General features: G+C 43.9%; 1 protein-coding gene across 50 annotated transcripts; it reads left to right on the top strand.

The window, feature by feature from the left end:
* The first annotated feature begins 57,687 nt into the window (after positions 1-57,687).
* On the top strand, positions 57,688-287,824 carry LOC119161759 (uncharacterized). 50 transcript variants are annotated; one of them, XM_075880803.1, is made up of 102 exons: positions 57,688-57,784; positions 116,306-116,547; positions 123,324-123,389; positions 123,483-123,545; positions 126,013-126,069; positions 126,159-126,206; positions 127,124-127,183; positions 127,271-127,318; positions 129,436-129,504; positions 129,613-129,648; positions 136,687-136,752; positions 136,842-136,901; positions 136,991-137,038; positions 137,939-138,004; positions 139,417-139,482; positions 139,566-139,625; positions 141,382-141,447; positions 141,540-141,599; positions 150,263-150,331; positions 154,423-154,488; positions 154,578-154,637; positions 154,725-154,772; positions 155,694-155,759; positions 155,842-155,901; positions 155,988-156,035; positions 157,377-157,445; positions 157,548-157,583; positions 158,828-158,899; positions 158,980-159,030; positions 159,118-159,165; positions 161,514-161,582; positions 161,683-161,718; positions 164,042-164,107; positions 164,193-164,240; positions 164,324-164,371; positions 166,682-166,747; positions 173,105-173,170; positions 173,258-173,305; positions 173,390-173,437; positions 178,009-178,071; positions 178,163-178,237; positions 179,017-179,085; positions 179,186-179,221; positions 182,718-182,783; positions 182,873-182,929; positions 183,029-183,076; positions 185,579-185,644; positions 186,702-186,767; positions 186,857-186,916; positions 186,998-187,045; positions 191,806-191,871; positions 191,955-192,020; positions 192,114-192,161; positions 193,547-193,615; positions 193,716-193,751; positions 195,040-195,105; positions 195,215-195,250; positions 201,017-201,085; positions 201,168-201,203; positions 202,641-202,706; positions 202,794-202,853; positions 202,928-202,990; positions 214,227-214,292; positions 216,699-216,764; positions 216,841-216,900; positions 216,986-217,033; positions 223,587-223,652; positions 223,739-223,789; positions 223,873-223,920; positions 225,252-225,320; positions 225,420-225,455; positions 226,890-226,955; positions 227,041-227,100; positions 229,479-229,541; positions 229,631-229,690; positions 229,781-229,828; positions 230,673-230,741; positions 235,180-235,236; positions 235,320-235,367; positions 235,659-235,706; positions 236,205-236,252; positions 237,009-237,077; positions 237,157-237,213; positions 238,442-238,510; positions 238,602-238,676; positions 239,457-239,525; positions 239,626-239,661; positions 246,192-246,266; positions 247,887-247,928; positions 251,210-251,440; positions 255,139-255,297; positions 258,746-258,796; positions 261,133-261,183; positions 264,110-264,358; positions 267,644-267,754; positions 269,020-269,280; positions 273,186-273,269; positions 273,745-275,229; positions 276,820-276,945; positions 282,831-283,034; positions 284,845-285,099; positions 286,295-287,824. In XM_075880803.1, the coding sequence occupies exons 1-102, from the start codon at positions 57,722-57,724 to the stop codon at positions 286,497-286,499; spliced, it is 8,808 nt and encodes a 2,935-aa protein (XP_075736918.1). In that variant the 5' UTR covers positions 57,688-57,721; the 3' UTR covers positions 286,500-287,824. The 50 variants fall into 50 exon arrangements, with proteins under 50 accessions (XP_075736918.1, XP_075736917.1, XP_075736919.1 ...); XM_075880802.1 differs by having other exon boundaries at positions 195,191-195,250; positions 202,943-202,990; XM_075880804.1 differs by having other exon boundaries at positions 195,191-195,250; positions 273,775-275,229.
* The last annotated feature ends 534 nt before the right edge of the window (positions 287,825-288,358 follow it).

Below are 288,358 nucleotides of genomic sequence, written 5' to 3'. Positions count from 1 at the left end.
TTAGTTATAATGGGAAAGGAAAAGTGCGGGCCATGGTCTTGTTGTTGAAGAGTGGCGATGAAAAAGTTTATTAGCGACTCATCAAACATGTCAGCCTCCAAGCTTATACGGCGAGTTTTTATGGGCAAATGTCGGGATGAAAGGGACGAAAGGCTTCCTGCAAGGCTTAATTGCTATGCTTTTAAACTCGTAAACTCGTTAACAGACTGCTTTCTTCCAGGAAACTGCGTCACCCCTCCCCGTTTTTCTCTGTGTATCGGTACTTCCACCACGACATTTCCGTCGATCAGCGTGCGTAGGTCGGGGTCGACTATGAGGGTGACCTGCCCAATGTATATTTTTTACAAGACTTCAAGATTTTTCTGTCTTCTAATGGAGATTGACGTGTCACGTGTGAAGTCGATGTCACTCACTAAATTAGCATTTGTGTCCCAAGTCCGCACACAGAGTCGCCTTCTCGGAATCGCTTGCAACAAACGCATGCACCGGACTTCAGCTCATTGCTGCTCCTAATATAACTTTATCAGCCATGCGTCATTTTGTTCATTATTCATGAAGTAACACTGTAAATGTGGAATCACACTCTGTTTTTTTTTCATGCGCGATTCACCAATTGTGGCGCCCAGCACCACCGAAAACATTGGTCACGCTTTCCAAGCTGTTCTTTCTAGTTGTCATTGCAGATGATCTGCATTCATTGTTGTGAAACGAGGCTGATTGAAAGGGTAAACTCGGAGAAAAAACGCGCTCTGGAAGCTGGCTACCCGTCTTTAGGGCAAGTTTTTGTAAATAAGTGGTCTCCCGTGATCATAATGTCCTATAGCATATCGACTGATGCGCCTGTGTCTACAGTGGTGGATCTCGTGCAGAGTAGCAGTTACGAGATACAGGAAGTAGAGCTGCAATGGCAAATTACCTTATTATGAATGCATTTATATCAAAAATGCTGTGCAGTGAGCTTCAACGAGCGAAAAAGTGCCAGAAACGAAAAGATTATACATTTACCATCGACAGCAAATGAAATGTGAAGAGCGGCATGTCTTAGAAATCGTACAGTGCACTCCATCCAGTCATCACCTTTGATAGACACGCCTAATTTTTACTTAGTAGGAAATGGGCATGTCCGTGATGATGGCTGGACGGATGCCTGGACGGATAGATGGATGCCCTAGATCATTGGCAATTGATGCTTGCTGCTATTCGCTTTTCAATTGACGCCGATAATCCTAACGCTTCTTCCCGTTTGTCGCAATGATCACAAACGCACTTCGACCGTAAGTTGTTGAGAGCTATTAATTTTGATATCTTCCTCATTTGTTTTGTTTTAATTTCTTGCTTCTAACGATGTACGTGTTGGCCATGACAGCATTCAGGTGTATATAGTGTATTTCCAGTAATGTCGACGTCGTCTAAACGAGCGAGCCTCGCAGTGATTCTGCGGCAGATTTCACCCATGTTCTGCCGCTGTCCCGCAAAAGAAACTACGCGGCTTCAATGGTTTTGATCTCATTGTGCATTTCTTCCTGCTGGTACCCTTCTATCTGCTCTTCGGATGCGTGCCGTATTCCAGGGGCGGATTGAGTGGCTTTGCATGGCTCTGCTCTCCCTGCTCTGCCGCGATTCTCTTCACAGCATGGCGCCTCGGCTCGAGTTCTCAAAAACTAAAACGCCATTAATGAAAATGAGAGCTATAAACGCACATATACATAAACAGCATTCGACAACGGGACGCCGTCAACAAAAGCGACGCTTTGTTTTCCGTCGGTTGGAACCAGGCTTCGTACACAGAACGCTGCTGCCACCGCAAGAGCATGGGAGAGGGGGGGAGTCCTCGCATATTCACTGAAATCTAATCCTGCTTTCATGTTGAGATATTCGCTGCAAGGTTCAAAGTCTGCTATCACATTCATCCTGGCAATGCTGAAAGCCACGGCATCACTCCACTACGGTCAAGAAGCGGCTGATTGCATTCTTGGTGGCGTGTGATGGCACTAATTGGCTAAGAGCATTCTGATAGGCAACGACATTCCTTCAGCACTGAGTCTGGGGCAAGAGAAACTGAGAAATGGATATTCGGTCTGCACTTTATCTCCACTAATAACATATCTTTTCACACCTAACAAAAACTGGACGCATTCTTCAATGCCCCTGCTCGTTGCACCTCAACTTCATATTTCTATTTAGCGCACCTTCAAGGTCCCCAACTGAATGTGCATATCGGACACCCAAGCAGTAGAGTTACACAAGAAAAAATACATACGCTCATGTTTCAGCAACTAACTCAGGGAGAAAGCGGATCACGAACATCGGCCTCACTGTCGGCTCCGATGAGGCGTTAAGCGCACAGCGGCACTTCATTTTCTGCTATTAGAGCTGAAGATATTGCGTTCGGTGTCTCATGTGAACGGGTTACGGTGGATACATGAGACGGTATCAGTGACATATCTGGTTGATAAAGACCCCGAGTAAGGCACACAGCATACACACACACAAAAGGTTAAAATGTTTCAATTGCCTAACAATGCAGTTTGAAATATTTTCTTCTATTTCACACATGGACATTTCCGAAGCCTATTGGGCCCCGGGATTGCAACAACATAAACATACCTCAAAAAAGAATAAAATTTGGACAATTCAGAAATATTGAACTTTCATTCGCATTTATCCATCAACACATGTTGAATGCAGAGGTTCCCTCCAGAAAACAAATGATCTATACAAGTTATGCCTGCGTAGCTTATAACCACACCTATTAGGGAAAAAAAGGAAGTAGAAGTGTGATGAAAACAGTCACGTGCGGGCCATGGTTCACTGAATACAGTTTCATTAGCGAAAGACGATTATGAAGAAAAACGGTACAGCTACTTAACCAAGAGTGGCAACAAGAAAGCTCTATTCAGATTTCTCCGTAATCTTAAAGCTATTACAGCACACGTAAATATTGACTCAGTTATTTTTTTCTCCAACTGATTTGGAAGATACATTAACGAAAATTGCAATAGAATTGGAGAAGAGATTTACATCACAAATCAAAATAAAGTGTGCAAAACCGTCATTCGGAAATGATTTTATTGAAGTAAGTAGGGATGAACTTGCGCACGTCGTTCGTCTTCTGCCAAACACAGGTCCTGGGCCAGATGGCGTCACTTCAGAAATGTTAAAAATATTATTCGACATCTCTCCTGAAGACCTCCTTAACGTTGTCAACTATTCCCTTGAAAATAGTTGGATACCTCCTGACTGGAGACTTGCAAAAATAATACCGCTTCTTAAAAAACAGGGACTAGGAATGCAGATAGATAACATTAGGCCAATTTCTTTAACATCACACGTAGTTAAGTTAATAAAAAGAATACTTTACATTAGAGTTACGAAGTTCATAACAGATAATACAATACTCAGTGCGTGCCAGATTGGATTCAGACCAGGTTACTCTATATGGTGGGCGCATGTTGATTTAGAGGCTCGTATAAAGCTCGCTCGGCACAGACGACAGTATGCGGCCCTAGTAACCCTTGATTTAGCCAAGGCATATGACAGTGTTGAACATGCTATTCTTATCAATGTCCTAAAAGAGCTTACGTTCCCGCGGTACATAACAAATTGGATATACGAATTTTTAAAAGACAGAAAATTTTATTGCTTCCAACGAGGTGTTTCCACGCCGAAGTATAGCCAAACGAGAGGTGTTTTTCAAATCTCTGTTCTATCGCCTGTGCTATTTAACATTTTGTTAAGTTCAATACCACAGAGTGATAAGGTACACGTATATGTATATGCAGATGATATCGCGTACTTTGCATCTGACAACAATATTTATTCACTACATTCGACTTTACAGTGTTATTTGGCAACATTGGAAACCTGGTTTCAGAAAATTCATATGAACCTGAACGTAACTAAAAGTGCTATAATAGTTTTTCCATTGGACGCATCAGTTACTATTTCTCTTCAGTACCATCAAGAAATAATACCCCAGGTTAATTGTATTAAATATCTGGGTGTACTGTAAGATCAAAAACTTAGCTGGCGTGACCACATTGAATATAATAAAATTAAGGCTACACGCGCTGTTGGAGTGATAAGTAGGCTTGGCCGCCTCCGTTCCGGTCTTCGCAGAGATACGATGATCATGATTTATCGCATGTACGTTCGTCCGATTCTTGAATTCGGATGTGTACTATTCTCTGGTGGACGAGCATACAAAATAAACCCCCTCATTCTCTTAGAGCGGGAAGCCCTACGTAGTTGTTTAGGAGTGCCAAAATTCACCGCTAACAATGTTTTGTATCAAGAAGCTCGGATACCCAGCCTTGCTTGCAGATTTCGTATTTTAACAGTAAACACCTATTTAAAATTCTCTGAATCCACTTTAAGAAGGCGACAATTTGTATTCTTTGCCGAGCCTGGTGTCTTTTTCAATGAGCATTGGTCCCGTGTATATAAACCCCAAGTGCTATTTGTTCAAACACTTCTAGATGCTTTAAATGTTAATATATTCGAGATCACACCATCTGTCAAACCAATCGGCCAAGTGCAAATAGAATTTGACGATATCTTCCCCATGAACGCTAAACACTTGCCCTCTAAATATTTGATTGGTTTATTAGAAGAACACCTGTCTCAATTAGGTACTAATACAGTAATTGCAACGGATGCATCTATGAGTGGCGAGAAGGCAGGTGTGGGTATTTTTTCTCTCTCATTATTCTGGTCATTTTCATTACGCCTCCCAGATTATACACGAATATTTGAAGCGGAGTTAACGGCCGTTATACTAGCTATTCGTAAACTTCCTGCGACTCATTCGACAGCTGTGATAGTGACTGACTCGTATTCTGTGTGTTCATTCTTATCATCGTCGTCGACATCAGCAGTACTAGAGACTTTTAAATCATTAATCCCAGCAAACATCTGTCTAGTGCGAATGATATGGGTGCCAGGCCATCGTAGTATATTTATAAACGAGATGGCTGACAAACTTGCGCGAACATCTCTTGATCTTCCGATTGTGCCAATCATGCCTCCTACAGCTTATGTAACAGCAGCGAGGTTTAGAAAACTATACCTTCTTGAAGACTCATCAAAAACCATAATACCGAATCCAGATTTCTCGCACCTGCACTTCACATGGAATAATAAATGGTGTCCCACGCGTAAATTGGAAGTCTTGGTAACAAAATTACGTTGCCGTGTACCACCTCTTAATTTCTACTTAAACAGGTCTGGTCTGGTGTCATCCCATCTGTGCTCAAGCTGTAACGAACCTGAACATATCGACCATTTCCTTTTCACATGTCACCGATTCAAAAATCGAAGAGAGAACTGCTTCGAAATTTTATTCAGAAAATTAGGAATATCACTTGATACTCCCAATATTTTGTCTTTTGGGGCCATTTCATAGGGACACAGCGACAAGAACATCTGCGGGGCTCTCTGCGAATTCATATATAACACAAGAAGATTACCTTGCTGAGTCAGCGATCAGCTCTCGAATTTTACTAGTCACACTACCACTTATTATTTAGCTGATACACTGCAATGATTCAACTTTCTGGAGAATTTCATACTACGATTCCACCAAAGATATTCAACAAATTCTATTATTTCTCCCCCCTTTTTTTCCTTTTTTTCTGACATTGCGCCAAATTAATTTCACAGTCAAAACACAGTAATCATATTCCCCTAATCTAGAAAATCTATAGGTATTTACTTGCATTAACCACCGGCTTCTTGGCCAATCCCCCTTAGTGGGTGAGAGCTACAAAAGAAAGGAACAAGCAAGCAAGCAAGCAAGCAAGGTCCGAAGGCAGCGATTTCAACACCCTGGGTCCAGAGTGCGGCCGATGGTGAAAATGTGTGACCGGAGAGCGACAGCTTCTTTCGTAATGCACGTGTGCCATGTTACATCTAAAATATATAGTACATATTTTTTACAGCCATTCTTCACGATAAAAATTTGCACTGGCATGCGCGCTAATTTTTTAACAGGGTACGCCGGAGGAAATTTTTGAATGCATCATAGGCATTCAGAAGAAAACTAGGCATAGTATGCAGATTTGATGATTGCAATAAATAATGTAAAACAATACTCTTCATTGCGAAATCACAACAACCATTTACATGCCTACTTCGTCGTTGTCTTTTGTGTGGTTGCATGTATTGTACCAGCTTTGCCTATTTCGTGCAAACTTGACAAGTGACTGGCAAGGTCCCTTTCTTCTTTCACAAATTTTTAATTTTATGGCCTTCTGGTGGGTCGTACGATGCGTGAACATGCGAGATGGCTTTCGTTCACTGTAGTGGGCAATCAATCAATCAATCAAGAGGCCGCTCATTTGCTTGCCTAGAACATCCAGGTGGCTTTTTAAATGCGAAGCAGCTTATGGCTGGCGCATTGTCACTCCCTGCTTCCCGCTGCGTTCAACCCCACCCCCTTCCAGGGCACACGCGTCTCCCCCCCCCCTACCTCACAAGTCGGCGGCATAAAAAGCATGGTTACGCTCTGTGACACGGTGTGCGGACGGTGGTTGTCGAGCCATTTGAATTTGTCCACCATGTTCTTGTCCACGTCGTCCTTCTTGTGATGGAACCGGTGGTCACCGGCAGCGTTAGTCAGGTGGAGATTCGGAATATCAGTGCACCTGCCTAAGGCGACGTAGACGAGTTTCTGTGGGTGCCGTTCACCATCTCCGGGCTGTTTCGCATCCACACATGGTTCTCTTTAGTGGAAAATGGTGTAACTCTTTCACGTAACTACTAATTTTAATAATAATAATAATGACAACAACGAGAACGATGATAATAATCACTCTAATTACCATCACTAGGGGAGCGGAAATATATTTCTATGGGCGCCGTCCTATCTAGTTACACCACTGGACTGAACGTTGTCAGAGGTTGTGAAACTAGGTTTTCCCTCCATATGCCTGTGTACACAATGCGTAAAGTAACTGTTTATTTTTCCCTGTCTGAGTTTTTCATCAGATCACAAGGTTTTTAAAAGCAGACTTTCCTAAGTTTGTCATCCGCGCTGATCGATTCTGTTCCCTGCAGGTTCAGGAGGGGTCTAAGCTCCTATTCTGAAGCTGCCGGATCTGACGCTGAGGTTGTGATATACATGGGTGAAATTACCTACAATCTAAGAAAAGAAAGCAATACAGAAACTAAAAAGAAAGAAAGAAAGAAAGAAAGAAAGAGAGAAAGAAAGAAAGAAAGAAAGAAAGAAAGAAAGAAAGAAAGAAAGAAAGAAAGAAAGAAAGAAAGAAAGAAAGAAAGAAAGAAAGACAAGCAAGGCTTCGTCCATCATGCGGACGCCGAAATTCGCATGCACCGGGCCCCCTTCACCCCAGTACTTACCTGCTCCGTACGTACCTGCTTAACTTGTCGGTACTTCCTGCTCCATAGGTACGTGCCGGCAAGATACAGCCGTTATATACCTTCCTCTTGAGGGTCAGTGGTAGATTACCTTTCATAATTTTAGGATGCTTGCCGTACGTGATGCTCTCCATCCTAATTCTTCTAATTAGTTCCCTCTCATGGTTCGGTTCCGTGGTTACTACCAGTTTTATTAGACATGGTATATTGCAACTTCCAGCGTCTCTCCACCTATCGCAAAGCGCTGTTTCGGCCGAGACTGTTGCACATCACTGAAGCATTGCGCATATTATTTTGAGACCCACCCTTTTGCTTTCCGTGTCCAGTCCAGTAATTATGAGCGGTACTTTGTACTCTGAGTTGCTCATCAAGGCAATGTCATGAGCGAATCACAGGTTACTAAGATACTCGCAAATAACTCTTATGTCTAATACCGGTGTCACACGGGCATTTTTATTCGCGATAAGGGCGATCCGAATTGGTTTCTTTGATCATGTTCAACTTTATGACCGCTGTTACACGGTCCAAGCTAATCCTGTTCGAGCTTGGGTCGGATGAAATGCATCAGCTGCCACTTGCGTGCCGTAAAACATGTCATTGACAAAACTCAGCGTGCGATATCTTCATAAAGCCATTTTCGGCAATATGTTATTTGTGCAAAAGCCGTACGAACGTGAAAAACTTTGCGTGCTACTGCAAAAGCGATTTCATAAATCCATCTTTCGGTAGAACTTTTTTGCACTTACCTGTATTTCTGAGCGAGAATCCTAATCTTCACTTTTATTTTTGATGGCACCTGCTTGTAGCCGTCAAGTCGCAGCGAAACGGCAATCTGGTTGTACACGCCAGAGTTTCACTTCTGGCGCCTCGAGTCGCTCCTGCCAGTGGTGAATTACTGTAAAGATCTCTTTATTCGACCCCGAAGTGCGCGTACGTTGCGACGTAGTGGAAAGGCTCGCGACACGCATAATAAGTTTGCTTCGAGGTGCTTCAACTGCTCAGATGGTTTGAGAGTTGAACTAAGCGCGGAAGGCAACGGTCTTCTTGTAATTTTCGTCCACTTCTCCCTTAACTAGATGCGGTCGATACGAATCCTAAAATATGCAAGAATTGGCTTTTTGCTGAGAATTTGCTTTTTATAAAGATCTAGCTGTTTTAAAGTGTTTTCATTGAACTGTGTTCAATTTCTTGTTTATAGGGCTTTCAACAAGCTCGGCCAGGGACAGCCGATGATAGTCTTGTATCGCGATAGTCTTGATCGCGCTCACGCCCGATCATGATTAAAAGTGACAGTATAGCAGCACGTAATCCAAATCGTCGTTAATCCGGGTCGACACTGATCGCGACACGGGCACTTCGCGACACGGGCGAAGTGCCCGTGTGACACTGGTATAACTCTTCCCAATCTAGGACCCTAAAAATCTCCTGTATATATACATGCGTTGAATAGCATTGGGGAGATCGTGTCTTCCTTTCTTACAGCCTTCTTATTGGAATTCTCTTGCTTTCTTTATAGAGAACTATGGTGGCTGTGGATCTGCTGTAGATTTCTACCAGTATTTAAATGTAGGGTTTGTCGATTCCCTATTTTCGTAGCCGATGATTCCCTATTATCACTGCCGATGTTTTAACTGAGTCAAATGCCTTCTGGTAATCTATGAAGGCACTGTATAGGTATTGGTTCTATCCAGTGAAGTTTTTTTATCACCTGATTGATAGTATCAATATGGTCTATTGTGTAGTAGCCTGTATGATACCCTCCTTGGTCCTTTGGTTAATTGAACTGTAATGTCGCCGTAATATTTTAGCTACTATTTTTGTTAATAGTTTGTACTGAACTAACAGTAAGCTGATCGGCCTGAAATTTTTCAAATCCTTGAGGTCTCCTTTCTTATCGATTAAGATGATGTTGGTGTTTTTTGAAGATTCTGGTACCCTTCCCATCAAGAAATACTTCCTATAGGAGGTGGCCAGTTTTTCTAGCACAATTTTTCTTTCATACTTCAGGGGGTCTGTTGTTACCTTATATCCCCACCAATAGCTTTGCCTCTTTGCATTCCTTTTAGTCTTTTAATTACTTGACCACTCGTTATTGGTAGGATTTTGAATTCCTCTGGGCTCTTATTGTTTTTTCACGATATCATCCGGGTTGTTTTGGCTTCTGTACAGCTCTCTGTAAAACTCCTCCACCCCCTCGACTATCCTATTCTTATTGGTTATGACATTGCCTTCCTTGTTCCTTAATGCATACATCCGATTTTCGCGGATCGTGGGTTATAACTGGAGACTTCAACGCACATCACTTAACCTGGGGTAGTTCGACGATCAACACTAAAGGAAGAAACCTCGTGTCATTCGCTTCCAAGCATGACCTATGTTTCTTAAATGATGGCACTCCTACATACCTGCGGGGCCTTACCTACAGCAGTTACCTCGATTTGACTCTGGTATCCAGAAACTTCCGGTCGCAAGTGCACTGGTTTTCAGACTTCGAAACGCATGGGAGTGACCACATTCCAACCTATATGCGAATAAGGGGTCTTACTAACTCCTTTCCTAAGACCACAATACGAAGAATTGATTGGTCCAAGTTTCAGCGACTCATGAAAAATACATGCCGTGAAGACCCTGACCAGAACTTGGAGGATGTCATCAAAGAGGCAATGAGGGAAGCTTCCTGTCTCCTCCCGTTCACCGGCAAGCGTTCAGATTTCGACGTTGAACTGGAAAAACTGTGCGCGCTTCGCCGAAGGGCGGAAAGAAGATACAGGTGGACGAAAGCAATATGCGACTTGAGGCTGGCACGACGCATACAGAAAAAAGTCCAACGACGTTTAGACAAACTTGACCATGAACGCTGGAAATCATTTTGCGAATCATTGGATCCCCGAAAGCCGTTGTCACGCATCTGAAGCACTATTCGTGGCCTGCGCTCGACTCCCCAACAAAGACATCCTTTCATGGCTTTAGCCCTACATTCAGGCCACACCCAACTTGAAGTGGCAAATGAGTTTTGTACGCGAATCGCTGGTGTGTCCGCCTTGTCTGCTGGCACCATTAGGAGTGTTATCCCTGAACCCCGCATCTACGAAATGGACAATCTTTTCACTATAGAAGAACTTGACGCATCTTTGGCGGCTTCCCGACGATCATCTTCACCAGGACCCGATGACATCACCTACGCCACTCTAGACAACCTTCAACAGGAGGCAAGGGGACAGTTGTTAAGCTATTACAACCACTCATGGCTGGCGGGCAATGTTCCCCAGGATTGGAAGATAAGTCGACTTGTGCCACTACTCAAAGCAGGAAAGTCACCATTTGATTTGACATCATTTCGCCCTGTTGCCCTCGCAAGTTGCGTAGGAAAACTCATGGAAAGGATGATACTTACACGCCTAGAATGGTACCTTGAGCGCTACAACGTATACCCAAACTGCATGACGGGTTTTCGGCGAGGTAGGTCATCTCTTGACAACGTGATTGATCTCACAACATTTATCCAGCAACAGAAGAGCCTCAAGCGCATACCACTGGCACTCTTCCTCGACGTCAAAGGGGCTTATGATAACGTAACACATGAAGCCATCCTAGACTCGTTGGAAGCTGTTGGAATCGGTGGTCGGATGTTCCAATGGATCCAAGATTATTTGACGAGAAGGTCCTTTTTGTACAAACCTCAGATGGACCTACCACCAATTACTATACCTCCCGTGGCGTCCCTCAGGGCGCCGTATTAAGTCCCACTTTATTTAACCTCGTGATGGTAGGACTTCGTGAAATTTTGCCAAGTACCATCCTCATATCCACATATGCTGACGATATTTGTCTATGGACTTCGGCTGTAACTCGTCTACAAGTAAGTGCAAGAGTCCAGCAGGCTGCCACCTTGACATGCTCATATCTCCGCAAGCAAGGTCTTTCCGTCTCAACGGAGAAATGTGCATTGGTTGCGTTTACCCGCAGAACCATGACACAATACCCCGTTACCATCAATGGACAAAATATTCCATACCAGAAGAACCATCGCTTCCTGGGTGTGATTATTGACAGGGACCTTTCGTGGAGTGCCCACTGCAATTACCTGAAGAGAAGGCTAACTTCCATTGTCCATATAATGCGGTTCCTCTGCGGAAAATCTTGGGGCGCATCGATAGGGTCAATGATGCAGCTATACAGAGCACTGTTTCTGGGATTTTTGCACTACAGCTTGCCGTTACTGGCAAGTACGTGCAAGACGAACATCCGCACTCTCGAAAGTCTGCAAGGACAAGCACTACGCGTGTGCTTAGGATTGCTGCGATGCACCTCAACCTACGGGGCAATTATGATCGCAAGAGAGCATCCAATTCGAACATACATCACCACTAACAATTTGAGAGCCCACATAAGACACCTCTGCCGAGTTCCTGGTCACCATTTTGCAGTGTTGCCACTTCAAAGACCACACGCGATCTTTTCAAAGATTATTTCTGCCCATAGAGAATGCCTCCCTTTTGGCTTCACTCCCGCAACAAGACTAGCGTCACCCCCGTGGTGCCTACAACAACCACAGGTGTTCCTCACTATTCCGGGAATAACGAACAAGAGCCATCATTCAACAGTGGTCCTACGACAGGTGACATTGTCGCTACTCAACGAAAAATACGGCCAGAGGACCCACATTTACACCGATGGATCGGTCTCGGCTGACAGCTCCACAGGTGCTGTTGTCATCCCGGCGTACCAGGTCACTATAAAGCTCAAACTGTCGCATAGGACAACATCCACAGCAGCGGAGCTTGCCGCCTTACATGCTGCTATACTTTATATCGCGGAAGCCCGACCTCAAAAATGGGCTGTGTTCTGTGACTCCAAGGCATCCCTTCAGAGCTTGCAATCAGCTTTACGACAGACGGAGCATCAACAACTAGTGAATGAAATAAGAGAAGTGATTCACGAAGTTTTATCGAAAGGACATGACTTCGTGTTCCAGTGGTTACCGGGACATTGTGGTATTGTCGGTAATGACCTTGCTGATAATGCTGCCCGATCCGCCCACGCGGACGCCCAGACAACCCCAATTCCATTGTCGAGAACCGACGCTGCAAGGGGCCTTCACTCGTTCGCTAACACCATGTCGGAAACTTGGCTGAGTGACCCCAGTGTCAGGAACCGCCGCCTACACAAATTGGACCCATTGAGAAAGCTTCAAGTTCCATCGGACCTCTCCCGCCAGGATGCAACTTTACTGTGCCGCCTGTGGTTAGGAGTAGCTTTTACAAAGGCGTACTCTTTTCGCATAGGAATGGCGGATAGCTCCCGATGTGAATCGTGCGACACTGACGAGACAATAGAACATCTATTGTGTTCATGTGAACGTTTTGCGAGCGAACGCAATTTGCTACGCGAAACGTTGGAGACACTAGACAGTAGACCTTTTTCCGAAGAGAAGATACTTGGCTCGTGGCTCTACGCGTCGCTGGCCAGCAAAGCGACGTGGGCACTGCTAAGTTTTCTAAAGACGACCGGGCTACGCGACCGCTTGTAAGCGTGCGATGGACAAGGTCACACCTACATACACGTTGCCCTTCACTTCTCTCTCTCTTCTCTTTTAATCCCCTCACCCCTTCCCCCAGTGCAGGTAGCAAACCGGACGTGCGTCTGGTTGACCTCCCTGCCTTTCATTTCTTCCCTTCCTCCTCCTCCTCCTCCTCCTCCGATTTTCGCCAATGCACAAGTTTGCCTTCGCACTTATTAAGCTTCTGCCGCTTTTTGAAGCCTGCAAGATTCTAACCATATTATACCTTCTGATGTCGGCTACCTTACGCCTATTGATCAACTTCGCAAGCCCCCTAGCTTTATTGTCTCGGTTGCATTTGAGCCTTTCATAGTTTCTCGTCGTTTAATGAGATCTTTCATCTCCTGAAATAGTCTGCCAGTGTCATGTCCAGTGGATGTACCTCATATTCCAGCTGACACTCTTTGACGATGCTAGTAAGATTATCGTTCAATGTGTCGACGTTAACATCGGTTACCTCCTCTATAGCCACGAATTTATTCTGAAGCGAAACAACTAATTCCTGTACTTTCCCTCTCAATGCTAGTTCATTAATTGGCTTACTGCGTATCAGTTTATGCCTTCGTTTTTTTTTAAATCTAGGTGAACTCGAGCAAACCGTGGTCACTGCACCAGATCTTGCCAACTACTTCTACATGTAGTAAAATGTCTGGGTGTTTACACAGAATGAAGTCTCTTTCATTTTTAGTTTCACCGTGTTCACTTACGTAAAAGGCATTCAAGATCCGTAAATTATTAAGTTTCGCGAACTCTACTAATAACTTCCCTCTGGAATTCCTATATCCGGTGCCACTTTCACCCACTGCATGGTTTCCGGAATGTTTCTTGCCTACTTTGGCATTAAAGTCGTTCATCAGTATAGCGCACTGTGTCTTTACTTTCATTGCTGACTCTACGTCTTCGTACAAGTGTTCAACCAAATGATCATCATGGATTGATGTAGGCGCGTAGGCTTGTACCACCTTCATCGTGTACCTTTTGTTGAACTTAATTAAGATATTTGCCACCCTCTCATAGATTATATAGTATCTCCTTATGTTGCCAGCGATATCCTTCTGAGTAAAAAACGCCGCCTCTAGTTCTCTACTGTCCCATAATCCACGATAGCATAAAATATGTTCGTTCTCCAGCACTCTATAAGCCTCACGTGTCCTCCTAACTCCGCTGAGCCCTATCACCACAGAGTTTCTTAAATATACACTAGAGAGAACTTTGCCACTAGTGTCTGTGAGAGCTGCAACACACGGTGCTTCAGCGAGCATTGGAATGATGCGTAGTACACATATTTATCTAATTTTCATACATCTGGCCAGGTTCAGCCTACCTGTGTGTTCGTGTGGTTTGGAGTTGTTTTCTCACGAAATAAAAATCAGCAAATGGTCAGCGGTTCCGCTTCACCACCTTATTCTTTTCAGGTCACCATTTCAAATCAAGTGACGAAGCTCAAAATGGTTCAACCTTTCCTGCGAAACAAAACCAGAACGCAGCAATAAATGAAGCTGCAAGTACGATTCGCCATCGTCATGTACGAAGACTAGGCACATCCGTGTACTACCCATCATTCCAATGGTCGCTGATCGATCGCAGCGTCATAGTCTACCCTAGTTAATTTTAGGAAACTTTATGTCTATTATATCCCATTTAACACCCTCTAATTCCTCAAATAGCACAGCTATACTAGCCTCACTAGATCGCGTTCTAGCATTAAACGTAGCCATGTTCATATTCCAATAGTAGCCTGTCCGTACCCGACGAATCTTAGCACCCTGCGCTGCCTCGCAGGTCGGACCACCGCCTTGAACAGTTAGTTGCTTCGCTTCCGCTGAGAACTGAGGTCCAAGGGTTAATTGCAGCGTTCATATGGGAGGTAGTGGCCAAGCACTGCACCAAGGTGGCAAATCCAGGTCTGCTGAGGCACTGCGCATTACCGGCAGATGGCCGCCAGTGAAGCCGCATCCCAGACTTTTTTTTTACTTTTTAACGCTTTATTCATCACGAAGTTTAAGTAAATATACGATTGGCAGTGGTCCGGCATCGGCATTCGAACCAAATTTTGTCAATTGCATGCTGGGCTGCTGCGCTCTTTAACTAAAAAGTTCCGCTCCACTTTTTTAGCACTGTAGAATGCCACCTGACCACCTATCAGTTCTCAACGTCACATTACCCGTAGTTCGCCTGGCCTTTTCTTAACTGTTTGAAACTTCACCACGGCGCGGCTTCGAACTTCTGACCTGGCGAGCTTAGGCAAGCTTGGTGCTCTGGATGACCCTTTCTCGTGCGTTTGTTTAATTGCTCAGCATCTTTCCGTCTCGCACAATTTTGACATTGTTGACTTCAAATTGTCCGCACTGTCGAAGTTGTGCTATTCGATAGGTAACACTCTTATTTTGACGTTGCCTGTCAACTCGCGAGCCCCACTCTCCTGCTTTGCGTACTAATCGGATACTTCTAGGTGATATTTACGTAGAATGTATACGTCGTGGGTGGTTTCAGTGCATGAAAAGGAAACTCAAAATGTTCCTCACTGCTTAGAATAGACTGGCGCTGCCTTTAGGGCTGTATTGTATTTTGTTGGCGTTTTGTAGTAGTAATTAAAGCTCTAGCTGGTAAACAGATATTGTAGTAGGCAGTGGTCCTCAGTCGGGAGTTAGATATACGTTCTAGTAATTTCATCTATGGCTTGTCTAATAAAGTATAATAGCGGGTGAAAAGGTAAAGACAAAAATATTTCTAGTTCTAGAAAGCAGGGGAAGGCAAAAAACTTTGTATTAAAGTTGTGACCTGTCTGCATGACTCACCGCATAGCGTGATCTTGAATTGATAGACCCCGACGACTCTCAGCACAACACACATACACAACGATAAGTCCACGCAACAGGGCGGAATAAGTACCTTCTAGTTGTACCTGTAGCAGTCACCCTAAGAGTGTTTACAACGGATTCTAGAAAGGCTTATCCTACAGCTTTCGCTCTGACTACTCTGCGTGTGTTGCGCATGCCTGACATTTATTTAAAAAGCGAATAGGCCTTATATACAATTCAATTTGATTTGTGATTATTATCGTGCTTCCCTAGTGCTATGGCGCTCTCATTTGTTATGCACACAGCCACTCTGTTAGAAAGGCGCGCCGGCAGTCCTTTTCAGAAAACAGGTTTCGCGGCAAGTTGCTGTCGCACGTTTCGTCTTTCCAGCGACCATCCTTTCCTCTCGTTTTGTGCCCTTGAGAGTGTAAACCGAATACGGTTCGTGAATGGTGCAAATACATAAAAACGCGAAGCTCAGCCGAAGTCTTCTCAATCGATAGCTCTGCTTACGCTCGCCGTATCCTAACAACTTTTACGCTGATTTTAGCGCGTATATATGGGCTCTCAAATTCCATTTTGAGAACACACTTATCCCCCAAATAACTAATTGTGTAACAATTGTTTAGTGATATATACTTTTCTTTTTAAGTGATGTTAATCTACGATATAAATCAAAACAAATCACTTGCGATGAAAGAACACGCCTAGCGTTTATTAATATTGTAAGCGGACAAAAACATTCCCACGCTCTTTAAAACTAAAGCAAACGTATTATTTTCTTAATTTAAGTTTACCATTCAGCTCTCAGCAACTTTGTGATGAATACGCCCACAATCATTACTTATTCCGAAGAAGTATCCCTCGAAAGAGTAATTCCACGTGATACATCCGACATTTGATAGTTGGGAAAAACAGTAATCAATAACTTCTTTTTTTGAACAGGCCCAAATAAAGCGTCCTTTTTTTCAATTAGTCTTATTTTTTTGCATTCATTTCTTACTAATGACCACAATTTCACTAGAACTAGCACAGCCTTGATTGCCTGCTTCACTATCTGCGAATGTTTGCAACCCTTGTTTGTTTTCGACAATGAGACGAATATTTCGAGAAAAAAAAAAGCTACGAACATGGCTGAAAGCGTGACAAGAATGCTCGATCCGTCTGCTTCCGCCTTGAGCCGCATTGGCTTCTGGTGAACGGCAGCCTGGCAAGTTTGCTGCAGGAGCCACGGAAAACGACCGAGCAACATAGCAGAGTATGTGGGGCAAGACTACGGAGTGAAGAAATTGGCTGTGACTTGACTCGGTCGTGCCTGGGTGTGCGTTGCGGGAGGTACGGTTAATCTCTCTGTTAGCTTGGTTCTCTGTATGGTTACGCTTCTCGAGGCGTGTGGCTCGTTCTCCCCCATCTCCTCAGCTCGCTGCCTCCTTCTGGTTTCGTTACGACGACGAAGCCTGGCTTCTTTCAGTGTCTCCGACTCACTTTCCGCATCTTCCGACGATTCCTGTCGAGCCAACTCTTCTAAATATAAGATGCAACGCTGGCTCTTCCTCTATTGCTGACACCGGCTTCTCGTCTGACGCTATGCTAGATGGTGCGGCGAGTTGCACCTACAGCTTGGGCGGTTGCTAGGCAACCGCTCAGCTCGCGGTGTGAAAACCGGTCACTTTAAAACGGAGCGAATACACAATAAACGTATATGTATATGTGCACAATGTCCCCTACTAGGCCTTATATGGGCCTCAAAATATAATAAGACAATGCGTGCGGTTGTGCTCTAACCAGAGTATGATAGCGTGAGAGGTCATTCATGCTCTCATACATTCCCATTTATTGCAGTATATTTTTATTTATTTTACGCATAACAGCTATAAAGAGTTTGCCCGTGAGGTAAAACTTCTGCCGCAGGTCGCGGGTTCGAATCCCGGCTGCGGCGGCTGCATTTCCGATGGAGGTGGAAATGTTGTAGGCCCGTGTGCTCAGATTTGGGTGCACGTTAAAGAACCCCAGGTGGTCGAAATTTCCGGAGCCCTCCACTACGGCGTCTCTCATAATCATATAGTGGTTTTGGGACGGTAAAACCCACATATCAATCGAGGTAAAACTCCTGAATAGGCCTTACCACAGTGTGGCAGCAGAAACAACGTATTTAGAAATCATAAATCGAATTTAAAACATAATGACTAAGAGGGCACCGAATCATTATTACAGAAAGCGTATAATCACCAATTACAGTAATAAGATAATGACAGTATTAAAAATAATGTAATGGTTAAGTCACAGTAAGATTATTAGCACAAATACAATAATAAAAAAACATCATCATTGAATTAGGTAATTATAATGGCAACAATTATATTTGTTACATTATGTTAGAGGCGCCGAACATCGTGATTGTTATTTTGTCACACACGGCAAGGACATCGGAGTTTAGTAGAAATAGTGAGCTGTAGTACTTGCCAGCTGGGTTCTCTCATAGCGGGATAATTGAAGTGCAGTCACCGAGCAGTTGTCTTTGCAACCCACAAATAAGCCTGAGACTGCCGCCCAGCCGCGGTGGTCTAGTCGCTAAGGTACTCGGCTTTTGGCCCGCAGGTCGCGGGATCGAATCCTGGCTACGGCGGCTGCATTTCCAATAAAGAGGGAAATGTTGTAGGCCCGTGTGCTTAGATTTGGGTGTACGTTAAAGAACACCAGGTGGTCAAAATTTCCGGAGCCCTCCACCGCCTTACGATTCTTGGCCGGTTTCGTGACTTGACATATTTTGTTCAAAACAATGTCCCCTACTAGTATTTGCATGGAAGGTAAGCTTACTAGAGGACATAATTCTACTGAATATTATCATATTGCGGCTGTCATAGACGAGGGGTAACCCCGACCCCGACTAACAGGAAAGACAGACTAAGCTTTGTATACACCTTGGAAAGCTCTTTTAAAGTATTGATTGACCATGTGTGAGAAGGTCATAGTTGAATGCTGCACTTGAGGGTTAAAATTATTACAGGAGTCCTGAAATGACAATTCCTGACCCGTAGAACTCATTGTCCCACCTGTGTCAACTCCATCGCAGCTTAAGCAATGCTTCTGCGTGATCTGACAGTTTACTCTACACTTTTTAAGATGCAAAAAGAAAAAAAACATTGAAAAAGAATGCCGAAAACACCTTTTCTTCAAATGAAAAAAATCTGCCGATCATATACACTCTAAGAAAAAATTTACTGCGATGACATTTTTCTCAGCTCATCGACCTAAAATTGCCCTGTCCAAAAATATTTACTCTGTTAGACCTTTACAGGAGTGAGTAAGGCATATGTGAAAATCATGCTCCTTTTTCTAAAAAAAAATAGTGTATAAATGGCATAGCTTTATTAGGCTATCCACAGAGTTTCCAGTCACGTAGTTACAAGATATACATAACAATTTTAAGAAGCACTTTTGATAGCGATGTGTTTGCGTGATCGCATGTGTGTATATACACGCCCGCTTCTGTTTAGAACGTTCGTGTGAAGCTCCAGTGTACCGAGCAGTTGTAATGGTTGGTTAATGCTTTGTGTGAACATCCAAGAATACTTGGCCCACTGAACCACGCTGGACAGAGGCAACTTCAACTGAAGCCAGCGTCCGACCACGAGCACGTCGTGCTCGCTCTCCCGCGTCCATTCACCCATCAAGCCTGTACGCACATGCGTGCAAGCCTTCGCTACTCCCTTTCATGCGTAAACTTCGCACAGTGGTTCAAAAGTGGCAGGCGCCCTCTCAAGCCACACCAGGACATGCCCCTGTAACCCCACAGGTGCCCGCCTTTCTCACGCTATGATGCAACACAAATTTATCTGCTCTACAAGAGTAAACCGTCCAACGCCCATGCTTGGATGTGCCGGATTGCGAGGAACTACGAAGGAAACTCCGTGGTAGCAAAAGTAAGCTGTGGCTGCTCATCAGTAGCTGCTCCCCAGACTGTCACCGGAGACAACTTCGAAGCGGGAAGAAACAGATCTCGTTAAGTCGTCGGCACCAATACTGCTGGCGGCCTATGTGGGCGCGTCGGCCGGGGGCCACCGCAATCGTACGCGGCCACATGTGCTTCTTTTCTGCGTGCGTGATTTTCGCGCTGACTTTTATAATGTCGCCGTATAGCTAGCACACGTATCAGCTCCTAGAACTAAGACTGGCGTCCCTGCGGTCTCAGCGATGTGACGTTACGGCAAGGACTCGCCTTCTTCGCCAACGCTTGTCTCCTTTTTCCGCACCCGCCGCGTGCCCGCTCTTTAGCGTTACGTTAGGGATTACTCCTCAATTGCGTGACGCAAATCTCACAATATTCAAAGTGAAAGGTTTTATAGCTAGTGAAATTTATTGAGACTGTAAAAAATTTTTATGGTTTAGCTTAGGATAGGCATGCTCCTGTCGGAACCGCAGATTTACTGTGAAAAGTTTTTTTTTTCCTTTCGTACACCAAAAAATTGGTGTTATAAGTAAACATGTTCAAAGGGGTGGCGGGTGCTAACATGATGTCAACTAGGTATAGACTCCGGGATGGAAAGAAATGCGTGCCGAAGTATCGCAAATGAAATCAGAGTGTTTCCTTTCCTCTAAATGCATTGCGTTTTACCGTGAAAGTTGCGCCTGCATTGGCGAATAATCTAAATGATTTGACAGAATTACAATTTCTCCAACAAGACACTTTACATAAATCTGTCTGTCATAAGCACAAACTTCACACATTCGGAAAATAAACGAAATTGTACTGCCACACACAATAAGTTCGTAAACCTTGGGATATGTCTGTTTACTCGGGTTAGATGCACGCGTTTCATCTCAACAGTGACCAGAGATTGTTTAGTCATATATCCTGATTTGTTTGATATGCCGGAGTGATCTACCACTACGTAAACGACAGTATAGAGCACCGCTGATAGCCACGATTCCAACACCAATGCCAGGAAGTCGAAATATACATTTTCGATGTGATATAGCCCAAGTAATACTTAAGTAACCTTCACCTAGATGAGGCGACGACTGGTCTCGCACGTCATGCCCACGTACAGGCAATCAGCTGCAAGGAAAATTATTTAAGAGGTGGCTATCTAAACTGGTAGTTACGAGTGCGACAGCACCGTTGCTACGATTGTGCACGAAGGCAGAAGCTGACAGCAATGAAAATTCCTGCACTTTGTCAACACTTTTTGTGAAAATGGCCAGAAAACGCTGCTGGTCGCTTTTAGAGGCTGAGAACACGCGAGCGGAATATTATAGCGTAGCACGCACCCTGAAATTCACAATCAATTGTCAAAGTCAGCTAAAAAGTGCTTTTCTTCTCTCGACAACGATGAATGAAGCTCAAAAAATTCTCGGAGAAGGTCATCAGTCGTTGCCTTATTTCAACATGGCGCACTTGGTAGTTACAAGGATCGGTGCCAGAGGCCGCAACTTGTCAACGCGTGTGCGCGTGATCACACTGAGAAGGTGGCGTATTCGAAAAAAAAAATCTCAAGGTCAAGAGGCTCGCGTGACGTATTTTCTTTCCCATGCAATCCCTTCCTGCTTAGCTTCCGGCGCCTTCGTCGGGACGAGAGAAAAAACAATGCGATTGCAGCGTGTGACAAATCTTTGCAACTCTGCTTGTACTGGACGGATTCTCAAAATGTTTTAAGGATTGAACTCGTGAGGCAATAGGCTCTTTTCGTAAATGTAATTCATGATTACTTAAAAAGTTGTTTCAGGGCTCCTTTAGCATCTATGATGTTAGTGAAATGAAGCTACAAAATTATTGTGAGAGAAACATCAATTTGTACAACGTGTTGAGTGAGCACTACTGAAAAAAACACAAAAGCATTGGTGGTATTCTAGGGCGAGCGTGTGAAAGATATTTTGCGGCACTCGATGATGGAAGCGAGCGTGGGTCTTGGGCCACGAGCGAAAGCAATGTGCGTATATACATGGATTCCTCCAGTACAAATAGCACTAGAAGAGAATACACCCTCACACCTTCAATGGAAATCACCCATGAACTTATTATTGTAAATATTGTGCCTTGCGCTTCAAAACTACATGATTATGCACCAATTAGTTGGTCATTGTATTTCAAAAGAAGTGTTTTCTTGTTTTTTTTTTTCACCCGTCGGAGTACGGCGGCCGTAGCCAGGAATGATAATAAATCATCGGGGTCAGCAGCGCGATACAGATCTTCTCACCCCTTTCACATTGCCTACGATCAAGCGCGCGATTGCGCAGGAGCCAAAGGAAACAATTATTGTTTTGGATTTGATTGATTTCTTGGGTTAACGTCCCAAAACCACCATATGATTATGAGAGACGTCGTAGAGGAAGGCTCCGGAAATTTTGACCACCTGGGTATCTTCAACGTTCACTGAAATCTGAGCACACGGGCCTACAACACTTCTGCCTCCATCGGAAATAATATTTATTGTTTACCGCTAACATTACCAATAATTATTCTGTCATTCGTGTGCAGCTTGAGATGAGCAGAAAGCGGATGAAAACAGCGGAACAGCGCACGAAGCGAGCGCATCGTTATGAACGTGCACTGAGGCGGGAATTGAAGAGTCCGTGCAATGACGTCACCCAGGCATCCCACCAGGAAGCGCGACTCACTTTTCGGGGCTAATAGCTCGAACGCGAGCATTTCGAGCACTAGGCAGACTGAACGAACGTGAGGTCGCCGATATACTGTGCCAACAGAAACTGTGATCACGAGCCGTTTCGTTCACGAGCCGTCTTGTTCGCTGTAAATACACCACTCTGTGCCCACACACAGAAGTGATACTAACGCGAATTTCGTCCATACGAAAGAGTGCCAGTTATTCATTAAATTCGCTAACTGAAAATGCCTGGAATGTTAAGTGGCTCTACATTATTAACTCGGCGTACTTCAGGCCTGCGTACTAAAATTTTACAAGTACACTTTAAATTTTCACCGCTTAATTAGGCAGAGCACAACTGCCCCACTGGCACTGCATGACAATTCAAGAAAGAGCGCTGCTGACTTGTGTGTCGCCTTTAGCGCTGGGCTGAAATACTAAAAAAAGTATTCCAGAATGCAGATGCAGATCCTTTTATTGTTTACAAACACAGCCTTTTGATGATATCCGGTTTCGTTCACCGATGTGCCAAAATACCATTGGTGGGCAATAGGAGCTTTAGGAAGTAGCCTGCTGATGTTCTACACTTTTTTCTTATTTGGCAAAATATTGCCACGTTCCATTTCACAAGTTTTTGTTATCGTTCCGAAACACCACACGATTCTCGGCGCAAACCGCGCCCGCAGGTTTCGAGAAGGTTCCGGACTGTAGTAGATCATTTCGATAAGATCACGCCCACTGTGCGAACGGTACAGATTGTTCTGGAACCTACGCCACCGCCAGCGATAACGCTAGAACATTCGACGGCAAGGGTATAAATGCCGACGCGCTTCGCCGCTTGTCAGTTGTTGATCGAAGGCCTACGCTGCGTTCGCCGCTATCAGTCCGAGACTGCTGTATGTGCAAGACTGCTGCTGTAATTAGACTTTCCCTTTACCGGGCACAGGTTCGCCCAAATAAACAGTTAAATCCCAACACGAAGTTTTCTGTCTTTGGCCACGTCACGACCCCGTGACAACTAGTGGAGGTGCTGCTTCGTTCATGTACCGGACGCCCCCGTCAAGCCGTGAACCCAGCCCCCGTCGCGGAGAAGACACCGACGCCAACCAAGAGCAGCGAACGAGCCGCCGACAGCAAGGTCTCCCACCGGAGTACGGCCTTCTACAAGACAAGGCGCGGAAGACCAAGACCATGACCTCGACTGCAGCGACAATGACAACCGGAGCGTCCCAGCCCGCGATTGTCATTCATCAACCCAGGGAACCACCAACGTTCCATGGCTCATCGTTTGAAGACCCGGAAACCTGGCTAGAAACATACGACCGTGTGGCCGTCCTCAGCCACTGGGACAACGAAGAAAAGCTCCGTCGTGTGTACTTCTACCTGGAAGACACCGCAAGGACCTGGCTAGAGAATCGGGAGTCCACGCTCCGAACGTGGGATGTCTTCTGCGGCGCCTTTCTGCAAACGTTCGCAAGCGTCGCTCGCAAAGAGAGGGCCGTTGCTCTACTCGAGACCCGGGTTCAGCAACCAAATGAAAAGGTTGGAATTTTCGCAGAGGAGATGACCCGCCTATTCCGTCACGCTGACCCAAACATGCCTGAGGAAAAGAAAGTTCGTTTCCTCATGCGAGGGGTCAAACAGGAGCTCTTCGCGGGACTAATGAGGAATTTGTATCCGAGGCGATTACCATCGAAAAAACGCTGGACATGCGCACCAGACAGTATAATCGTCGCCTGACTCCAGAATGCGCTGCTGCTCAAGCCAGTGACTCCGACGACCTGCGTGAAACGATCCGAGCGATCGTGCGGGAAGAGCTGCGCAAACTGTGGCCTTCGGCGCAGCCTCAAGTGGATTCGATCGCCGACATTGTGCGAGAAGAAGTCCGGCAATCGCTTCGAATTCCCGAAACACCACCGCCCGAGCCAGAAACTATGAGCTACGCCGCTGCAGTGCGCCACAACACTCCTCCCCGTCCACACCAAAACGCCGCCCCGTCACACTTCCGTCGCCAGACGCCACCGCCGCCACCACCCCAACCGACGTCCTACCGTTCCCCAGCGGGCCAGCGCAGTGCACCGAGGAAAACGGACGTTTGGCGTGCACCTGACAACCGCCCGCTCTGCTACCACTGCGGTGAGGCCGGCCACACATACCGCCGTTGCCAGTACCGACCGATGGGACTGCGTGGCTTCGCCGTCAATGCACCGCGTCCGCAGCCAGGAGATCGGCCACGTGACATCGCCAACTACCTGACAGGAACTCAATGGACACCCCGAAGTCCTTCCCGTTCGCCGTCGCCCAGCCGCCGCATGTCACCGCACCCCCGGCAGTACTCCGGCCCAACGCGGGGCCGGTCTCCTAGCCCGTATCCGGGAAACTAAGGGCAGCAACCGGTCGAGGTGCGGTTGCTGTGCGACGAACTACCGAAGATCCGTCGACGCCGACGCGACGGAGCTTTTTGAACACAACACCAACCAGGCAAAGCCCTGAAGGCAAAAGCTCACTTACCGAAGGTGGCCGGACGACGCAACATGGAAGCAGCGGAACAAGCCGACGCAGCCGTGACCCGACGCCACGCCCTAACTGTAATGCGAGACGGCGAACTAGCAACCTCGACGTTCTTATCGACGGCCACAGTGTGACTGCTCTCGTCGATACTGGAGCCGACTATTCTGTCATCAGTGGGTCGTTCACCGCGAAGTTAAAGAAAGTTAGGACAGCTTGGAAAGGCCCTGAAATCCGCACAGCCGGAGGTCATATCGTAACGCCTGCAGGAATCTGCACAGCGAGTCACCATTAACGGCCGTATTTATCCTACAGACTTCGTAGTCCTACAGCGTTGCTCGAGAGATATCATCCTTGGCATGGACTTCTTATGCCTCCATGGTGCTGTCATCAACCTCAAAACAAGGTCGATAACGTTATCCACAGAAGAAGCACTAGCGCCGCGCACGCCATCGGGACATCATGCCTTGAATGTGCTGGAAGAACAAGTCACCAATCCGCCTCGCTCAAGCGTCATTATTTCAGTCAGTGCTCCTAAATCACCTGACTTGGAAGGCGTCGTTGAAGGTAGTCAGCATCTGTTGGTCACCCGAAATATTTGCGTCGCAAGAGGAATTGCAGAGCTGCGGGGAGGCAAAGCAACGGTTATGCTCACGAATTTCAGCAATGAGTACAAACATGTGAACAAAGGAACAACGGTCGCATACATCGAAGAAATTGTCGAAGCCACCAGTGCTTTCGCCCTCGCCGATTCTGCGGAACCTACTCAGAGGAACCAAGCTCCTCCCATAGCTTTCGACGTCAATCCCAGACTTCCGAACGATAAGCAAGAACAGCTCAAGGCCCTGCTGCTGCAATACGAAGATTGCTTTTCGTCGTCATCGAAAATTCGGCAGAACCCAATCACGAAACATCGAATCATAACCGAAGAAAATGCCAGACCACTCCGTCAGAGTCCGTACAGGGTTTCGACGCGAGAACGTGAGGCAATGAAGAGACAAGTTGATGAAATGCTGCGAGATGACATTATCGAGCCGTCCAAGAGTCCGTGGGCATCCCCCGTGGTGTTAGTGAAGAAAAAGGATGGGACCCTACGTTTCTGCGTCGACTATCGCAGCCTGAACAAAATCACAAGAAAGGACGTGTATCATCTCCCACGAATAGACGACGCACTTGATCGGCTCCATAACGCCAAGTACTTCTCGTCAATGGACCTCAAGACTGGCTATTGGCAAATCGAAGTCGACGAAAGAGACTGAGAGAAGACGCCGTTTATAACACCGGATGGCCTCTTCGAGTTTAAGGTGATGCCCTTCAGCCTTTGCTCAGCGCCTGCAACTTTTCAGCGCGTTATGGATACAGTACTGGCAGGATTGAAGTGGCAGACTTGCCTTGTGTACTTGGACGACGTCGTCCTGTTTTCCTCGAGTTTCGACGAGCATCTTCGGCGCCTTGAAGCTGTACTTCAAGCCATCAAGACGTCCGGACTCACACTGAAGCCAGAAAAGTGCAGATTTGCGTATGATGAGCTCTTGTTTCTGGGGCACGTTATCAGCAAGTCTGGAGTTCGTCCCGATCCACGGAAAACAGCCGCCATCGCCGACTTCCCGCCGCCCACTGACAAGAAGGCCGTGCGCTGATTTCTGGGCCTGTGCGCCTATTATAGGCGGTTCGTGAAAAACTTCGCCCGCATCGCCGATCCTCTCACTAACCTTACCAAGGCCGACTCGGAGTTCAAGTGGGAAACGCCACAGGAACACGCTTTCCAGGAGCTTAAACATCACCTCCAGACGCCTCCGTTACTTGCCCATTTCGACGAATTCGCAGAGACAGAAATACATACTGACGCAAGCAGCGTAGGTCTTGGCGCCGTTCCTGTGCAGAGGGCTGACGGACTTGAAAGGGTTATTAGTTACGCCAGCCGATCGCTATCCAAAGCAGAAGCAAATTTTTCCACAACAGAAAAGGAGTGCCTCGCCATCATCTGGGCTACATCGAAATTTCGCCCCTACCTCTACGACAGGCCCTTCAAAGTTGTGAGCGACCACCACGCCTTGTGTTGGCTAGCCACCTTGAAGGACCCTTCAGGTCGCCTCGCACGATGGAGCCTGAGACTTCAAGAATATGACATTACTGTCATTTACAAGTCCGGCAAAAAACACTCCGACGCTGACTGTCTCTCTCGTGCGCCTGTCGACCAACCGCTACCCGACGACTCAGATGACGACTACTTCTTGGGAACGATAACTACCGACGACTTCGCTGAACGACAGCGGGCCGACCCGGAACTTAAAGCCCTAATAGAATACCTCGAAGGCAGGACCGCCGAAGTCCCGAAGGTATTCAAGCGCGCACTTGCGTCGTTCTTTCTACGAAACGGTCTTCTACAAAAGAAAACCTTTTCACCGCTTCGAGCTAAGTACCTCCTTGTGGTGCCTTCAGCTCTGCGACCAGAACTCCTGCAGGCCCTGCACGACGATCCGACGGCAGGGCACCTCGGTGTTTCCCGCACGCTCGCGAGGATACAAGAAAGGTACTACTGGCCACGTCTCACCACCGACGTCACTCGTTATGTGAGGACATGCCGGGACTGTCAGCGACGCAAGACACCGCCGACAAGGCCAGCGGGATTTCTGCAGCCAATTGATCCACCTTGCCGACCTTTCGAGCAGATTGGTATGGACCTACTGGGGCCGTTCCCGACGTCGGTTTTCGGAAACAAGTGGATCGTGGTAGCTACCGACTACCTCACCCGCTACGCCGAGACAAAAGCCCTGCCAAAAGGCAGTGCATCCGAGGTAGCTAAGTTCTTCGTCGAAAATATCGTCCTACGTCACGGCGCCCCGGAGGTCCTTATCACCGACAGAGGAACGGCATTCACTGCCGACTTAACTCAAGCAATCTTGGCATACAGCCAAACAAACCTCCGCCGGACGACAGCGTACCACCCACAGACCAACGGCCTCACCGAGCGGCTTAACAAGACGATCGCCGACATGCTGTCAATGTACGTCGATGTCGAACACAAGACGTGGGACGCCATTCTTCCGTATGTGACCTTCGCATACAACACGGCGGTGCAGGAGACGACGCAGATATCTCCATACAAATTGGTCTACGGAAGGAGCCCGGCAACGACGCTCGATGCCATGTTACCCAACGTCACCGATGAAGAAAACGTCGACGTGAGCGAGTACCTTCAACGCGCCGAAGAAGCCCGAACACTTGCGCGTCTCCGTATCAAGAATCAACAGACGACCGACAGCCACCGTTACAACCTTCGACGACGCTTCGTGGAATACCAGCCCGGTGAACGTGTTTGGGTGTGGACGCCGATACGCCGACGTGGACTAAGTGAAAAGCTTCTGCGACGGTACTTCGGACCGTACAAGGTGGTTCGACGTCTCGGCCCACTTGATTACGAGGTTGTCCCCGACGGCATCACGAACTCTCACCGACGCCGATCGCGACCTGAAGTCGTCCATGTCGCGCGCCTCAAGCCGTTTCATGCAAGTTAACAAACTGAAACAGTGTTTTTTGTATTATTGTTATATTGTAATTTATTCATTGTACTTCCTTGCATTATTATTGTACCTTCATCTTTAGTTAAAGCATCGGGACGATGCCTTTTTTCAGGGGGGGGGCAATGCCACGTTCCATTTCACAAGTTTTTATTATCGTTCCGAAACACCACACGATTCTCGGCGCAAACCGCGCCTGCAGGTTTCGAGAAGTTTCCGGACTGTAGTAGATCATTTCGATAAGATCACGCCCACTGTGCGAACGGTACAGATTGTTCTGGAACCTACGCCACCGCCAGCGATAACGCTAGAACATTCGACGGCAAGGGTATAAATGCCGACGCGCTTCGCCGCTTGTCAGTTGTTGATCGAAGGCCGACGCTGCGTTCGCCGCTATCAGTCCGAGACGGCTGTATGTGCAAGACTGCTGCTGTAATTAGACTTTCCCTTTACCGGGCACAGGTTCGCCGAAATAAACAGTTAAATCCCAACACGAAGTTTTCTGTCTTTGGCCACGTCACGACCCCGTGACAATATATTCAAATAAGTGTGCTTTTGGCTACATAAAATAAAATAAAATCTCTTGAACTTTACGCACACACGTTTTATCGGAAAAACTAGAAAATACACTTCTTACACTTAAAACAAACTTGAAAAGATGCTTACAGTTTTGACGTTAGGAGATGGGAAATTAGGTGACCGGAAGGTTTGTAGGGTACGACGCTTAAGACCTTGAAACCGTATATAGACAACATACACATACTGCACACCTAAATTTCTGGTATTGAGATAAATTTGTTTTTGACATAACTAGATATTTCGAAATTTTTTTGCAAAAAGATAAAAAATCTACGCCGAAATATACACACACAAATATTGTTGCACGAGAACAGGAACTGAAATAATTTAGTGAGGTGATCTGATGTTCTGAAATTACATCTAATAGGTGCAGCGTAATGTTCTGAACATTGTGTCAGCGGAATAAAATATGCGAGTCAAGCATATCGCTCGAATTCTTAACCCACCCAAGCAAACTGGAAAAAATGAACTTTTATTTTACACACACACAACCTGTTGAAGTGAGAAGGTTTTTATTTTTTTTATTTCATAATACCCCTAAAGTCCCCCGAAGGGGTATTACATAAGGGAACGGACACATGAAACAAAACTTTGTACGCTTACACAATGTAAAAACAAGATTGTACAAAATAATGAAAGCAAGCTAAATACAAAAAACAACAACAAAAAACCAGATACTTTGGAAAAAAGGAAAATAAGTAGACATAGAATATTGAATACTGTAAACATAAATTAAGGGCACTAACAAATACAGTATACTAGAAAAAAAAACTAAAACGAAGGTATGATCTTAAGATACAAGAGTTTGCAACTAATACATAAATAACACAAATCAAGCGTGTACAATGGTCGTCAAAAACATTAACACGTGATAACAAGAAAATTAAACATTGATGTACATATGAAGAAGCTTAATGAAAGTACGCGCGGTGGATATCTGGTCGCAAATGTTGAGTAAAAGTTCACCAAATGTGAAATCTGCTTGAGTGACAATGTGGGGTGGCAAGTTATTCCATGCAACTATCGTTGGGGGAATGAAGGAATTAGCATAATGAGCTGAGCGACAAGTTATACTTTTATCTTGAAGATATGGTCTGTGCGTGGAAAGATGACTGTTGGTGCTTCGAAGATGCCGTGAAGGTATGGGTGATGATAGAGTTTGTGGAGAAGAGAAAGGCTAGCAGTTCTGCGGCGATGAGATAAGTCGTCAAGCTGAGTACGAGGTGTTAGTGCTGTAATGCTAGTATAGGGTGAATAATAGGAAAATATAAAATGGGCTGCACGGTTTTGTGAAGATTCGATTTCTTGGGTTATGTATATTTGTGAGGGATCTCACACAGCTGATGCGTTTTCGATTTTAGGACGTATTAATTTGATGTATGCTAGTCTACGGAGATTATCTGGAGCATGCTTGAGGTTGCGTTTGAGTAGAACTAATGAGTAGCTAGCTGATGCCAACGTCAGGCGGATGTGATGATGCCACGTAAGGTCAGACTGTAAGTGAACACCTAGGCACTTATACGAAGTTGTCAGTTGAATTATGGTATTATTGATTACATAGGATGCCGGAATGCGGGGCATGCATCTTGTAAATGCTAATAACTACGCTTTAGCTGTATTAAGAGTCATCAACCATGTTGAACACCATGTAATAATTGCGTTAAGATCAGCTTGAAGAATATCTTTGTCATCGTCACATGAAATTATTCGATAAATTACACAGTCATCCGCGAAAAGTCTGATGTGAGAGGACACTCAGTTAGGTAGGTCAGTATGTTTCTACTTTCGCCGCTTGGGCCCCGATTCGCAGACGTAGTACACCCACTGACGAGCTTGTTGCGAAAAAACAGTCCATTCGAATGGACACCTGATTGTGATGCCGCATTTTCTGAACTGAAACTTCTACTGACATCTGAGCCTATTCTCCGTCATTTCGATCCTTCTGCTCCTACAGAAGTGCACAATGACGCAAGTGGAATTGGCATCGGAGGTGTGCTTGTTCAGCGCCATGATAATGCAGAGCATGTTGTTGCTTATTCGAGTCGATCTCTAAGCAAGGCTGAAATGAATTATACGTTGACAGAGCAAGAATGTTTAGTGGCTGTATTCGCCATTCAGAAGTTTCGATGTTACCTCTACGGTCGTTCATTCACGAATGTGACAGACCATCATTCATTATGTTGGCTTGTTACCCTCCGAGACCCTTCTAGCCGCCTTGCTCGATGGGTTTTACTCCTTCAAGAATTTGACTTCAGCATTTCTTACAGAAGTGGATGACGTCATTCGGACACTGATTGCCTTTCTCGCCTGCCTATGACCACGCCGGAGGACAGTACAGATACCTTTGACATCTGTTTTGCTGCGGTCTCTCACACGTTTCCTGACGCCAATATCTTCAAACGAGAACAATTGAATGATTTATCTTTAGACCCTTTGTTCGTTGTGGCTCGAAATCTCAGAGGCAGTGGTCGCTTTCGCATTCGTTATGGACTGTTGTGCAAAACGAATTACTCAGCAACTGGCGCACGTTATTTACTGGTTTTACCTCAAAGTCTTTGATGCGACGTTCTCCGTGCTATGCACGATGATCCAACGTCCGGACACCTTGGGTTCATTCGCACCCTGCATCGAGTGCAGCAGCGTTTTTACTGGCCTTAAATGCGAGATTTTACGAAACAATACGTCTCGAGCTGCGAGAACTGCCAGCGTCACAAACGACCTACCAGTGCACCGCACGGCCTTCTTCACCCCGTATAACCGCCTACTACGCCTTTCGAGCAAGTGGGCATCGACTTATTGGACCCGTTTCCACGATCTTCGAACAACAACCGCTGGATAATAGTGTGCGTCGACCATCTTACCAGATACGCCGAAACCGCGGCGATACCATCTTCTACAGCTGATGGCGTCGCTGCCTTTTTGTTGCGCTCCGTTGTTCTTCGCCATGGTCCACCTCAAGTAATCATCAGCGACCGTGGTCGCCAATTCATCGCGGACGCCATGGAAGAATTGCTTCGTCTCTGCACTTCCCAGTTCAGACATTCGACACCATACCATCCCCAGCCGAACGGTCTTGTAGAACGCACCAATCGAACTCTTACTAACATGCTCGCTATGTACGTCGCATCCAATCACAAAAACTGGGATGACATCTTAACATTTATTACTTACGCATACAATACAGCGAAGCACGAGACCACGGACTTCACGCCCTTCTACCTGCTCTACGCTCGATCACCACGCAGCTCCCTTGATCCAATCCTCCCATTTAAGCTCCATACTGATGAGTCCGTGGCTGAAACATTGTGCCGGGCTGAAGAAGCCCGCCAAATTGCTCGCTTGCGCACACTGGCATCCCAAGATCGCTCCAAGCAACGGTACGATCAACGCCATGATGCCATTTTATTTTGCAATGGTGAATTCGTGTGGTTGTGGACCTCCCAACGAAAACCTGGTTTATGTCAGAAGTTTTTACCACACTACACAGGCCCCTACGTTATTGTAGATCGCTTGACTGACTTGACGTACGTTGTGGTACGTTTGACGACACCTTCTCGTCAGTCAAATCGAACGCAGTTGGTGCACGTCGCTCGCCTCAAGAAGTTTCATCCCTCCAGTGACTTAAACTCGTCCAGCGGGCTTCGTCTGTGAACCGGGGATTGCTACGGTATGAGCCGGGCTGTAGTATGTGCCGGGTAGGTAGAAGAGGAAGACGACGTCGTCTGGTGCGGCCTGAGGACTGCATCTTTACGGCGACTGCCAAACTTCATCTTCCCCCTGTAAATATATCCACTTATCCTTTTTATTCAACCGTAACAATATAGATTAGGAGAATAAAGGGCCAAGAACGCTGCCCTGTGGGATACCGAAGGTTACGTTGGTAGATGAGGAGGTTCTGTTCTTAACAGATGTGTATTGTGATCTAGATGAGAGGAAATTTTTAATCCATCCAATAAATGTTGGGTGTATATTCAGGTTCACTAGTTTTACTAATAGTCTATGGTGAGGAACACGATTGAAAGCTTTCGAGAAATCGAGGAAGATGGCATCAACTTGAAATCCTAGGACTAGATATAAATGAATGTGATGTAAAAAGCCGGCTAACTGCGTTTTGCATGAATAACCCCGACGAAAGCCATGTTGGTATTCAAAAATAATGTTGTGGTCTTCTAAGTAGTTAATGATTTCAGTGTATAATACGTGTTCAAGTAATTTGCAAATTGTACTTGTTAGAGAAATGTGGCGGTAGTTCAATGGGTGAGTACGTTCCCGGACTTGAATTTGGGTATGACTTTTGCTACTTTCCAGTCGCTCGGAATAGTGTTAGCAGATAGAGACTGCGAGAAGAGTGCACACAGTATAGGTGATAAGCTAAGAGACAAGCTTTTTAAAATTTTGTGAATAATGTTATTGTGATCAGATGCCGAAGAAGTTTTAAGTTTATTTAGTAAACAAGAAATTCCTGCCTCACTAGTGATTACTTCAGGCATAGATACGTTGATGAGATTGACAAGGGAGGGTGATGATGTGGAGTCTTCCTGTGTAAATACGGATGAAAAAGCGTTATTCAATAGATCCGCACACTCGCAGAGGTGAACCATATCGCCGTGCTCATTAACAAGTGTTATGTCAGGGTAGCTCTTCGGGTTTATTACACGCCATAAACGCTGAGGATTGTTAGTGAGCATGGAATACAAGTCATGAGCAAAGAAATGTCGTTTCGCTGATTTTAAGGGTGATTGGTATTGCTTATCGCAGACCTTGTAACGGTGCCAGGAATCGGAGAGGCGGCCCTTATCCGCTGAACGATATAAACGCTTTTTCTTATCGTTAAGGCGTCGAAGCTTTATGGTAAACCAGGGTGTTGTCGGAGTGCAGGCTATTTTTGTTAGTGGGACGATTCAATTGATAACGTCAGTGAGAGTGGTTTTAAACATTAACCAGTTATGTTCAATGATTGATATGTGGGGTTTAACGTCCCAAAACCACCATATGATTATGAGAGACGCCGTAGTGGAGGACTCCGGAAATTTTGACCACCTTGGGTTCTTTAACGTGCACCCAAATCTGAGCACACGGGCCTACAACATTTCCGCCTCCATCGGAAATGCAGCCGCCGCAGCCGGGATTCGAACCCGCGACCTGCGGGTCAGCAGCCGAGTACCTTAGCCACTAGACCACCACGGCGGGGCAGTTATGTTCAATGGTTTCAAATTGGTAATTATTAAAGAAATCTAAAGAGAAAACATAAAGCTCAGCGTTTATGCTGTTGAAATCGGCTCTACTATAAGATCGGGTATATTTATCAGAGCACTGGCGTCTTGGAAGGGAAAGTGTAAGACTACCTGTAATGATGTCATGATCAGAAAGCCCATCTTGATGAGTTAAGTCAGAGCACACTTCCGGATCATTGGTTAATAAAAGATCTAAAATATTGGCTGATGTAGCCGAAGATCGCGTGGGACGTGTGACAAGTTCTGTTAAAGAAAAATCGAGACATGACTGCAAAAAACCATGAGCCTCCGATAGGTACGTTTTTGTGGGAAGGTTAGCTCAATCGATATCAGGGAAATTAAAATCCCCAAAAGTTAGAAGTACAGAATTAGGAAAACGGGTAGTAATATTTTCAAGAAGCCGTTGGAATTCCTGAGAAAACGTCTTGTCCATGTCAGGTGGTCGATAAATGGCACCAATGATTATGATACCTTCTTTATGTTTGATTGAAACCCAAACACACTTCAAAAAAGTGTCGAGGAAAACATGTGCTGCGAAAAGATCTTTTTGCACTGCTACCAAAACGCCACCACTTATTCGATTTACCCTGTCGCACCTAAAGAAGTTAAACGAAGTCCAACTATCCAGAATGTAGTTATCGGGTGCAGTATCGGTGAGCCACATTTCAGTTAGTATCACTAAGGATGCTGAACATGAGTCAATCGCAGATGATAGTGGTACTGTTTTCGAGAGAACACTTCTCATGTTAGTGTACAGGAATGGAATAAGGCCTTCAGCGTGATTCCTCCCCGATAAACGTCAAGTGGACGGATAGTTGGTGCGATTACTTGACATTGGTCAATCTGTAGCTTGTTTTGACACTCGCGTCGCGCATTTAAGATCGTTGTCCCATATACAAACGTCATCATTTACAAACAACTTGTTGAACACGAGTCGCACACGATCACCGTCCGTTCGGATTGTTTTTGAAAATTGTAGAAGGTTGCGCCGCTTGTTTCGCGCAGTTTCAGAGTAGTCATGTGATATGCTGAACGGTTTATTTTTTTAGTTTGTAACTATAGCCAATTATTGCCTCAACTTCTTTGTCATTCAAAAACTTTGCAATAATTGGTCGCTTTTTATCGTCAGTAAAGCGGCCTATCCTGTGCGCCCTTGCTACTGAGAATATTTTCAAACCAAGATTGTTTTCACAAAATTCCTGAACCAGGCGCTCAGACGTTTCCCATCTCTCATTCTGCTCAGAGTCAGAAAGCCCGTAAAACAGTAAGTTGCACCTGCGGGAGCTGTTCTCCAAATCATCAACCTTATCTTCTATTTTAGAAATCCTCGCTTCATGTGCTGTCAGAGACTGCGCATTAGCAACCCCCGACAAAGATCCTGAAGTTATCTTACGCTCGAACTAATCAAATTGATTCCGCAGTTTAGAAAGCCGCTCTTCGCAGATAAGTGGAAAGTTTTCAGAAGCATCAGACTGAATTTTGACTTCAAGTTCCGGGACACGCCGAGTTAATTGTTCGAGTTCACTTTTTAGGCCGATATGAAATTGTAGCACCTTGTTAACAGATTCTAGAATACCTATACTGCTCGAATTTAGTATTGAATGCAAAGTCAAGCTTTTCTTCTTGAGATTTATTCATGGGGCTAGGGTTTGCCTCGACATCACGCCCAAGCAGCAATTGGCGCCACAGATGCGTAACACAATCACAAAAACGCTTCACTTAGTTGGGTGGCCACGTGACCGCTAATAAAAACACATCGTTGTCGCGAAAAAAATATGCCTCATTTAAACTAACCTGCGGAAGCATAAAAAGTGAGCGTGGCATCCCCACAGTTGCGGTGTCGTGGCCCGAAGTGCTGTCGAAGTGGGCGTCATTAAGTACTGTGCTTTCTGTAGATAAGGTTCCATGTTGCCAGCCGGGTAACGCAGTCGTATCCAGAATAGGCGATTGACATGGTGGCGGACTCGAAGATAGGCCGTGTATCGAGCGTAATCCTTTCAGCGCGGCATCTTCATTGGGCCCGGTATTTTCCGATAAATAATCCAGGCACTGCGGTACGACGGCCGACTGTAAACCAAAAGTCGCCAACAACACCACCTGCGGAAGCATGAAAAGTGAGCGTGGCATCCCCGCAGTTGCGGTGTCGTGTTCATTGCAAGTAAATGACACTAGTTTCTCCCATAAGTTGTCTTCTATACAGCGTCGGTTCAAACTCAACAAAGACTCACGTAAAACAAAACGGTTTCTCCAGCATTGTAGAAGACCAGAAGTTACTGTCATAACTAATAAATATCTAGATATCACCCAAGAAAAATAATGGGAGTTGCACCGGCATTGAGAACAAAATCCCTTCAATAGTACTACATTCTCAATTCAACCGTCAGCGTTGTCGGACACTTTACAGCATGGTAAATTTTGTGATTACGTGAAATCTTCCACGGGCCTCCCTGTGTCACCGAATGGCGGAGCGCCTTTGCTTGGTTTAGCAAAGGAAACTCTTGTTTCTCTCTCCGGAAGACATCAGCTTGATTGCGACAGAAAAAATGCAGCGAGATACTTGTTTTATGCATAGTAACGCGATACATTCCATACATAGTAAAGGTATTTCACTACTGAGATACAAACCAATATTTTATATGTATCTCCATACAGAAATACAGATCCACAAAAGTATCTTCAAGATATAACCGTCAGCACCTTTAAAGGGGCCCTGAAACGCTTTTTGAGCGTAGTCAGAAAATGCTGCCGATCGGTAGTAAAGGTTTGATTTATTTGTGGGGTTTAACGTCCCAAAACCACCATATGATTATGAGAGACGCCGTAGTTGAGGGCTCCGGAAATTTTGACCACCTGGGGTTCTTTAACGTGCACCCAAATCTGAGTGATCGGTAGTAAAGGCTCCCGACAACACGCGAGCCAAACATTATAGCGCAGCATGCAGCGTTGAATTCACAATAAATTATCAAAGTCCGCTAACATTCCTTTCCCTTCTCTCGACAAATCACACAATAAGCCCAAAAATCACTCGTAGTAAGCCCATCTAGCAGCCATTGGCTCATTTAAACATGGCGCTTTTGGTCGTTACAGAGATCGCCGCGAGAGGCCGTCACTTGTCCACGCGTGTCCACAGAAGCCATCAAAGAGAGGGTAAGAGGTGACAAGAGGGTTGCAGTAGGGGCGTTCCCAGGACTCAAGCTGGAAGCAGTCATGAGGCAAGCGAGCGCAAAGCTCAAAACGACAGCTGATAGACGAAACCTCGTGATAATTTCAGGCGGTTTAAACGATGTCTTAAATGAAGATACAGCAGGACTAGCAGCCACACTGGCGAAAGGCGTCGATGACATGCGCGCCACTTCTCCTAAGGTACAGGTAGTGATATGCACGATACCGGAGGTACCGGTGCGTGATAGCAACCTGCAAAGAGCGGTTGTCAACGCAAATCAAGAGATATGGCGGATGAGTCAAGAGAAAGGGTTTGAGGTGGTGGAAATAAACACAGAGGTGCATAGGTGGGGTGGTTCTCAACGAGACAGAATTCACTTCGATGGGCGGCTAGGTCATTAGGTGGGTTGGCGACTTGCAGGACGCGCAGTTGCTTTTTTGGGGGGCAAGCGAGCCCTTCGGGGTGCAGGATAGCTAGCAATGAGGAAAACAACCAGGGAGACTCTTCGACAGGTGTTATGGACAGATACGATTCCAAGGTGGCACCAATCTCTAAGATAGGTAGAGTCCATGGCATAAATAGACGTAGCCACGAGCGCCGAGCCAATTCAGACATAGGGTATATTAACATGCAGGGTGGTAGGAACAGGCTGAAGTGGGAAGAGATAGAAGAACAGCTAAGGGAAGAGAGACCGATGGTATACGGTTTTGTAGAAACACATCTCAGGGACATGGAACAACCTCCGAACAATCCGGACTACGCGTGGGAATATTGTAATAGAACAGAAGGCAGCAGAAAGGGGGGTGGTATTGGGGCATTCATTCATAAAAGTACAGACTGGCAAAGGGTCAAGCAGGAGTGCAAGGAACATTTATGGCTAAAAGAAAAAGTGGCAGGTCAAATTACACTCCTTGGTTTCCTGTACTTGTGGACGGGAGCAAAGGCCAGAGAGGAAAACCAGGCAATGGTAGAGTGTATATCAAAGGACATTCAGGAGTTAGGAAGAGAGTGCGAGATGATTATACTAGGAGACATGAATGCGCACATAGAAGATATAGATGGGTATACCAACCCGACAGTCAAAATGATCATGGATATGTGTGAAAGGCTTGATTTGATCATTTGCAACAGTACCGAGAAGTGTGAAGGGCAAATAACATGGGAGGTAGGAAGGCTTCAGTCGACAATAGATTATGCACTGATGTCACATAGGATGTATGATAAGCTCAGGGGAATGCACATAGATGAAGGTGGCTCCAGAAGTCTGGGTAGCGATCACAAACGTATCAAGCTAAGTTTTGGAAGAGCAGTGAAAGTGGGAAGGAGACAAGATGAGCAACTACAGGAAAATTTTTATGCCGAAAGGCAAATTGAAATAGCCACTAAACAAATTGAGAAAGTAATCACGGAGGATAATAAGACAGTGTGGACACACACGAATCTTATTAGACTCTTTGAGCTAGAGCTTGCTAAGACACGTGACAAGTCACCCCGGAAAAGAAGACACAAACCCAAAAGTTGGTGGGATGAGGAAGTCAAGAGAGCCATAGCAAAACGTCAGGAAGCCTCTAGGGAACACAGACATGCTAAGCAGCGGGGTGAACCGACAGATGATGTTGAAAGAAAATGGGCAACCTTTCTAAGCTGTAGAAGGGATGCATCCCTCCTGATCAATGAAAAGATTAGAAGGAAGGGAGCTCAGTGGCTGGCAGAAGTACATAAAAAAGATAGAAAGGCAGCTGCGAGATTTTGGAACCATCTAAACTCCCTAAGAAATGAGACGAGCCTAGAGCAGAGTTTTATAACTACAGCCCAAGGTGCTAGGCTAGAAGGGGACGAAGCTATTGAACATATAAGAACAAGGGTGACAGAAAAATTTCAACAAAAAAGTACTTTATGTACCACAATAGACAAGGACGAATCAAGTGGTGCAATGGCTCCATTTTCACAACAAGAGTGGGAAAGGGCTGAGAAAAGGGTTCCTAGTAGTACATCAACAGGCCCAGATGGCATTCCAATTAGGCTGATAAAGACATTAGGTCTGAAGTCTAAGCAGGCATTGAGAGAGGCAGTGAGCACAATAATAATCGATGGTGAAGTTGATGTTGTTGGAAATAAACTTGACTTGACTTGACTTGAAGTTCCCGATGGATGGAAACTTAGCAGGATGAGCATGATCTATAAAGGAAAGGGGGACAAAGCTGACATAAACAACTACCGTCCTACAACAGTGACATCAGTGGTCTACAGGCTGGCGATGCAGATTATAAAGGAAAGACTGCAGGCGTGGATAGAGGATTAGGGAGTGCTGGGGGAACTGCAGAATGGGTTTCGGAAACACAGGAAGTTGGAAGACAATCTGTTCTCACTGACGCAGTGCATCGAAGTAGCAGAAAAGAAACACAGGCCCCTGTGGCTAGCATTTTTGGATATCAAGGGAGCGTACGATAGCGTGGTTCAAGAGGAATTGTGGGAAATACTGGACACACTAGGCGTGGAACATGTAGTCACTAACCTTTTAAAGGGTATCTATAAAGGTAACAAGGTAGTTATAAAGTGGGAAAAACAGGTGTTCAAGCCTGCAGAGGTAAAACGGGGGCTTAGGCAGGGGTGCCCCGTGTCGCCCTTATTATTCATGATGTACCTACAAGGATTAGAGGCAAAATTAGAGGGAAGTGGACTGGGCTTCAACCTCTCTTTAGTCAAACAAGGAAAACTTATTGACCAGGCACTACCAGCATTAATGTACGCAGATGATATAGTGCTAATGGCCAACAACAAGGAACATTTGCAGAGATTGATGGACATCTGCGGTAATGAGGGAGATAGGTTAGATTTTAGATTCAGTAAGGAAAAATCAGCAGCCATGACTTTCAATGACAACGAATGTAGTGAGCTTAGAATACAGGATGTCACTCTTGAGAAAACAGATAAATACAAATGTCTGGGCGTATGGATAAGCAATCGGACCGAGTATCTGAGGGAACACGAAACATACGTGACGACTAAAGGTAACAGGAATGCAGCAGTCATGAAAAATAGGGCACTGTGGAATTACAATAGGTATGATGTTGTGAGAGGAATATGGAAAGGGGTCATGGTTCCTGGGCTGACGTTCGGCAATGCGGTCTTGTGCATGAAATCAGAAGTTCAAGCAAGATTAGAAATTAAGCAACGTGGAATAGGTAGGCTTGCTTTAGGAGCTCACGGGAATACACCAAATCAGGGAGTACAAGGTGATATGGGATGGACATCATTTGAGGGCAGGGAAGCTAGCAGCAAGATAAAATTTGAGAAGCGATTGAGAGAAATGGGGGAAGAGCGTTGGGCTAGGAAGGTTTTCAGCTACTTGTACATGAAGAATGTCGATACAAAATGGAGGAAGCGAACCAGGAAGTTGACTGGTAAATACTTAGAAAACAGCAGGTGGCCAAACCAAAAAGAACTATCGGTTAAGAAGAAAGTGAAGGAAACGGAGACTGACATGTGGAGAATGGGCATGATTAAGAAGTCCGCACTAGAAATCTATCGAACATTTAAGCAGGAAATTGCAAAGGAAAGGATCTATGATAATACTCGGGGTAGTTCTCTACTGTTTGAGGCTAGGACGGGAGTACTGCGAACCAAGACATATCGGGCCAAATACGAAGGGGTAGACACAGTATGCAGTGCGTGTGGAGAAGAAGAAGAAACTGCCGAACACTTGATAATGTTCTGTAAAGGGCTTCACCCTATAGTTCAGGATGATGGCGCAGAGTTTTTCAAAGCACTGGGGTTTAGGGACCGGGAGGGCAAAATAGACTTTAAGCAAGTAGACTTAACTAAAAGGAGGTTATCTGATTGGTGGCTAAAGTCAAGGCACGAGTGAAAATTACACTCTTCACTGCAAAGTACGAATCCTCAAACTCACTTTTTAAGTAAACAAAATATAGTTTTGAGTTCATTAAGTATTACGGCTTGGTGGCGCTAGCCACCGCCCGATCTAAAGGGTACAGCCATATCCATCCATCCATGCGCGTGTAATCACACTGAGAAAGATGCCTATTCGAATAGAAAAAAGAAAAAAAAAGTGCTCAAGGTCACAAGCCGTGCGTGACGTTTTTTTGTTGGCACCTCCCATCCCTCCCTGCTTAGCTCCAGTGCTTTCGTCGGGACTAGTCAAGAAGAGAATGCGATTGCAGCGTGTAACAAATCTTTGTAACTCCGTTCGTACTGGACGGATTCTTAGAAATTTCGTGGCATTGAATATGTGAGGCTATCCTCTTTTTCAGTGAATTAATTTCATGATTACTTAAAAAAGCCTTTCAGGGCGCCTTTAACTCGAACGCTCCAACGCATGGCTTCGCTTGGATTGAGGTCAGCGCCGCCAACCGTTGAAAATAATAAGCTTGCTGCAGTTAGGGGTAGATCGAGCACGCGTGGGTTTCACTAGTAAATTAGTGTTTCCAGTCTGCCTCACTGGCGGATAGAAAGCGCTCACTTCGCATCTCGTTTTCGCCACGTTTCGTTCATGGCTACGTTATCACGTGTGCTCATGGCGTTCCTTGTCGCGTACTTATGTCGAAAATGAACCATTCTGTGCGACAGCTTACGCACCATTTGCGTTTCAATTCACAGCTGTTTCTAAAAAAATCACATGAAATCACATGAGGACACCATAACAGAAATCAGCCTGAAGACATGCTATTGCAGAACAGGTTAAAGGACCATAGATCGCCGAAATCTTTCAGAACCCCTACTACGGCACCCACAGCCTGTGTTGCTTTGGAAAACTAAATACCATAAAATTATACCACCCTTGCCTAAATACTCAGTATCCTATTTGACAATATGACATTTAACGCTTTTAACTATGCTCTAAATTTGCTTTCTTGCGTTGTATTCCCGCGTATTCTGTGCTCAGAGCACTCACCTATAAAATCTTTAGGCCTGTGTACCTAAATTTAGGTGCAAGGTGAAGGGACTGTCTACCGTCCTTCACCGATATTCTGTTTTGTGTCGGAATAAAAAAACGTACCATGTGAAGTGCCTAACCTTGCAGCGGTTTCTCTGGAGAGTGCGTAGATATTTTCAGAACATAATTTTTCTCCCCGCGTTATGTCTCCTTTCATTGGTGGGATGAATGCGGGCAACACTGGTGCGTGCTGGTGAAAATTGAAAACTGAAACTGCTTGCGGTTTTTGCAGGCATCATCATGTGTGGTTAGCGATAAAATAATTACCTCAGTGGCCATTTTAAGCACGCACACAATTTTTGTTTTTCTCATGAGCAGCGGCGGACGCCGTGGTCACGTTTCTCCGCCGTTTCCAGGCAGGCATGCAGGCAAGCGAACACACTACCGGCTGCGCCACCGGGTGCCTATTTAAACGCGTTAGAAAAAGAAACACAAATTGGTGTCGTGCGCCATACAAGGCTGCTTCAAGTGTACAAAAAACAAATTGAAGTTAAGCGTGTTTGTTTTTAAGCAAAACAATTCTACCTGCGATGCTTTCTTGTCCTACCATCAGATTGTCAAGATTGACCACATTCACTGTTGGGTGACGCTAGTGGTCACTTTTTATAGACTTTCAACATAAAGTTAAAATTATGATTCCTTTTTTTTCTTTCATGAAGGCATGCTTGTTGTCGCCATTGTGATGAACGATCTTTTCATTGGTGCCACAATCATAAAAGTTTTTCCGAGGGGTAGACAGTCCCTTTAAGAAACCCCAGGTGGTTGAAATTTCCCGAGCCCTGAACTATGGCGCCCCACATAATGAAATCGTTTTTCGGGAAGGCTAAACTTCAAACATTACTACACGCACAAATTTTGCCCTCCAAGACCACATCTTCCGTGCAGCGTGAACCGAGCAAAACAACACACTCTCGATTGCGAGACGAGTTCAATTCACGCTGTTTGAAAATAATGAACCAGAACTTGAACAACGACACGGCGTTTCAGATTTATTTATTGTACAACTTTCACAAACGCCATGAACGTGCGTTTGCTCTGTTCTGGTTTTCAAACTCGAAAGCTACGTAAGATGTCACACGCAATGTTTCATTGTCGATATAAGTATATGACAACCAACGCCACGGGCGCGTGCGATTACGTTGCCGCAAGGAAAACGTGGCGAAAACGGGATGCGAAGTGAGTGCGTTCGACCAGCGATTCAGGCGAACTACTAACAGAAATTTACTAGTGAAACCGACGCACGCACCATCTTTCGTTACCTGCAGGAAACATATTATTTTGCACGCTTGGCGGCGTTGACCTCAGTCCAAGCAAACCAAGGCCACGCGTCGGAGCGTTCGAGTTAAAGGTGTTGACGGCTGTACTATCGCGACACTCTTGTATCAGGACACTGCTTAATAGTGTCCGCCATGGACTGCCGCGCAAACAGTAAGTCTAGGTGTCGCAAGGTTTCGCAAAGGTTATTTGTAGGTCTTTGTGCATGTGTGATTGACATTATATGTTTCTACGCTAATTTAGTTAGACATCGGCTAGCTCATGCATTTTCCCAGGAATAAAAATTAGGGACGGGGAGAAAGGCTTTAAAAAAAAGGCGTGAACCGGGAGGCAAGTTGAGTTGACTTCAAGAATACATTTCTTTCTCATTCCGCAGTGTGATGAAGTGTTCTTTCAGCGACTCTTGTGTGTTTTGTACACCATTCTTTGTGAAGTATCACAAAGTGACAGATTGACTTCATATTAAGCAAGTCACCTGCGTGCTCTTTTCTGTTTACGTAGGTTCTAGCCGTAGTGTTGAAGTTTTACAACTTGGGAAGTTATTTCGTCCAGCCCTCTGCTGCATATGTTGCATTTATTTTTTCTAGAAGCCAAATGCAGAAACCTTAACTTGGATCATATTTCATAAGACCGTGAAGTGCGCGTAAGTATATTTGGCTTTTCAAACAAATGTAGCCGTTATTGAAATGGGGCGATCATAACGTGAACACAAAAAGTAGTTTAAAATTGAAAATGAGCCAAATACTGTACCTCTTTGAATCAAACTGAGCCAAGTTCACAAAACCAGTGATGCATCGAGTATCATTACCAAAACAACGAACATGGCCGCATCTAATTTTTCATTTGTGTTCTAGTGACCCCGCTATTGCGTTTTTATTCCGCAAATTGTTTTTCTTGGGCAAGTTGGTACTTACCAAAAAAGACGGCGTTGTAAAGAAACTTTGAAGTATGAAGAGAAACAGGCCAACTTTTTTCTCTCTCCTAGTGCTTCTTTTGGGGTTTTGCGCTGTGAGGTTCAAGTCCAAGACTGTATATTCCTTGAAGAGGATGAAGTTATCTAAGATGGCTAGGCATAATCCGCCACAGTGAGTGAGCACCACAGGTGAACTATAACAAGATCAAGAATAAAACCAAGAAAAAGTAGAAGAGCTGGAGCCTCTTTTTGACTGCCCAAAGTTGTGCGTATTTTGTCAGGAAATACCGATTTTTTTTAAATCTATAGTCATTGCCATTACATCCCTGCAACAAAACACGGTACCGAAGAAACCACAAGGATGACACTAACCTCATCGCAAAATGCTGCTATATCGTTCATTCGCTGCGATTTATATTTCTTTTGCGAGCTAATCAAAGCCTAAGTGAAACGTTCTGTTAATAGGAGCCAAATTCAAATTTTAATCCTGAATACCAATCATACTTGGCTATTCGCCTTTGCAGTCGGCTTCAATATAGAAATACCACCCCATAAACTTTCGACCACCTCAATGATCACATGCTCTCGAACCCAAATGTAGAAAGTCTGTCTTATCTGTTGTGTCTGGTTAATAAAAGGCTGTGTTTCCGTTTTGGGGGGAAAGAAAGGCGCTTAAAATTTGTGGCTAACTTATGATGCTGTGTATAGCTTAGAAGAATATTTCTTTGAAATTTGTGCTCAGTCCCAGGGAGAAAAATGTCGAAAATGGGCAGGCTGCTCACAAAAAAAGTGAGGTACGGCGGTGAACGATACCGGAAGTCGTCCAGCATCTTTGTTTGACAACAACGAACAGGTATATCTATATTTTAGCCGCAAGAATGATTCGATGTGTTCAGGTTGTATGAGCACACTGGCAAAAAAAATTGTTGGAGCAAAAAAACTGCATTTCTTTTCAGTTTCACTTATAGTGAACTTTAGCATCTCAGAAGAAATAACGCCACCTTTGAGCCAGTCATACATTTCTAAACACGCTTTTCAAGCTTTTGGAGTTAAGCTCGAGAACATTGCTTTGCACGTCGTGGACGTGCCTCAGGAAATGGTCCCAGGAAACACTTACTTTTTTTTAAGACCACTTGAATAGGGTTCAAGTTGTTTCTTCAGCGCTACATAAGTACACGATTACGTGTTTTTGCGCGCACAGGCTTATTTGATGAGGCCCGCGCAGATACACTAGTACTGCGACGAGGAAAGTGTCAGGGCTAATGCTGGCATTTTTCGCACTAGTGTCGGATAACGGCTGTGCTCAGCAATGGTAAAATCTCGTTCCACGGAGGAACTCAGAGTATGTATATGAGCAGCCAACGGTGTACAGAATCATGCGAAACAACAAAAAGCTTAACTATTGCAAGCTCGTTGCCGCCGCGTGACAACACGTCGCGGGTTTGTCCTCGGTGTCACCACGCGACAAGACCGGCTTTGCGCACGCTGCCCACGCTTGCGCGCTGGCCGCGACGCTTTGAAGCCCGGGCGCTCGTCGTATACTTCCTTCCGTGTTGGAGTCTCTCTTCTTAAAAGAGCAGTGGTCTGCTTGCGATGGCAGACCGACGTGAGTAAAAGGACACATTGTCCGAATAAGGGCTTCTTTCACGTGCATATTCTCTTCTTACGGCGCTATTATACAGAACCTTCCATCCCGCGTAAAAACCAAAGACAATGCAATATTAATTAGGGTGTGCGTTAAAAAACAAGAAGGGGTAAATGAGGGATTGCTGCCCTCGCTAATGGTGCGATACCTGAAAGTCTGTGATCGTTTCATGGATAAAAAATACGCTCCCACATGTATACCAGAAAAAGCTTCCTCGATTGGTGTAAACAAGTAGGCATCCAATCGAAAAGCTCTCTTCAGTAGGCGAGAGAAAAATTTTCTCGGTGTCACCGGAGTACGGAAACGCCTATCAAATAATGCCCTTTACTTCCATCCTGGCTAATATTCGCTTGCGGTACACGGCAAGAACATGTGATGCATTTCAGTCAGAGAGGTCAAACCTACTGTTAAAACGTACTATATTTACGCTATAGCGGATAAATCGGGAACATGCGTAGCGTGAACATGGAAGCGCGAGCACGGGAGCGCAGTGCTACGATTGACGCATACACGCGAAATCACAAAGGACTGCATATGTGCAGTTCAATTTCAGCGTGGTTGTTTTACTATCACATATACCTCTCGTCATCAGTGGGTGCCTTTGGCACAATTGTATGCTTGGCATAATTGAAATTAACGCCCGTCTGCCATTTTCTTCCCTTTTTTTTTCCATGTTCCTAGTACAGCGCCAGTAACGAGATGTTCAGCAAGCCTTTGGCGAAAGTGCACTCGGATGTTGCAGAGGGCGCCTATGGTGATACTTTCACCGATTATGCACTGCACACGTGTATTGTTCTTGCATGCTTAAATGTCGTTGATAGGACCACGTGGCACACGCTACCATATTTATTTTGGTGCATCAATCGGGAAGATAGGGGCATGGCCTTCCAACCCCTTTAAAAAAATCGTACCAGCACTCAATAAATGTTTTATTGAGAAAAGTGTATAGAACCTACTGACGGTATATTTAAAGTCGTTAGACAATCCTATATACCAGCTATCAACAATCCGTCGACTATTGGCCACAGATCGCCAATACAGATTTCCCAAATAACGTTGAACAGACGCTGAATCAGTGTGCTAAAGACAGTATAAAAAAAGCTTCCCAGTGCTGTATCGACCATCTTCAAACCACTTACCTAACAATATCTCGGCTATTGGCCACTGATAACCAATAGAAATTTCCCCAATAACGCTCAGTAGAAACTGAATCAACGTGCTAAAGAGAGTATATAAAAGGCTTCGCGGCACTGTATTGACCATCTTCATACTATTTACGCAACATTGTACAGACTATTGGTTCCTGATAACCAAAAGAAATGCCCTTAGTAATGTTCAAGAGATGCTCAAAAAATTGTTAATCAAAAGTTGTTCCACTTTTTTGTAAGCACACTATGTACCTCTTTAGAATATTTTGTCGACTATTGGTCACGGAAGTGTTATTGACATATTTTGCCCAATGCGAATTATTTCAACAGAACGGTCGAACGTAAGCTCACGCATTTCTTCATTGCATGGTCAAGTCAAATTGGTGTGCAGTAAAGGATGTACACGTAATCTTGCAGCTTGAGAATGACCTCAAGCAGGCAACATTGCTTAAAAGCTTCTGTAAAGTGCATTAAAACTTTTAAAGATGATAGTCTTTCTTGGAGACCTTCGACGCGAAAATTTTGGTTTGTCTGTCTGTCTGCCTTTCGTCTGTCTGTACAGTTCTCTGTTTGTCCGCGGTAACGATACCCCAAACGGCACCAAACTATACTTCAAACGGCCAACCCCATTCACAGCACCCGCCAATATCGCTCTAGTTTCAGCTTTCGTAATTGCGCGATTGTCAATTGAAAAAGAATTATTGCGCATATCTGAGGTATCATAAAAACACGTGGATGTTTTATATGTGTTTTTTTTATCCTAGAGAAGGCACACACAAGTATTTCTAAGTACTGTTGCGTTTATCACGCTGCGCTGACAGTAGAACGCGATGTTAAAAAAGGCAAGCGTTCCCAACGCTTTGCTAAAAGGACACGGTGGTGGCACCTGCCCGTCGCTTTGCGTTCTACACCTTATCGCCTCCGAGACAGGTGCACATCTTCCTCCGCGGACGCGCACGCCTTTCTTCGTTTTCAAAGATAACTGCCAGATGGCACTCGTGTCTAACATGCTTCGATGCGCTCGTTCACCTTCGCTTCATGGATCGGGACTCTCAAACGCAGCACTTCCAGAATACAATTTAGCGATTTTCTCACGCAGAACATCAAATGAACGATTTGTTCACTGCAAGGCTATCGTATTTTGACGACATTCGCAATGAAACATGCAGATACGGGGCCATTTTTAAAAATGTAGTTCTTAAACGCACCACACGCTTTACATGGGGTTAGTTACAGCAAGGCGCTGTTTGAAGTTCACTGAAAACTTCGATTTATAAGCAGGTAAAAACATGTTCACACAAAATATATTTACAAATAGCGTGCCAGCCCATTTGAGTACACGTCAACTACATCGTCGCCTGCAGTTAGTGACTGCAGTTCTGACTGATGTTAGCAGAGGTCTTGCCGAATATGAGAGAATAGATTTTTAAAGTAAAACTTTATTTTTTAGCACTATGTGTGGTTGAATGCATAACTATGAGTGTCTTGATACAGCGCAGATCTTCCAAAAAGGCATTTTATGCGTAAACTGCCTACAGCTTGGTAAAACAACAATTAACTCGTAAGGAAATGGTCACTTGCAGAAAAACAATTATTCATATTAAGCACACACTTACAAGGGGAAGTCAAAGAGTAAATTTACTCCTGCTGTCTTTCGCACAAGGCTTTGTTAACTGCAGTGCTAGTCTTTAGCACTGAATTACTGTTGCATGCAAAACGTCTATGGAACGTGTCACTCTTAATTCTGCTTTAGTCGTTAAGAGCAAAAGAGTTGAGATCTTAATTGCCGGAACACAATCTACTCAGTCCAGACTTGGCTCCAAGTGATTTCCATGGGTTTGAAGCATTCACAGAAGATTTTCCATTGATGCAGAAGTGATTGATGATGTTCACACTTGGCTACAAGTGAAATCAAAAAATTTTTTATCCTAATGCAATAAAAAAAACTTGTGAAACGTTGTGCACAGAGAAGAAAAGTTGATGCATGTGTAAGTCTTTTATCATGAGTATAATAGTACCTTTTCTCAAAACTTTCTTCACCGTTTGACTTCCCCTGATACATGCATGGTACCTGCAGTTGGGGTGGCTCGGGCACTACAATTTAAATCAATCATTTTCGGCAGCACTTGGCAGGCCGACCGTTTGGGTGAAGTTTTTGTTCTGCACCGCAGTCACGTAGCTATGCAATTGCACTCTATAACTGTATTCCGTGCCTCGCGGGTTCTCTGCGCTGGGAGCCATGTATGCCACACGTTGCATTACCGATGAACTTCCGCAGAGGAGCACGCGCGCATCCAATGTTTGATTAGGTGATCGTGACTAGCCTTGCGCGTTTTAAGCAGCTGGGGGCGTGCCGCACAAACAAGTTGCACCAAGGTGTATAATAATTATAATAATATTAATTAGTAGTTTACCTCCTGAAACCACGCTATTAAAATCAGAGATGTTATAATAGAGGGCTTCGAATTTTTTGACCATCCAGTGTGCTTTGCACAAAAAACGCACAGAAAACATTGCACATAAAATGGCCCTCCATTAAACATTTCGTGTCCATTGAAATGTGACTGCCGAAGTTGGTATCGAACCAGTGGTATAGAAGCTGCGGCGGCTGTATTTCCGATGGAGGCGGAAATGTTGTAGGCCCGTGTGCTCAGATTTAGGTGCAGGTTAAAGAACCCTAGGTGGTCGAAATTTCCGGAGCATCTCTCATAATCATATGGTGGTTTTGGGACGTTAAACCCCACATAGTAATCAATCGACCAGTGGTATAGAAACCGGGTCAGCCGTCGCTTACCATAACCACTGCTCCACCGCGGCGGACTGACGCACCAAGGTTTAAACAATTCATACGGTTGCTTAGAAAGTCATATTTATAATGTAATTGCTCTGAAGTTGATTAGATTTCATCGATATAGCAAATTTCGGTGCGCGTCTAATTTTTCGCGCCACAACTCTGATACGAACAGCAGACATACTGGCTCACGCGAAATCAGTGACATTGAGTGGACAAACGTATTCTGCAGAAGACTAATATTATTATAATAAACAGCTTTACTCAGCCACGTTCGGGCTGAAGCACATGAATAATGTTATACACACAGTTGACGAAGATATACAAAGAATGATGATGTGTAAAGGAAATGAAAAGTCATTAGCTTACTGCGCTTACCATTCCTGGAGTTTAGCGTCCCTAAAGCCCGAAATGATTGAGAAAGACGCAGTAGCGGAGGCCTCCGGAAATATTGATCCCCTAAGGCTCTTTAATATGTACCTAAATTCGTCTTCTTCATCTAAGCATGTGGGCCTCGAACATTTTCGCCTTTATCGAAAATGCAGCCGCCGCAACCGTGATTCGATCCCGCGACCTTCGGGTTAGCAGTCGAGTGCCATAACCACTACACCACCGCGGCAGGGCACACGCAGAACAAGGTTTCGCAGTCTTAAAGGCAAAAGCAGCTGAAATAACAATACATCCGAAGCAAGACACCTCCACAAGTCCAATGCTAGAAGCATCTTGTGGGAGAGTTCTTCAGCAGTTCATTAACGGCTATTGGGAACCTTTTAGTGTCGTTTCCTTTTTTCTACAAGAACAAACATATCAAAAAGTGTCAACAGTGCTTAAAACGATTAGAAAAGACAACAGAGGAAAAGAGCGCAAAATTCCAACTATAGTTTTTGTTTTGATAAGAAGGGCATATACAGGAAAAGGGGGAGGGTGAGACCCAAAAAATGAAAGAAAAGGAACTATGTACAGGTGCTGACATTATTACTTCTTTTCTTATTATTTTGCATACATCGAGCATGCCACCACATGCCATCACGTGTGCCCTAAAACCAAGCCAGGTAATCAAGTTCATTTAAAAGCACAATAGAAGGTATGCTAACGCAATTACCACCTAGATTATGCATCAAATAAGCTTAGATAACTTCACGAATTAGCTGAGCCCTATGTCTTGCCATCAGTTTGCTCCTATTGGAGCAGGGTGTACACCCACAGTCACGACAATGAATGCTGATGTGACCCTCGAAATTAATAACGACGTTATTATGCGGTCACTTTTTATGCAGTCGTTTTTTTACGAGCAAACGCTGTCTGCATCGGCCTTATGAGGCGAGAGAGGCAGACGGGAGCAACAGTTTTGAGGGTGTGTTCCTGGGCCTGCATGAGACGCACACATGCGGCTGGAGAGGCGAACATGTGCAGTGGGGGTGTGAACAGCGCCGCCACCGACGCCAAAGAGTAACATCGTGCGACTGAGAAATGCTCTCATTTAAAAATCCGCATAGACTGCTGCCCTCTGTCTCCTTTGTATGATACTTATTCCGAAAATACGTAGGATCTGCTGACCATTCATTCATACTCCGACCTCAGGGCATTTAAATACGTGCCGATCATCCTAATAATGTAGGAGTGGCAAGATATTGCCGTAGGTTTTTTGGTCAGTCGCTTATCCTCTTTACAAGGGAAGGGCAGAGATATTCAAATAATTTGTTTTGAAGTACTAAAATTCTAAGATAACTTTGTCTCTGACGTAACAAAATACTGCAGAGATACTTTAGCAAAGAGACGTAACAGATATCTCGGCAAAGAGAATATCCAACGTTGGTTCGACAAGCTCGAATTCCATTGTTGGATTACTTTCTGCGAGTCCCTCGACCCTCGTAAGCCTTTATCGCAGTTATGAAGGACGGTACGAGGTTTGTGGTTATTTCCCATTGAGAGGTCACCATTCAAGGACTTAGCCCTTTACCAAAATCGACGAGATGTTTACGTTGCTGAAATATTCTGCGCCGAACTATTAGGGCACACTACGGCACTTCACAGCTCACCACTTTCGAGCAGTTGTCTGTCACCACGTGATTTCTCTATTAACCTCCCGTTCACCATCCAGGAGCTTAAGGAACCACTCGCTTCGTGCAAACGTACATCACCACCAGGACCTGACGGAATCTTTTACAGAGCCTTGTGTCATCTGGGTGAGTGCGCGAGAATAGCTCTGCTTCAGCTGTATAATTGTTGGCTAGACGGCACTGTCCCCTTAAGTTGGAAAACTAGTCGTCTGGTACCGCTGCAAAAACCTGGCAAGTCACTATTGGAACTCTCCTCCTATCATCCGATCACATTGGCTAGTTGCGTGGGTAGTGATGGAGAGAATGATTCTCGGTTGCCTGGAGTGGAACTTCGAGTATAATCAGATCTACTCAAATGCTATGGCTGGTTTTCGGCGTGGTCGATCATCGATTTATAGTGTCGACGACCTAATCACATATGTTGAGCATGAAAAAGACCATAAGCGTCTTTGCACCTCTCTGTTCCTCGACGTCAGAGGAGCCTATCAGAACGTTACTCATGAAGTCATCCTTGCCACACTAGAAGAGATTGGAGTGGGTGGCATAATGTTCAAGTAGATACGCAGCTATCTCCAAATGCAATCTTTTTTGTGAGTACGGAGGCTGGGAACACTTCAGCACATTTCAGTTGTCGTGGTGCCCCTCAGGGTGGTTTACTGAGCCCCGTGCTATTCAATCTAACACTGATCGCTTTTCATATGCACCTACCAAGCAATATTTGTTTATCAACATACGCAGATGACATCTGCATCTGTACATCTGTGGTTACTCGCCTGCAGTTACGAGCGAGGATCCAGAGAGCTGCTACTGCAAATGGTTTATACCTCCGCAATCGAGGCCTGGAAATTTCCTCCGGAAAGTGCGCTCTTCTGGCTTTTACGCGCGAACTCATTACGAATTACAGTGTGTCAATTAATGGTCAAAATATACCATACTGTCGATCTCACAAAATTTTAGGTGTCATAATTGACAGAGACATATCATGGAGCGCTCATGTGTCGTATATATCTGGAAAGGCAATTGACAGGCTTATGCTACCTCTTCAAGTTTCAAGCTGGAAACACTTGGGGAATGCAGCCCAAGGCTACACTCTATCCACAATAATCGTCATCTATATTGCGTTCCATCCTTGCGCTATCGCCCCTCGCCCGGTACATTCCGGTCACGATCGACATGCCCATTATCAGGGTTACATTGCTTTCTCGATAGGAAAGTGGCCAGCGCCGAGTTTTCAAGAAAGGAAGCGCACGCAAGCCTGATGATGATTATTATTGTGGGACAAAAAGACACCCTTTTTACTCGATATTTTTAGAGTGTATGTTAAGACTGTACAGGGTGCTGTTCTTTGGCTTTGTACGATACAGTCTGCCCACATTATTGAACGCAACCAAAACATGTCGACGTATGATACAAAGCGTTCAGGCACAGGCACTCCGAATCTTTCTATGCCTGCCTCGGGGTGCATAAACCATAGAGACTCTAATTTTCGCCAAAGAATACCTCATGCAGACCCATATTCATATTGAAGCTCTGATAACACACATAAGGCATGTGACCTGGACTTCCCGCCACCACTAGCCTCTCTACCGGTGGATAGGCCTCATAGTTTCTTTTGTAGAACAGTAACTGCACATGGTAACTCTATACCAACTGTTTTTACGCCCATGGCGATACCTCCCGTTCCTCCATGGTGCTTTAAACAGCCAGTTATCAACCTGACAATACCAGGCGTCCACAAAAAAACAAGATTTGTCAATATCAGCCCTTAAGCAGCTCGCCTTACTTCTACTGTACGAGAAGTACCTAGTCTGCACCCACGTTAACACCAACGGCTCCGTCCTGCCAAACAGCTCAACAGCGGCGGTTGTTATTAAAACGCACGCCACAACCATCACACTCAGGACAGCCCATGCAGCCACATCAACGGCAGCAGAGCTTGCAACACCTCGAGCTGCGCTGCGTTTCATTAACGACCAAAGCACGCAACGGTGGACGATCTTCTGCGAATACAAGGCGCCACTGCAGTCACTTCTATCAAACCTATGCCGTGGTTCGCACGAACGGTTGGTTTTTGAGACGGCAGAAATTCTAGCGGCACCATGTAATATAGAAAGACCACCACATTATATTTGAGTGGTTTCCAAGTCACTGTGGAATTATCGGTAAAGAACAGGCTGATCAAGCTGCTCCTTCGGCCCATACAGAAGACCACGTCCTGTCAATACTTCTCTCTAGGAAGGACGCTGCTAGGAAGCTCCGCATGCTTGCTCGCCAATGCACCATGTCACTTTATAATGAGCCTCTTTTTATGCATGGAAGATTACGCTCCCTTGATCCTATGTTAAGCTTACGGCTTCCAACAAAACTTCCACGAGGTGACGCTACTTTTCTGTGCAGACCATGGTTGGGCGTCTCGTTTACCCTTGCCTACGTGTTCCGCATAGGGATGGCCGACACCGCCACCTGTGCGCACGGCGGAGATGAAGAGACATTTCGACACGTCCTGCGTGACTGCCCGGAGTATAACATACCAAGACAATATCTTTCTAATACACTAAACAAGTTAGATGACCAGCCGTTGTCGGAAGAAAGTATGCTGCGCTTTCGTCTGGATTCATCCGCACAGAAGAAAGCCGTGCAAGCGCTACTGGGTTTTTTGCGAACTACTGGCCTCTCGGAACGCTTCTGAGTAGATTGATTTTGCGTGCGCGTGTGTGTCTGTGTTTTACTCTTATTTATTTTACCCCTCTCTCTCTCCCTTTCAACCCCCTATTTCCCAGCCCCTGAGTAGGGTGGCATACCGGATATAGCACCTGGTTAACCTTCCTGCCTTCCTTTTTTCACGTTTCTCTCTCTCTCTCGACAAAGAAATACAAGAATACTTTTTTTAATTTTCATGCCCCACGAAGACATGTATTTAGTGTGACACAATGAGGTGTAGAATGCTCCAGTGCAGTGAAAGTTAGCGGTTAAGCATATCGTTCGAATTTGGCCCTGAAGGAGTCAATAATGAACCAAATGTTTGGCATATTATTATTGTTATTATTATTATCAGTAGTAGTAGTAGTAGTAGTAGTAGTTGTAGTAGTAGTAGTAGTAGTAGTAGTAGTAGTAGTAGTAGTAGTAGTAGTAGTAGTAGTCGGACGCAGTCCGGCACTGACTACCATTGGTAAACTTCCTGACTTTGAGTCTGACTTGTCAATTGTGAATCTCTTGCACACTCATCTGCTTATGAAGACAAGACAAGACAAGACAAGATCCTTGATGATGTGGCGCATACCCACGCTGGGGGATTGGCCAAGAACTGGATAGTTTTCATGAACTTCTTCTTTATTAAGAAATTAAAATTAATCCATTTACGAGAAATAAAAGAAAGATGCAACAAGAAGAATTTGATGGTTGAATTGTAAATAATCTGTAGTGTATTGCAATAAAGCGTAGTATTTGATTTAGTATACATTTGGAAATTTCAAAACCTACTGAACAATGATTTCAACATTTAAACCTCCTTGAACTTTCGACGAACTCCTGCAATGCATCAACCATCTTCCCGTCGCTGTGGCCTATACACAAAGCTCCGAAAGAAAGCACATTTTCAGCATTTAAATCTATTGCGAGAAGGTGCCAAATGGTACCTAAAGTGTTTTTGCGTATGGCAGAGAACCTATTACCATAAATGGGATATTGTTCAGTTGACTCATTTACTCCACAAACAGGACAATGAGGGGAGGCTGCCAGACCAGCTCTGTGTAAATATAAATTCAGCTGTGGAATTTGACAGCGCAGTCTAGTGAATGCGACTTCTGTTCCTCACGTTTGACATATTTTACTATTCCAATGGTATAACAAGTGCTTGAATTCTGGTGTGGCTGTTAGTGAAGGTGTAGAAAATTCCTCTAACAGTAGTTTCCTTCTTATCTAGCTTAAGAAGACCCGTTGTGTTTCCAAGAATGGGCATGAAACATCTTTTTTGTCCAAAACGACTAGTGGGGTCCCTCAAGGATCGGTATTATTGGGCGCATTTCAATTTTTATATATGTTAATCACGTAATATTCCTCCTCAGCTTCGATACTCTTCTATGACAGTTCTGAGCCATAATAGCAAATATTCAAACATCTAACGCCATTGTTTCGCTATAAATGACCGCGGATATCGTTCAAACACTGTTACCTATCGTCGTTGTCATGATGTCAATGCGGACAAAATCACGTTCAACACCTATTTATTTTCAGTGTGCTCGTGGTAGCATAGCCTACCCTAAACTGGTGACATCTATTGATTTTCTGAATACCGCGTAACATAACCAGAGTGCACAGGCCCATGTATTTGCATGCCTCTCTCAGCATTCAATCATCTAATGGATACAGTCTTCATAATGCTTATATTGTTGACCATTTTTATTTCATAGCTCAGAGTCATTGCAATGCTTTAGCTTATAGTGTCGTGCGTCGCCCATATACTTTTCATCTTGCGTTAAAAAAAACTCGTGCATTGTTCTATACGATTGTATTTATTGGCCTTGTGTCTTTCTCGTGTTGTGCTGCAACGTTTTTTACCTAACGTGATAAAGTTTTCTGTTCACATTTTTTTCTATCATATTTATTGTTTTTGCTTTAGACATTTTATATTGCTTATAACAATTTTACTTTTTCCTGGGCACATAAAAAAGCATGAATGCGTTATTTGTTTATTTTTACTATATTGTTCTTGTTAGTAGGTTCTCGTGTTTCATGAGAAAACAATAATGACTGGCGACCCATGTTCAACTTCCCTAATATAAATTGCAATGCGTATCTCACGAAGCTAGGAACTTATTCCCGTTAATGTGTGAGAGCATATCATTAAGTGGCCGCAAGATGATCCCTGTCTCCTGTAATACTATTGAAGCTGAACGCTCTGGCGACTCTTTGTCGCCGCCTCACGTAAGATCCATACTTCATCAGTTGCAGCTGCTCAGCAAACGAATGAAAGAAACAGCCTCGAATTGCGCGTACCGGCCGAGATTCCTTGATGTCACTCGTTTGTGGTGTTCCCGTCAGCCTTCCGGGTGCCAAAGAAACTCGGAGTCCCAGCACCACGTTGGCACCCTGACGAGGTGCTGGCGTTCGCTTACCATACCAGGAGAAGGCACGCGCAAATTGCGCGTGTGCGAGGATGCCCTTTTCTGTGGACGTGTGAAAGCGGCCCGTCTGTTGGCCGGCCGGTGAACCCATGTAGAACGGCTTGTCCACGGGCTGGGCACACGGTTAATTGCCGGAGATCGGGCCCCCGTTGAAGCGGTCGCAGGAGCTTGGCAAGGACGGGAAGTACAATGGATGTTCTTCCGAGAGGGCCAGCGTCCTCTCCAGCGACAAAAGCCGTGATTAGCGTGCCGCCGTGGAGGAGAAAGCGCCCTCCCCCCGCGCTCACTTTCGTCCCATATTGTCTGACCTAGATCGGCGTCTTGTGGGCGCATCCTCGCTCAGGTGAGGGCTGTCACCTTTGCCCCCCACCCCCCACCCCCGGCGGAGGTATTAAAGCGACAGTTGGCTCTAGAGAGCGTCGCACATTTCGACAGCGCGGAGCCCGGGATACGCGCTCCTGTGCATGTGCGCGGCTTCACTGTGGTGCCGATGCGCGTCTGAGCCGTCACGTCCAGCCACGATGAAGGTGAGCCCCGGCACGACGGGCGACGCGGCCTCGCGCTCGCCGCCCGTGGTCCCAACATCATTGCTCCTTGAGCCTCGTATCATCGCCGGTTCAATTGAGAGGAGTGGCTTCTGCGAAGCCAGTTCTCTGCCGCTTAGGATCACAGCAAGCAAGGGTGACGTGAAGGCACTTTTTTTTCTGTAAGCCATTTTTTGTGTATTTAGTCAAACCATGCGCAAATGAATGACACTTGCGTGCTCTACGTGTGCCTACTGTGAAACAATATCAATTGGATTCGGTACGCACAAGCCACTTGGATGATGTCTATCCGTAGAAAAAAAATTATGCCCAGAAGATACAAGCTTCACTGTGAAACAAGTCTGACTGAATGAACTGCGTTGGGAAATGGTTGTGCGTCATATCCTTGATGCTTTATACTGTGTTAACAAACCGTTTTAGCGCGCTTCAATGTTCCACAGCATAATTGACTGATATGTGGGGTTTAACGTCCCGAAACCACCATATGACTATGAGAGACGTCATAGTGGAGGGCTCCCGAAGTTTGGATCACCTGTGGTTCTTGAATGGGCACCTAAATCTGAGCACTCGGACCTACAGCATCTGGGCGTCCAGTGAAAATTCAGCGGCCGCAGCTGGAAGGCGATTCCACAACCGGCGGGTCAGCAACCGAGTACCTTAGCCAGTATGCCACCACGGCGGGGCTTCCAGTACGCCACCACGGCGGGGCTTGAAGGCTATTTAGAATCAAGAAAAATCATGCAGATGCACGACAGACAGCCGGATATTCTAACCCCTATTGGTGCCATTACGAAGCTTGGGCGATTTGATTGGCTCATTTTCTACTGCCGCGGTCCTCTAGTAGTTATGGGGGTCGACTGCTGACCCGACGATCACGGGGTCGAAGCCCCGCCGCAGCGGCCGCGTTTGCATCGAGGCGAAACGAGAGATGCGCGCGTGCTTAGCATTACGTGCGCGTTTAGGCACCTCGAGTAGTCTGATTTCCGGAGCCCTTCACTACGGTGTCCTTCATATTCATATCCTGACTATGGGAAATAGAACACTGTCAATTATTATAATTGCCTAGTTTTGCAATTTTGGCGACCACGTTTATGTTGTTTGCACCTATGCGCATCAACTGGGCAAGATCTTTCAGTTTTTGGTTTTATTTCTTCTTTACGTATCATGTGCACCTATCACATAATCATAAGTCAAACACAAGAAGCACGCAGCGTACGATGAAGCCGGGAACGTTGCTCAATGTGTGTTTCATAATAAACGTTGGAGCCATTTTTGTTTGCAGGTCTACGCATATCATACAATATTGGTTCCGATGGTTATTATTGCCGCATACTTTCCAATAAAGTAATTACGGCAACGCCTATTTGGAAATAACGAAACTATAGAGCATCGCATTACTTTGACTGCTCCCTTAGGTGTGGCTGATTTGCTTCGATTGAACTTACACCTACAAAAAAACAGCATGTTTTCGTCTTGAAGTGTTTCCCTTATTGGAAAACGGTTGCTCCTCAGATAAACTGCGTAAATAAAAAATTGCTGTGTCATATGGGGTAGAAAATTCGTTCATACAAAAAATTCTGCAAAGTTCATTGCGTTCCTCGTGCCACTACTTCATCTAAGCTCATCACAACGAGAGTTTTTTTTTATTGTGCAACAGTATATCAGAGAGATTAAATTGTAAGGCACACTTTTTATAGATATTTGAATGATTTTGGCTCACTGTGGTTCACTGTGCAATATGCGGCAACCTTTTCAGCGATGCAAGTTCGTTGAGCACTGACTCAAGTCACGCATTGCTGCACAAGCATTGATTGTGGATTCTTCAGAATTTCTCAAGTGTGGTGCCGCAGAAAAATGACACACTGAAGCCTATCTTTTTCGGAGTTGCACAGGTCTGTCTTTTTTTACGCGATGCCTTTCTTCGGCAATTTTCAAGAAAACAAAAAATTTCCCATGATCCCATGACGAGTACGCATTGACGGTCGGCGTAGTTTTCGCAATTTTGATTGATATGTGTGGTTTCACATTTCAAAACCTCCTAATAATTATGAGAGACGCCGTAGTGGACAGCTCCACAAATTTCAACCACTTGGGGTTTTTTAACATGCACCCAGATCTGAGCACATGGGAGTGCAGCATGTTCGCTTCCATCGAAAAGTTTTCGCAACTTTATCTTCCTGCTTCCCGATGCCGCAAATGTAGCGCACGCACGGAGATGTTGCCCAGCACGGCTTTAAATAAGGGCTACCGTAGCCCGAATGTCTCTAAGAAACTTCGAAATGATTAGTGCTGCGTTGAACTTAAGAACACTGGTGCTAGCCATTCGGCTGATTCAGTGACATTCAATAGCTATAACGTGAAGAACGCGGTAGGCAAAATAAGCATAAAGCACTGAATCGTCGATGCCCCCGTCCTAGAGCAATATTTATGTGAGGTCAAATGCGTCTGACAGCCGTCCCTGCACATGCCTGAATGACCATCGTTCATGTTTAGCGAGTGTTTGCAAATGGCCGGTAGTTCCAAATGATAGCCCTTCTTTTCTTGCGTGGGAGAGACAAGCTTACATACGAAATGCTTAACAAGCGTTTACTTTGACAAAGCAGCAAAACGTGTAATGAGGCCAGTCCAAAAAAAAAAAAACGTCGCTGCTGACATGCGCGAGATTCCAGGAAGGAAAGCTGGCGTCTTCTTCCCGGTCACGCCATGGCTGCGAAGCCACAAAAGGTTGCAACAATGCGGCCAGCAGGGGTCACGCGCCGCACGCTTTCACTCGGAGCCGAGAGGTGTCATCCTTTGAACAATCTCGGCTGTCTCTACACATTGAGGGCGTCTTTTTTGACAACCAGTGTTTTGCTATCTTGCATCGCAGTAGGTCGACGCCACAAAATCACCGACTTTCCTTTTCCGAAAGTGGATGCCCAAGCGATTTGTATGTCAATTTATTGTTCAAGCTCGCGTTGTTGTAGACTTCTGGTGCATCTAGTTTAAATAAACATCAGTTTAGTTGATTTCTCCCCGTCACTGTCTTGGATGCGAAACCACTAGGGCCTGGAAACAATACCTACATGGTTGTATTGTACGTTTCATGCATCGGTATATTTCTCAATCCGCAATGGCATGGCAGTTTCTTTAGTAGTGCTTAGCACTTGCTGAAAAGTTCTGGGACTTACATTAAGAAACGTGATTTGAATCTACATGATTTGGTTAATATTTTGAACAAGCATATCATTTGATGGAGTGGCACATTGACCCGTTTAGATCACTCATAGAAAAATCCGCCTCCATTGGTTTCATCACGTTGAGAGGAAATGCTATTTATGGTTCAGACGTGCGCATTGTGTATATGGTAGAGCCAGAATGGTTTTAGTGTCACTCACCATTACTTACATTAACTAGCACGTATGAACATGCCGGTTCTATACAGGAATGTTTGGAACACAGTTGTACACTACATAGTTAAATACGAACAGAATATAGTGTGTTGTAGAAGCGTGCAATCCTACTTGGTCGTACCTGGCAATTTCGAGCTAGTCATTAGCGCTGTTCTTTTCTTCGTTTATACCCCCTTGGTGTTTGAACAATGAAGCTGCTTAGCCAATCATTCTTGGTTCATCCCGTACCAAAAAGCTATCATCATCACAGACGAATACGTCCTAGAGAAATCGAGTAATTCCCAGTACTGACCAGAGGTACACTAAAAATTAAGATGTCAGCAGCTAGGTCAACAAATGGATATGTGCGATAGAAATATGCGCCAACTGTCATAAAATATTATCATTGTAAAGAAGTGTGTGCCATAGAAATTTTGTAAATTCCACTGCACAAAACTTCAGAGAAAAAGAAAGGAGGCAACAGTAAGCCCAACGAATGGCTGTGAAGCGACGGTGGCCAGCCGAACACCCTTAGCACGTATACAATGAGACAATACACAGACAAGGAAACGGTGGCAGCGAGAAAACCCCGTGCCCGTGTGACTGCCTGTCATTTAATCCGAACATTGGTGAACTGTGAGTCAACGTAAAAGCAACATAACATCATCTGGCTGAAGCCTGGCCACAACCAGGAAGCGAACTATAGAAAAAGTCTTCAGCACCTACAGCTAAGCCCCAAAAGCAACCGAAAAGCAATCAGATTAGCCTTTAGAGTTATCCAGATTCACTGTTACAAGGCCTGTGCGGCTTGGTTTGAGCTTTTTTTTTTTTTGCACAGTTTACCACAACAAAACAATCGCGTGAAAATTTAGAAGCTTCCAGACGTAAAGCGAGCATAGCGAAAAATAATGAGGTATGCAACATTTTTAAAAATTCAATTCTTTCGACGATTTTAGTCACAGGCTGTGATGAACTGCTCAATAGTTTTCATCAATTTTTGTGTGCCAGTCTGATGTTGATGGCATTTAAATGTATGTTGACTTTAGTATACTCCTTTTTTTTTATCTCACTGCCTTCTGATTATCAGAACTTTGGGTGCTTTGGGTACAACAGTTACTGGACGTTCTACGTCCAGTGCTTGCAAGCTTTCAGTAGGCATCATGACCCGACGACCTACGGTGGAACGTGAAACGCCTGAAGTCTTGCGTCCACTACTATAGAACGCAGCAGCGTAGTTTTTCTGTTTTTTCACCTGTTTTTTTATGATCTGCTCTCTCTATCTCTCTTCATCCCTCAATCCCCTTCCCCCCGGTGTAGGATAGCAAACCGGACGCTTGACTGTTTGTTTTTCCTGCCTTTCTTTCTTCTACTTCCTCCTCCTTGGATGCTTGAGCCAGTGTTTTGACAAGGGGCCTTGTCATTTTTAAAACTAAAAAAAGAACTAATGAAAAACGACAAGACTACTCGTCGAAACGTCGGCTCCGGTCATCTTCGTTCACTTTTTTTTTTTTTTTGCCCTGGTGTTGCAGCTGTCTTTTCGTGAAAGATTATTTTTACACTAAACGTATAGTGAAACAAATGAAGAAACCCTTCCAAGTACATCAGTAAAGAAAAAAAAACACCTTGCTCCTGATGGCATTTTTGGAGCCTCGAAATAAGCCTCTGTAAAAGCACGTTATTTCTCCCGTGTTTTACAGTCTTTGCGGCACAACACGTGACGCTAGCAGTATTGTCGCATGACGTCATGAGAGAATATGCTCTCGATTGGTCCATGCACAAGGAATATGAGTTGCGCATTGTCGCTTAACTTGATTTTCCCCGCATTCCCGCACACGTACAGCCTTTTCTCGAAGAGCTGTCTGGTGTGGTCGACTGATTTCACTTCATTTTCTGCGTTTTCAAATGTGCAAGCCGAGATCACGTTGCTTAGCCAAAAAGCACGAAATTTTATGACCTAAACGCTTGGTGCTTACTTTAGCCACGTGTTTCATGAAGTGATAAGCCACAAGAAAGAATCAAGGCTTCTAAATTGGTAGGGAAGGCGAGGAAGAAACCACTGAGCATGTTAAGTTAGTGCGCTCTGAAGACCTCCAGAAGAACACGCTCGAAGCCCCGCCGCGGTGGTCTAGTGGCTAAGGTACTCGGCTGCTGACGCGCAGGTCGCGGGTTCAAATCCCGGCTGCGGCGGCTGCATTTCCGATGGAGGTGGAAATGTTGTAGGCCCGTGTGCTCAGATTTGGGTGCACGTTAAAGAACCCCAGGTGGTCGAAATTTCTGGAGCCCTCCACTACGGCGTCTCTCATAACCATATGGTGGTTTTGGGACGTTAAACTCCACAAATCAATCAATCAATCAATCAATCAAGAACACGCTCGAAAACACTCGATGCTGTGGGAGCTTATCTTAATGGTGATTTCTGCCGTCGGCTTTAGGGGGCGCGAAAGCGTTGCATGGCGAATGTTACGTCGCTTTCGCGGTGGAAGCGAGTGGGGAAGGAAAACACACTTCATCGGTGGAGAAAGTTGGAAATACGTCGTTCTTCCGAAAAGCGTAGCTGCGGCGAGCTCCCACACGCCCTTGTGCTCCGTTGTCAGGCTTGGTGCGCGTAGAGCGCGCTCCGTAATCCTGCACTGGTCGGTAGTCGATTTTTGACGGTGGAGTTAACAAGAGAGCACTTCGTAGGCTAGCGCACGTTCGTAACTGAACACACCCCCTCTCTTTTATTCAACTCGAAGTGGCTTTAGGGGTAATCTAAACGGCACCCTGAATGTACATATGATCTCGGTAAGCACCAGCATAAGTTATGCTTACGGTGAAGTACGTTACCAAAGCATTACCACCATTTAAGTAGAGTTGCTGAACTTTGTTTTCCGGCCTAGTTTCTCAGTGGTTCCTGTACATCTATAGCAGAGTCATGCTGCATAAAACGAAATTAACAGTATGCAAATATCGTAAAAATTCTTCAGGCAATGGCAGCCCAAATCTCGCAGACGACGCCAGGGACATGTCTTGCGTAGGGCAAGTGCATTTTAGTGCAGCCACACTTTTTGTTTCAGGTGCTGTGCACAACAGTACTTTCTATCTACTTGACTGACGTTCTTTGCTTGGCTTTCCCAAGCAAAGAACACGTATCCACCTTTCACTATGTGACGATGTCACTTGGTGATGTGATCACGACTTCACATATCGCTTAACTTTGTGGCGGCTGCCGCATGATGCTGACACGCGACGTTGTCGTTGGCCTGGAGCCACTGCAGAAGCATGGGAGGTGCGTACAGAAAGCGTGAAGTGGCTCTGAACACTGGGATCGTGTGAGCTCACGCATGTTGCAGATAGATTGCTGAAAAAATGCGGTTCTCGCCTTGTTGTCCTTCTTGTCTTTATAAAAGGCACAAGGGCTCGCTTGAAATTTTCGCGGCACAATTTGCTATGACCAGATTTCAAATAACGTTATTTAGTACATTCAGACCTACCGCAATGCAAATCCTACATAGCGGGTTTGGCGGTTTTCACTGACAAAACAAGTAAACAAGAACGTGAATTACGTCGGAATTAAATCGGGTTTGCGCGGCTTCCACTGGGAAAGCAAAGTAAGCAAAAATGTCAATTAAGCCGGAATAGTCACAATTCGCCCTATAACAATAAGCATGGCCGCACCGAAAACCACCCAATACCCTGTGCAAACTTGGCAACTTGAGTCGTCTACGAAATTATATAGTCCTAAGGCAAGACCTGCGTCAGCCATATCGACTGTGTCTGAAGAACCATTCCAACTGCAACGAGCTTTAGTGCGAGCCAGGACGGGACAAGATAATCTGAGTTGGAAAAAGTACAGACGTTATCGAACGTCTGCTATATATGATACGCCTTTCTAACAAGGAGGAGTGACACCATGCGAATCAGTGACACGTCCATCACTACACTTTCTGTTGCCAATTGTTTTTGCACGTTGGGTTTGGAGAGATGCTCCGTGGACACGTTGTGGTGGAATTGCGCCACGGTATCTTATATGGGTTGTAGTAGGCATCTGAAAGAAATTGCAGTTTCCTTGCTTCTATATGTTCTAATTATTTGTGGGAAAGTAATATTGTTGTCTATAAAACAGCATGATCTGACTAGCCCAAAAAAGCAAGGCTTCAGCGGTGCGTGAGCTCTGAGCTCATGAAATCGTCCAAGTTTGCTGTTTTGCGGGTGCACATATTTGCGTGCGTCCAAAACATACCACAAGCTTGACATTTGGGTATTATAGGTTTCACTAAAAAGTCTTTCTGTGTTTGGCTCACGTAACGAACATTGACTGTGTATTCAAATAAAAAAATGTTATTCTTTGTAGTGTTGAATACGCTCAAAACGTTAACGCTTCCCGTTTTGATCAAAAGTCTAACTTTCTCTGTAATGCACTTAAGAAGAATATATAGGTTTTAACGTCCCAAAAGCACCATATAATTATGATAGACGCCCTAGTGGAGGGCTTCAGAAATTTCGACCACCTGGGGTTCTTTACCGTGCACCCAAATCTGAGCACACGGGCCTACAACATTTTCACCTCCATCTAAAATGCAGCTGCATCAACCAAGATTCAATCCCGTGACCTGCGGGTCAGCAGCCGAGTACCATAGCCACTAGACCACCACGGCGGGGATGTAATGCACTTCAGACACCAGGTATCATTTTTGTGCAAAATTGTCACGATCATGCTTCTGCAGTGCAATACGTAAGTTATAAATATTTTTAATAAATCTACATTGCATTCGGAAGATATATACACCTATTACTAAGTAGTATACCTTGTTGTTAGTGATATGTTTGTACAAATAAAATCATGACTATTGACTCAGTAGCACCGGAACCTCAATACATACACAGACTTCTTAAATTTCCCAATTTACATGAGTAGACGGAAGTAGACTTTCGATCTGTATTCGCCTTCTGAAAATATATGATTAAGATGCAATTGTTAAAAAAAGTATATGATTAGTATTCGATCGTAATACAATCAACACAGCCCTACGTATAAGCAAGTGTGACTACCCACGTGACCTCGCGTATTTATTTCGAAAACTTCTAATACTTTACCTAAAATTGTCTAAATCACAACCGAAATTATCTTGTGCCTTAAAACTATCATTTTCTAAGTTCTGAGATAGAAGCAGAGCTTAGACTCAACGCACACAAAACGCATTTTGTACAAATAAATTGTACAAATAAACTGACGTATTGTTTACACGCTTGAAAGGAATACATTTAGGGGGACTCTTGAGCTTCGCCTTCAAAAGTGCAACGTGAGAGCGTAATCGCGCACCAGTCATATCCCCTTCTCAATCGCTAGCCTTCTGGGCGCGCACCTCAACTGTGCTGCAAGAAAAGTAATCTCTGCGCACGTGTAAAGTGACCGTTTTAAGCAACCCTTCAGCAATGTGTACTGCCAGCACAGTTGGGAAGTACCCACTATGACGTAATTTTTCCGTTTGCCAGTTGACAGGACACCAAATACGCAGCCGAAAGGAAACACGAGCACCAGCTTTCTTGATGCTGTTGTGGCTGACGAACATTGGTTATGGCTGAATGCTTTGCCAAGGGTTGCCATTTAAAACTCCAATCATAGTTCAATTCATAAGTTTTGAAGTATAGGTCAAATGGCACGCTTCTCCCACACAATATTAAACGCTTTAAAGAGTCGCCTAGCACTACATCACATTCATGTATTTTTTAAAACAATTTAAAGCAATGGCGGCACTGCGGCAGGACACCTACCCGATTTCCAGGCATAAGGCCTGAATTCGATTCCTACTCGCATCGAACGCTTCTATATTTTTATTTGTTTGCATATTTCATGATTTTTCGCTAACGAACAACGCTAACTTATCGCTCATGATCAATAACACCGACGCCGACTCTAGAACTTCTGCGAAACGAGATGATCTGTTCTGCTCTGATCTGTAACTGTCTAGCTGTGGAGAGGTTGATACACACTTCATTGGCTCTTAACACTATCACGCTAAAAAATCTCATTCGCAGAGGTGAAACGTTACTACATTAAACGAAAGTTTATGGCTCCAGTTGAGCAAATGGAAACAAGTATCTCTGCAGAGGCTTGCGCCACATTAAAACACAAGAAGGCAAGTTTAAGGCCACTGTTGTATCTAGACCAAGCGTAAAGGCGCCCGTTCAAGTTCTTTGAAGGTGGCATGCATATTAAGGTACGCTTAAGCGTAATGGTAATTTTTTGAAGAGAGATATAAAATAACTAAGACACAGCAAAACCAAAAACGTGGCTTGACCGCTTTTCACGCTAACCGCTACTCTCATCCACGTACTCATGGTATTTGCACAGAAGCTATATTACTCGCTCGGAATCTTTTGCATGTTAGTACGTCGAATCATTCAACAGGGGGAGTTTGAGACTGTTCTTCACAACCAAACCACTCGAGCAAGAAATTTCGAATTCTGCAACGTCATCGTAGCGTAAGTCTCTGTAATTATGCGCGTCTATTCTCTCAAATTATTACCCAATTTCTAAAATGAAGATTGACTAAGGAAAAGTTTGACCATACTCTCTATCCTTCAGGGGCGCTTTAGAGCATTGCGAACAATGCGAATCACTCAAAAATGTCTGGGACATCAGGCAAGAAACTTCAGCAGAGGTTGCACCACGCCATACAGTGAAATGGCCGCGCTGCCATTGTCGAAGTGGGCCAGCGTGTTGTTTCATTGTTTATGCTGACAAAAGATGCCAGCAGGCTCCCATGGCGTCTCTGCAGACGCCGGTGGCTCACCATCGATACGACCATAGGTTACAATGGACATTGGAGCATCAATCACTTCTCGCTATTCAACTTTTCAATGGTGCTTATGCATGCTCTTTTTGCCGCTGGCCTCAATGGCCGGCTCCTCACTTCGCCGTAACAAAGGAAGCAGAGCAGCCATGTCCACGGCACCCTAATCTTTCACTTTTTATGTCCTCAGTTTGCTCATTGTAAGCATTAGCTACTTTTATTTTTTTTCTCGGCGACTACCTTTCTTGCTATTGTCTACGAAGGAGCGACTGGTTTTTCAGAGAGAAAAGGATGCTGTGCAGCAAACACGCTCAAACGGAACATGGACTGTCAGGCAACTATGACATTACCTCCTCGTTTCCCAATGACCTCTTGAGCCCTGGGTAGCGTCAGCTAAACGAAATGGGGGAACAGCAAAACCTTTCACAATGGTAACGTATCATAGCAAAGCGTTGAGCGGCAAATCGTGACTGCTGCGCACGCTTCAAATAAATGTTCATTCCCGAGATGTAAAAGCGGCGTCTGAGTGCCTCTAACGCGTCTAAGGCTCTTTTTATCGCAGGAATAAAATCAATAAATGATACACCATGGCGCTCAATCAAAGGCTGAATGCCGGATGAAGTGTTGGATAATCAATGTTTCATGCTCTCGCACGGCGTCGCTCTGCGGAACGGAGAATCGGCTAGTTTTTACGCAAGGAAACCACGTCCCACCCAAAGTGCACCGAGGGTTCGAGGCAAAACCCAAGATAATTTTGTTGCGTTGCTACATGACATGTGTGGTTTGAACAGGGCACTGATGGATTAACATGCCGGGCGTTTGAGGCATGCTCTGAAAAATATCGAGAGTGATCATCAGGCTAAGCTACACGCAGCACTGCTTGACCCAGTTCGGGAGACGCGACCGCCTTACCGCGAATTCGTGCCTGGGCGTTCGTGACGCACGCTTTCCGTGTTCGTGCCTCTTCGCTGACCCCTCCGTCCAGAGGGGAGGTGGTCAGCCAATCAACATGATATCTCCAAAACGCTTCGGCTGAATAGGCGGCCTTGCCCCCATTCCCCGCCGAACGAAGATGGCCGGTTGAGGGCTTCGAATCTCCCGACAGCAGAGATTGCGCTCAATGTCCCTCTCACTGCGTCAACGTTTGGTACTTTCTTCTAATTCGGCGGGTCACAAGCCAACGCATCAATCTTTCTTAAAGCACGCTGCAGTATACCAAAGATAATGACCACGTGTCGCGATATCTCTTGACTTGTTTGGATCCAAACGACCCCGGGGCGCGACCTTTCGCCACAGTAATACGACTGTCCCTCTTCCTGTTATTTACGTTCGAAGCATCGGATGTGGCTGCTCAGAGGTCGGTAGTTGTTTTGCTTTATGTTGCGTGGCCCCAAGAATGCATCACACACTCGTATTGCTTTAGGCCTCAGATAGCGCTCAGTTTAGACAAAAGAAATTTGAGCATATACTTACGATGAAAAAAGAGATTGCCTCAAATTTTGGCAACTCCTCCCGAGGGGTCGTTCCCGATACCGAATCTGATTCTCTTAAAACTAACTTGACTTTCACTACCTGAATACATGCGTTAGGCTTCACTTTCAGGATGTGACAGGCAGCTGAAGTCACTGTAAAGAATCAAACATCAAGCCACCGCAACCATACAGTCCTAAAATTGGAAAGAAAGAAACCAAAAACACGTTCAGGCAATTGCATAGCTCCAGTAAGCCCATCGAACATCACTGGGAGTCCAAAAACAGGCCGCCCTCGTGGCCAAATTGCTGTCCTGTCAAGACTACTCTTCCTGGGTCACGAAGCTTCCCGGCACGTTTCTTTTTTACGCTGGTGACCCTTGGCATTTTTTTCCCGTTCTGCTTTCTACGCCACAGATCGCTGAAGCCGTGTATTTATGTATGTCTTTATTTCACTTGTTTGCTTGATGTTTTCACTGGTGCAGGGGCCACTTACACCTTTTATACCCCTTGCTCTTTCGCCACTTGCCTGCATTTGCTGCCGCTTCCCGCTCCGACTTCCAGTCCTTGATTTCGGATGCGAATATCATTTACTCGGCAAAAGCGAAGGGTGGCCGGACGATCCAGCTTCGTGTGTGACATCACCCCCACGCACGAGCGTGCGCGCGTGACATCATACTCGCCCACAGCCTGCATCAAGTCATCGCAGCACAAATTTGCACATATAGGTGTAAATGCGCATAAATAAAGTGTCAACTTTTATAATGTTCCGGCAGCGGGATTTCAACTGTTGCATCTGCTACTGAATCCTGATGCTCTATAGCCTGCTTTTAGGACGTGTGCCAACAATTGCTCTCAGGAACATGGTGGTTTTTAGCAACGGTGATGAAGTGTCATCGACTCTCGTTTAGCCTATTTCTGTTGTTCGTTTCCGGTACACTATTTTTTTTTTTTTTCAAATTCGGAACGTTTCTTAGTCGCATGATGCCGCACTTTGGCGTCGGCGGCCCCGACGTCAACACCGCCACTGCGCATGCTCGCGTCTCTAGTCTCGTGCCTAATGCTCGCGTCTCGTGCCGGCCCAGGAAAACACCCGCATTGTGTCACTCCCCTCCCCCTCTCTCACTTCGCTAAGCTGACGCAGGCAGCGTCTGCCAGTAAAAGAAAAAAAAATGGCAGCATATCCACGGAGTGAATGATGGGGAGTGGGGCGAAGCATTCGTCCGTCCATTCGTTCTTGCTTCCGTCCGTTCCTGCGTACGTCTGTGTAACCGTACATGCGTCCATCCACCCGTCCGTGCGTGTGTCTGTTCGTGCGTCCGTCTCTGCGTTCATCCATGCATCCGCGCCTGCGTCCGTTCATGCGTCCATCCATGCATCTGTCTGTGTGTCCGTTCGTCCATCTATTCAGCACTCCAAGTACCACCATCTCGCATCTTTTCATCATATATTCTCCATATAGAAGCACCGCCATCCATCGGACATTTCAAGGACTAAACGGGAGGTGGCACATGCACACTTTCTTACGGCTTGCGCTTCGGGTTTACTTCCCACCTTTAACCACCTCGAGTTCATGGTATATACTAGTTCACTGTATTCATGGCTATGCGGCCCAACGCTCGCTAAACCTTTCTAAAACCAAGGAGGTTACACCCAGCGAGTATAACGTAGCAACCCTTTCTTGTCAGATCATGCTCAATGTACATGCCAATAGCTGCTAATGGGGATCGCAGCGTGCGCGTTACCTAAAGGCCGAATGCTCCTGTTTCTCATTCCCCCTTAGCAGCCATCAACATGTGCATTGAGCACTATGTTTTATTGTTCAACAACGCACAGAAGAAATCTCTCACCGGAACCACCTTGGAGGTCAAAATCGTAAGGACCATTATTTCGGGTATGTGCCACTGGTGGTTACGTACTACGAGGGACGCACAAGCCATGCCATAAGGAGCTTCGCTCCTAAAAAAGACTGCTCGTGCCGCACAACCATTCAGTGGCCGGCCCATATATGCAGGCACTACATCGCGCGTTAGGAATTCAGTCAAGGGCGTCTTTACTAGGCTTTCGCTTGACGGTAAACCTAACGCTTCTCCTACATTCAATAAATAAAAATAACAAAGACGAAATAACAATTAAGCATTCCCAAACCTTACCCGATTACGCAACATTCCCGCGATACCCCCCCCCCCCCCACTCTGCGACGAATTTGCTCGAGTGAGAAATGCGTGCGGCAATTTTTTATCGTTACTCTTGGCACTTTCACGAAGATATCCTTTCGTCTGTTGGCTTTTTATTTTCGCTAGATCGTCACCTGTTGTTGCAGAATTAAGCGCACATGTACTGCATAAGCCACAGCCCCGATGAAATTCTAGCGAAGAACTAACAATGTCATCAAACAGCGGCATATGTCTTCTTTTCTTTTCGTGGCCTTTACTTCAAAAGCTACCGCTTTTTCAAAAGCTACCGATGTGCACTTCCTCAAGTACCCTAACTCAAAAAAATTTCAGCCAAACGACGAATGCTGCACCAGTGTGATATCTGAAGATCTATAATCTTAAAACTAATTACAACATAGCGCTTAAGAATTAGCAATATACAGTGTCGAAGAAACAAATTTCTCTCCAAGCACAAGTTATGTTCGCGCCTCACAAATGGAGGACTCACCTCAGCTTTGACCTCAAGCTTGAGAATGAGGTTTACTCCGCATGAACTACTCACCTTATTTTTAATGTATATCACGGGGAAAACCAGACGAAGAGAGATAAGAGAGACACTATGGAAAGTCAAATGATTTGGAACCACTGCATCAGCTGATAAACTTACGAGATGTTATGTGGTTATTTTATCGCCGCCTTGCTATTCCTCCTGTAGGCTTTGTTTTCCTCTTTATCTATATGCCTGTTTCTCTCTGTCTCTGTTGCTTTCACTCGCTCTCTATCTTCTTCTCATGCTCTCGCCCATATCAACGCAATCATACGGTCCCCATTTTTTTTTCTATTAGCATGCCTGTACAGCCGAGTGATTATGACACTTGGATTACCATCGTGCGTACCGTAGCTGAAATCCCGCCTTACCAAGGAATGTATTTATCTCAATTTCTTTTATTCTTTCCTGCGCATTTCCGGATTGCGTTGCTCACACAGTGACGTCTTCACTCGGTGAGGTTTCTCTGCGTACGCCGAATGGCCTGAACTTCCAGCTTGAATATCGCACTGTTAGAAATTGAAACTTAAACACAACACCACGCAGCAAATAAGGAAAACAAACGAGGAAAACGCTTGTAGTACTCGTTGTAACACAAGCGCTAGTCCGACGACTACTATAGGCTGTCCTCGTTGTTCCCTTGTCCGCTGCGTTGATGGCGTTGCTTGTGAGCGGAAAATCACGATGTATGCAAAAAGTAAGAAAGGAGGGTTGAGTAGGTGTTCTATTTAGACATGCTTCGCGGCAGTGGTTCACTGCACCACAGTGACACGACAGTGTTTTGAATATATATACTTTGAGAACAAAAAACTACTCAGGCGTCATACAGATGTATATTGCGTGGCAGAATCGCACCCGGCACACACCATGTGACGTGCGCAACGTGTGGGTAGTTTAGATGCCCACTATTTACCAAGCGCTCAACTATAAGGAATCATAATGAGCAGCAGCGATAGTATCGACGAAGTGTGGAGCAGCGTAGGCGTGCACGTAATTCCTTGCGAACGCTTGTGGTTACAGCGACGTTTCGCGAAACGATGAACGATGCTGCAATGCGTTTACTTCGCAGCTCTACTTGCATCTGGAATCCTGAAAATGTTTAAAATGTCCAATGTTACAAGCAGATATGTTCCTCTCCTCGCCACACTGCTCAGGTGTCCAAGAGGAAATGAGTCACGGATGGATGAATGGATGGATAGATAGAGAGATAGATGGATATGTACCCGGCTATGCCCTTTGGATCGGGCGGCGGCTTACTCCATCTAACCATAAAGTTAAATAGTATCACTATGTGTTCAATAATTACGTTCATTCATTGTGATGGCTTCAGTGGTTAGTGTTGCACCGACAAAGATGCTTTTGACCATCGTCAATAAAGCGGCATTTTATCGCGAGAATTTGCCGAGTCTTCCAAGCCTAAGAAGGAATTATTACTACCTGCTCTGATAATACTTCTCAGATAGTAAAACTAAAATGACAAGTTGCAGCCTGCTGTCATTAGCATCACCACTGACCGACGTACATTCAACCGCAAAAGTTTACAGACCGCAGCGCGAGACCGGAAGCGCTTATTGTTACCTGCATGGCAGTTCAAGTTTCTATAGCCGTACAGCGTATTGTAAGTACGCGCGTTGCAACTTAAACCGCTTATCTGCAGTAAGGTAGTCACATAACCGCGATCACGGCGTTCCTAGAGCAGTGTGTTGTCCGGTAATTCACTTAGACGGAAAATCTGTCTTCGATCGATGGCAGTTATATTGAGCACTGTACTCGACGCCGAAGCGCGAAGTGATGGCTACCACTGCGCTTTGGTAAGAGGAAAAAGAGAGTTTGAAAGTTCTGTGCTCTGTGAGAATTTGGATAGTATATTGATTACGAAGGCATGGGTGTTCGTCGTATCACTGCTGTTGATCGCCGCAGATGTAGTTGAAATTTCGCGAAGCGACTTTTGATCACACGTTCACGAGGGCCGTTAACTTTTGAGGTTTAGTGTGCATGCTACAGGGCCGGTTTATTTGTGGTGCTTTATTACGGCGTTGACAGAAAGTGCGAAAGTGCATGCATCGTAGCACGGAGGTTGTCGAGGCAAAAGGTGACTTATTGTCAATATAGATGACCATTCTTAACATTTACGTCTTAAAACGGCATTCACGTGATATAGGTGCTGTGATTTGAGTCGCGTCGCATCGAATGGCGCATACGTATCGGCTTTGGCATTTTGAAGTTAGCGGATAGATTATGATTTAGAGTAGCGCCCGCCGGTTTATTTCTTCGCACATTATAAGTTTAGTAATAAAGTTCGTAACACACTGAGCACAAAATTGAAACAAAAAACAATATTCTTCACTGGCCAAAGTGCGCTTTGCCCAAACGCTTCCAAATTAATTCCGTAGTTTATTTCTCACGGTAAGATGCATATTTGCCTAATGGTTCCTGGCAGCATATTTTGCCCCGAAGTTAGCCGTACATGCCTTTATGAAGTCCTAATGTTAAGCTTGACGTCGCGGGTTGGCTCGAGAAGACGGTGCCCGTTCCGCCGGCGAAAATTAAACGATCATACACGGTGCCTACATTTCTCCTGTTGCTTGCTCCGTTTTTCCGAATCTCAAATGCCGTCACGCCCCAAGTGTTGGTATTTTAAATCCCTTTTTTCTCTGCTGGCCAAAACCCCTTTGCTTCGCTCGAAACGTGTTGGAAGGAAGGTGGAGACCAATCTCAAGCATTGGAGAATGACGATGAATGCAGCGGGAAGGTGCGTTGAGAAGAACGACGAACCGGAAGCCGCCTCCGTGGCCTAGTGGTTGCGGTGTTCGCCTGCTGACCTGAATTACGTGTTTTCGATCCCGACTGTGGCGATTGCTCTTCGTAGGAGGCGGAATGCTAGACGACCGTGTGATGTATGATGCCAGTGCACGCCAAATAAGCCGAGATGATCTGAATCATGCGGAACCCTCCACAACGGCTTGTCTCGTAATCATATCGCCACATGAAACCCCAGATATTGTTCAAATCATCGGCCGGGAAGCCTTTCGTGCATGACGGGGCGCTTGCCTCAGCGTCTGCTGTGCACACTCCCCCACTATAGCATATCCTTTGTTATGCCAGACTGGGGCTACGTGTGGGCAGAGCCCTCTGCTGTACGCATTCGAAGGGCATTTATTAACGAGTCCCTAATTGATGCGTATATTACGTCGCACTACCTATCAAAAAATTTTAGTTCAAATTTGGCCCTATATGTTGGGCATAGGTGCGTAATTGCTGGGACACTAGTGCTTGGTGGTGTGTCAGAAAGTAAAGCGCGGCCACTTCTCGAATGCTGTGGCGAAATTTCATGAAACATATATTAGAGAAATGGCATTTAGCGGCATTTCACGAGACATATATTAGAGAATTCAGTTAAATTATTCTTGGGACCTTTTATACAGTGCGACTTGGCGAAATCGAATTGTTCCTTCTATTGCGTGTTAGATGCTGGCATGGAATGCCAACATGCTAAAAGTTGTGTTTATCCAGCCTTGTGTCCACTTCAGCACCTTTCGACTGGGCCGCAATTCACGACTTATCACCTGCAGCGCACAAAAAAAAAAACATCGAGGTACGACGTGGATGGATGGGCGAACTTTATTTTCCGTCCTTAGAAATGCGACTAGCGCGCAGTGGGCTTCTCCCACATTGATAGCACTAATTTCCAACCTATGGTTTCTTTTGCAAAGCAGTGCAAATACAGAAATAAGGTAGCAACGCACACACGTGAACAAGTATCTGATAATAACATGTAAAATAGCAATAATACACATGAATGATGTGGAAAATATAACATAAGAGCATAGCGAATAAATGTTTGGAAAATTACGAGGGCATTAAAGAACTATGTCCGTCAATTGACTCATAATATCACATTTAATAATTCTTTTTCTTTTCTTTGACAGCAGCGCCGCAGTGGTATAGTGGCTAAGATTGGGCTAATTTAGCATCATATTCATGTTAAAGAACCCCACGTAGTTTAACTTTCCGGGGAACTCCTCTAAAGCACTTCGTAAGTATATCGCGGTATGGGGGCGTTAAATCCTACCTGCCTTTCGTTTACCTCCATCACTCTTTCTCGGACGTAAAACCACAACAACAATTGCATCGCATAAACATGAACGCTGCAAGACAGCACTAACGCTGATTACAAAACGAGGTAGGGCTACAAACACAGAAACAAAAGAAGAGGTTAACGCAATACAAACATGGCGTCCCCGGTGATGTAGAGGAAATGCAATGTGCACACTTGCTTTAGACCTCCTGAGGAGAAAAGCATAGAATCGGTGGTCTAACGTTGACCAGTATGCAGCACATGCGTATGGTTTCACTTATGTAAGAAATACGTTCAGCAGGCAGATGAAACTTAATCATGTCAAACGTATTTACACGCAGAGCAACTCATTCACCATGCATCAGTACCCAAGCAAAGTTATAGGTTTGCTTGTGTTCGTCAATTGTAAACAGCGTTCAGAAATGCTAATGGGGGGGGGGGGGGGGGGGCTAGCTAGAACATGCTGCAGGAAAAGACTGCTCTGCAAAGTTGAGGGTGAAAAACTGGACTTACACAGAGGAAGCGCAACTGCGTGCTTGCTTAGGAAAAGAAGGGCATGACAGCTAAGCTGCTGTTTCCCTGCACGAGAGATTTTATGCCAATAAATCTTCTAGTAGCCAGCATGATACCCCCAGGCTCAATTCTGTTCAGCAAGCTTTATTCCATAGTTATGTGCGTGTCCGAAGTTCGACCTCCATTAACCGTTGATACGAAGGTCACTCTTCGTTTAGCCCAATGCCAATCAAAGTCTGTAGTGCATTAAATCTTTTGTAGTCGGGAAAAAAAGGGGCGCTGTTCTGCTGCAGGTGGTACCTATTATAACACCGCCTACTTTAGTTTCATTATGACACACTTGTGTTGATGCATCACGCTGTGATATCACTAAAGGGAACAAGCTACGCAACCCTGCCCCGCCGCGGTGGCCTAATGGCTTAGGTGCTCGGCTGCTGAACCGCAGGTCACGGGATCGAATCCCGGCTGCGGCTGCGCTTCCGATGAAGGCGGAAATACTGTTGGCCCATGTGCTCATATTTTGTTGAACGTTAAAAAACCCCTGGTGGTCAAAATTTCCAGTCTTCCACTACGGCGCCTCTCATATGGTGGTTTTGGGGCGTTAAACCCTGCATATCATCAATCTTTTCTGTGACAGCTCAATTGAAAGCGCGCTAACGCCTGTGTTCTCCAAGCTAGAAATATTCGCTGCCTTAAAGCTTCCGTGTCATAGCTTAGTGTCTTGTTCCTTTTGCGCAATATAGGTCATATCTAAAGTACCAACATAACATATATATCAAATAATTATGCGCCTTATTAGCACATTAACGTAAACATTTTCGCAAAAAAAAAAGCTCCAAGAAACTACTATGATGTTGAACTAACTCACCAAATAAGCCACTGCGTACCTTCAAACCGTTCTAACAGCACTTTTCCGCTATCACAAGTGTCGTTTTCTTTTCTATCATGCGGTATTTGAATTACAAGACAACTTGCAGCTTCGGCTTCCTATATTAGGTCAATAGTGTTACGCCTGCCAGTTGACTTACTCGCCTTTTCCACATGGATTTAGTTTGCGTGAAAGAACAACTGACTCCCATTGTGAATGTGCTTTATTAAAAGATTGAAGAAATTTGGCTACAAAAACATTTACAGAATGAAATCGACACAAAATAGTCATTTTTGTTTTCTTCTTTTTGAAGTGTCTCTTTTTACTACGAACTAAGGAAAGAGAAGTTGCATAAATGAAAGTTATTTTTTTTTTTTTGTGGTGCACAGATTTGTTGGCAACTGTCAGGTTCAAAAAACGCTTTAGTGAAAAACCGAGGTTTTCGGGCTCTGGCTTACACATTTGGTTTGCAAAAAACATGTGCCAGCAATGTAACACACTAGAAAACAATGGATGAGATTTATTTTGTTTTTCGCTAACTTCGTAGCTGCTGGCAAAGACCCATGCCAATGGAGAATTGTACTCGCATATGTCAGAGACCGTTCAGCCATAAGCAATCGACTAACACTTGATGTCCTCTGCAGAAAAACATGCTGCCTGTAGAGAATGGTGTCGATAACAGTAGCTTGCTTTGTCGGCACTCTGTCGCATCATACCGAATATTATTCTTACCAGCAATGATTTACTTCAATGCACAGATTTTAACGTGGCAGCGTTAACGAGCTCGGATCCCAGAAATTCCTGTGGTGTCGGCGTCGTCAGAAGTCAGCTAACAATTGAAATATAATCAAATAAAGCTATATGATTCAAATGTGAGTCCAACCCAGGCTTTCTGACTGGCAAGCACTTGTTTTATGACAGACCCATGCCACTGCTTGAAACTGTTAAAAAAATGGCAGCATATCCACGGAGTGAATGATGGGGAGTGGGGCGAAGCATTCGTCCGTCCATTCGTTCTTGCTTCCGTCCGTTCCTGCGTACGTCTGTGTAACCGTCCACGCGTCCATCCAGCCGTCCGTGCGTGCGTCTGTTCGGCGTCCGTCCCTGCGTTCATCCATGCATCCACGCCTGCGTCCGTTCCTGCGTCCATCGATGCATCTGTCTGTGTGTCCATTCGTCCATCTATTCAGCACTCCAAGTACCACCATCTCGCATCTTTTCATCATATATTCTTCATATAGAAGCACCGCCATCCAGCGGACATTTCAAGGACTAAACGGGAGGTGGCACATGCACACTTTCTTACGGCTTGCGCTTCGGGTTTACTTCCCACCTTTAACCACCTCGAGTTCATGGTATATACTAGTTCACTGTATTCATGGCTATGCGGCCCAACGCTCGCTAAACCTTTCTAAAACCAAGGAGGTTACACCCAGCGAGTATAACGTAGCAACCCTCTCTTGTCAGATCATGCTCTATGTACATGCCAATAGCTGCTAATGGGGATCGCAGCGTGCGCGTTACCTAAAAGCTGAATGCTCCTGCCTCTCATTCCCCCTTAGCAGCCATTAGCATGTGCATTGAGCACTATCTTTTATTGTTCAACAACGCACAGAAGAAATCTCTCACCGGAACCACCTTGGAGGTCGAAATCGTAAAGACCGCTATTTCGGGTATGTGCCACTAGTGGTTACGTACTACGAGGGACGCACAAGCCACGCCATAAACGCCATAAGGAGCTTCGCCCCTAAAAGAAGAAACCAACACGATTGTCTTGTAGCACAACGAGCCTCATTGGGATGTATTATTGCGTGGCAGAAGCGTAGGATCTCACCAGTTGTCAAAACACGTGAAATGCGGAACTAGCATATGGTTCAAAGCCCCGTTCACTACAAAGCGTTGAGGCATAATTGATCTTCATTGGTAGCAAACGTATTGAAAAAGTGTGCCCGCAGTTGCGCAGGTTCACGTGTTGCCTTGCAGACGCGCAGTGGGCATTTCGCCAATTCGCAATAGGAAGCGTTTAGGCGTGGTGGACGCTTCACTTTTGCACTTGTAGTGGGCATTCTGGGGTGTAGTTTGAAAAGGTCAGTCTTACATGCCCCGACATTGCCTTCTTTGCTGCATGGTTGAGTTGCCTCCTTAGCAGCGCAGTCGGTCTTCTCGGTACACGATTGAGATTGTGCAGGATTCTGATTGTACAGGGCCGCGAAAGCGACGCAAACGAGGCTTAACTACATAATTGAGATTTCAGGAGTCAGATTGTACAGGATTGCGAAAGTGATGCAAACGAGGCTTAATTTCACTATCACGTTCTTCTCTTTAAGGTGATGCTGAAGCACCCTTCAAGTTTTCTATAGCCAAATTGCACGCTCAAATATTTATTTCGGCAAGAGGATGAGATTAGCGGCCCGCAACAGTGGTGTAGTGGGTATGTGCTCGGTTGCAGACCCGAAAGTCACGGCTTCGAATCCCAGTCGCTGCCGTTGCATTTCTATAGAGGCAAAATGGTAAAAGCCCGTGTACTGTGTGATGTCAGTGCATAACAGAGAACAACAAATGGCCAGAATTTCTGGAGACCTGCTCTATGGCGTCTATCATGAGTCATAAACGTATCGTGGCATTGGGACGTGACACCGCCAACATTACTATGTTGAGTCATTACCTATCTTTACGGTGCAAGTTCATGTCATGCCATTTAATTAGTTCCGCGCTTTTAAGAGGCAAGTCAATGCAGAGGCTGTGCCTGTGCATAACCGGCTGCTGATACATGTGGGCGATGAAGCATTTGGGGCGCATTACCGTTGCCTAAATTTTTTACTCAGAAACTGTTGATCAGAAGCGTCGCAAAATACACATTATTTATATAGGATTACGTGATCTTTCTATACGTATCCTTTATCTTGAAAGAAAAAAAAGAAAGACTTATGTCCTATCCAAGAGGTAGCAGTACAAACGGTAGTGAGGGTAAGATGCTTCGAGGCCTGAGAGGCTCATGCTTAATATATATATATATATATATATATATATATATATATATATATATATATATATATATATATATATATATATATATATATATATATATATATATATATATATATATATATATTTGTTTTGGTACGTTGTCATAACGTCACGCTTTAAGGTATTTTGTATTTCATCAGAATCCAGGAGGTTTTCAGGACATGTCTCCAAACGAAATATCGGCGCTTGCGTTTTTATTTATTATGTTCGCGTGCACGCTAAGAATCATGGTGATCAAACCTACTGACTTAATCAAGTGCTTCAATCTCCCTGTCCTAAAAATGATGCAGAGTTCGGTGGCATTTTTATCAAATATTGCATTTTCCCGAGCTTGGCCCACCGTGTACAAAGCTTCACATTTTTAAAGGCGGCTTAGAGATTGTTTTTGAAGAAAAAAATGGAAACGATGGTCAGCTTTTCGGAAGTCTTTTTTTCAAATCTGTACTCTGTCTTGAGAAGTCACACAAACTTCATTCAAGCTAATATTTCAACGGTGAAAAAAGCGATGTGAGTCATTGCGACGCGAGATGTTTACTTGATATCGTCATCCTTAAATAGCGAAATCGGCGTGTGCTCTTAAGAATAAAAAAATTATCGCAGTTGATAAACCCAGTTACATGCCTGGATTTCTTCAATAATCATCAAGACGTTACTAAAAAAATGTAGCTTGTGCATCTTACTTAAATTAAATAAATTGTAATATATGTCATCACAGTGTATCATCAACCGTTATCACAACAATTCGTTCATCGAAGTAGCTGCATCTTGGGGTAGTGCAAAGAGCCTCCATACCACCGTATAGAGCCGTCTACGCTAAAGCAGGGAGAATGTTGTTGGGGTTTTCGTGCCCCAAAAACACGATTGATTACTATAGGAACGCCATAGTGGAGCACTCCGGAAATTTCGAACCCCTGGGGTTCCTTAAAGGGCATCTCATTCGAAGCCCATGGGAACCTATCATTTCGCCTGAATCGAAATGTGGCCGCCACGGGTGTGATTCCATCCCGCGTCCTTCGGGTCAAAAGCACGATAATCAGTGGAATGAAACGCCGTAGCACTCGTACGGCGAGGAGAAGGTAGTCCACCATCATGAAAACTGATTCAATTACGGAGGGAAGGTCCAAGAGTGATACAAGTAGCAAGCGACACTAAGCGCATTCTAATAACCACGAAAATTCTGAACCAGAGGCGTCAGTATGCAGTGTTTTTCGGCGTACAGGGAAAGTTCAGTTGATCTGAACACGGTTTCAACTGGCGTGCGTGATATAAAACGAAAAGATCCTGCTTACTGGGTTACCTTTAATAAATGAGTATGTGAAAGCCGTCATTGCTTCGCATGTTCGCCATAACAACCTTAGCTCGCATCCGCGCGCCCTCCGATCCGCCAAAGGTGAGGCGAAAGCCAGCATCAGGCACGTTTCCGTAGCGCTTCACGGCACCGTATACCGACGTGTCCACTGCGACGCGGAAAGTGCAGCCGACGAGGGCGATTTTTGTCGAGAAGCATGGTGCGCTGAAAGTGGGGTGCGCCCATTGTGCCGAGTTCACGGGGGTTAACCGCTGTCTGGCTATGAATAGCAGTGCCGTCCTGGTTCCATACGCATCCGCTAGACGAAGAAAGTGGCTCCCTTTTGAGCGAGGCAGCTTATAACATCACGTTGCGGAGGAACTCCTCTTTCCACTCCTTAAGACGAGTTATACCGCTGCCTGGTGGTAGTTGTTTGTGATGTCCTGTGACGGCCATTCTTGGTTCTTCCGAAAGCATGCACGACGACTCACCCGGCACGCTGGAATCAATACGCCGCAAGCCAAAACGAAAACCAATCCATTCTCTCTGTACAGGGGCGATTGTACTTCATCACTCATGCAGGGATGCGCTATTGTTAGAAAGCAACCATTTCTGCCTCATTTTTTTTCTGAATATTTGTTTGGTGTCACTTTGCGCAATATTCACAGAGTGTGTGAATGGCATCCACTAGAGGAACTCCTAATTCACAGTCTAACAAGCAGACCATCATGTTCAACGGCATCATGCCGCGCAGCACGTTTAGAAAACCACATATGACGAGGGATTAGTCTGACGATATCGCTGAAGTGAAATAATTCTTCCTTTCGTTTCTTTCTTTCTTTTGCGAAACCATTGAAGCGTTTAAAAAACAGTGCACACTTTTGAGTTTATTAGGTAGAAATTCTTTTAATCGCTCATACGAATGCGGCCGCAGTCATGGTGTGAGCCCAAAACGACACAACAATATCTCGTGGCCTCTAAAATGTCTCGAGGCACGCGAGCTACGTTTTCATTTCATCCTCTTCTTCTTTGGTGTGCTCTAGCGACTGAAACCACAAAAGGAGTCGTTCTCGTGACAGGGCGTATTGAAGGCTGCGGGGTGCGCGTTGCGAGACACTGAGCCAGGGCCCAGCTTATTGTATGGCAAGTAGAAGAGGTGGCTCGACAATCACAAAATGAGACGCGACAAGTGAAACGGCTTTTCAGATTCTGGCGTAGGAATAGTACAACAGACCCGGCGGCTTTGCACAAACAATTTAGGAAGGAGGGAGAAAGACTGAATGCTCGTGATGGGCTGTTTACACACGGGCTGAAACAACATAGTCCATTCACAATACATTGCTGTTCATTACCTAGTGTGTTTATAGACAGCACGTTTACACAATCTCTTTCTACCTGGTGGATCAGAAAAGCTTAATGTAATTCAAGTGTTGTTGCTTTTCCTCTATCTTGTAGTCATAATCATAAAACAGAGGTTGCACTTATACTGGCAGCAGTGATTTGTCAACTGACTATCCACAAATACACGCATCAGATTAGCGTGCACTATGGGGCAATCTTTTTGACAGCGGCCTAATCAGCCAATGTAGCACATCACAAAGGAATGCGGTAAACTATTTCTTTAGTGCACAACACAACCAATTTGGTACGCTTCTTCATAGAGTTTCATAAACAGGAAATCATTAGGCGGTCATGTCATCTATTAGGTCATTGAGTTTTGAATGTCAGAATATTTTCGGTGGAACCTCGCGATTTTTCGACGTGTGTGTAAGCAGTGTTCTGTAAGTTTCTTGTCAATTTCTCCCTCCTGCTTCTTTATGCAACTGAACACAAAGAGTGATGCAGAGCTGAAGACGAATGGATTCGCGCTCGTCCTGTGCACCCTCTGTTTCTTACGTCTTCTTCTTTAGCGCATCATGAATCATGCAAGTATTCCAACTAGCCCCACTTTCCGTTCAACCTCACACATTCCTGTCATCGGATGAAAAATACTGTCTACCCCACACATTCCTCTCATCGGATGAAAGAAAATATTACAGATGGCGTTCAATGACGCCTTGTGGTGCTGTAACATAGTCGTTTTGTATTTTTACCGACGAAACGAACATTAGTATAGCAGATATGTGCCTAGGACGATAACGGTTGGATTGATGCACTCACCTTTAATTCGCATCGTGAAAGGAAGGTACGGAAAGATTCAATAGCCCAATGTGAAGGCACCCATTAGTCTGGCGTAAAATTGTCAATACTTTTTTTTTTCAAAAAATTACGCCTTAACAAAAAGTTTCTTTCTTTGTCAAAGATACATTACCAGCCATCCAAAACAACCACCTTGTTGCCTTATAATTGCTAAAGTAATTCATTAACTGCTTCGTAATGCCATCACTGCTTTCGTTAGGAGCAAGTACGTTTTGACCTATCACACATGTATTTCATTGTTGCTTCACCCTGAGGTTCATTCGTTTGCATTTGTACCTTACTTAAACGAATACCAGAATCGACCATTCTGAGCTTCAACCACGTGCAAAGGGAGGAGGTGTAGTCATTCCGTCATTATGTCGACAGTCTTTTATTCTGTCTCGACACAAATGGCTCTGTTTAAACATTCACGTCATTACTATCAGGGTTTCGGCTACTTTAGTCACATTTTTAAGGAACGATAATAATTCATGTCTCTGTCGATCACGGAGAATGATTTTACAATGCGTGGACATTACTGTATAAATGGCTGTTTTGGCTGTCCATTGCGAAGCACACCTTACGAGCTGCAAACATCCCTGTCCTTAAGCCTCTCTCTGTTCCTCTTAAATGCAGTACGCTCATGGCATGTATTACGATTCCTCACCGAAACCAATGACTAACCACTTTTCGAGAGTTGTGATTTATGAGGATCCCCCAGGCAAAATTTCGCAGCCATCGTTGTTGGTATACATTCTTGCACATCTATGAGGCTCCAATGGGCTCCAATTAGGCAAAAGTCTGAACAGAACCCTTTGCACCTAACGTTCAAAGTGAAAGCGAGAGAAGAAAGCACGCGAAAAATTGTAGCCGCACCTAGGCTGCGAGCAAAAGACACCCGAAATGGCTTGATGGGGCCAGGTTCCGAAAGCGCGCAACAAGCGCCAGCGTTAACGAGTGGTAGGGGGTACAAATATATTCGTGTGCATTCACGTACGAAACACTTCCGATAATCAATGGCCTTAAGTACGGCTAATTATTCTTTTGAACATGACTTTCTCTTTTTTTCTTGCTCCAACGATTTGTCCATCAAATATGTTGTCTCTGAGGATGGTGTGCCTGAAAGCGCCGATTTGAAATCTTCGTGAATACAATAAAAGAAAGAAATGGCGGTAACTTGTAGTAAAAATGCTCTTTATCCAGAGTGACACAACACAAGCATGCTAGCGTAGACGTTTACTGAACATCACAAAATACAGCCCTACGCGCATTTCTTTTACAAAATTTATTTTTGTGTTTTCGTAGGCGCTCTAGAACTGTTCAAGCAAGCTATTATTTCAGTGGTGCTCCCGGAGCATCCAGTACCCGCTGTTCAAACTAAGTGCCACTGAGTGGCTCATGGACACAATCCCTGCTTTGGGTACTATTTGTGGAAGCGTACAAAGACCGAGACACCGGCTCGTTGTTCGTTCTATTGTATGGGGCTGCGGTCCGTTCAACGTAGTGCACCCAGAATGCTCAGCTGTTCACGTGCAGAGCCACTTCGTTATTAAAGCAAATAAGCGTTCCAACAGAAGGACCTCGTTACTATTCGTGTCTTGATGCCACGGAATGAATGTTATGCGCTGAAAATGCCCCAAGAATCAAGTGCGTCTTCGTACCGATTTGTTAAAACCAATACACGCAGACAGTTAGTTATGCAAGTAGACCTCGACCTCCTGACTTTGAATACGTCAGGAGATTTTTCATTCGTCTCTTTCTGAATGCCTAAGCACTTTTATGCGGACCACATGGGAAAACCTGTCGCTTTGTCATTCCGCCCCGTAAGACGAACCGTCGAAAGGCTGGGTGAAATAAACTCGCGAGAAAAAAAAAGTCAAGCAGCTCCCACGCACTCGAAGAATCATTATTATGCGAAGCAGAGAGCGAGGATCCGCCTCTGGCGCATTGTCATCTTTCGAGGCAAGCATTAGTAGATGGTCGTTCGAAAGTAATCTCAATACCGCAGCAAAACCTGGACAAAATAATAAAACAAATGAACCATTGCCACAAGCCCGTTCCACCAACTTTATAAGGGGGACCAACATCTCCGTGTATATTGTCGGCGCATGACGCTGAATTACAACTTATGTTCCACTTATACGGAAGTTTATTGTCCGATGTATTCAAAAGAGTTCGGATTGACGCCCGTGGCCACACCTCTGACCTCTGTTTTATCGAGTAGAGGGGCCCTGTACGTGTTATGCCATTCACATAATCTCATACAAGTCAGGGCATCCCATTTGCTACTGCGGAGGCCTGAGGCGTGTCACCCACGGTTTTGAAGAAATAAAATACTCATGACTTTGCTCGCATTATTTACTCGCCACCTGGAATTAATAATGATTTGTTAATCTACACAAACAGGACTTGGCTCAAGCATTTCGTGCGCTGCTCAAGCGGCGCCAAAATAGAACCGCCGAACAAAACCTCTATATTGTGCAATTAATGTCCACAATTGAGTCATTCTGGAGATTGGTAGCGACTTTTTTCTCGAATGCTAAGGCCAAATTCCTCTCAGTAATTATCCATATAAAAATATGGGAAATGCGTTCTTTCAAACGACCACTCTAGATGACATTTCGTTCAGTTTTGAACTGTGGCACTTGTTCGCGCTGTTTATCTGTGTGTTATTTTTATCCGTCCAATGAGCTTCAGCAGCCTCACAGAAGTTTCAGGCACTTTGCAGTTCTTTGCCCTACATTTCAACTTGTTTCTATCACAATCATTGTTTCACTGTTGCGGTAAAACTGATACTTTTTTATCTTGAATCTAACTTCGATAGAGATACTGGAGCAAGAACCGAGCAATATCTGACGGAGGCCTTTGTACCCGAAACATAACACAGTAGCGTTTTACGTGATTTGGAGGCAATTTAATAGCAGTGAACGTAACATGCAACATCATTAAATATTTTCCACACATGTAGTGCATGACGTACACAGTACTTACAGGAGTATTTATTTGACAATGTCACTGCTCTACCATTGATTCTTGAAATAGATGGTACCATAATGAGGAAACAAACAGTGGTCGTGCCAGTCGCTCCATTCGTAGTATGGTAATGAACTATATTTACCCAACAAATGTTCTATGGTTTTGCACATATTGGATTTACATAGCTGTCCTTGGCGTTTTGTGCCAGTGAGCCCATGTATACACTCTGTTTCCGAGATAGTACCTCGGTATGCTTAAATACAATAGGTTGGCATGCATGGGTATACTATCAGGGTAACAATGAGGAAACAAACAGCGGTCGTGACAGTCGCTCCATTCGTAGTATGGTAATGAACTACAATTACCCAACAAATGTTCTATGGTTTTGCACATATTGGATTTACATAGCTGTCCTTGGCGATTTGTGCCAGTGAGCCCATGTATACACTCTGTTTCCGAGATAGTACCTCGGTATGCCTAAATACAATAGGTTGGCATGCATGGGTATACTATCAGGGTAACAAAAAGCAAAGCTACGTGGCGCTAGCATCGACCAAACTGTTTCAGTACACTCTGCTAAGCGTTAGTGTTGTTAAGCTTGCTTATGACTGTGCATTTCATTCATGCGCTTCCACGTATATTGGTAGGCGCCAAAGGTTGTGCATCAAATATATTGCTCACACAAGAAAATGTCACTGGCGTTGTCAAGTCTCAGTTTCTCAATGAGCAATTGGAACGCTTTGCACTGGCCACGCTTGTCGACCAAATTTTATTCCAATACGCTCTCCGAATACAATTGTTTTATATATGTCATCTTTGTCTGTTTTTATTTGTATGCAAATATTTGCATCTCTACCATGCTTTTTCTCTTCTTTTTAATTCTTTTGTTTTGCTCGCACCGATCCTCTAGCATACTGTAGCCTTCCGGGTTAAGAATACTTTTGAAGAGCATTGTCAAACCGCACTAAACCCTTGCATCCTCGTACTTTTCCGTAGGCACTCTGAGTACATAAGTAAATAATAATTGAATAATGTAGCGGTTAAATTTGGCCGGCAATAGAACAGATTCTCTGTGATTGGAGTCACGAAAGTTTCATTTCGAATAACAAAACTTTTATTGTGCAAATCTATTACTGATGTTTGTAAATGCCCATAGATGTCTAACTCTGTCAGCATGACGTGTTGCTTCAATGACTTTTGCTGTCTTGTATGGACCACTTGTTGTTTTACATTGATTTCATATTTATGGACGAACTGCAGGTTCATGTTTTCCTTAGTTATTGATAGGAGGTCAGTGGGCTTGTAATTGTTGCACAGACAAAACATTTCAACATTTCGTGTTGACATCGTTATTTGACATATATTCGTGGTGAATGTCCCCAAAGAGTCACGAGAAGCTAGATTAAAAAATAAGGGAGGTGACAAAAGCAAAAATATGTCCAAGCAACGGTTCGGGCGACGTTTACGTAGGCCTCAGCTGTGCGCGTTTCCAAGCCGAAAAGTACAGCTAACGTCGTGCAGAGAAGGAAGCGGCGCCGATAGTGCTTCAGGAAAAGAATGTGCGAAGACGGATATTTTCAGAGACTTGATGTGTTCCTCGCCTGCAGAAATAAACAAAAAGAGACTTTTGACCTAGTTGGCCAACGTCAGGCTTCGAACTGCTTTTCAGCGCACTTGTGCATCCAGCCTTGAAGATATGGTGAAAATTTGGGCACTGATAATTTTCCGTTTCTGCAGTGCATGGTGAAGGACAACGATAAGCACTGCGTGAGTCGCTTGAGATATACTGAGCATAACGGCTAAGCTACAACACGTTAGATGACCAGAGTGAGTTGCGGCATAATGGCGTTACGATGTTTTTTAAGTCACTAGCTCTTTGACCTTTCCCCCAACTACACTTCCACTGGGCATAGTAAATAAAGGAGATTAAAGCACCCGTGTAGCTAAATCCTGGCCAGTTATTGTGTTCGTTGTGGGTTTTTCTGACATACATAAATAAACTTTCATTTGGTAACCTTTGAACAAACACCTTGAGCCTGAGCTGTTTAGGAGCTGCGTACTGATTACAGCGCTTTACAGGCAAACACCGAGGAAAGCCGTCAGCTTCTTCTTATGTTCTCTGCTCCCTTCTAATGACTAAAACAGTGCTATATAAACACCGACCAGATAGCTTGTCTATGTGCAGATAAAATTTTCGTCCATGTAGTTCCTACTCCTGACCAGCAAGGTTGGTGTATATCCCAATTCGTCAACAATATCAATTTGTCACCAAAATCAATCAGAAAAAAAACTATGTGAACTCTGGGGAGTGATTTCATTTTGCAATAGACTCACGCTCTGTGCTTCTCTTTTTTTTTTCTCTGTTTACCCCTCCCTTCGCACCTCTATTTTATTATTTATGCTGGAAACGGTAAAGTAGCAGCATAAGATAGGCTAACGAAAAATTTGTTTCCTGAAATGAATTCACTTAGCGTCCCTTTTTATAATGGCCACCACCGAAAAAGCAGCAGCCACGCAGTGAGACAAAAGAGCCTTGAGAATCGGTGCGTCAAGACTTTAACAAGGGCAGCGAAGTGCAGCTTCTGCAAGTACGCATACATATAATAAGAGGCGAATGGGCACCAGGTTAACCTCCGTGACCTTAGTGTAATATGATCTGCGGTACCGAGTGAGGCCGAAGCTCCAACGCTACTGGTGTATACATTTCGTCGTCTTTTAACCAGCTGCATGCACGCAATCGTACGTGTCGTGCGTCATTCCTCGCACCATTTTCATGCAGGCAATCAGCGAGAGCTTTTTCTTGACTGCCTTGGTACATAAAAAAAAAGCGATGGCTTCTAGGTCATCGTTTCGGCTCCAGTGCACGAGAGCATGCGAGCTAACGAGCCAGTGCATTCTTCCGCCCGAGTTCTGGTTGACCGGTATTTCCCACCGGAGGTGCGAAGGACCAAAGGTGATCTCAGCATATCACTAGGTGATCACTAGGTGACCAAAGGTTATCTTCCCGGCATATCACTAGAGCCTCTAGCATTTCACCTCCATCGAAATGCAATGCGACAGCCGGGATCGAACCGATGACCTTGGGGTCAGCAGCCGAGCAGCCCAGCCCCCGATCCACCGAGGCGAACCAAGCTCGTAAAATTATTCGAGATCATTGCTCTTGTCATGATCGACGCGTTGCTCCAGTGGAATGCGCACTCAACGCAGCATCCCCATTACGGAAAAAAAAATCGGTATTCAGAACGGCAACTCGCCTTTCTGTTCAACAACCAGCCGAACAACCGAGACGACTGCCTCAGCTCCTCAAACTCGCTCCGGCCGGTAGGAGGAAAGTAGCTTCGGAAACCCTCCTCCCCCAAATCGCACTAGCTGCGACCGAGTGGTGATTTACTTTTGCTTTCGGTGCTCGCTCTTTGGCTTTACTGTTTAGGGGAGAGTTTTTTTTCCCACGCGGACGCCGTATAATTCTGAATTCTAACCACAGAAAGCTTGGCTGCGAAGGAAAAGAAACGCAGGAGAATATTGGCGGCGCTTTGTCAAATCAGATACTTCGGTTAGAAAGCATGCGCATCGTTCGCACGATAGGCATCAAACGACCGTGAGTAATCGCCTTTCGTTGGCGGCGGCTGCAAGATGTGCACTTTACGACCACCGGCTTTGCGTTCACGTGCTGGCTCCGAGATGAACATGACTTTGGCACGTTGGTCCAGCCGCTATCAATAGATGACAACGCGCCCGCCACTTTAATGTTACACCCAATACAAAGAGTGAGGCAGCGAGCACTGTGCGTCGCGCAAGCCGCATAGCGCTCGTCGGTGTCACTCTTGAAGTCGGTCTTTCTTGCCTATTAATAATAACGTCGTGTAGCCGACTTATAGTGGGAATCAATATACCCGCACAAGATGTACGTTTCCAGGAGGGGTCTGAACCGCCAGTCTGAAGCCATCACCTGAAACGGGAAGCCAAGATGACATACAAAGTGAAAGTAAACAGCCTACACTCGTATGCGAAGACATGAACTTGTTTATGTTTTCGCATACGGGTGTAGTGTGAGCCGCTTTTGCCGTGAAAACTAGTCGGTCAGAGCTAACGTACCATCTTTTTTATATGCTTATAGTAGTGCTTGTCAGGCTATATATGAGCGTCAGTTAATGATATATCTGAAGACGTATTCGCCGGATCATATAGTCTTTTTGAGTTTAATAAGCGACATTCATGCCAGCTCTCTATACAGATTCACAACATTCACGCCAAAGTAGAACGCCGCGTTAACCATCACTACATTGTCGTCATTGAAACACACAATGTCATTGCCACATTCACACATGGGCTTTGTAAGTCGTTGTTGGTACTACAAAAATTACTACTGAGAATATAGGTGCCACAAGCAACCCCATGAACTCCTTTCACCCTGAAAGTTGCGCAAAAGCATTGTCCCTCAAGAAAGTGCTAAGTCAACGAATTTAATTTGCAGTCCTCCTTAAAACCTTTCACCCGAACTTGAAAGCGTGCTGTGTATGTAAAGCTAATGTTAATGCCACAAACATACTCCCTGACGCACCGTAGCACAACGTCTTTTGGCATAGCATAGTACTGGTGTGAAGAAAGCCCCGGCATACAACAGGGTTCACGTTTCTCGCCGAATCGACAACTCTTCGTAAACTAGTAACTGATTATGGGTAATATTTAGCTAGCTCTTCAAGTAGACTTATAAAAAAGCCTGACTTTACAACAATGTACTTGCGCTGAAGGACACATCGGGTGTGCGTATTTGCAGAATGTGCACGAAAAAGTGCCCTTACTTTTTTGCGAATGACTGGTGTCTAAAGGGTGCACCACCAACTTGGCCGAATAGGCTACCGGGTTGGTTTTTATTACTTCTTGCCTATCTTTTTTAAAGACCGCTGAGCCACTCTTCAAAAAACATCTCTCAACGACGCTACGTGTTCCATCTTTACATCACATGCTGTATGATACCGTTGCCATGATTTATTTGCAAAAGCATACAGACGAATTCTCCAGCATCGTGTGCGTAATTATTATGCACAGGGATTCCCTCTAAACGTAGGCACACATACAGGTGCATGTTGCAATCATTTGTATAAAACAAAAAGCTAAATGCTTGATAGATAAATTGCATTACGTCTGCAATATTTGTCTTGTCTGAAAAGCTAACCTTATATGCCGCGACAATGAATGCGTGTCGTGTCATTGTGAGCAAGCGTTGTGTGATATAAAAGTAGCCTAAACAAACATTTCAAATCAAGAGCAGCATGAAACTATGAATAAATTACACGTACACGCACATGAAAAATAGAAACAATGAATGAATTGACGTTCACCAAGTCAAGAGATTCCTGGAGCCATGAGACAATTTGTATTACGTGCAAAGTAGAAAAACGAGCCACTCGTATTATTGTAAGTGTGCTGACAACAGCGCTACTGTTGGGATGAGCCGGAGAAATTTAGTTGTTCTATGGGATTATTCAGAACTACAAGTTCATGACAAGTGCTAGTCATCAGCTATACTAGCTTCTTAGGATTTTCACAGAGTTTACGGGTCCAACATCATTGGGTATTTTCAGTTCACACGTTTTACTTTCGAAGCTCCGCAACAAACTGGCTGTGACCTCACACGAACTAACGTAGGAACTACCATTTTGACTGTTCTAACGTTACTTTATTCAAAAATGCACTACAATCAACTGCTTTGTATTATGAATTTGCGGTGAAATGACTTTCTACCACTATGCTATTTTACACATATACTTTCAACTGGAATTGTGATAAATGATGTCACATAAACATGCTTTTTGGTCGTAGTGAAAATGAGGATGCCAGGGGAGAGTGGTATGGTAATGAGATTTTCATGATTGCGAGAAAATGTTAACTAGAGAACATCTGCTTGGTTCAAGAAATCAATGAGATCATTGTATCATTCATGGCAAAAAGTTCAGAAGTAAAAAAAAAAGAAAGCCTGCAGATTATTGCTGTAACTCTCGACGGTGATATCGCGGCTGCACTCATACACGACAAATGAGCCGACACGAGCAAGTGCGTATCATTTGCGTTAAATCAAGCTTCTGGGCACCTCATGGGAGCATCTTTGTCTTTATATGCGTTTCCTATTGGTTTGCACACTTTAATAATGAACGTAATTCTAAGGCATTGCATACGCCCAGAGAGCTTCGAACTTTGTTGTGGCGGTTGATGAGGATTGCAATTATTGCTCAGCCTCTCGTAATTTGTCGGAAGCTTTACACAGTTCACCTGTAATGCATTCACATATGGTGCGACACCTGGAGCGAATGTACGAGCCTGCCGCGTAATATTATACCAGTAAAAAAACTCTCTAGGCTTGCCCGACATGAAGGCCTTGTGGTTTGTTTGTTTGTTTTTCGGAGGGGTTTGAATCACAAGCTTGGCTCTCTGGTTGGTGGCTGCCACGCAGAGCGGCAGGGCGCCAAACCTAATTTCTAACCAGATTTTGTTTTGTCTGACTGGATTTCGGTACCACTTATCACGTTATTCAAGGTCAGCGTCTGTTGAGGCACATGAGGCATTCGCATTAATTAAGTATAATGCTAGTCTCCTTATCCTTCCATGGCACGCGTATGTGAGTGCGTACACATGCGCGCCAAAGAGAAACGTGGTGGCATCCAGGCATAGAGCCTGGCTGGGCACTCCCTGCTCCGAGAATAATTTCTTGTCATAATACATAGCAGGACTTGGCTGTAAAATCTAAATGGCCATCTTTGCTTCCTGTATTTGACGACACAATGGCCATTTCATTATTTTTAAACAGCGAAAGCTCATTAGAAAACTGCGAGCTCTTCATTGACCTGTGACGCTGAAGGGCGCCCATGTTGTTCACTGCAGTGGTGGTCGCATCATACAGGAACTGATGCACGTTCATCCTTCCGCATGTACGAAAGATGTCATTACAGTCGAGCTTCAAGGGTTGGCACCATTAATTTGCTACGCGCGTCAAGCCGTTTCGCGTGACCTTCCGGCCACGATTCCGGAAGTGCCAGCGCGGCGAATGTGCGCACATGACCCAACCGACTACGACGAGCCCAATTGACCTCTCCATCCCGGAAACTGCAGAATCCCGCTAACCTACGTGTTTCCCGGCTGGATGGCTCACACGAACAAAAAAGAAATTGCTGTCAGTGCACGACGTATCATGGCCATTCATATTTTTCGCGCGTTTCAGCCACCTGAACGCGCTGCCATAATGATTTGTAAATCGCCCCCAAGAGGCACGTGTACAAATCACTTGTAAGGAGAAACCATCGCTTAGCCACGGAACTCGTGTCATGACCAGAATGTGTCGAAATCCCGTGCTTGACTCTGTATTGTAACGCGGCTAAGTTGAATGAGAACGTCTGGCCTGGGAGTGAGGCACCGAGAGTGAAAGCGCTTTCCTCTAGCGAGCCTGTGGTGATAATGCGGCCGCAGGGCCCGCTATTGTTCTTCTCAACTGCTGCCCCTAGAAAATATGGATTAAAGAATGGTAGGCGACAACCGGTTTTTAATAAGCTTTCGGGCTTCAGACGTACGTTGTCTCTCGTCCACCGCACCTTCAGAAAGCAGAATGTGCGAAAAGTGCAGCTGACTGGGTGCAGCTGTTGTGCAACACAGCACAGAATGTAGTATTTGTTGAGGAGTTTAGAAGCGAAAGCGGACGCGCCAAATCTAAGAGTCCAGCTGAGGAGCGTAGAAATCCCACCCGACGAATTATTTGATGCGCTTGGTATACGCGGTCTTGTAAAAGATGTTATTTGGGTGATATTTCTCACATTTCTCAGTGTATCGAAGATCTCGGTGGCAGCATCCTATATATATCTCAATGATAAACCAGTTAAGGTTAGTCGTTTCAAGTTCCCAAGCAGGTTATTTGATTTGATTGATATGTGGGGTTTAACGTCCCAAAACCACTATATGATTATGAGAGACGCCGTATTGGAGGCCTCCGGAAATTTCGACCACCTGGGGTTCTTAAGCGTGCACCCAAATCTGAGCACACGGGCCTACAACATTTCCGCCTCCATCGTAAATGCAGCCGCTGCAGCCGGGATTTGAACCCGCGACCTGCGGGTCAGCTGCCGAGTACCTTAGCCACTAGACCACCACGGCGGGGCCACAAGCAGGTTCATGACCATATACGAGGGAGCACCGCAAGGATCTCATCATGGCCTGCGAAGTGGTGCTATCAGCGTAGGTTACACATGATAAGACTGAATCCCAGTTGCTATCGTCGGGTACAATTCACATGTCTAGCATATCTCCGAAAGTGTAGCTAGAGTGCTATTTTATGTAGTTTGCTTGAAAGAAAAGCAGCGTGAAAATAGGAAAAAACCGCTAGGCCTGCGCCGAACAAGCAGCACTGCCACAGTTAAAGGTAGAAGAGCAGACTTACAGAACCCTTTTTAACACTTTTTGCGTAGCTTCTGCAAGGGCACGTGCAGGGTACCCACTACGTCATGAACCATTGTGTTGTAGGCTGGCATTCACTACGCCATCGTTCTTCTTTCTTCGGAGAAACGTGGTACCCGCTGCACACTTGTTAGAAACTTCGTGCACTTTTTTTGAGTCCTGGCTGATGACGATGAATCATTATGCCAGCAGCTGTTATGACCCCACAATTCCCCACATTCACTCTTAAAAAAAGGAAGCGCTACTTACTAACTCTGAGGTAGTAAATTGTTGTCACAACGTTCACTATCTAAGTAGTAACTGCAGGTAGTAGATCACATACGTTTACTACCTCAGAAGCAACCAGAGGCAGCAAACGTATGTGGTCTACGACCTACAGTTACTTCTTAGGTAGTGAATGTTGTGACAACAATCTACTACCTCAAAGTTAGTAAGTAGCACTGCCTTTTTTAAGAGTGTTGGGTATGCGCCACAGTTAATAGGTGAACAAGATGAGGCTTTTGTTAAGGGTTGGAGCATTGGATGACCCATTTGTTGCGTAATTCGCTTTGTCTGCCACCTAGTTGTTCTTTTTACTGTTGTAAAACGCTTTATTGCTCATAACGAGATTCTATCCTGACATGAAGCCTGCCTAGGGCCAGTTTGCAAAGCAGCCTGAAGCACCAGCGTGGCTCAGTATGAAGCTTTAAAAAAAGAGGGAAGTATCCACCATGAGGAACTGATGTTTACCTGAAGCTATCGAACATGTGTTTCTGGACTGCAGGAGTGCCGTTTTCTTTTGGGATATTATGCAAAGAACCCTGAAAAAGGAATTACCGCTAACACCACACGGCATTCGGTATTAATATGCAGGTCGACATGGTTTTTCTGCCTGGCTTCGTACCATCTGGAGAAATCGTATGGCTGTTTGGAACTGTGACGTAAATATTGGGTCAGTGAATGCATATTTTACCAACTCTGTAAGTAAACTATGGGATAAATCGGAAATTGGAATAGGAAGAGTGTGTTGACACTGATGGATTCTCTTGTGAAAATGACAGTTTGGTAGCATGAGCCGCGTTCCGAAGTTGCTGTGGTGGGAAGGGGTGTCATTGTATGGCAATAAACAACCAAAAAACCCAGCGAGGCTCAGTAATACAATACTGGGCTGGCACGCAGGGGACCCTTGTTCAAGTCACATTGTTTTTTACTGAGTTTTTTTTTCTTACTTTTTGCCATAGTGGTTTCGGATACTGGTGACGGCGGAGGACAACTACAGCACCGCACAAGACCTTGTTACGATCCCATAACATCTTTCGCTGTAAAACACAAGATATTCACACTATCCAAGTGCTGACAAACAAATGAGCGTGGTTTATGGTGGCGGCAAAATACAAAAAAAAGGCGAAGGAGCACTGTACATGACCTAGTTATCAGCACAGTGAGAGAAGACCGCAGCATGTCATCAGACACGTGTCAAAGCAGCGGCGCAACTAGCCCCTAAGTATGTCATCTTCTTCTCAAGAAGTGATATCGCCGATTCGCGTTGCAGTCGCAGCCCGACGGAAGACTTGGAGAAGCCAGCACGGACGCATTGCGATTCCGAACGAAAAGCAGAACACAGATCTATATATAGCTGCCTATAGGAACGATGAACAGCTTTGCGGTGGTTAGAAACACATTTTAGAGGATACAGGTGCCAATTCCACAGAGCACGGTGAGACCCCTAATGGCGGAATACGGGAGAAGGGCTTCTTGTCGCAAAGCTTGATATGTGTGTCTTACGGATAGGACACGCAATCTACCGATCCTTGCGCTACTGTGCTCGAAAACCAATGAGCGCTCGAAGCGGAAACACCGCAGGAGTGGCGCAGGCGCAGTTCCTGTCGCTTTATATACGCGACCGAGAAAGGGTTCCACGAATGTATCTTTACGAACAGACCAATACCCAACTCTCATGCCGGTCTCGTAACTGGAGAGCCCGGCGAAAAAGCCAGCCAGACGAATGTCTATCAAGTTAAAACGTGACAATCGGAAAGAACGTAGAATAGATGGCCCTAAGGGTGCGATTAAACTGTTCGGATGGCAAGAAAACAACCAAGGATTCTCGTTTGGTGTTGATGTGAAATTTCGCGTTTGTGAGAGTCTAGCTTTTCGTCGCTATTACACACATTTGTTATGTCCACATTTTTGAAGAAGAGCTGTTAGGAGGGAAAGTTTGCCGTATGTCACCGATGAAATTTATTAGCATCACTAACCGGCACGTGCTCAATCACCGCTAAAGCTCTCTCTACAGTTGGCTAACAAAAGAAGCTGAGACTAGGGGCCACTAATTGGCGTTCGCAGCCTCTGTCTGTCGTTAGTTTTTAGTGGATCAGTGTGGTGATTAGCAAGATTTTCCTGATTTCTGTGGTACATACGCACTACAAGAGTTTTACACAAGAGCTGTTGGAGCCTAGGAGTGAAAGGAGGCGAGAGAAAGGAGATAGAGCGAAAAAATACAGACATAAAAAAGAGGAAGAAAGACAGCAAATGCTGCAAAGACGGAATGAAATATGCATGGATAGAAACAGAGAGAAAAGCATTGGCTCAAAAAAAAGATTAAAAAAGATAGCGAGAACTTCCACGTACCGAATAGTATAAGAAAGATTGGTATAGAGAGAAGCTAAAGGGCAAAAGCCTAGCCAAGCCAGGACATGCTAGGTGCCCACCATCTATATTATGACCACAGAATAGCGCCACTTGTCCAAGTTGCGTTAGTTTTTCTCCTTTCCGTGAGCTCTACGCCAAGTTCCGCACCGCAAGCAGCGATGTAAACATCCGTGCGAGGCATCAGGCCGAAAAGAAGCAGTGCAGAAGACGGACTTGGCAAAGGACGCAATTCTGTAAGCGCAGCAAAGCAAAGGTGAATCTCACCTCGTGGCACCTGATGAAGCGCACAATGATTAAAGTCCTCGATGAAATTACTTAGAAGCACAACTGTACACAGCTTCGAAACTCTTTCAGGGACTCGGCTTTTGGGAACTCGCTTACGGTGCATCGGGTAAAATGGCGTCTTTCAAGGTCTAATAGGAATGTTACGACCTGCTTGGCTCAAAAGAGACGCTTTTAAACTGAGCACTGAACAACTTTGTTTTCAAATACGAGACAGTGTTTTATCCTCACATTCAGTACCTTTCGTACTGGCGGAATTTCCTCCTTACAATTTTTTTTTCTTAAAGCGATTGGACAATGTCCGCACTATACGCGTTGAGCCTACAAGTATTTCGCGCTTTTTGGTGACGCGATGTTGTCTCCGTGTGAGCAATCTAAAACATACGAAACGTAGTTATGTCAGTTATGCGAGACAAGGCAGAACGGATTTACGACTGCATGGCAAACCAGATCACTCAGAAGTGATATTGTTAATACATAGGTAAATCGAAAGCTTACTTTCTCATCACGCCACGTGGACTTGCTACTGCCGACTGGAATGGTGCCGGAAAGACGGCAAATGCAAGGGGATGCATTTCTTTCACACTCGTTCGTTGAGATTTGAGGGGTTTGCCTTAGGGACCTTTACGTTTGAGCCGGAAGCCAGGGTTAGAAAGACCTCACTTTTATGTTGTTCTCTTCAGGTCCGCGCTTATTTTATCAAATCAATTTCCGTCGGCTTTACATGTGCGTCCTATAATATACCTGCACTATACATGAAATCAATATTGGTTGCACAGTTTCTTTCACCGTAAAGGCTTTCCCGTGCCCACTTCCTCTTTCTGCGCATCCAAGTAAAGGTTTTCATTGCCCGGCGTTTATATGCTTTCATCCACTTTCTCTAGTATTTCTCCTCTGCTCTCCCTGAATTCTATCTCGTATACTATACTTGCTGTTTAATTGTGCTCCTTCCTGATCTCTTATACCTTCGCATTAACTATGACTACGGCATATACTGGTCTTCGCCTTTTGTGTCGCTTCTGCAATATCATGACGGAACGGTTTTATTTCCAGGTGGTCATAGCGAGAAATTTGTGATTATACTATTGTGCCGTTTTCCGTTTATATCGCTACTATTTACGTTGTCCCGTTTGGTACCCTTTCACTGATGTACATACGTTTCATCGATACATTCCTCAATAATATTCTTTTTCAACCCCCCCCCTCGGGTTCTGCCTTCACAGGGAGCTTTTTGTAAAATAGGCATGCGTATTAGCCAACTCTGTGAAGGCTGACGCCTAGCATCATGCGAAGGAGTCAGAGGGCCACTTACGTCTCCTTTAGCAGTTGCCGTAACTTGGGTTCAGTTGAAACACTGGCGGTTTGTGTTTTTGCTAGATTTGACTTCGAGTGCCCGCTTGTCCAGATGCACTTCTTTTTTTTTTGCTTAGCTTAATTTTTGTTTTATTTTTTTTATTTAGCTCTTTCTCTTCTTTTCTTCTTTTTGCACCCTACACTGCTGGACGATATTCCCCACCGCGAAGGTCAGGTGCTTCGCAACAGGTGGACACTGATGATCTAATAGTGAGTGTCTAAAGTGTGGTGGCGAAAGACAGCACCTGTGCATCGAATTCCTGTTTTAGTTAGCTGTTGACAGAAAGTACAAGCGTAGCTCTTCACAGTATTACCTGTCCAGGAGGCAGTCTTCCGTGAAGAAGCCTCGGCGGAAGCATGTCTTTTGCGAGTGAAAAAGAAAAGGAAAGGGCATGAGTTTGAATTCCCGAACGTCTTATCGTATGCAAGTGTGGTCGACCTTGCCGGGTGACAGTACCTCAGAGGTATTGCAGGCGCGACGTCGTCATGCTGCCTCAATTATTTGAGCCGGTTCCAACCTCCAAGTCTATGAGATGTCGGGGCTTTGCTGTATTCCGCTAGTTTAGCTGCTTATGATTTTACAGTGTTTAGAAAAGACTCTGAAAGGCCGCTCTTCTAGCTTTCGCTGCAGCTGTACTGCGCCTTACGCGCCGGCCTGGCGTTTTTTTTTTTTTAGTTTTGCAAAAGTGCATATGCCCGCACACATAAAAACGCACGTACGAACATACACCAAGTTTAGCGGACCCCCATCAAAAAAAAAAAAAAGCTGTTCACTACACTATCGCTAACCGGGAACTCTTACTCACCGTTTGTTTCAGAGCACAAGCACGCACAAAGATCCTTTTTACGTCTAGATTTTTTACCTTTCATCATTTTACGTCTTACGCACAACGATCATTCTACGCTGGAACGTAACACAGTACACAGCTATTAGGGAGGTTTAGAAGAACACTCGCAAGCGCTGCGGGTTTTGGGGGCGTAGCGGGTGCCATGTGAGTTTAAGAATAATGTTTGCCCCTCCTAGCAAAAAATCTAGAGGCTTTAGCCACCCCGCAAGCCCAAATGCATGGAAACTACACAGAGCTTCGATACCAGCGCTTTGTAGGCCTCGCGGGCCGCACGCGTCGCACGCTATTTCGGACTTTCTGCGAGCGAACCACGAACGCGGACGGTGCCTCGCCTGACAACGCATGCACAGTGGCAGCAGCCGCACCGCAAGGTCTTGCAATGCGGCACCGCAGCACCTAGAACTCTTTTTTTTACGCGCTGTATATACCTGTTTTTTTTTTCTTTTTTAAAAACGATAGTCTTTCTCTGGGCAATTCGAAGCAAATATTTTAGTCTTTCTTTCTTTTTTTCTTTCTTTCTTTCTTTCTTTCTTTCTGTCTGTCTGTCTGTCTGTCTGTCAGTCTGTCTGTCTGTCTGTACACTTGTCTCTTTGTCCACTGTAACTATACCCCAAACGGCTCCAAACGATATTCCAAACGGCCGACCCCATCCACAGAGCCCACCAATATTGCTCTAGTTTCAGCGTTCATACTTGTGCGACGATTGTCAATGCAAAAGCAATTATTGCGCTTATCTGAGGCACCATAAGGACACGTCGATGTTTTGTATGTGTGCCCTCATACTAGAACAGGCCCACACAAGTAATTCGAAAGACCATAGCGTTCATCACGCTGCGCGGACAATGCAACGCGATGCTCAAAAAGGCAAGTGTTTCCAAAGCTTTGCTTAGACGACATGGTGATGGCACCTGCCCGTCGCTTTGCGTTATACACCTTATCGCCTCGGAGACAAGCGCGCGCACCTGCCTTCGTTTCCGAAGATAACTGCCAGATTGCGCTCGTGTCTCACGTGCCTCGATGCGCTCGTTTCTCTCCGCTACACGCTCGAGGCGCTCTAACGCAGCGCCTCCAGAATACCATTCACCGATTTTCTTGCGCAGAACATCAAACAAACGTTTTGTTCGCTTTCTACCGACGCAAGACTATCGTCCTTCGGCGACATTTGCAGTGCAACATGCCGATACAGGGCTGATTTTTTTTTTCAGGTTGGATTGCGCTGTTTGTATATTCTTGTGAACTGTGAACAAGGCTTCCGTGTGGGAGTGAAACGTCTTTTATTCTGTGTTTTTTTTTCTTTTTAAACTTTTATTTTGGTCGGCGCAGTGCCTGCAGGTTTTTTACCTTCAACCACGCATCATCCCGACCAGATGGGCTTCCGCCAAACTTTAAACTTCATTCTTATGCTGTTTGCATTTACTTTTTCTGTATTGTAAGCTGTCCGACCCTGTAACGACCCCAAAGGGCTCACATTATTGGAAATAAATAGAATAAATAAAGACAAGAAACGAATGACAGTGATAGCAAAGCAATAAATATTCTCGTTTTTTTATTGTGTCGGCACACCGTGCATAGTGTTCTAGTGGTTACAGTGCTCGACCGCGGGCTAGAAGGTCACGGAATCGAATCCCGGCTGAGGCGATCGCATTCCAATAAAGGCGAAATGCTAGAGGACCACGTACTTTGATTTAGGCACACGTTAAAAAACATCAAATTGTCATAATTTACGCAGCCATCCCCTACGACGTTTCCTATAATCCCGTGCATTTCCGATGGAGGCGGAAATGTTGTAGGCCCGTGTGCTCAGATTTGGGTGCACGTTAAAGAACCCCGGGCAGGACAAGTTTTAGGGGCACTCTACTACAGCGGCTTATGGGGACTTTGAGACGTTGAACCCCTTGTATCAATCAGACAACTTCCGCAACTGCTCCATACCACCGCTTATGATGGATTACGACGATTAAATCAGCTAATTTTTCACGATGCTGCTGCGACTGGTCTTGCACCCTTTTCGTTTCGAGCAAGCGTCTTCTTTCCTATGAAGACAAGCGTCATCTCTGCCGTGAGTGTTTTTCATACCTAATGTCATGCTTTTTTGTGCATTTAGCTACTTGCAGTTGTACATTTGTTTCAATTACCTGTTTTCGGTTCCCCCCCACCCCCCTGTAATGTCGTATTGTATTGGGTATTGTAAAATATAAATAAAGAAAATAAATACATCGCGCTTCCACCGCCGTCAAGCAGTCCATGAGAAGCGACACAACCGTTCACGGGCAGACGGCTAAGAAAAAGTTGAGAGCCACTCTCCGTGACGTAACAGCAACGGCCCACCTTGGTTGGCCGACCTGCCACCCTATGCGGGCCTGGTGTGAGGCTACAGCGGGCGAACAGTCACTTAATAATAATTTTTCGGTTTTAACATCGCAAAACAAACAAATCATTATGAGAAACGTCATAGTGCAGGCCTCTGGAAATTTCGATCTCCTGGATTTCTTTAATGTGCACCTATATCCGATCATACGGGCCTTAAGCAAGTTCGCCTCCATCGAAAATTCAGCCGCCACGGCTGCGATTTGATCTCGCGACCTGCGGGTCAGCAGTGGAGTGCCTTAGCCACTAGACCACCGTGGCGGGTAGAGCAGTCATCTATAACACGTTTTTAGAGCATCCCACTTGCGCAATGCAACGCTAGATAGCTTTCTGGTATTGTCACGTAACTGTGTTTTGTAGCATTATAATACACAATCAAGCTATCTATAATGAGCGCATTATTACTATTAATATTATTAATAACATTATTATTATCGGAAGAACAAGAAGAATCGTGGGAGTGTTACGTCCCAAAACCAAGATGTCAATAAAAGGGACGTCGCAGTTGAGGGATCCGCAATTATAGATTCTTTAACGTGTGCATAAGTACACGGGCCTCAGGCATTTTCGCCTACAACGAAATGTGGCTGACTCATTGCATTCTGTTGCAATATATTTGTTTTCAGGTGATAAAGACACTAATTACCTTCCGCAACATATACCATTGGTACTTTCTGGAACCTGACAGCGGTTAACTGAAAGCGAGCGCAATATGCACTAATTATTTGTTGCCATCTCACATTCTATTGATTTTTTTAACCCATGCAGATCTGCAATTTAAATGCAAATTTGTTCCATGTTTCGGTGGCGTATTTTAGTATTCGTCCTCTTGTCCACAGAAGGGAAATTGAAAGGTAAAATGGGGGTAATTTCAGTGAATGGCACTGACTGAAGAGCAATGCTGTCTCAAATCGGAATCTCCCGCTGCGCATGAATATTTCCCCTCTTTACAGACACTGCTACACATAAATACTTCCAATATTCTATTGATGGCAAATTTTAAAGGCTTCTTAACTTTAAAAAAAGAAGGAAATATGATGCAGGTCGCTGAAGAATTAAGACGTTTGCATGCACAGCGCAAACACTCCCGCTTTTTTACTATTTCATCACTGCAATCGTCTAGACAAATTACTCTAAAATGATTGGCAGCGATCATCTTTGTGCTTCTCATGAAACACCATAATTCAGCGTGTCAATGTGCACACCTTCAATGCGAGTGTAAGACGCCTTCGCTGTTTGCTAATGCATGGGTCCCTGACGGCTTCGTATAGCGTACAAGCAGCGTCGGCGAAGGAAATTCTTGGCGAGTAGCCCGCAGTCTTCGAACATCTGCGTGTTCAAACAAATATCTGAAAGCAATATTCTTCAAAGATAGGCGTGAGATGATAAGACGCACCTTTAGATCTCATGCGCCCTCCTTCCATCCTGAAACGTAAAAAGAGGTTTTCTTTACTCTGAGAGAACATGGGGTGGTGGTCCTACACCAGCGGCAACCGCTCCGCATTTTAGTCATTTCTTGCTGACGCGCTACGATTACTGCGCTCACCGTACTGGTGTAAATTGTATTGCATTAGAAAGCTTACGTTTTCCACTTTCTAATGACAGGTAGTATCAAAGCCTAGCCTGAAGCGTATTAGCAGTAATAAAAACGGTGTGAGTGAAAATCGGCGTTTTTTGCTGTACAAGCCTTTGTTGTACTGGCAGTGCGGAAAAACTGGTCAAAACCAAAGATAATTTGCTAAGTCACTTTATGAAACGTTGTGAAAAGTTTATATGAAGAGGTTTTGTAAGTAAAGTAATCAGAAAGGGATGCAGGCCTCAAATAAAATGAGCAAAACAATGTAAGTTTATGAGTAAAAAACGTTTTTTTATTTGCTGTGTAGACTTACAATATTGAATGGGCTTCAAGGCTATAATGTACCTAATGTCTACGAAAAATTTTTTTTTCATTCTGACGAAATAGTTCTTTAATTATTGCTACTTGATTTCGGCAATTTACGGCTCCACTTTTTCAGCCTTTGCTGACGAAGGGACAAAACTATCCAAGCTGAAGCTCTGAAATGTTCAATATGCAAGGAGCGAGCCTTTCTGTGATTTTTTGAAGAGAAAAGTGTCCTAAATTTATTAAACACTTTACCACATTAGCTAAATTTACTGTTATTATACAAATCTCTCAATCACTCACAAAATATTTCTGTTCATAGAAACCCAGAGAAAGGCTTGCTGCTGAAGATTTCATAGTTTCAGTTTAGATATTTTTGTACCTTCGTCAATAATGCCTGAACGAGTAGCACCACAAATTGCCCAATTCAGGTAGTAATAATTCATGAACAATTTGTGAGAACGCAAAACAACTTCGCGGAGACATTTAGTACATTGTAGCTTGGAAACATATTAAATATTGTTCGTCTATACAACAGAAAAACAAAGCTATCTACTCATAAGTTTACATTGTTTTGCCCAACTTATTTAGAACCTGCATCACTTTTTGATTGCTTTACTAGCAATATTTGTTCATATAAACTTTGCACAGCGCTTTATTAAGAGGTTCAGCAAATATCATTTGGTTATGTTGACCAGTTTTGCCGCACTGCCAGTTCAACGAAGGCTTTTACAGTGAGAACGCTGGTTGTTGCCCACACTGTTTTATCGCTGTGCAATACCGCTTCAGGCTAGGCTACAGTACTAGTTGTCACTAGAAAGTGAAAAACGTAAGCCTTTCTATGCAAAAGAATTCACTTTAATGTGACGAGTGTAATATGCGTAGTGCACCAGCAAACAATGACTAAAATGAAGAGTGGGTGCCACCGGAGTGGGACCGCCACCTTAAAAATATGGCTTCCTCTTCGGTGTTACAGAATGATAATGTTAGTAACCGGAAGTTTTTTGAGGTACAATCCTTGCAATCACCATTTTGAAACTATGTATATCAAAAGAGCTGCCGATTCGAAGGATGTTGTAGCGATATTTGTTTATTTGAGCAGTGTTGCCATCACAAGCCGCGTTGTCTGGTGCTGCGAAGGCGGCCGTATAGTGTCGCCCTCCGTGTTCCAGCACAAATATAAATAATTCATTCGTATCTTTAAGACACTTCGCTCCAGAGAACAGTATGCTTACTTAATTGAACAACGAGACATCTCTTGAGGACGTCGAAAGAATATTCTGAGGGTCAAGGGCCTGTTTTGGAGGCCATCGCGATACAGCACACCGAGCGACGACTGTGTGTATTATCGCTTCCTACTTGGCAATACTGTCATTCGAGTCACGATGTCGGAAAGGATCGGGGAAGTCCGCAGGCTAGGCCGAATTCGTCGACGCGACAAACGTATTTCCTCGAGAAAACGCATTCCTGCCCACGCGGCTGCGCGTCACGCTCGTGCTCTTCACGCTTTAAAGACATATCTTTAGGGCGAGCAGAGTTTTACCTAAGGCAGCATTACAACGGCTCGAACACTCAACCTTTGCGACGGTGACACAGGGAAAGCACGGAATCACTGTAACGCATGCGAACGCAAAGTAGTCATGCTTTGTGTGGCATCTGCCCCCTCGTTTTCGCCGAGAGCCAGGACTGCTCGTGCACAGTGTCAAGCCTATGGTGACGAAAAAAAGCTTAAAATATGAACAAACGTGGCGGCACTCTAAGAGAGCGCCGCCACGTTTGTCGATATTCCATCGAGAGCTGATCCAACGTTTAGAGAGCACCGCCACGTTCGTTGACATTTTATCAAGAGTTCATCCAACGTTTAGCGACGAGTCGGTTTCCACACAGAATAAATGTTTGAAGAACCTTCAGTTTTTATTCCGTTAAATACAACTCTAGTAGGTGAGCCTGTGGTCCTATAGCAGTGAGCATTCAGTTTATATTAATAGTAATGACCGAAATCATCGACCGTCTTTAACCTGCTGCGTGGGTAAAACGGGTCGGCATTTACGTGTGTGCCAGCGTACTTTCGAGCATTATTGCGGGTACTCATTCACGGTCTAGAATAAACTGAGCTACCCACATTGTGCGCATTATGGGATCACAGCAGCGCAAAACACAGGACATAGTTCTAAAATATCGGGCTCTGTGTTGCGCCTAGAGATAATACGTGTAAGAGCTTGAACCAATGAAACCGATTGGCGAAGGAAAATTGAATATATATATATATATATATATATATATATATATATATATATATATATATATATATATATATAAATTCATCCTTGAGCCACACCTCAAGTAAATTCTACAGAAATAAAATTAATTGTTTGTATCGTCCTCTCTCTCACGCGGACTATCACATGTGCCAGATTTACAGGTTATTGCTACCAATTTAGAGCATGTGCAGATAAACTTGCTATGTTTTCTCTTTTTCCGACTCAGTGTCACACAAAATTGACTGTCGTCATTTCAGTTTCATGGTGTTGTTATGTTTGTCAATCTACCACATGAACTTCTTCGAAATATTTCAGATGTCTGTCCTTTCGAGCTTTCTCAATTGTTAGTAACCGCACTTTCTTTGTTTGAATCATCGTTCTAACTCAGACAGGCTGCGTTCCAATCCTAAGTCATAGACTGCTAAACGACAGCGACAGATGAATACACTCAGACGCTACTTAGCACAAATCATGAACAATGTAAGTACAGCGCGAACTAAAGCATAGTCAAGAAGTAACACAGAAACGACGTGAACTGGCGTTCACTCATTTGAGAGCACACACGCATATAACCATCCATTATAGACACACATTCAGCATCACAAAAGGGACATCGAAGGTAACTGAACGAAAACCGTACTTTTCCTCCTGCGAATATTGAAACTAAACTCAAATCGGTGCGTGTTAGCCCAAAGCCGGGTTGACACAATTATCTGGAGTCTTATACTTATGGCCTCGAGATTAATCATGTTCGATTCCTGAGCGGACGAAGCCGCTACGTGAGAATCTTGGTGACCCATTCAATAGCAGTGTGTGTTGAGTCCGTTATTATAATAATAATCAATTGGCAGATTTTCCGTTCTGTGAGAATCGATGATATCCGAAACACGAATGAAAGACCGGTTGATATGTCTCTCTAAAATCAGCACAACGTTACGAGGCGCACGGTTGTAGTTCACAGTAAACACATGCTTAAATGTTATTCGCACTCCAGCATCTAGATAAGATGCAAGTATGTTGTTTATAGTCGCATAATAACGGCACCACTAACGTTCGCAATACCAGAAGTGGTAGGCATGTGAATTACGTTGTACATGACTTCGATTTTATTGTTATTATGTTTGCGCCTAGTATTTGCGTTCGTCGTCCATTCACAACACGTAATACCAAATTTGGTATATGTGAAACTAGTGAAACGGCCGGTAGTGCATGAGCATGGCTTGTAGTCAAGTTTTTACATGACACGCTTCTCATGATTATCGTGTTTGCACTATTCATATAGCTTTGTCATTTATTCACATCACGTAACACAAATTTTCGTATATGTGAAGCTAGCGAAAGGACCACGAGGGCAATATGAGCGTATGGCATGTAGTGAAGACTTATATGACATGTATGTCATAATTTGCACGTTAGGGTCTGTCATTTACGTTCACCATGCAGTCATGTAATACGATACTAGTTTTGTAATATGTAATGTGAACGAAGGCAACACAAGAGCGGCAAGACCATGACATGTAAATCATGACATTCATGACACACAAGTCATGATTTTCATGTTATGACCAGTCACGTATACTCGTCATACAGTCATGTTATGTCATACCGATTTGAGATAGATAGATAGATAGATAGATAGATAGATAGATAGATAGATAGATAGATAGACAGATAGATAGATAGATAGATAGATAGATAGATAGATAGATAGATAGATAGATAGATAGATAGATAGATAGATAGATAGATAGATAGATAGATAGATAGATAGATAGATAGATAGATAGATAGATAGATAGATAGATAGATAGATAGATAGATAGATAGATAGATAGATAGATAGATAGATAGATAGATAGATAGATAGATAGATAGATAGATGTGCTCAAAGTCGCCGAAATTCGCATTTAATAATAGTAATAATATTACTAATAATAATATCTGGGCTTTATATGTGTTGGAAATTTAACCCCCCTGGGGTTAAGCACAGAGCTCCGCAGCATTTCGCCTCTGTGGATGTGTGACTTCCACGGCTAGGCTCAAACCCACGACTTTCGGATCAGCAGAAGAGCACCGTAACTCCAGTACAACCGATGCAGCCTCAAAAAACCACAGTTCGAGAGGGATCTGAACGCAGACACGCAGCGAGGCAGTCGATTATTCTAGCACATATCAGTGCCTGTGATTGTTGTGTTCGTTGCTCAATAATTCACGTCGAATATAGACAGGGATAGTTTTGTAGAGTATGAGGAAATTCTTAACTTGTTATTCTTTCCACTTTGTCACAGTAACACGTGAAGTGAATAGCTTTTCAGCGTAGTGAAGCGACAAGTGTTGGTTGACATTTCCTATTCCGTACGGCAGTGCCCTTGCCCCTCCGCAGAATACTCATTCATGCTGGTGACCGCATCACTTGTATTATTCAAACTGACGAAGTTGTTGCATTACTGAATGCAGCGCCGTCTCTTCCACGTGTTGCTCCGACACTCCCGCGTACGTTATCGCATTCGTACTGCAGCCGTACGGGCTCAGTAAAGACCTCCGCAGAGTAAACCTGCAGATAACATGCGATACAAAAAGGTTTCCTGCATGCCCGCAACCTATTAAAACCTGGCGTAGGCCGCTGATAGCCTACCGAGCGTCGTGGTAGGGCATGGAAGAAAAAACATTCACTTCAGTAACAGGGGATGTGTTACAAAAGTGTTTAGTGCAGTTATGTCACGTCGATTTCTAACGAAGGGTACTGTTTAGTTATTGATTTACCACAGCACGGCTGACAGCGACATCCCGAAAGAGTGGATAACACAGCCTCCCCACCCTCTTTTAAAGACGACAGCCTTTCTTGGAGACCTTCGACGCAAATACTTTGGTCTGTCTGTCTGTTTGTCCGCCTTCAACGGTACCCTAAACGGCACCAAACGATACCCCAAACGGCCGACCCCATTCGCAGCGCCCACTCAAGATTCAGCGTTCATACTTGTGGGAGTTTCAATTAAATATCAATAATTGCGCACATCTGAGGCACTACAACCGCACGTCAATATTCTGTATTGTGTGTCTTTTACTAGAAAAGGCATACATAAGTAATTCTAAGGACCATAGCGTTTATCACGATGCGCTGAGCATGCAACGCTTGCACGAAAAGGCAAGTGTTTCCAACGCTTTGCTAAGACGACACGGTGATGGCATCTACCCGTCACCTTGCCTTCTACATCTTATCGCCCCTGAGACGGGCGCACATGTCGCGCACTTCGTTTTTCAAGATAACTGCCAGACAGCGCTCATGTCTAACGTCTGACGTGACTTGATGCACTCGTTCATCTCCACTGCATGCTCGAGTCACTCTAACGCAGCGCCTGCAAAATTTCATTCACCGATTTTCTTGCGCAGAACATCAAATAAACGTTTTGTTCACTCTGTCCACACGCAAGACTATCGTCTTTCGACGACATTTGCAGTGTGACATGCAGATACGGGGCTATTTTTTTTTCTCTCAGTAGATATGCCTATTGATACGGGTGAACTTAATGTGCTGGTTGTTCACGCCTACTTTTGACTGCAGGGTACTGCGAAGAAAGAGTGACATGAAGCCCTCTCACATGCAAACGCAGCATAAGGCCGACCAACCTGTAGCAGTGTTGCGTCATGCATCGACACGACGGTACACCTACACAGACGTCCAACAGGCCAGCTGGCCCGTACATAAATTGTCTTTTGAAGTCAAAAATGTGCCGCTAATTATAGACATGCTGCCTAAATAAAGGAGGTTATCACATGCGGGGTGACTGCCGCACCGCTACTTTGCACTGTGAAGTTTCTAGGTGGGGGCGTCGAACCGCGGTGTTTGTTCAAGGTTACAAAGTGCTTGTTGCACGTCTTCCGACATAGAGTCATTCCGCAGTATTTCTGTGGCGAAACAGCCATAAAGAGTTGCAGTGTACGAACAAAACAAACGTCCTGCTTGTGGCTGACGAAAGCCCCGCCGCGGCGGTCTATAGTGGCTAAGGTACTCGGCTGCTGACCCGCAGGTCGCAGGATCAAATCCCGGCTGCAGCGGCTGCATTTCTGATGGAAGTGGAAATGTTGTCGGCCCGTGTGCTCAGATTTAGGTTCACGTTAAGTAGCCCCAGGTGGTCAAAATTTCCGGAGCCCTCCACTACGGCGTCTCCCATAATCATATGGTGGTTTTGGGACGTTAAACCCCACATATAGAACAATTGTGTACACTTGAGAATTTGTGCACTGATGTCACGAGAACCGGAAAAAAATTAACAGTAATCGGCGAAAACCAGGTTTAAAGACCACGCTGAAGATTCGGCTTCACCCGCAGTTTGACAGGAAGAGGGCAGAAACTTGCAAATAATTTCTTATAGGCACAGGACGTTTGAACATGTGTTTTTTTCCCGATAAGACCAAGAAAATAAGGAGGAGCGTGCAACGAATTTTATTTACCTGCCTGCACGACACTAGGTTGTTCCATTCGTGGTGACAACCCCCTAGAGTGCTTAAGATGCGTAGGCGGAATAATTGCTGGCTATGTAGGCCCGGCCTGCCGGAAAATCATTACGTTTTTCTTTCATGCTACAATATTTTTTTTACTCACCGCATTAGGTTTGGATATATTAGCGACGACTTTTGTTGATAAAATTTACTTCAACTGGTATAGATGAGTATGTGTATGAGTATGCGCATTTCGGAAACGATTCTATTGGAAGAAAATTCAGTTACGTGAACAGTGTCGGGAAAACAACTAAAGCTGGGATATGCCATATGTATACTTAGCAGCCGCAAGAATCACTGCTTGCAGTCGATTCCAATTTTTTTTTTTGGGGGGGGGGGGGTTGTCTGCTAATGTGCCACACTGAATGGGAACGTAGGCTTTTTCTGCATACGGCGCTGAACAAAAGCAGAAATGAAGTGGGTGCGTCAATAAGAAATGCACTTCAAGCTTTGCTGAAGCGCGTGAAAACAAAGTTACGCGATCGAGAATGTTTCTGCACCTTCGTTTGAGCATCAGTAACAAAGGCCTGGCGCAGAAAAGAAACTACAATAATTTTTGCATATTTCCTCGAAATATGAAAACGCTCACCCAAACAAAAGTATAGACTTCCGTCATTAAGAAGATCTCATGAGATTAATTTGATAATGCGCATACAAATTAATGGTTTACTCAACGGGGATAATTCGTGATTGCGTGAAAAGTTCATAACTACTCCTTCCGAGGTGGTCGAAATTTCCGGAGCCCTCCACTACGGCGTCTCTCATAATCATATAGTGGTTTTGGGACGTTATACCCAACAAATCAATCATTAATTACTCCTTCCGCTTGACGAAGGCCGCGAAGGCGTCAGAGAGCAAGAAGGACGTTTCAAGTGGAAACTGCCCTCATGGCGACGAGATAATGCCACGCTCCCGTGGAGCCAGCCAGGAGCATCTCGCTCGTGACGAGGAAATCGCCGCCGTTTCGCGGCTGTCTCGGAAACCAGTCTTAGCACCCGCTCGGCAATGAGCCGCGATGGAATCCGGTCATCCGCGTTTGTTTTATAGCGAAGCTGTAGATGGTGACATTCTTATGAATCTCGTCGGCAAAACGACGCGTTATGCCACAATTTTTGTCTCTCACCATCGACAATGGCGTTCTCCCAAGTGCCACGATGACTCGGTGGTGGCACTTCCCGCCGATTGTGAATGTGCCCCGGAATGTCATGACGTAAATATCGCGCTAGCACTGTTTTCAGCCCTTACCCTTTACGCTTTATTTAGGAAGGACGGACGCGCAGCGTTCGCTCAGAGGAAGTAAAACAGGTAAAGTGGTCATTAGAGGTTTTTAGCAAGCTACAGAAACACATTATGGCAAAGCGGCCACACGGAACCGGCTGACGAGTGCGCATGCGCGATCATTGTACGCGCATACGGAAAGGAAGCGTCTCGTATTTCGGTAACGTGTTTCCGTAGCCTGCTAAAAACCTCCATTAAAGGAGCGCCGATCGCGTGCGGAAGTGCAATGGGGCGCGGAAACGGCGTTTGACAAGCATGACGAAAACGATGAACACGCGTGGAAGCGAATTCCCAAACGTCGAATAACTGCGACTCGCTCACAAAAGAGCAGCTCTGGAGAGCCGGCGTGAGCAAAAGCGGCGGTGTGACCGGTGCCAGAGGACGAATATCGTAGACGAGGATAGGGTCATTGAAGCGCAACGCAAACGTGATCCACGTCGCGAGCGACTGTGCACCGTCGGAAGGTTTCACCGGGACGACAAGGAGAGTTCCACTCACTATGCCAATATTCGCCATAGCAGACACTACGCAGTAACACTTTCGCTGACTTCCAGGTTTGCAGTAGTGCGAGGGCTGCGCTCTCTTATTTTCTTTTGTGTTCTGTACGCCGCTGCCACAAGACGCCATCGGGCATATGCCTCTTTTGGCGTATGCTGTTTTTTAACACTATCCGTTTGCCCTCGCTGCCAAGAGTTTTCGTTCCCTCTGTATTCTCCCGCCTCGCTGATGGACAACCAAGCAGAAGACACAATCGGCAGATGACGAAAGTGACAGCTCTCTAGAATAGCACTATATGTTTTGCGCCAGCCACCTTATTTTTTTAAGTTACCAAAAACCTGATTCAGAGTGTTTAACTGAGTTTTCCAGTCAAGACTGCTTACAGAAAAGTAAAAGACGGTATACCAACAGGCCCCGTCCTATGTTATAGTGCCCGCTTGCGTTTCCATCCGCTCCATTCTTTAGGTGTGTCACACTATGGCAGGATTTCCGTCGGGTCAATGTGTAAAGTAGGGGGAACTCAAGCTAAAAACAGCCAAAGTGACCATGTCATTTAAAGTTAACACCAAATTTGAAGTAGAATGAAACAGAAGTGGTATTATGAGTTGAGTTTTTATTACGGAACAACAAATGTTACTATCTTGAATGAGAAATACCAAAATACGAACACAGTTTATCTCATTTACTAGGTAGTAAAGCCACAAATGGGTTAAAATAAACCAATGATTTATACTATTTTCACTGACACATACGTAAAATAAAGTTTTGCACCCACCGACCAAATGAAACGTGCGTGTAACTAATGCAAAATAGGTAGAGTTCTCGCCAGACACAAAATTTTAACGTGGTAGCAATACAAAGCTCGTCGTGCAGAAATTGCGCTGTTGGCGTCGGTGTCGGGGTCGTTCATTGTGGGCGAAAAACTCAGCTTAGTTCGAGATTTGAAATCGAAAAATATTCAAATAAAATAATAATAAAACCTTCAATTCGTGCAAGAACCAAAGCTAGGCCTCCTGAGTGGCAAGCAGGTGTGCTACCAAAAAGCTATGCCGTTGCTTGAAACTGCTTCAAAAGAAACATAAAATATGAATGTCATGCAGTGGCAGCAGTCTTCTTAACGTATGTAATATAACGTGGCAAAAGCGTACACTGACACCAGGTGTCAAAACATGTGAATTCTTCAACGAGCGGAGGTTTTAAAAACCTACCCGTAACAAAACGCTTCTACATGTTTCATCATCATTAGTACGAGCAAAAGCATCAACTATGTTGGCAGCTGCGTAGGTTTGCGTGTTACCTTGTGAACGCGTAGTGTTCTGCAGAACGACCCATGTGGTCCAAACTTCCGGAGCTCTCCACTAAAGTGTCTATGATAATCATCTGGTGGCTTTGGGACGTTAACCCCTCATATATTCAAAGCATGTTTTGCAGAATGAATAATTATGGTGTAGTAGGCACTGCGCAACTGCACTTACAGTAAACACTGTATAACATACTCGTGGCCTGAAATAGACAATGTTACGCGCGCAAAGGTGCGTTTTCTTGTGGCACGATTGAGGCGTGCACTGAGAACCGAAGTCAGGCTAACAATTGAGAAGGCGATGTGCACAGGGTCCAATTACGCTATCGTGTTCTGCTTTTGAACGATGCTCAAGCGTCCTCCAAGTTTTTTAAACATTTAAGCCAATAAAATCCAGTCACAACATCAGACGCTGAAGCAGTTTTTTCTTGAAGCCACAGATCAAATTTGATTAGCACAGCGCACATACCACCAGTCTAGTTTTAGATAGTCAAGTCTGGCTGGGGTGAACAGCCCCATGATTTTAGCTCTGCATATCCATTCATTCTGTCTTGGATCTGTTTTGTCAACTTCACACGAAAACATGCGCCGCACATCAGCATTAGAAACTTGCGCGAAGCATCTGTATAGATGGCGGGCAATGTGAGGAACGTGCCATTTACACATTTGCCGAGGTAAATTCGCCACTTGCCAGGGACACTGCGAATTGCATTGAAGTGCCTCGAGAGGGTGAAGACGCGTGCGTGCATCGGCTAATCTGACAGACGAGCTTTATAAACAGGATAGTTTATCTGCAAATAGCAGAAAATGGCTACTTCACATGCCAAAACAGGAGCTTAAACTAGCCAGAAAGTAGCCATGAAAATAACCTGAAATTGTCGTCGCCAGAAAAGGTTGTGAGGTAGCCCCCAACGGCTACTCTGCACTATAAGGAAAATATCGTCTCAAAGCAGCACAAGCCACGGATAAGCTGAGTGCGAACACCCGTTATTGGGTCATTGAAGCCCACTGCATCATTGCAGTGGATTGAATGCCACCTTTACAACGCTTAGAGAGAAGAAAGTTAAGCCCATGTAAGATTTTAAGTATAAACAAGACAAAGAAAAACTTTCTTTTTTGTTACTTTTGGTAATATCTTTGGCTGCGCAGGATGAGCGATTCGGTGCCCTCTCGGTTACGCAGTTTCTTGATTTTGTGAAGCTATGTTGGTGGTTACACATCGTTTCTCTTTTGCAGTTATTATTGTTATGAAGAAATTGCAAACATAGAGAAGAAATATACAGCAGTTATGCATTTATAAAGCACTGGTTCGAGAGATGACTAAATAACAAGCTCCTGAGGCTTCACGCGAGCGTTCAAACCAGGCTAGCCAACAAATCGTTATGAACTGCAGTAGAATTACGTGCTATTTTCTTCGCCTTCAGCGACACCCAGGAACTATTTTTCTGAAGCGATTCTCAAGCCAATCAGAAAGTTTTGGCTAGTGTCCTAAAAAATGTAGGTGTGCTAGTTTGCATGAGGGCACTCTTATTTTTGGGAGATTGAAGTAGTTCAAGACTGTGCCACAAATAGTGTGTATATGTGCTTTGCTTACCCCAGCGGTTTTCTCGCACGCAGCTGCTGCTCGTAGTGGTCCTGGTGGCAGCTGGAGCAAGCGCAGGTTCATCGAAGCAGCATATCCCTGCTGCTTCGGAGGGCCGCGTCTTGCAGAAGCGTGCCTCGACAGGATCTCGAGCCACAGGTCCCGCGGGCGAGTGGTGGAAGGTTTGGTGGCAAAACTACATACCAGAGGTCACCGACCCCACAGCAGTACCACACCTGACAACACCGACGCCTGAAGAATACGGACCAGATCCGAGGTATGTTTGATGCAGCCACTTACCAACTTCGAAACGAAACTTCACTGGAACGTCACGGAGGGAAAAAAAACGCAAGATCGTCACTGTGTTCACTTCTTCACATCGTACGAAGCCATCGTTGAGGGGGAAAACGCTTTCAGTTATTTTTTTTCATTCCAACAAAACAACTAAATAAGTATTATGATGGACGAGCCTTTTTTTCTTGAAAAAAATTTGATGAAGAGTGCATTGCACTACTAGCACTTTGTCGTCGTTACGAACAATTTGCTTCTTGAAAACGATAGCTGGAAAGATATTGTATGCCATTCACGTGACATGAAGAGTAAAAAAACCGACCTAGGCTGATGCACGTAATGTGGTCAATCATAGAAGTGCTCCCCAAGCGAAAGGGTACAACAAACTGGGCAAGGATTGACTCTTCTCAGTGAACTTATGCTGTGAGCAAAATTCTGTAGAAGACTAGGATGACTGCGCATTCAATCTTAAACAGGCCGACCTTGTCGTCAACTCAGGGTTAGTAAAAAATACCTTGCAGTTGTATCATAATACAATACAAGATACTCCGGAAACATGTATTGGAGAAACAAACGCAAGATACTTTCGCCATTATTGCAGAAAATACTTTTTACTAGCATGCAAAAATACATTCGCAATATCGTACTTTAGATTTATATAACAACGCAGCAAACACGTATCTGTGGAAATTATCGATAAATCCGACCAACCTTGCTTCATTTGGTGAACTCTCTCTGTTTAAATGTTTATCGCTCTCGCTCGAAGTATAAGATTGTGGTTAAAAGTATTTTATTGGGGTTGTTCTGTCTACTCAACATGGAGGCCCTTTTTTTTTGCTGGCGGCTTTGTAACGCTGAGTGCCGCTACTCTTGTCATCGGCCAGCTGGCGGTTTGCCACCTAATTACGATAGCATCAATAAGAGGCCTGTACAGGACGCTTTCTTCAACAGGTAGGAGATACTCCTGTAGAGCTTTACCTTGTCCGTAAACGTAATGTCGCACACACAACACACGATGACCCGACAGTTGTCCTGCAACAACAACGTGATGTATCATTTACACGAAAACGAAAAAGTTGAAGTGATCTTGCCATTTATTCGCTGGCGCCCACGTACTTCGTGTGCGCCTTACCAAACCGAGAACTAGACTAGTTTGCCGCAGCTCCAGAAACCCCTGGTCACCTAACACTTACCGACAAGGCGTTTCTAGATGACGACCACGGCTTTCTGAAAACCCGCAGCCAACACGGTGTCACACGCGGGGCTAAGCGCAACGAGACATGAAGAGTTTGGTTTTCCTCTTTTGTACAGTTCCTGCCACCCTACTGTTCGCGGAGATGATGACGGTGAAGTGGACTGCGCCACCTTGCTCCGGTTGGCCGTGAGCACGGTTCACACTACTTTGCGTTGCATACTTGTGGGACTTCGCACCCCACCGTGATGGTCTAGTAGCTTAGGTACTCGGCTGCTGACCTGCAGGTGGCGCAATCGAATCACGGCTTAGGCGGCCGCATTTCCGATGAAGACTGAATTGCTGAAGGCCCGTGTGCTCAATTTGGGTGCAGGTTGAAGAACCCTAGGTGGTCGAAATTTCCGGAGCCCTGTCCTACGGCGTCTCTCATAATATTATGGTAGTTTTGAGACGGTAAACCCCATATATCAATCGATCATGCGGAGCTTAGCAGTGGCTGCTCTCCGACGCCCATCTCCATGAACTGGTTTGCGGCCAAATATGGCCGAATAAATTAGTGTTTGATGGAGGCACTAAAAAACGCATATGGTCGTCAGGATCAGACATCACGCCCACATTATCCGATTTACCGGGCTAACGAGTACTGAATGCGATATTTTATAACACCACATGTCATGACAGCATGGCTATTCTTCCTTTTATGCCCTGAATGAAAGAGAACTACGCTCGCCTTCCAACGCGCTCTTCCCAATTCTGCGCTGCGGTCCTTATTGCATGCTCGCCATGCATTTATCATACTGCTGAAAATACGCGTCAGGTTGCTTTCCAGCATAATGTCGCCGATTTGACACACTCCAGCTGCATGTCCAACCCGCAGCTTATGCCGATGTTGTTGCTTGGGAGCGCAACTTTTGGCCTGAGAAGCCCTCCTCCTGCGTCTCTCGCAGACGTCGCTATCTCCATCATAACCTCGTCAATTTCAGACGGTGTATCTAAACTTGCCCATGGGGTGGTAAAATCACTTGCATCTTCGTCAATTCCCAGCAGTGTATAAAACCATTATCCTGAGTCCTCCGAGGTAATATATTTGATTTCACATAATAGTGAGGAAGAATAGCCGTCGCCTTGCTGTATCGTCGACAAATAGTAACTCCCTCTATCCAATCAAAAAACTCTACTCTTTTAGGCTACTGTCACGTTCCCTTGCATTAATTGTCGTTAAAGAATGTCAGGGCAGTGCAATACGCTTGGTGCTTCAGGGATTACAGGAAAGACATCAATAACGTCAGGACAAGCATGATCTGACCACAGCCGACATCCTGGAACTCCTTCTGTGGCAAAACTAACGTTAACCTTCCTGGGCAGTTCCATGTCTATTTCAATTAAAGTTTGTCCAGTAGACATTTTCATTACTTCAACACATCAATAGTCCACTTTACCAGCACCAGCGCTTCCACCACCCGATGCAAATGTTTCCAGAACCGTATATAGCCTTTCGTGCGCTTTCTATCCACTTATTTTTCTTCGATCGTCTTTTTCGCCATTATTTCGCAACTATACCAGCTTCGCATTTCATGCTTACTATCCGTGAGAAACACTATAGCATCAAAATCAGTGCACTGATATGAGTTACAAATAAAAACGGAAAATGTAGTTTTGCTCACACATTAAATCTGCATACTATAGAGATGACCTTATCCATTTTAGAATATGGCATGTACATGTACACGTTTCCACATTATCCCGTCAACGGGGTGTCATACTGGCATGCGCGTGGTCTAACCTGCAAATTTGGCGAAATCTCCCCTCGTGTGTTGCGCCCATTAGAACTGGTGCACTATCCTTGTTCGAGAGAGGCCCCCGCTAGAGCATTGTTCACCAGTGCTTCATTTGCTCCGGTTTTTATGTTCAGCATTGTCGCGGCGCTTGACCAAATCTTCGCTGCCTTAACCCTTCAGCGGCACGCATTGGCACTAGCAAGGCAATAAAGCACAAGGTCCGCCTCGTCGTCAGCGCACGCAGCAGCAAGCACTTCCGTCAATGACGCCGTGAATGACGTCGAGTGTTCGTCTAGCTCTTTACAATTTTTTTGATGCGGAATTGAAGAATTCAGTTTAATAATTTGTCCATCAGTTGCATATCATGGTGCATATACACTAGTGGCTCGCAAGTTTCTCAGCAGTAAACATTGCGCTATCCTCCCTCTGCATGAATACCTTGACCTAAATTCACTCCGACGAAGTCGAAGACTTGGTCGAGGACATGTGCGAGTGGCCAGGATTGGGGTAACTGAACATTGCTGACATTCCATCGAGCCAAATGCGTGGTGTCCTCGCCAGGTGCGCAACTACAAGGCAACAAAGTGGCACAATTAACTACGCGCAATTCCGCTAGATGGGTCAGTTGCTGGCGCGAGACGTGAACGAAGAGGTCATTCAGATGAAGGGGGATGTGACATCGTCGCAAGCCGAGAACAATACAGCTCCCATCACGCGTGGGCGTTTGCAAGGACCGCCGATCATTTACGGCGCGTGAGCTGCGCATGCGCAGCCGGACAAGGCTGCCTTTGCAGCCGTGTCAGCGCTGAGTTACGGAAGGTATGGGCAGCACGAATCACTAGCATTCCCGTACGTTGCTAGGCGTCTTACTTACCTTTGATTCTCTCGTGTACAACATGCAGCATAGGGACTTTGTTCTCGTCGGTTTTCGTAGCACCAAAGAAATGCTGGGAGCGTCTGCGCGACGCTAAGATCTGAAGGTCTGTCAGTTTGCTGCGGCCACGCACCTCGATCCAGGCGTCGAAGTAAAACAGCGCATCGTGAACGCCTCACACGTGCGCTCAACGCAAGGTGTATGGTGCTGCGACCAGACCATATGATTGCAAGCAAAGTATTTTTTTTATCTCGCTCCAACTTTCGGTGGCCGATTTGGTGACGGGAACATGATATATGCGAATACAGTAAATTTTTTGTCACGATGGTCCTTCTGCATCAGAGACAGACGCGGTTATTACAGATACCTAACAAATACAACCACAGCAACGCCGCAGCTCAAAACCAAATCTCTACACTAATGACACACCTTCTGCCCCTGCAGCTCACTGTTTCGAGTTTGATCCTGTGAAAAGGTGTATTATCCAGGTGAATAATGTATTACATTATCATGTGAGACTACTTGCAAGCAGCTCGCGATGGCTCTTGAGATACACCAAAGGCTTAGCAGGACATCGCGTACAATAAATCCTATGTGACATGTAACTGATCATCATGGGAACATTAGCCTGTTCAAATTTTCATGCACCACTCTACTGATTTAATAACCGAGATAGAAGTAAGAACAAAAGTGCGGTCATCTAAAAAAGCGTAGTTTCCGATTAAAGGAAAACCCCGGCGACTAATTCCAAATACACAACATGTAAGTTTGTCACTATAGTTGGTCTGTTTCTCATATTATCAATGAAAAGCTTTCAAATATTGGCCCCAGAAGTTTGGGGTTCCAAAGCCATTTGCGTATGCACGCTTTGGGTCAACCACGCAGGAGCTCCAAATTTGGGAATAAGGTCTGCGGCGCTTTGGACACTGCCGCTATTTTGGGTCACTCTATGGTTGTGGCTGAGAGCTGTCACTTCAGTGGGTGCCATCGTATTTTTCTGGCACAAAGCTTTTATGGCAAGCTTTGGGGCTCCGGCTGAATTCGAGAAATGGCTTCCCAGGCACAAAAATCAAACCCTGTTCTAGCAACCCGCATGCTCAGTGTCCTCGACGCTAGTTCTTTGGGGCCCCAAAACTATTGGGGCCTTTATTTGAAAACACGCGAATGATTGCTCTCCACACGACATGCCTTTCAGAGGAAGGCATAAGTACATAACGCGATTAAAGGATGTAACATGGGCATCCACACATAGTAGTCGATAAAGTATGAACGTTCCGCCAAAGGTAGAGAGGGGAATGTTTCATGAGCAAATGATGAGAGGTGGTCGTCTGATCATGCTCCGTTTTTTGGAAACAAGGCTCATAGCTTCTTTGAATTTTCAGCGTGTTCTTGTTATTCGTACTGTTCATCTGCACTTGTCGGTGCACACCTCCCCTTTTCTCTCCTAAGCAACTGGTGGGCGCTCTGCGTAATATCACTGAAAATGATCAACCATAGAATTTGCAATAAGCCCTAACTAACCCTTCTTTCAACCACTGTGATACTTCGCAAAGACTACCACCAACATCTCCTTTTGTTGGTCAACACTCATGTGAAAACATTACGTAGCATTATTATTAAAACATTTTACAGCCTAAAATTACCACAATATCTTCGTTATTTGTGAACAGCCTACCTTCGTTATTTGTGAACACACATCAAAACGTGCGATGACAGTTTTTTTCTTTATGTATCGCCCCATCAACCACCAGCTCTTATGGTGACCGCGAATTTTACCTGAATGTCAAGCTTCCCCGTATCTTCTTACATATGCAGTCGTCCGACCACTATACGACAGATTTATTATTAGCTCGTACAACATGTTTCTTTTTCACGTCCGGTTGATTGTTGATATTCCAATTTCTTTAGCAAGCTTACTCGTGGTCACCAGGTGACGTCGCATCTGGGACAAAAATAATACCATTTTTTTTAATTTACTACTTTAGTTTTTGAACACAATATGCTGTATACAGTTCACTTCTCCACACAGGTTACCTGCACCACCTTTGCGGGAGAGCGTGATATGACGGGGTATCATGCTTCGCATTATTACCCTCGCCTTTGTTAAATGCCCGGTCTCTCTCACCTCAATGGCAGAAATACAATTTCAGCCTCCCCCCCCCCCCCCGAAGAGAAATATAATGACATAGTTGTAGTAGTTCTTGTGTAGACGTTATACGAACTCGTCGATTTTTCTACAGCTGCACTAAAAGCCCTGCTGTGGATTGCAGTAAAACACTTAAGCTTCCCACTCTTCAAATTTCATAGGTTTCTCAAATGTGCTGTGGCTTTAATGACCGCTGCAATTACCACGCGAGGTCATCTCATTATCGTAGTGACATTTGAATCAATTAAGAACGCAAGTGAAGAAATTATGGCTGTATTTCATATCACCGGTGACCATTCCTCGGCATTTTTTCTTGATCTCGCGATAGCAATCAATACGCACAGATGTGGACACCAGTAACATGCTTGGGGTACATACTATTTAAATTATATAGCTACATTAAAGATAACCAAGCCGTCCAACAATTATTGCCATATTTGACTCGCCGAATATCAAAGCAATGTATTTTGCTTCACATCTCACATAAGGAATATCTTGAGGAAGCGCACTGTTTGGCATATAATTTGCTGCTGTCGTGGATTTACAGCGCTATAGGGAAATCTGCATCTCAATTTTAACCACTTCTGATTTTTTTTTCTGTGTTACATATATAGTTAGGACGAAAATTACCCTCTGGCAGGCCGGTTCAAGTCTTCCCGGATGGTCTACGAATATAACTCGAATCAAACGAAGCAGGACCCATATTCTGCTCATTTGTTTGAACGCCTTGCTCGCGATTCATTTGCGTATTATACGAACAAATATTTTCCAGACCACAAGTTCCTTCGGGAAGACCACCCCCTTCCTTTCCTTCTCCGCCTCCTGTGTCCAGACCACAGTAAGAAGCGAGAACGCCTTGTAGTTTTGCGCCATTCACCAATATATATATCTCCCATAGCAGTCACCAACCTTCATGAACTCTCCCTTACAGGCCCCAACCCCGTCCTCCTCCAACCAGACCCTCTCCGGAGCCTCCGCCAGGGCCGAGACCACCGTAAGATAACTTATTGCACTTGTGAATTTGCCGCTGCCTTACACAAGTAATCACGACCACCGCAATTTCAACTTTGTATCTAAATATTTCGGAGCACTGACCTGCTAAGATTCTGCTGAGCGAAACTGCCGATAGACATGACTGCCTCTCTCTCTTGAGTTCAAGCATGAATATCCGCCTACTTTAGGCACTAAAAAGTTAATTAATCTGTTTTAGCTATTGACAACTCACAGGTATAATTATTATCCGTCCTTGCATACGACCAGAAATAAAACTTGGTTGCATACGTGACCTTGCCGTATTTCCCAGTTTCTGAGAATAAAGGATCATTAAACTTTATTTTGATCGCACTGTGTATGAAGGGCTGCAAAAGCATAGGCAACGTTATAAAGCCGTTTTCACAAGTAGATTATCTTCCATACAAGCATCATGTATGCGGTGCACCAAAATATGCGCCGTAATGCAACCGTGTCGAATAATTTAATATTAGGCACACCAGATGGATGATTGCTTTTGCAAGGAATTTTGTATTGAAGCCATCAAACAATGTAGTACATATGCACAATATTATTTCCTCAGTGTTTATCACGTTTATCTCTGATGAAATTGTCACACCTTATCTGCACTTTCACGGGTCGCAACGTCATTCTCCTCGGCCCCCACCTGCATACCAACCTCCACCTCCTCCTGTGGCCAGACCACCGTAAGAAGTTCTGAATCGCTTATCCTTCGAAGATGTAGATGATGAACTAGGAGGCACTTAATAATACATATTGAAGTATTGGCACCACCACACAAAGGGCTCGCGCTACCAATATTTCAGTTTGAATCTACACTAACCAGCCCACTTTTCAACCCTTCGCCCTAAATAATACTTCCTGTAAAATAGCTTTTCTTGTTTTCTGAGAAATCCAGAAAACCACTTCGAATTTCTAAAGAAACATTACATAAATAGTTTTTAATGAAGATCCGGGGGTAGAAAATAGTACATCTAACAATTCGAATATTTAAGATTATGCCATTGTAGGGAACTAGTGTGATTCCGTTGTTAGACTATAGTTCATGATTCTTGCGCGTTGCTTGGAATTGGATACTCAGTTCATTTTCCAGATAGCTTGGTCCATCTTGCAAATTTCACTCTAGAGCCAGTGTTCTTCTTGACCTGTGGAAAGTTTCTTAGGCTAGAGGAACTTTCATGTGAAGCGGTGGGTACCGTAGATTAATATGGAATTCCACTCGACTTCGCCCTCTTTTGAAGACGAGAAAGAGACAGTGGCATCATTGGCCAGTGTTTGATAACACCTACACGTCCCACTGTCCGTTCTTTCAGTCAATATTTCATTGCTAATACCAGACCGAATTTTGTGTCATATGATGACCGGAGCTTTTTTAATATTTTGCGTGGTGAGATACTGCTCTAGTTGTAAGTCACTACTTCTCGAATTGCATTGACGTTCGATTCCTTCTCTTAAAGGAGTCCTGCAAGATTATAAGCATGTCCGAAAAACGCTGCTGTTCGGTAGTTGAGAATTCCGAAGACGTGCTAGCTAAACATAATAGTGCAGTGCGCGGCCTGTAATTTAAATTTAATTCTCAAAGACAGCTAAAAATTCCTCCCTCTTTTATCTCCAAATGATGCCACATGCCCTAGTTACTGCGCAATATAATAAATGTACGAGGTCGTACGCTGATTCGAGCATAGTGAGCTGCATTTTTACTGTGGTCGACACGGGATGTCGCCACTTGCCCGCACGCATGCTAGCGATCCCACTGAAAGTAAGCATCTGTTCGAAGAAAAAGACAAGAAAGAGCTCAAGGTGATAATGCGCGCTGAAAAAGAGGCACATTCTTGATCCCTTGTCATACCTCTTCCAGAGTTCCTTTCAGTGCACTCACTGGTACGACAGAAAAGAGAAAGCACTTGAAGGGGGTCGCAACTTCCTGTAACTCCCCTCGTACTTGACACATTCTAAAAATTATAGCGGTATTTGATTTCAGAGGCAATTAAATTTTGACGAAGCCATTAGACGATTACTTAGAAAATTATCGCAGAACCCTTTCAAAAAACAGATCTTTTTTATGAATACTTCGTCGTGAAATTGAGCTATCATCAACGATACTTACTACACCAAAGACACCTTCTCACATTAACGATGTTTATTCAAAGGCTGAATGCAGAATGTTCAGCTAAGTGTTTTCTTCAGTGCACACATATTTCTTTTTCGCCCAATTGCATGGACATATGGGAACTTACAGATAGTGTGGAATTGAAACACCCTTAATTGACAGATCAATATTTTACATACCACATGAACAGTAAGCAAAACTTCATTCTTCTCACACCTGAACTTTTTATAGCCCTTTTGGCTATATACTCGTAAGAAATAAAAAAAGCATGGGTTTGTTTTGCTAACAATCAGTATCTAGAATATATCAGTCACAAACTTGAATGAGCTGTATCTTACAGACCACCACCACCACCTGCACCCAGATCCCCTCCAGGGCCACCGGTGGCTACACCACCGTAAGAATTTTCCTGCGTCTCCTCTATCTTTAAGTGAGCGTCCTTTAGCAACCTCTTAGTCGAACATCTTTCTCATTTGAAATTTTCAGCTTTCCTGGCCCACCTTACCAGTCTCAAGCACCGGCTCCTGGTCAACCGTAAGGACACATTACACTATGTATATGTGCACCATTTCTTGGCGAACTAACGACAGTGTTCGCATCTATCTATCCATCTATCTATCTATCTATCTATCTATCTATCTATCTATCTATCTATCTATCTATCTACCAGCTTTTGTGGTACTGTGGTCGTAGCACCAAAATCGCAACCAAAATTAGCATAAACGATACGTATGGTGGCCATACACAGAAATATTATGACAGGCTTGTCATGTTTGTCTTGGTGTAGATATCAATGAGTCATCGTGATGACACAGTGGTCGTTTCGTTCCTTAGAGTTATATCAGACTGCGTCGTATTCTGTGCATGTGTGACGTAATTAAATGTCATGCCGCAATCCAGATGCTGCTGAAATGCACATCGCCCGAATCATGGTATATTTCTGCAGCTCTGTTACGCTTGTTAATATAATTCCGACGATGAAAGACAGTAACTCTCGCGGGTAGTGTTCCATGCGTAGTTTGTGCACCTAGATATTGAAGCTAACGCGCATTGTGTGATGGCAGGACCACAAAACCTAAATCAAGCATAATGACTCAAACTTCTGGGTCCCAACCTCGCATTGCCATGGTGGTCTAGTGACTAAGGTACTCGTCTGCCAACCCGCAGGTCGCGGGATCAAATCCCGTCTGCCGGGGCTGCATTGCCGATGGAGGCGGATATGCTGTAGGCCCGTATGCTCAGATTTGCATGCACGCTAAAGAACACAAGGTGGTCCAAATTTTCGGAGCCCTCCACTACGCTGTCTCTCATAATCATATGGTGGCTTTGGGATGTTAAACAGTACATATCAATGGGTCCCAACCTCCTTTAATGGAAAATTGTGCACTCACCTGAATTCCGTCAGTAACTTAAGTAGATCATTCCTGAACGTCACCAACTGTCTCCTGCAGACCTCCATTACGTCCTACACCAAGACCACCTCCAGGACCACCTCCGGTGGCGAGACCACCGTAAGATTTCAATACCCATTCCTTTGAACTTCCTTCAACATCTCGAAGCAACTACCAGCAAAGTCATGCCTGCTTCCTTCATTTCAGCCCTGGAGGTCCACCTTATCAGCCACCAGCGCCGGCGCCTAGACCACCGTATGAAGATATTTTCATATTTCAATCTCATTTACATGCAAAACGAGACGGAACCATATATCTCTCTACATATTATATTTGGTTGATCTAGGTCGTCCTTCTTTGCTTTCAAGAGCTCAATTTTAAGAGTAGCATACTTCGCTACGATCTGAAGAACGTTGCATGAACGCGATAACGAGAGGAGAATTGAACGACGAATAAATGTAAAAAAGCTAGGGCGTCCTTTCCGCCTCCACAAATATACTTTCTGTGAGTAGCCCTTGCTGTGAATGACAGCTCTCGTTTCTTCTCTTTTCAAGAGAGTCCATAGAACACCAGTGTGTAAATTCGCCGCTACCTTATGGGGGTGCCGACGACAGCCTAAAGGGACAATAAAGAGAAATAAAAACTTAGTTTAGATTGACAAACTGCATTCTGGGAACTCTAATGCCATATGTTTCCCAATCATACGTTCGTGATTAGTGGAGAAAAACAAGATTAAAGTTTCATTTTTAAATTTGAACATTTTCAAGATGTATTTTTCCTATTTTCGCGGCATTGCCTAGATGAAGTTTTCTGAAACATCGCACGCTAAGTCTGTGACACCCACAGATGACAGTGTACTTACTCAATTTTTATCAATTAGAAGCTACGCAGGACATATCAGATGCTTTCAAATACAATGTTTGTTGCGGGAATTTGAAAGTGGCGAACTGCTTTTTCTTTTCGCGTGTTTTATCGCTTACGATGCGTCATGTCGTGGTAAGTAAGAGTGGCGTTTCCGGGATTGTACAACTGTACTTTACTCATACACAAAAAATCGCTTTGCTTCTTTGTCTCCATTTAAGCCGGGTTAATTGTGCATTTAGTGAGGAACACACCGACAACAACCTCAATTCCACCATGTACAATACAGTATCCAGCTCACGTTGGAAAACATTCCATCATATAGGCAAATATTACTAATGGCTAATAGACAGATCTTCAGCAGGCTAATACTCTGTACTAAACTATACCGAACCGTGTTCCTGTATATCTACTTTTTTATTGTTCGAGCAGAGGAGAAATTGAGTACGAATAGATGAAAAATAGCTGAATGAAACCACTGAAGCATATATATATATATATATATATAAGGGAGAGAAGTGTATACCTAAGGGCTCGTATTTCCGTGTTTTAACACAATATTAATGAGATATAACAGACAGTAATGCCAAGGAATGTACAGGGGAAGTTATTTGAACCAATGGAATGAAAATAAGAAGAAAGAAGAAAGAAAAGTTGATGAAAAAATTACCAGCTGTGAGCAGGAATCGAACCTATGACCTTCGAATAACGCGTTCGATGCTCGTTCGATGCTCGATGCATCGAACGCGTTATTCGAAGGTCGTAGGTTCAATTCCTGCTCACAGCTGGTAATTTGTTCATCCACTTTTCTTTCTTCTTTCTTCTTATTTACATTCCATTGGTTCTAATAACTTCCCCTGTACATTCCTTGGCATTACTGTCTGTTATATCTCATATATATATATATATATATATATATATATATATATATATATATATATATATATATATATATATATATATATATATATATATATATATATATATATATATATATATATATATATATATATATATATATATATATATATATATATATATATATATATATATATATTCATGGTAATTTTTAGCTGGTGCAGTGCATTCAGCTGTTCACTTGTTGGTCCTTCTAAAAACACCAAATCAGATATTAGAAAAACATTTTAGACGTTTTTAGTAATATATGTACAGAATTATTTGTGTTATTGACGATTCGCTTTCACCACTGCCGCGTCGTCTAAAATACGGGTAACGTGATGCAAGCTGATTTATATACGATATATTAAAGTACCGGATGCTTTCTTGTTACTTCCCGTCGCAGTGGTAAGAGAGTAACATTTTCTGTTATTAAACTGCGATCATTACTTAACACCTTTCTGTCAGGCGTAGATTCTCAGTGCGCCTTAACGTGGAAATTGCTGTGAACAAAACAAACACAAACGTGTGCAGTGGGCAAATATTACTGTGTATTTTGCGTGAATCCACTGTTATAACAAAGGAGCGAATGTTGTGTACATTCCTGTTTTTAGATCCCAAGGTCCTTTACCCCGGCCTCCCCCTGCATACCAGCCCCCGGCACCACCTGTGGTCAGACCACCGTAAGATGTCATTGTTTCTGCAAACACACAAAAAAGTTATATACGGGCGGTTATATCACCCCAACTAACAGCTAAATTTTATTTTGGACCAACTCTTTCTTACTGAAGGCCTCCCCCAGGACCACCATCACTGCCCAGCCCACCGTAAGTAAGGATTTCGTACGTTTAATCGGTATAAAAGCTTCGTAACACGCACCACACAATAGCAGTGCACATGATATGCATTCTTACAAATCGCCTCTGAATCCTATCGCCCCAGCTATTTCACACAGTTGCCACTTCTCTGGTTCTTGTGGTTATAAAAACTGTTGTTATAAAAACTTTAACTTGAGGCATACTTCAACTTTGCAGGTCGGCTGAACGACAGGCCACCACCAGTTTGTTTTTTTTATCACCGTACGAATACTTTGCTACAGCTATTTTATCTAGCCTAACGCGTTCAGCGTTGCTATGCAACACGCAGCATAACTCAGCCCCGCCATTTGATGAGGCGAAAATAGCGGTGCATTTCACAGCTGTATATCATGTGGGCAGGTACTTGGCTCAAGGCGTATTATACTGGCTTTCTTAAATCCCGATCCAGCGACAATTTTTTCGTCCTTCAGTATTCAAGTATTGGACAACGTCAGCTTTACTTGAGTGTGGCAGCCCTCATCTACTACATAATATATTGAATTTATATAGCAATTGTACTTATTCATTTACTTGCTTGAAGCCTTCATGTTAGAGTCTTTATAATATACTGCTTATAAATATTTGCCAAATTAAGATACGTTATTAAAATGCACAGTGTTGGTGAAAAATTCGCCGGTCAAACTTCCATAGAAAGACACGGGATAAAGGCCTGTAAACTTCCGACCCCCGCCTCGTGTATATAACTGTATCATAAGCGTTGAATGCCTTCCCAAATTCAAGAGCGATTTGATGACATTTAATACCGTCGATGGCCCGAAAGTGCAACAGCTTTTTTTTTTCAAACAAGAAATTTAGTATTGGCCCACTTAGCGTTACGTGAGATTTTATCAATAACAATGGCAATGATCATATTGCACACACAGAAGTTATTACGTCCAAAGCATGCCCTATTTATATTATTTGAGAAAAAAATGTAGCATTATAAAGCTACAACTCTGCGAGCTTTAGCGCAGTTGTTCCACTAATTGCATCATTGAATGATCCGCGTTGCAAAGCAGAATTACCTATTCTGAATACGACATTTTAGTTTCAAGATTGATGATTTTCACACCATATAATATACGAACAAAACATATATACGCAACAGTCTATAAACACGTACATCACCGAATTTCTTCAGAGGTTCTCACTTGGTGTATATTTCATTTCCTTCTTTACTTTAAAATAGCAGGACATAATGGGTTGATTTCCTTCGTGAATGAGCCGTAAATGTTGCTTTTTTATTGCGATAGCAATTGTAAGGACACTCTCGGCTGGATCTTGCCGCCGGCGTCGCAGTCATTCACCGTATACGTATACGTATTTATATATATGAAAGCGCAAGAAAGAACATTATTCCAGATAAAGAGTTCGGCACACGGAATCGAACGTCGTACCTCTCAATTGTGAGTGTGAGGCGTTAGCCACTGAGCCACGACGGAGCACCTACTTCAACGCTTAAATGGCAAGCTGTTTATATCTACCGCTTACCGCCGGTCATGGGCATCTCGGAGTAATTGTTGTGTTTTCAGAATTACCAGCTAGATGGCGCAATGAGCGTGCGTCAGCACATCGTCACGACGTGGCAGCGCGCGCTCTCATCTCCCACACGTACTTTTCCTCTCGGAAAGGAGGCAGAGTGGACGCTCCCGCGTGCGTTTGCTTATCTCGTGGGAGGGACATTCGTACGCCTTGGGCTTTCACCAAAACAATTATGTTGTAGTTACCCGCATATCGATCAATCATACACAGAACTGATGAGCATGAATCAATACTTTTGGTAATGTGAAAAGCATTTTTCAGTTCATGTGTATTTCTCACTACCTTCTGAATTTGACCTTTGTTATGTGAAAAAATGGCTAACAATTTCATTCGCATATTTCATACTGCAGTTTGGACGAGGGGTCATGTTTAAAATTTGAAAACTTCTGGACACTTTTCGCATGTGCCCTATGGACCTATATATTTCTATCTGTACAAAAATGTAATGCCGCAACAAACACAGTAACCATAATTTAAAAAAGTGATTGCGATGGTTCACTGAGCACAAGTTCCCTCTCTGACCATTAGTTGTTGTGCGCACAGCACAGGCTTGTCGAAATTTGCTTCGAGAAAAAAAAATAGCTTATACATCAATATCATCAGCAATCGTTTTTAAGCAATAAAACCCATGAATATATGCTCACGTATAGCATTTGAAAGTCACACTTTTTAACATCCTGAATTTTTCACATTGTTTACGTCCTAGTCCTTAGTTTTCAGAATGAACCAGCTAACCCATCAGCATAATTTGGGGTACTACATAGGGAAAAGCTGCGAAATTTATCGGCTTAGTGTCTGATCGTGATTGAACACGAGATGCTCGCGGCTTCAAGGGCTCAAGCAGCCGGTTGGAAATGCATGGTAAAGTGGAATCTGAAAAGGCAGGACGTTTTAATCGAAATGCTTGTTCCTAGAAGTCGTACGTCATTGCGACACGCGTTTATTAGGACTTATTTCGGGACATTGTAGGCAATAGCATTCTTCAAAGTGGTTGAGTGACCTAAACAACAGCTCGAAAGTGAATTTACAAAGCACGGATTGGTAATAGCTAACCGGCTTTGCTATGAATTCCATACCCAATAAACTGAAAACAGCCACCCTTGAGTGAATCATAATTAAATGTCATGCAAAAAGCTTTTTTTATGAATGTCTTCAACAAACCATCGCGAGGGCAAAGTCAATGTTTGGTAAAGAAAACTACGAAATGGTCAACATAGCGCATTACGTAGTGTGTCGTTTTGCACGATGCTATTATGTCAGTGGCAGGAGCGCGTGTGATAGTAGCTAGAAGCTATCAGGTGACTACGACGCTAACGAAGGCAGCAATAAAACCGGTAAAGATTTGACTTTTTATTCTGGTTTAATTACTCAGTGAAACAAAGTACGCATACTGCTGTTACAGGATGGAGCTGGGGTGTTGTTTTTTTCGCCTATCCGTCAGTGAAATGCGCCAACTCCTGCATAGCACCAACACTGCTGTTCCCTTATGTAGCAGAATAAATCACTGTTTTTGTCACGAATGCATTCTTTGTAGAAAACTGGATAGTATTCGACAGTATTTCTTACGTTAAGACGAATAAGACATCTTAGTATTTCCAAGATTCCAACACAATCATAATGAAAAAAAAACGTACTTGTCAAAGCCGTCATTTCAATAAATGTGCCGTCGAGGTGCTGCAAGACAAACGTTAAAAAGCGAGGAACTGTTTTTTTAAAAAGTCACAGTTTCACCGTGAGGGCGCAGCAACAAAAGCGATAGGAACATGCTAAGGGCTCCCGCATCTAATATCGAAATTGTCCCAACTCAACAACGTGCCGGCGAAACGAAACATGGACCCTGCAGCGAGCGAACTGACTTGTTTTCTCATCCATACCTTCGCACACTTAGCGGGGATAATAGGGCGTGAAATTTGTCGGACGTCTGCTCATCCCTGCCGAGACAAAGTGCTCCACCGAGTCATGTACGGAGTCGCTGCCGCAGCCACGCAACCGCCCTCCCGGGCTCCCCCTCCAACTCAATTGGCTATTTCAAGTTACGAAAGGTGTTTCCTCTCCGTCTTGCATGCACTTACATGCTTTTATGCGAACATAGCGCATAGGACAAGCAGGGTGATGTTATCAATTATCACTTAATACGCAGCCTGACTTTGGTGCGGACGACGACGGCAAAAACGCGCTGGGAGTGGCCATGTAACTACTATCACAATAGAGGCAGATTTGCGAGTAATGCAATAACGGTATCACACCGTAAACTGCTGAGGGCAATAAAATTCATTGGAATAAATTTTCTCACCAAAAATTGGCTCTCATTTAGAGTTTACGTAAGGGAGCCTATTACGATCGGAAAATTCGATCCGCATCCGGTCGGATTGTGATCAAATTTTACTGTGTGACACCAATATAACAAAAAAAGTCTACAATATTTTCACTTTTGGTCGTTGGTCTTGCATAAAGATGAGTGGTGTTGCTAGTAAGACAGGACACGCAGGAGACACGCTCACGCACACAACGCGCATGGTGTGTGCAATGGTATTATTTCTTTTGTCCCCTCTTAGGCGCAACACTACTGTTCCGAATATTTAAAATTACAACCTATCATGGGTGAAGTTTCGTAGCATTCCATTTTTCCATCAATAATGCCCAATGAACTATAGTGAATATTATTAACATGTGAATGTTTTGACTGATTTTTATACGGAGCTAAGCTGAGTATTTATTTGTACAAAGCTAATACACCGTTTGAACACAGAATAATACCGAGTACATAACACTGTATTTATTTGCCAAAACGAACAGCTCGCCAAACTAGTATATAACAAAAGCTTGTCACGAATCCAAAAGTTCGCTCATAGTTCAAACAATATGCGAAAATTACAGAGCGATAGCCAATGTATCGGGTGTTTTCTTTTGCGTTCTTTTTTTCTGTGCTTTATTGAAATTTTCTAGGTTCTAAAGAATGTCCATCACTTCGAGTAAGAATATATCATGTTACAACTTACATCGCATATCTGAGAAATAAGTGTGGTCGAAGCAGTACTGTATGAAATACATCTGTCGTCCTGTATATATGTGAGTTTAAACAAAGGGAGATTATAGCTGTCCCAAGCCATACAACATTGGCATGAACGGAGCAGACTTTAGCGTGGCAGCTGACTGGCGGGCACCACTTTTGCTTGGGCTGAATGGCACATACTGCATTAGTACTGCATTTTCATAGAGTATTCGAATAGCTGCATTACAACAAATTGCTCATATATTTCACTTTCTGCAAACTCCTTCATGTGATGGTTAAGCCACCTATATACACGATTCTTTGAAAACTTAAGCATATATTGCATCTTGATATTAACAATTTATTTTCTACAGTGCGCTTCAACAATACCTTTATAAATGTGGTACTAAGATGAACTCATCATGACAGATTCAAGCGGCTCATGTTCCTTTCTGTAATCTCAAGGTACTGAGGCACAGCAGTGGCGATAGCACTATTTCATGCTATCGCCCTGTTATCATTAAACATAACGTCATTGTGTGCACATTCGTGCAGAACCCTAAAGTGAGAACTAGTATAAACAAGCCAACGCCATTTATGTGCATGCAACAGGGCAAAAGCATTGCGTATTTGCCGTATTTACAACTGTCACGGCAGAGCACTGAATGCTGTGCACGTTCCCATGCCTAGACCACAACGTCCTTCCCCTCGGCCACCACCTGCATACCAACCGCCAGAACCACCACTCGTGGCCAGACCACCATAAGCACTTACGGCTTTTACAAAACAAGCCTATACGCAGAATTTCATCGATCCCACTGTTTAATCCTCTTTAAAACTCGGGCAGCTACTGCGTGATCAATAGGACCTGTCTTGGAGCCATTTCTCTTTTGTCAACTATGCGTTCCTGTCTCGTCACCCTGCCACTTATCAGAAAATTAATAGGCTGCTCCGCGCCTTAACAATACACTTCTTTCCTATTCACACTACGCTTCACTGCATAGCGCTTTAGCACTGCGGCAACGCTGACTTCTGAAATCCGCCACCTTTCTCAAACGAATCGGCTGACGACAGCGCTGGTTCAGGCATGCGGGATGATTGACGCAAAACTGGGGATGGTTTCAGTCAATGCAGTTTTTGACAAGTAATTAGAGCAAAACGTAACAAAGATGAGACTTCAGCGAGGTTCCGCGACCGGATTTTCAAACGTTCTTACATGGCACTACGCTGACATGCATCCGCGTATTCAAGCACGTCCGCGACATCGGCAGCTGTGTCATCTCCATTACCTACCTGTGATGACGTATACCACCCATTATAGCTTTCTCACAGCCGACTGCCATTCCCTGTGTCACTTTGTTCCCCGTAACCAATTCAAACAAATATTCGTAAATGATAACATCTTCATGGCAATTCAGTATTCTACTACTTGGGTTGCGCTGTGTTTGTGAATATTTGCCTCAACCAGACGGGTCACCTGCCATGGTGTATCATTGGCTATAGTGCTCTGCTACTGACCCGAAGGTCGCGAGTTCGATCCTGGCGTGGCGGTCGCCTTTCAATAGAGGCAAAACGGTTGAGGCTCGTGTGCTGTGCGATGTCAGCGCACATTTAAGAACACCAGATGGTCTAAATTTCTGGAGTCCTCCACTAAGGCGATAATCATATCGTGGTTTGGAGACATAACCCCAGATGTCATTATTATTAATCCTATTAAAAACCAGATAGGTTGACTGATACGCACTTGAGTATACTGAAATTAAGGGAACGCCTTCGCAATTTTTTAACCAATTCCTGTAACTTACAGATGCGAAATGCTGATCAGACGCGTGGCATTCACTGACTTAGTGTTTGGTATATAAGTGACTGAAGTGCACGACAGCGGCAATATTATATAGTCAGCAGTAATAGTTCTATTGTAGGTATGATTGGAATTAACTATTGGCAAAACGGTTGCTACAAGGCTTCCAGTCGTAGCCTGTTTTACAGCAGGTGTTTCTCCTATATTTGTTTAGCAAGTTGACCCTGCAGCAAATGCTTCACTTTCAGGCTAGTTTACATTTCTTAGCCTTCATAGTTCCCTTCACCGCTTTAGGTCTCATCAAAACAAATATATAGAATACAATGGCCGTGTTCCTTACATATGATATTTCCGCACTTTCCGTAAAATTGCACTGCATTTGGTTGCCTACTTTATAATACCAAGTAATGAAGCCCCGTTCGTTGAAACATCCTGATTCTCTTAAAAAAAAGCTCTAAATTAAATTAATTCGTAAAATTAGCATTGTTACGTCTTCAGAGTCGCACTAAACATTTTATAATCATTCACATTTTGTATATAAATTTTCGCACGCAACAGCCAGTATCTTTCCTTCACCAGTAAACACACTTACAATATTCTCGAGGCAGACAAGGGCAAGGGTGTAGGCGCTTCCACCCTCTTCATGCCTGAAACCATTCCATACAAATTGCAGACGACAAGTTTCTCTACCCCGACTACCACCATCGTTTTCTCCTCCTCCTCCTATGGCCAGGCCTCCGTAAGAAATTAAAATACTCTACAGTTACCGAGTAGTTGTTTTTAAGCGAAATACTTAATGCGTGAACAAGGGAGAATGCTTCTTTACAGACCTCCACCATCTCCTCCATCCAGACCCCCTCCCGGACCTCCTCCAGTATTGAGACCACCGTAAGACTTTCCTGGCATGTCCCTACTATTTCGCTTTAATTTTTTAGCAAAGTTGTAGAGCTAAAGCTTTATCATGTCTACATTTCCAGCCCCCCGGTCCCACCATTCCAGCCTCAAGCACCTGCGCCTAGACCACCGTATGAAAATGTTTTATTATCGTTACTATACCTAATTTTTGAAGAAATTTCTGTTTTTAACCTTTTGTCCACTATGCTATATTACCACACATCCTCATATCTTTGTTTTTGCTTCATCAGGTTTCACCCGCAAAAAAACTGTTACCAGCGTACCATCGGCGGTGCAGACCACACCGCGATTCTCGTTTATCTTCTCGATTGCGTTACACTAACCTGATAAGAACGCACACATTACTCTAGTCTAATCTACAGCTGTAACAAGCATCAGACATAAGAAAGCTTTTTATTTCTTCGTAGCTGGTTACCAACTCGGTGGCTATGGCGTTTCATGTAGTAGCTACTTGAAGACCTGGCCAGGGGCCCCAGCGTAAAAAACTCGAGTTGCTAGGTGACCTTTTTGTTTTTTACCGTCAGCACTATTTCAAGCGTTCTAGCTAACCGGTTTTTGTCATTTGGTCTACACTCGCCTCTCTCGGCTACAAGGGTCTCCAAAAAGTGGTGCCGATGCCTGCCAAAATGAGACCTAAAAGAAAAGTGTTGCTCAGGCCTCTGGCCACCCCTCTCGATAGTTGAGGTTTCCGAAATCGTCGCTCGTAAAGCAAGTACGCATTTGAGATGAGATAAAGTGCAAGTATAAAGAAGTATTTTTTGTCTGCGTGTAAATTTTGGCCAAATGCTTACAGTGCCTTGCAGTCCAATGGTACGTGAAGGCAATCGAACGTGCATAATTTGCGCAAACTGACAATTCAGACACGCAGTACTTTAGCACCTAATCTTCATTATCACACAACGTTGCTAGTAAAGTTTTAGATAAAGCTGTTATTTTCACTTTTTCGAAATTCAACAATTATTATTGATCTTCCTCGACAAACACGCAAAACATATTCTCCCCGTTCACAGACCACGGCGCCCCTCAGGACGGCCACCACCTGCCTACACTCCTCCACCCCCTTCGGCTAGACCACCGTAAGGAGCTCTACATCTTAGAATTCAATTTGATTAATTAGAGTGTTTCCAATAGCCATGGTTCTGCATTAGATTCGCTAGGTGTTACGCTATAACGCATAAAGCCGAAAGCCTCCCTCTACTTTTCTGAGAAAAGGAGCCCCTGCAAAGAAGTATTCAAGTCTGACAATAAACCGTACCATTGTGCACCTAATGCGGGTACTTTTGCGTATGTCTTTCTTGGTGTTGGAGAGACTTTATCGAAGAACCGACTGTGTGTTTGTCAGGCAATACACGAACCTACATAGGCACCTCAAATAAGCAGCTGCCTGGGAACTTGAAATATGTTTGTTGAATATGTTGTGGAATGACTTCCGCACTACTTTTTTTTAGACATATTATACGCCATATGGCACGTATTTAATATGAAAAGCTTCTGTTGGAGTAGCCCCGTTAACAACTTTATTATTCAGTGGCAGGAACGCCGACTCACCAAAAGCTGCACTTTTTAATTTTGAAATGACGAGGTGGTTGAACGCTGCTCTGACCACAAAAAACTGAGCCATAATACTTCCTAGGCACCATCATCATCATCTAATATCATCATCATCACAATAATCCACAACAACCAAACGTGTTGCAACGTAGATACGCGTATTTCAACGTAGGTTCACCTTTTCAACGTGTAGCGGGTACTCGCCACCGAGAGCGTATTAGGGGCCCTTGAAAAGTGTACATCAGTCAACTACATCGCAGAAAAGCAAGCAAGAGAGGGCAGAACAAAATGTGTACTTAAGGCACATTCAAGCCGACCTCGGAATAGCTGTGGGGGCAGCATCTGTCGGCGGGACGAACCACGGCGGAGAAAGCAAGCGATGAAGCATCCATGCCTGGTCAAAAGAGGCTTTCGCCTTCAAATGTTACACGAGTGTCGAGCTTTTCGAAGCACATCAAATGTGTTTTTCTTCCAGAACTTGTGTCTAGGGAGTAAAAGCTTACCGTTTTATAGTAGTAGAGTGCACTACGCTGTAAATTGACTGCTTTTTTAATATCCATTCAAGCTACCAAAAAATCAGGGTGAAAACACCACCATTGTGTTCCCGGCATCTAGAGTGCGCACTTGTTACGAGCATCGCAGCACGACCTGATATCAAATTTACATAATATAAAGGCTTATTGCGGGGTTCTCAGTTCCTGGAGTATAAATGTCACAGTGATCAATTCTTCTTGGGCTCTCTTAAACAACATCTAGGCTTTATACTAATATTTAGAGGACCATCAACTAAATGTTTCCGTTGGATGAAGATGCTGTCATTCTAAAAAAATGAATTGTTGATGATTACGCAAATAAGTAAGAGGCACTACTACTTATTCATGCAGACCACTGTAGGAAGGCTTTTTACATTTACAATGACCTTACCAAAATGTTGCAGGTCACTATTCCCCTCGCCACCACCCCCACCTTCATTCCCTCCTCCACCTTCTGTGGCCAGACCACCGTAAGAAATGCTTTAATGATATACCTTTTCTTCAGTTCTCATATTATATTAGCCACAAACCCGCATGAACTTTGCACTTACAGACCCCCACCACCTCCTCCACGAAGACCCCCTCCTGGGCCTCCTCCAGTGGCGAGACCCCCGTAAGACTTTTAAACCCTCTGCTGCAAACTTCCTTGCAACCTTTCACGCGCTAAGAAAAAATTTGTTATAACTACACTTTCAGCCCCCCGGGTCCACCTTATCAGCCACCAGCACCCACGCTTAGACCATCGTATGAGTATATTCTGATATTTTTTCATCAGTCGTTCATACCGACATGCCGTTATACGCCATTTGTGTTTACGATATGCCCTTTCCTTCCTTCATCAGACGTTGGGACTTTGCAGCTTTATAGCGCACCATGCCCGCCATACGACTTCGTAGTACTGCAACAAAAAAGACTGCAAAAAAAATTGGCCCGAATCTGCATGTTACACAGCAAATGTCGTCGAAAGACGATAGTCTTGCGTCTGGAGAGAGTGAACAAAACGTTTGTTTGATGTTCTGCGCAAAAAAAATCGGTGAATGGTATTCTGGAGGCGCTGTGTTAGAGCGCCTCTAGCGTGTAGCGGAGAGAAACGAGCGCATCGAGGCAAGTTAGACACGAGCGCCATCTGGCAGTTATCTTCGAAAACGAAGGCGTGTGCACCCGTGGAGAAAGGTGAGCGTCAGTCTCGGAGGTGATAAGGTGTAGAACGCAAAGTGACGGGCAGGTGCCACCACCGTGTCGTCGTAGCAAAGCGTTGGAAGCACTTACCTTTTTGAGCATCGCGTTGCACTGTCAGTGCAGTGCGATAAACGCTACAGTCCTTAGAGTTACTTGTGTGGGCCTCTTCTGGTATAAAATCAGACATACAAAACATCGACGTGTTGTTATAGCGCCTCAGATATGATCAATATTTGCTTTTTAATTGACAATTGCACACAACTATGAACGCTATACCTTGAGCAATATTGGTGGGCGCTGCAGATGGGGTTGGCCGTTTGGTGCTGTTTGAGGTATTGATAAAGGCGGAAAAACATACAAATGTACAGATAGACAGACTGACCAAAATGTTTTCATCGAAAGTCCCCAAGAAATATCGTCTTTTAAAAAACAAGGACATACTGGGGAAGGCACATCTGGTGGCACAGCGCTATTTCTTTTTCCCTGTGTGCCCTCGTTCATTGCTGCGCTGTCATAAGGCGAAGATGGTAAACAAAGAAGCGCACGTCGCCACGTTTCCGCCATAGGAGACATAGGTGATGCCTCCACTAAGCAGAGCCTCCCTTATGTGAAAACAATTTTTTAGCCTGCATGAAACCAGGGCAATCCACGTGTAGGGTATCGGCACTGGTGGCTGCAGCAGACAACGACAGCGTTCACCGCTCTGTTAATCCTATGTAAGACAGTTAATTGTTTGCAATATCTGTGTAACGTCTTATACTGTATGTGTCGGTGCGGCTTCGATACATGAGAAGTTGCTTCATGAGAAAAAAAAGCAGTAAAAGTAAAAAGGTCTAATACTCAGCACACTACACGAGACACGGCTGGCAAAGCCATTGAGTATAGAACATCACATAGATTGTGTGCTTATTCTTAGTGTTTATCTACGCTGAAATTCTCTCAATTCTCTCAGGTATGCTTCTAAGAAAATCAGTAATGTGGTATTCAGACCGATGTGTGGAGCACTTCTTCGATCATAGAAATTAATCAAGTTAGGCGACCTTATCAAAACTTCATTGTGTAATGGTAGTCCAGCTATGCAGCAGAGCATAAACAAAATAATTTCGTAGAATCAATAGACATTTCTTACTACTGTAAGCCGCCCTGGGAAGGCTTTTGAGCTTCACCGTTACATAGCCGACACTTTGCAGGACGTCATTGCCTTCGCGACAACCACCACCTTCACTTCCTCTTCCACCTCCCGTGGCCAGACCTCCGTAAGAAAAGCAAAACCCCTGCACTCTTTGTTTGGACCGCAGAAGCACATATACTATATATGTCATCAATACGGGTGAAATTTCTTTTACAGACCTCCACCACCCCCTTCACAAAGGCCACCTCTTGGGCCACCTCCAGTGGCAAGGCCTCCGTAAGACTTTCAAACCTAGTCTTCTGCACTTATTTATATTATTTATTTATTTAACAATACTGCCGATCTCACAAGGAGATCATTGCAGGGAGGGCATACATATGATACAGAAAAGAAACACGAAGCAATCATTTCTAGCATGCAAAACAATAAGTAATCGATACATGAGAAGCACTAGTAGCAGTGAGCAAGGTGAGGGTACAAATCTCTGCAAAACTACGAATTACAACAACTATAAAGACAAAATGTACAATGATGCAATCACGTTATCAATATACAGAGCCTGCATACGAATTACAAGAGGACAAAAGAAAAGAAAAAGAACAACAATTTTCAGAAAAACTTCTCAGCGTGTACCTTTGCTTCAACCATATCTAAGAACACATTCAACGATGAAGTGTTCGTAACAGAAGGGCTAAGTTGGTTCCAATTTCTTATGGTTTGCGGGAAATACGAATATTTAAAGCAGTTTGAATGAAAAGTGTATTCATTAAGTTCTTGAGAGTGCCGGTAACGTGTTAACCTAGATCGACAGAAAGAGATTAGTTTTGACGCGTCGATGTTTGTCTCCATGAATGAACTGAAACAAAAACTTTAGTCTTGCTATTTTCGCCCGACTTTGTAGTGTTGACAGACCAGCTTTGTGTAATAATTCTGAAGGAGAATCCGTTTGCCTATATTTATTATAAATGAACCTTACTGCCTTCTTCTGCATCCCTTCGATTCTTGTAATTAGTTCCTTTGTGTACGGAAACCAAACAATATTGGCGTATTCTAACATTGGTCTGACAAGCATCTTGTATGCCAACAGCTTTGTACTTGGGGGTGCCAGATGAAGGCGTCTTCTCAAAAAGAAAAGCCACTTTAGTGAACTTGAGGTTATATTGTTGATATGGGTTTCCCATAGAAGATCGTGCATTAAAATGACGCCAAAATATTTATGTTCAAGTACGCCAGTAAGAGGTGTGTCATTAATAGTGTACGTGAAATCAGATATTGCTTTCTTTCTAGTTACAGTAAGCGTAACGGATTTCTCAGCATTGAGAGTCATTTGCCACTCCTCACACCAACGAAAGACAGACTCGAGTGCATTATTCAGTACATGGTGATCATCAACGGAATTAATTTCACGTTATAAGATACAATCATTAGCGAATAGCTGGATGTTAAGATTCGATCCGGAAGGCAGATCATTAATATACAGCAGAAATAAGACAGGACCCAATACACTGCCCTGGGGCACTCCAGACGTAACAGATGCTAAAATGGAATTTTTGTTAAGAATATGCACGAATTGTAAGCGGTCAGTCAGATAGTTTTCTATTCAATTAACAATAGGACCTTCACCTATTGTACACTGAAGCTTCCTGATTAGTTTTTTGTGCGGTACGCAATCAAAAGCCTTTGAGTAGTCCAATAAAATTACATCTGTTTGTTTCCTATAATCTACACTTTGTGATATGTCATGCGTTAGTTCTAGTAGCTGTGTGACTGTTGAGAGACTGCGAAGGAAGCCATGTGGATAGGGCGAAAGAATAGATTCCTGTTCAAGGTACGTGTTTATATGTTTAAGTACTGCGTGTTCAAGAAGTTTGCACACAGTCGAGGTTAAGGAAATGGGCCTGAAATCAGACACCTGTGATGTGCTACCACATTTGTGAATGGGAATTACTTTAGCAATTCTCCACTCTGCAGGAAGTGAGCACATCGTTAATAATTTTTTGAAGATGTGACACAGGTATTTAATGTTCCACTCCGCATATCTCTTAAGAAACATATCGGGTATGTTATCAGGTCCAATCGCTTTCTTTGTGTCAATGTTCAACAAAAGGTTTAACAGACCTGAATCTGTGATTTCGAGTGGCTTGATCGGATTTCGGTCATATGAGATTATATTCGGTTGTTTTCCATTGTCGATGTTGAACACTGGCTGAAAATTACAGTTGAAAGAATTTGCAGCGTTTCTGTTATCCTCACTGTCAGTGGCGGGGCTTTCATGGCGTTTTGGGTTCAGGTAACTCCAAAACTTCTGAGGTGTGCTTTTCAAGTAGTTAGGAATAGTCTTAGAAAACAGTTATTCTTAGCTGCCTTGATTTTCGATTTCATATCTTTTATAGATGCGTTAAGGGCGTGTTGTTTCGCGTACGTTGGCTTTAGCTTCAGGGTTTTACGTAGCCTTTTTACGTTTCGTTTAGCGTGGATTATTTCACGTGTTATCCACGGATTTGTTTTCTTTGCCTTTCTCGTTTTCACTGGTACATAATTTTGAAGACTGAAAAACACAATGTCCGTGTATTTTTTCCACAACGCATCTACATCTATGGAACTCTTTGTAGAAAGTTCTTCAAATGCGATGAATTCAAAGCTGAGGTAATCGATAATACTAACGTAATCAGCGTTTGAAAAATCGTAAATTGTGCTACTACTTTCAGCACCAGGGACATGGGTTTGTGAGCGGATGGTGCAATATGTTATTTCGTGATCTGATATAACTTCCAAAATTTGTAAATTTATGTTTTCAAGGGGAAAGTGATGACTGAGAAATGTCAGATCAAAAATATTTGATGCGTTTCCCTTAGTTCGCGTGGGCAGGGTAGCTATCTGATTTAGGTTAGAGTGCAACATCATGCAGCTTATTATTTCCGAGGATTCCAATCAATATCGAGTAGGTTGAAATCTCCCACTAAGATTAGCCGGCCACATGGCACATGACGTTGTGGGTAGTCATATAGTGAACGGGTGACGCTACAATCAGATGAGGGGCAGCGCTAAACACACCCCACCGTGACCGGGTGTTGGGCCAACATTAGTTTGCAGAAGATAGCTTCAGCATTTTCTACATCAGGAAGTCTTGAAAAAGAGATACCCTTTTTTATAAATATCGCAACACCCCCTCCACGTGTCTGTCTGTCTTTTCGCACTACTGAATAATTTGGCGGGGTCAATTCAACATCCGTGATATCATGTGTTAGCCATGTTTCTGTCACAGCAACGAAATCTGGCTCAAGGCTAATTAAGTCCGATTTTAGGGAATCTACTTTGTTAACAATACCGCGTGCATTTGAATTTATAAAGTTTATTTCACAGGTCGTCGCGAGCGTAGAGACTTCGCTTCGCCTTGCTGGGTTTTTTTTTTTTCGAACTGGGGATGCCCGACTGTCCCTTTAAAGGTACCACACTTTCTTGACACTCATCCCAGAAATACAACTCTTCATTTATTCTTAGTTTGTCATAAGTTAAAGAAACGCTGTCTCCAGCCTGCATTTTTGTTTTACCATAGTTCCAGAGTTTCCTTCTTATGTCCCGAATACGTGCTGAAAAATCTTCACTTATGAAATATGTAGTCCCTTTCAACCTGTGGCAGTTTTTAAATATTCTATTTTTGTCTCGAAAGTCGGCAAGTTTCAAGATTATCGGTCGCGAATTTCTGGCCGCAGGTTCCCTAAGTCTGTGAATTTTTTAGCAAGTGATTGGCTCCATTTTCAGAATTTTTTGCCGATTTTTTCTTTTAGAACTTCTTCAAGAGAATCGTCACTTTCTTTTTAATTTTCAGTTACACCGTAAATGATGATGTTTGACCTTCTGGAACAATTTTACAGATCGTCGATTTCAAGTTCGAGGGTAGATATAGTTTTCTGCAATCTAGCCAGGTCACTAACACAAGCCTCTATTTTGCCATCTAATGTCGTAAGCAATTCCAACAGCAATTGAATTGCGGGTAAACGTTCTTGCTTCATTTTCTTCAGGTCATCAGCAATCAGTTGTAGTTGCTTCGAAACAGTAGTGATATCGGGACCGGGGCTTGTTTCAATATCACCACATATTAACAGTAATGTTTTGTTAAAAGCAACATCAACACATTCACACAACAGCTCAACAAGCAGCCTTGGGCACGGCAGCACAACCAAAAACAAACACGCTATTTGACCGAAAACACTTCTCATACCGTTTTCTCATCTGCGTAAAGAAGATGAACAGATTAGGCGGATGCATTCTGGCGGTCCTGGCGTGCCCTTCAACTTTGTTCAAAATTTTCGACACCAAACGGAGAAACTTTTTCCACATTTTCAGCCCCCGGATCCACCTTATCAGCAACCAGCACCCTCACCTAGACCACCGTGTGACTATTTTGATATGCTTTCCCTTCACTTGTTCCTACTGATATGCCAGGGGCTACCAGTATTGTTTTAGGTGGAGACGGGGGGGGGTTAAGTTATTGTTTATGAAAGTTCCTGCTACCTTTGCACATGTGTTCATATATATACAACTATCCACAATGGAACAATTGCACTGACTTAGCGTCACACCCTATGTAGATACGGCAACGCATTATGCAATTGTGTTCCTCCACAAATATTCTTTGTATTATCTCAATAGCTACGTTTCCCAGAGGTTCAAGTTTGACATTTGAATTGGGCATGAGGCCAACTATTGGACACATGGTCACTGCAATCGCTGCACCGTGAGAAACTGGATCCCACGTTTTTGCCTCATTCCGTCAGTGAGTTCTCAAGATAGTATGTTTGTGTGTGCCGTAATTCACCATGCACACGATGGGTAAGCCGTCATTAGACACGTACAGTCGGGTGCGATATGAAGGTGATCGCGCGAGCGTCGACCAAGAGCGAGAACAGCGCCATGGCCCATAATTCTTTTTTCAGGAGAGGGAAGCAGTAGGCAAGCTTCCCTCACTCTTTTTGCTGTTGCTGAAGCTGCGGTCACTCCCATCCGAGGAAAGTGTTTTTTTTTATTTCTTTATTTCTTTACTGACTTCCGATAATATAAGGGGATGGTATTTCATGCAACGCATTGCTCGCTATTATCAGTAATAGGACGGCATGAAGGCTGCATCTAGCGTGTGCATTACGTTACTGCTGCCGTGGCAAACACTGCCCGTGATCACTACATAAGGTGCGGGCTCTCTTCAGTTTTAATTTGGCTTTTTGTTTCGCATAGTCGCGTATTTGACAAAAAAATGAAAGAAGGATTGTTTGAAACATGATTTATTTTTGGTTCACGGTCGTCGTGAAGTTCAAGCGACTCAGAGCATCGCGCTTTTCAGACGAGAGAGCGTGACTTATCTTATATCATCATAACAAAGAAACATCTGAAAATGAGATTTTTTTTTTTTGCAGACACTACAGAAATTATAATCCAATATTCTTTATTGGAGACGAAAAAACTCAGGGGTCTCTATAAACTCACTGTTACAGTACATTTAGTGCTTTACAACTCAATCAATACTTCGATACACCGCCCGAGCTCTCCTTCACGTCGTTTAGCCTTTTCGGGATAGAAGCAAACAGAGATTTCACCAAATCAGGGTCTTGTCTGAGAGCATTCCACTCCATCTCAACATGTTTCCACAAAGTGTCTGTGTCTTTGTTTGTCAAATTGGCGCGAGCCAATCGTGCCTTCATTAGTCCCCAAACATTCTCGATGATATTGAGGTCGGGGCCTTTAGGAGGCCAGCAGAGAAGCATTTAAATTTTCTTGCACTGTGGATGCATTGTGAACAGGGCAGCCATCGTGTTGGAAATAAAAGAATCCGTCAGGAAATGGTCCATTGATGGCGAAAGGTTGGAGAACATCGTCGATGATCTCATTGTAGACTTCGGCCGTAAGTCTTCCGAAGATGCGGAAGAGCGGACCCAGACCGGCATATGTTATTGCGCCCCAGACGTTGACCGATACACGCCCACTTGCACCGACACTGCAAATGTTTCCATGCTCGTACCTGCAATAAAAGCGATAAATCCGTTTTCTACGCACAAAATTCACAGCGTGGTAACTATGTAAAAACCATTTCGCTGAGCCACAAAAATGGCATAGTGGGTCAGAGAAAAACGTCAGTTACTTACTAGTCGAAATGGAGAAGTAGGCCGAACATGAAATGAGAGAGAAGGATAATCAATTGTAATTAATGGTAGCAGAGTGGATTGCAAGAAAAGGCAAGCACAGCGCAACACGACAGAAAATCAGTTCGACGGATGAGATTAAGAAGCTCGAGTGAATTACGGGACCATGGCCGGCAACAGAACAGGGTTATCCAGAGTAGTATGGGAGAGACCTTTGCTACAGTTAGGTTAGTCAGGGTGATGCTGCTGCGGATTATGACGATTATGAGTACGCTCCTAAACCTAAGAGCGGTGCCGAACCGCTGTCTGTGTGAAATGATACACAAGCAATATAAACCTAACCGGCTGCCACGGACTCTCCAAACACGAAGTTGCTGGTTCCAGCAAGAGATTGACGTCGATTCATCACTGAGGATGACCTGCTGCCAATCTTCAGCTCTCCAATGTTCGTGCTGACGCACGAAGTCCAAATGTTTCCTTGGATGTTCACTGGTCAAAAGCGGCTTTTCAGACCGGCAGCACGAAGTCTTCTTTGGATAGCCGAAAGACTGAGGGAAAGGCCAAGCTCTTCTTTACTTTTCTTTGTTGTCGAGAAAGTGTCTTTCACCAGGGCAGCTATTATCAAGGTATCTTCCTCCTTAGTTGTTTTTCTAGGCCTCCTTTGGTGTGGTGCATCTTCCAAGCGGTTTTCCTGGTAAAATGCTCGAAGAATGCGGTTGATTGTCTTCTGTGGCCGGTTCAACTTACGGGAAATCTCTCACTGGGACATAAACCTTCCCAAAAAATAATTTCACGGTGTTCCTCTAATGTAAGCCGTCGAGGCATTTTCTTGCGACATGTGGTCTGGGGTCACATCCAGCTTTGCAGCATTGACACCCCTGTGCGAAAACGTTTGGCACGATTCTAAGGCTGGTGAAGTCACTATTACGATGCGATGCTTATATTTTGCGCGACATAGCACGTCACTCAAATGAAGGTTGACAAGAGCTTTCCCACCAACGTTGTTGTCGTGCGGAAAGATAACAGCCTACCAAGCTACTTTTGATCGCAACGAATGGAACACTTAGAATAGAGAGAAAGGTGGGACGAGTTTGTCAACGGGGTGATTTCCGTAGCATAGAACAGCCAACTAGAGAGAGAAGAAAGCAAAATCTTAATTTTTAATCTTCCTAAACGTTCCGCTAGGGCCTCTGGATGCCTGGCCGGTCGACGCTCGCACGATGACCTTCAAATCGCACCCGACTGTACCTAAACAACACCACACTTTACAATATGTTTTATAAAATTTAAAATTTTCAATGAAATGAAGTTCAACGAACCTAAGTCCATATTATGTGAAAATAATATTTTAACCTGCCAAATACCAGAGCACTGAGCCTTTAGGCTTTCGATTTAGGTGACCATAGCCGATGACAACGGCAATCGCCGTGCTACAAAAGGGACCAACAACTGTCCGGAACATAAATAGGATGAATCCAGTAATGGAAAGACTGCCCGTCATGTTGACTCAAACCAACCCGGCCTGTTTCGTTAGAGGTACACTTATATTTTTATTTATTCATTTAAAATTTCGAAAAAATGACCCATGGTGCTTATGGCATCAAAAAAATGAACGATGTGATGTACCCACTACTTGACCGTTGATTGCGCGGTCGGCGAATTTTTACATTAGTATTGAAATATTACTTCTATTTTTATAGTTAAAGGTATTACTCTATAAAAATGCCCATACAGGTCTGTGTTAGTAGTACTCAATAAAGTAGGACTGCCTTTGCGTGACGTTAAGCAACTTTTCAGCGTGCTCTTGCAACCATGCACGCAATTTCCAACTTGGTAAGACTTTGGAGTGGCATATAGTATTGTTACCTGCACTTCATTTCGGAAATGACGCACTTGCTACGCGGCGCGGTCCTACATATGCGTAGTGACGTTTTCGATTACTTGGCTCGGTTTGTGTATCGAGAGTGTAACGACACTGGGACAAGCCATCCATAACTTTGGTGCAGGCAACCTTGGGTGTAGCGCACACAGCACAGTAACAATGCATGGGAAGTGTATTATGTCAATCTTCGCATTTTAACAGCATGATGTTTTCAAAAATAGTTGAAACGTTCAAAGTAAAGTCGTAAAGCATAGCTATGGGAACTTCTGCAAAAGCATAACGACGACCGACAGTCTTCAGAATATTCTATTAAAGATGATGGCACCGCAATCGGTTCTCAGCGTTGCCGGAGAATGGGTGCATCCGTGCTTACAGTCTTTCAGATTGAGAAAATACGTCTCGTGAAATGACTATGAGCTTTTGGGATTTTTAACTACTGCACCTACAAGCAATAAAAAGTGTGTGCTTTCCTTCGCGCCGTAAAAAAACAAGTAGAGAAAAATCACTTGTCGGTTCTTTTAAATCATCTATGAAGCAAATATCTGTTTGGAAATGTTCACAGCTATGATTTCGTGTCTCTTCCTGCTCAGCTTCAATGTTTTCAAAGATCCTTCAAAAAACAACGTTTAGCGCTAATCCGCCATATCTGTTTATTGCTGTGCGAGTCATGTAGTTTTTCGTCCAGCTCCATAGTTATATTTTCTCTTCAGGGAGGGCATTCAAAGCCACGATTGTTTCTACAATCTTAATATTCTTCAACATAACAGTACTATGTGCATATTCATGCAAAGTCAAAGAGTTAGAATACGTATGTACAACGTATTGTAATATGTTCGCATGCAAAGAATAATTTCTTCTGCGTACTTGCCGTCGTTACTTTTTCATGATAGAACACTGACTGGTGTGTATATTCCTACACCTAGAACCCAACGTCCTTCTCCTCGGCCACCACCAGCTTACCAGCCCCCACCACCGCCTGTGGCCATACCACCGTAAGATGTTATTGCTTTCAGGCAAAAAAAAAATTTTACACATGATTATATCACCCCCACTAACTGTTCAATCCTATTTCAAACCATTCTTTCTTTCCTGAAGCCCTCCTTCCGGACCACCACCTCCTTTCGCTAGACCACCGTAAATAGCGATTACCTACCTTGATTTTATAGAAAAGATTCGGGCACGGTCAACGCACTAAGAACACACACGAAATGCGCGCTAACAAAAATCACCCCTTGTTGTCGGGTCATACACATTTCCACTGTTTGGTCGCTATCTTCGCTTATGCAATGACTTTCTTTGATGGGAATGATTAGTTCATTCTAACTTCGGCTCCCCAATTGTCCGAACCGACAGCCATAGCACCCATTGCCAGATACTACACTTTTGTCTCAGACAAAACGGTTATCGTCTTTGAAAAGAAACATGGTAGCAGAGTTTAATTTCATATTGAAAGAAGAAGACCTTCTTCGTGAACAAGCCATGTGTTCATGCATTCTATGTGATTCAAAATGATGAATTCACTTTTTAATACTAACTCAGCCGCAATTTCTACTTCTGAAGCAATCAGTGGCCCAAATTTGAGGCCAGCATGGCAGTGGTTGTTCTGAATTGTGCGTATATTCAATAACGTTTTTATTTATCTTTCTCTAAAAAAATTACACCATCCACTGCTCAAGGGAACCATTTGTAGATGCGAAGCAGCGGGTGCTAACGCTTACACTGGCAGCAACGATGACGCTGGCACTCTTCGTGGCGTTGCGCAGAAAAGAAACCTGGAGAGGCGCGCAGTGATCGACCAATGTTTTCTACTGAAATATTCCAATCGCTGGTAATGGGAAATGAGAGACTGAAGACTCCCATTGAACACACAGACCCGCATTCTGCTTTTAGATAACGCGCACGCTACGAATTGTTATTGTTCAACAATGCACAGAAGAAATCACTCACTGGCACTCCCTTGGGGGTCAAGATGAAGTGCCTAAATGTACGGCATGACCAGTGAACGGTTGTGCAGCGCAAGTAGCCGTTTTTTTTTAATCAAGAAACTCGCTAGCAGACGCTGCCTGGCTCGGCGTTGCGAGGCGAAAGAGTTGGGGAGGGTAGGAGAGAGGGAGAGAGGACGAGCATGCGCAATGAGGGGGCAAACGCCGTAGTGAGGAATGCCTATAAGAGGGAGATAGGAGCAAGCGTACGTTAGCAGACACTTCCTGCGTCAGCCCTGCGACGCGAGAGAGGGGGAGCTAGGAGAGGAGAGAAACGGGGAGTGGATGCGCATGCGCAATAAGGGTAGTCACGCCTCACACCGGATTGAGCTCCACCCTAAGCTGCTTTGCATCTGAAATCGTTAAGTCGCGTGATACGAACTTGTCGGCACCACAGTCCTTAGCACCCTTCGCGGTTTTGACACCAAATATTCGGCATCTTTATGTGCTAATGACTAGAAGAATCAGTACATTGATCAGACATTCACCCACTTGATGTTTCGCAGAGAAATTGTTAATGCAAAAGGTGATAATGGCACTGCATAGACAGAGGCACTTAGATATGTAGTAAGCCTGACGGCGACATTCTTTTTTTCTCATGTGTCTTTATTATTACTGTAGGCTTACTCCTGGCACATATGAATGCTCACGTCACTCCTTATAGTTTTAGAAATTAGCTACGCAGCAAACATTTCTTGCTTAGTAGGTTGGCAACAGTGGGCTTGAAGCTTTTTGCTGTTTTTATCAGGGTTATTAAGGGTTAACTATTATGGCAGAGCTATCTAAACACCTTAATCTTACTTTGTTTTAACTGTTGCTTTTAACAGTACGTGGTTGTATTTCCTCGCCTATAGCGGGCAGCTGAAAACTAGTTTGGCTGAACTGCTGCGATTTGCAACAAAATTACGCACTTTACATAGACAGCCACAATCAGCCTTCAAATTATCTTGAGAACTTGCTTCACCAGCTCATTGTGTACACAGAATGACCAAAACCGTTGCCGGGATCCTACATCAATGACGGTGGTTGCCTGGACCTTCCCGGCCACCCTACACACACATGCGAAGCTAGGCAACATATGTTGGCAAACAACAATAAATATATTTTCTCAAGTTTTAAAGCACACTTCTTTTAATAGCGTGTTACACTGCGGTAGCCAGATTCCCCTCTTGCATAGTCACATAGCCGCTTGCACTAATAACGTTACTATATTTTTTTCATCAGTCGTACAAAATATACCAGCCCCCAGCGCCACCTGTCTCAAGACCACCGTAAGGTGTTATGGCTTTAACTAAAAAACTTCCTCTGCATGAATGTATCTCTCACACTAACTATCCCATCGTATTTCAAACAACCTTTTCTTTCCTGAAGACCTCCTCAAAAACCACCACGTTTCACCAGACCACCGTAGGTAGTGATTACCTACCTTAAATTCATTTATATAAAAGGTTCCTAACACAACCCCTGCACTAAAAAGTGCACACGAAATCTGTGCAACTACAGATGACCCCTTACGTTCATGAAAGACTGGTTTCACACTGTTTCATTGCTATTTCTAGTGGGGTGGGTGAGTTCAGCCCAGATTTCTCGTTCCTGAACATCCGAACCAATGGCACTATCAGTTTTTCAGTTACTGCGCACCAACATTCACATACACTACTTCGGTGAAGCAAGAATTAGCCGCCGTTTGTATAGGTAAAGAGAATTGCACAGTTTCACTTTATATTGGGAGGGGATTATCTTTTTTTTTTTTTTGTCGGTGTGGCCGTGCCTTTTGAACGTCTAGGCTGCGCCATTTTGCTTATGCATTCTCTGTTTAAGTGCTGACTGAGCCACAGCATTTAGCTCTGAGTATTCAACGACGTCAGTTTTACGCGATGATGGTAGAGGTTATGTTCTGTGTAAACTATTGTGCGTCTGTTCAATAATTAGACTGAACTGTTTTTCAAGAAGTGCTACTATGCAGCTACTTAATCTTACCTATGTCACTAAGATGTAACACGAACGCTGACTCGTGTTACGACGCATGCGCAGTGGCAGCGACCGCACCGCAAAGGCTTGCGGTGCGCTAGTCTTAAACTCCCTATTATAGCAGAAACACCGCAGAAAGCAGCCCAAGTGCTCATAAAAGAATGTATGCACTTTTGCGCGTACTACAAAACATGGCGGATGTTGCAAGGCCAGTTGTCGAAATATGGAACTCTACGTTTTCAATAATGCCCAATATGATTTTAAGCTTGTGATGGCCCACAAAATAACCTTTAGCAGTATGCATTCAATGACGTTATATTTTCCTCATCTGCCGAAAATTCAACGTCGTTTAAGTTTATTTATTGCAAATAACAAGCCTTTTTTAGCTGCCAATCAAGCTATTTGGCTGATCGACTTCAAAAATTATCTGCTTATTCGTTAGGTTTAGTCTTTGGAAATTATTCTGAATACCAGGTAACTATAGCTCATTGTTCAGGAGATGACAGCAAGTTAGATGGGCCGATGAGACTAAGAAGTTTGCGGGTATAAAGCGGCAGCAGCAAGGACAGTACCGAGTGAATCGGCAAAACATGCGAGAGGCCTTTGCCTTGCAGGGGGTGTAGTCAGTATGATGATGATGATGATGATGATGATGATGATGATGATGATGATGATGATAGATCATGTCCCCATTTTCACCTAATTCTTCTAGTTTCGCTTTGAAATTCTTCTTTACCACCTAATTTTTCTAGTTCACGTAAATCTCTCTATTTTTTGTTCTTAGAAGCTATCATGCAAATTCCCTCTTTAGTTTCTATTGGTTCATTTGCGGTTTAGGCAACAATTAGAATTCCTAAAAGAAGATGCTGTGTTTCTTCAGAAAATCTACTTCATGTTAGGTTAAGATTATCTAAATTAGAAAAATTTTCTTGTTGGATGGTGAACTTCCATATACACTTCAGTATTACACAGTATTCGAGTATTAGATAATACAAGTATGAGATGAATTTGGAATGTAGTACCAAATTCTGCTATTTAGTAGACCAAGAAGAAACAATTTCGATAGAATAAAGCGAGACTTACCATTGGCGTAACCTAACCTTCATGATCACCCAACCAACATTTTGCAGGTCACAATTTCCCTCGCCGCCACCCCCACCTTCATTCCCTTCTCCCCCTCCTGTGGCCAGACCCCCGTAAGTATAGTCAGAACCCTGCACTCTCTCTACTTTTAGGAGTGTCCATAATACGCCAGCCATGAACACAGAATAAATTTACCTTACAGACCCCCACCACCTCCTCCACGAAGGCCCCCTCCTGGGCCTCCTCCTGTGGCGAGACCTCCGTAAGACTTTCAAGAACGCCCATTTTTTTAGCTTCATTGAACCCTTTTTGACATATAAAAATAAAATCTTCATTTCTATGTTTTCAGACCCCCAGGCCCACCTTATCAGCCACCTACACCCTCGCCTAGGCCACCGTATGAGTATATCTTGATATTTATATACTGTAGTCTACACAAAGGGGCCAGTTCTAAAGGGGCAAATTTGACGATTATATTGGGCATGCGGTAACTGCTGAAAACATGGGCGGTGCTAGGTTGGGCCACGTGATCCCACCTCCTCTTGCAAAAGAAAGCGGACAGCAGCTTATGACGTTCCTGCGAAGCTTTCTTAGCTGGCCGTGTGTCGGCGTGGGCGTTCACTGCACACAGGAATTCAATTTATTTGCAACTGGTTACCATGCTGACCAGCCAATAAAAGCTGGAATCACAAGCTGAAGCCTACGTGATAACCTGGCCACGCTATCGCGTACCGTGCACCTCCTCTGGCTATTCCAAACTCGCCGCCTGGGCTACGAGGAGGTCCGTCTAACACTAAAAAAACTTACACACATAGAAATACCTATCAATTAGAATTGACAAAAACCTTCGCGCGTAGCTCAATTTGTAGAGAATTGTGCTCGTAATTCAGATTTTGTAGGCTAAGACAGGCCTGATGGAAAGGTTGATCATTCGTTCCCTTGAATAGTGACTTTAAAATTACATTTAAAAAGCAAGTGTAGTGTCATGAATGCTTTGCCTAGCATTATTGTCAGATCTGTTCAATTTGTTGTGTCAAACTGCTGAACACGAGACAAGCATAGGTGGCGCCAGCTCTGTGCCTTTTGTGTGTTTTCTCCTGCCATATGTCGGACGTGCTGCCCCTTAGTTTGGCTGCTATATTACTCACCAACAAAATACTATGTATGCTGTGTGCAGCAAGCTTTCGGAGCAGAGAGTTACTACTGGTACCTAATGCGAGGACAATAAATTATTATGGTACAATAAAACGTCACCTGTGATTTGCGTAGCATATGGCGTGTAGACTTCCAACCTTCACAGTGGCCTAATATTTTGCAGAACGCTATTTCCCTCACCACGACCTCCACCTCCATTTCCTCCTCCACCTCCTGTGGCCAGACCACCGTAAGAAACGCCTAAACCCTGCACTGAACTTATATCAGCTATACTTTATCAGCCATGAGTCCGCATGAAATTTTCCTTACAGACTCCCACCATCCCCTCCAAGAAGACCCCCTCCTGGGCCACCTCCATCGGCGAGACCCTCGTAAGATTACTTTACGTCCATTCCTCCTGTGCTCTTCGAATGTTTAAAAAAAGCTAAAATAAGCAACATTATTTCCACACTTTCAGCCTCCCAGGTCCACCTTATCAACCACCAACACCTTCTCCTAGACCACCGTAGGTGTATATTTTGATATTTCTCTACATTCGTTCATACCGATGTGCCGTCATGCTTCTCAATATATTGACTTCCAATTTTATGGGCAGTCTGCTTTTCCCGATAAATGATCTCTACAGCTGCGTATTTGTCTATGCTATCATGTCCACTGTATCAACTAACTAATCAATACAAATTATGAAAAAAATGAAAACCAGTTTCATCAAGTTCTAAAATCAAAATTGTACGAACTGCGGAGCATTGATTCGGCAGTGTTTCTTCGTGGTTTTGTGTGTGTGTGTGTGTGTGTGTGTGTGTGTGTGTGTGTGTGTGTGTGTGTGTGTGTGTGTGTGTGTGTGTGTGTGTGTGTGTGTGTGTTTATCTGCTATTTTTTGTTCAATCGTAATCTTTTTATCAATATTTGCTCTCTTCTGTTATTTACATGTCGTTATGCGATAATCCATATCAATTTCTGCTCATTTCTTGTGACTTCTTTATTTATTTCGCAATGACCTATCTTCTGCTATATGGTAGCGTTGCTACCGTTTGCTCCTCCAAACGCGGTACATGCAACTCCCGCCACTAGCGTTTCGTCTCTGCCGCTGTGTTCTATAGATCTTTGTATAACCACCGACACTGGTGTTCCGCTGGCTCAGACTGAAGAAGTAGTCTTTTGGCGACGCTGGCAAGCATGCGGTCGCGTTACAGGCGAGCAGCCTGCTGGACTTATGTATAGAAAGCTAGGGACCTGCGCTATAGCAACGCGAGACATAATTCGACCACAGCGTGGTTCCTTAAAATGCTTCTCGGTTTAAAAGTTCAGAACTAATCATGGGTATCATGTACCAGACCTCCTGATAAAACGATTGAGATCTAGTTGAAGTATGCTTACGAGTGTATACAGTGTTGCCATTGAGCGCGGTAGCCCAAGGTCCATAGTGGATCCAAACTCGGTCGCCCAATAAAGTTTTCCCTTCTTCCCTTGTTATTCAACTCAGGTATGCTAGAAAGTAATACCTCGTGCCGTCTTGAGTGTGAATCAATGAACGGGCCTTCCGTAAGCGCATGGATGAATTACCAGAATGAGGCTATTTGCGCCGAGATGTATCGCCTGTCAAAGCAACGGGGTATTCCGTTACACTTGAGTCGCGGTAGTACGATAGCATCACTTCCTGCTAGCGACGTGTTAACATTTACCATAGCCCTGTATACAAGGTGCGCATTCATGCAGAACCATAAAGTGAAAATGCCTATGAACAAAATAGGCTGAGTTGGCCGCAATTAACGTACGATAACTACTGTGAGAGTGCTGTAGTTTCTTTTGTTAGAGTACTGACTACTGTTCACATTCACATACTTAGACCTCAACGGCCTTCCCCTCGGCCACCACCTGCATACCAGCCCCCACCACCACCTGTAGCCAGACCACTGTAAGACCTTATGCATCTCGCGAAACTAGTATGCATGCACATAATCACGTTGCCTACAATAATTGTACAATACTAATATAAACTACCTCTTCTTTTGTCAAGACCTCCACAAGCACCACCACCTCTCCCGAGACCACCGTAAGTAACAATTACTTACTGTGATTTCATGTAAAGTGGAACATAGCCCACACACTAAGATTGTACATGAGGTGGTCTCTTAGAAATCACCCATTACTGCATTCATAACCATTTGACTCAGTTCTGTGGCATTTTTGGATCTTTCTTGACGAAGTTCTCTCAAAGAAAACCGAATGGTTATGCCAATTGAAGCACCCCAGTTGTGCGAACCAACTGCACTGACGCCTCAAATATTTGATACACCACTCCCCTCTACCACGAGTTAGTCAGTATAAGGAGTTGTCATGGTACAAGGTGGAAAAGGCGTCATCTTTTGTTGTCGTTAGATATGTATTCTTTGAGGCGTATGGGCTTATACATTCGCTCTTTGAATCAAAGTTCAACCACATTTTTTTTTTGTTCTTTGATATTAGGGAAGAAAATTTTGGCGAGTATCTTAAGCATAATGGAGATTATCGCACATGTTTCGTCTGAGCTTGCTAGGTAGCCATCATTATTTAGTAAACCTAGCTATGTATACTACTATTTTTATTGGATCAGTGTTTATTCAGGTATTTTTAAATACTAGCCCCACTGGGATAATCCTATAGTGAACCGTACGTATGCGTAGAACAATTATTCGCATGCTTTTGCAAAGGTTAATTGCGTTACTGAAGCTTATAAATTGTCAATACCAATGACAGCAGTGCATTCTTCGAGAATAAAGGTGCAGCATTCATTCACATGACTTTTTCAGCTCCTAGTTTTATCGGGTTTTAGCGCAGATGTCCTCCTTGTTGACTTGGCACTTTAGCCATGCAACACTTAGTTCACATCCCAATACATTTCTGACTTATTTCCTAAAGTTTGGAGGTGTCTCGGATCATACCATGTCCAGCGAAATGGCGTAAAATTTTTCATCTTGCACTGTTTTAACAAGATCTTTTAACAAGATTTTATTTGCTTTTATATTGTAGAATATTATCTTTAGAACCTTTGTTTATGCAGCATGTTGATATCGTTAAAAACAATATTCATGGAATCTCCAAACAAGTCACTGTTATGTTTTTTTCCCAACCACACTGAACACTAACTTCCAGCTGCGCCTTTCATATAAGTTAGCTTCGAAGAATACACTTACTTTGATAACCGTCAAGGACACTTGTAATATTCGGATAGCCGATAGTAAAGGCCATAACCATTTTATTCCGTTGCACTTAGTACATGCTTGAAAGCTTTGCATACAATTTGACCAATATTTTCAGAACACAAGTTCCTGCACCTCGACCACCACCATCGTTTCCTCCTCCTCCTCCTCCTCCCGTGGCCAGACCTCCGTAAGAAACAAACTAATTCACCATTCACCGCTGTAAAAGATTACTTATTTTATGCACGAATCGGGATTGCTTCCTTGCAGACCACCACCACCACCTCCTCCATCCAGACCCCCTCCAGTTGCGAGACCACCGTAAGACTTCCGTACTGTTTTGGGGATATTTAGTTGGAAACTGCCCAGCCAGGGTTTGCAGCAAAATCATCATTTGCACATTTTCAGCCCTCCTGGTCCTCCATATAAGCCACCAGCACCTACACCAAGACCACCGTACGATAACATTTGAATAATATATTATGCCTCATTTTGCTTGAAACTTTCATTTATTTTTTAATCTTCTGATACTCCACAATATTCTGCTCTGTGGCTAATCACAGAGGTTCAGAAAGAGAGCCGCTGGGTCCCGTCGTGATCTGTCACCGTCTGTGTACCTATTTGCGCTACCATTCTGAGTCATTGTTGAGGCTCTACTTTCTTATGGTGACCCGGGGCAATAATTAGGAGGAGAAATCTTTTCAACGATTCAACGGGAACATATTGCTGCACGATGTGTTGTAGGCTTCGTCCGACGCAGAGCTTAAATTTTCTCTACATGTAAGGCAGTTCACCTTTTATGATGCATGGTGCTTATTGGAGCAGAAATTCACCTTTAGGAGTGAGTATATAGCGAACTATTTTCTCATTTTCACATTATTATCCTTTTCTTTAAGGGGGCATGTAAGCATTGTGCAGCGCTTCTTGACAGCAAATTTTAAACAGCTATAATTTATCTGTGTTACAAATGTAGCAAGAAGTCGAGGGACACCTCATTCTGCAAAGTGTTGTTGTATTGTGGATTCGAGCACCAAGGTGTCTGTCTACTGTGGCAATAAGTCCGCTTCTGTTTATTTATTGTGTAAATTTTGCTCGTATGCAAATGGCCCATCACTCAATCTTGTCAGTAGTACTCGCGGTGATGCATTATGAAATGCTTCTTTCAGATGTTACAACAACGATGCTGTTTCTGCAGTGAAAACGCTCCACGTTCCGTTATTTTGCAGCAGCAGGGGTAGCTGCAGTGCACGTAGCGGCAAGAAAATATTACCAGGTGGATGCGATGATGATGAAAGCATCTTTCAAACCAAAATAGGTTCTGCTCTTTTTTGGGAACTCCTACCCAGCAAACGTTAACTCTACTACACTTATAGGAAACATCACATTCATTGCTTTTCGCCTATCTAGTCATTAAGGGGCACCTAGAGTCTTCTACACATGGGTCGTCAAAGATTTTATTTTTGGCTATGCTGCTGCAATAAGTTCCCCAATGTACAGTGCCGTACACTCCTAGAGTGAACACGGCTCAGCGTGGCTGCTCTCCGTGGAGCGCCACTGCAGCCGGCGCAACAGCGCATTGAAGTTTAGTGACGCATGCGCACAGTGATCTACTGGTAGTCTGTCGAGCGCTGCAACATCGTCTGCTAAGCATGTCAGCTCGCCGCTCCGTAGTTGCCGTCATGGCCATGGCACCGCTCTTTCTTCGCTGTGGTGCAGGCGGAGTGGCGCACTCGGGTGCACCTGCACCGCTTTGATCGAATGCGCTGCCGCGCCGTGTCTTTCATTTCTGCGAGTATATTAACGCGATAGCGTTAGAGAGCTCGTGTCACAGGAATTCCGCCGTCGGCACCATTGGTTGTGATAAAAAAATCGTCTGTTAGCGAAAAATTGAGAAAGAAGCAAATAAAATAAAGAATATAACTTCAAATTCCATTGAAGATGAAACCCAGGCCATTCGCGTGGCAAGGAGGTGTCCCACCTCGAAGCTACGACGTTACTTGCAGCTGCTATGGGGGGAAAACACTACATAAATGCCTTGTAGTGGAAGGAGTCTCCTTAACGCATTTTGCTCGACAGGTGTCACGACGAACCTATTCGGCGATTTGTAGACGCATTTTGGAGGCCATCAAACTACGTGGAAAAAGGCCGCAATAGTGCACCCTTCGCTGCTAGAAACACACAGGAACTTTTAAACAGCTCTAAAAATGGGCAACCATGTCCATCTAGCGGAAAACATATCATGCCTTTCGAGAGGCGTTTATCAAGCAAACGGCAAATGCTAGATGATGTGCTGCCATCTGTGAGGCATTCTGAGGCGCTTTGTGGCCTCCAAGATGGCAAGCGCGCGGCGTGTATCTTGGAGGCCATGCGACTCTTGCTTTAGATCAAAAACCTGCATGTACCATTCGCGCGTGCACGAGTGCGCGTGTGTGTGTCTGTGTGCCATCTGTGAGACATTGTGAAAAACGTGTCTCGGCTACAGCAGGGTGCCGTTCTAGCAGAGGGAAGTGGCTACATTGCACAGTCACTGCATTACTACAGATATTTCCAATAATTAACTAACCAATGATTTTTCTCGTTTCTCTTCAAGAACATTAGTTCGATAACAAAAGTTAATGTCATAATTCTGTCATTCTTCAAGATAACTGTGCAAGGTGCACACTCATGCAGAGCAATAGTGTAGGAATTAGTAGGAACTATACTGTGTCATATACTCGTGTGCAACGAATTACTACTGCTGCGAAATTGTTGTACTTATGCATTGACTACCACATACTGAATTATTTTCACACTCACATACCCAGACCCACACGTCCTTCTCCACGACCCCCACCTGCATACCAGCCCCCTGCACCACCTGTGACCAGACCACCGTAAGACATTATGGCTTTTAGAACAAAAATCTAGACAGATGGTTATTCTCACTACATTAACTATTCAATCCTATTTTAAACCATCTGTTTTTTCCTGAAGGCCTCCTCCCGGACCAACACCCTTCCCCAGACCACCGTAAGTAACTAACTGTTACTATGTCTGTCGGTAATGGACATAGTCCACATACTAAGATTGATTGATTGATTGATATGAGGGGTTTAACGTTCCAAAACCACCATATGATTATGAGAGACGCCGTAGTGGAGGGCTCCGGAAATTTCGACCACCTGGAGTTCTTTCATCATCATCATCAGGCTGACCACGTCCACTGCAGAACAAAGGCCTTTCCCATGTTCCGCCAGTTAACCCGGTCCTGTGCTTGCTGCTGCCAGTTTATACCCGCAAACTTCTTAATCTCATCTGCCCACCTAACCTTCTGTCTCCCCCTAACCCGCTTGCCTTCTCTTGGAATCCAGTTAGTTACCCTTAACGACCAGCGGTTATCCTGTCTACGCGCTACATGCCCAGCCCATGTCCATTTCTTCTTCTTGATTTCAGCTATGATATCCTTAACCCCCGTTTGTTCCCTAATCCACTCTGCTCTCTTCTTGTCTCTTAAGGTTACACCTACCATTTTTCTTTCCATTGCTCGCTGCGTCGTCCTCAATTTAAGCTGAACCCTCTTTGTAAGTCTCCAGTTTTATGCTCCGTAGCTAAGTACCGGCAAGATAGAGCTGTTATATACCTTCCCCTTGAGGGATAGTGGCAATCTACCTGTCATAATTTGAGAGTGCTTGCCAAATGTGCTCCAACCCATTCTTATTCTTCTAGTTACTTCAATCTCGTGGTTCGGCTCCGCGGTTATTACCTGCCCTAAGTAGACATAGTCTTTTACAACTTGAAGTGCACTATTGCCTATTTCGAAGCGCTGCTCTTTTCCGAGGTTGTCATACATTACTTTCGTTTTCTGCAGATTCATTTTAAGACCCATCTTTCTTTAACGTGCACCCAAATCTGAGCACATGGGCCTACAACATTTCCGCCTCCATCGGAAATGCAGCCGCCGCAGCCGGGATTCGAACCCGCGACCTGCCGTTCAGCAGCCGAGTACCTTAGCCACTAGACCACCGCGGCGGGGCAATCCACATACAAAGAGTCCACACAGTTTAGCTCTTACAAAACACCTCTTATGCCAGTGTTATGTCTAATTTACTGACTTCTGCCAGTATCTTGACTTTCTGTCGACAATCTTTTCTAATCAGAACCACAAGCGTATCCCAGATTCAGCACTCCGAAATTTTCAACCAATGGCATAACACCATCTTCGCCCTTTTTGCCAATTTTATCATACAGAAATCATGACCATCATGAATACGAAACCTAAGTATGCATTAACAAATTTACAGATCATTTTGAGATAAAACAGAGAAATGAGCTTCGTCACTCGTTTTCATCTGATAAGTGCGTGTAACATGTGGCATTTGGCCGTAACTGTTTTCTTATTGAATACGTACTCAGCCGATATATTTAGTTCTAGACATTTAGCAAGAACATTTAGAAATTACGGCGTTATTTATATATTTTACTATTCATCAATTGAACAATTACTATGTTGTTTGTTACAAAAGTATTTGCATTTAGGTATTTCAAATACTTGAGACAGCTCAAATGAGTGCTCCTGCATGCGACATGTCGTAACACACCTTCCAAGAGTTTTATCTTTTTCTTAAATAGCGCGGATAGTACAAGTAAGAACAGCAGTGCTCTCGTTCAGATTAAACAGGTAAAATAAATTCACACACTTAGTGCTTCGTACATAATTTATTAACATGAACGGTGATGACACTAGTGTATAATTCAAGCAGTTATCTCTAATTCGGGTGTGATGCATTAAATCTTTCATAGAATGGTTCTTACTGAGTTTCCATTCTCGGCCCGTCATGGCCCAGAGGTTCCTTCAGATCGATTAACCAGTTGCTTATGTCGCAAATATTTTGTGTTTAACAGCGTTACAGCGTTTCTTTTTCAAGCTTCGCGGTTTGCCTTGCAATATTACGTTAGGATACGGTATAAATATTCAAAATAGTATTAGCATCTTCCTCAGAGACAATGTTTACAAGCTTTCACTATAAAAAGACTGCATATCCTGTTATTGCAGAATGGCATGTCATCGGCTGTTATTTATAAAGACAGCATGATCATCGTCACAAGTATTGTGATAATGATAGAGGCCGTAAAAGTTTTCTTGGTGTGTTCTTGCTTGCCGACCTAAACACTAATCCAATAGTTATATCCCAATAATTCAATACTAAACAAGCAGCAGCCAGCTTACCGTTATCACTGGTAGGCACACTTATTCTAACGTTCGTTTGGACGACATTAAAGGAGCTAGTCAGCCTGCTGCTTGCACTATGTGCTTGCTCGCACTCTTTATGCACAATTCACCAATAACCTGCAGGCCACAAGGTCCTCCCCTGCGACCACCGCCATCGTTTCCTCCTCCACCTCCCGTGGCTAGACCTCCGTAAGGAACGAGAATGCGTTACTATATTTCACTATTCAACAATATAATACCTCATGCATGAAGCAGCAATAATACTTCTTTACAGATCAGCACCACCTCCTCCTTCCAGACCTCCTCCAGTAGCGAGACCACCGTAAGACTTTCCTGGCGTCTCTTGACTGCTTAGCTGAAACGTCTCAGCCAACGTTTGCAGCAATATCATTTGCACATTTTCAGCCCCCCTGGTACACCATTCCAGCCACCAGCACCTGCGCCGAGACCACCGTATGAAAACATTTTAATACCATTACTATGTCTTATTCTTTTGTAATTTTCATTTTTAGCCTTTCGCCGCCCCAGTGCCGTCTTGGCAGGTTCTACCCTAATTTTACCTGATAAAGACAACTCTGCTCTCGCAATGTGTCGAGAGTTGCGTGGCGATTGAGGTCGTCCCAACTTCACTCTGAGAATTGATTCCATTGTGCACGAATTCATTTGTTTTCGTTCAGACATCAGAGCCTTTATTGTCCCCTTCGCCTTCCACACCGATGTATTCATAAAGCTGTGGTAGGCATAACCTAAATGGGAAGGTCGATAAGGTTGAAGGGGCCGACAGCTTACAGAATGAGGGATTAGACCATAGCTGAAATCGAAAGTCAGTTAATTATTGGGGCAGTTTCCAGCGCCCTTTTAGCGATTTGCTTAGGCATGTATATTTAGGTTGTAATTAAAGGTCGCAAGAAGCCCATATGTCGTGCAGTTTGGCGTAAAGGGCTTCATGCTTCACAGTTTTTATTTTTATTTCAAGGTACCTTACCGGTCCCATGAGGGCCATGGAGTAAGGAGAGTAATGCACAAAACTCATCAGCATATACATATCAAATTGCAAAAATACAAAAGAAAAGGCCAACTGCCGAATATTAAGTTTATTAAAAAGCATTACAGTTCAAAAGGTAAAAAAGATGCACGTATGGGAACAGAAAACCAAATGAAGCCTCTTCGTTTGCTGTGCATAGCCTGATGCTTTTACGAGCACCACAATCAGTGCTAGAAATCAGAGTATGTAGATTGTTATCCATCCCCGCTCTATTTCGATGCTTACGAGAGGGAAGTAGTTGAGACTCAGAAGTGGCGCTGCCTTCAGAACAAGTGAACATATCTAGCTGTGGCGCATGCGTTGGGATTGCAGGCACATGTAGTGCACTGCAGCGGAGAAACGCCAAGCGCTGTCACGTTCACCTCTGACCGCTTGCAGCATAAATTACGTGCACAACTTCAAATTGACTCCCGATGAAGAAATATTGTTTGTGAATGTTTCGCAGCGTTTTTCGCGTAACTATCTCATAAATAAACCCTATGATCGTCAAGCGGACTGGTGAAGCAAGCCCCATTAAAAGCGGTTGTCGGTCCCTCTAAGTTCAGGCCAGCCGTGCAGCTTCTTCAGCGCATAAATATCTTATTTTTGCTGCGGTGTCTCTTTAAGATAACCTGTTATTATGAGAGAAGAATCTTTTTAATGTTGGAAAAGGAATTCGGAATAGTACAATTGTTAGTGTATGGCTTACTACGTAGTTGTTTGCTTTGCCCTACACTATACTGTGTCACCCAGCGCAGAAATTAATTCACTTTTAATGGGGGATATATAGCAAACTATTAACTCAAAAGCATATTTTATCCGTTTGTTTGGAGTGCTATGTCAGAGCGAAACAGCACACTTTATTATATATATATATATATATATATATATATATATATATATATATATATATATATGTATATACATATATTCTACCTGTATTGAAAATGAACTCAACTGTAGAGCGATACCTGTGCAGTTAAGTAGAATATACACAAGTGAAGAACGTACAAAAAAGCGCAATACTACGAAGACAGCAGTTACGATACCAGCATTGTACAGTACTCCGTAACAACGCACGTAAAGCTCAGGTGCATTGCCTCGGAGAATAAGTGCAAAAAGTGGTGAATTTTCAAGTACAAGAGGCTTTTGGGATTAGAGTACTCACGTTAAATACAAGGAATTTTCGAATAGCGTCTCCAAAAGTTTGAGGCCCCAAAACCTTTTGCGTGTATTCGCTTTAGGTCAAGCATAGAGCTAAGAGTTTTTGACCGGGGTCTATGGTGCGTTGGACACTCCTTGTTCTAGGCCACTCTAGCGTTGGCCGAGAGCCATCACTTCAGTGGGTGCCGTCAAGTTTGTCTGACGCAAGGCTTTTGCGGCAGGCTTTGAGGTTCCCGTTAAATTCGATAAATATCTTTAGCGTCCCTAACGCAATACCGAAAGCCTGTTTGGGTATCGCACATGGCCAGTGGCCTCAGCGTTCTTTCTTCGGGGTCCCAAACTATTTGGGCACCTTTTTGAGAACTCCCTAAAGTGCAACGGCAATCTCATTCGGAAAACGGACCCCCTTTGTGATTCGCAAGGCATATTGAGGACATGATAACGCTTACTCTTCTTTAGCACTGCACATACAAGAAATATCACATTAGAGGCTCCTACAGCTGTTTCGCAATATTTATTTTTTGGCAGTATTTTATGGCAAATATTGCATAGAACAAACTTTACCCTATTCCTAGACCCCGGCGCCCTCCTGGACGACCACCTCCAGCGTACACTCCTCCACCTCCTTCAGCTGCTCCACCGTAAGCAGCTTTACACCTCACCTCTATATGCTCTAAGATAATTATGCGGTTTGCTCTAACCATGATGGCGCTAAACAGAACTTCGCAGGCGTGAAACTCTTGTAACATAAGAAGGTGCAAACATGCCTGAACTCATCTGAGCTAAGCGAGCTGCTACGAGAAAGTACATACATTAGTCTGACGTTAGGTCGATCCTACAAAATTTTGCGTTTCTTCGCGTTTGCCGAAAGTGTCCACAATTCAGCGAAGTAACTACAAGGCTTTTGATGTGTTCATACTGTGGCTGATGATTAATCATAATGGGAGATCCTCAGTGTAAGGGGTTTACTGGGAGATCATAAGAGCGAGAAACGTGGTGCTGCTAAGGAATGAAAAACAAATTTTAAGTGTGTAATAATGTTTTCCAAGATTTACACCACTCAGTTTACCCTGAGGACTCCAAGCATGCTGGTGTGATACTTAAATGGCACGCAGCTTGTTGAGTTAGATTGTGGCTCTAACCCTCTTTATTTTTTTTATTTTTTTTGCTCCAAGCAGCACCAAGGTTTTCTGTGACGGGTCGCCTATCGCTCGCCTTCGTGCAGGACAGTCGCTAAGGTCGCGGCCACCCTAGACACCTAAGGCTTTCACTTTAATGACGCCTTTTATATGATACCTCACCGGGAATCACTGAAACTGCCAAGACAATCTCCTCTCACATCCTATAAGGACATATACACAATTACACATTTTGAATGAATGTTATTTTTCGAACCAATTAATCGATGTATTCTTATAGGAGGCATGCTCAACCGTTGCCTCCTCTTGTGGCAAGACCACCGTAATGGTAACTGTGATCTCCTTTCGAAATCTGCCTACTAACCGCATGATTCAAAGGCTAGTGACGAACTCATCACCCTATACATGAAAAAATTAGCGCTTCTTGAAGTGGAAGCGCGTTCCTGAAAGAGACAACAAAGCTTACGGGCGCCTACGCAGTCCTCGCTCTTGCTGTTGAGCAAAGTTGCGCAATTATTTTTCTTGGTTGCTTCCTCTATTTTTTTATTCTTCTCCTTTCTACCTGTTCTTTGTTTTTCTTGCCTGCGTTTATCCTATTTCTTTCTTTCCCTCTTTCTTTTTCTCTCTATTTCTCTTTCTCTCTTCACAGGTTTCTCTTTCTCGGTCTTTTCAATCTTCTTTCTCTTCCTCTCCTTCCTCTCTCTCAGTCAGTATAGCTCTCTTACTCTTTTTAAGATATCTTCTCTTTTTCGTTTTTTATTTCTTTCTCTCCTCTTTCCCTTTCTGTCTTTCGTTTTTTTTTTATTCCTTTCTTTCTATGCTGTACTTAACTCTTGCGTCTTGCTCCTCCTTTTCACCCTTACATCTGTCTTCCTCACCCGTACTTCCCTTTCCCAGCTCCCCCCCCCCCTTTTTTTTCTAACGTACTGTACAAGATAATGCTTTCATCACGTTCGATGCGTGCCTGCAGCCTAGTGGTTAACTGGCTTTACTTCAAATCGTAAGTGTGCGGGTTCGACTCTCATCTCACTAAAATCTTTCTTTCTCGATCTTTATTTATCTTTCTATCTTCCTCCCTGTATTCATTGTTTCGCCCACTGAGGTTAATGGAACCCGCACCTAAAATATCGGCTCACACGCTCAGAAATCGAAGCAAAAGATGAAAAAAAAAACGACAGACGACGACGATGAAGGGGACACAAAAAGAATGCACCTGCCCATGATGATGAGAATTTTGTGTTCACGGCTCACGGATCAATGGTGGCTTTTACGATTTTTGCTGTTAAGGTACAAGTCAGTCTACTCTGAAAGAGGGCCAGATTCATTGAATCCGGGAACAGCTCCCGCCCCCCTCTCATACCCACCTTATCACTTTTCAGAGAAAATAAGCTCATTGCAATTAAAGCAAAGCCTAATTCGCCGTGTTTTGTTCTTTGGTAACCATTTTTTGTGAGTCCGGTAGTTCCTTTTTTAACATCAATTGTAATAATGGACATGATACATCATGTTTTCTAGTTTATCGGCTCAAAGACTGTCAAAAACGTCTTTATCATATATTCCGAAGTTTTAGACACTGCGGTAACATTCAGACTCCAAGTAAAGATTTACTGCCACGTTAAATTGTGTTTTCCTTTAAATACCAAACGTTTATTTATAAAGCACGCAATACATTATCTGAGATAACGTATTTGATTTTTAATTTTGCATAACTAGTTAAACAATCAGGAAGAAAGACCAGTTGCTGTTGGTGGTGAAGTTGATGCTTCATTTTTTGTGTTAAAGTTACTCTCTACTATATTACCACCAAATTATGTTTTGTTTTTCTATATACAATTCTCATCAAAATAATGTTAAATGTTCATAGAACTATTTGCAAGAATAGCGTAAAATCACTTTTCCAAGAACCAAAATAGTTTCGGTTAATCTGTTGAGCAGTAACTTCAAAATAGCTTTCCATAGCTTCAGATAAAATGCGCGAGAACCGTTCTAGGTCATGTCCATTGGTGCAAAGGCTGGCATCACCCTAAGCGGATAACACCTATTAAGGCACCCTATGACGGTGCTTTGATGGCCGGCACACGCCAGCTACTGGCGGCAGTGGTCATCGGTGGCTGTAAGGCGAGCAATAGAGCCTCAACGCTTTGCTTATCCCGGCTTTCACCTTCTTGTGCTATAAGAGTGCAGCACCTGCCGTTTTTCTAAGACCTTAGAGAAGTGCATTGCTGATAAACATTATGTCGATGGCAGCTCTACCACTGTCCCATCGCAGAGTGCATTTTGTTTTCGTCAATCTAGTTGGGAAGCAAATCGGTTAAACGCAGTGTCAACGTGTTCCCCGTGTTTGCTGTGCTCACGTGTTGCGAGCACAGCAACATGCTCCTGAAGCAATGTATTGCGAAACGATGAAAAATAGCAGCTAGCTGTCGATATTTTGAGATCCGACAGCTTTCATTTATTATCGTAGAATAGCAGATTCTTGAAAGCGCTTGCGGGTTTGGACTGCCACAAAATATAATATTTCTAGCGTATATTTCCCGGAAAACGAAATGGCAAGTTTCTGTCCCCACATGGTGCAGATGGCATCGGGGATGCCATGTTATGTTTACGGCGAGAACATAAAACCGGAAAACGTGGTGCCGTCCAACGAATGAAAAAAAATTCAAGTGTACAACATGTTTTTCTAACGACGGCTTCCGATGATTCTTTGGTTTCGGTAATGAAGAAGGCTTTATTTATTCGAGCTAGGTGACTGGATTTAGCAAAATAAAGATACGGACGATTGCTTGGCATTTGAGCTGGAAAGGGTTTCGGATCTGTAACTCCAACTGCCAGGAAATCTTATTGACCAGTATAGTAAAACATTAACAAAACAATTCAGTACATTAAAAAGACACTTCTGATTCGAACGAACCACAACTTTGCAGGCCACAATTTCCCTCGCCACGACCCCACCTTCTTTTCCTCCTCCATCTCCTGTGGCCAGACCTCCGTAAGAAAATAAAAAATTCTGGACTCTGTTCTCATACTGAAGAAACCACATTAATGCAGGCATCAACCCACATGTAATTTCCCTTACATACCCCCACCACCTCCTCCACGAAGGCCACCTCCTCGTGGGCCTCCTCCCGTGGCCAAACCCCCGTAAGATTTTCAATCCTAGTCCTACCAACTTCCTTGCACCTTTCCAACAGCTAAAAACATTCACCATTTCCACATTTTCAGCCCCCCGGGTCCGCCTTATCAGCCACCAGCACCCACGCCTAGACCACCGTATGATATTATTTCAATAATTGTCTACATAATCCAAGCCACAATAGCGTAATATTTGAGAATATATATTCTTCAATCTCTTTTTATACTTTTTAAAAATAAGTTTGAATTTTAAAGTTGAATTGTGAGCGAAGAACACAGACTGAAACACGAGCGTTACAGCCAAGAACCAGAGCCAATTTTATGTCAAAATAATTCCTTCGCCTTCAGAAAACCAGCGCACTCGGCGTCTCGGGCTTCCGTATTGACTTTGGACAATTTTTGGTATGCTCTTCTGCGTATGGCGGTGTGCAGTCAATAATCCAGAAGTGGCTATAAGAAAAAAAAAATGGCCCCGTATCTGCAGGTTACACTGCAAATGTCGTCGAAAGACGATAGTGTTGCGTCTGGAGAGAGTGAACAAAACGTTCATTAGTGTTCTGCGCAAGAAAATTGGTGAATGGTACTCTGGAGGCGCTGCGTTACAGTACCTCGAGCATACAGCGAAGGTGAACAAGCGCATCAAGTCACGTCAAACGTGAGACATAAGCGCCATCTGGCAGTTATCTTGGAAAACGAAGCGCGGCGGCGTGCACATGCGTCTCATGGGTGATAAGGTGTAAAATGCAAGGCGGCGGGTAGGTGCCACTGCCGTGTCGTCTTAGCAAAACGTTGGAAGCACTTGCCTTTTAGTGCAAGCGTCGCATGATCAGCGCAGCGTGATAAACGCTACGGTCTTTAGAATTACTTATGCATGCCTCTTCTAGTAAGATACACACATGCAGAATATTGATCTGTTGTTATAGTGCCTCAAATATGCGCAATTATGACTTTTTAATTGACAATCGCACAAGTATGAACGCTGAATCTTGAGTATTGGTGGGCGCTGCGGATGGGGTGGACCATTTGGGGTATCGTTAAGGGTGGACAAACCGACAAATGTACAGACAGAGAGACAGACAGACAGACCAAAACTTTTCCGTTGAAGATCCCCAAGAAAGGCTATCGTCTTTTAAAGTAAGTAAGAACACGAACTCCGGCGATAGATACAGCATGCTACACGACCGACGGCTGTCAAAGCCATTCAATGTAAAACGTCATATTATTGATTGCGCATGGTGCCGCCATGTTAAGTATATTTTTTAACGCTGTATTGCCCTGAAGTCTGTCTTCGAAAAAACCATACACGGGTTATTCAGACCGATTCAAAGAACATATCTGCTACTTTAAAGATGGATCGGGCACGGCAATCTTGCATATATTGCATATAATATTGGAAAGCGCAAAGACACGCACAAACTGAGAACAAATTGAAAGAAGCCATGTTTTCTTGCATCCGCTTAACCACATCTCAATCACACACACACATACACACACACACACACACATACACACACACACACACACACACACAAAGAAAAACATCTCGATACTTCAGTCTCTGTATGACATCGTGTTGTTGTACGTGGACCTAGGGTTTACCTGCAATACAAGCTTTCGTGATTTAAGTATTAGGTCTCTTCATTTAAGTTTCTAAAATTCTATTTTGATTATAAGACACACAGTAAGGAAGGACACCAAGTTAGTTTTCAACACGCAGCGTTGTATATAATGCCCTCAAATATTAGTACGTAGGTATCCTTCCATTTTGATTCCATCCAAATGTGCACCGTGGCTGAGAATGGAACGGAACCACAATCTTCAGAATTAACATAACCACTCCATTTCAGATAGGCTATGATGCTAACATATTGTATAACAATTGAAAAGAATGTATGTCATTTGAGTTTAGTGGTCATCGCACATAATTCTACAGACGAGTCGTACTTACCATCGGCGTCTACCAGTGGTGTCTCTTAACCGACGCGTTTCCTATCACTGATGTTCTGACCGGTAGGCCCTAATCACAGATCGCTTACTCACCCACGTGTCCCTGAAAATGAGAGCAGCACTCGTAACGGAGCGAAGTATTTTTGCCAGCATGTGTGCCCTTCTTGGTGTTTTAATAATACGTGAAAGTCATGAGAATGATGACACACGTAGGATACTGATTCATTCACGAATTTTACGAGACTCTATGAATAAATTTAATAGGCATGGTGATATATCACCAAAAAACAACGCAGACATCCTGAAAGGAAAGTTCATCGTGATGCTTGAAATTCAACTCCCTTCTGAAGACGCTTCATGATGTGTGTACTCCTTACGCATGTGAAAGCTGTATGCATATTATGGCCTATTCCCGCTCTTCGACGCTTCGTTATGGTCCTGTTTGAATGTTTGAATTGATCGTGATAGCATCTTTGTGGATAAGGGTGTACAACGCTCGGCTAATTGCACAGTGGAACACGACAGACACACACATGAAAGAAGTGTGCGCATTTTGTGTGTTCCCTCGTGTCACCTGTCAGGTGCGTTATACTTCACTTTCAATACTATTCTCCACTCGGATACGTTCTTTTCTGTGTTATAAACATGAATCGTTAAGCGCTAAGCGACAATCCTGAACGGAATGCATAAATAAAGCATTTTCGTGGAATTAAACGATATTGGTCGGTGTCGTAGCATGTGGTGTTCAACTTCACTTTTACCGCGATCAAAACTTTGCAGGACACAATTTCCCTCACCACGGCCTCCACCTTCATTTCCTCCTCCACCTCCTGTGGCCATACCTCCGTAAGAAAAGCAAAACCACTGCACTCGTTTGAGTTCAGAAGTACATAGAATATGTTAGTCTTAAAGAACACGAAATTTCCCTTACAGACCCCCACCACCCCCTCCACGAAGACCACCACCAGTGGCGAGACCGCCGTAAGACTTTCAAACCCAATATTACTATCTACCTTGCAACTTTTTCAACACCTAACGCAAGATTTGTTATTTCCACATTTTCAGCCCTCCAGGTGCGCCTTATCAGCCACCAGCACCATCGCCTAGGCCACCGTATGAGTACAATCTTACATTTATCTTTAGCGGTGTATACCGCCATGCTTTTGTGTTTCATAACATGTTTTCTTTGATTCCTCAGGCTATAGATAAGCTTTCACGTGGTACGAGCCCCACAGTTATATATTTGTCTGCAATATCTTTGCCCGTGTGAACGAAATAACCTGCAGCGTAACTGAGTAGCAATAGATTGAGAATGGATTATGGGTAGCTGCGAGGAAGCACATCGAGAAAAGGAGTATAAGCACTTGTGGCCCGTAGCCCGTTGAACGAAGATGAGAAAAAAGAACATGGTACAAGCGCTATACCTCAACGATTTTTTAAGCATGTAAATCAAGCACTTGAAAACAGACAACAAGTTGAAAGACACTTGAGCATCGCTTCACGAGTAGAACGCGATAGCGTAATAGGGTCGTGTGTTCATAGCCTTCTCGATCGGACGCCTCGCTTTGCATCTCGGTGGATACCTCAAGTGTGCCGCAATGGATGAAAAGGAAAAGCCTAAGGGCGGGGCGCTTTTTGCACCTTTTTCTTAAGTTTTTTCAGGATCTAAGGAAAACGCACAGAACTTCTAGTTACAAGACGTCAGATTATGCACTAAAACGCCGAAGAAAAAATCGCGTGGTCGGTATAGGTGTGCTTATACAAGGCGCCTCTCTCGTGTTGTAACATTTTCTTGAACGGAGCAGAGCATAACGTGGTAACTCATTCTGGGGCATGACATTCGTTTTGTCAAGTTTTGTCCGTGGTTCTTTTATACTCTACACAAGCAGCTGCATTGCATCACAGTTACCACATATTTCACCTTCCAGAAATACATTTTTCTCAACTTCTAACAACACCGTTTGAAGGATTCTTTGAAAATTTTTACATATAATTATATTTATTCTCTGCGGCTCAGTCTCTTCTTCACTGCCACTTCGCGTGCAACTCAAGAAGCTGAGACCCAGGTTAATCCAATATGATATATTTAGGCAGCCGATGATTCTTTGCCAGTTTTTTTTTTAATGCTGCGATAATTTTCTGCTCTCATCCTGTGGTCCTCCTATATGACCTTAAAATGTGCTCATTGTACTTTTGGAGCAGTAATCACTGTGAACAAAGCAAATTTATATATGCGCGTTCAATATGACATTACTACTGCTCATTTGTTTTTAATTTTGATGCCTTATTTCTGATTGTTTTGTAAATTTACCTACCCAGACCCCGTCCTTTTTCTCCGCCACCACCTGCGTACCAGCCCCCTGGACCACCATAAGACCTTGTGGCTTTCCCGAAAAAAAATTCTATACGCATGTTCATATTACAAAAGAGGAGTGAACAGATCTGTTCCCTCCTCTTTTTAAACCACCTCGTCTTTCCTCAGTACCTCCTCAAGCAGCACCATCTTTGCCAAAACCCCTGTCCATACGCTAAGAGTTCACATGAGATGGGCTCATAACCCTTTATTCTACTGCCATTTTACTCAGTTTTGTCGGTATCTAAGCTGTCCCTCGATCGATTGCCGTAATGGAAGGCGTGCGCACAAGGAATTTCAGCTGTCGAGTGGCCATACGACCACTTTTCATTCACCGTACGCCTTTCCAAGAATGCCAACTTTCTCTATGACGAAGTGGTCAGCGTCACTGTTCATACAGAGATATTCAAAATCTTTCCTGATGATAGTCCCGAAAGAGCTTGCTCTTTAGTTGTCTTCCAGTATGGGCGCGTGCTCTTTAGCACTGGGAAATTTTAATTCTCTTTTTTAATTGCACTTGACCTGCAATTTTCTCATTCTACAGCATTAGGCAGCGACGCTTTTAGGACAATATTGCATTCGTAATATATCGGGAATTTTATTTTGCACTTATTCAATAATTTGTGGAAGATCTTTATGCAAAATTCTTTATTTCCCGTAATTTTTAAGTAGCTAGCCTCATTGAGATAGTGTGAGTGATGCATACTTTTGCGTACCAGAATTCATGACGCTGCATTTCAGTTTTTAAATCTTCTGCTATATTTTGAGACTGCCTCTTAGTAGAAATAGAAACACCATCAGTTTAGAGAAAACAAGAGGACTTGGAGAGTCCCTCTGACATACAACTATACCGATCCACTTTGCTCGTGTTTCCGTTTGCTGTGTGGTCACTCACTAATGTTTTATGAAGAATTTTATGTCACGCTCATAACTACCCACCGTTCACTACCACAAAGTACTGGGTGGGCGGTAAATGCCTGAAATTGTGCGAGATAGAAAGTTATTATCATTGTTAGGTAGGAAGGCACCCCAAGTATCTCTTTTCTGCCTACATGTGTTCTTCCAGATCAGACACGTAGCTTTAAACCTTGGTAGTGATTCTTAGTTCATTTATTAACGCCAACTGTGATCATAGAGGCCATTTGGTTTTGAAGTAAGCTTGATGAATATGGGACCTTTCGATAAAAAAAAGAATGTTGTGGGGCTGCCAGTTTAGAATGTTTTACCACAGATATGACTTTTGTGTGTTTTGCATGTTGCCCATGAAGCAAACCATTCATTTCATAATAATCTTACGAGATTTCGTCGAGGCTTCGTGGCCTCGTTTGAACACGGTAGAACACGCACATACCCAACTTGCAGAAAAAAAACGTCAATCAGTGTGAAACATTCTCAAATATTCATACAAAGTGCACAATCGCAATAGAAAAAATGCAAGCTCAATACACTTGGGCTAAATTATTGGAGGCGTGTGTGCCTGAAAAATTGCACTAATATTAATGGGGTTCAAATGCCTTACAGAAAACGTTTACCTAATATGTAGATCAAATTTGGTATAGAAAAAAGGACCGGTACATTTAAAATATTTTTTTTACAAATGACACCCAAACAACATTTTGGAAAGTTCAGACAGCAGCCACGTGATCAAAAAATGTTTTTTTTTCCTCCGAAATATTCTACCGTTTCACTGTTTTCAATGCATTAAATTATCACAATTTTTTTTTAAATACATTTGAGATGGTCGCCAAAAAGGTTTGGACATTTGCTTTGGAGTGACTCTACTGGAACGTGCCGATCGCTGCTGATAGGCAATGAGATATAAGAAGACTCCGATTGGGCACAGACTCGCAGTCCGCTTTTAGTTAATGTGCACGTTGCGAGTTTTTGTTTTTAAACACGCACCTGAGAAATCTTCCATGTTGCTCTACCTTAGAGGTAGTAGTGCCCTATAGACCCCTTCATTGTTTACAAACACAGGCCTTTTATGACATCCTGTTTCATTCACCAATGTACCAAAATGGCAGCCGTGGGCAAGAGGAGCTTCACTAAATAACCCGATGATTTCCTACAGTTTCCTTCGCTTATCTGGAAAAAAAAAGATTTTAAGATAAATGTCTTCTTCAGCTACATAAAAATTGGAAGAGGTTATCTTAAACATTACGCACGTTATTTTTATCTTAAAAACTACAGAGATAGTTTCCTTACTCTTGAAAAAAACTAGGAAACGTGCTGTCAGTTTTGACGTTATGAGCTGGTAAATGAGGCGACCGAAAGTTTTTTGGGGTACAACGCTTGCGATCTGAAACCATCTATATATACGGCGTGACCAGTGAACGGTTGCGCAGCACGAGCGGTCGTGTTTTTTTTGTTTTTTTCATTCGAGTAACTTGTTAGCAGCGCTTACCGCATCGGCGTTGTGAGGTGAGAGAGGGGGAGCGTAGGGGAGTATAGAGGGGGAAGGCACGCTCATGCGCAATAGAGGTGCAAACGCCACGAGGAGGGATGCCCACAGTAGAGAGAGAGGGGGAGCGTAGGAGAGAAGAGATAGGAGGGATGCGCATGCGCAGTGGAGCGCGGACGCCACTGGATCAAGTTCGCTCTCAAGATGATTCGCATGTAAAAATTAAGAGAGGACGGAGTGCTCCGTCTTATCTCAATTATTTGCTGAAACGCTTTGCGCACCAAAAAGCGTTTTCCTTTAAGAGCCCCGAGGAGTGGGAGAACGCAATTGATGGCAATCGGTACTTACTATTTGCTCTGCATGGAACCCTCTAAATCAAATTACTCACTCAATCAAATCCATAAACAAAAGCAGTCAGAGAAAGTCACTTGTAGGAGGAGTAGCCAACACTGGGGGGCATTCCGCGCGGCCCTGTGTTCGATGTATGGAATGTTCCGGCAAAAATTGTTTTATGTAGCCGAATGTTTTCCCACCCGATGACATTAATGCATTGCTGTCTTCTAAAACCGTTACATGAAGTATAGCTCGAGTTACCAGAGTTCAACATAGGCGGGTTCAACTGTACTATGTCTGGGTAAACAATACATATCAAACGTTTGTGTTAGCATCATAACATAGTTCTTTACACGCTTTCAGTACCAATCAATTCGGTTTGCTCGTCATTGTGGAATACTATCTCACCAAGCGTTGTTGATGTGCAAAAACTTTTTCATTATTGAATGAATCCGTAAGCTTCTAGTTGTAATCTCCAACCTAACCACGCTAAACACTAAGTACACGTATTTTAATATGTTGTTAGACAACTGCAATGGTATTAGCTAGCGTGGCCGCTTCCACCATCTAATTGAACTTCTTTCATGCAACTTGCAGACTGCCCTCAGCACGACCACCACCCTCGTTTCCTCCTCCTCCTCCTCCCGTGGCTAGACCTCCGTAAGCAATCACAATACACTACCCCCTTCTTCGCTGTTCACCAGTTCGCGTAACACGTCATGTATTAAGCAGAAATAATCCTTCCATACAGGCCACCCCCACCTCCTCCATCCAGGCCCCCTCCCGGTCCGCCATACCAGCCACCAGCACCTGTGCCTAGACCTCCGTATGAAAATCTTGTTCTTGTTCACCTTCTCTTGTGGATCATACCCACTGTGGGGGATTGGCCAAGTATTGAGTCTTCTGATGAAATCTTATGAGATTACAGAATTATGGAGGCTATAGAATGTAAATATTAAAAATCTTAGAATGAAATGTTGATGCTCACTCAAAGGTACAAAGTGTAAAGCTTTTATTAGTAATAGATAGTAAAGTTAAAATAAAAAAAGAATTATGAAGATCAATCTTTATTGCAGTTTTTTTTCCAAGTTTATCTAACTTTTATTCAAATTAATCACTTTATTACTTCTATTCTATATTATCATATTCTAACATCTTTTTTATATTTTCTCTTCCTTTATTTTATGCAGACAAAATTCAACCTTTAATAAAAGAGTCGACATATTAAAATATTCGGTTTTTGGCGATCCCCCAGCGTGGCTGTGTGCCACAATTTCAAGGATGTACTGTACTGTTCTCTGCATACCTTGTTTTTCCTTGTTGCACCGTGGTCCTGCGTCGTGTGCTGTCCACGTAGCGACAATATAACGAAGCGCCCCATGATTGTCCCTTTATTCTTCACGTCTTCAGACGCAGTGGTACGATCACACAACTGTATACTGTCATCCTGCTATCATTCAACATTACTAGGAGCATGTACCTGCATAACCATAAAGCTAGTGTGAATAAATCAATGCGCTATATCGGAGAAGTTATTTCTGGGAATTTAACATAATTATGCTTTGATGGCAGAGCACTGATGGTTGTGTAAATTAACCTACCTAGACCCCAACGTCCTTCCCTTCGGCCACCACCTGCATACCAGCCACCAGGACTACCTGTGCCGAGACCACCGTAAGCACTTAACGGCTTTCATAAAGAAGCATGTACGCGTGACTACATTCCTTCCACTAACTGTTTTCTCTTCTTTTGAACCATTCTTTCTTTCCTCAAGGCCTCCTCCAGGGCCTACGCCTTTCCCAAGGCCACCGTAAGTAAAGATTGCATTTATTTAATGTAAAGGTGTCGTGACTACGCTGCCCCCATTCTCCAACTGCAGTGCATAAAACGTGCTCTCGCGCATCACTCCTTACCAAACTTCTATCGGCTCCTCAATCTATTTGGTCGGTGTTCTTGTTTCTGTCTCTACTAGCTGCTGCTATGGGAACATACCGTGCACGACGTAGAATTTGGGTCATGGAATTCTTTTTTTTTTCCACAACTAGTTCAGTTTAAATTTTTGGTTCGACAGTATAAAGCAACAACCATTTTAGCGGATGTGACCGTGCTCATGTATTCTGCATTTTATTGAATAAGACGCATTCACTCTCTACGTAAACACTGTCTATATTCACGTAGACTAAACCAATCAAGACGCTAGTTTTAGCAATATATCGGTTATAAAACTGGCAAGCTCGTGCACCATCAAATTTTCTACGTTTTCTTATTTGAACTCGCCTATTACGATATCATGCCACAATATTGGTTACAAAATTTAATACTGACTGTTGGATACCCATGCTGAAAAAATAGAGGGCGAAAAGGTTGGAGGAAAAAAGAAATCGAGGCCTTCAAACTGTAGCACACTCACCCACCATCCTGATGGCCACCACGCGCTCATAAAATATGACCTCTCTTGTAAGGATCGCGGTACCGCCAAAGATGCGTACCTCTCCCGTCGCGCTTCCACCCCTTCGAAACTTAATAGGCTACTCTGCGCCACCCCTTCGTATCACTGCATCTCTGAGGGCGTTGTTGCGGTTCCTGCGAAAACCGGACTGAGAGCCAAACTGAGACTGTTCGTGGACAATGTTGCTGCCTATTACTCGGATGGTGCTCCAGTCACTACATTTTCTTTTCCTCCTGTGTAAAACTCTTTTTCTTCCCTTGTATTCTTTTACAAGCCTTTTTCTCCTTCCGAAGTGGAGGATAGTAAACCGGAGTCTTCCTTTGATTAACCTCCCTGTTTCTTCTAAGGTTATCCTTCTCTCTCTTCACTGCATAGCTGTTTGGCACGGCGGCAAATGTGACTTTTTAAAATGCGTTACCTTTGCAAATGAATCGACCGGCGACAGGTTCCAGCATGCAGGATGATCGACCTGAAAGTGGTGGGGGTTTCAGTTCGAGCAGCTTTGGACATGAAATTAGAGCAAACCAAAAAAAAAAACGAGACAACAAAAAGTTTCCGCGTCGAAATTTTCGAATATTCTTGTACGCTGCCTCTAAGGGGCTTGTGGCACTACGTTGAAAGCGTCCGAGTTTTCAAGCATGTCCATGAAATCGGTTGCTGTGTCATAGCTATTACTCATCCGTGTTTGCTTATCTTATATGACAAAGTTTTGTCAATGAGCCTATTTTTTACAGCCAAAGCTCTTATGAAGTCTCAACAACGGTCGCGTGCGACACCGAGTTGTCCGGCGCCGCCGCCGGTGTGCGTACATACTGTCGCATGAAACAAGAAAAAAAATAATTTCCAAATAAAAGCACCAAGAACACAGCGGTATACGAACCCGTCACCTCAACGTGTCAGCCCAGTATTCCACAGCAGAGCGATGACGGTGCTTGAGGCTCTGTTGCAAACTTGCCGTAGGCAGGCTTTATGTCGGGAAAGGAATATATCTAGTATGAGTAACAAAGTGTTTCGGAACATCAAAGGAACAACTGCAGGCGTCGCACAATGAGAATTCTGGAACGTGCGAGTCTTCCAATGCTCCAAGCCATTACAAAAGCTTGTTCTTGACCACATGCAATCACGCATCACTGGTGAGCGCGCATGCGTAAACTGTGGCGCATACCCACTTCACGCATAATTCGTCATCGTCGTCAGCCGCTACATAAAAAAATCTGTACAAACCTCCTTGCTAGTGTGTAGCGGATACCACACTTCTTCGAAGAATGACAAAGAATGGCATAGTGAATGCCGGCCTACTGCGCCAAAATTAAAATTAATTATGGCGTAATGGGCAATTATCAAGTATACATGTTGTAGCAGTTACCCAAAGAATTGTTCGAAAAAGCTATGAAAGGTCGCTCTTCCAGCTTTCGCTGTGACTGAGCGCCGCGTTCAATGCAGGCCGTGCGGTTTTTTTTTTTTTTTTCAGTCAAACCATTTACAAAAATTGCAGTTTATCTTCATTTAGTTTCTGTCGAAATAAGTATGGTTTTAATGGCTTCAATTTGATATGTAAGAACATTTCTGATTCAGATAGACTGAATGCTACGGACTTGAGTGCATGACAATAACCAGAACGCTTATGATGTTTTAAGTGGAATATTTGTACTTCTGAATGCTAAATATAAGAAATAATAGTACGGAACCCAACATGCTTGTCTAGAACGTTCGAACGGAGCGTTGCGTACTGCACTGGCGACATCTGTAAGCTACGATTTGTTTTGAGTAGCCCATATGCAATCATGCCTCACTGGTGGCAGCGAATGCGTATATTTGGGTCATCTCGGACTATGCATTCTCAGAAGACGCCGTTTATGTAGTCCGGAATGCGCCGGTCAACAATTTAAACATGTGTTAAGTTGTGTGCCTGTTTTCAGATTAATTGATTGATTGATATGTGGAGTTTAACGTCCTGAAACCACTATATGATTATGCGAGACGCCGTAGTAGAGGGCTCCGGAAATTTCGACCACCTGGGGTTCTTTACCGTGCACCCAAATCTGAGCACACGGGCGTACAACATTTCCGCCTCCATTGGAAATGCAGCCGCCGCAGCTAGGATTTGATCCCGCTACCTGCGAGTCAGCAGCCGAGTATCTTAGCCACTAGACCACCGCGGCGGGGCCTGTTTTCAGATTAGGCATGTGAAACTTACTCATGTGGTGCTTCGTAAATAATTGATAGGCGCGAACGAGAGTAACAATGCTATATGATCAGAAATTATTAAGTCTTTTGTAGGTGTGATCGAAATTAACTATTACCAGAACGATTTCTACGAAGCTTCCAGCCTTAACAATGTGATGTGCAGGGCTTCCTCCTATTTGTCTATCAAGTCATACGGGCAGCAAATATTTCGTTTCTAAACAGATTTGCACTTTTTTTTGAACCTCCACTGATCTTATTGTAACATAAGGCGTGGGCAAACAGTACACATTATATTTAAAATAAGCTTGATCCTCACAGATCATATCCATACATCATTTATGGAACTGCATTGCATTTACTTAATTACTGAGCGATTCCATGTCTGAATGCGTCATTGATTGAAACGTTCTGATTATCCTTCAAAAGACACACTTCATTTTTATGGAATCCGAAAACATACCGTAAACTTATCCTCGCCGACCGCACAACACACTCATTCGCACAAAAATATTTTTTATGATATTAGACTTCAATAGCCTTTTTTTTCGAGAATATGTTTTTGTCCATTATAAGCGCGACTGTAACAATATTGGGCTCGAGAACTGCAAAAGTGGTATCATAGGGGCTTTCCGCTGTCTACGTGGTTTGATCTTTCACATACCTTTTCCAGACCACAAGTTAGTCCACCCAGACCACCACCCTCGTTTCCTCCTCCTCCTCCCGTGGTCAGACCTCCGTAAGATATGAGAATACACTACCCTTCTTCACCATTCACAAGTTCGCATAACATGTCATTCATGGATCATGAATAATGCTCCTTTCCAGACCACCACCTCCTCCAACCAGACCCCCTCCAGGACTTCCTCCAGTATCGAGACCACCGTAAGACTTTCCTTGCGTCCCTTTCCTTGCGACTATTGCTTTGACAGTATTTTTCAGCGAAATTTTTGAGCAAAATATTTACTACGTCACTATTTCCAGCCCCCCTGGTCCTCCATTCCAGCCACCTGCACCTGCACCTAGACCACCGTATGAGAACTTTTCAGTATCTTTACTACAACTCATTTCCATTTTCTTTTTTCTCTTTTAAGCTTTGCCCTCCAGGCCACCATATTGTCGCGCATGCTCATTTATTATTATTTTTTTATAACATCGGGCTTCGCCCACAAAACTATTACCAGCACCGTAATGGTTGAGAAACTTGTCGATGAAAATATGACGCGTATTTAAAACACAGAGAGTTGATTTAGTTAGTACCTAATCATGCCTAAAAACTGTGCGTGCAAAACAAACATGTACACGAGACGTTATTACACCACAAATTTGTGTCTTGGCATTTCTCTTGTGTCCATCTTTACACATCCAGTCTTTCAGCATAATAGCGCACATTACGCAACTAGCCGAGTTGAGTGAAATTCTTCACTCAGAAATTAAGCGAAAATGCATCACCGGTCACGGAAACGCGTAGTTCAATGTTCCTTTTCTTTGGGGGGGGGGGGGTTGGAGCAGCTGGACATAGCGGCAAGATAACAGTAGTCGGTGACCGTGACGTTGAAGAAGGCGGATGTCAAACTAGTAAACAGTTGATTATTTTTCGGCGAACGCAGTCACATCTAAACAAAGTATCTACATTACAAATATAGTGTGGAGGATGGTTTTTGTTGTTTTAATATTTAAGGCGCTGGTGTAACACATTGACTCTACGTGCGTAATGATATTTATAGCGCTAGCACTCGGAGTTCTTAAGTTGTTGTACATCATTGTTCGCAAAATATATGCACCGTGTGTAGAACATTCAAAAACCATCAAAAAATCTTCCAATACCATGAGGCACATCGTACGCTGAGATGCAAGTCAAACTCCATCACAGTGTAAAAAAAAGATACAGAAGTGGTAAGCCCCTTATTCAACAGAATCGTCATGAAGATACTGCAAACCAAACATTGTGGGAAATGAGGATGCACGTGAAAATGAGAAAAACAAGGCAACAAATTACAGTTTCAAATTTCCATAACGCGTGCATAACTGTATACTAAGTTTGAAACCACTTCCGCCGAGCCGCCGTGATTTGGCCGTGCCTTCAGCAAGAGCCTCGTCTTCGAGTGCACCAAGATGTACCTTGCATTAGATGAGGTATCGCAGTGTACTACGCTGTCACCTATGTAACTTCAGTACGTCGAAGTCCTGAACCAAGCACTGTTGACAGACTTGTATTTCGGGAATCGTCGACAAAAACTCTTGTGAAGCCTGCTAGTCATTGAATTTTTCGGAAGGTTTGATACGATAGTGTGTAGCTTCTTGTGCATACTTAAATCAGACAGTTACGCTGACAAAGGAGTTAGCGAATACCTTTCACCTCCAGGGTTGGGCCGTCGTTGTGCAGCAGTTTGGTTGGCTGCATTGCAACATTAGTTGCATAAGGCATGCCATAAAGGTCGTTCTCATAGGTGATGGCATATGAAGCATCAGATAATAGCTTCATGCAAAGCAGGACTTTGCTCAACGAGGCTCTCTTGTACATCGCTACAACAGGAAAAAACACAGTTAACGATGGCACGGTGAAAGCACAGCTTGCCACTCTCGTGAAATGCGGCCACTATCGGTGGTCCTTCCTCTGCTCAAAGTATGTTAGCACATGAGAAATTCGCTATCTGGATCACTTCAAGGAACCTTTTTATTGTGGTAATGGGTGACTGACGCACAGGCTCTGTCGTTTTATTTATTGGCTACAGGACGTGGCAAGTGGCCCCAGCAAAAGATTGAAAGTCCTACTAGCCCACATGCCCTTTGTGCTCCTTTCCGTCGGCTGTATTCCAAGCGCACTTGTTACACGGCTCTTGCAATGCGGTCTTCAATCGTTGATCTTCGCGGAGACTTGTCTTCACGTAATCAGCACCCATGCCTACCAATATGAGACCTGAAACGCTCCTATTGAACTCGCGAAAGTGTACCCTCCATCTACCCCTCTCAGCGGTAGTACATGCCTAGTGCGCAGCTCGCACAGTTACCGCGTGTTGAGGTGGAGAAACATTGTAAGTCTTAAAAGTACTCGTGACTACTCCATCTACATATTGGCTTAGTGCATACGATTCCTAACAGCCTGGCATACGTTACAGCAATATGACAGACACAACTGCTTCCCTATATCACTTGTGACACAGATTAATGATTTCCGTTAGCGCCTGACCTTCATTAGCACTTTGATGAAGGCGGTGCTCAACTCTTCGAAATCATGAAACTTGCACAGGAGATTACAGACTTATGGGGTTATAATGACTATGAGGTGTGTGACCGGGGTATGTGTGCTCTTCTCTCTCTTTTTCTCTGTTTTTATAACTCCCTCATTCCTTCTCTCAGTGTAGGGTACAGACTGGCCCTTTTAGACTTGTTGAAATCCGTCTTTCCATCCTGTTTCTTCCTTCGAATGTCTTGCAAAATCACAGACAAGCCTCGTATATGTGTTTCGTCATTAATAAAAATACTGACGGTCATCGACGAACATTGCTAAATACATATATACCCCGCCCACAGACCTCGGAGACCCCCAGGACGGCCACCACCTGCTTATACTCCTCCACCCCCTTCGGCTAGACCACCGTAAGGAACTCTACATCTGATATGTGAATTTGGAGAATGCAAATGTCTGAATTGACAGTGCAGGCACTGGATTACATGAGGCAGCTGTTACTAAAAAACACAAGAAGTTGAAGTGTTCTTTTATTAGTGTAAGACAGATTAGTTGCCACGAGGAAGTATGTAACACTGGTACTCAACCGATCCTTTATATTCGTTATGCGAACGTATTATGCGAAGATTATGCCCACGTATTCATAACGGATTGCCTGTGTTAACGTGGTCACGTTAACAAATGTCGTACTGAGCAGCAGAATTGTCAAATCTTACCCGGAGTCACGCGATATTAACTACGTACCAATGAGGTAGTTTAAAACAGCAAACCCACTACAAAGGCCTCTTCTATATTAAATAAGAAGCATCATCATCGTTACAATCATTAGCCACATGTGGCCACATATGCTGATACGTAGGTACATGTGCTACCTCATCGACTTGCAGTGGGTACTCGCCACATCGAAGGTGTCAAGTGCCCTTAGAAAGTTTACAGTGACCAACTACTTCGCAGCAGGCAAGACAGGGTAGAAAAGTCAGTGGGCTCAAGACGCAATATTGTCGTAAACAGAGCTGATGTACTGGTGGCGGTCGCCGGTGGGATTTTTCGCGACAAAACGTCTATGTCCTGCCAAACACGGCTTCCAACTTCTTGTGTTACACACGGGTAACATCTGCCGAACTTTCCAAAGCATATTAAAAGCGGCTTTTCCCCAAGCTGGGGGCAAAACATTAACGTGGCCCACTAGCAGAGATCCTTGTTTTGTAATACATATTGAAAGTAATCAAATTATTGGGTTGAAAACAGTGCCTCTGTGCTCCCGGCTTTGTCAGAGATCTTGTTGCGAACTTAGCAGCATAGCCTAATTTGAAACTAGCTTAAGAAGACGTTTCTTTGCCGAATAGTCAATTTCGGTGGATTTCTAGTCGGTCCTTTCTGTGTGCTTTGTAAATAAATAAATTCTTATCATTCACGTAGACTGCCGTGGGAAGTCTTTTAACCTTTACAATAACCAAAATTTTACAGGCTACAATTTCCCTCGCCACAACCACCACCTACATTTCCTCCTCCACCTCCTGTGGCCAGACCACCGTAAGAAGCACCAAAATGCTGCTCTCTTTCTATATTGAGAAGTGTCCATACTATATTCCCCTCGAACCCGCATGATTCTTTACTTACAGACCCCCACCACCTCCTCCACGAAGACCTTCTCCTGGGCCTCCTCCAGTGGCGAGACCCCCGTAAGAATTTCAAGCCTAATCCTATATCTTCGTTGCAACTTTTTAAGAGCTAACAAAAAATTTCCATTCCTGTATTTTCAGCCCCCCTGGTCCACCTTATCAGCCACCCGCACCCTCACCCAGACCACCGTATGAGCATATTTTTTTTTATATTCTTGTACAGGAATTTACAGCGCTTCGCCCTGATGTTTCTGAAAACATTTTCTTTCATTTTTCTCAGTAGCTTCCTTTACCGAAGGTTGGAGCTTTGAAGGTGTATTTGGTGTGATGCCCGCTATAAGTCTTGGTAATAGTTCAGTAAAGAGCAAGGACGCACTGGGAAGAAGACGTCTGACGACGCACGGCGCTATTTCTTTTTGCCTTTGTGTCTTCGATAACTACTGCGCTCGTAGAATGTGAAAATGACGTACCAACAAGTGCACATTGCCATGCTTGACCCCACAGCCGACGCGGGCAATGCTGTCGTTAAACAAAGGTCATTTTATGCTGAACTTATTTATAGCCTCCGAAAAGTAGCACACAGCCTGTAGGACTTCGAAATTCTGGCTACAGAGGGTGACAATGGTGGTCGCTATGCCATTTAGTCTTCTTTAAGCCAATGATCTGTTTTGATGTTTTAAACAGATAGTTCAATGCATGGTTCTTGTCATATGCGTGCCGGTGCGGCTTCAAGATCTTCGAAGTTGTTGGGAGAGAAAAAAATCGGCAAATCCAACGTACATTGGCCATCAATGTTATGCTAATCATGCTGAGGGACGTTGACAGTGTCGTAATTTTATTTTGGGAAATGTTACGAATAGACGTTAAAGATATGTACAAATTCGTTATGCACAGATATATGTTAAACAGTCACATGTTTGCTGTTGCGTAGCGATTCCAACAGCAACATGGGTATTAGCAAAAGCAGAAGCGGTAAGCTGAAATGTAGTGCTTGAAACAGCGAGAATGGCAGAACTAGACACTGCTAGAGAAATGAGCTGCAGTAGATGCTCTTCATTACAATTGTCGTTAACCTGACATGACGGTTGTATTCTAGGAGTACGTATGTCTCGTTTATAAGATTGGATAGCAAGCACTGAAACCGTAATTGACGTTTCACGAACATTACGGTCTGCTCGAAAAGCAGCTCCGAGACCTAGCGTTGCTCTGTGGTAGAATACTTGATTGCCACGCAGAATGCTGGGGCTCAATGCCAGCTGGGACCATGATACTTATTTTATGCGTTCGTTGGGTCAACGCTACCGATGGCAGTTTTCAGGGGCGAGGCTCCTGAGGGTCGACCTAGCATTTGTTCATAGTGCCCCACAAAACCCAGACCTAAACTGAACACCTGCACAACAAAAAACGAAAGCATATGTGTAAACAACTGACTGCAGGTGTAACTAACTATACGACAGCACAACGCATGATCACCCACACCATCCGTTCATTCGTCCGCCTATTCATCTGTTCATCCGTCCATCCATCCATCTATATATTCGTCTGATCATTTGTCCGTTCGTCTGTCCTTGAGTTCTACCGCTCACTGATTCTTCATAACGCTCTCGATTTAAAATTACCAATATCTGTTGGAGCAGTTCCTTGGATGATATAAACTGTCAATCACCTTCATTGTATTGTGCTGAATTGCAGTTTATCTTAACCGACGTGAGGGCTGTATTGTAAACATATGTAATGTTTATAAAATCGAATAGCCATCACTGCATCCCGAATCGACGCTTCATTTACCTTACGGTTCATTTGAAAAGCAGTTGCGAGACCTGGTGCGGTTCTGTGGTAGAATACTTGGATGCCATGCAAAATGCTCAGGTTTGATTTCTGCTAGCACCCTGACATTTTTTTTCTTTACATTCTTTGGGTCAACGGAGTCGATGTCAGCTTTATCTTAGCGCTCACTCGTGAAAATTACCCGAGTGTGTTCTCGCCATTCCTGGGTTTAGATGGTGTGTCAATCACCTGTGGCACATACCCGCATACGAGTGGCATACGAGTGGAAAGCGTTGGACGACATACAGGAAGATATTGTGCCATTATTTATGTCATTACCAGCAAGTCATGTTCGTGAGAGCATCTTACTCTCCCATACGTATTATAGTTTAACGCTAGTTAAGGAGGTGACCACGAGAGCTCCTAGATGTAGGCAGCTGGATAGATAGATAGATAGATAGATAGATAGATAGATAGATAGATAGATAGATAGATAGATAGATAGATAGATAGATAGATAGATAGATAGATAGATAGATAGATAGATAGATAGATAGATAGATAGATAGATAGATAGATAGATAGATAGATAGATAGATAGATAGATAGATAGATAGATAGATAGATAGATAGATAGATAGATAGATAGATAGATAGATAGATAGATAGATAGATAGATAGATAGATAGATAGATAGATAGATAGATAGATAGATAGGCATTAATCACTTCGCATTTAAAAGCCGTAAGAAGAATTGTCCTATTTGAATGTTTAGATTGTAGTTGTAGCATGTTCGTGGATAAGAATGCACCCTACCGGAAGAATTACACAAAAAAAACACAACACGAACACACATGGCGCCAAGCGTTTGCATTTGGTGACTTCTCCTCGTGCCACGTGTGAGGTGTGCTACAACTCAGTTTGATTGCTTCTCATCATTGGTTTCTTTTGTATGTTATTTGCATCAATCTAAAGTAGCTATTAGCTAATCCTTGTATTTATTATAATGTACACAAAGCTCACATTGAAGTTATTTCAGTCGATCACATTCAAGATACTTACAAGAGTGGAAGCCTGGGCTAGTTGGTGCGTAGTCATATTTGCAAGATGTTTCAGCGCGCGAACAAAGGAAAAAAGGACAGGGTAGACAGAAAAAGCGCTGACTTCCAACTAACTTTATTTCATAGAGTGGCAAGAATTTATACGTCTAAAAAGGAAGATTACAGAGCATGAAGGTAAAAAAACAAGCCTAATCTACACACCAGTAACAGCACGTGTGACGGGTCCTCTATTGCCTCAAAGCTCAGCCAGGTAATCACGTTCAGCCTGTGATAAAGCAAGCGATGAAGTGCTTACGCATTTATCTCCTAGCACGTGTATTTTTTCGGCTTCGATAATTTTTCGGGTAAGCTGGTCCCTGTGCCTTGCCAATATAGAGCACTGACCAAATAGGGGGGTGCACCCACAATCTCGGCAATGAATGCCAAGATGCCCTTGTACCACATTGTGCACATTGTTTCGGCGTTCTCGGAGGCGGTCGTTTATGCACCTGCCGGTTTGGCAGACGCGCCCACACGTCAGTGGAATCAAGTATACGACTCCCACTGCGCATGTGACGTAGCATGTCCTGTGCGCGACAAATCACGCGGCAGAATTTGCGCGAGGTGAATTGACCTGTTTGCAAAGCTTCTGCAATTTTTCCGGTGTTGAAAAAACAACAAGAACGTTGGCGTCTCAAGCAATCTTTTTTAGCCTGTGTGAGACGTCGTGCGCATACGGTAGTGCGACAGGCCGGCTCTTTCTGACGCTGTTACGCTTATCTGGTTTGTCGCCTCGCTTCACGACAGTGACCAACGAGAACGTGCACGGGGTAACCAGCTTTGGTGAGGCGCTCCACTTGTAAGCAAAGCTGTGGTGTACCATGTGGGGGCAAGACTTCTTTAAGGCGTTGGCAAGGCAGAGGTTAGCGATGCCCCGCTTGACCAATTTAGAGTGAGCTGAGCTGAAAGGCAGAAGTGGCTTGCCGCTTCTTGGATCATACATCCAGTAAACATGTCGGGGTTCTAGCAAAAGCTTCAAATCTAGAAATTTCAGGTTGTTATTAGTGGGTGATTCATACGTTAGAACTAATGGTTTCAGGCACTCTCGGAAAAACAGTCAACACGTCAGAGGAAATGGTCTGAATATTTTGACTGTCACATTTCAACAACACGAAATAATCATCAACAAAACGGCAGACTTTGAAAACCACAGACAGAGCCATCAAGTTTGTTTGACAAGACACGATCATGATGTGCTAGAAATGTGTCACTGAGAATGGGTGCCAAGCATGAACCAATACATACTCCACTTTTTTGTAAGTATTTTTTGTCATCCCATGATACAAAAGTGGCCTTCAAATAGAAGGTGAGTAACTCTAATAAGCTGCTGTTATGAACTCCAGTGCGCGTTTGGAACGCTGATGATACGAAGTTGTCTATGGATTCCTCTACACATTTTAGTAGTTGATCATGCGGCAAAGAGTAATACAAGTCCTTAATATCCACAGACATTGCCTGGAGTCCTGTGTTAGTTCGCCCAATAATGTCAATAACAGCGTCAGAGTTTTTGACCTGAAAAGGGTCGTGTATTGTTACATTTTTCAGCTTTTCTTGCAAGAAAAGTGTTACCGACTTTTGCCAGGTCCCCCTTTCTGTTACAATGACCCGCAAAGGGCAGTCAATTTTGTGAGTTTTCGCAGAAAAGAACAAGTCAAGGCTAAGCTTTTTGCACTATCTATCGCCTTTGAAAGCTTCTGAAGCCCCAGATCCCCGGCAAACGACCGCCTCCGAGAACACCGAAACTATGTGCACAATGTGGTCCACAATAGAGGACCCGTCACACGTGTTGTTACTGTTGTGTAGATTAGGCTTGTTTTTTTTTTTTACCTTCATGTTCTGTAATCTTCCGTTTTAGACGTATAAATTTTTGCCACCCTGTGAAATAAAGTTAGTTGGAAGTCAGCGCTCTTTCTGTCCACCCTGTCCTTTTTTCCTTTGTTCGCGCGCTGAAACATCTTGCAAGATACTTCCATCAATCAATAAATCAAAATAAAGCACTTATGAGAATGAAACGCTAATCGTCATTGGATTAGCATGTGGTGTGAGGCCTCCAACGTTTACACTAACCTAACTACTTTGCAGGACACAATTTCCCTCGCCACGACCTCCCCCTTCATTTCCTCCTCCACCTCCTGTGGCCAGACCTCCGTAAGAAATGAAAAACCACTGCGCTCATTTGAGTTCATAATCACCAATATCAGTCATTAACATGCACTAAACGTCCCTTTCAGACCCCCATCACCTCCCCCACAAAGGCCACTGACCCCTTCTGGGCCACCCCCAGTGGCGAGACCTCTGTAAGACTTTCAATTCCCCCCCCCCCCCCCCAACTTTTTGAAACTGAAACTTTTCAACAGTTATAACAAAAGCTCCTGTTTCCACTTTTACAGCCCTCCAGGTCCACCTTATCAGCCACCAGCACCTTCAACTAGACCACCGTATGATAATGATTTCATATTTTATTCAGACGGCTATACAAATTGAGTCGTAAATTCTATTTTGGGTGGGGATGGCAGGTTTTTAAACCAGAGCTTAGACATTTTCGTGCTATTACGAAACTTCATATGAATATTATGATTTTGTTTGTGAGCGTTTACGTTAATCCAATTTCAACAAGAGATTCTATAATGCAATTACCTATTCGGAAGAGCTCTTTGATATGTTTGATGGCCTGTGCCGGTGCGCTTAGAATGCCTTAGAAGTTCCTTGAAGAATACATGCTAACCATTAAGCAGTCGTACCTCTATGCGGTTATGTTTCTGGTTATATTACACTTCATCTCTTTTAGCAGTGCTTTTTTTTCCCTGGTTTGACTTCTACAGTTCTAAACCTTCCAGCACAATCACGCCCACTGTGTGAACAAAATAACCAATACATAAAGTAAGTAAACAAAAAGCTTGAAACTCACCATGGGTAGCAGTCGTCCAACTTCGTGACGAAACCGTTGAGTTCAGGCACAAGCATAACCATGCGTGTACGCAGTGACGTTACTTAATTTACTACGAATGTTTGATAATGCAGACTTATCGATTACAACAATCTCGTGATTTCTCATGTGCCTACATATGTGAATGCTTAATGTAGTCAGGCTAACGCAGCCCGTCAGGATGAAAAGCAAACAGCGGTATTTTCTTGAGGTCAAGCAGTTTTGTTTTCTATTATGTTTTCACTGTGGTTACAAATTTTCAATTTCGACCACAAATATCTCCATCAATAGTGTTGTCAGTTTGGTTGGTGTAAAATTTAAAATGAATCTGACCTGCCCTACACAATATAGGTGTCAACAGAGTGACAAATTTCTGGCACTTTCTAACATTACCCTGATCGGAGAATACGTTCAACCGCGAACTCACAGTAATCCTTTAGTTCGGGGAGTTGGTTGACACTCCGTTCGTAATGCACGGCTCGTACTCTGTTCTGAGCTTCTTCTTTTTTTCATTTTTATTGTTTTCGCTTGTCTTTCCTTCTCATTGTTTCAATTCTATGTCCGTAAGTTCTGTTTTTTTCTTGCTGCCACTTCTTTTAAAACTTATAAAAGCAGACACTTAGCTAATCACATAAAACATATTTATCTTAAGCTTGGTTTTATTTTTTTTCTGTTTAGGCAAGGTTGCATGGCAGTGCCCTTCTCTCTTAGCACTCTGTTATTATTTATTATAAAAGTTCAAACTCTCTGTTATATGCAGAGTCACAGATTGGGAATCAGTATGAACAAAATGATACCATATGATAGGCTGGTGTACAAGGAATAATTTTTATAGTGTACTTCCCGCATTTACCGTGGCATGGCAGAGGTCTAACTGTTTTGTACATACATCCTCAGACCCCAACGTCCTTCCCCTCGGCCACCACCTGCATACCAACCCCCAGCTCCACCTGTGGCCAGACCACCGTAAGATGTGTTGTTTTTCTCTCGAAACTTCAATATGCATGATTATATCACCCGAATTAACTGTTGAATTCTATCTCAAACCATTCTTTCTTTCCCGAAGACCTCCTCAAGCACCACCACCTTTCCCTAGGCCACCGTAAGTAGCAATTCATTATTTTATTTCAAAGAAAACATTCTAACCGAGCCCTTGAAACTAAGACAGGACAATAAATGTCTGCTGCAACAGATCAACCCTTATCCCTATGTGTTATATATATATATATATATTTATATATATATATATATATATATATATATATATATATATATATATATATATATATATATATATATATATATATATATATATATATATATATATATATATATATATTACATTTTCTGGTCACCATCTCCAAAAACAAACAGGATTGCATAATTTCGCTTAATATTGAGCAGCAAAGTCATTTGCCTTTCGCGTCTGTGCCATATGTGCTGTTTGGGCTACTGAGTTCTCTCTGACTAACGAATGACCCACAATTTCACTTCTACAGCTTTGTGAAACATCGATTTCAGGCGAGTATGGAAGCAATAATGTTCCGAATTACCTATTGTGCATCTACTAAGTAATTAGATTTAACTGTCTTTCCAAGAGCATACCTGCGCGCCTGAGCCCTGGAGCACGCTTTGTGATTTAGACACACAACACCAGGCATCCGGCTTCGAATTACCAGAGAGCGCAACACCTTGTTTCAGGTCGGACATGTTCTATTCCCCAACTTTGCGTCTGGCAGCAAAATCGTTAATATAGAAGGCGATGACAACTTGGCATATTTATCATAAGAGCTCAGGTCTTCCGCAAGCCTATTGTTAACGTTTTCCTTGCGAAGAACTTCATTATTGCAAAAATACTAATTTTAGCGTGGTCTACCACTAATGTTCTGTTAGTTTTGTAAAAGAAGTAGTTATGCAGCACACACTTCACTGAATGTTAGATTCGCGACCATAGGCTTAACGTTTTTGCGGTTTTAGATATATTATAATGCCAAATGTGTCTAAATTATAAAATGCAGAATTGTGTCAACGCCTTTGTCGTGCAGCCTGCTTAGTCGTTCTTTATGAGAGGAGATTTTTCTCGCTAGTCTCTAGTAGAATAGTATCTGTATCGTTGCCTGAATTTCTAAATCAACAATTTTGGTCACATGCGCTTACGATACAATTTTTTTATAAATGATCGTCGTCTGTGTGTCCTTCCCTATCAGCTTACACAGAAGTCAGAAGATTTGCAGCATATGTTGGCATCTGATCATCGATCTCTTTTCATAAGCCATGCGCGCAATTATTCTAATATTGCGTTCAGTGACTGCAAAGGCGGTAGTCAGCATAACCACATGCATAGCTAACATGCTTGAAACCTTTACGTATAGTTCAAAAATAATTCGCAGACCACAAGTTCCCCCGGCACGACCACCACCATCGTTTCCTCCTCCACCTCCTGTGGCCAGACCTCCGTAAGAATTAAGAGTGGATTAACACATTCATCATTTGATACTCGCTTAATTATTACTTATGAAACAGCTACATGATCCCTTACAGACCACCATCACCTCCTCTTCCCAGACCCCCTCCTGGGCTTCCTCCGGTGAAGAGACCTCCGTAAGACATTTCTGAACTCTCCAAAATATTTATTTGGAAATTGTTCAGCGAACCTTTATGGAAAGACTATTACAATTACTCCGTTTACAGCCCACCTGGTCCGCCTTATCAACCACCGGCACCGTCACCAAGACAACCGCATGTGGATGCTTAAATATGAATATTGTTTTTTTAGTTTAAATGTACGAACCATTTTTCATGGAAACTGTTTGCTTTAGTAGAACGTTAAGATTTACGGGTCGTGGTGCGTAATGAATGAAATCTACAGCGAAAAGCGTCGTGGAATTTGTGACATTGTAGCTACAATGCTACAGTGCAGCTTCTTGTTGCATTGTGGCTACGATTTCACTACAACGCTGTGATGTAGCTTTGTGCTGCCAGGTGGTTACAGTTAGCTACAAGGCTATAATGTGGCTGCATATGCTACATCGTTCAAATTGCACTGTTGCTGCAGTGCTACAACGTAGCGTGTTCCAGTGTGGCTACAATTACGTTCCAATGCTATAATGTAGCTTTTTGCTAAAATCTGGATGCAATGTCACTGCAAAGCTGCAGTGTAACTTTGTGATAGTATCCCTACAATCATCTAAGATGTCGCTGCAGCCTAATAGAAAGTCGTTCCAATGCAATTATGCAGCTTAGTGCAGCAATATTGCTACAATGATACAATGCAGCTTTCAGCTGCCATGCAATTTTCATATCGCTAGACTAAATAAAGCAGCTTGGTACCAAATAATAGCTTAAGTGTTGATACAATGCCACAATGTAGCTTTGCGCTATGCTGTCGCCACAATATCTCTACAACTTTACAATGTCCCTGCAATGTCGCTAATAGTAGTACAGTGTCACTGCTACATTGGTGCCAAATGAGGTTAACACACAGAGATGCCGAGACAGCACACATACAGGGCTACTCAGTTGCCAAATGAGCACACATGTAGTAAATTTGGGGTAGGCGACTGAGACAGGTGGTAATCAGGGTTGGCGCTTCCACTGCCTATATTATTGAATCATTTGCATTCAATTTGTGGGCCACCACTTCCTTGATTGACTAAGACCACCACCATTGCTTCCTCCTCAAATTTCTGGTGTCAGACCTCCTTAAAAACCGAAAGTACCCTACCCTTACTAGTTATACTCACCGGTACACTCAAAATTCTTACGTAGTTTTGACGGCATGAAAGCAAACGTAGCCGGTAAAGATGAAGCGCTTTGTTGGGAATATGCTTGTACAAGAAAAGAAAGACTGAAAGCAAAAGCCATGTTCGATGCATAACAATAACAGTGTGAACGGACGTCGTTCTAGTGCGCTCGTCTGTGAAATGCCTCGGCTTTTACACATGGCTTATCGAACTTCCCTGCGTTATCGCAGATCGCAGTAACCATAGATTAAACGTATGCTTATCGCATCTCTCTGGAAAAGCATCACTATAATACCTAAAAGAAAACATACTGGTAAAACTTTACGTGGAGCGCATTACCAAATAGGTTCGAAATCAAGTTTTGAACATTGTCCGCACGCATAGTAAAATTCAACGCGCACCATCCACGTTCACGGCTTCAGTTTGCTTGTGATGGCCATGACAGTTCATAATGCCGTCGGGGATAACTTCGTGGTCCCCATCGTCGAGCCGTCGAAGCAACTTGTATAGGGGCCTAAATATCGTCGAAGAAGCTTTTCGTTATGAAGACGCGTCAGCGTATGGGCGTCAACATTAACACACCGTCGTCGGGCTGGTATTCTAAGTAGCGTCGTTAAAGGGTTTAATGAGGGCTGTCAGTCATCAGTTGCTTCTTGGTGGGAAGAGGCGCGAGTTGTCTCGCCTCTTCCTCACGTTTAAGGTCCACTGCAACGTCCAGATTTTTCTTGCGGCTGATGGCTGACAGCATGGCGTCAAATTTCGTTGCTAGGCCCCTTCTCTGGGCCAACTTTAATGGCACCACGTGCATAGTTTGTTGTACTGCCGAGCCACAAGCGAAGGTGATGTTCGAAAGAATGGAACCAAAGGTATTCTGTTCCACGTCGACGTACACTGTGAACATGTTGAAGAAAGTTTTATTCTGGAGTTCAGTGAGTCCATTCGTCTGCGGGCTGAACCTTCGATGACATGTATGCCTATATTGCAAAAGCACTTGTGTTAGGTCTGCCGTAAAAGGTGTACCCCATTCGGTAATTAGAACTTCAGGGGCACCGAGATGTATCAATATGTTCTGGACGAATAATTTCGCTGCCCTGGAGGTACTATCATGAGACAGAGGCCGGGTGTCGGCGTAGGGGGTATGGTGATCCGTTGTTACGACGATGCTCTTATTGCCGGTTAACTTCTGAAATTGCCTCATATTGTTTTCCAGCTCATTGTTGGGATATGATGTTCGCTGTTAGCTTTGGGCACGTAATGTTAATAACACTCATTGTTGGCCTAGTTGGTACACTGAATCAGGGCCAGACGTTTATGTTAGTAGCCTGAGATCCGTATGCAGATATCAACGACATAGATTGATATTTTAACTGCTTTCCGAGCTTCTTTCAGAGTGCAGGGGAGGCTGGCCAGCACAGGGCGCAATTTCGATCATTGAACGCGATTTGTCGACACTTGGCCTGTCGCTATCAGCGGAGAAATCTGCCTTTGTGCTCATCGCGGGGGTGCGGTGGAAATCAACGCGCCTGTCGCTAAGTATCAGAGGCCATTTCATTTCTCGTGCGACAAGTGTTTGTTTCCTGGGCGTTACCATCGATGACAAGTTACTATGGCGACGAGCGGTTGATGGTATTATGGCCACATCTGCGCAGAGACTCAACGTTCTTGTCGCAATGGCAGGTGTACGCTGGGGCAACAATCCTATGTCGATGCTTAAGCTAAATGTTGTGCTCATAACAAGCTGCATTCTTTACCAGCTGCCGCTGATATTGCCATCACCGAGCCAGTTTGAATGCTTGGAGGCACTGCACAGAAAAGGTCTTCGATTGGCGATGGGAGTTCCTCAGGCAACGTCAAACAAGAAGACAAGTGATGAAGCGGAGTTTCTACCACTCCGCCTCCTGGCGTCTCAGGCTTTGTTGACGCAACTATCAAGACTGGGCGAGTCCTCTACCAGGACGGCCCTTCTCCGGCGGCTAAGAGCAAGACCGAACTCACATTTTCTCGCGGAGCTCAACACATTTTGACATTTAGACTTGAAATCGCCTCATCGGAGCCCTATCGACCCGCCATTGTCTTTTGTGGACGTTGCTTGTAATTTCAGGGTCCCTAAACTGCCGACGAAACGTAGTGTTCCACCTGATGAAACAAGGTTTCTGGTGTTCGACCATTTGAACCCCATGTACTGTGGTCACCTACAATTTTTCACTCAGGGATCGCTGTGCACTTAGACAGATAGCTGCGCAGCGTTTCTGCATACCCTCCCTGGGCATGTCATGGTCGGGCCGCCTGGATCGTTTTGTGTTGTCCACACCAGTAGAAAGCGCAGCAGTCACCGCGGCTTTTTGAAAATGGCTACCGCTTTCTGCAAGAGATGTGGTAGTGCTGACTGACTCACAGTCGGCGTTACAGCGACTGCATCGATGGATACGTCGAGCAAAATTCACAAGACAATCTCTGGCGCTCATTAAACACCTGATCGGCAAGAACTTCAATGTAAAATTGCAGTGGATACCATCACACGTTGGAATGAAAGACAATGAAAAAGCTGATATCCTTGTACGCGAACAACAAACTTGCATTCCAAAAATAACAGCTCCTAAAAATTACCAGAACAACAAAAATTTCATGCGCAATCACTTCAGGGCGATCCAAAGTTTCCGCATCAGTAATGCGTAATCAACGGAATTTCAAGAGAACAAGTGACGCTGCTTTATCGGATAAGAACCGATTCCGCACACACGCCGGCTTGATCATTCAAGACTGGGCAAGGCGCTTCCCCGTTTTGTGCTTTTTGTGGTGACATCGATTACATCGAACATTTCATTTGGCTGTGTCCGCAGTTTGACAGACAAAGAAAAAAGATGATACGCAGCTTGCAGAAAGGTTGTCACAAGCACGGTGCATCGGAAAATGTCATTTTTTCCTGAAGGACCCACGGCGACGAGAAAAAGCGTGCAACGTACCCTGATGACTTTCCTGTGAGACACTGAGCTGAGTGACATTTGGTGACTGAACCCTATTATTTAAGAGATGCTCAGGCGGAACAATTACCAGCCATCTAGGCCAGTCTCACCCCGCTTTTGCAAGATAACAACCACGACCACCACCACCACATTCATGGCATCGTGAAAAAATATATCCCGTCAATAAAAGAAGAACCAACACCAGAAACACAGTAAATTTTGGTCAGCTTCTTGTATTTTTCATTTTTTGTAAAGAGCTTGTAGCATGACCGTGTAACCGCATTTGTTGTATATTCCGGCCTCGCGTACGTGACTTAACAGTTGGTAGTCTAGTAGCTTTCCTCTCTCTTTCTTCGTTTCCTGTATTCGTTAATTTATTGGCTGGATATTGTTTTTATGCACCCTATGACCCTGCTAGCACGTGTGGTCTCAGACACAATTGTCTGGAGACCACACGTGAAATTTTATGCGGCCCTTGTGCGATGTGATAATAATTACGCCTTAACGGTGCATTACATATTGACAATGACCAAGTCAAATTTGGTAACCTGCATTTACGGTATGGTGATTCGTCATTCTTCCATTCTGCCCCAACTAAAGTGAGCCATGTTTCCCTGAAAGTAAAACGCTGGCCGCGAACGTTCTCTATTTAGGCAAAAACAAAATATTTAAGTAAGTGCGTGACCATAGCAATTATTTCCTTTTCTCAAAGTAACTTGAGTATCTGCATACGAGTACGCACTCTGACATCTTTTGAATAGAGCCCCAATTCCCTACTGGCAATTTCGACTTCTCTTTTTGTTCTGCCGTGCTTCGCCTTGAAGTCATTTGGATGTTTAGCAGCGGCCTCCGTGATTTTTTTCCTTTCAAGCTTTCTCTTCTTTTACGATTATGCATGTATTCGAGTACGCTAAATATTTAATGAATACTCACCGCTATTATTTACCTAATAATTCATGGCTTGATTTACTTGAAATTAAAGTGTACTGTCTCCCGATGATTCTCCTAATACAAGAGATATTTTGTGCCTCAGTACCTTATCAACTTCATACCACACATCTTTTTTATTGTGAAAACAGTGGTCAATCACAAGTTATTAGCCACTTCTCTGTTACAGAAAAGGCTGTAATAGTGGAAGGAGTGTATATCTAAAACAATATCAGTTCACAATCATATAATCCTTATTACCACAGGAGCTTTTTAATTTCCCTAAAACCTAATTCACAGATGTGTTGCGTTTGAATCTCTATATTAATTTTCATTCTTCGTTCTAGCAGATGCATGGCAGGAAGTTTGCCATTTCATTTCTTTTGTAAAAGCGCATTTAACTTGCATTCCGGAAATTCTCCCTAAAGTCTTACTTGGTATCTGCTGTATTAAAAATGTTTCTTCTTTTACTTACCATAGCTCTGTTAAAGCATTTTCTCTTACATTCACTTATCTCATTTCTCTTCCTACGAAGTAACACGATAGCTCAATTGTCTTCAGGTGTCTTGTTATCTTTCAAAATGACAGTACATTGCGCAAATTCATGTAGAGTAAGAATTAATGGAAGGAAAATATTACCACCACTTCGTAAAGATATTCAGTCATACTGCATAATTTTCGATAGTTATCTCACGTGGCAGAGTGCTCAGAGCTTTGTTTCTTCGCATTCCCAGACCCCAACGTCCTTCTCCTCGACCACCTCCAGCATACCAGCCCCCAGCACCACCTGTGGCCACACCACCGTAATATCTTATAGCATTCACACTGAAATTCCTAACTAACTGTTGAATACTACTTCAAACCTTTTTTTTTTCTTTCCTCCAGACCCCCTCAAGCATCACCGCCTTTCCCTAGACCACCGTAAGTAGCAATTACCTACCTCGATTCTTTGAAGTTATTCGTAACACAGCCCGCGCACTAACACTGCACATAAAATGTGCGCCTCTCAATATCACCATTTCCCGTTCTTTACTCATTTCACACTGTTTACTTACTATCTTGGCTTTCTCGGCCAACTTCCTCAAGGGGCACAATAAGTTCATCCCAGATTCTTTGCTGCAGACTCACCCTACCAATGGCACCACCAGTTTTTTTAGTCACGGCACCAATTTCGAGATACGCCGCTTTTCACTCAGACGGGGTTTCCGCCTAACACAAACAAACAGAATTACAAGGTTTTGTTTCACTTGATATTTAAGGGGGAAGACCTTTTGTTTTTTGTGACAGTCTCATGTGAGTGTGCACTCTGTGCCATTTTGGCTTACACCTTATCTGTTTCAGTACTTACCGAGCTGCAAAGTTTACTTCTATAGAATGCACTAAAGTCTGTTTTAAGCGAGTATGGCAGTGCTTATGTTATGTATAGACTATTGTACGTCTATTAAATACTTATACTTAACTTCCTTTCGAAAATACACAACTAAAAACAACCAGTTCTCATAATTGCGTGTTTTTTAGATACGTGAATGCGTCTCAAGTTTCTAGATATGTTTACTGAGTAATACATCTATCCGTGTCGTAACGGTAGGCACATTTTAGTAAAAGTACCACATATCTAGTTTTTCAAAGCATGCACTAGTTCCCACGGTACCTGGGATCTGCTGAATTTTTTCAGGTGAGAGATGTATTCAGGTGCTTAGCGTGTCGCGGAGATTGTTAATGCGATGAAAAGATTGCATATTCAAAAGCGCTTAAGTATAGTATGCAATGAGGTAAGATTGCACTTGTAGAGAGGTTTATTTTTACTGAAGTGCCCGCCATGACCAGCTCTAGCACTAACGTTGTTCCTGTTAGTTCTGGAAACCAACAATGTAAACTATACCATTGCCTAGTAGTTTGGCACCAGTGTGGTTCATGTTTCCCGCTAATTGTAAAAAATGCGAATTATGGGTAAAATACGTGTGGGACAGTGTGTAAGCACTTTAAGTGCGCAGTCTATATAACCATTCATTCTAACAGTAGATCACATTTGCACGTTTACTGTGTAATAGTGTGTCCTCGCCAACTGTTTGAGTTTTCGAATTCCTAATTGTGGTTATATGCGCACAATGTGAAAACTTATTACAGATAATCATTTTTGTTGCGTTCTTACCGGCCATTTCTTACATAAGTGTGAATATACAGGTATTACAGGTATTCAACACACGGTAATACCCGACAGGGTATCTTTGTTCATAACCTTTAACCGCAACTTATTTTAATATTTTGATGCACAACCACGAAGGCTGTAGTGAGCGTAGCTGCTGGCCCAATTTACAGGCTTCGAACGTTTACACACACTTGATGACTAATTTGCAGACCACAAGTTCCCCCTGCAAGACCACCACCATCGTTTCCTCCTCCACCTCCCGTGGCTAGACCTCCGTAAGAAACGAAAATACCTTACCACATTCTACCATTTGTCAGTCGTACAAAATATCGCCTATGAAACCATTGCATGATCCCTTACAGACCCCCACAACCTCCTGCTCCCAGACCCCCTCCAGGCCTTCCTCCGGTGGCGAGACCACCGTAAGATTTCTTTGTACTCTCCGGAATATTTATTTGAAAGCAGCACACAAATATTTAGGGCAATCCTGCTACAGTTATCTTATTTACAGCCCACCTGGCCCACCGTACCAACCACCAGCACCTACGCCAAGTCCACCGTATGTCAACATTCAAATATGAATGCTCATTTTTTGTTTATATGTACTGGCAACCAATTTTTTAGGCTTTTGTTTGCCTTAGCGTTCTATCAAAGGTTTCAGGTCGCATTATGCAATGGTTGAAATCTAACACAAAAAACAACGTGTTAGTAGCATTGTAGCGACAATATACAGCGTGTTTTGTGCTGCAATGTGCCTACAATGTCGCTACAGTGCATCAGTGTACCATTGAGCTGCTATGTGGTCTTGATATTGCTTTGATCCTACGATGTAGCTTTGTAATATAATGAGGCTATATTTTCGCTGTAGTGTAGGTTTCTGCTACAGTTGCATAGTAATGGAATGTTGTTACAATGCTACAATAATTTTTTTATTTAAAATTCCTTACAGGCCCTTTTACAGGGCATTGAGTAAGGGGGGTAATTGGTGAAGTTTTACAGATCACACAAAATTAATTCACGCGTTACAAAGCGTATCAGCACAATGAAAATATGACGCGGTTTGCAATATAAGTTGAAGTTAACAGGCGATAACAAGAAAAAAGAAAAGGCGATTTCATAGTGCACACACGACAGTGGGAACCGAATACAGTCATTATAGCATATGAAGGCGACATCAACCAAAGATAGCCAGCTGGCTTTACCTCAACGACGTGCCGTAATTTGTTTATAAGTTGCAGAACATACCATAGAAAAAGCACCAAAAAACGCAGAACCTATGCCCATACACAGAAAACATTTCCAGTGTGCAACAAACCTAATCGGGCACAAAATCCGACACTAAAAAAATTGTGCAGAACAGTGGCAAGTCTATTGTGAGAAGAGAGTAAGCAGCAACTGACGGAAAGAATTATTGTCTGATACAGATGCGATGTTATCTGGAAGACCATTCCACAAACGTATGGCGCGAGGAAGAGCAGATGAGTTGAATGAATCAGTTGCCCCGTATAGACGCTTGAAACTGAAGTGATTATGCAACCTACGTGAAGTAATGGAAGGAACATCGAGGTGGAGTGGGAGGGGTCTGTTTGTGTACACGTATTTGTGAAAGAGGCAAAGAAGGGAAATGTCGCGACGAGTGCTCAGAGGTTGAAGAGAAAGATTGTTTTTAATTTGCGTTATGCTGCTGCGATATTCATGATTGCGTGAAATGAAACGGGCCGCCCTATTCTGAATAGCTTCAAGCATGTTAATTAAGTAGTTGTGATAAGGGGACCAGATAGGAGCGGCAAATTCAAGCTGTGGACGGACAAAGGTTTGATACGCTAGTTGACGGACGTGAGCGGGACAGCTATGTAAATTACGGCGTAGATATCCTAAGGACTTGGAGGCTTTCGCGTTAATGGTGGTGATGTGGTGAGACCAGGAGAGATTGGGTGTGAAATGGACACCAAGATACTTATAGGATGATGCCTGTGATAGTGCAGAATTATTGATAGTGTAGTGGAAAGTGCAAACGTTTTGTTTGTGCGTAAAGGAGATTATTTTGCATTTTTCCATGTTCAGAGACATTAACTATTTGTTACACCAGTCATTAATGCGGTGAAGGTCGCTTTGTAGAGTTAAGTTGTCGACGGGGGATGATATAGGACGGTAAATTATGCAATCATCTGCGAAAATTCGCATGCAGGAAGATATGTTAATTGGCAGATCATTTATATAGATTAAGAACAGTAGGGGGCCGAGGACGCACCCTTGTGGAACGCCAGAAGTTACGTGGGAAAGAGGGGAAGGGGAATTGTTAATTATAGTGAACTTCTGACGAAGTGAAAGAAAGTTGCGAAGCCAAGATAGGGTAAGAGAGTCTAATCGGAGGGCAGATAATTTAGAAGTCAGACGGCAATGGGCTACACGATGGAAGGCTTTAGAAAAATCGAGGAAGATACAATCAGTCTGAAGGTTACTGTTCATATTGGAATGCAGCTCGGTTGTTAGTTCTAGCAGCTGTGTTTCGCAAGAAAAACCCTTTCTGAATCCGGGTTGGTTCAGAAAGAAGAAATTATTTGATTCTAAGTGTCGGAAAACATGGGAAGCGATTATGTGTTCAAGAAGTTTGCAGCATATACATGTAAGAGAAATTGGACGGTAACTTTCGGGTAAATGCTTATTACCGGCTTTAAACACAGGCACTATTTTACCAATTTTTCAGTCAGAAGGGAGTTGACCTGTCGCTAAAGATTGCCTGAAAAGGTGATACAAAATGTTAACAGAAACGGAGGCGATGTTTTTGAGAATTTTAGAATTAATGTCGTCGATGCCGGCTGAAGTGGAAAGCTTGAGGTTATTAACTAGAAGAGCAATACCCTCAGCAGTTATTTCTATAGGTTCCATGTATGCAATGTCAAGTTCGGGAACGTATGGTACGTCGGAATGGTCTTCCAGAGTGAAAACGGATGAAAACAATGCGTTAAATGCTGATGTGCAATGACTATCTGAAAGAAGGACATGGTCGTCATGTAGCAAAGATATTTTTTGGCCATGTTGTTGAGGAGAAACAAGTGACCCGAACTTCTTGGAATTAGATTTCAAGAGGGAAGGTAGGTCGACAGAATAATATTTAAGTTTAGCAGATTGTACGGCCGCACAGTAGCTTTTCATAAAATTCTTGTATGTCTGCCACGCAGAGGGCGTGTCATGGCGTTTAGCTGTGCGGTATAAACGTTTCTTTTTATTTTTGAGTTGCCTGAGAGATTTCGTAAACCATGGGTTTGTTTTATCGTTTTTCACTTTTACGAGGGGGACATACTGATTAGTTAGTGTACATAGTTTATCTCGGTACAGCACCCAGTTATCATTTACTGAACGACGATCGAAAAGGGGTAGGAATGTTTCGTTGTAAAAAATTTCGAGTTCAGCGTTAAATTGGCTGTAGTTGGCCTTACTATAGTCGCGAATATTTTTGTGGTCGGTGCCGGAGAAAAATAGTGGAATGTTAAGAGTTACTTGGAGGAGGCTGTGGTCGCTAAAACCATCTATGTTAAGAACGGTACCTACTGTTTCAGGAACTGTCGTTAGAATTAGGTCAAGGATGTTAGGGCCGCGCGTAGGTTGGTTTACTATTTGAGATAGGTTAAAATCTAACGCAAGGTTTATAAATTCCGTGGAATTGCGGCAAGAGGAAGACAATTGGATCCAATCTATTTCGGGAAAGTTAAAGTCGCCGAAAATGTAGATGGCGTCGGTGCGACATAAATTAGTGGCCTGGGTTATGCTACTGCGCAAGTCGTCTACAAATGAATGGGAACAATCAGGGGGCCGGTAGCAATTGCCGATAAGTAGTGTGGTGAACTTTGTAACACAGGCAACCCAGATCATTTCTAAATCAGAGTGAACATTGATAGCATATGATTTCACAGTCTTTCTTACTGCAAGAAGTACACCTCCGCCACGCTTATTTTTACGGTCATTTCGATATATGTGGAAGTTGTTACGATCGGGAAAAATTTCGATATCGGTGATATCTGGGTTTAGCCACGTTTCAGTAAGGGAAAGTATGTCGCAGTCGCTGTCATCTAGAAATGAGCAGACTAAATCCCGTTTCGGCACCAGGCTGCGGATATTAGTAGATGACAGCGATAATGTAGGAATGGTATGAAGTGAAGTCACATTGGGATCTTGCAAGGACTTGTTCGACTTTAGCTATCTGCTTGATAGCTGTGATGTAGTACCTTAAAAATGCGAGCATAGCAGACGACAGCACTACATCATTTAGAAGATGAGAAGAATGAAGAGGCATTGCAGCGCGCCCATTGAAAAAAGAAGAGCAGACGCTCGCGGAGAACGAAGCTGTTCGGACGCCGGCAAGACGACGCAAGGGAGCCTAGGGCGAACCCGCAACTACGCGCGAGGTTCGAAAGGCCGGGTTCCAGTCTTCGAGCCATTGACGTCCTCGGGGCACGGCGTGTCGGCGTGGCCAGGCGCGAGTTCTCGGTGAGTGGTCCTGTGGACATCTCCGGTACGGCGAGCGCCCTCGAAAGACCGGAGCTGCTGACCACGTCCACTGAGCCGCCGTCGCTGACAGTGTGCGGCTACTGCTAGACCTGGTGATGCCCCTTACAGTGGTATGCTGACCTGGAATCCAACCGACGACAGCATCCGAGCACGCAACGGGTCCCACTTCAAGGCACCGGGCTACGGCACAGACTGTGAGACTATTTACTCTTTTCTTTCGTGTGTGAACTGCGTGCGTGTACGACTTATAGTACTGTATGTGCAATAGTTTTTTTGTTCGTCCCATATAACTCCCGTTTGTTTTGCTCACTGTCTCCATCTTCCTCGCGTCACACGCCTTGCTATGTGACGAACTTAACACACGACATATCTGGCGTCCACGAGACAGGACTACTCTTGTTACATCTAAGGAGAGTATCACATCGCATATGTGTGTGTGACGGTCGATGATGGAGGCAGATAAGCTGACGGCGATCGGAAAGGAATTGAGTTTAAGTGGCTCAGCACTAAAAGAATGGATGGACCAAGAACGCGCACGCGAAAAAGAGGCACGTGATGCTCGTCTGGCTGAACGAAATGCTGCGAAAGAAGCCGAGGCAGAGGCAGTCGCTAGATTACAAGCAGAGAAGGAAGTTCTTGAGCTCAAGTTAAAGTTGCATCAGTTAGATGCGACAGCAGGTAGCACAACTACTGGGCAGCTTACCGAGGGTGCGCCCGTAGGCACCACGCAGAGCTACCGAAGTCCACATAAACTCATCCCAGCGTTTAACGAGGAACGCGATGAGCTGGACGCATATATACAGCGATTTGAGCGCGTCGCTGCTAGTCAAGACTGGCCGCAAGACAAATGGGCCCTATCACTAAGCCTTTGCTTGACCGGAGAGGCCTTGAGTGTAGTTGGTAGGATGGCACCAGAACATGCCACGGACTACGTAACGTTGAAGAAAACACTACTACAACGCTTTAGGTTCACAGAAGAAGGCTATCGGACAAAATTTCGATCAGCAAAACCAGATAATTCTGAAACGGGCACGCAGTTTGCCGGGCGTCTGTTAGGTTATTTTGACCATTGGCAAGAAATGGCCAAGACAGACCAGACCTACGATGCTCTGCGGGACAAAATTGTCTCGCAGCAGTTTCTCGCACAATGCCATGAAAAACTCGCTGTGTTTCTTAAAGAAAGAAACTGTGAAAGCCTTGAAAAACTTGCGGAGGCTACAGACCACTACTTGGAGGCCCAGGGGTTGATTAACCTTGGCAAACGTAAAGGCGATATCCTGAGCAAGCCTCCAGGTCAAACACGAACGTCTGAGCGGCAAGATGACAAAGAGAAACCGCAGTGTTTCCTTTGCAACAAAAAGGAAAGGGTCACAGAGCTGCTGATTGCTGGACCAACACAAAGGGTCCAGGTACAAAGCCACCCTTTTGTGCAAAATGCCGCCGCACTGGGCATAAAACAGGTGACTGCTCCAAAAGGGCCAACAGCGTTAAGAAGGCCTCATGCTCTTTTCAACAAAGAGATGGAGCCAAGATAATTTAGAGTCGCAGGCTTCACTTTGTGTTCCTGATAGTCCGGAGTGCGCAGAAACGCACCCAGCCAAGCTGAAGGAAAAATTGATGCCTACGGGCGAAGGTGTACTCGAAGGATATCCTGCAACAGTACTGCGAGATACCGGATGCGATTCAGTCATTGTCAAAAAGTCTCTTGTGGCGGATAGCAAGCTGACTGGAAAGATTTCCTCAATTTACCTCCTGGACGGACGGTTGATGAAGCTGCCTGAAGCACACGTGGAAATTTTTTCACCGTTCTTCACTGGCAAAACTCGAGCCCTTTGTATGGATACTCCTTTATATGATGTTGTCTTGGGAAACGTGGAAGGCGTTCGAGATGCTCACAATCCTGATAACGATTGGAAGAGCCGTCTTTACACCCAGAACACTGCAGAAGAGTATTCTGGCGCAGAAAAATCCGGTTCTGCACACGGACCCTTGTATGCAAAGACTTCAACATCGGCTGCAAGGAAAACACGTTTCAAGACAAAAGTTGCTGCAGTAAACCGACAGGCAGGAAATCCACATCTACTTCCGGCTCCGGTTATTAACCCCATAGACATCAGCCCACAGGACTTTAAAACCAAACAGGAGGAAGATAGCAGCCTGCGGAAATGCTTCGAAGCCGTTAACAAAGAGGTCAAGACAAGGTTTGGTAAAATATTGTTCTTCACGAAGGACGGAATCCTCTATCGCAAGTACACCCTTCACTCTAAGAGGCAGGTGAATCAGCTTGTGGTACCAAGGTGCCTCCGACAATTTGTTATGAAAATGGGCCACGAAGGCATCCTTTCGGGCCATCAGGGAATTAAACGAACTACCGACCGGGTACTCGAAGAGTTCTACTGGCCAGGGGTTCAGTCAGACATCACACGATTTGTTAAATCGTGTGATATATGTCAAAGAACTATTCCCAAGCACTTGGTGGGTCGTGTACCTCTCGGCAACACTCCTATAATTGACACCCCTTTCAAGAGAGTAGCCATTGATATAGTGGGTCCATTATCACAGATGTCAGAGGGCGGAAACAAGTACGTACTGACAATGGTGGACATGGCAACGCGTTATCCCGATGCTGTAGCACTGCCGAGCATCGAGACGGAGAAAGTCGCTGAGGCACTTCTGGAGATGTTTTCTCGTGTAGGTGTCCCACGGGAGATAATCAGTGACAGAGACACGTCATTGTCGTCACGCCTAATGAAGGAGATAAGCCGACTTCTCTCCTTCAAACAATTGCCAACAACCCCATATCATCCCATGGCTAATGGCCTTGTAGAGAGGTTCAACGGCACCCTGAAACAAATGATAAGAAGAATGTGTCAGGAGTGTCCGAAGAAATGGGATCGGTACCTGGCACCCTTACTCTTCGCCTATCGCGAAGTTCCCCAGTCGAGCTTAGGCTTCTCCCCGTTCGACTTGCTCTACGGCCGTTACGTCAGAGGTCCCCTGGTGATATCGAAAGAAATATGGGCCGCTGATCATCTTGATGATGATTTAAAAACATCCTACGGGTACGTAGTCAAACTGCGGAATCGTCTTGAAGACACCTGCCGTCTAGCAAAGGAGGAGCTTCAGAAAGCGAAGCTAGTACAAAAGAAGCATTATGACCAAAAGGCCAGACCACGTCAATTATCCCCTGGAGACAAGGTTCTGCTTCTGCTTCCATCGGATACCAACAAATTGGTTCTGACGTGGAAGGGACCCTTTAATGTCCTTGAGAAGAGAAATGATGTCGATTATTTAATAGATCTCGGTACCAGCAGCACAATATTCCATATCAACCTATTGAAAAAGTATGAGGAACCGCTGCCTGCACCACCGCATGAAGCATCGGCTGTTTGCCGGGTGGATGACACCGAAAGCGACGAGCTACCATGCGTTCCATTCCAACGAAAAGAATACTGCACCCAGTCTCATACGCAAGCTGTATACTGCAACCATGCGAAGCTGCTTACTCTACAGTGGAGCGAGCGGCCCTGCCTTTTACGTGGTCGGTCTGGAAACTTCATATCTTCTTATTCGGACGCACATTCATTCTACAGAGGGACCACAAACCGCTTGTGTACATCACGTCAGCGAAGCATGTGAACAGCTGCGTGTTACGATGGAGCCTCATCTTTATGGAAGTGCGTAGATTACGTGGGCCGTTTGCCAACTCTGTGAGCAACGTCTGCATAAAGAATCGATGCTGAGTGGTATTAATAGCTCAAGATGTAAACCTTCCAGCGCGATACAAATATCATGACTCTTTAGTTCTGTGACTTGTTTATGTTTTTTTTTCTGGTTTGTACTTCTGTGACCGAATGTGCTGAGTGTGCGGGGCTCGGAACTGCTATAGTGTGCAGTGGTGCTTACGTGTGTGTTTCCGTCTGCGAACCAACGTGTCCCCAGTGCCCTCAAGTTCTTCTACCGGAAGAACTTTCTTAAGTGGGGGGTGATGTGATGTAGTACCTTAAAAATGCGAGCATAGCAGACGACAGCACCACATCATTTAGAAGATGAGAAGAATGAAGAGGCATTGCAGCGCGCCCATTGAAAAAAGAAGAGGAGACGCTCGCGGAGAACGAAGCTGTTCGGACGCCGGCAAGACGACGCAAGGGAGCCTAGGGCGAACCCGCAACTACGCGCGAGGTTCGAAATGCCGGGTTCCAGTCCTCGAGCCATTGACGTCCTCGGGGCACGGCGTGTCGGCGTGGCCAGGCGCGAGTTCTCGGTGAGTGGTCCTGTGGACATCTCCGGTACGGCGAGCGCCCTCGAAAGACCGGAGCTGCTGACCACGTCCACTGGGCCGCCGTCGCTGACAGTGTGCGGCTACTGCTAGACCTGGTGATGCCCCTTACAGTGGTATGCTGACCTGGAATCCAACCGACGACAACATCCGAGCACGCAACGGGTCCCACTTCAAGGCACCGGGCTACGGCACAGACTGTGAGACTATTTACTCTTTTCTTTCGTGTGTGAACTGCGTGCGTGTACGACTTATAGTACTGTATGTGCAATAGTTTTTTTTGTTTGTCCCATATAACTCCCGTTTGTTTTGCTCACTGTCTCCATCTTCCTCGCGTCACACGCCTTGCTATGTGACGAACCTAACACACGACAATAGCACAACTGCGTCCGTGTTGATGTCATAGACGTATGTTTTTTTTATCAATGTGCAACCTGTCAACTGACACTTTGAAAGCCTTATTTTGGGCTTTGGCAAAGCTCACTAATTTGCGCCTGGCCTGTCGCGTCGCCAGCGAAAAATCTTCACCGATTGAAAACGTTGAACCTTTTAGTTTCCGTGCAGAGGACAAAATCTGCTGTTCATCTTTGAAGAAGGTTAGTTTTGCAATTATTGGTCTGTTTTTTCCCTCGGTGAACCTGCCAAGCCTGTGAACCCGTTCAAACTGTGCACTAGTTGTTGTTATGTCGAGTCGTTCAGAACAAAAGTTAATTATTTTTTCCTCGAACTGGGCCCAATCCTCTGGTTCGCTATCCTCAATTCCAAAGAAGAGAAGGTTTGACCGCCGCTGCCTATTTTCAGCATTGTCGAATCTAGACGTGATTTCCGTCAGCCGATCCGAAACGTGCAGCAGAGCATTGTCAGTGGGTCTTCCTGCGTTATTTTGCAAAGCAAGTGTGGCCTCGAGGGCAGCGATTTTAGCATGGAGTAATTTGATCTCATTTTTAGTAGTCTCGTGCTCGCCACTTAGTCGTTTCAGGTCAGCTGACATCGCGGTGTGATCAGCTTCAAGTTTTTTTATTGTTTCTAATGCCGAAGCAAACGAATCAGCTTCAGTTTTGCTTATTGGTCCCGGATTCGACTCGACGTCACCAGAAAGCATAAGCAATGTCCTCAAGGCTTCAGAGCACAACTTATACGGCAAACACAACACTCGCTTCAGCACATCGCGAAACTCTGGTGGGCACGACACCGCAATGAGACAGGAATGACTACACTTGGTACAGGCAGCACCCCTCATATAAGTAACCTGTAACAGCAGTGGTCGTGAGTCACCCATCCCAGATGCGGCGTCGTACCCAAAGTAGGCGGCTGAAGGATGGCGCTTATATACTCCCCAGTTGACGTCATGAGGCGATACGGAAGTTCCGCGTTGCCAGATTGAGGCGCCGATTTCATCCAAGTTAGGCCTCAGAAGAGTTTCGGTAGGCCAAGGAAGAGGCAGGCGGTCGGTGCCAGCCAGCTCGCAGGATCTGGGGACCCAGGAGCAAGCAGCCCAGATGACCGCAACCTTAGATTGTACTCAACAATTATATTGTACTCTTGTCTGGCTACCATCTCGCTACAGTGCTACAATGCACTGCGATTCAGCTTTCTGCTACATTGCGGCTGCCATTTCGCTAGAGTGATTTCAAATAGCTTCCTGCTGTATTAAATATTTGGTGTGGCTGTAATGCTAGAATAAATGAAAATTCATAACGAGGGGTGTCGCTGGCACCAATGTTTCAAAGAGCGAATTTATATTCATGACTGCAACTTGTTCAATGCAGGTCCGCTTATCCAAACGTTGTTAGGTGAGGTTACGTAACGCCTTTGACGCCACTGTTAGGCAGTCGTCGTCCACTGATTTGACTGGCTGCATTGCTGTATCCGTCGCACGATCTTCGCCGTAGTAGCCTGGCCCATACCACTGATGATATATGAAGCACCCTATAATAGCTTGATGCTATGAAAGCCATTTTACAATTAGACTCACTAGTGTATCACTGTGACAGAATGAAACAATTTTTAAGGATAGGACAGAGAAAACGCCGCTTATCATTTTCCCAAAGTCTCGTCTCAACGCGTGTTTTTCCATGCCTGAAACTATGTTGGATATAACCTGCCTCGATCAATGTTGCTTTACCGATGCTTTTTATTCTGCCATAGCGTGTTATGAACTTGATGGATGTGGCGTTTTACTTATTAGCCATAGAAGACGTGGCCAGTGGCTCAAGCGTAAGAGTAAAAGTTCTAGTGTCTAGGTGGTCTTTCAGCTGCTTCCATACGGAACTACTTCAAGCGCTCAAGTTATCCAGGACCGTCTATGCTGTCTCCACTGTCTTATCTTGGCAGAAAAATGTCCTAGCGAAAACCACGCCCATGCACGTCGACAAAAATTAGACACAAAAGGAAACTGTTATACGCGCGAGAGTCCACCCTCCAGCTAGCCCTCTCTCAGGTAGTGCAACGCGCCACTCGTGCACTTGCCATGCTCGTTTTATTCAAAACACCCAGCAACCTTTTGGTCACCAAGGCAGGAGTGGTTACAGTACAGTGAACGTTTCATTTGTTAGAACCTAATTTCATGTTAGAACTTGACGTCATGTTATATTTACAAGATAACAACGAAATACATAAGCACCAACAAGGATAATCTATATCCAATCAATTAGGAGAAGTAATAATCAAAAATAGGTGCTAAAGTGCCGGCAATCTTCATCACTGACGCGAAGAAAAAGTGTGAGTGTAAATAAAAAGAACTCATCACTGCTGCGTGCAAATTTCGTTTTGTACTTATAGTGTCCAGCACTGCGATAGTATGCATTAACAAGAATCAGACACACAGAACTGCTATCCTGTGCCTTATAATGCAGAGTGACGATACTTTAGCGCCTAATTTCGACTATCATTTCACATTCCTTGCAAAATCACAAATAAGGCTAGTACTTCAGTTTCGTCTTTAATAAACTATTCATATTGATGGTCATCGATGAATATTGCCAAAACAAATTCTGCCTCTTCACAGTCCTCGACGACCCGCCGGACGGCCACCACCTGCTTACACTCCTCCACCTCCTTCTGCTAGACCACCGTAAGGAACTCTATAGCTTACATGTGAATAATGATAATTAGAGCGTTTGTAATAAACGTGCAGTCACAACATTAGATTCGTCAAGTATTACCTTCTAACACAAGAACCTCAAAGTGTGCTTACACTCGTAAGAAAAATGAGCCACTACGAGGAAGTACTAAAGCTTTGCACTAAACCAACTCTTTGGACATGTTATGCGAGCACTTCAGGGTTTGTCTTTTAGAGAAGTGTCAAGCCATTAGAAATTACCTGCTATGCATCTGTCAGGCAATACGCGCACCTACGTGGGCCCCTCAAATAGATACCTGCTCAGAAACCTCAAATATTTAGAGTAAATATGCCATACTGTAACTTTCATATTACTTTTCTGAGATATCAAACATAATGTTCTACGTACTCGGTACGTATTACATTTGTTAGTGTAGTCACGTTAAGGAGAAACTATACTATCTCCAACAATTTTGAGAATTTCATGTACATGCGCCCACCGAGCTCAGAATGTCGTGACGATCAACAACTTCAAACGCACGATAGCGCTACGAGCCGCAGGAGTCCCGCCAATTTTAAGACACTATCCCTTCTCTTCTCCGGACCTCACGCCAACCCACCGCCCTTGCGCGTTCGCCGTGGCGTCAATATTGTCATCTGCTCGTCATTAACAAAAAGAGCATGTTCGTCTTCTCATGGGCACATGCGCTCGCCACTTTTACTCCTCGCACGGCGAGGAGGATTCCTCGGTCATGAGGAAAGACGAATGAATGCTTGGTATTTGGAGAAAGGAAAAGGGAGGTGATTTCTGCTTGCCTAATCTGGCGACATGGCTAAGCTCCGTGTAAAAGATGGGAGAAGATAGATAAAATGAATAGTAAAAATATAATGAAACAGCGGCAATGCTCGCTGCACGGGAGGGACAGAAAGAAGAGAGAAAGGATAGGAAAGATGGGAGACGCGGTCAAAGGAGTCCTAGGACGGGGCACCGCTCGGCGAGAGCTACATGGTGTAAGCAGATCACAAACTGCGGTCCGATCGGCGAGAGCTACGCTGGAGTTGGAGCTCCCGGACGACACGACCGTTCAGCGCGGACTCCACCAAGCGAGTCGGAGGCAAGACGAGCCATGAAACGGAGCATAGCGAAAAAGAAAGCCCAACGATCGAGAGCCACTTTCGTATCATCAAACCCGTGTAACTCCGTTATCATGGCATCATTTCTAAAAGTTTTCATGGCTACGTACTGGCTGTAGAATCGTGCACACCTGAAAAACCACAACAAAATTTTCAACTTTTGGTGCTTTGAAAGCCCTTTAACAGATGCCATAATGAGGGGAAGAAGCGCGGAATCGCACGAGGAATCAGACGACAGAATTTCCGACACGAGCAAGTAGTTGAAAGCTGCTAACCCATCACAAAGCGCTTAGCCATAATGCACCATCGGCATCAGCATCAACATCTTTATAATTATCAGCCATGATATGAACATAATGCGCTCCATGTAGGTGCGCATACTGCCTAACTAATGTGCAGAGGGTAAACCCGCCACTCTAATGACATCAGATACATTTGGAGAGCTTGCAGTGATCAGCTACTTCCCAGAGCAGCGGGCAAGCGTGGACGGATGAGTGGGCGCGCGCAAGGCACACTGACGTTACCTTCAGAACAGCTCTGTCGGCGGTGTTTGTGTGCGTGACGTCTTGTGAAGGCTGTACCGTGAATAATTCTAGGGAATCACACTTCTGATGTTTCGCTGTAGTTTAGCAAGCATCTGGAACCTCATGCAGGATTACATTTATGCGCTTGCCTGTGCCATGGCTCAGCTTTGATTCTGTGTTCAAATGAGTGTTGCACAGTAAACAATTAATCAATACGTTAGACTCTTTCCGTGGCCGCAAACCAATAGCAGTCTATAGATTCAATTATATCTGATTTTTCTGCTCATTTATGCAATGAAAGAAATCCGTAATTTAGCCGCAAATTATGTTCTTTGGGGACTTCATTTTTTTACAAAGATTAACTTTTCTATAGGTTCAGTTTTGTAGCTTTCAATAACTGTGAATCGCAAGACAAGCAGTCATGAAGTTTCTAGTTTGAGCTTCTAGTGAGTAATATTTACTCTTTCTACAAGAGTTAAAATGTCGTGAGGGAATCGTCTGTTATTTTATGCGTGTTTCATTTGGTGTTAATTTCAAACTATTTGGTGTATAAAGCTTTATTGGTGAAGTAGGAGTTTCCGACGACCATTTTTTACACCAATCATTCATTAGTGGGCTCCGTTAAAAAACACTTTGGAAACAATATTAATTCCGGTATTCTATAGACCATGAACGATATATTTAGGTGGGCTGAAGAACCACCTTCTCTTCGGCTTAAACCACTATGTGAAGACTTTAATAACTTGACCAATTTTCGCAGACCACAATTTCCTTCGCCGCAACCTCCACCTTCATTCCCTTTTCCACCTCCTGTGGCCAGACCACCGTAAGAAATGCCAAAACCTTGCACTATCTAAACTTACATTACCTCAGCTATGAACCCACATGAACCTCTCTTACAGACCCCCACCACCTCCTCCACGAAGACCCCCTCCTGGGCCTCCTCCTGTGGCGAGACCTCCGTAAGTCTTTCAAACCCAATCCTTCGGGCTTACTTGAAAGTCCTCAACAGCTAGCTGAAAAAAACCGTTATTTCTACATTTTCAGCCCCCCGGGACCACCTTATCAGCCGCCAGTACCCTCGCCTAGACCACCGTACGATTTTTTTTCAATACTTTCGTACAGTCTTGCATACCGCGGTATGTCAAGGGCTTATCCAGAAATTTTGTTCGTTGGGGCGAGAGAAGGAGTGAGGGTTCAACTACTTTTTTATGATCGTGCAATCTTTCCAATGTGTTCATGTATACACGTCAATCCATACAATCCGAAACTCGGGCAAGAAATTTCAACACCCTCCCAAGTCACTCTCTGAATCTACGTCAAGACGTATTCTTCGATTTCTCTATACGGTTATTTTTGCTGAAATTCGAATTTTACAATTGTAGTGGTCGTGAGGTCAACCACTGCGCATAAGAGTGCTGCATTCACAGTGGCATGCTAAATTGAATCTAGCTTTCTTCTCTCCACAAGTGAATTGTCGGCATAAGACTGGTACTGTGTGTCGCAATGTACCATTTGCCTGAAAGAGCCTGCCCGCAATACACGTTTACGCAATAATACAAAAGATCGCGATGCTTCATTCATTGAGAATGAAATCCCCAATAAACGCAGGTTCGACGCCATGTTTTCAACAAGCACTTCTTGAGCGACAACTTGGAGAATTGTAACGCAAATGCTACGCTAGAGTTTAATTTGATCTATAACTTCGTTGCTTGGTCCTCTCGTGGCCTTGCAGCGAATTTCGAATCCGTTGTAATAGCTTACGTGCAAAGGATCATTCACTTTTATGGTGAACACGGATTAACGTGACCCTGTTCCGCGTAGCGCCAGGGCATCCCGCCAGACCGCACATCGTAGCGAAACCGCACAAGTGCACAGGGTGCTTTGCATTGGCTATTACCGCTGCGGAGCTTGCCGCTCTTCCTTTGCTGTGAAATGGAACAAGAGTGATTCATTTCGACGAGCCACCTCGCCGGAGGCACTGACATCCTGCGGAGCACAGGCACGCACTGCCATGTTCACCATAAGAGTGAACGAGCCTGTAGATTTCAACTGAGAAAGTTTGCAAAAGCGGCTTCAGGACAAGCAGCTCTTCAGAGCATGATAGTGTAATCAGGTTCGAAATCGTTCGCACTGCAACATAGAATAGTCAGTTCTAAAGAGATTCTGACTAAAATACCTGTGCTCTAAAAACTGTAGTAAATACTTCGCTAGAAACCAATGCTGAAAATTTCTGCGAAACAAATAACAAATATAACCGTGCGTGTTTTTGCTAAAAGTTATGTTCGATAACTGAAGCAGAAGTGCTAAGCGTAAGCAAGTGTTTGTCGGGAAGCGGAGAAATAACTTGTGTCATTCCCTGTGAGGAGCGTGTGAACGAGTGCAACATTCGTGAATGTCTCGTTATTCTCCTATCGACCCACTTGCTTAAGACAACGCTCAGCACATAAATTGACGCACTGTACATCCTTGTAACCGCTGGAATGCGTCTATTTACTGAAAACACAAAAAAGAGACAATATTTATCTTAAGACCTTCGCGGACGCTCACTTTAGCTGCAATATAAAGGGTAGAACGCGATATTGTAATCAGAGTTCGAGCGCATCAATTTTGCAATCGCTAACCTAGGTTCGCATGCCGTAGGGAAAAAAACGCCTGCGCATGTAAAATTGTAAGTTACGAATTCTCCTAGAATGTCTGCTACAAGTACAGCAGTGAAATACGCCATAATTATTTCGTTGAAAATAGGCGAAATAACCACTAAACATCCGTCAGGCAACACGTACAGCCGTCAGAACATTTAACACGAACGCTCCGCCGCGTGTCCTGCAGCAGTTCGATTGAAGCTGACACCACGTAGATTTGGGTTCTGTTGCCAATATGCTAGCCACACATGCCGACATATTATCTCAAGCCTACCGAGGTATTATCTCGGCAAAAGCGCCCAGCACTTCGCGGCTGGCAACAATAAAATTAGCTCTGGCCACGCTGACGGCTATACACCTGTGCAGCTATAGACAATTATATATATATATATATATATATATATATATATATATATATATATATATATATATATATATATATATATAATAACAATCACGCATGTGCGCTTTGTGATTAGCGGGTCTTTATTTAAATGAAGTACTCGTTACACAATTCATGCTTTGACGCCAGCTGCGATTCTACGTTTCTGCGTGCAATATAACATGCTTTAACGACACACCCTCAAACTAAACGACATTTTATGGGGTCTCTTTCTAAAAGAAAAAACTTTATTCATAAGCGTTTCTCTCAAAGAGAACACCTGCTTGCCACGCATTAGTCCTACAAGAGCGATTTTTCCTTGAATAGAAGATGTTTATTGTGTCTTTATTTCCATCTATCTCAAACTTACAGTCAAAGCTCATTTTTCTCTCACAAGAACCAACGCCCACACCGTAATTTCCGCAAAGCAGTAGTTAAACAATGCCACGTACGTAAAATGGCTTCGCAACCTTCAAGAAACCATGGGAGTCATATATAGTACTTCGGTATCGATGACAGCAGTAGACGACAATGGCAGCCACCACGCTATTTAATCCTCGCTAAAGCAATGAACTGCTTAGAACAGCTGTCTGGTATTTTATACTGCCTCTGCCAATGCGTCTTAAAAATCTTGAAAGTTGCTTAGAGAGGAAAAAAAAGCCTGCAAACAATGTAAACGCCAGATACAATATACAGAAAACAAAGCGAAGGCGCATCGAACGTGATATCGACGATTCCGCATGATGGCGTCACGCCCTTCCTTTTTTTGTACGCTGTATTACCCTAGATCCTGTGTCAAATGAAGTTGTGAATGCGATATGCAGACGGATCTAAAGAAGATGTGTTCGATTATGAACATGGTTTTAGTACAACAGTCTTGAGATTTTCATTGTTTATGCCGTATCAAGGATGAATACAGAACCCCGAAACACATTATTAACCTTTTCAGCCCTGGATTTTTTATTTTGGTTGGATACATTTTTGTGCGTGTTTTTCTTATAACTAGGACCTCAGAAGACGACAAATGAAATATTGAGCCAGTGGTGCAAACATTTTTGGATTAATTAACGTGGCATCAAACTAGGTCATCAGGGCTCAGTAATTGGAAATGGAGAAAAATTGCTTCTTTACTCCTGCTAATAATTAGCGTTCACAAGAGGAGAACCAACGTCTTACTTGTCAGCCAAAATACTCATTGAAACAGCTTCAGCACGACGTCTCGAAAATGGCGCTTATCCACCTCACCTTACATCCTCGGCTTCACCGAAGACCTCGCTCGCGCTTCTTCTTTGTGGCTGCTACAACGTGCCGCAATATTAATTTCAATTGCAGTGGCAAATATTGAAGAACTACTCCCCTAAAAATGGCCAGTATTGGTTACGTTTCAGATATGCTAGGGGAAATGTTGTGTGGTGGTTTCGTCCCTGGCGGTGGGCCGAAACCGTTAGAAAACGATGGCAATCTGGACTGGTTGGCTAATTGCCCCTGCATATATTTAGTTTATTATTTAGTTGTATTTTGCCCACTTTGTTTTTTTTTCACATTTATATTATATTTACTACACCACACTTAAAACACTAGCACAATTAACCTCCCCTATACCTTCCGTGGCTTCATTATGTGCTGGTTGTCATCAAGTTTGCGCCAAGCAAAGAAACGAGTGGTCAACATTTTCTTATTTCATTCAAAAACATTCATGAGGACGTTACAGTTGAAAGTACGGGAAGTGCTTTCGTTTATGTTATAAAATATAGTTTATATGAATTAGCTCTCTTTTTATTCTTGCTCGAATATTTGCTTTTGCACAAACAGTACACCGGCGAAACTGGAAAGCCTGTTAATATCAGACTAAACGAACAATGAGTGGACTTGCCGAATACAGTATCCACAGCATTAGGACAGCATTTAACTGTGCCAGGTGACCCCATCGACGAGCTCAAACTTCATACTTTTTTTTCAAACTTGCTTTCCCGAGAAAAAAAAAACGTGAATAATCGTATCTGACTCACAAATGTAATACACACCAGCGTCTCAAAAAAGCATGTTGACGGAAGATCTTGGGTGAATCTTATATGATGGGTATACAACCAAAGCAAGTCAGACTTGTGCCTTTCATCTAAGAATGTTCGATCAGTGTAAGATTATTAGCTTTACCTGCTGCTGATTGATTTATATGTGGGGTTTAACGTCCCAAAATCACCATATGATTATGAGAGATGCCGTAGTGGAGGGCTTCGGAAATTTCGACTACCTGGGGCTCTTTAACGTGCACCCTAATCTGAGCACACGGACCTACAACATTTCCACCTCCATCAGAAATGCAGCCGCCACAGCCGGGATTTAATCCCGCGACCTGCGGGTCAGCAGCCGAGTACCTTAGCCACTAGATAAGCGCGGCGGGGCTTATCTGCTGCTTAGTTCCTACCTCCATGACTAAGCGGAAGGCCGCCATCTTCAACCCTTTCAAAGGGAAAAAATTGGGGACCCTTAAGCTTCGCTTTTAAGAGTTCAACGCGATAGCGAAATCCGGCTAGCGCACCCTTCAACCACTAAGTGCATGCTTTTTAATATGTTTTGTTACATACACACACACGCACACAAACACGCACACTGTAGATTAGACCAGCGCGCGCTATTATCGCCGAATGGGCTCGTTTTCGTCGTGACACCTGTCGAACAAAACGCATTAAAGGGGCCCTGAAACACTCTTTCAAGTAACCATGGAATGAATTCACTAGAAGAGCTTATTGCCTCACGAATTATACGCCGCAAAAACTTTACGAATCGGTCCAGTGCGAGTGGAGTTACAAAGGTTTGTCGCATGCTGCAATTGCATTGTCTCTTCTCTCGTCCCGACGAAAGCGCTGGAAGCTAAGCAGGGAGGAGTGGCAGGGCAAAGAAACTACCGTGCCTCGTGATCTTGAGTTCGATTTTTTTCTAACGCACGGCTTTTTCAGTGTGATCGCGTGCGCACGCGTGGACAAGTAGCGGCCTCCCGCAACTATCTCGGTAACTTGATTTTTTGGTCACAGACGCACAGACAATTTTTCGCTCACAACCAACGGGGCCGACGCTGGCGGCGGGTTTTCTGCGACACGAGCTCTCCAACGCTATCAAGTTAAAACCAAACTTAAGCCGTGTGCCATCCCCAACCTCTTCGTCCATTTCTTTTTCAGATACGTGTTTCCGCTTCATTCACCCACGACACCACAGATTTTCTTTATTGATTGTATACTTTGACTTCTAGGTGCTTCGTGTGCATTTTGTTTGTACGTTTCGATTGTTGATATAGCATTTCCCAGAAGAAGAGTGTACTGCACCTGAAAAATGACATGATACGAGACATGCAAGCATGGTGCTAATCCGAGATATTCAATTATACCTGTTGCGTAACTGCATTCCAAAATCTGCATACGCAGTTGGCCTAGTTTTTCGGAAGCTAGCTGACTGTTGCGCCACCTGAGAGCGGCAACACAAAACACAAATTATGCGTTTGATAGCGCGTGTCTATATTTAACCGGTGGCGCGACAATCTGTTCACTCCCGAAAGGGGGCCAATGATGTTCCCGGATTTTGATACATGGAGCCAACCCGCAGGTCGCGGGATCGAATCCCGGCTGGGGCGGCTGTATTCTCGATGGAGGCGGAAATGTTGTAGGCCCGTGTGCTTAGATTTGGGTGCACGTTAAAGAACCCCAGGTGGTCGAAATTTCCGGAGCCCTCCACTACGGCGTCTCTCATAATCTACGGTGGTTTTGGGACGTTAAACCCCACATATCAATCAATCAATACATGGAGCCAATGGGGATTTTCGCAACTGATATAATTGAATGACTCTGGGTGCTAGTGCGTGCCTTATGTATGTTCACACGTGTCATGTGTCCGGTCTACACCATTTCATTGGGCCCCTACTTTTCTCATAGATAAACGAAGTGAAGAACACTGCGAAACACAGGACAGTGGAAAAGACGGACGGAGTGCTGACTTGATGATGATGATTATTATTACAATGATGATGATCATGATGATGATGATGATGATGATGATGATGATGATGATGATGACGACGACGACGACGACGACGACGACGACGACGACGATGACGACGACGACAACGACGACGACGACGATGACCTCATATGGGTGTTCCTAACCCACAAAGAGCGATACGCCGAGAACTAGGTGGCAGGACGCTCAAAGTAATGAACTGTGAAGCTAAAACCAACCTGAAAAAGTTAGTTTAGAGTTATATGAAAGTTTCAATAGACAAAAATTTTTACTCAGCAAGCGGTGAGGCCATCCATATTTCCTGGTAAAAATAACGATGAATTACAGGGTTGTAAGTCAGCGCATCGTCCGTCTCTTTCCCTGTCCCGCGTTTCGCGCAGTTTTTTCGCTTCGTTGGCCATGTAACAACCCGCCCAAATAAGCACTTTAGTACATCTGGCGGATGAATTGTTTTGTGCGTAGCGTATGTAATGTTTCGGCAGCTAATACCAAGCGTGCTGTGTTGTAGAAGGCAAATGCGGCATTTTAGTAGAATTAACCAACGCTCACTGTTAACTTAGGAGACGATGCGAAGGCTTTTAAACTTCAAAATAACATAACAATTATTTTGCAGACCACAAGTTCCTTCACCACGACCCCCACCTTCTTTTCCTCCTCCGCCTGCTGTGGCCAGACCTCCGTAAGAAAAGCAAAACCACTGCATTCTCTGAAACTACATCAGTCATAATATATTAGCCATGCACCCACACAATACTTCCCTTACAGACCCCCGCCACCTCCTCCTCCACGAGGACCCCCTCCTGGGCCAACACCTCCGTAAGATATTAAAGCCAATTCTTTCCAATTATCATGAAGATCATCAAAAACTCACCAGAAAATTCATTTTTTTACACTTTCAGCCCCCCAGGCCCACCTTATCAGCCACCAACACCCTCACCTAGACCACCGTATGTGTATATTTTTACGTTTTTGTACACTCTAGCATATCTCAAACCATTTTTTTTTTTTGCATACATTTTCCTGTATTCCCGCTGGTGTGAAGGTGGGATTCGTGCAGCTGTGTATTGTTCTACGTTACTATTTGCACTGTGTTAATGAAATGGGTAACAGACAAATTGAGCCGAAAGAGTTCAGAAGGGATCATAGGTATCATTCGTAAAAGTTCGTATGAAACCGCGCTAACTACTGCTAAGGTACACTCACGTCTGTGTGTAGTCACGTTATTACCTCAACTATACCACTAAAGCAACTACCAGTCATACTGCATTCATATAACAAAGCAATACACAGTCCTTCAATTAGGCACATAGATCGATTACAACAATAGTGCGAATTCCCTTGAGCCAAGATGTCTGGACTCTAGAATCAAAGACTAGAATCAATCAGCGAAATCTTCTTGATCTCGGGCAGCTTCGGTAAACTCACTTATGACTCGACTCACTAGGACTCATTCATGCTCGGATCAAGCCGTGAATCTGAGTCTGACTGAGTATGTATAATGTAGAATGTAGAATGGTTTGTATAAGGCGAGACAAATCGTACAGCTATAGCCAATGTGTGGCGCATTTTTAGAAAATTGTGTAACATTTGTTATTTTTTAATCATTCTTTGACCCATGAGTCTACAAAACATCACTTTCAACCATAAATAGCTGCATGGGCAAAGTCACGGGTTTTGCAGGGGTACGATATCAAATACATCTTTATTACTCTAAAGAATACAATTACGTATAGAACATTGGAATGATAAATTTCTGACGCTTTACGTGATTTTCATGAACAGAGCAGACGTTCACATGAAAACTCACTGTCACGCAAGACTTCGCTATTGGCGACTTTCAACACACTCGATTTATAGTTTATATCTCGCCCTACGTCATTCTTAATCTCCTTCTCTGTCATCTTCCGCTGCCTTTACCATCGCCTTGTTTCGATTTGATATTCACTGGTGCGGTTTTTTTTTTCTTTACTGCCTCTCCATCTATAATCTAATAAAATACATCCAACTAATTACAACACAACATGCTCATCTAACCTATTGTTATCTCTTTCTCTTGAAGCAAGGTAGTACGAAAGCACAATTCCCTACTATCATTCTGTTATTATTCCAAATAAAAGTACAAAGTCTACAATTATAGAGAGTCGAAGATTGAGAACCAGTAATAATAAAATGATACCATATGATAGGATAGCGTAAAAGGAATAATTATTACAGCGCATTTGCCGCATTAACTAGGAGACGGCAGAGGACTGATTGCTTTGTACATTCACATCCCCAGACCCCAACGTCCTTCTCCTCGACCACCACCTGCATACCAGCCCCCAGCACCACCTGGGGCCAGACCACCGTAAGATTGTGTGGCTTTCAAACAAAATTTCTGATGCATGAATACACCACCTGCACTAACTGTTGAATGCTATTCCACACCATTTTTTCTTTCCCCAAGATCCCCTCAAGCACCACCACCTTTCCCTGGACCACCGTAAGTAGTAATTACCTTCCTTCATTTTATATAAATGGCTTATAAAATAGGCCGCGCACTGACATTCCGCGTGAATTGTGCACCACTAAAATTTACCCTTTTCTTGTGCCTTGATATTTCACACTGTTTCCTTGCTATCATGGCTCTTCTGGAGAACTTCTACAATGAGCACGAGTAAGTTCCGCCCAAAATATTCGCTCCAGACTCTCCTTAACGATGGCGCCAGCAGTCTTTCGATGGCACCAATTTCTAGACATACAACTTTTCTCTGAGGCGAAGTTGCCACCATTTTGAGAAACTAGCAGGATTACACAGTTTTGTTTGATACTGAGGCAGAAAGGCCTTTATGTTATTTCGTGGTTGTGTCGTGTATGTATGCACTCTGAGTTCTTTGAGCTTATGAATTTTCTGTGGGAACGCTGACCAAGCCGCAATTGTTTCTTCTACAGCAATCAGCAACATTAGTTTTAGGCCAGCATAGCAGTACTTATGTTTTCTATAGATTATTGCGTGTTTAATCAACATTTAGACAAAACTGCCTTTAAATATCATAATATGCAGGTACTAATACATATCTGTGTATGTAAGATATACCCAGTGTCACGTACATGTGCGTACCACAATCGTGGAGAGTTCTTTGTGATTTTGACATTGTCTATAAGACATTTTTCACATGCTAATTGCCAGAAAGAGAGGCAACCTGTTTCACATCAGACATGCGTTCTGTTTCATATCAGACATTCATATGATTCATACTGCATTCATACACTGAACCTTTCGCAGAGAAAGCGTCATTACAAAAGCCGTTCACAACATCACATATTCAGGAGCGCTTAGGTTCCCGTAAGCCTGACGTTAGCAGTTCGTTCGCGAGGACAAACAAATTGAGATCAATTTAATATGACATCAACACCAATCTCAGTATGTTCTTATGTTGACGTCATTTCTGTTAGTTTAGTAAAGTAATTAGCTATACAAGAAACATCCTTTTGTGAAGTATATTTGTCATATTGGGCTCGAAGTTTTTCTATTTTGGTAATGCTAAGTTTGATTACTCTAGAAATGTGTGAAAGTGCGTAGACTGATTGATCATATAGCACATTTATTGTGCTATTTAAACGTACACTGTAGGTGCTTGTTGTTGTAGAATAGTGTGTCATTCACTTTTTTAATTTGAGGTAATCGTAAGTTTTGGTAATATACGAGCATTAAAGGAATTGATCGTGAATGACGGAGGTTACTTCGCCATTCCCGACTACCTTTAACACAACTGCGAAGATTTTCTACATGAATTGGAATCTAAACAGTCACTCTGTTTTTATAAGTCCTTTTTCTAATGTTTCATTTCACGATTGCTAAGGCGGTAATCTGTGTATCTGCTTGCACAACGTGCATGCTTGGAACCTCTACATACACTTGACAAATATGATGCAGACCGCAAGGTCCCCCGACACGACCACCACCATCGTTTCCTCCTCCACCTCCTCTGGCTAGACCACCGTAAGACACAAGAATACATTAACGCCCTCATCAATCGTCACTCATGTAAATATCACCTCTGAAACCACTATATGGTTCCTTGCAGACCTCCGCCACCTCCTCCGTCCAGACCCCCTCCTGGGTTTCCAACGGTGGCGAGACCACCGTAAGACTTTTCTGGTCTTTCCAGAAAAATTATTTTCTAAATCTCACAGGAAACGTTAGGGAGAGACTATTGAAATTACCTTATTTACAGCCAACCTGGTCCACTATACCAACCACCTACACCTGTGCCAAGGTGTAGGTGGTTGGTACCATCCACCTGTATGTGGATGCTTCAATATGCTTATACACTTTTCTTTAAAGTATTTTAATGCACTAAGAACCAACTTATAGGGCATTTGTTTACCGCAGTACTGTCAGAAGTATACTGGTTATGTTTATTTATGTAAATGCTGAACACGCCATGCAATATATTTTATCGTCATTTTAGGGTCTACACCGCGGAGAATGCTGTACCCACAGTCCATAAGCCATGAGCAGTGGTAGATATGTGCTAGAGAAATCATACGCCGCTAAACATCTATGTTCGCACCAGAGTCAAGCTTGTGTGGCTACAGTTGGTGTTGCCGCTGTGGAACTCGACACGAGCTTTCAGCTGCATGCACTAGTTGCCATCGAGGCCGCCTCTCCGCGTCAATTTCTTTTAACCTAAAAATAAGTGCAGGTGAATCGGGGATGCCTGGTTTAAGCTGCGATATTTTAGGGCCTAGCTACGCGTCTAGCAGACTTTTTGCAGTCATGCGAACAAAAGATTGTCTGCCGGGTGGTGCCATCTACCGGTTTTATGATATTCAAAGGCAATTCAAAAATCTCAATTGTCTTCAAGACACAATCGTATTGTCCGATTGTGTCAGTATATTGCACCACTTTCCCATTCTAGCTTCCATGTTATTGTCTATTCTGCTGAGTTCTCCGTCCCCAACGTTTGCCATAATTGTGAGAGCTTGCAAATGCGCATTATAACACTATACAGGAAGAGTCCCTGAATGGAGGCCAACACCTGCAAATTAGGATTGTACATATCTGTTGGGGAGTCTATATACATCTGGTTTGCAGCTATAGCTGAATATAATTCATCGTTTCTTCTTATAGCTATTACATCAATTTTCTGTTTTCTGTGACTATAGTTTGGCATATATATATTAGCATGTATAAAGTGACAGAAGAAAATCTTTGTCTTTCACAAATCAACGTTTAGTACGCACGACCCTTATTCTGCAATTAAAGCATCATCACTCCATTTAGCGGGTCTATGGTACATTTGGGCCTACTTTTCATACTATATAGCAAGCTGGTTGTAAATAAACACTTACATAGTATTCCCTGATTCCTCCTTTAACATGTGCTAAACATAATTGCTTTTCAAAGCAGAATGTAACTTTTTTTGAGACATGCGGTCGGCATGACCCAAATGTTTTTCAAAATAGACGTTGCTCCATGAATACTGCGAATGAGTTTTGCTAAAAGCTATAAGATTAGTTATGAAATTGAGGATTGACAACCGCCTGTTTGTAGCACAAACCAAGGAAACCATACGGATTTTTCGCCAAAAAATCTTCTTTCCTGATAAATGATTGTGCTGGTGTTGGGACCACACACAAGTTCTATACTTACGAGAGTTATCATTTTTATGCAGTAGATGTCAGAGTGACAGCAAAAAATACTTTCGTAACCTTCTTTCAACGTGCATTTTAACGTGCTTCGTAGCATTTGTCCCACGAGTCAGTATTTGGTTTTAAGGTCTTAGAACGAAAGAAGCGTTTCTCTTTTTCCTCACGTGTTTTCAAGGTTTTCGGAAGCCGTAGTTTGAGCGTTAGTAGACAATTGTAATAAACTAATCAGCCAAAGAATTTATCTTACTCTCAAGTAATCAACAGTTGTCGTGAAATGTGATTTCGTTTACATGAAGGCAGATGACAACATTCTACTGTTACTCAGAAAAAATGAGGCTGATAGAAAGCTCGATGGCAGTAAGCTTTTTCCAAGAAGCTCGTTTCTCCTGATTGTTTAGTCAAATATATCTGCAGAAAACGTTTCATATTTCATTAGGTTAACGACAATTTCCGTGAAGCCTGAAGTTTTGTAAAGTCCCATTAAGTTTCAGTGGCCTAATAAATTAGAAACCTATAAGCATGCTTGTCTTAAAATATATTTATGCCCATTCACAGAACTAAAGTTCCTTCGCTTTTTTATTAATCAGTAGTGTATAAAGAACAGTTGTTATTGTGAACTTCCCAAATATCAATAAAAATATTTCAGTAGAAATTTAATCTGTGTAACTTATCGCTGCTGTGTCGCTGCCAGACACCCTATGCATCAAATCATGCTTAAATATTTTACACATATTAGTATGCAGTAATGGCTTTTTTTGTCACCGAGAAATATTCTTATAGTAATGTTGAGATAGACAACTGCAAAGGTAGCCACTTCTACGGCATGCATACTTAGAATCTTCATGTATAAATGAACAATAATTTGCAGACCACCTGCAGCTCGACCACCACCCTCGTTTCCTCCTCCTCCTCCTCCCGTTGCCAGACCTTCGTAAGCAATCAGAATACACTACCCTACTCCACTGTTGATCAGTTCGCATAACGTGCCATGCATTAACCAGAAATAATTCTTTCATACAGACCACCCCAACCTCCTCCATCCAGGCCCCCTCCAGGACTTCCTCCGGTGGCGAGACCACCGTAAGAATTGTCTAGCGTCTCTTGACCATTTCGTTCAAGATTGCTCAGGAGTGTTATAGAGCCAACGCATTATCATTTCCACATTTTCAGCCCCCCTGGTCCACCATTCCAGCCACCAGCACCGTCACCTAGACCACCGTATGAGAAAACTTTATAATATCTTTGCTGTAGCTTATTTTTATGATCCGTTTTTGTTCGAGCTCTTCACCGTTATGCCGTAACATTGCACTACATGGCGCAGTTTCTCATATTCAAACTCTTCCCCAAAGTGTCGTTCTTAAGTTCTTCCTAACCACATCTTTCATCAGTCACTTTGATGTGCGAGTTTGATTTTTTTTTTTAAGTTGTTGGACACTTTGGCTGGGAGGCGATTTTTTTTTTTCTGATAGACAAATTGTAGCGCGTGGTACGCCTTAACTGCTACTTCGAGGTGTTCGTATCAGTGAAATAAACATTAAGCAAAACTTGAAAGTGACCACGTTAATTAGGTTCGGCCCAGCATTTAGCGCACATAATAAGGAGCTCGTGACTACTTCTATTGAACTAGGTTTTATATAAACATACTCTTCATCACTTTATCGTATTGTGGCCATGTCAGTCGCTTTATTGAATACCTAGTATTGACTTATGGCACAATACTTCGCGAGATAATGTAGCACTTAAAACCACGCTCTTAAGTTACCTAGTTGATATTAGTAGTAGCAGCAGTAGTATTATTATTAAACTCTGTATATCAGAAATGTTTTTGCAATGTAGCCAATTTATTTCCGGGGTTATTGTCCAGCACTGATATTGCATTACTTATCAGCGGAAACCATTAAAAATCAAAAAAACCTAAACCACTACTGTGGAAATGGCATTGGTCTACAAGAGTAGGAACCCTTGCAATAAACCAAGAGTTTTTAACGAAAAAAACTCATCTCTACTTAGTAAGACACTAAGGTAATTAAGGCAGATTGAACAAGCGCTATCCCTGTCGCAGAACTCGGCGCCCACCTGGACGGCGGCCACCTCCGGCCTATACCCCTCCTCCTCCATCGGCTATACCACCGTAAGGACAATCATATCTTTGGAGAATCCGCACTAACCACGTCAGCACTCAGTTATGCCTCATATAGTACATTCTCTGCGTTTTTTGAGACCACAGGAAGCACTACCACTTGTCCCCAGAGCAACGTGAGAACATATTGCACCATTTTGTCATAATATGCGGTTATTATCATCCGGTAGCGCTGACACCTCAAGTGCATCCAATATTGAAAGCCACCTCCTCGAACAAGGCCTCCTCATTTAGCGAGGCTACCGTCAGGTTTGCCGGAAATTTCGTATTTAGGTTAGCTCAATCCAACACAGCTTAAATGACAGACACAACTTCCATTTTCACGCTCCATGGTCAACAATTTCAATAACGATCCACTATATAACATTGTGGTACATGTATACCTACATGTATACAACAAAAGCCATTATACTCCGAAAGGCGGCCATGCTTGGCAGAAATGGAAATAGCCATGGCAAGCTCATGTGCTTCATCTGTTCGTGCAGCTTGTTATTTGACCGTGTAATTTCTCTTTTTTAAACAATATCTGGACAAAGTCTGTGCCGTGAAAAACATAACCGCGTCAGTTTCTCACTGGAGCTAAAGTTGCTATAAACATTAGCTTTCTTGTTGGGAGACTTGTAACATCACATCTCGTAGGTTTTCCACAAACTTCATTTATTAGCTCTCAACACTGTCGCATCTTCCTGATACCAAGAAACCAGCCCACTAATCACTTTCGCTGCTAATTTTTCACACGCGTATTAAAGCTACATTTTTCTGTAGACAAAAGAATGTCTAGATGCTCGAAGTGGCACAACCGATAGCCTTAGGTATGATACCCCTCTGCTCTTCTTTCTCATGCCACTAACACATGTAGTGAAATATAGGCATAACAAAATTTAGCGCTCAGTGGCCATGTTGAAGCTTCATCGCAACTAATATTACCAGATCGTGTTCGCCATACGCCCTTCATATATGTCTATTATCGTCATTTGCAAACACTGCTCTCATATTAAGTCAATATGACCATTTCTTTAAACTCTGCGCAAGAATTAAAAAATTATTTTTGGCGATTTTCGAAATATTCTGCTTGCATGTTCCGCATGTAACGTCACAGCTTCAATGAAATAATTTTTGCGAAGAAGTGAGCACAATTCGCTTCATTATATTCGACTTCTTAGCCCATAGCGGGAAATACGGGAATAATATGAAAGAGAACACCGCGCGCATGGCGAGAGATAAACACCAACAGATACATTTTAAAAAACGCAACAGGAGGCACACAGCATGAGCGCTTGTGCTAAGTGGCTACGTCGCTTACAACGAATCAGATCAATTAAAAAGTTTGTTTTCTTGTTAAATAAATAGATAAGTTGCTAATATACTCAATGCTCTTAATAATGCGATGGCGTTCCTGCAGGTACCAAAGTACCAGACCTTCTTTTTAGAACGTTAATCTCGCGAGACAATGGTTCACATGTGCAAGCAGCACATTTTATCATCAGCAGCAGCAGCAGCAGCAGCAGCAGCAGCAGCAGCAGCCTGACTATTTCCCCTGCAGGACAAAGGCCTCTCCCGTGTTCCACCAGTCAATTTGGTCCTGAGCTTGCTGCCACTTTATACCCGCAAACTTTTTGATCTCATCTGCCCACCTAAATTTATGTCTCCGCCGAACCCACTTGCCTTCTCTGGGAATCCAGGCAGTTACCCTCAATGACCAGTGGTTGTCCTGCCTACGCGCTACATGCCCAGCCCATGTCCATTTCCTCTTTTTCATTTAATAATATCCTTAACGACAATTTGTTCTGTGATCCACTCTGCTCTGTTCTTATTTCTTAAGGTTACGCCTATCATTTTTCTTTCCATCGCTCACTGCATCGCCCTCAATTTAAGCTGAACCTTCTTTGTAAGTCTCTATTGTAAGCCCCTGACGCAATCAGCGCATTGAGCTTCATTGTATCAACCAGTGAAGGAGCCCAAACCACATACTACATGTCAGACGTACGTTTATCTGCAGAGCGCTGATTTGAAGTTTCAGTTTATCGGATCGCGTAAGTGGCGCTGCTAATTGGGTTCTTTAGAATTACAAGCCTTGTAAAAGCTGACGCGTATACCCAAATAGCTTACGCTACGCAACTTTTGCATTATTTAACAATGAATTATGAAGAAATCATTCACTATTCGAGCGAAAGCTTCTATTAAGCTTCGCTTACGTCACATGCCGTCAGAATTTAAGGTTGAAGCTACCGCTTTCTCTGCAAGTAAAATTTTTAATAAAAGACTAAAAAATAGAGCTGTACAGTGGTTTTGTGAGCTTAGGTTGAGTGCATGGTAAATGTTATTCTAAGTTCTGGCCGATAATATTTAGTTAGTTAGTTGGTTGGTTAGTTAGTTAGTTGGTTAATTAGTTAGTCAGTTTGTTAGTTATTTAGTTAGTTACTTAGTTAGTTAGTTAGTTAGTTAGTTACTTAGTTAGTCAGTCAGTCAGTTAGTTAGTTAGTTAGTTAGTTAGTTAGTTAGTTAGTTAGTTAGTTAGTTAGTTAGTTAGTTAGTTAGTTAGTTAGTTAGTTAGTTAGTTAGTTAGTTAGTTAGTTAGTTAGTTAGTTAGTTAGTTAGTTAGTTAGTTAGTTAGTTAGTTAGTTAGTTAGTTAGTTAGTTAGTTAGTTCACCCTCACGGCCAAAAGGCATTACAGAGGGGGGTGGGTTATTTACAATAAAAATTTTAAATTAACAAAAAACAATGATTATGGTTTGATCGTACAAGTAAATCTCTTAAGAGCACAATATCGGCTGATACACTTTATATTAATACATGTTAGACAATACAATACCAAAACTAATTATACAATGTTAGCTATTTTAACACAAAGAACTTATTACACAATGTTAGCCAATGAACTAGGGAACAAGTTGTTATCGCTAATAGCAACAATGTCACCGGGAAGTCTGTTACACTCCTTTGATGTGCAAGGCAAAAATGAATTGAAGAAAGTGTTTGTGTTGCATGAAGGGATGCCTATATTTTGTGATGGTGGTCAAGGCGGCGGGATATGTGCTGTGGTCGAAGTAGTAGTTGGTCATGCAAGATGGGATGGTGGTATGTCTTGTGAAATAGAGTTAAACGTGAGAAATTTCTGCGAGATGATAAAGAAGGAGTGCAAAGGAAGTTTTCATAGTTAAAATGGTCGCGGTTCTGTTATATTTGGACAATATAAAACGAACGGAGTTATTCTGAAAGTGTTCAAGGGCATTTAGCATTATTCTAAAAGGGCACTCGGTGAACAATAGCTCTCAGCTTGCTAATAGCTTAAAGATTTGTAGAATTCGCATCGCCCATTGAATTCAAGCATTGAACCTTCACATTAAACTGGCTAATATATTGCAGGCCCCAATTTCCCTCACCACCATCCCCACCTTCATTTCCTCCTCAACCTCCTGTGGCCAGACCACCGTAAGAAACACCAAAATCTTCCACTCTTATAGATTTTGACGTATCCATATTATATCAGTCATCAACCTGCACGAAACTTCCTTTACAAACCCCCACAACCTCCTTCACCAAGGCCGCCACCTGGACCTCCTCCAGTGGCGAGACCACCGTAAGGCTTTCGATCCTAATTCTACCCATTTCCTTGAAACATATAAAAACTACCGACAATATTGTTATTCACGCATTTCCAGACCCCAGGGTCCACCTTATCAGCCACCAGCACCCACGCCTAGACCACCGTACGATCTTATTTTCATATTTCTATTCAGTCGACTTTACCGATATGCCGACACCTTGGACAGTATATTTTCATATTTCTGTGTGGTAGTGCGCGCCTACATGCTTTTATGCTTCCTCTATGCTTTCAGTATGCCCTAATGCTCCGTTTAACAGAAATACAGTGGCCATAGGCGCAAGGTTCGACAATTTTTGTTTCATTTTACATTACTGAATCATTATATTAGAGTGTCCCTCTAGTACCATAGTATTTATCCCTCTGTGATTGACAGTAGGTAAAATAAATAAATAAATACTTAAATAAATAAATATGACTGTTATGTCACAGAACAAAATACGCTGTAGACGCACAGACAAGAAGACGCCTGATGATGCATAGCGCTATTCCTCCTTCCTTGAGTGTCCTCGTTAATTGCTGAGGCTGTTACAAAATGAGATAGAAAACACGTAAAAATTAATCTAGTAAGACGATCTTAACAAACAATTATAGCTCAATAGTGACACTGTTATTCAGTAAACCATGAACGAAACGCTTTCGTAAGATAAACATATAAAAATTTTTCAGGACGCAATTTCTTTTGCCACCACCTCCACCTTCATTTCCTCCTCCACCTCCTGTGGCGAGACCACCTTAATAAACGCCTAAATCCTGCAATGTCACTACACTCAGAAGTAGTGACAATAAGTCAACCATGAACCCGCACGAACCTTCTCTTACAGACCCCCACCACCTCCACGAAGACCCCCTCCTGGGCCTCCGCCAGTGCCGAGACCTCCGTAAGACTCCCAATTCCAATCTTTTGCATTTCCTTGAAACTTTTCAACCCCTAACCAAAAAATGGTTGTTTCTACATTTTCAGCCCTCTGGGTTCACCTTATCAGCCACCAGCACCTTCTCCTGGACCACCGTACGAATACATTTTCACATTTTCGTTCAGTAGTCTGTACCGATATGCCAGAGCCTTAGACAAAAAATTTTGTTTGGGGTGGGGGCGTGGGGGTGTTAAACCAGATCTTAAGTTTTTCATTGCAGATTTTTTGTGTTTACGCGTACATCCTTTGTTATAAAATACTTTAATTGATATTCGGTAAATATCAAGAAATATGTGGGGAGATGACTAACCTTCTCTGTTTAATACTCTGTAAAACCTTGAAAACTTTTCAACAGCTGACCAAAAAAACCATTTCCACATTTCCAGCCCCCCGGGTCCACCTTATCAGCCACCAGCACCCTCGCCGAGACCACCGTACGATCATATTTTTATATTTCTATTGATCCGGCATACCGATGTGCCAAGGTCTTAGACAGAAATTTTGACGCGATAGCATTAAAGAGCTTGTTTCGCAGAAATTCTGGCGTTGACGCCGGTGTTGGCGTCGTTGGTCGCAAACAAAAAATTATTGTCTTATGCATGACCAAAAATTTGGGAACGGTGCAATTAAAATAAATTATTAAAAATCCTGGGCCAGACTGGCGATCGATTTCGGGTAGTTTTTGTGGCAAGCGGATGTTCTACCACTCGGCCACGCGTCTGCTTATCAATACAGTTAAAAGAACATCCGCTGATTAATTTTTCACTCTAGATCTTGGTTGATATGCATGCATCCTCTGCCGTTGTATACATTCATTCACAATTAGAAAATGTCTAGAGGGATGTTGGTGCTAACCCCATCTGTTTATTAACCCGTAATTTCCTTGAAACTTTTCAACAAATAAAAGAAAATTATTGTTTTCGCATTCACAGCCCCCCGGGTCCACCTTATCAGCCTCCAGCACCCTCACCTAGACCACCGTACGTGTATATCTCGATTTTACTATCGCAGCCTTCCATGATAGAATTATGCAGCCGTAATGCTTCTCATATATTCATTGCAACTTTTTTTAGTGGTGTCTCAGTGCGGCCACTGGAGCGATTACCAGAGCTAAATCATATCCCCCATGCAAACGCAATAATAAAGAAACATAATTAAGCGAAATAACTAAGTCCAAGTGCACGTGAACATTCAAGTGAAAATTTAGTGTTGTAAACGTTGTAAATATTGGACAAGAGAAACAGAGCCTTGAACGAAAGAGCATTATTTTCAACATAGCCCAACAATATAATATTAACATTGATGGGCTTACACTGATGCGCTCGTTCAAATAAAACTGTTTATTATTAGGACAGCGCAACAGTATCGTCTTATATTTGAAGTTCCTGAGCGAGGCAAAAGAGGAAGAATCTGATAGAACTTAAAAACAATACAAGTTGGACATTAATTGCAACAGCGAGTCGACGAGATCTGCAGTCATATTTAGCAACAGCACAAAGTTTGGTACAACGCAGCGTGATCAGTTCATTAGACCCTTTTCCAGCGAACGGCATGAGTTCCGGCTGCGTTCGTGATTCATGAAAAAGGTAGCTTCTAGTTACGGCGCACTATAAGCTAGAGCTAGCTCTATGGTAAGAATTGCAGTGAATAAAACACTCCCGCGTTCAACAAATAACATTTTCAAACGTTCATTTTGTGGACATAATATTGCATCCTAAGCACATTTGCATTCACAGCACCCAGCGTCCATCCCCTCGGCCTCCTCCTGCATACCAGCCCCCACCACCACCTGTGGCCAGACCACCGTAAGACTTCTTGAATGTCACGAGAAAGTATGAGTTACGTGACAATACTGCCAGTACTAACTATTGCATCCTATCTTAGAACACCATTCCCTTTCCCGGCACCTCCTCAACGACCACCGTCTCTCACCGGGCAGCCGTAAGTAAAGATTACTTGCCTAGGTTTTTATTTCATTCCTAAATACACCCTTCATGATTGCCAATGAGGCACTCTCTTTCAAATTGCTTGATACCGCAACCATTCGCCATAGTGTTCGTTTTTCGGTAGATATAGAGCTATAATGCGCGCCAAAGTTTCATCAAAATTACAGTCTAATATGTCACCCGCATCAGCAAACCATGGTTTCCAAACACAACGAACGAATTCTTCAAGCTTATGGCTTTTATCTGTTTCTTAAGGGTCAACACCGCAATACAAGAAACGTGCCTGCATGGTTTCGCCTGGTAGCAATGCAGAAAATTTCTGTCGGTCGTCTGAATGCGCGTCAACTTGCATCAGTCGGACTCCCGAATTCCGTCAAATGAATAAATTTAGCCAGACATATTGTCCTGAAAATTTGATGAGCAGCCTGTATATATTGAACTGTCCGACGTTTTTAACGTACAATTTGTTAGATATTCATTATCTCATCAGTCACCCTTCACGGTAGTCTAGTGATTATGATGCTGGAATGCTGATGCGAAGGTAACGGAATCGAATCCCGGTGGTGGTGGACGCATTTTCATGGAAACGAAATGCTAGTGACCAAAAATGAGAATTTTTTTTTCGCAAGCATTGTGCTCAGTAGTAAAAATGGCCGCTTGCAAGGTACTCAACTGTTTATGTGAGCTTTCCCTTTATAGGGCTCACTGTGTCGTTGCCTTGTTTTAGAATAGTTCAACCTGTTAACCTGGTCGATAAGGTACACAACAGATATTTTCTTTTTCATTTTTCTTGGGATTGCCGTGGGAGGTTTTTTTGTGTGTTTCACGACAAATCACCACAATCTATGATTACAAAAACACCCAAGTGTGTTCTTCTCAAGGTAACAAAAACATTTTTTTCAAGATACGTTATATTTAAAATTATGCCATGCTTCTTATCATACCGCCTTGCTTGCACATAAATCCTGGAAGTATAGCATATGCACTTACAAGACCAGACAAAATACGCCTCTTTAGCTCTTACGGAGACCTAACTGTACACCAATCAACAAAGAAACCTGTGAAATAATCTGGTATCTGATATTTTATCTCCTACACTTGGGGTTGGAGCATGTATAGCAGAATGTTTTATTAGACGATTCCGAATGTGGTAGTTCATGTAGCCGTTTTTGCAAGAGGTACGTGCTGTGAACTGTTACGCAAAACTGAGCCATATTTTGCAGACCACAAGTTACTCCAGCACGACCACCACCCTCGTTTCCTCCTCCTCCTCCTCCCGTGGCTAGACCTCCGTAAGCAATCAGAATACACTACCCCCTTCTTCACTGTTCACCAGTTCGCGTAACACGTCATGTATTAAGCAGAAATAATCCTTCCATACAGGCCACCCCCACCTCCTCCATCCAGGCCCCCTCCCGGTCCGCCATACCAGCCACCAGCACCTGTGCCTAGACCTCCGTATGAAAATCTTGCTCTTGTTCACCTTCTCTTGTGGATCATACCCACTGTGGGGGATTGGCCAAGTATTGAGTCTTCTGATGAAATCTTATGAGATTACAGAATTATGGAGGCTATAGAATGTAGATATTAAAAATCTTAGAATGAAATGTTGATGCTCACTCAAAGGTACAAAGTGTAAAGCTTTTATTAGTAATAGATAGTAAAGTTAAAATAAAAAAAGAATTATGAAGATCAATCTTTATTGCAGTTTTTTTTTCCAAGTTTATCTAACTTTTATTCAAATTAATCACTTTATTACTTCTATTCTATATTATCATATTCTAACATCTTTTTAATATTTTCTCTTCCTTTATTTTATGCAGACAAAATTCAACCTTTAATAAAAGAGTTGACATATTAAAATATTCGGTTTTTGGCAATCCCCCAGCGTGGCTGTGTGCCACAATTTCAAGGATGTACTGTACTGTTCTCTGCATACCTTGTTTTTCCTTGTTGCACCGTGGTCCTGCGTCGTGTGCTGTCCACGTAGCGACAATATAACGAAGCGCCCCATGATTGTCCCTTTATTCTTCACGTCTTCAGACGCAGTGGTACGATCACACAACTTTATACTGTCATCCTGCTATCATTCAACATTACTAGGAGCATGTACCTGCATAACCATAAAGCTAGTGTGAATAAAACAATGCGCTATATCGGAGAAGTTATTTCTGGGAATTTAACATAATTATGCTTTGATGGCAGAGCACTGATGGTTGTGTAAATTAACCTACCTAGACCCCAACGTCCTTCCCTTCGGCCACCACCTGCATACCAGCCACCAGGACTACCTGTGCCGAGACCACCGTAAGCACTTAACGGCTTTCATAAAGAAGCATGTACGCGTGACTACATTCCTTCCACTAACTGTTTTCTCCTCTTTTGAACCATTCTTTCTTTCCTCAAGGCCTCCTCCAGGGCCTACGCCTTTCCCAAGGCCACCGTAAGTAAAGATTGCATTTATTTAATGTAAAGGTGTCGTGACTACGCTGCCCCCATTCTCCAACTGCAGTGCATAAAACGTGCTCTCGCGCATCACTCCTTACCAAACTTCTATCGGCTCCTCAATCTATTTGGTCGGTGTTCTTGTTTCTGTCTCTACTAGCTGCTGCTATGGGAACATACCGTGCACGACGTAGAATTTGGGTCATGGAATTCTTTTTTTTTTCCACAACTAGTTCAGTTTAAATTTTTGGTTCGACAGTAAGAAGCAAGAACCATTTAGCGGGTGTGGCCGTGCTCATGTATTTTGCAGTTTATTCAATTGATATACTCAGCTTTTTACGTAAAAACGTTTATATTCTCGTAGTCCAACCCATTTGTGACGACGCCACTTTTAATAATATATCAGTTATAACAATAGCAACCTGCTGCACCATCAACTTTGGTGCGTCTTTTTAATTTGAAATAACTGGCTTACAATAACGTCATCATGCCGCATTATGTTATCCCAATTCATTATGGCTGTCGGGCTTGAAAAGAACGAAGGCGCAATCATCGAGCGGGACCTTTTGTAAATGGTGAACATTTTCAGCACTTTAGGTTTCAGGGATATAGCTCATGGTGTAAAACATGATAATTTATACGTGGTGTTTAATGCATGGTGTAAAACAAGACAATTTGAAGTGACATTAACTCAATTGCTATGGAGAACCCCGCCTCTAATTTTTTTATTTATACAGACCATGCTTTGTTCTCTCCCTTCAATGTTACTATTGTAAACAAGCAGGAACCATAGAACACTTTTTCGAAGAATGTCAGAGGTATCAAAATTTAAAGCAAAGCTTTCTGACACCATCTTTCCGAAAACATGGCTAAAACATGGGCTAAACAGTGCTAAAATTTTCGCAGCTGTTAAGTATGGTTTTATTGTCTTCCCCTGTACTTGTAAATACTTACCTCATCTTGATATATTTGGTCATGCATACTTCAGCGCGCGATAATCAATGCAATACCTTCAAAGTTTTAAGCGGTATATTAGAACTTAAAAATACCAAATATAAAAAAGAGTTGCGCATAAACTCCAAGCTTGTCTGGAATGCTCTAGTGGTGCGTTCTAGATTGAGCTGCTGACATCTACAAATTACGATTTGTTTAGGTAGCCCACATACAATCATGCATGACTGTGGCAGCGCATGCGTAAATTTGGGTCATCTCGGACTATGTGTTGTCAGTGTAGATGTCGTTTATGCAGTCCGGAATGCGACGCTCAACAATTTAAACATATGTGCTAAGCTGTGTGCCTGTTTTCAAGTTAAGACATGTGAAAATTACTGACTTAGTCCGTCGTAGACGATTGAAGTGAACAAAAGTTACAATGTTATATGTTCAGAAATTATTAGGTCCTTTGCATGTATGATCTAAATAAACTATTACAAGAAGAATTGCTGCAAAGCTTCCAGTCCTAGCCAGGTTTATAGCAGGGTTTCATCCCATTTGTCTATCGAATCATCCAGGCAGCAAATATTTTATTCCCAAACATGTTTAAATTTTTCTTAGAGCTTCATGGTTACTTTTGTAACATTAAATCTGAGCAAACAGTAAGTACTGAATTTTGACTGAGGTTGTTGCTCACGGGCAATACTTACACATAATTTGTAGAACAGCCTTGCATTTGCTTAATTACTTTGCAATTGTATGTCATGAAGCGTTGTTCATTGAAACGTCTCGATTAAACTTTTAAGAACGTCGTTTTGATAGAATCCATCCACACACCATAACCTTGTTCTCGCCGGTGGCCGCAATTTGCTTCGATTCTCCTGAGCGCTTTTAGCCGTTACGTCATAATATTCCACTTCATCTTGATTTAATCTTTCAACTCTTATAGGGGCTTTACAACATGTGTTCTAGTAATTACCGAATGACCTCATTGTGGGAGTTCAATGCCTCAAGAATCCACTTCCACAAAGCTTCTAAGACTCTATCAAGCACTAGCGTAGTCACGGTGGTTTATCACACGCTCTCTACGCTTTCTCTCTCCTTGATTCATGTTAGCGAAAGCGCTGAAAGCTACACAGTGGGAGTAATTGCAAGGGGACAAGATGCTATTTCCCCTCGTCCGCACGCGTCATGATCTAGAACACTTCCTCCTCTTTTTTTTTTTCTTCAGGCGTGTGGCTTGCGTTCAGTGCGATGACTCTTTTACAAAAGCCAGCTTGCATCTAGGTTATTGTTTACTCACAAGATTCCTCATTCATTTACCTAAAACGACTCGAAGAAGAAAGCTTTCTTCTCACTCGCCGTGCTGACCCTGCTTTGCTCTCCCCGGAAGGTTCCTGCACTTTAGAAAATTTAGTAGCACCTCCAGGATGAGAGGCGCTGCAAGTTTTTTGCGACTGATTTGACGTTGCACTGCCTCCGTGATCAGGCAGCCTTTGACTGAGCTATCCCATCACCATGTGGCGAAACCTTCTGTTACGTCATATTGCCATCATCCTGATGTAACCATGATGTCAGATGTGATGCCATGGCTTGTTGATAATTTTTCGCATCTGTCATGTTGACACCGATGCCGACGGTCAATTTCCGCGTTTTATGATGTGTCTAACTCCCGTATTCAAAAGCGCTGCTTGTCTTGGAGTTGACTTGAACTTCACTTATCATCGCCTTCAATACAGCTCGTTCGAAACGCGTTTGTGTTGCATTGAAGGTGGTGGCAAGTCATGTTCAAGTCAAGGAGCGTTTCTCAATAAGGGGGTAAATCTCGCCTTGAAAGTCAACTTCCTCTCTCATCTTACTCGAAAGTACCTCCTCGAATACTTCGTACAATACTAAAAGTAAGCACAACAGTTGACAGTCTTCAAAATCTTGCCTCTATCTTCACGTGTATTGTTGTTTTTCCAGCTGATTGGTTAGTTTCATGCCTTGAGGAATGGTGACAGATTTTAGCGATCTCCTTACATCTTCATTATCTTTTATCTGTAATTTCTGGCTACTCAGCCATGATATTCCCGTCCCCAGTTCTAATCATAAACAAAGTAGCCCTTATAAAGTTGCGCCTTTTAGCGCACTGCTAACTTCACTGATTGTTATACATGCAACTTCAGTGCCCTGTTCCTCAAACTTCGACAGCTGCACATTAGTGAATACGCGTTTTCTGTCAGTTTCACTGAGCCATTGAAATTGCTATTACCATTGCCGCACTTATCATGCACCAGGTGAAATCAGGTTATTTTTATATAGCTTGTGTATAGGAACATTGTTCCGTAGTTGTTTTTGATTAGGTCAGCATTACTTTGATAGAATTTACTTGCTGCTTGCCTAAGTGCTTAGAGTTTATCTTCAATTGCTGCTTTCGTATAGGTTTCCCCTAGCTAGAGGAGAGTACGAGACAAAAGACACGCATGGGTGTACTTCGAACAACAATGCCTTATTTAAAATCATGTTGCACTCCGCATCAGTAGTCAGAGCCACGTGAACATGTTAAGTAATCAAAATGAAACTGCTATACTGTGAAGTGTCGCGGCTTATGTACAAATTCTGTTCCTTAATGAAAGAGAGCACATGAACCCTCCTGATACACGCTTCCCCGAGAAGATCAGAAATGATTGTTGAAACTACTGAAAGTTAACGCGCCAAAACAATGATAGGATTGTGAAGCTTGCCATAGTGTGGGTCTCCGGATTAGTTTTGACCCTTTGGGCTTTTTTAACGGGCACCTAAATCTAAATGCGCGGATGCTCTTTCGTCCTCATGGAAATGCCGATGTTGTGACCACCAATGGTGTTTTCGAACGTAACAGTGCCCCACCTTAACTGCTAAGCTACCATGGCAGGTTGAAGGGCAGCAATCGGGTCATCAGATAATATTGTTATCAAATTCGTGCGTATATCAACAAAGAATAGTCATTGACTAAAAAAATGGGGGGGGGCACAAATACTGCTTTTAAAATGAAGGGTGAGACTGCAACCTTACCTATTATGTTTGTGTGTTCCTGCAGTCTACCAGTAATGTGCGCGCATGATAGTCGGTCACAACAATATTAACTGGCGTGGTTTCTAGAAGACTGAGGCGTGGTAAGGCTCATGCTCAACATCGTGGTTTCAATACGAGTCACGGGGGGCACACTACGATGGCGTTGACAAAGCAGTCACATCCTTGAAAATATATTTAGGCACACTTCAAAAAAGTCACGAGTTGAAAATTAATCTGCCGTCGCAACTACGCTACGCCTCACAATATTGTTCGTTTCGGCACGTGAAACCCCAGAAATCTTTCATTAGTGTATGTTAGAATATAATTCAGGCCTCTCTGCCACGCTTGAAACAACTGTTTTTCTCTTGTTTCAATCATGCGTGCATTGCCCTAATGTATCCTGAGATAAAAGGCATACATGTTAATACGGCGCGTAAAATAACCTGATTTACGCTGTCAGGCAAGCCACACACAGAAAATGTAACATTTGATCTTTATTCTTTCTCTCACTTAGTTACTCCCTTCCTGCGCACGTTGTGACCCACGTTTTTGTTTGTTTGTTTTTTTTGCATTTACCACAGCATTCCTTGCGTTATTGATACTGAAACTTGACTTTATTAGGCTGCTTCACGTAGGCACATAACTTGCTAACTCACGCTTGCTGAAAGTGATGCATTGTGTTTTTTTAGCATCTTAGGTGAAACACAATTTTTGCGACTTTTTATAAATAACTTTCTTTCCTTGATCAAATATGCGTTCACTGACAGTATATTATAAATGAGACAAGATGTTCCAATGAATAATCTATACTTATTCTTTTTTCGACGTTCCTGAAAGCATTTCGGTACTAAGCGAAAATTCTGGGATGAATAATGCCACTGACGATCGGAATATTTCAATGTGAAATCAGAGCGCAGCACGAGCATATCAGCGGCAGTCCAAAGACCTTGTTAGGAAGTTCGTTCAACAACAGTGGTTCTAAGGGTGGCACTATTCGTTGCGCATAAGGCACGAACAAGGATTCGTCCGTGGGGAACCCATTGGGTGCGTTAAGTAACTGCTGTAACTGGAAAGCTCGAGTATGATCGGACGCCTTGTGACATTAACCTGACGGCGATTCAGAAGAACTGTTGTCGCTGCGCAAGTGCTACTATATTGCCAAGTTTTACGTCATCTCCACATTATCGTTCCATGCATTACGTTAGCGCGGTAACGCTGGCAGACAAGCCGATTCTTTTCTATATAATGACAACCAGTTGGGAAAAGTTGAGGAGAAGCATACGTAGCTATTTATGCGAGCAATGCTATCTGCTACGTGAGGGGCCGTACCAAAGCATATTTATCCTGCATTGCTGCAGTTTAGTTCCTCTCGGAACGTCTCTACTGGGTCGTAGAGGCTTTGCGACACATACACCGACATCGTCAGCCCCTTCCATGGTATTGAACCGCGCACGCGGAGCGTCCAAATTTACCGACCACCCGTGGCCCAAGTCTCACCATTCTGCAATACACTGGCCAGTTTGACAGGCAGTGGATAATTTTACAGCGAGCTGCTATGAGATCACAACACGGGTCACGAGCTCGCCGTAGTTGTCTGTCACCGCCGGTGTCCATGACCACTACCACACGAAATAATAAAAAAGTGAGTAAATGAAAGCATTAAGGACACAATGCGATTCAAACCCGGGTGCCGTGCGTGTCAGCCCAGTATTCAACCAGTTAGCCACGCCGGTGCTAGGGCATCCATTGCAAATCGGCCCCAGGCAAGCTTCACGTCTGGAAAAGAATCGCGTTTATATGAGAAATGAAGCATTATAGAATATCAAAGAAACAATCATCTGTCGGATAATGCGAATTGAACAACGAGTGGGTTGTCGAATGCTCCAACCTTTTACAAAACATTGATCTTGTTTACCTATTAGGTGTGGCGCATAGCCACTGTAGGCGATTGTGGGGATTACAAAAGCTTCTGGCATAATTGTTCATCATCGCCAGCCACAGCAAACAAAAATTGCACAAAGTAACTTTCAAGTGTACCGCAAGTATACCACTTCTCTGAAGAATGGCGCAGGATGGCATAGTGAATACCTGCCTACTACACAATGATTAATATCGTAGTGAATACCCTGCAAAGTGTGTTTGCAACACCTACCCGATGTGTGTTAAAAAAGGCTCTTAAAGGCTGCTCTTCTAACTTTCGTTTTGACAGTGCTGCGCGTTCAGCGCAGGCCTAGCGGCTTGTGTCTTAGTCACGTTCAACCAAGCTGCGCCATTGCACGAGGTTCGGGTAACTGGGCCTTGAAAACTGCAAGTGACGGGAGTGCACGGACGCCACATTTGCATCAGTGTAAGGGGTTGGAAAAGATCGCAGTACGGGCAGCCATAACAGGCTGTCTCCAGAATTTGTTTCCTTTCCTACGTGACGTTATATTGCAACATTTATGTTCATGCCCCCTAACTTAACACTTATTGTCACCTTCTACTTGATGCGTGATGTGTTGTGTATCAATGGTGCCTGTAAACAATGCAGTGATAATATTCACGTTTTCTAAAATGCAGGAGCCTGTCAACACGTCCACCGGCACGGCAGCCGCCTTCTTACCCGCCACCTTCAGGACCGCCAGCCAGGCCACCGTGAGTGCATTGACATACGACAATTGAATCACTGCGAAAACACACGGGCGACAACTTTTGTAGAACTACACGAGAGCCTCATTACCGTAATGCCTGGGACTATCATAAAATGCGCCTAAACCGCACCTAGTTCGAAGGGTAGACTTTAGTTTTTTACTTCCCACTTCCACTACTCTTTCTAAAAGCGCTATCTCCCAATCGCCACTTATTCCTTCATGACACGTGTCGAATGTCCACGCTAAGCATTGTGCCGGTAATATTACGCGTTTTTCGACTACGTGATGTCGTCTTTGCTTACGCAGTCGCAAATGCATAAAAGGAAACGCACTCAATTTATCGCGCAAGACAGCCCGGCGAGACAAGGGAGAACGGTCATGCAGCTGTATGGCAAAGGAGAGTACGAGATAATTCACAACATGCATCTCTCATATATTGACCAATAGAGAGCTTACTTTATCTTAACGGCATGTGAACAAACTGCTGGCGTCACGAATTTGGCCGCGAAGACGGGAATTTGCGAGAGAGAATAAAACGCTCGTTTTTGGTATTTTCAGAGGTTCTTTAGGGGCTCCTAAGGGGAAATTTAATTCAACGACACAACAACAAATCAGCAATTTTGTTTCACCAAGAGGGACAGTAAAATTTCTATTTCTTTGTTACTTATTCAGGCGTTGCATTTAAACAAACTTCCTTCGTACTATGTAGGGCTTCTGCGGTTGCCGTGATCTGCCTACACTGCGATGGCAAGAGCGAAAAGGGTGATTCCGTCGTTAGCGTCGCCAAAAACCGTTCTTTCCCTACACTCTTCGTTAAGAGAGAGGAGAAGGCGGTTGAACCCTGAAAAAATTAGCTAAGCCCTGAATGCGAACCACTGATACCGATAAGAATGCATATAACAGCTACAAGAATGTTGCTGGCGAATTGCATGGCGCAGAGTTAGGGCAAACACAAGAACGAGAAAAAAAGGAACACGAGATTTTCTAGTTCTTGTATTGGTCCTAACGCTGCCCCATACAATTCACTATGAACCCTAACAAACTAGCCCACTTTCCCTTTATTCTACAAGGATGTTGCCAGTTGCATAGGCCCCATATTTTGAGCAAACAACCGCGTACTTAACAAAACTACCGAGCATGATGTCTGTGCAGACAGATACACGAGCACATCTCACACAGTGACCCTAAACGCAGCTGATTTGACCACGCGAACCGAAGTTGCGCTTCTCATTTTGCCTGGTTACCAGTGCCAACAAAAGTGAGTCAACACGTTCAGTAAATACTCACCTTGTCGCTAAAATACGAACGGCGGCATTAAGCGCGAGAACATCTCATAAAATTAGAAAAGACAGAAACAAGAACTGACCAGCTCTCATTACTTTTTGCGACCAGCCAAACCGCTTGCTACATGCATAGGGGATAACTGCTTATACCAGCCAACATTCTTCTTCTCGAGAAAGCTAACCCCATCAATTTTTTACCGTGACATGTCGAAATCCTCGCTAAAGCAAATTTAAGTGCAAATGACAATCACTGTGGACAAAACTCACGCAACTTTCTCTGTTGTATTCTTTCGTTTTTTTCTCAAAATGTTTCGAGCAACCAAATGTCTCCATCTCAACAGGGCACCACCTCCAAGGCCTCCAGCGCCACCATTCAGGCCACCGTGAGTTCTACCATTTCGAATAAACAGGCCCAATTCAACTTAGGAGTATTTTAATAACTCTCCTTACGAAATCCAGAACGTAATCAGACGACGCACGCGTTGCACTTTCATTATGGCGGAATGCTTGAACGCCTCAGATTAATGTAAACAGTCCAACATTCTCAAAATTATTACAACGCTACAGCGTAATCATATCGTAAATTGTAATCTTATTGCGATATACAACCCAGGCATGACAAGGTGCGCAGATACACGTGGTAGCCACAAAGAAAGTCAGTCGTGAATTTTCAATGTTTCGATGATGATATGTGGGTTTAACATCTTAAAACCACCATATATGATTATGAGAGACGCCGTAGTGGAGGGCTCTGGAAATTTCAACCACCTGGGGCTCTTTAACATGCACCCAAATCTGAGCTGATGGGCCTACAGCATTTTCGTCTCGACCGAAAATGCAGCCGCCGCAGCCGGGATTCAATCGCGTGACCTGCGGGTCATCAGCCGAGTACCTTAGCCACTAGGCCACCTCGGTGGGGCTTTCTATGTTTCGAAGAGCAAAGCACAGTTAATTGCACACGCTACTGCATAAACTGGGCCACTTGAAAGAATCGCCATTCACGTAAGGTTACATGGCCTGCTTTCACAAAAGAACATCAAAAACAAACAAAATGGTTGACAAGCGCTGGTTTATAAGTAAAAACATCGTAGATAACAACAAAGTTGCAGAGAATGTAAAAACGTAATTCTGGAAATAGCAACGCCTTTTTTGCCCTTGGTGAATGGGCGCAGTGCATTGTAGGGGAACGGAGCGCCGAGCATCGCACTGAAGTCATGCCCAACGAGAGCCGTTTGCTTGCGCAGGCTGTTGCAGTCAATATTTTATCACTTGAGACAGAATTACAGGGAAAAATGGAAGCTTCAAATAATGATAAATTCCTGAACAGCAGGTGGAACCAACGTTCCAACAAGTGCGCTATTATCTGTCAAGGCAACAGGAAGTTCGTTTACAAGCAGGTTACTTTTTCCTGTTTTGTGCCGGCAGGTGCATCACAGGAAACGTCGTTAACAACTAACACGCTTAAAGCTAACAACACGAAGAACGGCTATTTAGCCTATTTGGTTGAATTACGTGTTAATAGGGGTTGCAGCGCAAGCACGAAAGTTCTGAAAGAAAAGAGAAACGGTAGGTGAGGAACAAAGGGCAAAGATTGACAACACCAGTGCTCGTGTTGTTCCTATTTGCATTCCGTTCCTCGCTATTTGTTATGCTTTTCTCTCAACATATTCGGGCTTGCGCTACAACCCTTATTAACATGTAAAGTTAACAAGCTAGAGATGAAGACGCCTTCAACAAAAATATCACCACTGAAATATTGTCTAGCTTGCGTTTGGCACCCCTTCCCGTTCTTCCAACCTGTTGGCTCATTGTGTATCCATGCATTAGCCCCCACTCATACATTCATTTCTTCTTGTTGTCGTGGCATTGAATACAGCATTGTTCTGCACAAGCATAAACCTTTTCTCGGCATTACTTTTGATGAAATATGAAGACACACGACCTGTCGATTTCACGACCGTCGGTCTACCAAATGTGGTGCAGTGTATAACACAGGAAAACTCAACACCGTACCACCACCTCTTCCCTGCCTTCTTTCCATTTCACTCCTAACCTCATGATCGGCCTGTCTGGAGGTTGGATCACCATCAGCACCACCACCCCCTGCCATTTTCCCATTTCTACGTGAACTCACGACATTTCCATCTTGAAAATGTAGTACAGTGTATAAAACAGTATGTTGGATCTACTTCAGTACCACCACCCCTTGCCATCTTCTCCCTCTTATGACCTGCCCATCTGGAAAGTGTGGTACAGCGTGTGAAACTGAATGTTGGATCACCATCAGCACCACGACCCCCTGCCATCTTCCCACTCCTACGTAATCTCACGACCTGCCCGTCTGGAAAATGTAGTACAGTGTATATAACAGTATGTTGGATCTACATCAGTACCACCACCCCTTGCCATCTTCCCGCTCTTATGACCTGCCCATCTGGAAAATGTGGTACAACGTGTGAAACTGAATGTTTGATCACCATCAGCACCACGACCCCCTGCCATCTTCCCACTCCTACGTAATCTCACGACCTGCCCGTCTGGAAAATGTAGTACAGTGTATATAACAGTATGTTGGATCTACATCAGCACCACGACCCTTTGCCATCTTCCCACTCCTACGTAATCTCACGACCTGCCCATTTGGAAAATGTAATACAGTGTATATAACAGTATGTTGGATCTACATCAGTACCACCACCCCTTGCCATCTTCCCGCTCTTATGACCTGCCCATCTGGAAAATGTGGTACAACCTGTGAAACTGAATGTTGGATCACCATCAGCACCACCACCCCTGCAATCTTCCTACTCCTAATAATGTTACGACCTGCTGTCTGGAAAATGTAGTACAGCGTATATAACCGTATGTTGGATTTACATCAGTACCACCACTCCTTGCCATCTTCCCACTTTTATGACCTACCCATCTGGAAAATGGGGTACAACGTGTGAAACTGAATGTTTGATCACCATCAGCACCACGACCCCCTGCCATCTTCCCACTCCTACGTAATCTCACGACCTGCCCGTCTGGAAAATGTAGTACAGTGTATATAACAGTATGTTAGATCTACATCAGCACCACGACCCCCAGCCATCTTCCCACTCCTACATAATCTCACGACCTGCCCGTCTGGAAAATGTAGTACAGTGTATATAACAGTATGTTGGATCTACATCAGTACCACCACCCCTTGCCATCTTGCCACTCTTATGACCTGCCCATCTGGAAAATGTGGTACAACGTGTGAAACTGAATGTTGCATCACCATCAGCACCACCACTTCCTGCCATCTTCCTACTCCTACGTAATCTTACGACCTGCCCGTCTGGACAATGTAGTACAGTGTATATAACAGTATGTAGAATCTACATCAGTTCCAGCACCGCTAGCCATCTTCCCACTCCTACGACCTGCCCATCTGAAAATTGTGGTACAGTGTATGAAGCAGAATGTTGGATCACCATCAGCGCTACCACCCCTTTGCCACCTTCCAATATCGACATAACCTCATTACCTAGATGTCGGGAAAAATGTGGCACAGTGCATGAATCAGTACGTTTGAGCACTATTAGCACCATAGCACCACCACCCTCCAGTCTTCCTCTCGTTGCTTCGCAGCTGGGTCTGTGTAATGTGTCATGGTGACTGCGATCGATTTCAGGTCACCTCCTCGGCCTCCGACAAGACGGCCGCCTCCGGCATACACCCCACCACCCTCGCAAGCTCCAAAGCCTACTTCTCCTCCTTCGTACCAGCCACCTGCGTACCAGCCGCCTGTGTACCAGCCACCTGTATACCAGCCACCAATTGTGATTGGACCACCTATTCTTGTCGGACCAACTGTTGCATATGGCCCTCAATACGCAATTCCTCAGGTTTCTACACCATATCCGTGAGTGTCATGAAGGAGAATTACCCCTGGAATTTCCTGGTTGTGGGGAGGCGGTGTCGCTTCCTCTGGTAAAGCTCGCTGATAGCCCCCCCCCCTTTTTTTTTTCATCCGAAAAAGGTTCCTTTCCTCGTGTACCATTGCAAAGAACGAATTCAAGAAATCATCTGAAACGCCGCAAACTGTAGCTCATGACAAGAGGAAATGAAAGATTAGGAATGTTGCGAAAAAAACAACTGAACAAATTTGTGCGAAACACCTTCTCCTCGCGAACGTGCTGGTGCGCGTACGAGGTCCTTCTAGCGCAACGCGCGGCTCTCCTGCAGAGCCGGAGTGACGAAGTTGCGTGAACGCATTGGAAAACGCGTGGGTAGCAGCTCGCCATCTATGCTGAGGCAACGCACTAGTTTCTGATGCTGGCGCACTGCACGTGTTCTCGTTTAAAGATGACAAAAGGAAACATCCGCAGGAAAATTATAATAATAATTGCTATTGGGTGTAACGTCCAAAAATCACGATACAATTGTGAGAGACGCAGTGGTGGAGGTCTGAGAAAGTTTCGACTACCAAGCATTTTTAACCGTGCACCTGAATCTAAGTACACGATCCACTTCAAAATGAAGCTGGACTGTTGATATTCAAGCAGATTTCATCTGAAGCTCGAATAGTATTATATTACTCCTAATAAACAGTTTCAGGCCACCGCTTCAAAGAAAAACCGCAGCACATAAATGTTCCGTCGGACTTGTTAGCTAGATTGTTCGACAATTTCTCAGTGTTTGTCAAAAACTTCATATATACCACATAAACTATAGGCAGTGGCGAGAGCTGATTGTTTATCACTCCACCATTTTCAAAGAGCAGCTATCCAAGAACCTTTATTCGGAAAGCAATTCAATTCCTAAGGACAGTGACGCACACCGATAAATACAGCATCAAGTGCCCAATTCAACACCACCATTTAAGCATCTCACTCTCCCAAATATCTGAAGCGCTAGTGAGACCGTCACCTACTAACTCAGAAAAGAAGGCGTCCTAGTGGCTTACAGGCATGCGAAAACATTAGTGTATTCTTTACCAGTTCGCGATAACAAGCCACCAAGAGAGCGAGCCCAAGGATTCTTTGCGCCGGCTGCAACTCGAGTTACATGCGCGAAACAAAAATCCCGAAAGAAATACTACGACCATACAACGACATCCGTAACTTCGCAAGAGATCAGAACCCCATAGCTGAACACTCCGAGGATACAGACTACAGATTTAATTGTTCTGACTAAATGTACGTGCCAACTGTAACCAATCAGGGGAAACGACTGTCGCTAAGCTCTGGCATATTCAATTGACTCTAAAAAAGTTCAATTGCAAATACAAAATTGGCCTCGTATCTGCATGTTTCACTGCAAATGTCGTCGAAAGACGTCTTGCGTCTGGAGAGAGTGAACAAAACGGTTATTTGTTGTTCTGCGCGAGAAAATTGGGGAATTTTATTCTGGAGGCGCTGCGTTAGAGTTCCTCGATCCGTGCAGCGAAGGCGAAAGAGGGCGTCCATACACGTGAAACACGAGCGCTATCTGGCAGTTATCAGCAAAAACGAAGGAATGCCTGTATCGGAAGCGATAAGGTGTAGAACGCAAAGCAACAGGCAGGTGCCGCCACCATGTCGTCTTAGCAAAATGTCGCAAACACTTGCCTTTTTGTGCAGAGCGTTGCGTTGTCAGCACAGCGTGATAATCGCTACGGTCCTTAGAATCACTTATGTATGCCTTCTCTAGTATAAACACACTCATACAGAATATATATGTGTTGCTATGGTGCCTCAGATATGCGAAATAACTGCTTTTTAATTGACAATTGCACAAGTATGAACGCTGAAACTTGGGCAATATTGGTGGGTGCTACAGATGGGGTTGAATTTCGGCCGTTTGTGGTATCGTTTCGGCCTACAAAAACACAAATGTACAGACAGACAGAAAGACCTGAAATTTTGCGTCAAAGTACGCTGAGAAAGACTATCGTATTCAATAAACATTTCTCTTGTATACACACAACGCCGGCCCTCCTCCCCACGAAGAGCGGGAAATGACTCCCGTATTCAGCTCCACAGAGGAGCTAGCTATCCAAAGAAAACATCGTCGACAGACCTCTGACCGATAAACTTTTTCACAGCTACATTAGAAGCTACATAACCATTTTTTCCGGCGTTTAAAGAAAATCCGCCAAATATGACCCTATACCACATGACTGCCGCCGTGTGTTACCGTAAAACAGCACAACCATGTTTAAAGGAAGACCAACCACGTGTGCGGACCGTCAATTCATCGCTTATCAGGGACGACGGCGTTTCCTGGCTGATTGTGGCTCTCAAAAATGCTGACGCGCTGTGAAGCCAATGCCTACAGCCGCGGTCGCTCATTTCGCAACGATCCGCTTGGACGGCTGGTTTCTCTTGAGGTATGCTTGAGGGCACTGCATTATGATAACGCATTGTGGCGGTCACGTGATATCAATATTCTGCGGCCTTCCTTGAAACGCAGGGAAAAACATTGCTACGCATCATGTAACGTTTTGGCAAAAAAAAATGGATCCATCGGTTTGAAATTCCCACCACCACGCAATGACATGCCCTTGTCCCTATCTCGAATATTTAAAAATTCCATAATTTTCTCAGTTCATCAACAATTAGGCGCATTATAAAATTATCTTAAAGAACGCGTGGTGGCAAACCACGTGGCGTTACTTTGAGTTATTGCGATTAACAATTACTTTTTTAAATTCTCTGGTTCTGGTGACATGAAACACCAGGTGTGTTTAAATTATTCCCATGCCATCTTGAAGGCATGGTTGCCGCATTTTGACAGCTATTCTAATGTGACACTTATTGAGCATCTATTCTTGACGTGTCTGCATTAGGCTCTTCGAGCTACACTACTGATCACCGCGAAAAAACTGCTGCAAACGGGTCAGCATAATCTTCACTATAAATGCCTTTGCAGAATTTCATGTTAACGCTAATGAAAACTTTGTTGCATGGCCACCTAAAAAATTTACCTATAATCTACACTCTTCCGTAATTTTCAAAACTTAAGGAATCAAAGTGCTTACTTTCAGCAAGAAAACAGTAATGCTTTGTATTTCTTCTTTCTATATATACGGACCCAGAGATAACACGGAAGTGCTGTGCTTTATGTAACAAAATTTCTCTTTGGATAGTATGAAGTGAGTGATATAGATAAATATAAAAAATATTTACAGGTAAAAACAACGGTCAGTGCAGAAACAAACACATCAGCTAGACACATTCATGAGGGCATACATTTTTGCCGGTTCGTTTCCGGGGACAGGTTTTCACCGTTTAAAGCATCTGTAATATCAGCTCTTGTAGCAACGATAGCATGTTTTGCAAGTTTTCGAAAAGGTGTCGCCAATTTTCCTGGGACCACATGCCAGCACCAGCGATTACGATGAGAAGTATGGCGGTGCTTGTATAAAAAACCGATGCTTCACCACGGGATAAGGGCTCACATTCACATTGACATAATTGTTGTTAGAATATTTCGGCCAGTCGCCATGGTATATTAACGAATCATGCTGGCCACTCAGCACTTATAAACGTAAAGCGTTGCGGCGTTGGATTTCGATGAGTGTTTTTGTTGTGTGAACGCCGTTCGTTTTGCTGAACTAAATGCATGTTGCTTTTGCAGAGCAACACCACGGCCAGCAACCAGGCGCCCGGGCCCTGCTTACACTCCACCCCCCGGAGCTGCTTCCCCTGAAGCTCCTTTCCCATCTTTCCCTCCTGCCCCGCAGCAACCTCCTTACCAGCCACCCCCTTTCCAGCCACCTGCTGCAACACCGGCACCGTGAGTATCTACCTCTTAACTATGTGCAATCAATCAATACGCATGATCGAAATGTACGACTCTTGCCGAAAAAATAAGTGTAAATTAGTCTTCCACTGCTAGCCCTCGCGGCTATGTGTCTTTCCCTGCAACTGAAGAGGAAACACGTGGTCATCTAGTGACTGCATTCTTGAACTATTTTGCGAACACATGAAAAAAATGTTCGGCTTCTGACATACCGGAGTGCAAAAGTGTAAACGGGTGAATCAAGAACCGGGAATGGCGAGAGGTGAATCCTGAGTGCTGAAGCGAGTAAACAGAGTGATCATGCTTCGCAACAGTTTTGCCGAATATTCTATGAACGCGATTGTAACGCAATAATTTTGTAATGCGATGGGTGACCTTACATTGCGTCCATGAAGAATAAAATAGAAATTCAGTGTTCTAATTTACGTAACGCGTGGGTCGACTTCTGGTCGCAAAAATCTGGAGGAAAAAAGTTCACGTTACAGTGAAGTTATTACAGTAAGCTTGAATTTGATTGTTCTGCATCAACAATAGCTACCTCATATAGTCGCCCACGCGTTGCCCTATATGTCAGCATATGTTCATTATTATGTATTCTGACAGCAGTGCAGGTACTCAGCCCCATTTAGTGCGCTTCTTCAGTATACCTACAATGAATAAAACATTGCTTATGTATCGTCAAATATATGAAAAATACTGACCGGGGATAACAACACCCCTTCAGTTACTGTGGTATCACATAGGACGTACAACAATTGACGTTTCTCCGGCAACCAAGAGTGGCATAGCATGGCGCCTATGATATTTCCAGATGCCTTTAAAAGTGAAGTGCTGGTTACATTCAGTTGAAAGAAAAACGCATGTGATGTGCCCAGTATTATTTTAAGAAAGCACTCTATGTCTTCTACAAACCGTGCTACAAAGTTGATACACTCCAAATATTCAGCGCTTGTGTAGTGTTGATCATCTTTTCTCCGTCTTTTTTTTTTTTGCGCTGTTAACTTTAGTATCAGTCTGAATATTCATGCCGTGTCAGCGTGTCATCATTACAAATAGAATCGGGTTTGCCCACCTTTGCTACTCGATACCGTGTATCATCCCTATCTATTTGTAAAAATTATGATGATAGCTCGCTTAATCAACTATCGCAAATTATTCCCGCTGCCCTCACGCCACATCGAACTCTGCTCATGTATCAATTTGAACGCCCTCGTACTCGTACTAGTGTTTCTTCAGGTTCACTATTTTGCCGCACAGCCACAAATTGGCACAGCCAATACCACAAATAACCGCTCTAACCAGCATCCCCACATGCATGCAAAAAATTATCTGTGCGTTTCTAGAACAAACTAATGAATGTTATTTTTTGTTATTTCTACTGTTTTATACATCATACCCAATTATGTTCCTATATTTCTTACGTGCGTCGTATTTTATTTACACACTTATGTCTCTGTAATTTTTAGCTAATGTATAATGACTATATGAGTTCTCTCCTTTTATGTAATGCCCCTGTTAGGCTTGTAAGGTAATAAAATAAAATTAATATAAATGTGCCGTAAGAAGAAACCCAGTAATACTTTAATGATACGAAGTTGCCAACTATCTTATCCGAGTTTTTGCAAATCAATATATAACTTTCTATTTCGAAGTTTTGGTCAGTTGCGTTGCTTCCAATGTTGGTTAAATTTGGTTAACTAATCTTCCCTAGTTGAGCAATTAAGCAGAACTAAAACGTATGTGGCTTGCATCATCCAAAAGTCTGCAACACGCATTTGGTCACGTCGTCACAATTTGCGTCGGTATAAACTTAAACCCGGCCTAGGGTTCGTTGAAGTGCCCTCTATAGGTAGCGGGAAAAAGAAAATCTGCAGGCAGAGCCTCTAAATCAAGCCACATATACGCACGGCTCCAGCATGCAACCACCAAGACGCACATGCTACCCATGCCAGTAGTAATGTCAACTGTTGATGCGTTCAAATAGTAGTAAAAGTCAAATGCGGAATCCGCTATGTCATTCGGGCCCACGTTCCTAACGCGGTCATTGGGCTCCACTTACGACTCGAGAAATTTTTATTATAAAATAGCTGCATGGAAAGCTTAGACATGGTCGTAAGAGACAGCAACTTGGTTGTCATGAATATCTAGCCTTGCCTTCGCTTGCTTGGAAGCCTTGGAAGAAGTAAACTGCTTACATGACACCGTCCACGGCCTTTTTATAGGTGATCCGCTTATTTCCACCATTAAGCGCTCGTTGATAAAAAGCGGGCATTCTTTTGCCCTCAGGTGAATGCACAAACGAACTGAGCCTTCTCTCTTTTATGAATACACATACGTCATAAATATTGTGTGTACTGATGACGATGTACTACATGTCTCCACCGTTTCGCTTGTTTGACTTTCTCTCTCCAGCGCACCACGGCCAACAACAAGACGCGGCTATCGGCCCACGTCAAAACCCCGGAAAACGCTTCCGTATGTTTCGAACCGTGCAGTGTAGACTGTCCACCAAGAGCATGTACTACACAAGAGAGCGAAGTACTTCGCAAAAGTAACAAAATTCACCTAAGTTGAATAGTACATAGCTTTCTGTTTTTTTTCTTTTGCCTCGAATGCGAATGACTATATTTCTTATTCATTACCTCACTTGCATCAAAATGTGTAGGGTAGACTCCTGAAAGATTGAAAAAAAATATTCGCTGTTCTACCAGCGTGCAAGCACGCTCAGTCTTCCTAGAGTTAACCGAGGACGATTCGTCATTATTGCGGAGTTCAAGTCTCGCTCTCGAATCGTATCACGCTCCTGGTGGTGCTTTTGCAAGAACATCTTGTTGCCACGCATGGAGCTGTTCGTTACTGCGAGGAACGTACTTGTAAAAGTTACGAAATGATGACTTAAAAAAAAACGCTATTAAGCGGTGACGGGTGTTAAGTTTAAGCATTGAAAGGAGATGCTGGACGAAAATTTCACTTTTCCTTACGGTGTTTTACCAGCGAAATGAAGTCCCAAAGAAGTCACTACAAAGAAGTCAGCAAATGAACTCACTACATAGTTCAGGCACGTGAACTATGTAGAGTTCCGATGCCGCATTTCGTCCATCCGTAAAGCTGAACTAATCAAACCGGCAGTATTCTTTGTAGCTCTTCCAAATTTTTGCATCTACGAGATCTTAAAAAAGCTCCGTAGCTACTCGGGCAGTAAGTGAATGAGGACGTTTCGCATACAGTATCGAACAGGCTCGTGCTTTACTGCTCTAAACCAGGTCAAACAAACCTCTGACCTACGACTCTTAATTGTGTTCATATCGGTGTGTAAATACAATATATGTCTAAGTTTCCAGTATCACCTTCATCAGCACTCATCGTGGGGGCTTCAATCGTATATTTCATTGCAAGTGATTGGTATTCATTTGTCTGTTCTTTGTTTTCTCAACCCCTCCAGACCCAGACGTCCTTCACCCACACCTGCTCCTCCTTTTGCTACTGGACCTCCGTACGTATGATGCTTTATATGCAATCAACTTTTAACAGCTGGCAGAACATAACTAGCTTAGTCAATGACGGCGTATGTGTTGGCACCGGTAAAAAACACGCATAATAGTTTGCCACTTCCCCACTTTTATGGCATGCAAGCCAATGATCGTTCTTGTGCAGTAATATTCATATTTCACAGCATTTTTGTGAAGCATGAACAGGTCTTATATCATAGTTCGTTTACACGAGCAACTTCTTGCATTGGGCATCTGTTCTTACGTCATAGATTATCTTAGCCTGGTGGCCGGGTCATGGCCTCGTTGTGATTGACCCAAACATACAGGAGTCTGTTCAAGCGTTAACTTCGTTCGTAGCGACTATATTGGTTTATGTACAAATCATATTTCAACTTCAGAACGAGTACGGACAATTTGCACTCAACATTATACGACGATCAGGAAAACTTCAGTCAAGCCATTATATTAGGGTGTAGCTCACATCCTACCGACTGAGTCGAAAAATAAATCAAAGTTCCTAAACGTTGAGGCTCCCTCGCACCTTCCACTAGCACTGCTCGCGCCACCATTTACAACTTCTGTCAAATACACTAATAGTTTATATGATTTTTAGGTCCTACAACGAGGCTTTGATCATGCGAGACACCGTAGTGGAGTGCCTCGGAAATTAGCACCACCTGGGGCTTTTTAACGTGCACTCAAATCTAAATAAAGGAGCCTTCATCATTGCACCTCCATCGAAATGCGACAGCCACGACTTGGATTCTATCCTGTGACCTCCGCGGTGGCACAAAGCGAAAGGCACCCAATTGTCATAAATGAGGGCAATCTATAAGAATCGTCCGCTTTCCAGGCAGCACTACATATCTCTTATTTGACGGCCGCTGCTACTGACATCTGCCAAGAGGAGGACCATGAAAGAAATGCGACGCGCGCTATCCCGCCTACTTCGCCACAACGCACCCCTTTATGACTAGAGAAGGAGATGAGGGGAGACGCGTGCGTCAATTTCGCATCGTGTTTGCCACGGCTAAAGCTCATGTTTTTTGTGCTCCACGTTGTCCGTTCCAGCAACACAGAATATTCCATCACACGGTGCCCGTTGCCCCATTTCTTCGCAAAACAAACAGACATCCTGTTCCAGTACATCTGACGTTCTTTCACAACTGAAACATAGCGAATGACTGAGCCAAGGCAGCCACGATCAGTCGCGTCTCGACCTAATTAGATCGAATGTGAATGTGAATGAGCTTTTAGAGTGCCCTTACGACGATTGATGCTCCTGACCTCAAATAACTGTCTGTACAGTCCACACCTATACCGCCGCCTCCACCATCTCTTCGCTGCTTATGCCTCCACACTGCAGCTCCCTTACAATGAAAAATAGTGCAATAATTGCAGTAAAAGCAATCTATTAATGTACCAGAAAGAGGTAACGCTTTTTCCTTTATCCTGATGTCTGGTCCTGGAAGCGATTCGTGAGCTTAAAGCATTTACGTAGAGTAGTTGTAGGTAAAAGGATAAAAATGGCCAACACCTTGTCTCTCAGGAATTACAACCGCTTTCGAGAAAGTTTTTTGGCATGCATTTTTTAAATACTGAAAGCAGGTAAACTTGCCTTTTTGCGAATATGTCTTGTTTAACAGCCCTTTTTATAGGGGCATTTCTTGTGATGGTAAACCTTTTGCACAACGGTGAATGTTTTACCAACGTTATAGCAGTAGTTTAATGTCCGAAATTTTGCTTCTTCCGCGAAGAATCAGGACAATATGACGAAAACATGCACACGGGTCAGTAAGCCAAAAAAACTTTCTCGGCGATGTTTCTTGTTTCTGTAGTCTCGCAAAATAATGCTTTGGAAATAAGCAGCCAACATAAAAAAAAGCGACGCCTGTATGGCACCCTTATGTTCTAGAGCTTACGCCATTTCTCGATGACAGTCCTAATTCATTAAGTGACGTCCACAGCTAGGTCAAAGTAGAAATGGAGAAAAATAAGTAGGCAGGGGGCTTCTAACAAAATGCAAGATAAGCACTGGTCATTATGAGTAGCAGCCTGACTTCCAAAAGCAGGCAAGCTCCCCAGGAAAATGACGGAAGCTAGGAGGGCTGTCGACTTTTGCAAGTCTGCGGAGATAACATTGCCTCCGCAAGGCATAGCACTGGATTGATCGGATGAGCGTGGGAACAACCTTTGCCCTACCGAGGGCGTAGTCATGCGGGTGATGGTAATTATCGCTCAGACGATATAGTATACCTTTGCATTATGCTGTTCACTGTCGTAATTCTTCGCAAAAACATTATTTATTTGGTGGTAATATTTGCATTATTTTTTGTAGGACACGAAGGCCTTTCCCCACATACCCTCCAGCAGGGCCACCTCAACAGCAGTAAGTATGAGTTTGAGCCCACACGACGACTTTATTCCACCGGTAGAATATCATATCGCAGCGTTTTAAGTTTCACCGTACAGAATATTACGCGCAATGTGACACTTGAATTGGTCGTACAACTGTATTTTTTAAAACAAACTTAGCTTAGAATGCGATAGTTTTTCAATCAGCACGCTCACAAAAAATACTCCTTTAATTAGTGCAGTCAGTGGACTGTTTTTTATTTAACCTGTCCATGTTACGCTATTTTAAAACCTACAAGTGATGGATAGAAAAATCCTTGTTTTTCTGTCATCTATCCTCTCGTTAGTAAGACGTTGAAAGCTTTCAGCTACCTTGTACTTGAGTGCTTCCGCATTTATGGTACCAATGTCTAAAGATTGCTAAAACTTTTTTTTGTCATTTTCAAAAATTTCTTACTTAGTCAATACCACATTGCACAACTTTGTCAATACAATTTTTTTTTATGAAACACGTTTGGTTTGTTCATAGAATTAATAATTGCAAGTATGAAATTTTAGAAGCTTGATATCATGTTCTTCTGCATTAAATGGAACCCAAGAAGCCGATGAACATCACACGCTCCCTTCCACTAACTCAAAGTAAAGATATCAGAAGAGCTAAAACTTCCCTGAGCAGCAGTCGCCTCGTGCGTTGAAGTTGGTAGCATTTTCCATGTGAGACACTAATAATAACTGTCGTGGTTTTGATTCCTAATACTGCAATATGATAAATGAAGACGTCGTAGTGGAAGGCTCTGGAAATATACGCGGCCCGATGTTCTTTAATGTGCACTTAAATCTACGTGACTGACCTGTAACATTTTGCCTTAAGTAAGCCGCAGCAAGCTTACATAAAAAACATGGAAAACAATGAATTCACAAGTCATAACTCATCATTATTTGCATGTAAACCGCAGTCAGTTATGTTCCGTGCAGGAATTTTTTCCTTTTTTGGGAGAATTTTCGCCTGTCATTTTGAACCAAGGGGGAAAAGGGTATCCTGGTTACATTACAGAAAATTTAAGCAATAGTTTAATTCTCTCCTGGCGACCGATAATTAGCGGTCACAGTGCGTCTTTATCTGCTGAAACCGGTTCTGAAGCATGCACCACTCCAGCAAGGCCTTTGAGATTTGTTGCTGATATTTACACAGAGTGATTTCTAGTGTTATACGTGAAGCCCACAATGTGCAGTGTACAAACAGTATATGAATTAATAAAGTCATGCTTTTCTTTTACGGCAGAAGTGGCTAGTCATTATTTCAAAAGTCAACAGTACGTGATACAGGCGTAATTGTAATATGTGTGTGCGCGGATGGAGGCAAAAATTAGTGCTGTTGTGCAGAACATTTTTCTGGGAATTCCGTCAACGTTGGCAGGGGAAAATCCCCGAAATAGAAAATTTTCATGTCTTTGAATGGGATTTCTTCGACGTAGTACGCAGCATCACTAATCGTAGTGACATAGAAGAGTAATAAAAGCACTCATAAAAGCTTTGATTGCTCGGGCAACTTGCTTTGTCTGGGCATTGAATGCGCCACAGGGAAGAATTCCATTCACCAAAGCACGTCGTTTTCAATAACGGTTCAGCTTGAGAATTTTTTTAATCGCAACTGCTTATAAGCAGATGATCTGAAACGTCAGGCATTTTCTTCAGGCATCGCCACAAAAACATGCCACGTAAGGCTACAGGTTGTAAAGCATGCTCACACAGATTGATTTATATGTTGGGTTTGACGTCCCAAAACCACCACATGATTATGATAGAGGCCTTAGTGGAGGGTTCCGAAAATTTCAGCCACCTGGGGTTCTTTAACATGCACCCAAATTCGCACAGGAATGTTAGCGTATCGCAATCTAGTGTCTGCCTCAGACGAGGTAGGTGCATTGCCACCACGCCACCGCGCCTGCATGTTGGAAGCATTGTGAGCTTTGTTCTCGTGCGCAAGTGTTTTGTAGGTGGGCCGCTAAGTGTGATACTATCTCGAATTGCCGCCTGAAATCCGACAATCTTGTCGGCCCTCAGTGCGCTGTCCTTGCTCCATGTATTTGCACATAAATTATGTAATTTCATGCTTGTTAGTTATGTTACACAACCACACCAAAACAGCTTGGCCTATTTTTCTGAATATTAGACAGTATCTAAAAAGTCAGAAAGGGTGACCACACTTTAGAAAGAAAAATAAAGCGTTGGCATTATTTCTCTTTTTTCCGCGTTGGGGTATCTAGCTTCATTGTTTAACAAATAAATCCTAATTAGCGCATCCGTTAACATCAATACAGACACGGAAATAAAGGAAGCTTTATATACAATATTTTTCACTGCCAGCGCGCACAACACTTTTCTTCACTGAAGTTGCTTCGGCAGCATTTACTGCCTAGTTCACCCGGATTTAAACGCGAAACAGTTCATGTCTTGTGGAGCGAGAAATACAGCATCCGTTTAACGTTAAGATCTTATGGTAACAAAAGCCACGTGACGAAGTACTAATCTCATCATTCCATTTCAGTAGAAAGTAACCTGGTGCACATCCATTAAATTGCTCATGCGAATTCGGAAAATTTAATTGGCCCAAATCTAAAAGCGACCTGCTGCCTACTCCTGAGAACGTCACCCACAAGCGAAATGTAGGTGGTGCAAGAGTGACTTAGCACGATTCGGGCAACTGATCACGACTGGCGACCCGTGACCGAAAAACTACATCTTCCAGCTTTACTTGCAAGTACCCTAACTAGCAAGTTCACGAGACCAAGTGATGACATGGGACCAAAGCCCATGAGATGCACGTCGCAAGAGTTTGCAGTGAGGTCTGGGTCCGAGGTAACTGACAATGCGACTTGATGCAATTGATGAACATATTATTTATTGTCTGTGTCTTGAAGCGCTCACCCTTTTTAATGTGCTTTCGCACTCATTTCTAGACCTGCACCTTCATCAGTGCCGAGACCACCTCCTCCACCTACGGGCAGACCTTTCCCCAGGCCCCCACCGCCTGCACCCAGACCGCCGGTGTCCGGCTTGCCCCCGGCGTATCCACCCCCTCCTTCTTTGAGTCCTGTACCACCCACACGACCACCTCCCGCGGTGTCCAGGCCACCTCCACCCCCTGCTAGGCCGCCCCCACCACCTCCACCACGGCCCATTCCTCCTCCTCCCTCGAGAAGGCCGTCGTAAGAACTCTTTATACATGTTCCGCTTCCGAAGAACCTTTGGGGGGGGGGGGGGGGACGCCCATTTCTATTATGATCAGAATGAGTGCTGCAGGTTGAGCTGGCAACACTGTCATAAGAATCGCCAAAGAAAAACAATTAGTATGGAATGAAAAAGCACACAGACGTTATGAATAAAATGAAATCATGCAAAACGTAACTCCTGGAAAAACAAAAAAAAGAACTAAGCTGTATATTATGCGGGTTATCGCGCAAAAGGGACGATCTCTTTCTTTGTTATTCCGACTAGAAAGAGACTGCGACAAATATGTATTTTTATATATATAAGGCGGTATGTAGTGGCTTATTCCTTTCTTATCTAAGGCACCCGAACTAAGTGAAGAACAGGGCGGCAATGAGACCTACGGAGTATTGGCTGAGTGCCCACGCTTCTGTATTGCGTTGGTTTTCTTTAAGCATATATGTTATATGCAGCTGCAGTTTGAGCGCCGCGTCACCCCAGTATTTCACTTAGCCAGCTTCCGCACTGCACGTGATCGAACACATAGAGTGCTTCTTGGCAACAAATGTCAGTGGGTTTCTGTCTCATCGCTTCGCTCTTTCAGTCCTTCTCCCACTAAAAATAGCTGTGAGGCACAAAATATTTACTATTTCTGAACTTCGTGGCAGAGTTCACAGCAGTAACTAACCAACCGTTGCTGGTGACTTGCACATTACCTGACCAAGACTGCAGTCTGGCACGCCACACTAACCATACAAACCCATCAAAACGAGCTAATCAAGAAAACATTTTAGCTGCATACGACAAAGTCACAGTTTCAACTTGCCAATGAAGCACCGATATAGATACCAGTGCTATAGGGAACACCAAGTACATAGATTCTCACCACCTGAACTGCAGTAAGCAATCGTTTACTTACTGAACTGACGAGCATATATGTCATGCGCTCACAGGTCAGTATCCGCACACGCAAGCTAATATTTTTGACGTTCTTTAGTATTACCTACACCAACAAAAACTACACATTGATTTTAGTCCTAAGAGAACATGAGCATTCAAGCCGATGATGGTCAGGGCAACAAGTGCAATATGATTAAAAACAAAAAACCTTGCACAACATCCACCAAAAGGGTTAACTGCGATTCAGACGTTTTAGTGCGTAGCTACAGAGGAACTATGAAGGAATTTCCCTTCAAGAAACTGTCTTCGCAATTCGACGAAAACATTTTTTTTTGTTCAGGATTGAGGCCTAGATCACACTGCTTTCTACAGTTTTAAATTACCATGAGTGCTGTGGCCAACAGATTTTGGTGCCAATTATTAAACACTTGTAAGTGCCGTGACACTGAATCGGTCAAATTAGACCGTTCATTTCTGAAGGTGCTCTTGGACAAAAATTGTCCTACTCCGGCTTGTAGGCTACAAGAGGAGTCAGAATGCTTTTCAGTTCACAAGAACTTCGTCCGAAGACTTCATAGCAGCTTCATCCGAAGGCTAGGCGAATACCTTTCTCGGCCAGTCGCAACGCAAAATTCAAAGCCTCGATCTATTATTCGGGACTTCGCCAAACTTCCGCAAACAGAGAATTTAGTCCGGGACGGAACCCGTTCTGTAGCTAAATCTCTAAATGTTGGTGGTCCGCAAAATTTGTTGGGAGTGGGTGGAGGAGAGCAATCTTTCGGAAAACGGTGAACACGCCACTAATCGATGTGCGTCCTTTGTCAACCACGGACTACGATGCAACATTTTTTCGGCTTCCATTGAGAAGAAAACTTATTTAAAAGATGGTATAATTTTTTTTTCTAAACACGTTCATCAACAGTATAAGATCATGCAAAGTATCTCTCGCATTGTGAGCGGGTCAATGGTGCGATGAAGGCTGTCCTGCTGACCTCTAACAACGCGTTCGAATTCAAGACGACTGAGAGGGTGGTTTAGTATTTTGACATCATCAAAGATCAGACCAAGCATTTGGCTGAACACAAACCATTCTGAGCAAAAGTATTCGATCAAGCCTTTCGATTGCTTTAACAATCAGCAGCAACAGTTTACTCCGCAGGTCACTATAACGAACTTTGCGTTACACAGTTTATGAACGTAGTGAATGTATTGCTCACACTGCCGCTGCCCTCATACGTGAGTGCATTTCTGTGAGTGACGAAATGAAGGGCCTTCGAAGGTTGTGCTTTGCCTTCTCTGGTGCGCAAGTTTGCTGTTGGCGGTACTTACTTGTACATATTAACTATAGTTTGAAGAGAAACCATCGTATCGCCTTTCGGACAACGTGACAGTGACGCTGTACCATTGCTGGTGTGCCCCCCCCCCCCCCATAAATTCAACTAAAATAACACAAACGTGAGCAACATGCGGCTTTGAAAAGCAGCGTCTACGCAGCACTGAAGACTCAATGCTGCTGCACGATGCACTAATCGTGTCATGGTGCGGAAGTATTTTCCAACGTAGTCGCAGCCACTTTATGAAGAATTGTAGTTCTATTATTTCCCATAAGATTGAATAATTATTCAATAAAAACACGTATTCAAATGCACTTGAAAAGTACAACTGAAGCATTTGTTTTACATCAAGATCACCAAAATCAGCCACCTGCATCCCTAGTTCGTAAAATCTACGAATGAAAGTGTGAAGTTTCTACGTGTATCGCAGTCAAATGCTCTTAAGGAGTAAAGGTTAGTTTTTACAAGGCAGCCGCATGGTATATATGCCGAGCCATTGCTACAGAAAGCACGAGACAGATGGAGTACAGCAATGACGGTGAGCACTGACTTTCAATCGACCAAAATATTCGTAGCTATGTAAAACATTCGGTATATTAAAGCACTTTCGCAGCCGAATATAAAATCTCGACAATCGGCTGGCTATGAAGCAAAAGAAACGCGCTGTTGATGGGCCATTCAGCGAATTGAAAACAACGCGAATAAACTTGAGGGCGTACTGAAAGAAATAACCAGCATTTTTTTTTTTGTAGCTGTTACGTTTCGACGAACCTTTCGAGACCTCAAAAATGTGCCGTAATAGCCTGACGATTCCATATAACACAAAAACGTTACTTTTTGTCTTGGTAATGCAGAATTTCTGGTGATTTTTCTGCATGCTTTCAAATGTACATAGATGCTCTTCGCTGTAATAATGAGTGCAAGCTAGTGCTCCTTGTGACCGTTATATTTTGTTTTACCTGTATGTTCCTAACTCTTAGCTTAACGGTCATGTCACTGACTTGGGGCACGCTGAAAAACTTGACATGTTGCTGTCTCCCTCGAATTCAGGCCTCCACCCCGAGTCCAACGTCCCCCTCCTGCCTACACACCTCCAGAAGAAACCCCCGGCTACCCACCCTTCCAGGGACCACCTTCTAGACCACCGCCTACAGGGGCTGTGTATGTCCTGTAAAATTTTTCAATAATTGTAATCGTTACAATGTTAACTACATATAGCTGTTTGCTACGTCAGCCAGCCACTGCCGTAGCCAGCCACTTTTCTAGAAGTACAAAAACTCACACAGTCTTCCATGCAATAATTATATCATCTGCTGTAACAAAACCACGTCCTCATTATCAGGGACACCGCAGTAGATGGCTTCGGAAATTTAGCCTGTATGTTGCTCTTTAAACTGCGTTGACATTGCGCATCACTCGGGCCTTAGCCTTTCACCGCCATCGGAAGGGCCTCGCCGGTATCGCACCTTCGGGTGAGCAGCCGAGCACCGCGGCGGACCCTTGTGCATTCGCCTCGAAGGCGAAAGTCTTTTTGTGCATTCGCCTCGAAGGCAAAGTCTTTTTTCGTCTCACTGATGGCCCCTCTACCCCAGAAATCTTCCTTATACACCTCACCTGCCTTCGCATTGCCTCCGTGATCAAACCATCAAGCGATGATGCCATGTAGTGATGTCATCATGCGATGGCACGTTATATCCCGTCATGGTGACTTCACAAATTTTCATGATTCGTGGCGTCATCGTGAATTCCTATGTGGGCGTCGTCCCGTGATGACGATATTTCAGTGTGGGAATAGCGAAATTTTGCGTCAAATCAAATGAGAATCGAGAAGCGCCGAATGGTGGTCATATATGCTACACATATGTAGCTTTTTTGTCGCTTTCCAAACCGCATCTGAAGTTTTTGTAACTTTGTGTGACAAAATGAACCGAACTTCAAACTTTAAACTTCAAATATTGTATATAGACTACAAAATATACCAATTAAAATTGAAATACAGAACAAAGAAATGAAATCTCCTCACGTCCATGAGCATATATATAACGCGGTCAATGACTGATATTGAAGACTACGAATTGTCATTCAGAAAGCTAAGTTGTTTCAACAGCATTTCCTAATATGTATTATTTTAAATGGCAACAAAAATGTTGTGAAGACAAAAGAAAAATCGCAGAGAAAAAAAGTGATAAGAAAAAGTTTCTCAACCACAGCCTCAGCCACCAATCGCCTTTGAAAAAAATGGTACGGATCATTAGTACAACAATTTATTAGGTTGATTGTATATGTATGCTCAAACAACCACTCTCTTGCGATAGTTTTGCGCTTCGTACTGCATGGGTACATGATCGACAGATTTTCATTGAGGCAAATGTATGCACCTGTTCCTGTTATCTAAATAAATTTGGAACCTACCCCGCCATTACCAGATCTCCACCAGCCTATCCACCAGCGTCCTATCCACCAGGGGCACCTGCACCACCGTCGTACCCAGCCCCATTGCCGCCGTCGTACCCGGCTCCAGCGCCGCCGTCGTACCCGGCTCCAGCACCACCGTCGTTCCCGGCTCTAGCACCACCGTCGTACCCAGCTCCAGCACCACCATCGTACCCAGCTCCAGCACCGCCATCGTACCCGGCTCCGGCACCGCCGTCATACCCGGCCCCAGCACCACGTCCTACACCAACACCGTAAGTACTCCTCTATAGAAGTTGCCGGAACTTGTAACAAGTGTCTTATCATGGAACCTACCGAGAACCATCTTCGAGGTTTCGAATACTCGCAGTATATATTGTCACTGCGGTGAGACCGTGAGAGTGGTGCCATTTGTAATTATAAAAAGGAAACTTTTTATTGCGCAATCTTAAGCCCAGATAATAGTGTAATATTTACTGTACAAGCTGATGAAACAAGTGAAAATTTGAAGAACTCATTTTTCTTCGTTAGACGCAATATAATGAGAACTAACAGTTTTCTTAGTTCTCTACAAGCACGCCACACTAGCAATCCGATGATAGCGGTGATCCTGGTCGTCATTAACTACTTGGGAAGATCTGCCACTAAGAGAAGAGAGAACTCTGACGCGGGAAAATCTTGAACCAGCCGAGTTGGTTCAAGATTCAACAAGATAATCTAAAAATATGCAGCGCAATAAAAAATGACAACCAGAAATGAACACATACAAGCGCAACAGATTGCGCTTGTCTACTGTGTTTACTTCTAGACCTCGCGTTTGTGATGGAAAAACAGCGCTAAAAACACTCGAACTAAAGAAGAAATGACAAAGGTGTTCTGTTGTGTCTTGCCTAGTCTGACTCTGTTTTCATTGTTTTTTTCGTCACAAGTATTAAACACCAGGCAGCTCAAGTTTGTCTTCTAGTCTCGTTCTCGCGTTTCTCTTTTTTTGCGCAAAATAATTTTTTATGCAAGTTAGAGAGAACTTTCGGCCCAGCCCTAACAATGACAGGGCATTGCCTTCCCGTCTTAGAATAGCTAGACTTGTTATTCGGTGGCGACCGGCAACTCCCCCAGACATCACGAGGTTGTGCAGGTAACCGTGAAGAAGAAGAAGGCGGAAGACGTGCTTGTCCGGACGAAACTGTTTAGTGGGTGAAATTATGCCGAGAAACTCAAGTAGCAGACACTCTAGAAGCCATTGACCCATATACAACAATAAACGTGGGCATGGTCGCCTGCAGTCAACAATCTGATCATTGGGGAGAAAATGCCTGCGTTTATATGTGCATTATTGAATATTCCAGCGTTAACCTTGTTGTCCAAGTTGGTTTTAGAAAAAAAAACTGAAACGCTAGTATGCTCCAGGCAGTCAGATGACAACATCCTAAAACAGTAGTTCAGACTTCCTAACATTACGGCCCGGTGATTACACGTTTCGCAGGTTTTTGAACGAAGCCCGGATATTAAAATTTAAAAAAAACAAGCACCAGTGAAAGTATCTAGAGCAAAGCGGTCATAATAGGTCTCGCCCTAAGTTGCACTAGTTATCCCGATGCAAAAAATGGTGCACGCTACATTGCAGTTTAAAGAATATAACGCTGAGGGGTCCACTTGAAAAATCTTAAAACGAAACAAAAAAACGTATATTGCAACCAGCGTGTCTGAATACGCGGCCACTTCGATTTTACGCAGCTCCCGTATATCTTTCCGTGCATAGAAAACAAAGCTGCAAGTTCATTGCGCGCTGCCCCAACAAAAATTCCATATTGGAAAAAAGTTATACTTCCATATTGCGATGTAACATTGCGTTCTGCCACCTAGTGGTTCCTTAAAAGTGAAGAAATCAATCCTCTTATAATAATTACATTATTTGGTATGTTCCAGCTGTTTTTTTTTTGTTAAATTTCACAACTACTCTGACAATATGTTTTTATAGTTGTCACTCATTTTCTCCCTTTCTACCGAACCAATGCGTATTATTATTATTATTATTATTATTATTATTATTATTATTATTATTATTATTATTATTATTATTATTATTATTATTATTATTATTATTATTATTATTATTATTATTATTATTATTATTATATCTTGCATTCATGCAGTGAAAACTCAGTCATCCGAATGAATAAATTTCTATTACCTACACACCTTCTTCTCTTCAACTAAGAAAAATATACCTTGGAGAAAAGTTTAAAATGTTGGACGAATTCATTTTCATTCATTTAGAGTTCGACACTAATATTGAATTAAAACTTCCTGAGGATGTCACATCAGAGCTTACGTTATACGTAGAATTGATTCACTCAATTTTCTGCAATAAAAGTGAGCACCAAAAAAGCTAAGGCTTAACATTTACCTCAAATCCGAAAAAAGAGTCAGATATAGGTTCTCCTCAACAATAATAAAAACGCACAATTGTTACTAGTAGAGAACGCGCGAAGAGACTGCTGTGCTGACGTATGTTTAAAAAATAAGTACCTTCTGGACCCCGAAAGGTATACTCTCGCAAAAAAGACGTGCAATAATTCTATGGGATGAGAACACCAACGTATCAGCAGTAATAACGTCACAACAAGGCGGAAGTAATACACAGTGCGGATTGATGTTTTCAGTATTATAAATAACGAAACTAAAATGAATGTAACGGCACAGTGATGCTTCCTCGTAAACGACTACAAAAGGAAGGTGATAAGCTTAGGGATGCTATCGTGAAAATGAAATAGCAAAATGGTAGTTCAGCTGCAAAGAAATGGGAGTAAAAGCAACAACAAGAGACGTACCCCTTCAACCTTATTGCAGGGCTAGGTTATTATTTATTTGTCTGTTAATAAAACCAGGTATTATTACTACTAGTAGAAGTGATAGCAATAATTTAGAACATGTCCACAGTCCTTCTCCTGACACAGATGCAGCCGTAGTAATTTCTCTGTGGTTATATTTACTCTTTTCTTTTGTCAGGCAAAAAAAATTAACTGAAGTGGTTGTTGGCGCCGTTCCTTGGCGACAGCTATGCCTTTCGACTAGGCTATTGAAAAAAATCAGAAGGCAAAATAATGCATATATACGTATACATTCTTGCATTTGACGAGTTAAATAGTTCTACTTTAAACAGAGCACACACGAAAGCTTGCCGCCAACTCATGATGTACTTCGCTGAAGAGCCCTTAGAAAAACGTTCAAGCATTTTTGTTGCTATGCGGTTAATCAGTAACGGCTATAAGCCTAGTATTTTCGCTAATGGGAACGTTCAGTCTGAGTTCTGTTCTTGTCTATGTGTGATGTGCTTGGGACAGTCAAGGAACAGACGAAGGGCGTTTTCTGGCGTCGGGTCCGCACGAACGTGTTGTACGCTAAATTCGCGGCAAAAAGTGCTTCGTATATACGTATAAGCCGTTTCGACTCCTAGATGATGCATGAGCGTGTCAATATGTCGTCAAAGAGCTGAGGGTCTCATTGGCACTCATGGTTATGGCGAAAAGCGTATAAGATTTATTCATTTTTCTGCTGGCTGGGAAGCAGGTGGATGAACAGAATTCATGTTTTAGTGAACGTAATATGCGAGTCGCATTATGATATGAGACTTATTTAGGTTTGTTGTTGACATTTTGTTCATTACTAAAAAAACATGGACACTTCTTCCACGACAATAGCACTTCTCTCGGTGCATCGTCGTATCAGCTCTGTCAGATGGTGCTTATAATGGGTTTTATTAGCATTATTTTCTGATGTCGTGTAAGATTTATGTATTGATAGTCATGCTATAATGAAATGAATGAAACTTCTACTTTCATTTTTGTTATTTCTTAAAGGTAATGAAATCACCGTAATTCTGATCCTAATTCATACTCTGTAGGTGAGATACAGAAATTGTCTGCCAGCAATCAGTCCAGCATTGGTTAAGCAAAAGGAAATGCGTTGTAAGGCAGACCGATGTTCTTGGAGCCGATGTAGCTAACATCATCCATTCACAACACCCCAACTGCAGATACATCACGGGTTAATATAGTTTACGGAAGAGGTCATGTTTCTGCTGATATTTTTGCCAGCTGCGCAGATAAACAGCTGTGAATATACGCTCAGCTAAAATACTCTTTCTCGCTTTTTTCGCCCCACCATTATTTTTTTTCAGGCTACCTCCTCTAAGAAGGCCGCACCCGGTTTATCCGCCTACTAATAAACGACCAATGCCACCTCCACCAGTCTTTTTCAAACCGTAAGACTCAAAATGCGGCCCCGTACTCTCAAGTACAGTATAAGACAGTTCTTTTCAAAAAAAAACATTCTGTATGTGCCCTGTTTTTGATAGATGAACATTCAAAAAACCTTTATTGAACCCACTTTTGCACATAAACATCACGCCAGCAAAACAGTGCAATGTTATCTTATCAATCACTGCGAATATCATACATAAAGCACACAATGCGCCCGCTTCATCCACAGTTATGGTTCTCTAAGTTTTTCTAGACTACTTTAATATTTCGTTGTTCCAGCATCTCTTCCTCTATTAGATTTCATTCCGCAGAGTTACCAAAGTTTATTTACTGAACTTTGCGGCTTCTCTGTCGCTCACCTTTGAAATTATTTATTGGATTTCAGTACAATCTGGCTCTCACATTTACAAACAATTTTGACGCGAATTAACAATGTTTCGTAGTAGAGACCCTTGATATTTTGTCGCCATTTTTCAGGACGCCTCCCTCTCCACCCCCACCACGCAGGCCACCCGTTCAACCAACACCCTTTCCAAGACCACCTGCACCAGCAGCGCCTCCGCAATATCAGCCTGCCCCACCCGTGTACCAGCCACCACCACCCCCGCCAGCTCCAAGGCCTCCAGTTAGACCACCCCCTGCATACCAGCCACCTCCCCCTGCACCAAGGCCACCACCCCCACCACCTGCCCCTAGGCCACCACCGGTATACCAGCCACCACCCCCTGCTCCACGACCACTACCTCCTCCTCCCACCCCAAGGCCACCACCTCCTCGGCCAGTTCCAAGGCCTCCAGCTAGGCCACCACCCGCATACCAGCCGCCTGCTCCGGTACCCAGACCACCCCCACCTCCCCCCGTTCCAAGGCCACCACCTCCTCCACCGGCCCCAAGGCCTCCAGCAAGGCCACCACCATCATACCAGCCACCAGCTCCAGTACCTAGGCCGCGACCTCCTCCACCGGCTCCAAGGCCACCAGCTAGGCCACCACCAACATACCAGCCACCACCTCCGGTTCCCAGACCACCACCTCCTCCACCGACTCTAAGGCCTCCACCAAGGCAACCACCAACATACCAGCCACCACCTCCAGCCCCGAGGCCACCACCTCCTCCCCCAGTTCCAAGGCCACCACCTCCATCTTATCAACCCCCACCTCCTGCTTATCAACCCCCACCTCCACCTCCGGCGCCTGCCCCTCCTCAAAGGCCAACGTCTCCCGCACCAAGGCCACCTCCTCCCTTCCGGCCTGCACCACCACCTCCTGCTCCTAGGCCCCAACCACCACGCCCCGTGCCAAGGCCTCAACCTCCACGCCGGCCCCCACCAGCTTACGTGCCTGAACCTGGCCCTGGTCCCGGTCCCGCCCCTCGTCCGGATCCTAGGCCCGTTCTACAACCCGGCCCCTCTCCAAGACCAGGATTCGGTCCAGGACCTGGAGTAGAGGTGTACCAGCCCCCAGCTGTCTACATACCATCGACTGTGTATGTGCCACCTGTCATACCGGCCCACGCACCACCGCCCTCGTATCCACCTCCACCACCTGCTGCTGCAGTCCCATCACCACCGCCTCGTCCTCGACCTCCTACGAGACCCCCACCATCATATACACCACCACCAGTTCCTCCGGCACCCGTACCACAACCCCCTGCACCAAGGCCTCTACCACCCCCGCCACCTCAGAGACCTCCGCCCCCTCCTTCTTTTAGGCCACCACCAGCATACACACCTCCAAAGGAACCTCAAGGACCCAGACTACCTCCGCCCCCTCCTCAAGCTCCAAGACCACCTCCGGCACTACCACGACCAGAAACCCCCCGTCCTTCACCTCCTTCACCAAGGCCCCTGCCCCCCAGGCCAATTCCACCTTACCAGCCACCTTCGCCTGGCCTTACTGCCCCGCCATCTCCAGGCAGAAGACCTCCGACAGAATACATACCTTCTGGAGGACCACCGCAAGAGTAAGCCCTCTGACAACTACATTTCATTTGTCAGTGCTATTCATTCTTGGGTCGTAGAATATATTGCATTTATCTAATGGTGCATAGGTGATTGGAGAAAGCAGACGTGGATTTTACTGTACTAGGCAGTATATGCAATCGACGAACAGCACCGAGATAGTGACAACAGAAAAGCGAGAAAAGATGCAGTAAATGATCGCTCAGTGCCTTCCTTTTCCTTCCCTTTGGGCCATTTTAGCGCTGTTTTTTCTTCAGCTTCGGTATGTGCCAACCAGCCTGCCTTTCCCCAGTCATTTGTGGCAGCGCTTCATTAATGCGTAAAGACACATATTCTTTCAGCTGCTTCAGTTGAAGGATTTATTCATGCTCGGTATACCGTAGCTCACAAATGATATGTATCATTCAGGATTAAGCATATGCAGAGGATAGTTCCAAGATTGGCGTTGCAAATTATGATGCTGTCTTTTAAGTTACATCAAAACAGTGACTTTAGCTAAAAGAATGAACTGCGCCTTACTATCACGAAAAATCAGCGCGGCTTCCACTACTGTGACGCAACACTTCTGAAATAGCGGCCACCATGCATTTAGGGCTAAGCTGAGCTCAACCAAGAATTAGTGAGAATTTACAGGTTATTTATTTATTGCTGATTAGCTGTCGGTTTGCTATCAATTCGCCATTACAAAGCCCTGATCATGTTTTTTTAGCTAGGATAAGCTAAACCAAGCATATTTTACAATTTATTAGCCATTGATCGAGTATACATTAGCCATAGAATGACTATCGTTTAGCCATGCGTTTTGAGCTAAAGGGTGAACTCAACGAAGCATTTTTTAGAATTTATTGTTTATTGATCAATTACTTACTCTTGTGGCAGCTATTGATTGGGTATCACATGGTATCTATTGCTAGACTAAGTTTAAATATATTTAGTCGTGTTCAGTCTGAATTGGCTATGCTTAACTAATCTTGACTTAGACTATCTAGATGACGTAAAGCCTGGGCGAGATTTCGGTATGTTAAACATCTCCGCTGTTTAAGCTTGCCAACATTTTGGCCTCGTTTTTCGGGCATCCAGAACTCCCAAGATAATCCCTACGGCCTTAGCAGAAAAAAAAACTGGGTGGGGTGTGGTGACTATTGAGAAAGAATGCGTGATTCAAATTGCTGAATTTGTCAGTGTTCAGCTGGGAGTGCCCTTACAGGTAGGGGTAAATGCCTTCCTTGGGATGCCCATCCCCTTCAGTAAGTGTGCGTATGTCACAAAACGTAATTAGTATGCATGTTAAGTGTTAAGTATGTGTACGAGTCTTCGGAGCCTCTGTTCTCGTTTTGTTGCATCTTTACCAAGAGTCGCCCAACAGTAAGGCTAAATTATTTCGACCAATTTGCCAACGCAACCTATCTTGAACGGCACACTACGCCCTCGTTATTGTGCAAGTGTCGCACTGACAGTGGTATTTCCTTTCAGGCGGCCGCCGTCTATCCCTCCCTCAACCCAACCCTTCGTTCCCATTTCTCCTCCCGTTACTCGTCCACAGTAAGTTGACATTTCTTTCTGTCTGTGTTTTGTCGTTTGCGCACTTTCAGGAATCGTCCACCGGATGACGATTTGTTCCTAGTTGTGTTGCTTCCGAACGAAGGCGGAGGTGATGGTCCTTCGCCCTCCGTGGACGAAGACGAGCAGCCGTACGACCTGCCGCCACAGCGAGCCCCGTATGTCAGAGCTCAACTGCGTGTCAGTGCTCTCACTGACGCGCGCCCTGACCTGTATCACACTTTTCGCATAACAATAACATTTTCTAAACTTCCACTACCATTCTTATATCAATAATTAATTTATTGTAAGAATCCTGGTGCTTTCTTACAAGATACGTAAGTGTTTTATGACGATTGCACACCCAGTTAGCTTGAGGTAAGATAAAAGAGAGAAAGTGAACGTTTATTAGTAGTTCCCATTAGCAACTCGAGTAGGTGGGCCCTTCGTCCAGTGCTCCACTGGCTACAGTGGCTCAACGGACCTCGTCTGGAGTTGCCGCTTGGCTTCCCAAGACCTGATTTGACAGTCGCACCTCCTACAACCAATGTGTGCGTTTTAATGAGCGCAGAGTTGGCTGCAACCAGATGCGAGATACAGCTGCATGCAATGTGTGTCAGTGTTTGCATCTATAATCCCTACACACCAGTGGGACTCATCATTTAAGAAAACAACAGACACGGCGCAAAGAGTACGGGGACGGATTGAAGAAATAAACTGACAGACACGTCCCCGTAATATTTGTGCCATGTCTTTTTTTCTGTTATGAACCAACTAGCTCAGCAACAAGCCTGTTGCACTCATTTAGAATGATAAAAGCAACTTGACTCGCGCAATATTGAGCAGGTGTTACACTGCGACGCATAACGTAGCAATTTCGTTGGTTCCAGAAATGTAGAAATTCGTGTAAACAACTGAAGTGTTCACTCTACAGAAGTGGCTGTGATCTGTGCCGCCATTCATATATAGCAGAAATGCGCATGCGATACAAATGATTCATAGTCCGCCAGGTTTAAATAGCGCACGGTGAGTCATTGCCAACTTGCCATTCATGATTTCAATCTTTTTTGTATTCAATTTTTGGTGATACGAGTACCACGTGACATTCTACCATCTTGAATTCCACCCTGTCAAGCACCCATGAGGAGATTTCACCAAAAACCGTGATCAAAACTTCTAGGTTTATGTTCATAAAGAAAGAATAAAACAATCAAAGCTAGGGGTTGTGAATGACAGAATCGACATTAAGGTGTATCAATAACTAAAATTGGAACCACACAATTAGTAGCAATCGGTGTTAACGGCAATTGCATCTCGCAAACTCGTTATATATAAAGCATCTTTAGATTTCGAAAAGTACCGCCATATTTTGATCAACGCCCCACGGTTCCTTGTCCAGCGCCTCCGATCAGGCGACGGCAACCACGTGAGATAGCGCATACGTACACTTTTTTTTTTCCTTTAGATGCGAAGCATCTTCTGAGCTCGCTCGATCCGGTGGCGTCCGCGCTCCACTGTGCATGGCCGTCCTCCTCCTTTCTCTCCTTTCCTACGCTCCCCCTCTCTCGCCTCGCAACGCCGATGCAGGCAGTGTCTGCTAGCGGGTTTCTTGAAAACACCGACTGCTCGTGCTGAACCGTTCGCTGGTCATCCCGTATGTAAAGGAACTGTATCTTCACCTCTGAGGTAGTGCCGGTGAAGATTTCTCCTGTACGTTGTTGAACAATAAAGAAATCACAGTATATTCATGAAGTGAATGATAGCGAGGGGGCGAAGCTCTGGGGGATCATTACCTCTGTGAATTATTAATTTGTTTTTTTTTTGGTATCCTTGTTTCTGTCCACCCGTCCACCCGCCCGTCTGTCTGTCTGTCTGTCTGTCTGTCTGTCTGTCTGTCTGTCTGTCTGTCTGTCTGTCTGTCTGTCTGTCTGTCTGTCTGTTCATCCGTCTATCCATCTCCAATCACACTAAAGCACGCGTTTCCTACGCATCAGAGTGGAGTGAGCCCCGCAGCACCTTCTAGTGAGCACTCCGAGTACTAGGTGTAATTACAATGGACGACGAGGGACTAGCCGACACCCTTAAGAACTTCGTCCCTAAAAATGCGCAGCGTACGCGTTACCTAAAAGCGGACTGCAAATCTCTATGTCCTATCGGAGTCGTCTCTCTCATTGCCCATTAGCAGTGATTGGCATGCTTCAGTAGGAAACAACGGTTCTTCACTGCGTGCTTTGCGCCTTGCCAGGTTTTTTTCCTGCACAACGCCCCGCCAGTGTAAGCGACAGCTGCCGCTGCTCCGCATCTACACATGGTTTCCTCTAGCGGACGATGGTGTAATATTTTTCTGCCTCGGCGCCACGCTGAAAGTTTCTTTCTGCTCCCTGAACATATCAACGCACTGAATGGAACGCTAACGTTCCATCCAGCGCTTCCGTGGTCTTATTTGAAAGCTTCAGTTTGGGCTTCCGACGGCGCGCGATGGTCGGCTTCTTCGCGGCAGCAAAAAAATAAAAAAATCTAAGACCTTCACACACTGCTGACAAGGAGATATCCAAGGAGGCTAAAGTAATATTTGCTGGAGTGGAGAAGGCGGCCTTCAGGTGAAGCCGCGCGCCGCCATCTTGTCATAGGCAGAAAGCGCGCCTTCCGCAGCTCAACCGGTTGCGACTGCCCAGTTGTCCCAGATGTTCGCCGGCGTTGTATAGCGTGCGGACGTTGTAATGAATACATCGAGCCTTTATTAAGGCTACATGGTTCAAGCTAAAAGGTTTTCTGGGATGTTTCAGTTGAGTGTATCATATATCGAGCTTAATAAAAACTGTATGCCGGAACATCTGCATGTTGGTAGCTCTCAACCTGTATTCACATATCTCACGGTCATTCTTTTTTTTTCCTAATGTGCTTCTTAAGGACCCAAATGTTCGAAGCACTTCGGGGTGTGCTGTTCAACACTTGTGTCATTAGATGGCGCGATGACTGATAGCGAAAATACAGCGACCACATATATGTTAGAGGCACTCGTCGAATTGTAACAACCTGACTGTACTGTGACCCGCAAGTGGACCTACTGGGCTAGATGCGTTTCTAAAACACCTGCGATGTCCACTGTACACATCCTTGTGCTTGTTGATACCACTACAGTGGCAAGCGAGAGGGAAAATAACAAACCGTTAACTATTTGTTGAAATCAAATAGGCCTCTCCATCATTTCGTTTTTGATTACTGGCAGTGGCGTAGCCAGAATAGCTAACAGTGCACGACACGGACGAAGTGAGTTCATTGCAAGCTGTTATGGATCTTCACCAACTAGTCTGGTCATAAACCTCGCGTAGCCATTTTTAGGGGGGGGGGGGGCATTTTGTTGTTTTCGGGAGGGGCACCCCCTTGAAATCACCACTTTTCGCTTGCTATACCATGGCAAAAAAATTTCGCGGAAACGGGGGCACAGGCCCGGCGTGCCAATCCTTGGCCACGCCCCTGTTTTTCAGTTGTGTTAATTAGAGGCTTACCTTGCTACCACGAGTGAAGTTAACATTGTTTGGGCAACATAGAAAACCTGTCTTTTTTTACATTCATGTATTTTGTTCCGTTATTTCGTGTGCAGCGAGCGAAAACCAGTGTCTGAATCAAGGTCTGAACTGTGCAATATTTGTAGTGCAACTGCAAAAAAAAAGCGATCATAACCGAGAGATACTCGTGCCGTTATTTGTATTAAGTTTGAAGATGTAAAAGTTGCAATGCCTACACGCAACTTTTATAAAACAAAAATGGTTTGTGTTTTCTAAGGGGAGTTAAACCAGCTCCAGAAAAAAATTCTACCACAGACAAATAGTGAACCGAATGAGCGAGGCTTTATTTTCAAGCTAAAATAAAAGGGATCCAGAATCAAAAGCCCGTTTCTGAGAAAAGGGGAGAGAGTGGCCTCACTGCATCTTTACCTCATACATGCATCTTTTTTTAATGGGTATGTACATTTGTACATGAGTAGCTGGGACACCCACCTTTATATTCCACGCAAAGAAAGTGGCCGAAATTTACTTACGCATAAGGTTCCGCCAGAAGAAGAAAATAAACGAGAAAATGAATCCCGAGAAAGTTAGCTCAGCTCTCACGAGTACGCTTCTTTTAAAAACCAGCGTGACATACCCTTCAACGATGTGCATTTGTGCAAGCAAAACACTTAAAGAAATAGGATAAGGTCAACTGTATTCTTGTTTGCCATTTCACTTCTTATTCTTGACAATATACCACTTAATGCCCTCCATAACTATTAAAAACCACGGCAGAAAGAAGCGGCGGGTGTGCTTTGGCTACCCCATTGGTATGTATAGGTGGCCTACACTCCAGCAACATTTATTTAAACCTCCTTGTAGATATCACTGTCATGGGGGGAAAAAGAAAAAGACCAACGCGTGCAGGAGAGGAGGCGATGGAGGAGAGAATAGGTTGTGGTACCTATCCAAATGTAGAAGGGCTTTTATCGATCAAGCTCCCTACAGCTCATTACGCATCATGCAGGTCTTCACCACGCACGTCTTTTTACGTGGCTCAGGCAGTGCACGAAACATCAAGTTCTTTCAATTAATACATGCTGTGGGCATTCAGATGTGTCATAACTTGAATGGTGCTTCTAAACAAGCCATGCATGACACGTCATTTTCGGTGATAATCTGCATTGTGTTGAGTAATTCTTGCGTGTTCGCCAACAAGCTGATGATATTTTAGACCATTTGGTCGAGAATTTATTGATACATGCTTACTTTCATGAACTCGCAAGCCCCCAATGTTGGTCAATACTGGCGCACTCACGAGCAGCGGTGACATAAAAAGCAGTGCGAGCATGTGCATTTCAGTGAACGATTTACTTTCGTGGCCAGCTGTGCGTGCATTCCAACTATTTCAGCTCTGTTGGACTCGGCATAGAGAATGAACGCTTTGTACCGTCAGAAACTTTAGTAGTAGACGACGGCACCGTTCCGTGCACAAGATGACGTCACACACGCCGTGGCGAAATTGTGGTCGCTGGCAGTATGCGGTGCGCAAAGCCGGCAATTTTCGGGGTTATTTTGGCCTGAAATAATAATTTAGTTTTATACATGCATAGGCGTAACAGATCCCCTGGTTTTATTTTTCACTGAAAGCTGCTTTTTCATTTTTTATCAAATCATGAATCCTTGAAATTGACATAAACTGCATGCTTTAAATTTACATCTGGTACGTCGACGCAACACATTAGTCGCGCGTGCTCCGTCCCGGTCCTACCTCTCCACCATTAGTGCGCTGGTTTACAGACGCGTTCGCCGTACGTATATCACATGACAGGACCTGCGCAAGATGCACTTCCTCCGGCGCTCACTAGGTGTCACGCACTTCAGCATATCTCTAGAGTTACTGTATATAAAGGGAGCATATACCGTAACTCTACATATCTCACATTTCTCCTCCCCTCCAAGAGCAAGCGCCTGCTTGCGTCGCCAGTTGCCCTTCTGCATGGCCGTGGTTCAGTGAACTAGAGGGGCCAATGGGCTTAATAGTGGCGAACGCGTGACGGCGCCGATGTCTCTACGGGCACTAAGCAGTCATGCACGGTATTCTGATGCCGGACCGAAACACAGGCACCAGAAATCAAAGTTATACAGTCGTCAGCAAGCTTAACATGAATGCTCTGCAGCGTGTCCGGAAACAGTTTGAAACGCCGCGTATAGCATGGGAATCATTTGCCGAAATGTTACCCATGCATACCGACATACTATCCAAGCATACCGAAATATTATGTCGGCAACAGCGCCTAACGCTCCACGGCTGGCGTCAGTCAAAGTAGTGCAGGTCATGCACCGGAGTGGTTCTTTTTATTCTTTTTAGCTTCCTGACAACTATACAACAGAGCTATATATATATATATATATATATATATATATATATATATATATATATATATTGGTTCACCTTGTTGCCAATGTGAAACAAGAAGTAAGCTTGTTTTCTGTTGCTGGGGAGACGCTTTGGTAAATAACGGCGCTGTAACGGCAGCACTTTCATGAACCGAGCGTCTTGCACAACCCAGGCCACCTCAAAGGCGACCGCCCTCTGGGCCTCCCGGACCGCTGGGTCCTGCAAGACCTCCTCCGGGAGTGGGCTATCCCGCTGAGCCTCCAACTGGCCCTCCAGTCGTGGTACCTCGACCCGACAGACCCGGTCCGGATGGCGGTTTCCCGCCCTGCAAAGTTCAAGGGGAGAACTTCTGCGTCCTCACGAACGACTACCCATCGTGAGTTTCTTTTTGGCGCATTTTGTAACGCCAGTATTGCAGAAAATCCGCTGTCGTCGTGACCAGCCACGAACAAAACTCCCGATGAATTAAAAAAAACATGCAAACTAAATAACTCTCCTGAAAACAAATTACATGAGCTGAACTGGAAACGTTAGTCAAGACGCAGGTTTTCCAGGTGCACGCCACCCAAACGCCCATTCATGTTGAACGCAGACCAAAGAAGCACTCACACCTTCGCTGCTGTTGGTGTCTTCACCAGCAGCTGCATTTGCGCACGCTACGGTGAGATGTTGTTACCCTCGCATAATTTTGCTTAAAGAGCAGTGGCAGCTAGGATCACAACCCCTCTTTTAGGCACCATAACGTTGGGCTGCGATAAACGTAACGACAGTCATGTTGCACGTACAGTAGCGCCCCCTATAGGCTGTGAGAGTTGCGAATATCCTAAACGACATTCCACACACGGGCCTCTCATGAACTGTGTCAATACTTGTTGCTTCGGCTTGCTCTGTAATTTCGAATACGTAGCAAGCGGCCACGCATTGTAGTCAAGATTGTGACCACGTTGTGGCGCCTGTAAAGGATCTTGGTACGTTTTTGGTGTAAATCTTTGAAAAATAGAGAGAAGAGCCCGCTTGAAACATTCTACAAAGCCACACAAAAGCCGACGTTCTCTGTGGATTTTAGCGAGATAGCGTTCAACAGCTTGTCTTGCAGAAATGCCGATGTTGGCGTCTTTGGTTGTGAGCGAAAACTTAGCGTTGTCCGAGAGCTAAAATTCGAGATAAATTCAAATAAATGAAATTTGGGTCAGAGTGGGGATCCAAGCCAGACTTTATGCGTGGCAAGCAGGTGCATTTTCTACCACATAACTACGTCGTTGCTTGAAACTACTTCATCAAAAAAAAACCTATACAAATGTCACGTATAGCGACGGGTCTCCTTAACGCATGTTGTGTTGCAAGGCAGCAGGCGTATAGATATGTGAACTGTGCAACGGGTGAGAGGTTTAAACAGCGTATCATTACAAAGCGGTCAGTCTATTTAATCATCACCATCAGCAGCAGCAGCAGCAGCACAACAAGCATCAACAAAGTAAGCGGCTGCGTAGATTCACGTGTTGCCTTGCGGACGTGCAGTAGGAATTTCGCCAATTCAAAAGTAAGAATTACGGCGCAGTTGGCCCTCCGAAACTGTACTGTAAGTAGGCATTGAGTGATTGATTGAAATGAGGTGTTTAACGTCCCAAAAACACCATATGATTATGAGAGACGCTGTAGTGAAGGACTCCGGAAATTAATTATGCATTGTAGGATAACTTTAAACAAGCAATGTTAGTCGCGCAGATGTTCTTTCCCTCGCAGCATGGTTTTCGCATCCACGAAGATTGCGGCAAGGCTACCAAGGCAATGCAAGAGGATCCCGATTGCGTTCTATTTTTGAGGCAAAGATCAAACATCCTCCAGCTGTTTGACGAACCCATTTGTCATTACAATGCAGCGCATTACAAGATATAACCCCACGTCGTTTGCGTGGCCATCGTGCTACGCGTCTTATACTGACAGGGGCTTTGTCGAAAACAGCGATCAACTTGAATTCGAATTCTCAGCCCTTCGCATTCTTGTACAAGCTGATTACGCCCATAATATTTTACAGTCTGGCTGTGCGGCACAGTTCGTTCACATGCACGTGATATGTGTTGTTCTTTGAGCAACAACTTATAGCGTATAAAAGATATCCCGCGATATATACCCCTCATCATGAACATCAAATGCAGACGTACATCCATTACATTTTTTTTATGCAGCGACTACGTGGGCAGGATGGTGGAGCGTGACCTGAAGAAGATCAAAATCATGTACGAGGAGCTGCAGACCGTGGGTGACCCCGAGCTTTTCCCTAACCACCTGGGCACCAGCTCCGCCGCCCGCGGAGCCTTCGCCTGCGAGACAGACGCAAAGACAATGCGACCTGGCTGGGCCAGGGACGCCATATCTGGGGAGTGGATGCTCGTCATCAACACGGATGCCTTTCCGCAGAAAGTGCGCACAGAAAGCTGCAGGTAAGCATCGTCGTCTTGTGTCAAGTCTTGGTGCTGCTGTACTCAGATCACAAGTCACTTTCGCCTGCTGTTGGCAATTAGATGTGTTAGAGGGCAGTGTCTCAAGCATACCAGTGTATCGACCGAGAATAGCAGGGTGAAATCATTTCGACTTTAGAGCAGCTACTCGAACGATAATGAGGAATCGACCGGGATGAGAGAAGGCTTGGACTTGTTAGTGATTTATTGTAATGCTCAAAAGAGAGCACGATAGTTGAAAAACAAAATCAAGAAAGAATAAGCGCTATCAACTTGAATTGTCCACGCAACCCAGTAATTCATGAAAAAGAAGTCAAAACTACCGCTTGTGATTTACATGCAACATTTTCTGCATCCATTATGGACGATCACGTGGCAGATGCAACCTATTGTGCATGTAGGCTTATCAAGGAAATAGCTTGACTTTTTTGGTGTGGATGACACGTAATAGTTCATGTCATTTTATTTTTTTGTTCGCTTTCTTTTCGTTTCGCATACTCTCATATATGGTTACGTATGGTCAGGATCAGCAACAGATGTCTTAGATGAAATTTAGTGATTGTCCTGTCTTGACCCTCTCATTTTCTGCATTACTTGCAATATTATTGACCTTAACAATGTTAGGACGACTGAGGAAGAGTATAGAGCGGAATGTGATGGCTACATCTTCTTCTACAGAAAAGTAGAATGCAGGTTTGCAAAATGAAGCAGGTAACAGTGATACATTTTACAGCACCCACGAAACAGTAGAGACGAGGCTATCTAAGATATATCAACCGAAAGTTGCCGCATTGAATACTAAGGGGTGGAACCACGTGGGCTTACAAATGTAAGATTTGTATGAAAATACTTAAGACAAAAAAAAACAATTCACTGGTTTATAAGCTATTCGCGAAACACAAGCAATTCCTCGTAAGGTGGGACTACCGGAGCAACAAACCAAAGATATTTCGTAAGGCAGGACATGTTCGTAAATCGCTATAATGTTGAAGTGTCGACTCCCTTGAGAACTATGAACAGCTAGAGGTCACAAAAATGGGTTCAGTTAAGAAATGATCGTAGTTGTAAAGGTGTAAGGGAGTAGGCCCTCTGTACAAATGTGGCGCTCAACGCAAAGAGCCTTTGTACGACACATTTCGCTCAAAAACAAGGCTCAACGAGATGTTCTTGATTGCAGGAAACCAGACGAGCCATGCTCTTTCATCGCTCCGTTCTACGAGTCGACATGCCAGCAGCGTTACAGCTTACATCGACTGCTTGCGCTACACCCGTGGAACCCCGAGAAGAGTCCGCAGGTGACGCTCTTCAAGTTTCCCGCCGGCTGCTCGTGCCGTGTGGACGCCAGTGGAGGCGCCTCTCAGCCGCAGTCGTACAAGAAATGAGAAGCCATGCCTGCGCATCCTTGTCTCTTTCTTCCTGAATAGCTCAAATAAGTTTGCTACGCATAACAGAACTTCAAGCAAAGAATGTGGGCATTCTCGATTTCCTTCACTAACATTTGTGTATACGATGGGCGGGCGCATTAGCCTGGAGAGAGCATTGTCACAGTGAGAAGCGTTCTCATGCACAGCTCAGAATACTTCAAAGATTAGCTCGGTTTTCGAGAGCAGTCGTAACTATTGCAAGCACTTCGTAATCCTGCTGTAAGAACAGCACACGGCTCAATAGTAGTGTAAAGCTGAACGCAAGTTCGGTTTTGTCAATCAGTTTCTACATATGCACGATTAATAACCACCGTAGTTTAGTAAGTGGGATCAACGAAGCCCTTCATTATTGCAGGGAAGTATTTTGCTCACAAGCTAATGAGTTTACTATTTCAACGATCCAAGAAATTCTCATGTACGCATTAACAAGCTGTCACAAGTGAACGCCGGTAGTTAAGACCCGTTACACAATAAACCTTGGCGATGCCTAGCTTTCACATTCCAAGCAAAACCGCTCCAGCCTAATAACGGCTCACATTTCAGTGCTACCATTGCTGGCAACATTTTGTCCCTTATCTGGCAAGGCGAAAATTTTATATGCATTCACTATAATCAACACGAACTGTTATAGCTGGACATGTACGTCGATACCATGTACGGAGCTTTTTTCCTCCGCGAAGAGCCATGCGTTCCCTGTGCTAGATCTTATGGGCCTTTGTACTATCCAAAAATTTAATGTAGAGTTCCTTCCTGTTCTCCTTCTTTGTAACGAGCAGCTTTCGTCCTAACTGGGGGACGCCGTGACATGATAGAAACCGACTGGGGTCTAATGCCTCGAACTCGCGCCGCTGTGAGCCAGCACGAAACTATTTGCGTCCGATTCCATGCGCATTCACAGCCACTCACCTCGTTGTGCATTCCAAGAGGCAGAAGGACAACAATACGAGTCTAGGCTGATGCTGGCACCAGAGGCAAAAATAATTTTAAAAAACGGAACACGCTGAAGCCACAGTTACCGCACTCATTTAGTTTTACTGTTCTGCGAGTGCATTATCCCCTTCGCGTTTCTATAGAGCCCACGCGAATTGCGACGTCCCCCTGCGTCGTGCCTTCCTATGCCCCAACGCTCCTTTTACTGCAGTTTTAATACTGTATTCGGCGGACATCAGAAGGCCCTTTCCAACGGTGTTCACAGAAGGATGCGAGTGACCTATGAATGTATTTTTTTTTCTTTCTGAGCAGCCTTGCAAAGTCGCATAAAATAAACAATTTCACAAAATGTGCCCTTTGCGTCTGTTCTCTTTTTTCTCTATGCACTGATGCATGTTGAAAACGAAGCTGTTCCAATACTTTCGTTCAGAAATCATCATGAACCAGCACGCACTCTCGTCATCCTCTCGTGATTCACTCCCAAGAGACGTGCGCCGATTTGTCGAGTGTGGGATGAAATAACTCTGATAGGCGAGAGTACGAATACAAAGAAAGAGAAAAAAACACTAAAACATTTCAAAGCGGAGATGTGTAAAATAGTACCGATACGAATTCTAAATATTTCTGGGTTGTTGCTTCAAGTAAAACACAGGTGTCGAGAACCCTAAAAAGAGCGTCGTGGTGCATGCGAATACATTGAATGTATTTTTAACACCACTATTTTATAACAGCTATTTCAGTTTTGGTATCGAGAGGGCGGCTTCGCAGTGACGTGTAAACACAATTCTCGCGTCACAGGAAGACTTCGGGTCGAGAAAACGCAAGCTGGGGCGGTCAGTTCGCTGTCAGTCGCACGTGGTTCGCGTAGACGAGTGAATTGTCGTCCA

Source organism: Rhipicephalus microplus, chromosome X (genome assembly GCF_043290135.1).
Source record: "Rhipicephalus microplus isolate Deutch F79 chromosome X, USDA_Rmic, whole genome shotgun sequence".
In the NCBI taxonomy this organism is placed as follows: domain Eukaryota; kingdom Metazoa; phylum Arthropoda; class Arachnida; order Ixodida; family Ixodidae; genus Rhipicephalus; species Rhipicephalus microplus.
This window is presented reverse-complemented; position numbering and strand designations above follow the sequence as displayed.

Coding starts and splice junctions, on each gene's coding strand:
- LOC119161759 (XM_075880801.1), top strand. CDS start 57,722: ATGTGCGCGGCTTCACTGTGGTGCCGATGCGCGTCTGAGCCGTCACGT. Junction 179,222..182,717: donor ACGCCTTTCCCAAGGCCACC/GTAAGTAAAGAT, acceptor TACCTTTTCCAG/ACCACAAGTTAGTCCACCCA. Junction 182,930..183,028: donor CCTCCAGTATCGAGACCACC/GTAAGACTTTCC, acceptor CACTATTTCCAG/CCCCCCTGGTCCTCCATTCC.